The 288,358-nt window shown below is 45.0% G+C and overlaps 5 protein-coding genes and 4 long non-coding RNA genes across 15 annotated transcripts in view; 5 read left to right on the forward strand and 4 right to left on the reverse strand.

Annotated features, from left to right (window-relative positions):
• The window catches only part of LOC116952195 (uncharacterized), a 16,895-nt gene extending 8,530 nt beyond the window's left edge, over positions 1 to 8,365 (reverse strand). The window contains exons 1-3 of one of the 2 annotated variants that reach the window (XR_012946885.1): positions 8,144 to 8,365; positions 1,725 to 2,101; positions 540 to 764 (exon numbers count right to left, since the gene is read on the reverse strand). This is a non-coding gene — a long non-coding RNA (uncharacterized LOC116952195). Of the gene's footprint in view, positions 1 to 539; positions 2,102 to 8,143 lie in introns of both variants that reach the window. The other variant, XR_004404404.2, reaches the window with a different exon arrangement.
• A 21,330-nt stretch (positions 8,366 to 29,695) lies between these two features.
• On the forward strand, positions 29,696 to 44,039 carry EDEM2 (ER degradation enhancing alpha-mannosidase like protein 2). Its single transcript, XM_032971077.2, has 11 exons — positions 29,696 to 29,998; positions 33,921 to 34,031; positions 35,286 to 35,325; positions 36,120 to 36,225; positions 36,724 to 36,849; positions 38,190 to 38,401; positions 40,294 to 40,435; positions 40,906 to 41,030; positions 41,337 to 41,481; positions 42,718 to 42,839; positions 43,517 to 44,039. The coding sequence occupies exons 1-11, from the start codon at positions 29,769 to 29,771 to the stop codon at positions 44,021 to 44,023; spliced, it is 1,866 nt and encodes a 621-aa protein (XP_032826968.1). The 5' UTR covers positions 29,696 to 29,768; the 3' UTR covers positions 44,024 to 44,039.
• RECQL (RecQ like helicase) lies at positions 41,174 to 70,671 on the reverse strand. Of its 5 annotated transcripts, none has more exons than XM_032971073.2 (15): positions 70,565 to 70,671; positions 66,836 to 66,935; positions 65,767 to 65,970; positions 62,628 to 62,807; positions 61,702 to 61,808; positions 60,337 to 60,535; positions 57,534 to 57,700; positions 56,078 to 56,159; positions 55,583 to 55,731; positions 53,222 to 53,339; positions 52,769 to 52,907; positions 47,162 to 47,253; positions 46,003 to 46,222; positions 45,355 to 45,484; positions 41,174 to 44,632 (listed from the first exon to the last, which is right to left on the reverse strand). In XM_032971073.2, the coding sequence occupies exons 2-15, from the start codon at positions 66,849 to 66,851 to the stop codon at positions 44,504 to 44,506; spliced, it is 1,932 nt and encodes a 643-aa protein (XP_032826964.1). In that variant the 5' UTR covers positions 66,852 to 66,935; positions 70,565 to 70,671; the 3' UTR covers positions 41,174 to 44,503. The 5 variants fall into 5 exon arrangements, with proteins under 5 accessions (XP_032826964.1, XP_032826963.1, XP_032826966.1 ...); XM_032971072.2 differs by lacking the exon at positions 70,565 to 70,671 and adding an exon at positions 70,055 to 70,185; XM_032971075.2 differs by lacking the exon at positions 70,565 to 70,671 and adding an exon at positions 70,055 to 70,111 and having other exon boundaries at positions 66,836 to 66,913.
• A 5,840-nt stretch (positions 70,672 to 76,511) lies between these two features.
• TRPC4AP (transient receptor potential cation channel subfamily C member 4 associated protein) lies at positions 76,512 to 100,781 on the forward strand. The gene is made up of 19 exons (XM_032971058.2): positions 76,512 to 77,226; positions 84,772 to 84,903; positions 85,298 to 85,414; positions 87,940 to 88,000; positions 89,257 to 89,312; positions 89,807 to 89,935; positions 90,836 to 91,037; positions 91,472 to 91,660; positions 93,083 to 93,201; positions 93,562 to 93,690; positions 93,888 to 93,946; positions 94,361 to 94,462; positions 95,693 to 95,776; positions 95,985 to 96,075; positions 96,204 to 96,344; positions 96,656 to 96,764; positions 97,038 to 97,150; positions 98,070 to 98,276; positions 98,503 to 100,781. The coding sequence occupies exons 1-19, from the start codon at positions 77,062 to 77,064 to the stop codon at positions 98,644 to 98,646; spliced, it is 2,349 nt and encodes a 782-aa protein (XP_032826949.1). The 5' UTR covers positions 76,512 to 77,061; the 3' UTR covers positions 98,647 to 100,781.
• BBS2 (Bardet-Biedl syndrome 2) lies at positions 100,249 to 117,766 on the reverse strand. Its single transcript, XM_032971061.2, has 18 exons — positions 117,241 to 117,766; positions 116,324 to 116,453; positions 115,525 to 115,749; positions 115,004 to 115,129; positions 114,120 to 114,182; positions 113,363 to 113,440; positions 112,917 to 113,021; positions 111,571 to 111,657; positions 109,586 to 109,721; positions 108,973 to 109,112; positions 108,323 to 108,467; positions 107,501 to 107,672; positions 106,938 to 107,067; positions 105,283 to 105,414; positions 104,529 to 104,666; positions 103,842 to 103,954; positions 102,491 to 102,639; positions 100,249 to 101,867 (listed from the first exon to the last, which is right to left on the reverse strand). Exons 2-18 carry the CDS (start codon positions 116,438 to 116,440, stop codon positions 101,761 to 101,763), a joined length of 2,163 nt encoding a protein of 720 aa, XP_032826952.1. The 5' UTR covers positions 116,441 to 116,453; positions 117,241 to 117,766; the 3' UTR covers positions 100,249 to 101,760.
• Positions 117,767 to 118,440: 674 nt separating this feature from the next.
• On the reverse strand, positions 118,441 to 122,968 carry LOC116952065 (leucine-rich repeat-containing protein 14-like). Of its 2 annotated transcripts, XM_032971090.2 has the most exons (3): positions 121,262 to 122,958; positions 119,829 to 119,971; positions 118,441 to 119,284 (listed from the first exon to the last, which is right to left on the reverse strand). In XM_032971090.2, exons 1-3 carry the CDS (start codon positions 122,311 to 122,313, stop codon positions 118,854 to 118,856), a joined length of 1,626 nt encoding a protein of 541 aa, XP_032826981.1. In that variant the 5' UTR covers positions 122,314 to 122,958; the 3' UTR covers positions 118,441 to 118,853. The 2 variants fall into 2 exon arrangements, with proteins under 2 accessions (XP_032826981.1, XP_032826983.1); XM_032971092.2 differs by lacking the exon at positions 119,829 to 119,971 and having other exon boundaries at positions 121,262 to 122,968.
• Positions 122,969 to 139,108: 16,140 nt separating this feature from the next.
• On the forward strand, positions 139,109 to 145,681 carry LOC116952092 (uncharacterized). Its single transcript, XR_004404388.2, has 3 exons — positions 139,109 to 141,339; positions 142,457 to 142,491; positions 144,190 to 145,681. It is a non-coding gene; the product is annotated as an uncharacterized LOC116952092 (long non-coding RNA).
• Positions 145,682 to 167,522: 21,841 nt separating this feature from the next.
• Positions 167,523 to 186,780, forward strand: LOC116952090 (uncharacterized). The gene is made up of 6 exons (XR_012946886.1): positions 167,523 to 167,653; positions 172,505 to 172,561; positions 178,936 to 179,062; positions 181,853 to 182,077; positions 182,845 to 182,900; positions 184,656 to 186,780. It is a non-coding gene; the product is annotated as an uncharacterized LOC116952090 (long non-coding RNA).
• Positions 186,781 to 191,355: 4,575 nt separating this feature from the next.
• LOC142930905 (uncharacterized) lies at positions 191,356 to 193,345 on the forward strand. Its single transcript, XR_012946887.1, has 2 exons — positions 191,356 to 191,422; positions 192,057 to 193,345. It is a non-coding gene; the product is annotated as an uncharacterized LOC142930905 (long non-coding RNA).
• Positions 193,346 to 288,358: the final 95,013 nt, after the last annotated feature.

Consider the following 288,358-nt stretch of genomic DNA (forward strand, 5'->3'; position numbering starts at 1 on the left):
TTTTGGGTTAGATCGCATGAATATAAACGTGTTGTTAAACCCACCACAGCCAATTAATAAAGTTTGTCACGTAAACAAAATTTCAATTCTTTATTAATACAGCACACCGATGTGCTGGAGAGTAAATCCACAACATGTACAATCGAGTACGACATTGCGCCAGTAAATACAACTAGCATCATCAGGCAACAGCCAGAGTAGCAACACAGCCACCGTTGCAACGGCAATGAAAAATAGCATCTTGTAGAGCTTAGTTACGTTGTCAGGTTCAGTGCCTTGAGTTGTGTTTGAGTTCTCAAAACCAGAAGGGTCAGAGGTGGCCACCTCTGAGATTCATCATTTCCACATTAACAAAAGTGCTCCATAATCCTGGATCCCATCCCCACAACACTCATCTCTTTGTCAAGCATGATTATCACGCTACTACCTATGCCATACATTTTACGTGCATAATTATACCACAATGTGCATATGCTGTATATATATAATCACCAACCACTGACTAATTATAGAGATGCCAATGTAATAGTTTTCCTTACCATGTTTTTGCTTGACCAGTTTGAAGATTACCACGACCAACACTGTTATCAAAACAGCCATCATTGCAAGACAGATGAAAAATAGCATCTTGTATTGCTCCAATATGTTGCCAAGTTCAGTCAATTGAGTTGTGTTTGAGTTCTCACAGCCAGAAGGACCTGTGCTGGCCACCTCTGAGATGCATCTTGATGGATTCGTGGTGACATTTTCAACTGGTTCGGTCCCTGTGAGCGTTAGTCACAACATTAATGACACCACTGAGCTAGGAACAATACAGGCCGCTCTGATCGTGTGACTCCACACCACCCTCATCATTCTAATTCAAAAAATGAGGCATTGATGAGTTAAAAACGTCATTTGAATTAAAGTTGTAAAATACATTGGTCAACCAAACGTATATCACTCATTTAAAATATTGCATATGTTAAATATCTGTAAACATTTTGAATTTAAAATAAAAATTGTAAGGGAAATGTTAGGTTTTAATATTAAAACAGAGGATTTACACAATTTTTATCATGAGAAAATGTTAAAAATTGCTTAATTAAAACATGCATATGATACGCAAGGAATCTACAGTGTGGCTTTATACCTTAGAAATATTAACGTAGTGTACAATATCATAACATTGTCCAAATATTTCAGGATAAAATAATTCTTAATATACGATTAAGATAGATTTGTGAGAAATTCGTAAAGCTTCGTCTCGTGTTTGGATCTTTACCTTTTTGTTTTGCATTTGTAACAAATATTTGTTACTATTTATCTTTCAGCTGCGTGGACACATTTACATGGTAGGAATATGCTTGCGATGTTTGTGTTAACTCCATAACAAACAAAACAAAAATCAGGCCTGGATGTGAAGTTTCAGATAATTCGAAAGTAATTTCGGAAGAATCCTCGAGCCGGAAGTGACGTCACAAACATGAGGTCGGCGCCGCGCTTTTCCCGCCAAAACTAGTTTCATGTGGCACGTCACGAATATCTCCACAAATATGTTTTACATTCGTGCATAATGGGGCTAATTGGAACAAACAATATCTGACAGAAATTGTCTTTACAAATACGACATCTAAATGTATATCCCAAACTCATCCCAAATACGTAGCTGTAAACGTTTCACCATACAGAAATAACGAAACCGTAATCCGATGTTAGTTGCAGAGTTCACCATTGGTGTTTACCTTTTTCTCTTATGATGAGTTGATATTCTAGTCTTTGCATGATTTTAGAGAAATTCGTAGTGTATAGACAGCGGTATGACCCCAGATGCTCAATACGTAAGACAGGTATCAGCAAAGAGAAATGGTTTTGGGCCTCGCAAATGATTGACAACGCGCCAATTCCCATCCATACATTAACAACCCAAATAACCAAAAGCGCATTCTCCGGTGTCCATGCGATCGCTCTGAAGTCGTTTTTGCTCCGTGTCACCGTCCATGTATCGTACACCACGACTCTCCTCCGCGTCACCTCTCCAAGGAGCCATCATCAACACCACAGGGCAGCACAACCTGATCTCCTTCAGTCACCAATATGTCCCGGGTTTCGTTGGCGGTGCCTAGGAGTGGCGGGACAGGGGGTGGAGAGATAGATAAGGGGACAGTTGGGGGAGAGCAAGGGTTGGGGAACACAATAACAACCACATTCATTATCTTGACAGCATCGAGTCAAACGTGCGGATATCGGTGGTGGATTGAATATGTGGCGATCGAAAACTGGTATTTTATTTACGTTTACGGGAGAAAATACATTTAGCATTTGTGATAAATATATTATTAAAATAGGGCTCTAGAAGCTTGCAATATTGAGACCACTCCCCTATAAGGAAATTTTGAGATCCACATTTGGAGTGAATATAGTTATCTGTAAATATACATACACATTTAAATATGTGCACGTGTATTTGTATTCATGTGTACATACATGTACTGTTTGTATGAACTGTATTAATCGATTCATTAAGGCTTCTGTCCGCAGACAAATTAGGGGTAGAATTATCCCCTCCATTGTCGCTATAGACGGCATCGTGTGGAGTGATTGTGAATGAGAGTCCAATGTGAAATCACCGTAACTTTTCCAGCTTATGCGATTACAAACGAAACTGATGTGCATACGAATCTTATCAGTAGAACTGTAATTACGTGATGTTATTAACTGTAGTTTAACACGTAGTCTTTCGCGACCATAAAGGTGTTTTGGGTTAGATCACGTAAGTATAAATGTGTCGTAACTATCCACCACCCGACACAGCCAATTAGTAAGGGATTTGTCACAAACAAAACGCCAATGAGTTACTACTCCAGCCCAACGGTGTGTTGGAGAGTAAAATCACAACATTTACAATTTGAGTACGCCTCGGGCGATTTGCCAGAATAGTGAAGCAATCCACCTTCTTCCGGTCTTAAATAGAGCAACACAACTTCATCACGAACCCCATCAGGTGCAGAGATTAGAGATCAAAGGCGGAGGGGGGGGGGGTATCGTAATTATATAATAAATTAGTAATAAGTTGATTAGTATATGTTTCCTCTATAAGGAATTGTTATTGTAAGATGCATTATTAACTGTACCTGACAGCTAGATAATGAAGGTGCGCTTGACATGCACGACATATAAGCCTGGCTGCACCAGGTTTCAAAAGCACGGCCCACGTGTGTGTGGACACTTGTACTGCATTTATTGTGCAGTATTGATCCTGGTTATTAAACATTATTAATGGCACGAAGTAACTTAATATGCAGATGTCCACAGTAAATTATCCATGTGATGTTATCAATTTGGTGAGAGTACAACCACAGCAAGCAATTTGAAGAGTGAATGGCACTATGTCGTGTGATGTCTTTACGGGGGTTTATTCTAAGGGATATACTTGGCCCTGCCATGTGAATGTGTAAAATCACACCACTGGCTCAGGGCCACCGACAGGAGTGAGCACTACCCCGACTTATTGGAGTCGGGAGATACTTTGACATTGGATGTGTGTGACAATGTCATGGACTCCACGTTAGACTATATCCGATGAGCTAATAAGCTCTTATTTTAAAATCACACGTCTCCTGCAACAATCGATTAGCCGCAAGATCGTGGGCAACACGCTTAATGTAACGCACACACTTTGTATTTCACAAAGAATGAAGCAACATCGACACCTTCCTGTAATTGATTTTTATAAACCTTTGCGTTCCTGCTTTAAACTGAGGAATTAGCGGATGACGGATCAGGCCGTTGAGTTCATCCCTTGGGGAATCACAGCGGAGCTCGGCCCCTCTGAGCAAGAGAAGTCACCACGGAAGTGTTATCTTTCGCGGTTACTGTGAATGTGAATGTCGTGCGCATTGCAAGACGCTGCGGTGAGTTTGCGGGCAACATTTTAGTGAGAAAATAAAGCGCATTTTACAAACGTGAAGGAGTAATGAAGTGTTATTATTTGTACCTGCTATGCACCATCATATTCCAGAAAACTGTTTGGTAAAGGTGGTATCTATATGTTTAACCAATATTGATTTTAAATGAAAAAAACTCAAATACAACAGTCATATAGTTTCCATGTAATACTGTAAGGTTATTATTTCATGTAGGTACACACATATGTGAATGCAGTAACTGTTTAACGCTGGAATAGAGCGAAACTACTGTTAGCAGTAGTGGGGGATGGGACCATGGACAGATTAATTGGTAAGACCAAAGTTATTTCCCTGTAACCGGCGTAAAATACTTTTGATTTGTGAACGATAATGAATGTATCATCTAACTCATCTCAGCTGTTAACGTCAGGCGCGCGTGACACACGTCCACAGGAGCGGAAGTCGCCACTGCGTCCAGCAAAGTCCGTCAGATATTTTAGCATTAGGCTTTGCATGTGCGACATCACACCGTCAACTGAGGAGCAGTGGGCAGTTGCATTAAACGCCTTGTTGACTTTGTTTCACTTAGTTTGTAATTTAAATCAGTACACGTTGGGATAATATTCCACTTTGATCGTTCGATAAAACCAGCCACTGATCAAATGGTCCAGGGTAAGGTGGGAGCTGGACCAAGCCATGCTGAATCAGAGGATTACTGGATCAGGAGCTGGGTTGAGAGTATTTTTATTGAATAGAAACCTGGATTGGGAGCATCCTGGATTGAGGAATACTGCATTAAATTCAGCAATCAGCCCCATGGAGAGGGCGCTGCTCCAACATTACTGAACCTGCGGCGTTTCGATGCCCAAGTTTCCTCCGAATAGTTTCAACAGTAAGGAGTCGGGGCAGTGACACGGCCCAGTGGTGTTCACTGCCTGTTGCAGAGGTTTGTGGTTCGAGACCGGCAAGCCGGTGTATTAACCATAAAAAATACTGCGCTGTCTGCTTCACAGCAGACTTTAAAGATCCCCGTGACGTCATTCGAAAAGAGGAGGCCAAATTCTAAAAAATATCCGCAGATTACTCAATTAGGATTACACGCAGCAACATCGCCCCCTACTGTGAAACGACTGCTATGTCTAGATTTTGACCTAAGACTTTCGTGACTGCAGGAATTCATATTCTTTGGTTATTTCGGTAAAGTCACGTAGATAGAAAAATAATAAAGTGAATAAAAATAATAAAATAAAAATGTGAATAATAAAAACCAAAAAAACACTAATGTAGACTGTAGCCTGGTTCTAAATCGGAGTGAGTGTACTGACAGTCTATAATGTAGACTGTAGCCTGGTAATTCAGTTTGGTGAGTGTACTGGCAGTCTATAATGTATGCTGTAGCAATGGTTATTAAGCTGGGTGAGTGTACTGGCAGTCTATAACGTAGACTGTAACATTAGTGTTTTTGTTTATTTTAATTTTATTATTTTTATTGTATTCACTTTATTTTTATTTTTCTATCTACGTGATTTTACCGAAAGAACCAAAGAATATGGACTGCTGTACCTGTTAAACATCGCACCTTCCTCCATGATAGCCTCACGCTATAAGAATTGCGTGATTACCAATCGACTCGATTATTCTTGTCTAGGAGGAGGAGGCTGTGTCTGCAACTTATTTACCCTTTACCGTTAAGAAGTATCGGGGAGTGGCGCAAAAGTAAATTTAAATTAAATATGAAGGAAAGTAAAACCTGTGAGGACAGAGTAAGTGGTTGCGGTACTAAGTTTCGATATATTTACTTCAGAGGTTTAACAGACGGAGGAGGAACTGCTTAACAAAGATGCTGAGTAGGGAAAGTTCGCTACAAAGCTAACAAATGTCCGTTACATTTCCCGCATCTCCGATTAGCACGGTTTGGCTTTCGTACGGTGCGAAAGAAGGTCAACATGCACGACCGTGTCCTACGAGGGGAATAGTGTGGGGCTGGTTAATGGCTTGGAGCAATTCTGGAACACCCTGCCACCAGACGTCCGAAACGCGCCGAGTGTCTCTCAATTCCGTGATCCGTGCAAGACACACCTATTCAGATTCGCCTTCCCATAACATCTAAGATAAGATACTGTTTCTTTATTCTTGACTTAAAGCTTTCGTGACTGCAGGAATTCATATTCTTTGGGTCTCTCGGTAAAAGTCATGTAGATAGGTTCAAAGGAAATGACAATAAATGTAAAAAATATACGACGTTTCGATCGCAACACAAGCGTTCGTCATCTTCCTGAAACGTCGTAGTTTTTTTTTGTTATTTTCCTTGAACCTATCTACGTGACTTTACCGAAACACCCAAAGGAAATATTTATTTATTATTTATTTTATTTACTACTTACCTTTTCTTATGCTATTCATCGCGCACGGCTGCAATTTATTTTGCGCGCAGTTGCAATTTATTTAGCTCGGTCAGTGTTCGCCGCTGCGGTCGTGACGGGTCCGTTCCTATTCCCTGTACCGCTCCCATTCTGCTACAATGTGCATTGGTGCCTATTGGTATTTAGCTCGATATTGGCACGTAAAATGAATGTTGGTTGATTGATTGGACAGTGCTCGTCAGAGTTTTGTTGAAAGGATTAAAGGGCATAGATGAGTGTGTGTGTGTAAGGAGGAGGTAGTGCAGCGGTTAGCGCAATGCGCTACAAACCCGGCGACCCGAGTTCGACTCCCGCTCACGGCCAATCGGTCCTGGGCTTCCCCTAGGTCGACTCAGCCTCAAATGAGTATCTGGTGCGGTGTATAAACGTCGTCACTGGGGAGACAAAGGCGGCCGGGCGTGGTGATGGCCATCCAACCCCTCGTGTGCCGTGCCGGCCGTCATAGATGCTCGCTAACAGCACTTGCCCTAACAGTCTGTTAAGGCTATATGGGGGCTCTTTGTCTTTGTGTAAGAGGAACCAGTGTACATTTCCAGTGGGGCTCACGGTGATTAAAGGCTCCATCACCGGTGTAGAAACTGGCTTTTCAACCACAAACAAAGTGCCAATTAAAATATTCTGCAAAGCCGTAATTCCAGTCGAACGGCTCTTAACGACGGCAATTGGTTCCACGAAGCCGGTCGTTAAGTGATTTGGTCGTTAAGCGAGTATAGGAAAGACACGTTAAAGGTTTAATTCGTTCCGAAAGCATCGAAAGTTACCATTATTCACCCAAAAAAACGTACTTAATAATATTTAAACAATGGATATTAATACATAAAGATACTAACAACATTCTAAACACTCAATATTAAAAGAAACACGGTTAATAAATGCATTAATTATTTTTTTGTATATACCGACAACAGCCCGTCGTTAACAGGGGAATGGTCGGTGAGCGAACATAATGATTAGTCATTAACAGTCGTTCAGAGGGGTTTTACTGTATTAAATTCATACTTATACACTGCCACTGCTGTAGGAGTGCCGTCATGGCACAATCCTCTCCAGCGCATCCACCACCATGCTTCAAGTCTTCCCCAGTATTAGATTTCCAGGATGCATGCAAGCGAGAGTAGAAACACGTTTCCCTAATCGGCTTGCTCTAGTGATTTGGTTGGCCTCTACGTCGTCCACAATGTTGCACGCCATGATGTTGGTGAGCAATTTCCGTGTGTGTGCGAGGACGACACTGGGCCTGTAATCCATCAAATCGGTGTCGTCTCTATTTATAAATGGAATGATAATTGGGGCATCGTTCTATGCTTGAGGCATTCCAGTGCTGTGTAAAGGTCTCGTAATTGTCTACAATTTCTTTGCTGCCTCTTTGATGATGCCAAGTTATTCCATCTGGTCCAGGAGCTTTCCCTTTTCTGCAAATGTGGCATCAGTTACTTCCTCCTGTTCGTGACGATGGAACGATAACACAATTGGATCGATTGATGATTTAGTTGTGCACCCTTGATTTAGCAGATAGTTTATGTCCTAGTCAACGGCAGTGTCCAATGACATTGAATCTCAAGTGATGCTGTACAATGGCAAGTCCTGAAGTGCATGTCTTGCAAGCGGAGCCACAAGGCCTTGAGAAGGACACCTACATGGGAGGTGACGCAGGTCAAACTCAAAGCTTGACCACGCCGAGACACAACCTACACACAGCCTACACAGCCATCAATGCTGTTGCACGTGCAATTAAATTACTTGCAACGATCCACACGCGGTCATCCATTTTCTGTGACGCGTTAATTTTAAATACCATCAAGCGTAAAACGCAGATATGGAAGCACAACTTACCTTTTGAAATTAACACAAACGCCACAAGTGCAGCATATCCCAGGAACAACATGTTTAATGAATCTGAAAATAAATAAAGCGTCTATTTAATTCATGTACATACTGCATACACTCCAAAAACAACAGCGTCCAGTTAACAACAGAAGAAATGCACATTAGCGCAATTAACATAACACACACACACACGTTGCAGCAGTAGGGTACATTACGTTAACATTGAAACAGTACCTTGAAATGTAATTAATATGAAAACATAAATATTCCTCAGAAACATTTACGGTTACCCTATATGAGTAAAATGTTTATAAATGCATGTTAGAGTTTAAAAGTTGATTTGGAGCTTTCGTGACTGCAGGAATAACTCTTTGGTTCTTTCGGTAAAGTCACGTAGAAAGAAAATAAATAAAATAATAGAATACAACGTTTCGATTGCAACACAAGCAAGCGTCTTCAGGTACGAATGAATGAGAAAACAAACCTAGTAAAATTTTGATTTAAAGCTTTCGTGACTGCAGTAATTCATATTCTTAGTTTTTTCGGTAAAGTCACGTTGAAGGGGAACAACAAAATAATAAAATATATATAAAACAATTAAAAACAATGAAAACAATATATATTTTATTATTTTGTTGTTTCCCTTCAATGTGACTTTACCGAAAAAACTAAGTATATAAACCTAGTAAACTTAGAAATATAATGCAATACAACACAGAGAGTCGGCTAACATAACAGTCAACACCCTACCTGCTTGATTACGTTCTTCCAAAGATTGCTAAATTTGAGAGAGAGACAAAACACAGACGCGAAGACACATAGACATATAAGCAGAGAGAAACAACACAGATACACAGAGACACACACATGGGCACACAGAGAAACAACGCCTCTGTGTCGAGGGCTTAAATAGAGAGAGAAGGGGGGGGGCAGAGAGAGAGGGGAGGGGGGTAGAGAAATTGGCATGTCAATGAGAGATTTGGAGCTTTCGTGACTGCAGGAATTACTCAGGGTTCTTTCAGTAAAGTCACGTAGAAAGAAAATAAATTGAATAATAAAACAAACTTCGTAAAATTTGGACATGTAATGCAATGGAACACAGAGTCGGTCAACACACAATTAACGCATAGCCTGGTTGATTACATTCTTCCAAAGATTGCTAAATTAGAGAGACAAAACACAGACATGGAGACACAAAGACAGACACACAAGCGGAGAGAGACAACACAGAGACACACAGAGAGGGAAAACAAACTTAAATCCTCTCCGTAGAGGTGGTTAAAACGTGTGTATCTGTGTTGTCTCTCTTTGCTTATATGTCTGTGTCTCCGTCTCTGTGTTTTGTCTCTCTCTCAAATTTAGCAATCTTTGGACGAACGTAATCAACCAGGTAGGGTGTTGACTGTTATGTTAGCCGACTCTCTGTGTTGTATTGCATTATATTTCTAAGTTTACTAGGTTTGTTTTCTCATTCATTCGTACCTGAAGACGATTGCTTGTGTTGCAATCGAAACGTCGTTTTCTATTATTTAATGCACTTTCTACGTGACTTTTACCGAAAGAACCAAAGATGTTAGTTAGAGTTTGTTTCTTTGTATTCTTGTAAATGCCTCCAGGAAGCTCCCTGATCCCGACGGCAAGGTTTAACATCGCGATGGGTCCCTGGCTCAGGGCAGCCACAGTGGGGTCATTGTCAGTACTCTCTTCTATTATTGTGCATGATGGCAATTTGTTCACGAGCTGTATGCCAATGTCTCGGTCGGCTACCCACGAGGTGGCTTCAGTAGAGAGTTAGCGCATTGGATTTGCGATTCTAGAGGTCGCCGGTTCGATTCCATCTCCCTGGGCGGCACTCGGGTCAATGGGAGCAGTTTCTTAAATATCCTCTGCCTATGTCCACCCGGCAGTATAAATGCGTACACGACAGTGAGTGATTGGCAGGTTGCGTGTGGTGGGGTAAAGTGTGGATACGCCCACCTCTTCCAACACGTGTTGTCAAGCGTGGAAGAGTAGGCCAAATACTCTCTCGATCTCCTTCTCGTGGGAGGCCGTTCCCACAGCAGTGGCTTGAGCGAGCAATTCCGGGGCTGCACCTTTACCGTTTTAGCCCCAGCTCATCCACCCTGACGCAACGAATGCATTCGACGCTCCCGAGACTGCGCTGTGCCACAAGCACTCTGCTACGTTATAGGTCTTAACGTAATATAACCTCGAATCAGATATCATTCATTACATGTCGCACGTTCAGCATTCATTATCATGCTAAACGTGCCGTGCTTGGTGTTGTGCAGCGTTGTGAGGGTTCAATGCGTACGAGCAAAGCATCTGCAATGGAGCTCCCCCTTATTCACGAGTCAGCGAACCTCTTGCAGTCAGCCAAAGTCACAAGGGGCATTTCAATCCTCCTGGAATTTTGGCGGCCTGCAAGCCGCCTTATTTGAGCTCCTGCGGTGGTCTTCTCGGCGCCTCGCCCATCGCCCGTCGCCCCCACTGATGTCCTATTCACCACCCTCCCAACTGTGTGCAGATCCTACTGACTCGATTGTATGTATGCATATATGCCTCCAAAACACATTTTTTTTGGGGGGGGGGAGGGAGTGAACATTTATTGGTGGGGGTCGACAATTGTTGTAAACCTGTTGGATCAACGTTTCACCCCCACATTTCCACATGTGGGCATTCAGGCCTTCTGACAAACGGAACGCCGGGCTTTAATAATAGATCTCGATTGAAAATAACTCATCATGAGACCTCCTTTGCCAGTATTACATTATGATAATAGGGTTTTCCCCTTTCTGGCAATAAAACAGTTGTGTTAAGATGTTAAAACACCAAACTGAAACCTTTGCAAGGAATCATGTCTGCATTAACCACAGATACTTGTGGTGAACATGCAAACAAAACAACATGCTCTGACAGTATGTGCATTGTCTTTGAAACTGATTGGTCCACACCAGAGACAGCTTTCTTTTAGAGCCTCGTCTCAAACAGTGTTAGACCAGAGGACGCCAAAAGGCAAACAGCACACAGACAATGCACTATCAGGACATTGAAAGCTCGGCGTGAGCAGCTACATCATGAGACCTCCTTTGCCAGTATTAAATTATGATAAGGCTATGGCAATAAAACAGGTGTTAAGATTTTGATTTAAAGCTTTCGTGACTGCAGGGATGCATATTCTTGGTTCTTTCGGTAAAGTCACGTAGAAGGGAAACAATAAAATGAAAAACAATAATATTCTCACTGTTTTATATTTTTTATGTTATTGTTTCCCTTCTACGTGACTTTCCCGAAAGAACCAAGAATATAGGTGTTAAGATGTTAAAACACCAAACTGAAACCTTTGCAAGGAATCATGTCGCCCAGTATCATAATTTAATACTGACAAAGGAGGTTTCATGATGTAGCTGCTGACCCCGAGCTAATAGGATACTAGGAGGAGCTGATGCTTATACAATGGAAAACATCGTGTATTGATTGGTTCCACCGCACGGATGATAGGAGTCATGGATAATTAGTGCCAGACTGATGCACACTGGCAGGAGCAGTACAGAGGGCACGGTGGCATCACCAGCAGTGGTTGTGAGGAACTCATCAAGATTAGTGATAACATTTGGATTCCTAAGGAGGTACAACTAGGCTCGACACATCAATTTTATGGCAGTCCCCTATGTATGTTAATACTTTCCAGCTCAACATATAAACGTGTCCAACAGCAGTGCTCTCTCCCTGTGAGAGTATGTTTCCTCTTTGATAATGGATTTTAAGCATTGTATGTATGTTGAACTTATTTCGCACCGTACGTAGCCAACCGTGCTAAAATAATGATACCACCAAATCCGTGAATGTTAAATGCAGTACCGTGCTGTGCGGGCAAAATTAATAGCCTAGCAAAAGCCAGCAAATACCGCGACAACACAATTCACGAAGCTCACCTGCTTACCTGTAGTCGTCGAACACGCTCAGTAGAACACAACGACGACGACGACAACAACAACAACAACAAACGACTGCGTTGACGACGGTCGACGTCAAAAAAGAGGGGAACGGGGGAAGTGGCGAGGCTCTCACCTTTTGACGGAGCCGAGGCGAAGTGAGAACAACAGCAGCTGCTATTAGCCGCGTACGAGCAGCGCGCGCCCACGAACCCTCCACACGCGACCCCCCAGGCTCAGCGCCGTTGGCCACCAGCACCGGGACCGCCCGGCAGGTGCCCGTTGTTGACTCGAGATAAAGCGATTGATGTTAATTCGTGTGGCATTTTACAAGCCCATGGAAACTTTGGTAAAGCTAACCGCTGTTTTTTTCCCGTTTGTCATGGCTATTTTACAGTGTTCCACAGTTTAGATTTGAATAAAAATGCGCAAAAATATATATAACTGTAATCGAAAAATGATTACAAGGGTTATACGCTCTTAAATATTTGTCTATACAGTAACGCATTTTCTTTACTTTGAAAAGCATATTTACCTTTTAACTGTCATACCAAAGCATACATCAGTCATTATCAGCTATGTTCTAACAATCGACGAATGAAGCAAAATCAGAATATATATACTTACGTATATATAGCCATTTAGCCATACATTTGAGCGCGTGTTTCCCTTTGGCTGCCATTCCATCACCAGTCCCGTCCGTCAGCCATCGTCCCTTCGAGTGATGTGAATTGTCCCAGCCCACTAACCTAACAGTCGAAAAAGCGTCTTTAATTTGTCTTTTCCTGAGCCATAGTTTATTTTTCAATCTCGTGTAATTCCCAGCATGCATAACTTTATGCCCACTGCCTCTTATGTCATCTCTGTATTATGCACTGAATAAAACCTTGATTCAGGCACTCTAGTATGTCGTTTTAATTATAGATTTTTGTTTGCTTGTTTCATACATTATTATCCCGACCCACCTTCAATAATTGCCTTCGGAGTACATATTCTGACGTGTTTTTCAGTCGTATCTAGCCAACTAGCTAATTTTTTTTCGTAAACTTATTTGACGTGAATTGCATTTTCATACAGGAGGCCCTTGAATATTTACAGGTTCATCATTTGCTGTTTCGACCTTTTGCGGGCAACCTCTTTGCATACGGGGAGGATTGCTCTTTTTTAAAATATGGGAGAGAGAGGATTTAGGATCCATTTTCTATCCCATGCAATTCCTACAATATTTTTCATAGGGCACCAACGAGGATTTGTAAACGTGCTTTAACGGCGACAGAAAGATGGACGATAACTCGATCCGGAACATAGAGAATCAAGGCAAGATATAGAATGTATTAACTACTAGCGGGAAGTACCCGGCGTTGCCCGGCCGAAAAAGACACACACACACACATTGATTTACACATGCACAGACATCGACCCACATACACAAACACATCGACCCACACACACACATGAACTCACACATACATAGACTCACACACACATCGACCTACACACATATATAACAACCGCCATTCGCCAACTAAGTGGCGGTGACGTCACTACGACGCTTGTGCCAGGCTATGTGCACCTTGAGGCCACGTGAAGTGTCGAACGCCCGCTGGCAGGAGGTCACAGGGCAGACCCAGATGCCACAGGTCGACTGACTCAGACGACTGGCTGATGCACCACCTGTGCCCCCTACTGTGCTAACTTGCGTCGCTCCTCCGCCCTCCGTTGTTGTTGGAGGGCGACTGCCTCCAATTACCCAGTAGCGGCCTTCACGAGCCTCCTCCACAGAGGCCGATCTTGACACCGCTGGTACCAGTCATCGGCAAGTCCACTCAGCTCCACGTCCTCCTGTACCACATCACTCCATTTCTTCTCTAGCCCGTGCCGTGCCCATTTAACCCCCTCGATCCGGCCGAACAATAGCTGTTTAGGGATGCGGTGGCTGGGAATGCGGGCTACATGACCCAGCCAACGCAGCCTTGCCTGCTGGAGGAGCTCACCGATGGGACTTTGTCCACATCCTTCAAGGATTTGTGAGCTCACACAATCCAGCCTGGGTAAACCCAGGATGGATCGTAGGCAAGCCAGCCTAAATGTTTCTAACCGGGGAAGATGCTCCATTAGGGGTGTTCACGTTTCGCAAGCATAGAGAAGGGAGGGAATGACCGTGGCCGAGAAGACCTGAAGCTTCGTGCGGAGTGATAGACCAGGTAGCTTCCACACAGCGTTACGCAACCGATGAAAAGATAATTCCACTCGACTGATTCGGAGTGAGACCTCTGCTGATAAACCGGAACCAGTCATGAGCACACTGCCCAGGTATGGAAACTCTCCACTCTCTCCACAACTGCCCCATCACCGACTGGGAGTTGTGGGGGTGGAGTGCCCGATGGTACAAAATACCCAGGCAGGTGCTTCGTTTTGGTGGGGCTGATGGTAAAGCCCCACCTCTTAGTAGCACACTCCAGTTTCAGCAGCAGCGCCTCCAACTCCTCCTTTGAGTGAGCCGCAATTACCAGGTCATCGGCATACATAACGTGGTTGACCAATAGGGAGCCATCCCTTGACCACTCCCGGGCATTAATTAGCGTCCCATTGTATCTGTACCAGATGGAAATTCCTCCGGTACAGCTACTGAAGGCTTCACGAACTACGTGGTCGAAAATGTTGGAGCCAGAGGACATCCCTGTCGCACCCCAAGGTGAACAGGGAATGTCTCTGACTCCCGGCCACGTAGTTTTACCTGGGCCCGCTCACCATCATGAACGTCCTTAATGATCGTGAGCAGCGGGTCAGGGACTCTGAAAGCACGAAGAACAACCCAGAGCCCAGGCCTACTGATGGTATCATAGGCCTTGACCAGGTCAATAAAGCAGAGATGTAGGTCTTGTTGGAATTCCCTACACCTCTGCTGTAGCAAATAGACAGAAAATATGGCATCTGTGCAGGACCGCCCCTTCTTGAAACCACATTGGGGCTTCGCAAGCCTCTCCTCAGCGTGCCTGGCAAGGCGGTGTTGAATAATCCTTGCCAGGACCTTCCCAGCACACTGAGGAGGGAGATGCCCCTGTAGTTGTTACAGTCTATGCGGTCCCCCTTCTTAAAGAGGGGGACCACCATGGCATCCTTCCAGTCCTGCGGAACCCATCCAGTGGTCCAGACTGTTGTTGTGATGTCATGTAGGGCAGTCTGTGCACAAACGCCACCCTCCCTCAGCATTTCGCTTGGGAGATCATCTCTGCCCAGTGCCTTTCCTGGTCTCAGACTCTGGATCGCCTTCAGTACTTTCTCAACAGATGGCACCTCAGACAGCCACTGACAGAGGGTGACTTCCTCTTCCAATATTTGAGGCAGCGCAGCCTCAGCGGGGTCATCCCAACTTTGTCCCACAATGTTTTCCATGTGGAGGGATTTTCCCTCCCCCAGGACCTCACAGAAATGCTCAGCAAATCTGCAAACCTGTTCTTGGGGGTCGGAGATTGGGTCACCGTTTTTTCCCCTAATGATGGTAATAGGTGTGGTGCTGCAGGTTATTTTTTTGATGGAGTTAAATGGGGATTTGTGATCGCGGGCCACTGAGGTAGACTCCATCTCCTCAGCAACCCGCGACCACCACCCATCCTTGCAGTGCCTCACGGCTCTCTGAACCTCCGAGCGAAGGCTGTAGTAGGCCTCCTCATTCTCTGACGTGGGATGCTGTAGACGATTAGAGTGGGCCTGTCGCTTTTTCTCAACCATCCTGAACATCTCCTCTGTCAGCCAGGGTCTCTGGGGAGGTCTGGACCACGTACCCAAAACAGCCATTGCAGCTGCATGAGTCACAGTCCTAAACCTCGCCCATTTACCCTCGACATCAAGAGGAGTGGGGGACGATGCCAACCCCAGCCGCAAGCGATGATGAAATTCTCGCTTGCAACTTTCCTCAGCTAACTGAGACCAGGCCACCTTAGGTTAGAATGGGGTCCTGGGTGTACACCCACCACCGGAGTAGAAGAATGGCAGGCGCATCTAACAGATGACTAGTCGATGGTTAGAGGGCAGATCAGCTCCACGGTTGGTCCTGGTGTCAAAGACATGGGCTCGCATCCGCTGGTCCATCACTATGTAGTCCAGCAGATGTTCTTGCTTGGACGCGGCATGCATCCATGATGTTGTGTGGATGCGCCGATGCGGGAACAGCGTGTTGGTAATTACAAGTCCATGGCCTGCACAAAAATCTAGCAGCCTCCTACTGTTGTTATTGAGCTGATCTGGCCCATGTCTTCCAATCACTCCAGACCAGGTGCCAGCATCATGACCAACTCGGGCATTGAAGCCACCCAACAAGATGACTCTATCCCGAGGGGCCACTTTAGCCAGCACCTGTTACAGGAGGTCATAGAAGGCATCTGACTCATCGGCATTGCCTGCATCCCTCCACGGATGTTCGTATTCGGTGGGGTCATAAGTCACCACGACCACCACTCCTCGCCTCCAGTTGATGGGAAGGCGAGCCCAAAGTAGCCTGGGGCTTACAGCTTCCCACACCTCACCGCCACCCTCCCATGCCCCCTTCATTATTTTGTTCAGAAGAAGAGACACTCCCCAACCATGAGAAAGGAGCCATCTGAGGATCCAATCAAATTCTAGATTTAAAGCTTTCGTGACTGCTAGGATCCATACTCTTTGGTTCTATTGGGTAAAGTCACGTAGGTGAAAATAAAATAACAAAAAATCACGACGTTTCGGCCACAACACAAGTGGCCTTCATCAGGTGAAGGGACGAGACTGTCTGGAGGACAGCGCTGGAATGAGAAAAGCCACGCTTAGATCACGACCTTTAAGCTGTGTGAGAAGAAAACAAAGCATCTTGACAAAGGAATTAGCATATAATTTAGCATTGAAATGGCTCATTGGAATAGCTAAGTTAAAGTATACACATCCGCAGAGGCACTCCTTGACAAATGAATTAGCATAGAATTTAGCATTGAAATAGCTGAGTGATTAGCTAATCACTCAGCTATTTCAATGCTAAATTCGCTAATCACTCAGCTATTTCAATGCTAAATTCTATGCCAATTCCTTTGTCAAGGGGTGCCTCTGCGGATGTGTATACTTTAACTTAGCTATTCCAATGAGCCATTTCATTGCTAAATTATATGCTAATTCCTTTGTCAAGGCGCTTTGTTTTCTTCTCACACAGCTTAAAGGTCGTGATCTAAGCGTGGCTTTTCTCACTGCAGCGCTGTCCTCCAGACAGTCTCGTCCCTTCACCTGATGAAGGCCACTTGTGTTGTGGCCGAAACGTCGTGATTTTTTGTTATTTTATTTTCACCTACGTGACTTTACCCAATAGAACCAAAGAGTATGGATCCAATCAAAACCATCATCTTGCCGTACATATCAGGGGTAACCAAAAATATTACCTAATTCATGAACAAACACAAGATCCAGGTCCGATTTAACACAGTACATAAAATTCGTGATCTGATCCCATATGTGAAGGATAAGATTCCTGACATGCAATATCCCGGCATCTACAAACTAAGCTGTATATGTGGCAGAAGTTACATTGGGGAAACTAAGCGACATGCCTCGGACCGTGTTCGTGAACATGAGGCAGATTTGAAACATGGTAGGACCAATACTTCTGCCGTGGCTGATCATTATTTTAATGCAGCTGGCTCACATGAAATTGATTTCTGTAAGACGATGGTACTTTGCAAGCCTATTGGCTATCAACAAACATTCTTTCATGAAGCCATCCATATTTACAGACACAATTTCAAATTGAGAGGATGGTTATAAGCTCAGCAATCATTCGAAATATGTCATCAACCACTTTGGGTCATGACTTGATGCGTGTTTTCTTGTCAACCTCCACCGTCAGCAGTGTGGGTGTGTGGAGCGAGGTGCAATGCTTTGATTGGTGTAGACCTACTGCCGGTGTCGGAGCTTTCTCCTACATTAACATTAGCTGCCCAGCCCATCTCTGAACCTTTATAAACAGTTCTTGGCAGTGATGATGAAGGTGAGTGAACGGATGAAGGTGTAGGTGTTCGTGGTGATCTGGTTTTTGGTGAGTGTAGTGGGTGCTTTTTTGAGTCGAGTGGTATATCCATAGTGGGCTTTGACCAGTCAAGCTTTAGATGGACAGGATGTACATTCCATCGCCCACGTCCCAATTTGACACGTACACATTGAGGCCTAAGGATCTCTACAACTTTTACAGGGCCCTGCCAGGGACGGTGCAGTTTTGATGAGGTCCCTAAAGGTATCTGTGGGCAGTGTAGCCACAAACCATCTCACACTTTGAAAGGCAGGGGCATCACTCCCTTTAACCTAGCCACTCATTGGCGGAACGGGTGGAGCCGCTGCAGTTTGCGCCACTTCCCTCGCCGTCTCTCCCACTGCTGCATGACCCATCATATTGCTATCAGTCATTTCGCTGTTCTAGCTGGGAGGTAAAAAAGCTGTCGCTCAATGGGAGTGTCTGGTTCCCTCCCATACATCAAGTAGAACAGAGAGTATCATTTCGACGCATGCGGGGCCAGGGACCGACCTATGTGTAAGTCCCAGTCTCTCTGGGTGTAATTGACCACCTGACACAGCATGGATGTGATGGGGCGATTTAGGCATTCTACCATCCAATCGGTTTGTGGATGGTATGGGGAAGTGCGTATTTTCTTAGTGCTTAGGATGTCGCACACTTCCTATATTAGTTTTGAGGAAAATGTTTTACCCTGGCCCGTTATAAGTTTTTCAGAGGCCCATTTATCCATAACATATCCTTATGTTATGGATAAAGCGGCCACCGTATGAAGTACTCGACTCCTACTCGCAGATATTTGTGATCTCTGTCGGTGCGAGGTAGGGGTCCCTGTATATCCAGGCCACCAATTAGTTTACTCGCGAAACCTATATTGATTTTAGGGGCACTTTGATCAGGTGTGCTGGTGGCTTTTGCCATGCACATTCTACAAATGAGGCTGCCCTTTCGCGGATATCCACCATCATGCTCAGCCAAAAATAATGCGTTTTCGTAGTAGAGAGTGTTTTCAGCTCCCCCAAATGCATGAGGCATCGGCCATGCACCTCTGCGACTAACTATTTGCGAATGGAGGTCGGCATGATGACATAGTAGGCCTGTATGTCAATTTCCTAATGCATTAACAGCCCTTCGTACTCTGCAAATGTCGATGTCGTTGGAGGCCAATCTTGCTCTGGGTTAGATTTTGCGATGTCACAAATGGGTTCCAGTGTCTCATCCTCCCATTGCAATTGCTGCCACTTCTCTTGGCTCAGTTCCAAATCTCGATTGGCCAGGGGAGTCTCTGGCTTGCTTTCCCAAATGTGCACTGGTGCTGTGAGGCACCCCATATCAGGTGAGAGTAGTTTACACCTGGGTGACCCCTTAACACATGCCCACGTGCCTGCCTCCGGTAAACGAGATAAAGCATCCACATTGGTGTGGCGCAACCCCTTCCTATGGACCACCTCATAGGTGAATTTTTACAGCCTTTCAATCCACCTGGCCATCTGGCCAGAAGGTTGGTCGATATGCACCGAATATAGCAGTGCTGCGCGGTCAGTCCGCACCTCAAATTTCCGTCTGTATAGGTATAGGCAAAATTGTTGCACAAAAGCACAACGGCCAGGAGTTCCCTCTTTGTTATGCAGTAGCGTTGTTTAGCCGATGACAATACCCAGCTGCCATATGCTATCATTTCCTCTCTGCCCGATTGCATCTGTGATAGGATATCCTCAATGCCGACATCGCTTGCATCAATATCTAGCATGAAGGGCAATGAGAAATCTGGTTATGCCAGTGGTGGCGCATCCGTGAGGAGCGTCCACAGGTTTTTAAAAGCTCTGTCCTCTTCTGTATCCCATTGGAACTTTTGTCCTTTAGCTGTGAGTGCATGTCGAGGTTCTTTACAATGGCTGCGAAATCCTGCATGAATTGACGGTAGTAGGAAACCAAACCTATAAATCTTCTGACATCTGGCACGGATACGGGGGTTGGTCATTCTCTAAATATATTGTGTCTTCTCTGGATTAGTTGCCACCCCTGTTGCGCTAACTATGTGCCTGAAGTATCTGATGGAAGGCTGTGCGAGATGGCATTTAGAAGGCTTAAGTTAATGTTACTTTCCTGATACGTGTTCTTGGAAGGATCGTCCGAACATGATTACGTCGTCTAAATATATCAGGCAAACGTCCCATTGGAGACCTGTTAGTACTAATTCCATGAGTCGCTGGAATGTGGCTGGGGCTGTTTGTAATCCCATGGGGAGACAGTTAAAATGGAATAACCCTTGCTTTATCCCAAAGGCGGTCTTGTTTTTGGAATCATCATCCAGAGGTAGTTGCCAAAACCTGGAGGATAGATCCAAAGTATTTGTCGCCCTCCAAGTATAACCAGGGAATCGTCAATCCACGGTCGCAGATATGCATCCACCATCGTGACCTTATTTAGTTGATGAAAGTCGACGCAAAACCACAATTAACCATCTGGTTTCTTTACCAGGACAATAGGGACCCCCCCATGGGTTCGTAGATGGTGAAATAACATCAGCTTTTAGCATCTCATCGATCGTGTTTTGTACGTGAGCTTTCTCGACCGGCCCCATGTGATTTGAGTTTTGGCGGATGGGTGGCATGTTTTACGTCTCAATGTGGTGTGCCATTAAATTTGTGCACTCTAATCATATGGTCCTTTACTAAATACATCTTCAAAATCCTGTAATAATTTTTGAAGGGCCTGACGTTGTGGTTCGGATAAATTGTCATCCTGCTGTCACAGTGTTTAGCCAGGGTTTGGCCTCTTCGCATGCAGAATCTGTTTCATTTGATACTATTCCTGCCAGCACTTCATCGCCCCCTGCAGGTATGGGTTAAACATGTGCCAAAACCATTCCCCCATGTATAGTGACAGGTGTGTTTGCCGTGTTTAGGACTTGGATAAATATTTGCTGGTGGTGACACAGAATGGTGTCCGCGCCTGCCAGGGCATGTCGATCCATGATCACCACCACTGGTGATACTAATATAGGTGTGTTTAGTCGGGCCATCACCAGCGGAGTGCGATAACGAAGGCGAATCACGATTGTGAGTGTTTCCTTCATGACTTCCTGCACCTCAGCCAACGTGCGGATGCCATTTTCTGAGCGTAAAAAAAGATTATCCGTTTCCCCGACGGCATTTTGAGGCACCCCTGGTCCATAACAATTTTGATGGGGAGGTGATTTAAATAGTCTGTCCCCAGAAAACAGAGAACTGTTAATGTGCTGGAGACGAGTATGTGTTCTGATATGGCCAATTTTTCGGCGCAGATTTTGGCCTCCGTCTTAAAATTCCCATGCTTCCCCAATTTGCCTGGGATCCTTTGGATATTTCTATCCCCAGATCACATGAGTATTAACACTACTCTTGTGTAACACGTCACTCCATCTCTTTTTTATCCCATGCTGCATATGTTTAGCCCCCTCCATCTGGCTGAACAAAAGCTGCTTATGCATGCGGTGGCTGGGCACACGGGCTACATGACCCAGCTAATGCAGCTTTGTTTGCCGGAGGAGCTCACCAATCAGACTTTGTCCAGATCTTTCAAGGAATTGTGAACTCCTCATACAATCCAGCCTGGTTAAGCCCAGGATGGATCGTAGGCAGGCCAGAATAAATGTTTCTAACCGGCAAAGATGTTCTATTAGGGTCGGTCCACATTTTGCAAGAATAGAGAAGGGAGGGGATGACCGTGGCCGAGAAGACCCGAAGCTCCGTGTGGAGCAATAGACCAGGTAGCTTCCGACACAGTGTTATGCAGCTGATGAAAATCTAATGGCACTCGACTGAATCAGAGAGAGACTTCTACTGTCAAGCCGGAGGTCATGAGTACACTGCCCAGGTATGGAAAATCTCCGCTGTTTCCAGAACTGCCCCATCACCAATTGGGATTTGTGGGGGTGGAGTGTCTGATGGCACAAAATACCCAGGCAGGTGCTTAGTTTTAGTGGAACTGATGGTAAGGCCCCACCTATTAGTGACATGCTCCAGGTTCAGCAGCATCACCTCCAACTACTCCTCTGAGTGAGCAGCAAACTTCAGATCATCAGCATACATAACATGGTTGACCAATAGGAAGCCATCTCTTGACCGCACCTGGCCATCGATCAGCCTCTCATTGTATCTGTGCCAGATGAAAATTCCTTCAGTACAGCCATCGAAGGCTTCACAAACTACGTGGTCGAAATCGATGTTAAATAATGTGTGAGTCATAGGACATCCCTGTAGCATCCCAAGGGGAACAAGTAATGGCTCCGACTCCCCGCCAAATAGTTTTACATGGGCCTGCCCACCATTATGAAGGTTTTTAATGATTGTGAGCAGAGAGTCAAGGACTCCGAAAGCATGAAGAACAACCCAGAGCCTGGGCCTACTGATGGTATCATAGGCCTTGACCAGGTCAATAAAGCAGAGATGTAGGTCCTGTTGGAATTCCCTACAGTTCTGATGTAGCAGACAGACAAAAAAACATGGCATCCGTGCAGGACCGCCCTTTCCTGAAACCACATTGGAGCTCCGCAAGCCTCTCCTCAGTGTGCCTGGCAAAGCGATGTTGAATAATCCTTGCCAGGACCTTTCCTAGCACACTGAGGAGGGAGATGCCCATGTAGTTGTGACAGTCTGTGCACACAACAACAACAACCGCCATTCGCCACTAAGTGGTGGTGACATCACCACAACGCTTGTGCTAGGCTATGTGCACCTTGAGGCCACGTGAAGTGTCGAACGCCTGCTGGCAGGAGGTCACGGGGCAGACCCAGGTGTCACAGGTCGACTGACTGAGACGACTGGCTGATGCACCACCTGTGCCCCCTACTGTGCCAACTTGTTGTGCTTTAGCCACCCGGCGCTCCGCTTGTTGTTGTGAGCGTCACTCCTCCGCCCTCCATTGTTGTTGGAGGGCGACTGCCTCCAACTGCCCAGAGGCGTCTTTCACGAGCCTCCTCCAAAGAGGCCGATCTTGACACCGCTAGTACCAGTCATCGGCAAGTCCACTCAGCTCCACATCCTCCTGTACCAAATCACTCCATCTCTTCTCTTGCCCGCGCCGCGCCCATTTAGCCCCCTCTATCCGGCCGAACAAAAGCTGTTTAGGCATGCGGTGACTGGTCATGCGGGCTACATCACCCAGCCAACGCAGCTTTGCCTGCCGGAGGACCTCACCGATGGGACTTTGCCCAGATCTTTCAAGGATTTGTGAGCTCCTCACACAATCCAGCCTGGTTAAACCCAGAATGGATCGTAGGCAGGCCAGCCTAATGATTCCAATTGGCGAAGATGCTCCATTATGGGGGTCCGTGTTTCGCAAGCGGAGAGAATGGAGGGAATGACCGTGGCCGAGAAGACTTGAAGCTTCGTGCGGAGCGACAGACCAGGTATCTTCCACACAGCTTTACGCAACTGATGAAAAGATAATGCCGCTCGACTGATTCTGAGTGAGACCTCTGCTGTGCACACAGCGACTCTGCTCACCAGCAACACCGTGCACCAGCCAGCCCACACAACTGTAGCAGCTCCCACAACGACCCATCGTAACAAGTCCCAGCCACCGAGCCACCCGTATGAAATCAGCGTCCCACAGCAACCGGCCCCCCGCAAAGCCCCCCCAGCCCTGGCAAACAGAGACCACCTGCGGCTCCCAGCGAACGCTGAAAACCCGGCCAAGGCGAATGCTGAACACCCCGCCCCAGAAAACGCCAAACACACTGCGCCCCCATACACGGGTAGCGCTCACCTAAATACACAAATTTAGCCCCGCCGTCACAGCCTCTGTCAATCAACTTGGCCCGTGCAGAACCCCCCCCCCCCCCCCCACAATTGGAACCCCACAACATCACACCACAAGCCCTTCAACCAATCATACACAGCCCCGTCGACTGCCTCTCACCCCACGCCAAGAGGCCTGCACTGACTGGCCAATTCGTGTCCTACCCCCAGTCAAGGCCAGACTTTGTGGTGCCTTGGCTTCCGGAGATGGGGGGGTTGGAGGATTCCCCCCCCCCCCACTAACAGCTCACCCCCCATTACTCATTATCTCAGCCACCCCGGCTCATCCTGGCGCAACAGCATTCGTCCACATCGTTACATATACCAATTTAGCTATCGCGGGGGTTATTTTTGGCCTTTCGCGGCTATGTATCCGGAAGTCCTGTATTATTGGCTGATACTGTGGTGCGGGGCGGGTGATGCGAGACAGTCAGTGGCATCTCCACCATTGCCGTGCAAGCATCTCGCGGACAAATACCCCCATATGGCCTATTAACAGGCTGTTGGGGCAAGTGCTATTAGCGAGCACCTATGAAGGCCAGCACAGCACACGAAGGGGTGTATGGCCAACACCACTCCCAACCGCCTTTGTCTGCCTAATGGCGACATTTACAGATCGCACCAGGTACAAGGGGTCCCCGATATAGGTTTAGGTCAGGGTTTTGGCCCGGTAAGTTGCTACTTATAACAAAATCATGTATAATGTGGAATTTTCCCCCATGAGAAGTTACTTCTTTGTGGGAAGGTGTTACTGTGTTATATGGTTAGTGGTGTGTTTTTGCTCATGGCTGAGTGGGGTTGCTTGTTGGTGAGTGATCTTCTAGCGAAGTAAACCGCAATGTCATCCCTGAAACGATTGTACATCTGATAGTGACTTCCAGTTTGAAGCAGCAACAAGAAAACGCTCAGCAATGAAACCAATCGATAATCATACCATTTATCGAAGCATGCCGTTCAACTAAATCACTCAACCAACATTCAGTAATCACAACAATCGGTATTAAACAATTTATTTTTAGTAAGTAAAAACACATTATCGGAAGATTAACAATTGGAAAATGACAAACTTTAATGCAAAAAAATGCTGCTTTCACATTTCTGAAACGTAACATGTAAAATAAGTCGTAAAAATAGCTCATTTCAGAAGCTGGCACTACTTCGATCTTCCCATATTTCTCAAAATATTAGTTTTTTACTGCAGAAACTGCAAGCCTGTGCTTCACGAGTCGTTTTGTCTGTGCCCTTCTTTTGGCTATTTGATTGATTGTTTATCTTGCAATTTGCCAGCACTTTCTGTTCCAATACATTCCTCTCATTGGGGTATTTTCTTTCTATTGCTGCCTGCTTTCCAGCTCGTGATGCAAGCGACGCGACACATTTTGTGGAAATATTTTGCGTTTCTTGAGCAATTGCCCCGATACAGGAGGGTTCACTTAGGCTCAGAACCGGACGACAAATAAAATGGTGCCACCTGGCTGGCTACCTGAAAGTCTGCCTCCACACATGGTGTTCTGTTTAAAAAAATGTGTGGCACAGGGTGTTCAGTAGGGGTTTGAGATAAGCCCCCCCCCCCCATTAAAAAGTCACACCAGGGTGCAATAAATTTCATCCCTAGGTAAAATGGCTGGCTAGTACTCGAAGCATTTGACATGCATTGACCAGTGGTTCTCAGCTTTTTTTTGGCTACTGTACCCCTTGTTGAAGGTTGTTTCAACCGAGTACCCCCTTGCCTGACCCAACATGGTTTTGAGAAATAAATATATGCAACATCAATATTTTAACCAATTGTCCATTATATGAAGTATCTTAACTAGCTCGTAACTGCAAGCGAATAAAACAACTCAACGTACACTGTATGCATGACGTTGTTCGCGCTCACTGGTTACCATTGGAAACCACATTGTATGTAATTTATGGGACATTTGGATGCATTTTGTGTGAAATGGTTCTGTATGTAATGGCACCTTTTTTGCCACTTTGCGCATTACGTATGGGTTACATGTGCACACGTATCACTTGTTATATCTAGAAATGTTTCGACTACTTTTATATTTTTACATTCAATAACGAACCATAACTGTGCCTGCTCCCACATGTTAGTATTGCGCACTGTTTTGCCACAGATTAATGATGGTGACTTTGCATTTCACACAAAATGCTTTGAAAATATCATCAACTGCCAGTGTAAGTTAGCACCCGTAAACTATATGTAATGTGATACTAATTCGCGTTAAATCAATTTGGCATGATTACCTTATTAATCATGGATGCTTGGCTTTGCGGAACATCACATGATAATCATATGCTCAAAGCAGGTGGTGGAGGGCCAAATTATATTTTGTAATGAACTGATACAACTGTAACGACTCAGACGACAATGTAATAAGAGCCATTTATTGGGACACAGCCACAATACGGGACCCTAGGCTTTGATCTTATCTTCAGCTTGTCTTCCCTGGAACGTCCCCTCGCCTTGTGCTCTGCCCTTTTATATATTTCCAGTTCCCTTTCTGGAATGTTCCCTCACTGTGTTTCCCTTAGCCAATCCGTAAACCTTCCCATCTAACGGATCTCAACCGTCGCCTCTGGGTTCCACTTTGTTTTCCACGTGTTCTCCTGTAAACCATTTTCCCCAATCACTTTAAAAGCCTTCCTCCCGACCATTACACAACTGATAGTAATACATCTTGCAATTCACATTGGTGTTTGATTCTAAATCATGTGAATAAATTCCGTCATACTGAGTGAGAAAGCGAGTGGCCTTCCCGACAGCTTCAATCTCCTTGCCACATACACGAACAGACCGAATGCAATTTCCAAAGAGTCAACGAATCCCTGGATCTTGGTATTCATCCAGGAAACCTACAATCCCAAAGGCTTGGCCTCCAAACCAAACACCTCTAGAGCCTCCTCTAGGGCCTCCTCTAGGGTATCCAGCAACGCCGTGAAAATCACCGCATAATCGGCAAAGTTCAGATCCATAAACCTGGATCATGCACAAAATGCGCCATGATGGCTCCAGCCTGATACCCGTCCCTACATCCAGTCAATACAGGTGTTAAATGGGGTGGGGGGCAAAACACACCCCTGTCTCACCCCCGCATTCACCAGGAAAAAAGTCAGATGTGCCCCCACTCCATTTAACAATGGTGTGAGACTGAGTACAGGGCGGAGATCAGACTAATGCCTTCTGCTGTTCCATGGAGTAGCTGGACAACCCACAGGGCCTCCCTTCAGATCGATGAAGGTCGCTTCATCGATCTGAAGGGAGACCTTGCAATGCGCCAACAAGACCTGATGATCCAGGGTCTGGTCTCTCGTTGACCTCTTTGGTGTGAATCCAGCCCGTCCTGGCCTCTAATGCATCACAAAATGGCCACAGACTCTTGGCAAGAGAATGTGGGCGAGTACCTTGCCAGGCACCGAGAGCTGCATCACCTCACAGTAACTGTTATATTCACTTGTCTCCTTTCCCATTCCAGATTGGGACAAGAAGTTCCCATCTCCAGGCAGGGGGGACAGAGGACGAATTCCATACTTCAACAATCAGAGCCAACCAGACCTCACCCCCGACGATTCGATTATGATTGGAAGTCCCGTTTAACAAACAAAAAAGTTAACCAGGCCCCACCTTAAAGAAACCATTACCACAGAAATTAGATTAAGGGCATCACTAACATCACAAAGGTGCTAGAGCCCTCTGAGAATGCCCCGGATTGGGAGCGCAGCAGATCCTCCAACCTCGTCTCCCACCGCTGCCATGTAGAAGTACATTATAATGCACTCTTGAGTACAGTGCTTAATACTTACCGTTACAATGTATTGTTTTTTATTTATTCAATCATGTTTACCATCTGTATTATTAATACTATTACCAATACCCCAGTATAGCCCTCATAATTCTCATACAAAAGTTAATGCTGACGGGAACACATCCCCATATATTCAATGGTCTGACGATTTTTAACACTGATTTGCGGAGCACTCACTTCTCCAGGAACGCATCTTGAGCACTAAGCGAGGTCTGCATGCACACTCGCCGAGAATTAGTTTAATTCCGGAATCCTATACAACAGTATATAAAGCACTGGACAGGAAACTTTTCCCAATGCAACTTCATCGAACGCGTGTTTTGACTATACACCGTGTACCTCATAACGTCTGTTTCCGAAACATGGGGCTTAGGGTTCGAGTTTGATGCTGCAAGATTCTCATCTCCGTGTCGTGAGAGTGCTGCATCCATTGGAAGGTATGAATGAATCGACTGTGAGACCAATTTATTTACCATGTATGTTAGTGTATGTTTTGTTGTGTGATAATGCACAACAGCACATCGCAAATGTCCACATTGCCGCATGCGTTTAACTGTCTACTCATTTAGGACGACAATCATACGGACGCCTAGATGGCGAATCATCGTTTAAGCGACAGTGTTAGGGGTGAGTGTTGGGCATGAGTGCCGCGGTGTGGGAAAAGTAATGAAGACGGGAGTTTTGTGTTCAGGTGAAATTGAAAAATAAAGTGTACACATAAAATAAATGGAGAGCAACTCAGCATCCTATCGTCCAAAAACAAGAGTGGAAATCATGGTGATTTAGTTAAACAAAGAAAGAGGGGGTGATAACTTCGGACCCAGGAACACAACCCTATTTTTCCTACAAGGTCTATTTGTCGAACGTGGTTTTGCCCAATAAAGTATTTTCCAGGCACATAATCCCCGCGTTCGGCGAGGTATGCCTGTATTGTTTGCATCACCATCAGCCATGGTCAATCCACTGCTATTTGAAGGGATCTTAAGCTGTTATCCAGCGATGCTGTATTTATCACGATCGATTCTTACACACATTGTATATATTTATCAGCGTCTACCAAGGGGCCGTCCATAAATTACGTCACGCGATTTTGGACGATTTTTGACCCCCCCCCCTCGTCACACGACCCCCCCTCCTCAAATATGACGTTACAAAGCTCTGCCCATTCCCCCCCAAAAATAAAACATGCTTCAAATCGCTTTAAACTATTGTCATTGTAGTGCGTATTTAATGTGGCGCTGCACTCTGATGCTGTAGGAGAAAACATTTATTAAAAAGTCTATTTAATCAAGTAGAACGTGTTGTCTATATTTATTTAAAGTTGCGCATTTTGATATGACGTCACATTTCTCCCCCCCCCCCCTCGTCACACATCGTCACAAATGTCTGACCCCCCCCCCCCAGGTGCGTGACGTCATTTATGGACGGCCCCTTATTTAGATACTAAACAACGACTCTGAACCATGATTTCACGCTGACAAATTGAAGTCAATCGAACACCGACTGCGACGTGGCCCGCACGCACAACCACGTGCCCCCCTCCCCACAACCACGTGGCCTGCACGCGCAACCACGTGGCCTGCACGCGCAACCACGTGGCCTGCACGCGCAACCACGTGGCCTGCACGCGCAACCACGTGGCCTGCACGCGCAACCACGTGGCCTGCACGCGCAACCACGTGGCCTGCACGCGCAACCACGTGGCCTGCACGCGCAACCACGTGGCCTGCACGCGCAACCACGTGGCCTGCACGCGCAACCACGTGGCCTGCACGCGCAACCACGTGGCCTGCACGCGCAACCACGTGGCCTGCACGCGCAACCACGTGGCCTGCACGCGCAACCACGTGGCCTGCACGCGCAACCACGTGGCCTGCACGCGCAACCACGTGGCCTGCACGCACAACCACGTGGCCTGCACGCACAACCACGTGGCCTGCACGCACAACCACGTGACATGCACGCACAACCACGTGACATGCACGCACAACCACGTGGCCCCCTCGCGCTCAACAGCAGCAGACGCGGAAGTGGAGGCCGGTGGGGAAGGGGTCACGTGACGCGGCGTCCTGATCCGCGATGGACGCCGTGCGGTGGCACCCGCGGTCCGCACCGGGCGTCTCCTCGCCGTGCGGTCGCCGCCTCCACCACCACCACCTCCTCCACCACCACCACCTCCTCCACCTCCCGCTGCTGCTCCCCCGCGTCTCCCCCGCGCGCCGCCTGCTCCCGCTGCTGCTGCTCATCGCGGCGGTGACGGCGGCGTTGGGCGCGCAGGCCGAGCTGCCCGCGCGCCTCCACTCGTACAGGTGCCCTGAGGCCTCTCCTGCTGCTCCTGCTGCTGCTGCTGCTCCTGCTGCTCCTGCTGCTGCTCCTGCTGCTCCTGCTGCTGCTCCTGCTGCTCCTGCTGCTGCTCCTGCTGCTGCTCCTGCTGCTCCTGCTGCTGCTCCTGCTGCTCCTGCTGCTGCTCCTGCTGCTGCTGCTCCTGGTGCTGCTCCTGCTGCTCCTGCTGCTGCTCCTCCTGCTGCTCCTGCTGCTGCGCCTGCTGCTGCTGCTCCTGCTGCTGCTGCTCCTGCTGCTGCCGGCACTGACGCCTCTGCTCCGCACTTGATGTTAGCGGCGCCCGGGTCGCGAGCTGGATGTGGAGGTGGTCTCCTGCTGGCCAGGGCGAGAGAGAGAGAGGAAGGGCTTCAAGGAGACGGCAGCTCGTCGTCGTTTTGCTGTTCATCAGTTGAAGGAGCGCATACCTCATGCAGTGGTTTGGGTTGCACGGCCACGATCGCGCTGCTGTGGCTTGCCATCAGAATATTTATTTATACTGGAGGAATCTGATGAGCTTTAAAGCTCTCTTTTGCACAGATATCCAGTAGATGTCCAGAGAATGGGTGAGTGGGTGAGTGAGAGATGGAATCCAACCTGCACATCTGCATTGCAAGTCCAAGTGAGCTAAGGGGCCGTCCATAAATGACGTCACGCACCTGGGGGGGGGGGTCAGACATTTGTGACGATGTGTGACGATGGGGGGGGGGGGGGGTGAGAAATGTGACGTCACATCAAAATGCGCAAATTTAAATAAATATAGACAACACGTTCTACTTAATAAAATAGACTTTTTAATAAATGTTTTCTCCTACAACATCAGAGTGCAGCGCCGCATTAGATACGCACTACAATGACAATAGTTTAAAACGATTTGAAGCGTGTTTTATTTTCAAAATGGAAATATGGTTTTGGGGTGGGGGGTGGGCAGAGCTTTGTAACGTCATATTTGAGGGGGGGGGGTCTGACTTTTTGTGACGCCGTATGACGTCATTTATGGACGGCCCCTAACGCCCCGCGAGTGGTGGGGTAAAGTGTGGGTATGTTGCAACCCAACGCTGTGGACAAATGGACTAAGCCCATAGATAGATACACGCATAGATACATCGACTCGGAGATACATAGTTTTTTTTTCAGTTTAATTTATTTGGTATAGCCCTGTGAGCCATTCGGCTCTTGAATCGGGTGCAACCGCAACAAACAAAAAACAAGAACATGAACAAAAAAACATCTTAAAGTGACTAGGTGACTGTGCAAACAAATCCAGGAAAAAAAACAGCAAAATATTCATGAAATAGCACCGTACACCAACGCTGTGTGCAAAAATCCCAGTGGGATGCAAGTCAAACAACAACAACAACCACAAGACAACTTAGATTAAGGCCATCAGTCTAACTCCGTACTACAACAAACAAACATGGCCAAACCAAAAAACTTTTCGAAATAAAGCCATAAATGCAATGTAACAGTGATCATACAGTGAGGCAAAAAAGTATTTCATCCCCTGCTGATTTTGTACGTTTGCTCACTGACAAAGAAATGATCAGTCTATAATTTTAATGGTAGGTTTATTTGAACAGTGAGAGACAGAATAGCAACAAAAAATTTCAGAAAAACGCATGTCAGAAATGTTATAAGTTGATTTGCATTTTAATGAGGGAAATAAGTATTTGACCCCCTCTCAATCAGAAAGATTTCTGGCTCCCAGTTGTCTTTTATACAGGTAACGAGCTGAGATTAGGAGCACACTCTTAAAGGGAGTGCTCCTAATCTCAGCTTTTTACCTGTAAATAAGACACCTGTCCACAGAAGCAATCAATCAATCAGATTCCAAACTCTCCACCATGGCCAATACCAAAGAGCTCTCCAAGGATGTCAGGGACAAGATTGTAGACCTACGCAAGGCTGGAATAGGCTACAAGACCATTGCCAAGCAGCTTGGTGAGAAGGTGACAACAGTTGGTGCGATTATTCGCAATGGAAGAAACACAAAAGAACTGTCAATCTCCCTCGGCCTGGGGCTCCATGCAAGATCTCACCTCGTGGAGTTGCAATGATCATGATAACGGTGATGAATCAGCCCAGAACTACACGGGAGGATCTGGTCAATGATCTCAAGGCAGCTGGGACCATAGTCACCAAGAAAACAATTGGTAACACACTACGCCGTGAAGGACTGAAATCCTGCAGCGCCCGCAAGGTCCCCCTGCTCAAGAAAGCACATATACATGCCCGTCTGAAGTTTGCCAATGAACATCTGAATGATTCAGAGGACAACTGGGTGAAAGTGTTGTGGTCAGATGAGACCGAAATGGAGCTCTTTGGCATCAACTCAACTGTATGGAGGAGGAGGAATGCTGCCTATGACCCCAAGAACACCATCCCCACCGTTAAACATGGAGGTGGAAACATTATGCTTTGGGGGCGTTTTTCTGCTAAGGGGACAGGACAACTTCACCGCATCAAAGGGACGATGGACGGGGCCATGTACCGTCAAATCTTTGGTGAGAACCTCCTTCCCTCAGCCAGGGCATTGAAAATGGGTCGTGGATGGGTATTCCAGCATGACAATGACCCAAAACACACGGCGAAGGCAACAAAGGAGTGGCTCAAGAAGAAGCACATTAAGGTCCTGGAGTGGCCTAGCCAGTCTCCAGACCTTAATCCCATATAAAATCTGAGGGAGCTGAAGGTTCGAGTTGCCAAACGTCAGCCTCGAAACCTTAATGACTTGGAGAAGATCTGCAAAGAGGAGTGGGACAAAATCCCTCCTGAGATGTGTGTAAACCTGGTGGCCAACTACAAGAAACGTCTGACCTCTGTGATTGCCAACAAGGGTTTTGTCACCAAGTACTAAGTCATGTTTTGCAGAGGGGTCAAATACTTATTTCCCTCATTACAATGCCAATTAATTTATAACATTTTTGACATGCTTTTTTTATTTTTTTGTTCTGTCTCTCGCTGTTCAAATAAGCTTTCCATTAAAATTATAGACTGATCATTTCTTTGTCAGTGGGCAAATGTACAAAATCAGCGGGGGATCAAATACTTTTTTCCCTCACTGTAGGGACTGTGACCGAATTTTTTACAATAAACTACGTAATGAACATGTAACCCCAAACCCTAGAGCCATAGCTGGCTGCATGAGTAACTCCACAACAACAGGAGCATCAGTCGGAGTATAAAAATTTTCAATGCACCTTTAAGATCAGCACACTAAATCAAAATACAAATAATACTTTGCAGCGCTCATCCGGAGCGAAACATTTTATTTTATTTTAGGCCACTGAATAGCAGTGGCAGCTAGGGGTGTGCAACTCCTCTAGAGCAATTTTGAGTGAAGATCTCATAGGTAGTGATTCAAGTTGCAGTTTATTGGCAATAGCATTCCAGACCCTGGGGGCATCAATAGCAAAGGCCCTTCCTCTAGTTTTTGTACAGAAATAGGGAATGTGAAGCTGGTAAATGAGCGAAGACCTGAGGTCAAATTTGTTCTTTGAAACAGAGAGGAAATCCAGCAGGTAGTCTGCGGATTTTTTTGTAAGTACATCGGGAATAAATTAGATCTGGTGCACAAGCCGTCGAACATTAAGAGATGTTAAGTTTGACTCAATGTAGAGATCACAGTGGTGAGTCCTATATGGGCAGTTCAATGCAAATCTTAAGGCCGAGTGATAGATGGAATCAAGGTTCTTCAGTACAGTACTTGGGGCTGATTTATATACGATGTCACAGTAATCAAGTAGAGGCAGTATGGTAGATTTGATCAATTCCAAACGGAACATAGGGGGGAAGCAGTGCTTGTGTCGATACAGAAAAACAATTTTTATCTTTTTACCAATATAGAGACACGATCATAAGAGATGCATAAACCCATAGAAGTCATGATCGCACTGCTGTCGTGTGTTCCAGGTCGCGAGTCAAGGCAATGTTCTACCACGCGTACGACAACTACATGCACAACGCCATGCCCTTCGATGAGCTGAGACCTCTTACGTGCGATGGGCAAGACACCTGGGGCAGGTGCGGATAGTTCCGCTTAATATGGGGTGGGGTGGGGGGCGTGGATGATTGTTGGTAGTTTAGAATCAGAATCTTTTATTTCGACTGGAGGAATCCGATGACCTCTGAAGCTTCTTTTTGCAGATGTCCTGAAAGCCCATCCGTGCCTCCTGCTGTGCTGTCCACGTGTCGGGGGCGTGAGCGACTGCCGACGCTGAGTTGTGGGACACGGAAGGTGCTCGTGTGGGGAGCGATGGCGTAGCGGTTTAGCGAGCTGCACTACGAACCCGGCTAGCAGAGTTCGATTCCCGCTCACGGCCAACGCCAGTGACGATTATCTGAATCGGTCCTGGGCCTCCCCTAAGTCAACTCGGCCTCAGCCATGCTGGCCTACTCGCTAACAGCACTTGCCCCCAACAGTCGGTTAAGGCTATACGGGGTATCTTTGTTTTTGTGTGACAATAAGCACTATCACTCACGCTTTTGAGAGAGGGCTTTTGCTATGATCACCAAATTTAAAAGTGTGGCGTTGGCAACAGCAGAGCTAAACTGGCCCTGGTGATCACGTTTTTTATATCTATTTTCCACTCCTATTGTTTTTTGTATTGTTTGCTGCTGTAACTTGCTTAGCTGCCCCTCCTGGAAACTTATATATAAAAAAAGCTTAATAGCTCATCGGATTTCTCTCATCCAAATAAAGATTCTGATTCTGATATTAAGAATGAAAATTGCTGACCTGCCCCTACTGGACATCAAAAGAGCTTCATAGCTCATCGGATTCCTCCAGGATAAATGAAGATTGTGATTCTGAAACGCATGCATGAAGTGTCCTGCTTTAGACACAGTATTTTAATTTGGAACAGTTGTGTGCGATATTTGGTTCGTCCAGTGTCTGGAGGGCTTGACTATCTGCCAAAGTGTTTTACAAACAATTGAGGTTTACCGTCTCAATGCATCCTGCTTATCTACCAGTCAATTTCAATTGGACCCACTTCGGTATTGCAAAATGTCAGTTTGAAAAATAATTTCACCTTCCTTGACAAGCTGACATTAAGTTATATCAACGCTCATTTTTTTTAACGTAAAGTCGATGTTTTATCTGTTATCGATATGGCATTGTAACTGTACACTGCAGTCAAATTGCGTATCTTTCAAACTGCTGCGATGGTATTTAATGTCGGTCTCGCTGCATGCTCGCATGCACGTTCACCAGCCACGGGGTTGTCTGGTAGCCAGACAGTAATGTACAATAATTGATTCGTGTCTTCCTTGTAGATTTTCTCTCACTTTGATTGACGCGTTGGACACACTTCTGGTAAGTAATATCCACCCGTATGCTTGACAGAAACGGAGCGTGTCATTGGTGTAACCTTTCGCTTTAACTTTGAAAAACACTGGCGGATCACAGTGCTGCACAGTTACGTTATGGTTACAGGTCACAGTGGTGTAATGAATAGACAATTATACTGCTAGGAACCTCCTGGTTACACCAGCCCACAGGGGATTATTGTGTCCGTCCGTCGTGCATCCAAAAATGGGAGGGGTGGGGCTCGGTGGGGAGGGGCTGGGTGGGGAGGGGAGGGGAAGGGTGGGGAGGGGAGGGGCTGGGTGGGGAGGGTGGGGAGGGGCTGGATAGGGAGGGTGGTGAGGGGCTGGGTGGGGAGGGTGGGGGGTGGGAGGGGTGGGGCTGGGTGGGGAGGGGCTGGTCACCCCGTGGTGCCCTTATAAAACTCAACGTTTAACCTACTCACGCCGGCTTGTGCCCGCCCTCGCAGTCGGGCATATTTGCGGAATACACCACGTGGTGCCGCCGTTGACCCTGGCCATTGACCGAGCAACCCAACGTTCCTACCAGCTCCCTCCGCAGGAATGTGTACAGCTACAGCTGTTAGTGTTGCTGGTTAGCGAGCGTGATGTAAAATTCCACCACCTCGGTTGACCGTGCTGGCAGACCCCGAGTCAGATTGCTTGCATGTTTCACCTATGCATAAGTGTCACAAAAACGTATACAGTCCCATCCTTGCTCTTACTCCTCCCCACCCCCCTTTATCTCCTAGCCCTGTACCTCCTCACCTGCGGAACCCCCTCGCTCTCCCCTGTGCCGCGTAGGTTCTGGGAAACACTACCGAGTTCCAGAGAGTCTCTCTCTTTCTTGAGGATGCAATCAACTTTAATCAAGATGTCAACGTGTCCGTGTTTGAAACAAATATCCGTGGTAAGCTACCAAGCTGTGTGATGTGTAAATGTGTCCACGAGGTGTTGATGCATTGCGTGCCTTAAAAGCAGAACACACATCCACACACAGCCCGAGTGGCGAATGTATGCATGTATGTTTAACTTTTTTCCACTGTACGTAGCTAACCGTGCTAATCGGAGGTGCGGTTGGAGAAAGCGGGATCCTATATAATGTGAGTGCATTGACTCCACTATTATAGTCTCTATAGTATCCGTACTTATTATCGGGGTTTACCTGACCAGTGTTTACCTGGAAGTAGCCTCCTGGAAGTACGTACATTCATTTTCACGTGGTAGCATATTTGTCCGATCATCCGCTTTAAACTGCGGTCCTCCACACTACTTAAAAGCAAGTGATGTGTGAAACACTGATAGCAACCCCCCCCCCCGCCCCCATATAAGGATGTATAAGAGGAGTGTTGCTGTAGCGGCAGACGCCCTGGATTGCGTCTCATTGGTGCCGACTGTTTCTCGGCAGTGGTGGGTGGCCTGCTGTCTGCACACCTGCTGTCCAAGCAAGCGGGCGTGGAGCTGGAGGAAGGATGGCCCTGCTCGGGGCCACTCCTCCGCATGGCTGAGCAGGTCGCCAGGAAACTCCTGCCCGGTATAATTTGGTGTTTTGAAACCCGTTCGTGTCGAAAGGTCGCCGCGGATGTTTAAACCCCCTGTTGTTACGGCGACGGTCCTAGTTTTGTGAATATTGAAACGTGCGAGCGAGGCGTTTTGTGGAAAGCTTTCGTCTGTTCATTCGTGAAACACAAATCCCCAGCTGCTGTTCTACTTCAAAGTTCCACTCTTAGAATTCTCCCAACATCTTCGGGCAATGACCTCTGTGTGCCACTGCAATGTTTGTCTCAGTAGCCTGCTCCCTCCGCCATCCTGAACATGTGCCCAGCCATCGCAACCACCTCCGGAATGCATCTTCGACTTTTTTGTGCCGAATTAAATGTCCAAAGTTCGCGAACCCTGTTCTGCCATAACATTTCTTGCATCTTCTGCATGTACCTGTTTTCAAAAGGTATAAACTCTTTTTTTTAGAGTTTACTATCTCGATGCAATCAGCCGATATACATGGCATGGTGGATTAACAAAGGTCTGTACAATTGTATCAGCACATGGGGCCCTCTGGATCAATATCTTCCAGCAGCACCTGTTTAATCAAACAAACCGTGGTCAGCATGTTGCTGATCTTGCAGATCAGGCGATCGAGTTCTAAGCTCTGACTATGAACTTAGAGAGGCTGTGGAAAAATGATTGAAAGCAGGGAAAACGTGTGGGTGCGCGAGTCGAGACGCTGGAAGCAAGTTACAGTAGAATGTGGCGTGAAATGGATTTGTAAGAGCGATGCTGGATTTTCATTGCAATCGTAGAACGCATTCCTACTTACAGCCAAGAGCCAACAACACGAACCCAGAGTGAGAGAACTAATATTTCGGACTTTGGCTCATGGTGTGATGGGTAAATAATACTGCAAAACACGCACACACACAGGCTCACACCAATCAATTCCAACCCCAAAACAAAGTAAATTATTTCTAAGGCCCTTCGAATTATTTGCGTCTTAAGGCGCGATTTGAAAAAAGAGAGGGGGAGTCAGCGGAGCGAACGTCCAGAGCAGCGTTCTTAATTGCAAGACCTGCAGGCCACTGGAGGCCCCTGGTTGCCTTTAGTGCACCCCCTGAAGTGCAGCGCCCGACAATACACAAATGTGAAAACAGCCCCATCGTGCCATCAAACCCAATGGTTTCAAATGTGTGGCAGTCCTCACACTGATGTGGCCCCCCCTCTGAAAATTAGTGAAGAATACTGGTCCAGTGGAAGTGAATTCTACAGCCTGGGGGTCACACTATAAGAGGCCTGGTCACCCACCATCATCACCATACAGAGATGCAACCTCGGCACACAGCAGCAGCACACGCCGCTGGCTTATGTCGCCATGTGCAGCGTTCCAGACGGCGACGGGCATGCCATACGGCACGGTGAACCTGCGGCACGGCGTTCACCCCACTGAGACGAGCGTCACCTGCACGGCTGGCGTGGGAACCTTCATTCTGGAGTTCTCCGCGCTCAGCCGGCTCACCGGAGACCCCGTCTTTGAGGACACCGCTCGCAGAGCTCTGCTTTCCTTGTGGACAACACGCTCAGAGATCGGTTTGGTGGGTGCCCGCCCCACTTTATGTGGCTTGAACCGCGATACTTTATTTTTATGGATTTACAGAGATGCCTTTATGGCCAAAGCCGTTGATGTCACCACCACTGCTGCACCTCATTGCCAATGCTTTTCACCCTTTGCCGGATCCCACAGTTGCTGCACAGTAGGCATGCAGTGACCTCCATCTTCTGCCCTGACAGTCTTATCCGACCATATGGTCTTAAGTCTTTTCCTTGGTTTGTCAGATTTGTGGATACTACTCCAATGCCTGTCTCAGTAATTGGCCTTCCCCCATCCTGCACACGCGTGTCCCACCCAGTGCCAACCTTTTACGTCGAATCATCTCGACAACATTCACCTGCTGTGTTCTCTTTCCCGGAATTTCACAGCATCTGTCTCGGGCACCTGTGCTCAAATGCCAACAACTATTCCTTTGAGCTGCTTAGCATCCAGCTCTGATAAATACAGAAATAGAGATGAGTGCTTCCGCTTTGAAACAATGCAAAGTAGAATTTACGCTTTACCTGAATTTAATTTTCATGAAAAAAATAATGTATATAATTTATTTCTCTGAATCGGTGGCAGCTGATGCACATCACACCCTATCACCTATTGACGAATGCGTCACCGAGAAGAGGTTTGTGTCTCGGTTGCAGGGGTTTAGATATTACTCTGGGTTGTGCCAACAGTTCTTACCTTTCCTACCATGAAGGGGCCTTGCCCTGTTTGAATGTCTAAATAAGGCTACTGCCAAGTGCTTCTTTATGCGACCAGAAAACTCGGGGTGGGAGTGGTATCATACAACAGACCTGACTCCCTTTTGATAACTTGAGGGACCCATCTGGAGTCACGACCCACGCTATGAGAACGCTGCTCTGGTTGTTTTCGTCTGCTCTCGTCACGAGTGCGTCTCTCCGTGTGAGATTTTTAGTTTCCCATCATATCGTGAGCCACTGTAGAATCATTGTGCAGATGTTTATGGTAAAAAGTGCTTCTCGTTAATGGCCGCTTCACATTCTAGAACACGTGGGACTTTCTTTCGGGTTGTGCTTGACCGCTGCAAAAAGGTTTACCCTACCCATGTCCTCCTGTCCTGACATCAACCTGCATCCTGCACTGGTCCCCAACCTTTTTGGCACCAGGGACCGGTTTCGTGGAAGACGATTTTTTCACGGACCGGGGAGGGGGGGGTTCATCATTGGGTCTTTCTCCGTTTTCAAAGAAGCTCTCCAGCGACGTTTGTTTTTGACTAATTTTGGCTAGGGTTAGCTTGTGGGCTTACCAAAACTGTGACTGAGACAAGTGCGCAGTGCGAGAAAGAGGCGCGGACGGAAGTGGTAAATAATAAAATCATGGGGGCTGGCCACGCGCGGACTCACCGCTCCCACCTCCTGCTGCTGTGCGGCCCGGTTCCTAACAGGCCACGTACCGGTAGTGGTCCGCGGCCCGGGGGTTGGGGACCCCTGCTCTACGGCATATCTTGTCCAAAAAGGTGCAGAAAAGGTGCAAGACAGTAGCGAACCTCCTTCATTTTCATTTTCTGCACAGACTTTGGCCAGTTTGAACCACTTTCAATGAATCACTTGGAAGATAAAAGTTGTGGCCACTGAAGGAGAGGTAAAATGCTTGGCACGTTGCAGTACCTTTTAATCTTCACAGAGTAAACTAAGGCATTTATTTTTGGAGGTATTCGCATGTAAAAGTTTGTGGCTATTATCCATTAAATTGTCACCATGAGTGTGTGTGTTGTCCATCTTAAAGGGAACGATAGTCTAAATCCACCCGTGAGATGCACGTTATATGTAAATTAAAAAAGCGAAAAATATGTATGCATCCTTGCATCGTCTTTGCAGCCAACACGTGGCCTTTGTATATTTTATTTGTTCTCACCTTTAGGTGGGCAACCACATCGATGTGAAGACGTCGGCCTGGGTCGCGCAGGATGCGGGGATTGGAGCTGGAATCGATTCATACTTTGAGTATTTAGTCAAAGGGGCCATCCTGCTGCATGAACCAGAGTACATGGAAATGTTCAAAGGTATTTCCATGGTGACTGGAGGAATGAACACGATGCTTTGGGCATGCTATAGTGATTGTGACTACAGTTGATCATCGATAATCAGGCACGCGATTATCCGGCTTCCAACATCATTCTGTCGGTCCCGGGCCGATGTGGCAAAACTGCTCCAAAGGCTGTACCAGTACCTGGTTGGGTTGGGTGTTAACTTATATTGTTAATCAACCAGGTAGCATGTTGACTGTTATGTTAGCCAACTCTCTGTGTTGTATTGCATTATATTTCTAAGTTTACTAGGTTTGTTTTTTCTCATTCATTCGTATCTGATGATGATCGCTTGTGTTGCAATCGAAACGTCGTATTCTATTTAATTTATTTTCTTTCTGCGTGACTTTACCGAAAGAACCAAAAAGTAATTCCTGCAATCACGAAAGCTCCAAATCAAGTTTAATGAACAGTACAGTCAATGGTTTGCATGCGTTTCGTTGCAGAGTATTCGGAAGCAATTGAGAAGTACATGAAGCACGATGATTGGTATGTGTGGGTTCACATGAGCAAGGGGACCGTCTCAATGCCAGTATTTCAGTCGCTGGACGCCTATTGGCCAGGACTACAGGTACGCACACTCTACATCACAGTGGGACCCCCACTGGTCCTTGTGGAGGTAGTTCCTCGAGGTCCAGGGTACGATACTTCGTGGGCTCAGGTTGTGTGTGTGTGTGCAATAAGGTGGATTATAACATCAGGCAAGACAATTACTAATGTTTTTAGCTGTTTATTTATCTGAAAAAAATAACGTAAAATTTGTCCCCCAATGAATAAACCGTGACACAACGGCATGATCCCAACAATAATGGAAGTTGATTAAAAAAAAACTAATTTCTGGTGAGAAATGTATGTACTGCTTGTGTCCCATTTTCAGAGTTTGGTGGGAAATATCGACAGTGCCATGAAAACCTTGCACAACTACCATCAAGTGTGGAGGCAGTTCGGTGGCCTCCCAGAGTTCTACAACATCCCGCACAGCACCACCGTTGACAAGCGGGAGGGGTACCCCCTCCGCCCCGGTGAGCACGGGGTTGGCTGCTTCTGCATGTAACGAAGGGTTGATTAATTAACGTCAATTGAACTGGTGGACGATTGCTGTTGGAATTACAGAATCAGAATATTCATACTGGAGGAATCTGATGAGCTATAAAGCTCCTTTTCACAGATGTCCAGTAGGGGCGGGTAAGAACGTTACTACAACATACAATACAAACATGACAGTAGCGCAAAGTACAGGATAGGTAAACAAATCACCCACAACGCATACATATACAACTAAACCATCCCCTTCCTACCAGGCAAAGCCCACCAAGGTATTAACTTATTTTTCAGAAGCGACCTGGCCACAAAATGATAGCTCAACAAAGTGGCTTATCATTTGGACATTTATAGCAGCAAAATAATCGAAATAATCTCAATGCATGTTCCTAAATGTGGAGGGAAAAACTGGAGGACCCGGACAAAAAAAATCCACACAACCATGGGGAGAACATGCAAACTCCAAATATATAGGCATCAGGGTCGTGATCAAACTCCTGACCTGTATAACGGGCGAGGAGATAACATCACACCACCGTGGTGCCCCTTAAATAAATTAATTAAATATGTTCAAATTGCATAATCAATTCCCAAGCTTCTGAAAGCCAATAAAACAACAACAAAAAACGGTTCCAGATTCGACCTTTGTACGATTCCCATGATAAAAGGCTCTGACCGTTTGAATGAGAGTGAGGTGGTCTGTAATGCTCGGCTCGTGCAGTAGAATGGTATTCCATACTATCTTATCTAGGCTGCAGCTATTCTTAGCTTAACTATTCCAGATTCAAGCTGGCCAGAATGGTGATTTCATGCCAATTCCCGCCAGCCAGAATCGTGCTTGATAGGTGGTGCTGATGCTCGTGCAATGGGCCTGATGCCGCCCGGATTCTCCCATGGCGTTCAGGCGGGAAAAGTGAGCCCGTGGATCTTCCCGGCATCGCCGTTGTTAAAAAACATACGACCACCGATGCCTGTGTAATACGTTTCAGTGGCGATGCCGGTTGATACGGGCTGGCTGGTGTCGACTGGAATCGTACTTCTCGGCGAGAGTTCGGAGCGGACGTTTTGTCTCGTGACGTGATGCTTGAAGCACGATTGGAATATTGTCAGCCACAGGACAATGCCTCTGTCATGTCTCCACCTTTTGAGGGCGGCACGCCCCCTGCTGCCTGTGCTGTGGTTGATAATCGTATGCAGCGCTTGTGTTAATTCCGCAGAGCTTGTGGAAAGTGCCATGTACCTCTATCGAGCGACCAAGGACCCCTTTCTGTTGGAGTTGGGTCAGGACATCCTTGAGGCCATTGAGAAGAATGCTCGCGTGGAGTGTGGATATGCAACGGTAAAGGATTTCTTTCAGGATGTTGGTTACAATTGGGCTCATGAACAAGGCATCAGAAATCCTATTTACCACATTTCCAATGGGTGTATATGATTTATCACTGCCTCTATTCCAAGAATAATTTTCAAGTGCAAGACAATCGCTAAAAAATACCCCTGCTATCAAGTTATTTGCATCAGATGTAACTAATCATAAAGATGCACAAAGGCTTTGCATAGAAGGAATACATTTAACACTTCACTCAGAATAAAGGATGTTGTTAATTATTAGACTTGGTGAGTGGAATAATTGTATACACCACTCACCAATCTGTCCACACACTTACATTGTGTTTTTCTTTGTTTTCGTGAACCTGACTCCATTGTTACTAGACTTGGGTGAGTTGGAATCATTCTTAGTGTTCATAACTGTTCCCAATGAAGTTGTGTGAATTTCTACCGATGAGTATTTTAGCACAAACACGGCCGAGCTCTCCCTATTGAGCATCAGTCGTGAATAAACACTCATTCATTTTCTGCAAAAATGTTATTTTATTCTGGAAGTTTTGACCGCACGTATACAGTAACATCACACTCACCATAAATACACCGATTTAACAACGTGATTTGTTTAACCGTTAACAAACAGTAAACTTTGTATATTTGAGAGCCTGTTCCAAAAGTCTTGATTATTTGCAGGTAAAAAATGTTCAAGATCAAAGGCTGGAAAATCGAATGGAATCATTTTTCTTGGCCGAGACCACAAAATATCTCTATCTCCTGTTCGACCCGGACAACTTCTTACACAATAGTGGTGAGGTATCGGACAGTGTGTCCACTCCTTTTGGAGAATGCATCCTCGGCGCAGGGGGCTACATCTTTAACACAGAAGCCCACCCCATCGACCCAGCGGCTCTGTATTGCTGCAGTCATTTTAAAGACGAAACTTTGACCCTGAAGAGATTGTTTGAAGAAGCTGTGAATGCAGCGCCCAAAGAAAATGCAGGTGGTTACACACCGTCAGACTGGAGTCAGGTTGACAAAGACAAACACAATGTAAGTGTGTGGACCAATAGTAGCAGACCTCAAGAAGCGGGGGCCAGAAGGAAATCTGGCCATAGAAGAACGGCCATAATGGGATCGCCAAGCCAGCCATACACCTCAAAGCTGTCTGTTTTAGGACAAATGTTTGTTGACAAGGAATAAAAATCCTGTATCATTACTTGATGCTTGTTCTGAATGTTGCAGTAACTACCATAGACTAAGCCAGACACTGCCACTGATTTGTGTTTTATTGGACTAGGATTTGGTTTGCCCTTTAAGAGTAACGTGGCTGCTTTTGCACTGGGTATATAACCCAAAACGTACACGGTTTTACTCGCAGCACAAATGTCTCGCTATAATAATAGCAACTGACATTTTAATGATGAACGTACAAAGCAAACAAAAGTTAATCTTATTCAATTTGAAAAAAGTTCCAGTTTTAATAAAAAAAAACTCCCAATGGAAGAACAGAACTGATGCCATTGTAGGCTATTCTGAAAACAATGTAAAATTAACATTTCCAATATAAAAAAAAATGGGTTTAAATAAAACCTTCCGGACACTTGAAAGGTAGCATTCGGGTGACTTGACTTCTCGCTACAGTCGTAGTCGTAGGAGTTTTAGTGTGGCCTGAATCCAGAATCACTCCAGCAGGATGACACCGCTGCCTTTGCTCCGTTTGGGCTTGCCGCAGCTCCCGTCGGAAGAGGCACGCTTGCTCGCGTTCTTCGCGCCGCTAGCTGTGCCGCTCGCTGTGTGACCAGAGTCCGCCTGTTTAAACACGTGGTAAAGACACCGTTACAATCATACAGGCTTCAGGCCTGTTATGCGAATCACGAATGAGCATTGCTGGGTTCGCGAGCGCACTTTTATCGATTTACTTAAAACACCGAGACCTCGCACCGACCTCCAACACGCAGGGAGGTCTGGCTCTGAGGATGCAAAGTCATCCAGGTAATTCAAGCGAAGGCAAGGGCAGTGAACAACTCTGGGAGGAACAAAATCTTTATACCAACATGCCGTGCATATTACAGGCTGTGTATGAGTTAGTATTGTGGTTTTTAATATTCCAAGGCTTTTAAAAGCCATATAACTTTATAATTTATATATTTTTTGAGGCATTGCATTTGAATAAAATGCCTTGGCAAAATTAAAGTTATTCCACTTATGAGCTGGAATTTGTTTTTGTATCATTCCCTTCATCTAGAGCTAGGAGAGAGCCTGGTGATGGAAGGCCTAAATAAGAGGGTAGAATACTTGCGGAAAGTTATAAAACTATCCTTTTAAACTTTTTCTTATTTTACCAGGGAAGGCCCACTGAGCTATATAGCTCTTTTTCAGAAGCAACCTGGTTGCAAACGATAGCTCAACAAATACGGACAAGCACTAAGCGCATGTTTCTAAAGAGTTGTCTTACGGTGCCCTATGGGAATTGGCTTCAATAACCAGAGAATGGCCGCGAGTGAGTAAGTGCACGAGTTAGCAAAAGGCACCTTGGCTGGAGTTTTTGTAGAACTGGGAAGCCACAGGGAGAGGGCATGGTCAGGGTCGTCTAGTAGCCGCGCCTTTTGACCCACCACCAGGTACGAGATGGTCGCGTAGGGCGTGTAGCTGTACTCTTCCCTGCACAACAACAACAAGGTGAGATGTTGACGCCTCTACCGACCTTGTGGGGGACTTTATAGGCTACATTTCTCACCCGAGCTGCAGATGGAACAAAAGGAATAATTTTATTGAGTCACCTTATTTTATAAAGGACAATCTCGTTCCTCAAATGTGGCACCAAAAATGAGTATAACAGAGATTCATGTATTTAATATTGTCATCAAAGTTAAACAATTCTCAAAGCCAAATTAATCTAATTGCAAAATGTGGTTGTAAGGCTTGTTCTTCAACCTACCAGTGAGCTGAAACTTATTGTTGTGTTAAGTGCTTGTACACGTAATTAGCTGAAGGGTTTTACTATGTGGTTTAACCCAGAAAAACTATTTGGTGAATTGCAATATTGGCTGGGAAAACCTACGAGTAAAAACGTGTTTGAATGATAAAAGGGTGCACGGGAAAACAGGCCCGTGCACGGCAGCAGGGTCCGAAAGAGAACCGGAGTGAAATAATCACGAATCCAACTCCACTCCTCTTACCTGATGTAGCCAAGCATCAGCAACTGCAGCACGATGATCTCGCAGCCCTGCTGAGACAACGACGGAGTTGGCACCGACGAGACTCGGAGCTTCACCGCACCCCGACCCTGCCAGGCCTCGAGGAGCCGCAGTGGCGTGAGCTTCTCCTGCTTCTGCTGGGCGTGCCGCAGGATGGCGATGAGGCCGCGTGCGTGCCGTACCACGCTCGCCTCTTCCGCCACTACGCACACACGTGGAGAGATTCCACAACGACACACCACTCACCTGCATCACTATATGGTGGCGAGATGTTAACTACCTCGCCTGGTATACAGGAGGTCATGGGTTTGATCCTGACCCTGACGCCTCTATATGTGGCTAGGTCGCTTATAAAAATGAATTATATAGCTCAGTGGGCCTTGGCTGGTAAAAAAATAATATAGTTTATAGTGTTTAGTTTCCTATACACGTGGAGAGAATGCACAATGACATGCCACTCACCACCACTACACACACGAAGAGATTCCATAACATGCCACTCGCCTCCACCACTACATTCACACGTTCAGAGAACTCCCCACAAAACAACATGACAATTTGCACTGACCAGCTTCCCTCACGAGCTATAGTTATGGGGAGACCCTCATCTGGCAGTGGCTTGACAAAAGTACTGTTGTGGGAGCGGTAGTGTAGAGGTTAGCGCGCTGCGTTACGAATCTGACGACCCGAGTTCGATTCTCGCTCAGGGAAACACCAGTGATGACTATCTAAACTGGTCCTGGGCCTCTTTTCGATCGACTCAGTCTCAAATGAGACCTGGTGCGGTGTGTAAACATTGCCACTAGGGGACAAAGGCAGTCAGGCGTGGTGCTGGCTATCCCACCCCCTCGGGTGTCGTGCCGGCCTTCATAGGTGCTCTCAAACAGCACTTGCCCCAACAGCATGTTAAGGCTATACGGGGGTTCTTTGTCTATACGTACTGTACATGACTTGACACACGTGGCTGCATAACTCCCAAGTGCTGTCATATTACAGATCCAATATCCAATGTTAACAACAGTTCAGACCTGTCCTATTGTAATTTTAAATGTGTAGCCAGATGTACATGCAGGTCTGCGTATAGAAAATTCCATATGTATATACGCGTGTGTGTGTATAGCGAGAGCCAATGGGAGCCTACCGACACCCCCTCTGCAATGGTCGCACATGCGGTCGCACTGTGCGGCGTCCCACACCTCGTCAAAGTGCTCGGCGATCAGACTCCGCCGACACCTGTGCAAACATCGTCATTGCCATCACTTTCAGACAATGTCAGTGGAACTGAGATAAAAATAAACTTAATATGTAATCGAATCGCAAATTGCCACATCACTGCGATTTAAATTGTATTCCAGTTGTGTTACTCTTTCATTTTGGAATATTATTTATGTATCTGAATATTTTCTTTTAATTAATACATTTTGGGTTAGGCCACTTCTGAACTGGACAACATTTGGGTCGTAAGACCCTCTACCACCCGAAAATGCAAACAAAATTACGTTGTCAAGGGTACGAGCATATAACGCACTTATGAGCTGAACTAAATTCAGCAATTGGCTACAACGTTTTGCTGGAAACTCTGCGAAGCATCCTTAGAACAAAATCCTGATCGTGTGGTTTGTCCCTTAGCTTCGGTTACTGTTGTTGCTGTTTGCACTATGAATCCTGCTTTTACTGTGTTATATACATTATTACATTTCTGCTGTTCATTAATTTACCACTGTCTTGTTGCATGTTAGAATCTGTTTGTTTTTACCACGTTTGCTATTATGTGAAATTATTTTTCAAAATTCTTGCCGAAAACAGAGTATCACCCCGTGTGATATCAACAAACTACTTCAGTTGGCTCTTATCATCACTGGGAACGTTGCATCTTGTCAAGTGGCCTTGGAGAGATATGTTCCTCTCATGCCAACACAGTATGCTATATTCAGTAGAAACATGCTAAATGACTTAAATTTTGATTTAAAGCTTTCGTGACTGCAGTAATTCATATTCTTAGTTTTTTCGGTAAAGTCACGTTGAAGAGAAACAACAAAATAACAAAATATATATAAAACAATAAAAAATTCTCACGACGTTTCGACCATAACTCAAACGGTCATCATCAGGTGTGTCGGTTTGCATAAATGTATTTTGAAAACGGCATATTTATTTATTTATATATTAAAAAATAACGTTTGCGTCACGCGCAGCGATTGGCAGTTTGCCCAGGACTAGTCCATCTATTTTTTGAAAAGAGGAGGGGGGAGACGAAATTTGTTTTTATGTATGCTGTCTGAAAGCCACTGTAAGCGTGAACAATCAATCAAGAACTGAAATGATTTATCAAATCTTTCCAATGATTGCTAAGATAGAATCCATCTTCTCGGTTGAAATTGTCTCTGTGCTTGTATATGTGGATAGCCTCATGAACGAATCTCTCATGGAAGCCAGATGGCTTACAAAGAACCTCCGTCTTGGAAAAGTCAATGGCATGTGAGCCTACTGAATTAGAACAATGATCTGCTACGGCCGAGGTGTTGGTCCTACCGTGTTTAAGGTCTGCTTTATGTTCACGAATGCGGTCCGAGATATGGCGTTTGGTTTCTCCAATGTAACTACTACCACAGAGGCAACTTAGTTTGTAGACACCAGGGTATTGTATGTCCAGAATCACATCTTTTACAGACGGAACCAGATCACGGATTTTATGTAATGTGTTGAAACGGACCTGGATCTTGTGTTTATTCAAGATTTTGGAGATCTTTTTTGTGATCCCAGCAATGTAGGGTAAAGTGATGGTTTTGAAAGGCTCCTCAAGAGGGTTCTTCTTCATGGTTTGAGTGATAGCTTTGCGGATTGTATAGTCGGAGTAACCATTAGCCCTAAGAGCTTGGTGTACGTGCTTGAGTTCACTGCTTATGTGTTCCTGGTCGGATATGCATTGGGCTCTATGATACAGAGTCTTGATGAGAGAATTCTTCTGTGATGGATGGTGGTGGGAATCCGGTTTCAGATAAGCATCCGTATGGGTAGCTTTCCTGTAGACAGAGTGGCTCATTGAACCATCAGGTCTCTTTTTAATTAGGACATCCAAAAAAGGTATCTTGCCATCTATTTCGACTTCCATGGTAAATCTGATGGCTGGGTGTATGGAATTGATGTGGTCGAAGAATTGGTCTAGAGCAGGCCGGCCATGTGGCCAGATGACAAAAGTGTCATCCACGTACCTCTTCCATAAGGTTGGGCGCAGAGTGGCAGTCTGGATGGCGTCAGTCTCAAATTTCTCCATGAAAATGTTAGCTATAACTGGAGAAAGGGGGGAGCCCATTGGGGTGCCCTCAGTTTGTTTGTAGAAAGTTCCATTCCAAGTGAAGTATGTATTGGTTAAACAGTGTCTCACCAGGGGGGGTACCTCAGTGTTTAGTCCTTGATGAACCAAGTCTTCAATGATTGCAATGGTGTCAGGTACAGGAACCTTGGTGAATAAGGAAACTACATCAAAACTGACAAGCAGGTCGTCTGGGGACAGGGAAATACCCTTGATTGTTGATACCAGGTGAGTAGAATTTTGTACCGCAGAGGTGGTCTTTCCAGTGAAAGGACGCAGGATTTCAGACAAAAAACGAGCTAGTTTGTAGGTGGGGGAGCTGATAGTAGAGACTATGGGACGAAGAGGTGTATCAACTTTATGTATTTTTGGTAAGCCGTATAATCTTGGTGGCCTGGCAGCAGAAGGTTTCAACGAAAACTGTTTAGATTGATCAATTAATGCGGTTGAATCAGAAATTATTTTGTTATTTTGTTGAAAAAACTAAGAATATGAATTACTGCAGTCACGAAAGCTTTAAATCAAAATTTAATCGCCTCTACGGGGAGGGTTTTCACATAACTTTAAGATCCTTCAACAAACTCCGGGATAAGAAATCTCAGCTGATCGAGTCTCTCACCTTCCTGAAGAGATGCCGCGACTCTGGGGTAATACCAATCGCATTTACACTCACCTCTGCTACTGTAACTTCTTCTAATGCGAAACGAATTCTTTTCAAAACTAGCTTAGCTCTTATCTCAGAAAAAATCAGACTTATACGCACAGAACTAGATCAGTTAGACAAGACACTCTACAAATCACACTTATCATTGACGGCAATAATGTCCACATCGGATTGGGAACATGTAGACAATATGACTGCCTCTTCAGCTGCTACTATGTCGACCAAATGTAAGGAAAACCTGATTTCCAAATTTAACCTCCTCTTCAACAAAAGACCGGACCCACACACCAAAAAGTTAGACGTTAATAAAGTCGTAATTAATCGCAGTAACAGTTCTATTTCCGATGGTCTGAAATCCGTTTTAGCTAAAGGTCTAAACTTTGCAGTCACACCTAAACACATACCAGTTAATGATATAATTGCCCAAGTAGACGTTGCTCTCAGGGGCCTGGGTCACATCGCTGCAGACGTAGCAAGATCTGAAATCGCTGCAACCCTCAAAAACGCTAAGATGCCAGCTAGCAACCTCAGCAAAGATGAGCGTTTTGAATTATATAAATTAAAAAAGAGGAATGATATTGTAGTTCTCTCAGCTGACAAAGGCAATGCTACTGTCATCATGGATAAAATAGAATACAACAACAAAATTAAAAAATTACTCGACGATGGTAGTTATACAAAAATAAAAAGAGATCCCACCAACAGCCTCGTCACACAAACCAACAAAATAATTTCTGATTCAACCGCATTAATTGATCAATCTAAACAGTTTTCGTTGAAACCTTCTGCTGCCAGGCCACCAAGATTATACGGCTTACCAAAAATACATAAAGTTGATACACCTCTTCGTCCCATAGTCTCTACTATCAGCTCCCCCACCTACAAACTAGCTCGTTTTTTGTCTGAAATCCTGCGTCCTTTCACTGGAAAGACCACCTCTGCGGTACAAAATTCTACTCACCTGGTATCAACAATCAAGGGTATTTCCCTGTCCCCAGACGACCTGCTTGTCAGTTTTGATGTAGTTTCCTTATTCACCAAGGTTCCTGTACCTGACACCATTGCAATCATTGAAGACTTGGTTCATCAAGGACTAAACACTGAGGTACCCCCCCTGGTGAGACACTGTTTAACCAATACATACTTCACTTGGAATGGAACTTTCTACAAACAAACTGAGGGCACCCCAATGGGCTCCCCCCTTTCTCCAGTTATAGCTAACATTTTCATGGAGAAATTTGAGACTGACGCCATCCAGACTGCCACTCTGCGCCCAACCTTATGGAAGAGGTACGTGGATGACACTTTTGTCATCTGGCCACATGGCCGGCCTGCTCTAGACCAATTCTTCGACCACATCAATTCCATACACCCAGCCATCAGATTTACCATGGAAGTCGAAATAGATGGCAAGATACCTTTTTTGGATGTCCTAATTAAAAAGAGACCTGATGGTTCAATGAGCCACTCTGTCTACAGGAAAGCTACCCATACGGATGCTTATCTGAAACCGGATTCCCACCACCATCCATCACAGAAGAATTCTCTCATCAAGACTCTGTATCATAGAGCCCAATGCATATCCGACCAGGAACACATAAGCAGTGAACTCAAGCACGTACACCAAGCTCTTAGGGCTAATGGTTACTCCGACTATACAATCCGCAAAGCTATCACTCAAACCATGAAGAAGAACCCTCTTGAGGAGCCTTTCAAAACCATCACTTTACCCTACATTGCTGGGATCACAAAAAAGATCTCCAAAATCTTGAATAAACACAAGATCCAGGTCCGTTTCAACACATTACATAAAATCCGTGATCTGGTTCCGTCTGTAAAAGATGTGATTCTGGACATACAATACCCTGGTGTCTACAAACTAAGTTGCCTCTGTGGTAGTAGTTACATTGGAGAAACCAAACGCCATATCTCGGACCGCATTCGTGAACATAAAGCAGACCTTAAACACGGTAGGACCAACACCTCGGCCGTAGCAGATCATTGTTCTAATTCAGTAGGCTCACATGCCATTGACTTTTCCAAGACGGAGGTTCTTTGTAAGCCATCTGGCTTCCATGAGAGATTCGTTCATGAGGCTATCCACATATACAAGCACAGAGACAATTTCAACCGAGAAGATGGATTCTATCTTAGCAATCATTGGAAAGATTTGATAAATCATTTCAGTTCTTGATTGATTGTTCACGCTTACAGTGGCTTTCAGACAGCATACATAAAAACAAATTTCGTCTCCCCCCTCCTCTTTTCAAAAAATAGATGGACTAGTCCTGGGCAAACTGCCAATCGCTGCGCGTGACGCAAACGTTATTTTTTTTATATATAAATAAATAAATATGCCGTTTTCAAAATAAATTTATGCAAACCGACACACCTGATGATGACCGTTTGAGTTATGGTCGAAACGTCGTGAGAATTTTTTATTGTTTTATATATATTTTGTTATTTTGTTGTTTCTCTTCAACGTGACTTTACCGAAAAAACTAAGAATATGCTAAATGACGTGAATATACAAATCTAATTTTTTTGTGTGTAGTCATTGATGACTGGGCTGAGACTATCAACTCACTGTGATTAAGATCTGGTTCAATCATGGTTGGCAACCCGGATTTGAACCTCGATAGTGCTGGCTCAGTGCTCTGACATAGAATTGGCCCTGTGAGCCGCTACGCTCACATCCAGCTCATGTCCGTAACTCTCAATTTGAGCGTGCGTTTGAGGACATCACAGCCAAGGGACTTTCGAGGTGGCACCTGTTGTAAGTCTGACAGTACGCCACCATCCCGTAGAGCTTCTCCTGGCCCGTGCGCTCCATGGACACCATCTGGCTCTGCCGGAACACGTCCGGAAAGCTGTAGTAAAGCACGCAGTCCGCTGGGGCACCATCCCGCCCTGCAGGTCGAGATGGGAAAGCGTGGTTTATGATGGCCTTGTTTAGAACAGCAAGAAGGCACTTCTACTAAGAACAAATAAGATTAACATTTATTTATACTGGAAGTACAGCAAAGCACAAAACCAATACAAACGTAAAGTACAATTACAACGTCACGAGAAACCGATATCTCGATAATCGTCGTAGTGTTAAATTGGTATTGCATTGATATTGTAGTTACAAATTTATATCATACGGTATGGTAAAAAAATAGTCTACGTAATGGTACACATGGCGGCCCACAATAGGGGTTGCGAGTGAGACACATCATCACCTGCCCGGCCGCTCTCCTGATAGTAGTTCTCCATGGACTTGCTCAGTGAGTGATGGATCACAAAGCGCACATCCGGCTTGTCTATGCCCATGCCAAAGGCCACGGTTGCCACCACAACCTGCGTGCAGCAAATTGTCAGTTAACTTTCAAAGCAAGTTAACTCCATTAAAACATTTGTAGTGACTGTGAATGTCACTGTGTGGTGCCGGGCTTGTGAGGCCACGGCAGATAATATATTGTCATTATGTGCAGCCCGGTTACTGGGCGTGGTACCAGCCCTAGCGGGGCTTGGGTGAGCGCTGGTTAGCGCAGAGGCACCACGTACAGTGTGCGGTGCGGGCTCCCAGTGAGGGAGCGAGAGAGAGTGTCAGCCAGCCGGGGTTACGTTGGGGCATGACACGCTGGGTGACCTGCCGACACGTGACCGGTTGATATTGGAGGGGGGCCACCGGTGGACGGAGGCCGCTGGGTGGTCACGTGGTATAGAAGAGCTTTTGGGAGCCTTCGGGAAAGGGCCAGAGAGATGGGAAGGTGGACGGGGCGAGAGGTGGAGCCAGCCCCAGCCCGGGCTGATATAACGGGGGCCCCGTGTGGGGCTCGGGGTTCTTGACTGTTGGTGAGTGAAGATCCACGTCGGGTTGAAGAAGCCTCTAGCCACGCGGTCCGGGACCCAGCTCGTGGTCCGGACCGGGATTGCGGGACCTTGCCTAGTTCTGCCGTAGCGTGGTTAGATGGGCGTTCAACACCCGAGTGTAGGTTACGTTATGTTGTGTTGAGTTGATGTCATAAATAGTGTTGATCCTAAGACAATGTCTACAACTCAATTGGACTCACTACACATTTACAGCATTTCACTGGTCAATAAAGGCAAAACTAAAGCTGTGATTTTTTCGTAAAGCTTTGGTGCAACCTTTGGTGCCATCTCACCACCATCACCCCCACCACCAAGGCATGAACGCCAGCATTCATTATTGTGCTACTTCAAAACACGTATTAACTCTATCAGAACTTCAATAGTGCTGTATGTTGCTGGCAGTTTGGCGTTTTGGGCCTGTTCTGAGCACGGGCGCCAATGTGGAGAGATGTTAACTATCTCGCCTGGTATACAGCAGGGTCATGGGTACGATCCCGACTCTGATGCCTGCATATTTGGAGTTTACATGTTCTCCCCGTGGTCATGTGAATTTTTCTCCAGGTCTTCCGGTTTCTCCCTCCACATTTAGAAACGTGTGTTTAAGTGTAGTTGGCTGCTATATATTTACATGATAAGCCACTTCATTGCACTATCATTTGTGGCCATGTCGCTTCTGAAAAAGAGCTATACAGCTCAGTGGGCCATACCTAATAAAATAAAACATATATTCAAACTTTAATTTAAAAAGCGTGTATGCAGGTTTCAAGTACAGGACTAAGTGTACTTCTGACTGGACAAAGTGTACTTCTGATTGCTTCATAGGCAAAATATGCAGGCCTCACAACCTACGTCTTTAGCAAGTGTTCATCATTTTGTCAGAGGCATTTCATTCCAGAAGCATTTGCTATGTATTTTACTTCTTGAATTTAACCTTTTACTCATTGATTTTAAGTAGAGGCCGACCAAAACTGAATTTCTGGTTTCGGCGGAAAATGAAACCAGACCGAAAGTTAAAAATTGACTTTCGGTTGAAACCGAAAGTAAACCGAAAGTTAAAAATTAACTTTCGGCCGAAACCAAAAGTATGCCGAAAGAGGCCATTTGTCAACTTTCGGCGCCGAAACCAAATTTCGGTCGGCCTCTAATTTTAAGTCGAGTAGCTTAAACCACCGAGCATTCCTCACTCTTGTTCATGTGACCAGGCCATGCATTTCATGGCTGTGCACCCTTGTACATTATCAAAAGCATCTCATATCCTTTACAAACGAAAACAAATAATAAGTGATGCAATAATAATAACCGCTTCCTCACCACATTACACCCGTGCTTTGTTTTACAATGGTTCCACCTGTCACGTGACGCTGTTGACTCAAGTCATTGGTCATTGCTCCCTTTATTGAAATCACCGACCTACATGGGCAACCTATATATCTATATATAAGATATTTAGTTAATCAGGAAGGGCCCAATAAGCTGTGAGGCTTAATTCTAGAGGTGTCTTGCGACGGTAGAGATGTTATACAGACCTGCAGGCTATCTACAGACTGTCTTATACAGGCCAGAGGGACCTAGGGAGGCCTAGTCCCTACCCCGTGATGAAGGTGGCATGGTATGGAAGCCACCAGTGAGAAATAGCGAGGATAAGTGGAGTCTTTGACTGGCGATAAGTGGAGTCTTTGACTGGCGGTGCACGCTGCCGAAGCGCCGGTGTATGGAGTAATCGTCACCTGCAAGCGGTTGCTGGTCCAGTGGCGGTGCAACCTGCTACGGCGATCAGCTGGTATGTCGCTGTGGTAAGAGCCAGCACCAACGCCCAAACTAGTGAGAGCTGCTGCCACTTCCTCGGCGTCTTTTCGTGAGAAACAGTACACGATACCTGGGCATGACAACAAAGACAAAGATCCCCTGTATATCCTTAACAGACTGTTGGGGCAAGTGATGTTAGCGAGCACCCTATGAAAGCAGGCACGGCATGCAGGGGGTAGGTGGCCAGCACTATGCCCGGCCGCCTTTGTCTCCCCAGTGGCGATGTTTACAAACCACACCAGGTACTCATTTGAGGCTGAGTCGATCTAGGGGAGGTCCAGGACTGGTTCAGATAATCCTCACAATGTTGCCAAAATTGCCCGTTTTTATATGCACGATAAATCCAAATGATTTAAATAAAGGCAATATAAATAAAGTGTGCTGCAACCACTATTGCTGTGGGACACAATGAGTACCTGACTGGCCTTTGTATTTCTTGTTAATGAGCCTGACCATATTTTCCATGCAGTCTTCAAATTTGGTCGGCTTCCGATGAACCTGCGATGTCAAATCAAGCCAATATATCACCATAGTTGAACATTGCTATGCAGCATTTTATATCTCACAGCAGCGAGTTACCTTTTTGTAGGAAACACATTGCAGAGGAAACTTCTTCAACTCATGATATGACACCGATAGCACAGTTGCAATACAATTGGGAGACATATAAAGAAATATTAAGAAAATAAATACACCAAAAACCTCAAGCTAACCAATGTGATCCAGGTACCTTATAACGGCTCTACACTACTGATGAGTTCTAATAAAAATTAAACTATTATTCTGCTGCTGCCCAAAACAAATGAGGCCACATGTTCAGGCCTTTTGAGCCGGTAGCTTTGTCAGGCTGCACGCAAAGCACTTGCAGGAATCGTGATGTCATCTTGGTATGCAAAGGATGCTGATATAATCTAATCAGCTTCTGTCACCTAAAACACCTCTATGCCTCTGTATTAGTGTGAATGCAATAAAAACATAGAAGTGCATGACTCGTCTCTCTCTTGGTACCTAAGCCACTGATGTAAATCCCACATTTGGAGAACCGCGGTGGCGAGATGTTAACTCCCTCACCTGGTATGGAGAAGGTCGTGGGTTCGATCCCAACCCTGACGCCTGTATATATGTTCTCCCCGTTGTCGTGTGGATTTTCATCCGGGTCCTCCGGTTTTTCTCTCCACATTTAGAATCATGCGTTTCGAAAATTTGTCTGCTATAAATTTACACATGATAAGCCATTTTGTTGAGCTATCATTTGTGACCAGGTCACTTCTGAAACAGAGCTAATATAGCTCAGTGAGCTTTACCTGGTAATATGAAAATAGTTTTATAGTTTTAGTTGTATAATTACCATGGCAGAGGTCAATTTATCCATGCAACTAATATTGAATTCCCACAAAGAGGCAATACTGAGTTTTTGTGTCTTAATACGTTTGCATATTCACGCGTATAAAAAATCGAATGTTCTTTTCTCTGGGTTTTGTTTTCTCATTGAAATTTGCTGTGGTAATTTAAATAAAGGTTTCCCATAAAAATAATATTTCTAGTCTTAGTGTGTGCTTACCAGCTGATTAGTAGTGATACATCGATTCTAATGACTCTGCAGCGATGATGGACTGAGTCAACTCATAATTGCAATTTAACTCACATCCGTAACCCTGCGTGTTGAACCCTCTAATAACAGCACACCCGGGTGGCTTGTTCAATGTATTTACATACAAATGCACCCCTATTAGTTGATATTTATAAGAGTGAATGTTCACACCTTTCCATTGAACTGAAACCCACAACATGCTTTTTAGCAGTCTTTCTAGCAGACGAAAGCAATCGCTCCACTTCATAATTGTGAGAACTGTTCATGATGAAGGCTCTGACCTGGTAGTGGAGGTTGGGGCGGTTGAAGGAGGCGGTGAACGAGAGGGCGCCGGGCACTGCCAGGATGCTCTTCACGTCGTCCAGCACCACGCTGGTGGCCGTGGCGGTGAGGCACAGCAGGGGCACCTTGGGGAACTGTCTCTTCAGAATGCCCAGCACCTTGTAATCTATACCACCGAGCCACACACACCCAAATAGTTAAATTTGTTCTGCTTCTAACACAAAAAATATCAAGATTTCCCGTGTAGCCTTAACAGACTGTTGGGGCAAGTGCTGTTAGCGACCACCTATGAAGGCCATCACGGCACAAGACGGGGTGGGTGGCCAGCACCACGCCCGACCCGCGGTGGGAGCAGCTCCCTCTGCTGTGGAGAGCCGCGCTAAAGTGCTTCGTGTACGGTCGGTCGGGCCACACTGCTGCGGACTGCCGGGGTGACAAGTGACATCGAGGAGTCACCCGTGCTCATTGAGCCACTGGCACAGTCAACTTAAGCCCCATCGGACTGGGTCTCTGGGGCCTACCGAGACCACCAAGTGCGAGGCTTCCGGGACTGGACCCGGTGGGCGATGCCGAGCGGCGAGGGGCCACGCCCTTTGAGCCGAGGACTCCGACTCCATCGTCTCTTGGCCCTCCGGGTTCTGGAGGTGCAGGACCCTGCTGGGACAGGGGTGACTGGCGCCATAGACCGGATCACGTGAGCTACGTCCCCGATTGGGGGGACTCTCCCTTGCACTGAGAGGGGACTCGGGGGGTGAAGGGGTGTTGGGGTTAAGGGCCTGGGTAAAATAGGAAACGGAGGCGATGTGCCGATTCGCGAGCTCAATGTGCCGCGTGTGTGTGGGAAGGGTCGCCGATTCGCAAATGGGGGACTGTGAGGGAGTCGCCGATTCTCGAGTTCGAGGACGCCATGTAGGGAAGTGTTGGTTTGTTTTTGGGGGGGCACCGGGGAGCAGTGGAATGTGTTGTTGAAGTGGGATATGTTGTAGTTGTAACGGGATTGTGAGGGGAATATAAGCAGCGGAGAGCGAGAGCTCTGGGCTGCCGGTTCTGGGATCGTCTCGCTTTCGCTGTTTTCGTTGACGCCCTCGTAGCTGCCGCCTTCGCTCGATCATTGCGCGGCCGGACAGTGGTTGGCTGTCCCGGTCGATGACGTCGGTGCAATGCGGACAGGGTCGTGTCTGGGATGGGGCGCGCGCCAGCTGTGACTTGTGTGAGAGAGAGAGGGGGCCCGAGTGGTGGCGTGAGCTCGGCAACAACAACGAATACAGAGGGCAGAGCAGTGCCTCCTGCGACCACCTCGTCTCCGGCTGACTGTGTGTGCGATGCACGCCACCCACACGGACAGATGACACTACACATACATACAACGCACTCTCACTCACCTACCCACTGACTAACGCACCACACTCCAGGTCACAACAGTTATTTTTCTGCTTCTTCCCTCACACTGCTCCACTTTGGAATTACCTCTCATTATCTATTTTCCCAAACCTCTTGTCAATCCATGAACCCTTAACCATTAGAATTTTAATCGTGCTCTTTGTTCTGGCAGCTGGACGTTGTGAGCCTTTGGGCCTGTGGTCAACAATTGTGTTTAAAAACACACATCACTGGCATTTCAGATGAAGCTAAACGTTTTAAAGAGTATATCCATGATATTGAAAGTCAACAACCGACCTCCATGGTCTGTTCTTGTGCTCGCCGCTAGCCCGGTTTATGTTTTCCCACTATAGGGCTTTGGGTCTTTGACTGGATTCAAGTATTTAGACTTCAGGTTATTCTATTCATGCAGTTCATTAAAGAGTTAATTTATTTTTATTTCAAATATACATTGATATTGAACTGCTTTTGCACCATATGTAGCCAACCGTGCTATTCCAGGAGGCAAACAATTCAGACACTGGACCATCTTCGGACCAAATACTGCGGAAGCTATATTATTTCAGCCTGTAGGTGGGAGAATGAAAGTTTAAAGACATAACTTGAAGTTTGGTGATACAACGTATGTATACACACAGGTTTCTATCATCAGCTAAAAATTCAAGGAGATATTTTTTTTCAGCCAGCCATGTGTGTGCGGTGTGCGGCATGGTCCGGAATGGCGCAGGAATACTGTAGTGCAGGTAGCCCTGGTCATGGATTGTTGAGGTGATGTTGGGATAAAGCGAAAACCTCTCCTGACTCTCTATATGTATGCATGCGTGAGAGAAAATATGGGCTGATGCGGTACAGAAGGATGTGGAGCTGTTTGGATTTGTCAATGACTGGTACCAGCGGAGTCAAGATCGGCCTCTTTGGAGGAAGCCTGTGAAGCAAGCTAGTGGGAAGTTGGAGGCAATCGCCCTCCAACAACAGTGGAATAGCAAGGAGCGGAGTGCCGGTTGGCTAATACACAATGAGTCGGCACAGTGGGAAGCACAGGTGATGCATCAGCCAGTCATCTCAGTTAACCCACGGCACTTAAGTCTGTCCCGTGACCTCCTGCCAGCGAGCCTTTGACACTTTACGTGGCCTCAAGGTTCACCTAGCCTGGCACAAGCACCGTGGTGACATCACCGCCACTTAGTGGCGAATAACGGCTGTTGTTGTCGCGATGGACACGAGTTGCGCTCAGAATCAGAATCTTTATTTATCCTGGAGGAATCCGATGAGCTACCAAGCTCTTTTTGACAGATGTCCAGTTAGGGGCAAGTAAGAACGTTACAACAAACAAACAATACATAAACCGATAGGAGTGCAATGTATAAGAAAGCTAAGTGAGTCACGAAATGAAAATAAAGTATATAATTACAAATTACTCACCGGGCCTGAAGTCGTTCCCCCATTGGCTGCAACAGTGCACCTCGTCGATGGCGATGCGAGCGAGGCGCTCGCCCTTGTAAGCTTTCTCCAGCTTCGACATGAATATTTTACTCTTGGCGATCTTCTCCGGCGTCACATACAGCAGCTTCAGCTCGTGGTCATTGGAAATCATGGCCGCTTGCACAGTCTTTACATGCTCCTGAGGACGTTCAAACATGAAGCACCGTCAGAATTTAAAACCAGTGTTTTCAAAGGTCCTCTTTCAAGATAACAACAATCCACTTGACACAATGGAAAGTCTCGTAATTCTGTTGCATTTCATGACACCAATTATGAAGCACACATCTTTTGGAAAGTGAATCATGCATGCATTTATTTTTAGTCAGCTAAAACACTCGTTCCACATGAGAACATGCCATCAAATTCCAAATTTAAATAACTTCCTCAGACTTAAATAACAGAATATAACAAAACCACACTGAATAATTAAAACTGGACATTTGACTCTAAACATCTCGCTCCCGGTTCCACAATGGTCATCATGATCATCATACACCTATATATTTTAAGTGCGAAATTACATTCTTGATTGATGTCCGATAGATTTATTTTCATGATTATTATTGATATAATATAATTCCTCCTCTCTCAAAACTGAGGCTACAACTTAAATTCATCGGGTAACCCTTCTTACTCTCCCCCACTCGATGATAGCAAGAAAGAACTTACATTGTCTTTTTGTGACCTCACACCAACCACATCCACTTTAAGTTTAACATGCTTACGACGCCACACAAGTGTAGTGGCATTGAATAGTAATGTAGCAGCATAGCGCTGGCTGCTGGCAGGGAAAGGGATCTGCAGCTTACGGCAGCCCTGACGTCAGCAAGCCAGGTTATAGACCAGAAGGGGATCTAAGTGAAAGGCCACAGAAGGGGAACATCAAGAACCCGCTGGTAGGTTTGAGAAAGGGGGCGTGGCCGGAGGCGGAGCCCGGCCACGCTGAGAGTATAAGAAGAGCCCCTGTAGTGGACCTCGGGGCTGTTGTGTGGAATGTGATCCCCGTCATGCTGCTGAAGTCTTCGTCACCATTATTTTCGTCTTCTTCACCATCTCTCTTGTCATCGTCTCCGTCTTCACCATCTCGGGGCATCACCAGTCAGGCAGCTTACCAACTGTCCTGACTGAGTAGCGTCGCCGACAATAGACGGACTAATTATAAAGCGTTAACCCTGATGGTGCTTGTTAATAAAGAAGTGCCTCCAACTCTTATCATCTCCGAGTTAGTCACTACACAATGGTCAGGGAGGTTTCCATAAATATACAGAGATAAAAATCGGGCATTGGATGGAATATCAACGTTACCTTGGTGCTACTGGCACTGAGCATGGCGGCTGGGATCTTTAGTTGCTCCAGCGCCATAATTTGGTCTTCCATCAGCGAGATGAGTGGGGAAATCACCAGAGTGAATCCTACGTAAACAAGGAAGGATGCCAGTGAACAATCATGTCACTCGTGATATTAAAAATGTAACAATTTGTCCTCCTCGTGATTCAATTATTAGTCTCAACTCTAAGTGGTTGGGGCACCACGATGGCAAGATGTTATCTCTCTCGTCTGGTATAGCGGAGGTCGTGGGTTCGGTCCCGACCCTGATGCCTCTATATTTGGAATTTGCATGTTCTCCCCGTGGTTGTGTGAAATTTTCTCCAGGTTCTCCGGTTTTTCCCTACAAATTTAGAAACATGCGTTTAGATTATTTGGCTGCTACTATAAATGACCACATATAATAAACCACTTTCTTGAGCTATTATTTGTCGCCAGGTTCCTGGCCACAAATTCTGCCAACAAGAGTGTGCACAAAGGGACAAATTTTACATCCAATGCATGCACAGTACAACTGCAAACAAATCATACAACCAAATTGAGCAATTGTACCTAAATTGCTCAATTTAATTGTGAGAATTGTTGTTATACTACCAGCAAGCTGAAATAATGATTGGTGCATTAAAGGGTGATACACAGGACAATTCATTTGTTTTGATGTGTTGTGTGGTGGAGGGACTTAATGACACAAATTTGGACAGACCATTACATGGCCTAACCAAAAAATATATTATGAAAAATAATAAAGGCTGCGACAAACGCCATGTTAAGTTAAACGTAAACAGTTAATCTTGTGTTGCTATTAACATCTCACCAGAACGAACACGGGCGCCTGAATTATCCAATCAGTGTGGGTTGGTGAATGCCAAAAAAAACCCATGCACACTTAGTCAATAGCAGCTCACCTTTCGAGCACAGTGCTGGCAGTTGGTAGCAGAGACTTTTGCCTCCTCCTGTTGGCATGATGAGAAACACATCGTGGCCGGCTATACTGGCATTCATTGCCTGCAGCTGCAAAGATCGAAAATTGTCCATCTTGAATACTTCGCGCAGGATGCATTTCAACTTGGTCGACCACGAAAAATCTGCAATTCACATAAAGTTGGCACAGTCACCGATAACAGCTGGAGTTAGTAGTTGAGACATTACTGCATTAGGTAATGGATTGTGCAGCCAGTTCCATTTTAGATCCCCAAAAGGATCGGCCCAGGTATAATGAATGGTGCTAGAAGATCACATTTGTTTAATGGGGATAGGTCTCTTTAAATCTCCCCGATGTGTTTACGGGTTATGCCGCGTGTTGTTTGGCACGATGCCCACCGTTTATTTTATTATCATTATGATCCACAACAATACCTAAGTCCTATTTTTTTTAACAGAGCCCTCTTGTGAAGATTTAAGTGCTCTTGACCATCACATCTGACAATCCACCAATAGTTGTTCAACAATCCAAACCATGAATAAGAACTAAAGGTTGAAAATGGTCCAATGCTGCTGGATAATAATTGCCCAGAGACAAATGGTGGCCTGATTACAGAGCTGTTGGGCTCCAGACTGCAGTAGTGGAATCTCCTGGCAGGTGATGTTAGCGTTTCCATGTTCCATGACCCGTCAAAAGGATCTTGTCCCATTCTTCTTCATGGAAGGTGATCTTGTAGCCTGCAACAACATCGACGGTGTGATGGCAGCCCTCAACATCGTTCATGATCCAGATGAATGGAGACTGTTCATTGATTCATCAAAGATGAGTCTTAAAGCTGTTTTGCTGCATAATGGCTATGTTTTGTCATCAATTCCAGTTGGTCATGCAGTCCATATGAAGGAAATCTATGAGAGATTCCCATAACATCAAGATAGATTGGCCACTCCGACAGTCATTGGAGCCTGGGAGGAAAAGTGTTCAGCATCCACCACTTGTTGAATCAAAGAATATTTTGTTACCACCCTTACACATCAAACTGGGTCTGATGAAGAACTTTGTCAAAGCCATGTGTAGTGACTGGGAATGTCACTGTGTGGTGCCGGGCTTGCGAGGCCACGGCGGGATGTATACTCAGTTTAACACGTAGGCTTTCGCGACCAATATTATTCATAATAAAGGTTTTTGGGTTAGATCGCGTTTATTTATAAATGTGTTATAAAAAGGCGGAGGGGGGGGGGTATTGTAATTATATAATCGATTCGTAATCAGTCATTGGTTATGATTAGTAATGAGTTGTAGATTAGTAATTCTTTAAATCAAAATGTAATGTGTATTATTTAATAATACGCTTCCAGGCGTATTATTAAATAATAATTATTAAATAATAATACGCCTGGAAGCGTATTATTAAATAATACACATTACATTTTGATTTAAAGAATTACTAATCTACAACTCATTACCAATCATAACCAATGACTGATTACTAATCGATTATATAATTACAATACCCTCCGCCTCTAATCACTGCACCTGATATGAGTTAAGTGATGACGTCACCCTGCTGCTCTATATAAAACCGGGAGCAAGCGAGGGCTTTACCATTCTGGCGAATTGCCCGATGATGCTGGATGTATTTACCAGCGAAACGTCGTACTCAAACTGTAAATGTTGTGGATCCATTCTTCAACACACCGGTGGGCTAAAGTAGTGAATTATTTGTCTTTTGTCAACGTGACACTTTTTTTGCTGATTGGCCGTGTCGGGTGGTGGAGGGTTACGACACATTTATAAATAAACGCGATCTAACCCAAAAACCTTTATTAGGGATGTATACTATTGTGTGTACACCTCGGAAACGGGGTGTAGTACCAGTCCTAGTGGGGGCTTGGGTGAGCGCTGGTTAAGTGCGGTAGCACCACGCACAGTGTGCGGTGCGGGCTCCCGTTGAGAGAGCGAGAGTGTCAGCCAGCTAGGGTTACGTTGGGGGCTGATCTGGGGGCATGTGACTGGATGATACTGGAGGGGGGCCACCGGGCGAGGGGGCCAATGGGTGGTCACATGGCCCAAGAAGAACTCTCGAGAGCCTTCGGGCAAGGGCGAGAGATCGAGAAGGTGGGTGGGGCGAGAGATGGAGCCAGCCCCCGCCCGGCCCGATATAAGGGGGGCCCTTGAGAGGGGTTCGGGGTTCTTACTGTTGGAGAGGGAGGAGATCCATGTCAAGCTTGAAGAAGCCTCCAGCCACGCGGTCCAGGACCCAGCTTGTGGTCAGGACCGGGATTGTGGAACCGTGTCTAGTTCCGCCGTAGCGTGGTTAGTTGGGTGGTCACCACCCGAGAGTGTGTTGTGTTAATAGCCTGGAGTATGTTGTGCTAAGAGTTTAATAAAATGTGTTGCTCCCAAGACAACGTCTGCGACTCGTTTGGACTCACTACACATGGACAAAATACAAGCAGCTTTCAAGTACCTCCATGGAAAATTTCCAAGATTAAGTGAAGCTAAGATAAAGAAAGGTGTCTTTGTTGGTCCTCAGATTTGTGAACTTCTTCGAGATGATGCATTTGACAGTGCACTGCGTGGGAAAACACGGCATGGAAAGCCTTCCAGTTCGTGGCAACACATTTTCTCGGAAACAACAAGGCAGACAACTACAGGGAGATGGTGGAAAACCTCCTCAAGCAATACAAAAGCCTTGGTTGCAACATGTCACTAAAATATATCAGGGCAAATGGAGCCCATCAATGCTTGCAGACTATTGCTGGACAGTGAGAAGAGATGCTCCATTTAATTAATCAAGAGACAAGCCAATAAGCACCGAGTAGACACTGAATAAGGACCATTTACTATAGAACGGCCGATATTGAATCCACGCAGAAACGACGTGTTTAAGCAAACAGATATTCCACCGCCGGACTATCTAACTCATTTGAAGGCCAATATAGACAAATTATTGAGGCTTCACCCCCCCCCCCGCCGTTACCTATGCGTACGTACATTGTCAGTGGACCCCCATACGCAAGTGTACGCATTTGGGTTAACCCCTCCCTCCCCCCTCCATGTGTACGTACTAAATGGATGGCCCCTTACCTGGTAAAATAAAAAAGATTGCACGTGGGCCTCACCTTCTCGCTCCCACTTCTCTGCAGCGCGAGCACTGTCCGCGGAGCCGCTCTGCTCTTTGCTCTGTTTGCGCTGGAGTTTGCTGATCTTGTTCTGGATGCTCGCCTTGCGCTCCAGCAGCAGCTCCTGCTGCTCCACCAGCTCCTGGATCTGCGTCCCGACTCTGTCTAGCTCAGACGACACACACGCGAGCTCCACCTCCAGGTCTGTAGGAAGGAAGATAGAATCTCACTTAGCCGGACACATTCGTGATGCATTATTGTGTATGCTCTGTGTACGCATCTGTGCAATACAACGGCCTTCCCATCTTTTAAAATCCATATGCACTTCTTTCCTAGACCATCGTTTGAGAGATTTTTTTCCTACATTCAATCATGTTCGATGTACTGTGCATGTGGCAGTGTATTAGTATATAAATCAATCTTTATTTTACGTGCCAATATCACCCCCGATAAAGTAGGCATCATTTCACATTACAGTAGAACAGAAACGGTACTAGGAGCATAGAGCAACAGGAATAAAAAATAAACCCGTCACGACCTCAGCAGCTCACACCGACTGAGCAAAATAAATTGCAACCATGCGCAAAATAAAGTGCAACCGTTCACAACGAATAGCATAAGAAAGGTAAAAAAATATATATTTTTTCCCATTTCCTCCTTTATTTCCCTTAGAAAATGTTCGATTTCATGGGAAGATTATAATATTGTAGGTGACTGAACAACATCCTAGGGGATATTAACATTTATAAACTTGTAATTGTTACAATTATAATGTATTGCCATGTGAATGATATTTAGCTCATGATGCCTGGTCATTGAGTCTGTATGTATAAACATGTGCTAGTAATAAAGAAGTGATGAGTCCCTCCTATTCTTTGAGAAATTCAGCGATTGCAAGGGTCATCATTTTTTGTGTTTAGTTTGTTGTCCTTCCCCTGCATCTCCGATTAGCACAGTTGGTTATGTACGGCGCCAAAGAAGTTCAACATGCATACATGGCAGACGGTGAATGACTGTGACCAATGGAAGCCACGTGGTATCAGAGGAGTATCATTGATAGGCAGATTACCTTCAAGGCACATCATTGTCGGCTGCCTCCTGAGGCAGCTCCTCCTTCACCAGAAAGTGTCTCAGTCAGAAATGACGTCTGCAGACCAGAGACGGCACCACTGCACGACAATAAACCAACTTTCACACCAACTTGTCTCTCAATCACATGTTTATTGAATACCATAACCTCAAATATTGACAGAACCATGCTTTGTAGCCCTCAACTGTTTAATATATCCACACGGTATATGCAGACGTGTGCATTTAACCTGTAAAATTTCAACAAAATAATGGATGGGGAAAAGCTCGAAAAACACAAGCGAGCGTGTCATGAAAATCAATGGCAATTATTGAAAGCGAACCGGGTGGGTTAGCAAGCGCAAGATTCAGTGCTTTTGAAAAAAAAAGAAACACTGTATAGCGAAACCCATACGAATACCTGTCAGCCCATACGGTTTACCTGTATTCTTGTACAGGAAAATTGAGCTTTCAGGTCTATACGTTGTACAGCAGTTTCAATAAGGGGAATTTTTTTTAAATTTGTTTGGTTCTCCCTTGTGATGGGACTTTGGAGAATGAACTTTGAGATTTATAAGGTCTGAATTGGTCTGTAATAGGGCAGGCACTAATAAGGGTTTGACAAGTATGCATATGCCGCTGTGGCTCATTAACGTTTTCAATCGGTGCATTTACCCGAGACATGGACGGGAACATGGGCAGCGATGAAGAGCATTGGATAACCCCCCCCCCATTCCCTCTATCCTTGGTCTCCCCTTGCTATGTTTGTTCTCACCACCCCCCACACCAACATATAGGACTCCTCTACTTATGAACGAGTTATGTTCCAGAGGTCTGTTTGTAAGTCGATTTGTTCGTAAGTCTAACTTTCCTCCCGTCGATTAAAAACATATTGTAGAACATGTACACTAAACACAGGGAATGGCTTTATAGGTTGTATAATCTTCCGTAGATGTATATGCCACTGGTCCTTAATGTTCTGCAGATGTAGATGCCACCACCGCCATCTATTGCGCCGGCGGTTGAAAAGGCAACTCGACGTATGGACAGGTTTGTTCGTATCTCTGAAAGTTCGTTAGTTGGATGTTCATAAGTAGAGGCGTCCCTGTACATCTTCACCTCCCCCCTACGCGGGGTCCCCACTTAGCTGCGGGCCAATAACCCCCCCCCCAATCTATGTACGGCCTCGTCGCGCCGAATGGGGCTTGCGTTTTGTCACTCTCATCCCCCCAAAAAACACCTGTATCATGGGTATTGGTCGCGAAAGCCTCTGTGTTAAACCAAAAGGGGCAGTGAAAAAAAGTTGAAAAGTACGCGAACAGGAGGCGCATGCTCGGAATAACACCAAGGCTCAGCAGGGGAACACGTGGAATCGGAGATTCTGTAAATTAGACACGAAATTCTTGTGACCGCTTAAGAGAAATGGGCTTGGGTTAGAGCAGACATGAGCAAAGTACGGCCCGTTGGCTTTTTAATCCCGCCCGCCGAACTTGTCCAAATATTATTATTAAATACAAATTTACCTTTCTCCTGCAATGCCCCCATTCCCCCATTAGATGGCGCACTTTGACCGGGAGTTACGACACGTTTTTGTATTGTTCATGTTCGTGCAATTTTTTAAATTGCCTTGCAAATAAATGCTTTGCTACCTGTTAAAGGCCAAATCCTTTCATGTAATGATTTTTAACACGTCATTTATATTTAGTTCACACAAACACTCCATCCATCTGTTTCCTGGCCTGGCCCCTCGTGTCAAATTTTAGAACCCATTGTGGCACCGCGAGTCAATAAATTTGCCCACCCCTGGGTTAGTCGCCTCACCAAAAGGGATGGCTGAAGGATGAGTGGCGAATAATCGTCAAAGCAAAGGATAACCACGGAGATAGGGCGATCAGATAAGCTCATGCACCAGAAGGGCCATGGATTGTGGCAAAAGCAGGATCGTGAGGGATGGGGACGGCTTGGAGAAGCTTTCGTCCAGCAGTGCATGGATAATGGCTGATGAGCGCATTGCACAGCGCGAGTTATTAAGAGTTGCGTAGTGAGGTAATGCGAGTAGTCTGTATTCTATCAACTTGTATGTATGTAACTGCGCCGCCAACGCACAGCATTCGCTCGCCGCTTGTTGTGTTTAGTTTGTTGTCCTTCCGACCTCCGATTGGCGCGGTTGGCTACGTACGGTGCGAAAGAAGTTCAACATAGTTCATTTCATAGTTCATTTATTTGGTATAGCCCTGTGAGCCATTCGGCTCTTGAATCGGGTACAACCGCAACAAACAAAACATACGAAATGAAAATTGGGAATGATTGCCTGATCATATCTTGTTTTTTTGTTGTTGCAGGAATAAGTATTCACTTCAGGTTCCCAGCAAGTGCCGCCATCCCCCTAGTTGAGGGGTCGGCAACCAAAATAACAAGAAGAGACATTTATTTAGAATTCGGTTAAAAAAACCCCTCAATATTTCAAGAGAAGACTCGGAGGCGCGCGGTGGAAACCGCATTCAGGAGCGGCCACCAACAGTCGACCCAGCTCTGCGGTTCTCTATGTATGAAGGCGTTATCAGCCAATTAATGAGGGGTTTTTAAAAAAAATGTTATCTGTGCGAGGAAACCGGAGTACCCGGAGCAAACCCGCGCGTTGTAGCGACGAAACACGTTATCCCATACTGCTGCAGCACATGGGGGGGTGGGAGTCCACATTTGCTCTATCGCATTCTCTCGACGAATCAAGGTCCGTATGTTGAACTTCTTTCGCACCATACGCAACCAACCGTGCTAATCGGAGGTGCGGGGTTGGGGTGGGGGTGGGGAAGGAAAACTAAAACACAACATTCGGTGTCACATCTGTGCACAATCCACGAACCCTCGCTGCTGCCTCCACAGTGCTGTATTTACAGGCCACGCGCTTTGCCGCCAGCACCACCGCCGGCTGTAGAGTAAGGTTAGGGTCCACTTGGTGTCTATAGTACGTGTAACAGTGTTACAGCGCGTCCCGACTCGTGTGTACAGTACGTCAGACTGCGTACAGTACGCACTGTCCAGTGACGTGTACAGTACAGTCCGTACTCAGCTCTGTAGCATGAGTTCTATGCGCGAATAGCGTGCACGGTGTCCGTGTACAGTCAATGTACAGTGTGCACAGTCAGTGTACAGTCAATGTACATTCAATGTACAGTGTGGACTGTCCGCGTACAGTGTGGACTGTCAGTGTCCGCTTTACCGGCACGAGTGAGGAATCGACTCCCGGCGGAATCGTATAACGCGGTTAGCGACGCGGAGAATCGATTCATTCCTCCGAAAATCCGCGAGCGACGTCGGCCGCTAAACGGAATCGCAACCGAGGAATCGGATCGCCCGGGCGCGAGCGAAAGATATTCTTGGTTCTTTCGGTAAAGTCACGTAGAAGAAACAATAAAATAATAAAAAATCTGACTTTACCGAAAGAATCAAGAATATGAATCCCTGCAGTCACAAAAGCTTTAAATCAAAATTGAATGTGAATGAGTTAAGAGGGAATGAGTGAGTGCGACAGGGGTGTCCTCTGGCTCCCACATTATTTAACATCTATTTTGACCACGTAGTTCGTGAAGCCTTCAATAGCTGTACCGGAGGAATTTCCTTCTGGTACAGATACAATGGGAGGCTGATCGATGCCCGGGTGCGGTCAAGGGATGGCTCCCTATTGCTCAACCACGTTATGTATGCTGATGATTTGGTAATAGCTGCTTACTCAGAGGAGGAGTTGGAGACGCTGCTGCTGAGACTGGAGCGTGCCCCACCAAAACTAAGCACCTGCCTGGGTATTTTGTACCATCGGACACTCCACCCCCACAACTCCCAATCGGTGATGGGGCAGTTGTGGAGGGAGTGGAGAGTTCCCCATACCTGGGAAGTGTGCTTATGACCGGCTCCAGTTTAACAGCAGAGGTCTCACTCCGAATCAGTCGAGCGGCAATATCTTTTCATCGGTTACGTAACGCTGTGTGGAAGCTACCTGGTCTGTCGCTCCGCACTAAGCTTCAGGTCTTCTCGGCCACGGTCATTCCCTCCCTTCTCTACGCTTGCGAAACGTGGACCCCCCTAATGGAACATCTTCGCCGGTTAGAAACATTTAGGCTGGCCTGCCTACGGTCCATCCTGGGTTTAACTAGACTGGATTGTGAGCTCACATATCCTTGAAAGATCTGGACAAAGCCCAATCTGTGAGCTCCTCCTGCAGGCAATGCTGCGTTGGCTGGATCATGTAGCCCGCAGCATTTGTTCGGCTAGAGAGGGCTAAACAGGCGCGGCACGGGCTAGAGAAGAGATGGAGTGATGTGGTACAGGAGGACGTGGAGCTGAGTGAGTGGACTTGCCGATGACTGGTACCAGCGGTGTCAAGATCGGCCTCTGTGGAGGAGGCTCGTGAAGGACGCTACTGGGCAGTTGGAGGCAGTCGCCCTCCAACAACAACGGAGGCCGGAGGAGCGACGCTCACAACAACGAACGGAGCGCCGGATGGCTAAAGCACAGCAGGTTGGGACAGTAGGGGGCACAGGTGGTGCACCAGCCAGTCATCTCAGTTAGTCGACCCGTGGCACCACCTGGGTCTGCCCCGTGACCTCCTGTCAGCGGGCGTTGGACACTTCACGTGGCCTCAAGGTGCACATGGCCTGGCACAAGCGTCGTTGTGACGTCACCGCCACTTAGTGGCGAATGGCGGTTGTTGTTGTTGAGTGAGTTGAGAGTGAGTCAAGAGGGAGTGTGTTATTGAGTTAAAATAGAAAGAGTGAGTTGAGAGGGAATGAGTGAATGAGTTGAGGGAATGAGCGAGTTGAGAGAAAGCGAGTGATTTGAGAATGAGTGAGGTGAGTCAGCAAATGAGCTGAGTGAATGTGAATCAGAATCTTTATTTATCCTGGAGGAATCTGATGAGCTAAAAAGCTCTTTTTCACAGATGTCCAGTAGGGGCGAGCCATCAAGTTACAGTACAACATAAAAAAAACAATTAAAAAAACGATAGCAGTGAGATATAGATAAAAGTTAAGCAAGTCACGAAAAATAAATAAAGTATATAAGTACAAACATCACAAGTACATAACTTCCTGTCGACTTTTCAATATTGAATGCAAGCTTGGGGCAAGGCAGCGAGTGAGTTGAGAGGAGTGAGGAAGTGACACGAACGTCGTGCACAACACAACGGACAGCCACGATGATGCTTGAAACATTACATCCTATTAACACAGCAGATTTACACCAATACAAACATAACTCAACAGTCATGATTACAACCCACCACCACTCGCAAATTCTGAGCAAGAAACGCACAAAACTAGAGTGTTGTGAAGCAAGATGCCACTCTTCCGAGAATTTAGTCACGAGCCTCCCATCTCCGAGGCTGGGAAATGACTCCACAGTCCACATAATCAAACCCTGCTAGGTCATGTGCAGAACTCATAGCTAACAGCCAGACATCCACATCTGGCAAGTTCACTAGCATCGATCCGAGCACACCTGACTGCTGATGAGTAGCCGTGTAAAGCTGGTCCAGAGTTTGCGTGCACCGAAATCAATGTTGCTGAATTGATGCACTCCCAGGTCGTGCGGTTGTGTAAGAAATATTATTTTTTAAATGGGGAAATATGGATATATGGTGGATAAATATTGATGACTTATTTACTTTGTTATATACATTCTCCACAACGACGCTTATTATTTTGAGTTATTTTATTGTTGCTGTGAATAACTACGGAAAAATCTTATCACCTTGTCTGACTTTGTAGATGTATTCACGGGAGATATGATGAGAAAGTTGATAGGAAACATTCAGCCACAATACAGGATAAGATCGTAGATGCATTTAGACAATACAAAAAAGGATAATTGTTTGGTCTTTTCAAATTTTTATTCCGGTTGTGCTATTGGCATCATTTCATTAAATACAAATTTTAGCAATCCTGAAGAGCAGTGCCCCCGTGTCCTCATTCGCAGAACTGAAACATCTTTCAAGTCGCCTTTTTATCCTTCACTCAGCAGGGGTCGAACGTTCCCACACACAAGCGATGAGATTGTCAATTTATAGTCAACCCAATATATTTAATTCTCACAGAGCTCGAATTAAGCCAAATGAGTGCAAAACCAATGGTAATTATGTGTGTATTACACTGGTCTACTGCCAAAATGCTTCCAAAATAAATGTAATCCAACTTAACTAATTCTGGGTCACTGAGAATGAAAATGATGCTTAAAATTGTTGATTGGCTCTAGTTTTCAAGATATGTTACTGGGTCAATATATATAAACCAGAAATTACTCAAATACATCTTTGACTGGATCTACGAATAAATCTATGACTGGGTTTGGACAGTACTTGCTTTTTGAGCAAAACAATGAATGATCCAATCTGAACCTGGTATTGCATTATATTATATGAATTGCATCATGTCATTCCTAGAAGTTATGGATCTTGCAATCATAACTAGGCTGACATCCCTCTGCTGAACAAATTGCCCTATATCAGCTCTAGAAATCATACAGTGTCATGCTCTCTTATTTGTCGGTGTTTGATTTTGCAAAGGGACACATTTCTGTTTAGCCAAAGTGAGCAGAGATGCTTCGTACTTTTGTGAACAAAGCAGATAATTTCTGCTATGTTTGTGGTGAAGTGACTTTTGGCACCACAAAAGCGCAGTATCACCACTCTGGTTAAGTAAGCCTATCACCTTTATTTTGGCTGCAAAATTGGAGATCAGATCAGGACAAGATGTGGGCCCCACACATATGCCGCCACACTTGTGCAACAAATCTTCGCCGGTGGTTGAACAGGAAAAGGAAATCTATGCTTTTTCAGTGCCAATGATTTTGAGAGAGCCAACAGATAATATCAGCAATTGTTACTTCTGCATGGCACCTCCAGTTGGGAAAGGTGTGTCAAAAAATAAAAAGTGGACTGTGCATTTTACAAACATTCTATCAGCTTTACGCCAAGTACCCCATGGAGAAGGACTGCCGGTTCCTGATGCACCAAATTCATTCTCACTTGAGTCAGACGAAGGAGAGGATGAAATTTCTGGTCCTGAACCATCAAGGTTACATGACCAAGATTTTCTCCCATCGTCCTCCTCTGAACTATACCTCATAACACCAGGTGAACTGAAAGACTTTGTCAGAGATTTGGAATTACCCAAGAGTACGGCAGAGCTATATGCTATGGTTCTTGCGGTAAAGTCACATAAGATAGAAAAAATAATAACAAAATTATAAAAATACAAATGAAAATAAAGTGAATAAATAATAAAAATATCACGACGTGATGACGACTGCTTGTGTTGCGATCGAAACGTCGTGATATTTTGTATTCACTTTACATATTATTCTTTTATTATTGTAAACAAAAATTAATCTACGTGACTTTACCGAAAGAACCATAGAATATGAGATTCCTGCAGTCACGAAAGTTTTAAGTCAAAATTTAAGGCAGAGCTGTTGGGCTCCAGACTGCAGTAGTGGAATCTCCTGGCAGGTGATGTTAGGGTTTCCATGTTCCGTGACCATCAAAAGGATCTTGTCCCATTCTTCTTCATGGAAGGTGATCTTGTAGCCTGCAATAACATCGATGGTGTGATGGCAGCCCTCAACATCGTTCATGATCTAGATGAGTGGAGACTGTTCATTGATTAATCGAATATGCATCTTAAAACTGTTTTTCTGTATAATGGCAATGATTTGCCATCAATTCCAGTTGGTCATGCAGTCCATATGAAGGAAACCTTTGACAATATGAAACAACTTTTGAGGTGCATAAACTATGACCAACATCAGTGGCAGCTTTGTAGCAATTTGAAGGTTGTTGCTGTCTTGCTTGGTCTGCAGACTGGATACACAAAGTACTGCTGTGTTCTCTGCGAATGGGATAGTCGTAAACTTGATTTGGCGCACCTCTGTGCGCCTATGTGTGTGTCTCTGTGTTATCTCTCTCTGCTTATGTGTCTGTCTATGTGTCTCCGGTTCTGTGTTTTATCCCTCTCTTAAATTTAGCAGTCTTTGGAAGAACGTAATCAACCAGGTAGGGTGTTGACTGTCATGTTAGCCGACTATCTGTGCTGTATTGCATTATATTTCTAAGTTTACTAGGTTTCTTTTCTCTTTCATTTGTACCTGATGATGATTGCTTGTGTTGCAATCGAAACGTCATATGCTATTATTTAATGCATTATTTTCTCTTTCTACTTGACTTTACCGAAAGAACCAAAGAGTGGGATAGTCGTGCGAGAGATTCCCACTACATCAAGATAGATTGGCCACTCCAAGTCATTGGAGCCTGGGAGGAAAAGTGTTCAGCATCCACTAATTGTTGAATCAAGGAATATTTTGTTACCACACTTACACACCAAGCTGGGTCTGATAAAGAACTTTGTCAAAGCCATGGACAAAACACAAGCAGCTTTCAAGTACCTCCGTGGAAAATTTCCAAAGTTAAGTAAAGCTAAGATAAAGGAAGGTGTCTTTGTTGGTCCTCAGATTCGTGAACTTCTTCGAGATAATGCATTTGACAGTGCACTGCGTGGCAAGGAAAAGACGGCATGGAAAGCCTTCCAAATTAGTGGCAACACATTTTCTCGGAAACAAGGCAGACAACTACAGGGAGTTGGTGGAAAACCTCAAGACATACAAAAGCCTTGGTTGCAACATGTCACCGAAGATACATTTTTTTGCACTCTCATCTAGATTTTTTCTCACCGAACTGCGGAGCAGTGAGCGACGAGCACGGCGAGCGATTTCACCCAGGACATCGCGACAATGGAGACACGCTATAAGGGCAAATGGAGCCCATCAATGCTTGCAGACTATTGCTGGACAGTGACAAGAGATTCTCAATTTAATGAATACAAGAGACAAGCCAAGAAGCGCCAAGTAGACACTGAATAAGGACTAAACTACGTACTTATACATAATAGTTTTTTGCCTTTTGTTTCATAATACATTGTATTTATGTAACCCTTTTGCTGATTTTAAAGTGTTACATGAACAGGACAGGTGACATGTTGCCATGTAAAGCAACCATAAACACATGAAAATACCTAGGTTTACAATTTATGAGTAAAACTCTATATACACAATATACATAGATGTCAAATGTAAAAACTTAAATATCTTTGGAACAGTAGCCAATCGGTTGTTTTGTCATATTTGAATTCAGCACATCAGAATCCATAATAAACAGCACATTTCATCTCTGAAGCAGACGACGTTTAAAAAATTGTAGACCAGTGTTATCGTTGGTGTCTGGGCGGAGACTATCAACTTGCTGTAATCAATTTGAGTGGCAGGGTGGCAGCGCAGTGGTAACACTTGTGCCTCATAGCAAAAAGTCCTCAAGTTCGATTCGGGCACTTTCTGTGTAGAGTGTGTTTTACCCCTGATCTGCATGAGTTACCTCCGGGTTATCTGGTTTCATCCCATCGGCCAAAACAATACAACGTAAATTGTATTGGCCAAACGTTCCAATGATAACCCCCCTCCCTTGCAAATGCATCAATTAGGATTACAGGACACAGAGGAACCATCGCCCACGACTGCAGAAACTTGGTAGGACCATCCTGAATAGTCGAGTTCTGCCAAGTTATCGACGAATGTGTTGAGGTTGTTTTTATTGTTACATGTGAAACATCTACCAAACCCTGGCTACTCAATGCTGTCCTTTTCGTCACTCAGAATTGGGCTTAAACAACCCCCAGCTCTCAACCAGAGCCAGACCCTCCACTTTTCATATTCTCAAGTTCTGTCACCTCTGCTAACTTTAACGTTCTGACGTCATGTCTCCCCTGCTCGTGCCTCATACAGCCGACTCCACCGTGACGTCACCCCGCGACGTCGCCCCGTTCTTGGTTACGCTCGACGCAGGAGGGGTTTTTATGACGTCACCGCCCGGCTCCCTCGTGACGACGTCACGCCGTAAGCCCGTGTTTTATTTTTGTCGACACAGCTCGTCGCAGCGTTACGTCGACCAACGTCACTTCCCGCGCTCAGCTGTAGGGGACGGGCAGAGGGCTCCGAGAGAGTTTCGCTCCCGAGGATACTCGGCTCGCCCTGACGCCGCCGCCGTCTCACACACACCCCGCCGCGCACATCGCGAGCGCGTTAGCAAGGATTCTACCCACGGCCGTCGTCTCGTTCCTCCACACAGCCCTGCGGCGCGTGGGGGTGGCGGGCAGGCGAGACGCGGAGCCGCCCCGCAGACACTCGACAATGGCGGAGGAGGCGCGGAGCGCGGCGCGGCCCGGGTCCCCGCGGCCCGGCTGCTCCTCGCGCGTGGCGAGGACGGGCGGCGTCGGCGCGGGCAGCGGCAGCAGCGTGGTGCACAGCCTGGCGCGACAGCGGCTCGGGCAGCAGCGCCTCGCCAGCGTGGTGCAGGTAGCGCCGGGGAAAGAATGGTGGGGAGTTGGGGAGGGGGTGGTTGACGGGGAAGAGGCCCCTTGCCAACGCGGGTGACGTCTTGGCGGCGCGCTACCCCGGTGGCCATGTTGCTAGGGGGGTAGCTGCCGCTCGTGTTGGGGAGTAAGCGGAGTGCGACTCCATCGCTGCGATTTTGCGTCGCTCAACATCGCAAATAAAAGTGGCCCCCTCTACCTTGGTAAGATGGCCGGTGTGGCCGCAATGCCGGAGGCCCAACGGAGGATAGAGAAACGGAATTAAAAGGCACGGAGGCTGCTGTTGTTGTTCCTCTCGTCACAGTCGAAACGGGGCAAGCGAGCGCAGGCTGCTGCGATAAGGCTTCTCCGTGGCCAGAGAGAAGGGCGAAGCTAGTTACTCGGCGATATAAGGCAGTTGACGGCGGACGTCAAGTTAACGACGTAGCAGGGTTAAGGGTTCCACATTTTTCTACAAACCGATCCCGGACATGTTTTTGGGTTAACACATCCATGAAAACAAAATGCAGTACCTGGTCTGAGTTCATGTTAGTTCCTGCCACCCAAAACACAGATGACAGTGCCCGGGACTGTACGTGTAAAATCTAGACAAGGTAGGGAGAAATCAGACTGGGTCGAGGCAATACGCTTATATCTCCTAAGATGAGCAAATTGTCACCATTATAAAGAGATAGCAAACATTGTAAGAGGCAGAACGCTGAAAGTTCAGTGCATGGTAAAATAGGACAAATCATCTGAAAACACGGTGGCGAGATTTTAACTACCTCGCCTAGCGTGTCGGTTAGATTTTGACGCCTGCTGTATATTTAGATTTTGCATGTTCTCCCCGTGGTCGCGTGGATTTTTCTCTGGGTCTTCCGGTTTTTCCCTCCACATTTAGAATCAACACGCATTTAGAGTATTTGTCTGCTATACATTTATATGTGATAAGCCACTTCGTTGAGCTATTATTTGTGGCCATGTCGCTTCTGAAAAAGAGCTATATAGATACGCGGGCTTTACCTGCTAAAATAAAAAAATAACGCGTTGAAGAAAATGAGATGTGATAAGTGATAAAAATATCAAAGCATAGAATACACTGTAAACCCATTCCAGATTTGAAGCTTCCGTGACTGCAAGGATCCATACTCTTTGGTTCTATTCGGTAAAGTCACGTAGGTAAAAAATAAAACAACAAAATCACGACGTTTCGGCCACAACACAAGTGGCCTTCTTCAGGTGAAGGAACAGAACTGTCGGAACGACAGCACTTCAATAAACGCTGCTAAGATTCGCATCGTCTTTTAAGCTCGGTGGGAGGAGCAGAGCGCCTTGACAAAGGAGTTTACATATCAAACAGGAGAATTTAGCATTGAAGCAGCAGGGTATTAAAGTCAGAAAACTAGCATGTAACTGGGGGATTAGCATGCTTTTGTTGTGTCGAGGGTGCGGGGGATGGGTCACTGTGTGTGTGCAATAGAAACGAAGAAATTAATCGGCAAGAATGTGCTGTAACGGGGGGGGAGTAGAAAACAGGGGAAATAGAAAAGCTTAAATGCAGGTTAAAGGGGGGGGGGAGCCATGTAGGGGACCTTGGTGGGGTGCGGGGCTGAGTTAATCCGTCTTTTTGTTGTGTAGAGGGTGATGGGTCACTGTGTGTGTGCAATAGAAACGGAAAATAGAAACATTTAAAATCGGCAAGAATGTGCTGTAAGGGGGGAGTAGCAAAATAGGGGTTTAATAGAAAGTTCGGAAGGAATATGATTGGTATACCACTACTTGAAATTTAGCATTGAAATAGCTGTGTTAAGTTGTTGAAACAGCAGGGTGTTAAAGTCAGAAAACTAGCATGTAACTGGGGGATTAGCATGCTTTTGTTGTGTAGAGGGTGCGGGGGATGGGTCACTGTGTGTGTGTAATAGAAGCGAAAACATTTAAAATCGGCAAGAATGTGCTGTAACGGGGGGAGTAGCAAAAAAGGGTTTAATAGAAAGTTCGGAAGGAATATGATTGGTATACCACTACTTGAAATTGCTGTTAGAAAATTAGCTGACGTTTGGTATGATTAAAAACGTCTTTCCAATGGTTGCTTAATTTGAAACCATCCACTCGGTTGAAGTTATGCCTGTGTTTGTATATCTGAATGGCTTCGTGGACAAATCTCTGGTGATAACCTGTAGGTTTACAGAGTACCTTGGTATCGGAGAAAACTATACCGTGATCACCCACAGCGTTGTAACAGTGATCAGCTACAGCAGAAGAATTCGTTCTGTCGTGTTTCGAATCTGATTTGTGCTCGCGAATTCGGTCAGAGACATGTCGTTTCGTCTCCCCAATATAGCAGTCACCACAGGTGCAGATCAATTTGTAAACCCCGGGGTACTGTAAGTCAGGAATGACATCCTTCACGGAATGGATCAGGTCACGGATTTTGTGTACTGTATTGAACCGGACCAGGATCTTGTGTTTGTTTAGAATTTTGGAGATCTTTTTAGTAACGCCTGCTATATATGGTAGTGTGATGGTTTTGATCGGAGTATCAAGTGGTTGTTTCTGTATGGAGGGAGAAACAGCTTGGGGGATGGTACGGTCAGAGTATCCGTTCCTTTTGAGGGCCAGATGGTCATGTTTTAATTTACTGGTCAGGTGGTGTTGGTCCGAAATGCAATGAGCCCTGTGGTATAACGTTTTGATGAGATAATTATTTTGCGTCGGGTGGTGGTGGGAATCAGGTTTCAAGTAGGAATATGTGTGGGTGGGTTTCCTGTAGACAGAATGTCCCAATGAGCCATCAGGTCTCCTCTCAAACAGGACATCCAAGAATGGCAGCTTGCCATCTTTCTCCACTTCCATGGTGAATTTGATGGCGGGGTGTCTGGAATTGATGTGGTCTAGGAAAAGGTTCAAAGCTGGCAGGCCATGTGGCCAAATGACGAAAGTGTCGTCTACATATCTCTTCCACTGGGAAGGTCTGAGGGTGGAAGTCTGGATGGCGTCTGATTCAAATTTCTCCATGAAAACATTGGCTATCACTGGTGACAAAGGGGAACCCATGGGGGTACCCTAATTTTGTTTGTAGAAGGTGCCATTCCAAGTAAAGTTGGTATTGGTGAGGCAGTGCCTAACCAGCACAGGTGTAAATCGGGGTCTAGTTCATGTTGGACCACAATTTTCAATTATTTCAATGGTATCAGGTACTGGGACCTTGGTGAACAGAGAGACCACATCGAAGCTGACAAGGATATCGTCAGGGGACAGTACAACGTCTTTGACCATAGAGGCCAATTGGGCTGAGTTAAGTACTGCTGAGGCAGTCTTGCCAGTGAAAGGCAGCAAGGTATCTGACAGAAAACGGGCTAGTCTGTAGGTAGGGGAGTTGATCGTGGATACGATGGGTCGTAGTGGGGTGGCTTCTTTATGAATCTTGGGAAGACCATAGAATCTAGGGGGTCTTGCAGCAGAAGGTTTGAGGGAGGGACGTTTGGTTGGTTCGATTAGGGAGGTTGAACTTGTGATGATCTTATTCTTAGTTCTTTCGGTAAAGTCACGTTGAAGGGAAACAACAAAATAATAAAATATATATAAAACAATAAAAATTCTCACGACGTTTCGACCATAACACAAACGGTCGTCTTCAGGTGTGTTGGTTTGCATAAATGTATTTTTAAACGGTGCATTTATTTATTTATAAAAAACGTTAGCGCCACGTGCAGCGATTTGGCAGTTTATTTAGGACTAGTCCATCTATATTCTGAAAAGAGGAGGGGGGGAGATGATTTTTTTTATTATAATGTATGCTGTCTGAAAGCCACTGTAAGCGTGAACAATCAATGAAGACCTGAAATGGTTTATCAAATCTTTCCAATGATTGCTAAGATATAATCCATCTCGGTTGAAATTGTCTCTGTGCTTGCATATGTGGATAGCCTCATGAACGAATCTCTCATGGTAGCCAGATGGCTTACAAAGAACCTCTGTCTTGGAAAAGTCAATGGCATGTGAGCCTACTGAATTATAACAATGATCTGCCACGGCCGAGGTGTTGGTCCTACCGTGTTTAAGGTCTGCTTTGTGTTCACGAATGCGGTCCGAGACATGGCGTTTGGTTTCTCCAATGTAACTACTACCACAGAGGCAACTTAGTTTGTAGACACCAGGGTATTGTATGTCCGGAATCACATCTTTTACAGACGGAACCAGATCACGGATTTTATGTAATGTGTTGAAACGGACCTGGATTTTGTGTTTATTCAAGATTTTGGAGATCTTTTTTGTGATCCCCGCAATGTAGGGTAAAGTGATGGTTTTGAAAGGCTCCTCAAGAGGGTCCTTCCTCATGGTTTGAGTGATAGCTTTGTAAGCCATCTGGCTACCATGAGAGATTCGTGCATGAGGCTATCCACATATACAAGCACAGAGACAATTTCAACTGAGAAGATGGATTCTATCTTAGCAATCATTGGAAAGATTTGATAAACCATTTCAGGTCTTAATTGATTGTTCACGCTTACAGTGGCTTTCAGACAGCATACATTATATATATAAAAAAAATTCGTCTCCCCCCTCCTCTTTTCAGAATATAGATGGACTAGTCCTAAATAAACTGCCAAATCGCTGCGCGTGGCGCTAACGTTTTTATAAATAAATAAATGCACCGTTTAAAAATACATTTATGCAAACCAACACACCTGAAGACGACCGTTTGTGTTATGGTCGAAACGTCGTGAGAATTTTTATTGTTTTATATATATTTTATTATTTTGTTGTTTCCCTTCAACGTGACTTTACCGAAAGAACTAAGAACATGAATTACTGCAGTCACGAAAGCTTTAAATCAAAATTTGTGATGATCTTGTTGGTTTTTATCGTTAGGCTATTAGTAGGGTCATTTTTAATTTTTGAGTAACTTCCATCGTTGAGCAGGTTCTGGATTTTGCTGTTGTATAAATCTTTATCCATAATTACAGTAGTGTTGCCTTTGTCGGCTGTGAGGATGACTATATCATTTCTGTTTTTTTTAATTCGCGAGTTCAGAGCGTTCATTTTTGCTGATGTTGCTAATGGGTTTCTTAGCATTCTTAAGCATTCTTAAGAATAGTGGCTATTTCAGATCTCGCAACGTCTGCTTGGATGTGTCCTATGCCTTTGAGGAATCTCAAACAGAATCTGTTTAGAATTCGGAGAAGATACAGCAGCAGAAGTGAGTGTGAAAGCGATGGGTATTACCTTGTGGTCGCGGCATCTTTTGAGGAAGGTCAGCGTCTTGTTTTGATGAGCTGTGGGAAGAATAGGGAAATGAGAGGACAAAACAATTTAAGATGTCATAATATGCATTTGGAACATAAATGCGTTAAGAAGTTTAAGGTAAATCGCTCATAGTAAGAGGGCTAGACGAAGCCACAAAATCATCATGGAGGAATTTTATGCAGTCAAATTCCAGATGTCACGCCTGAAGAGGTAAGCACTGATTGACAGGATGAGAAAGGGAAGCTCCTGGACCAGATGCAGTCATTGGACTAAACTGATTAGCATTTCAGAATTTTAATATTTATTCTGGAGGAATCTGATGAGCTATAAAGCTCTTTTTCACATATGTCCAGTTGGGGTGGAGCAGAACGTTACAACAACAAACAATACAAAAACACGATCGGAGTGCAAAGTTTAGGAAAAGTAAGCAAATCAAAAATATACAAATAGAACTAAACTATGTTTTATCTTACTAGGTAAAGCCTGGCGAGGCATTAACTTATTTTTCTGAAGTGACCTGGCCACAAATGATAGTTCATCAAAGTGGCTTATGTGGAAATTTATAGCAGAAAAATAATATAAAAATAATCTCAATGCATGATAAATTCACTGCTGCATGATAAATTCACTGCTGCATGAAGGCTTGTACAATTTATCGCCATCAGTCTTGTTATGCAACAGTCCATTGGACACTTCCACACGAAGAGAGGTCTTCTCAGGCACGATCCCTCCTTTTTCTGCCACTCCATTGTCAGTCTCAGCCACCAGCCATCATCTCTTCGAGCGACATGGCCTGTCTAATGAAATGCTTCTTGCCAAGTGATTTCTAACTTGTGTGTTTTGTAATCCATTTGTTCCTCTGTCCCAGTGAATTCCATGTATCCCCCGCTCCAAATGTTTATTTGTGCACTTTTACGTTTTTGTTGCATTTTCTTCTTAGTGTGTTTGTCATAGAAGATTATATACTCATTAAAAACGTTATTCTTTAGCCACATTTGTTCCTTTTTATTTTTAATTGGCGTTTTCTTTTCAAAGTGCAACCTGCTTCTCATTCAACTCGTTGATTTCTTCATTTGTATTATGGTCCACCTTCAATCACTGCCCTAGGTAAAAATAATTTAAATTATTGTCGAGTTGTGTTCGTATGTCAGCTATCTTTTAATGTTTATCAAACTTGTACCTGACTTTTGTTTCGCCTCTAATTAACCCACTGCATGCAGCCTTTAAGAAAATATAGAATTTCAAATAGTTTATTCCCATTTTGGTGTAATAATTATGTTGCCAGCAAAACTTTGGTGGTTACTATTTTCTCCATTTATATATGTACCTTCCTTTCTGTAATCCAATTCTTGAAAAACTACATGTTAAACAGGCTGCTGCAGGATGAAATGCTGCCGCTCTAAAATAGTTCTGCACCAATCAGTGACCCCAACCTAACCCCCTTGCATCCTTTTTGTTCGATCCATGGTTGTTGATTGTTGCTGCCAAATCTATCTTTCAATGTACCTATCTCTGTGTCTCTCCCTCTGTATCTCCATGTCTCTTACCTCTCTTGTGTGTCTCTGTGGGCCAATTGCTCAAGGTTGGTAGTGCTTAACCGAATGGTTTTGAACAACAATTTCCAATATTTAAGACTTTTTAAAAATAAAAATAACTTCTATGACCATGGTGACCTCAATAACCTCGATTTACCAAAGGGGGATGTGTTCTTCAGAAAACACGCGTGAAACTAAATTTCGTAAATCAGAGTGGCTTTTCCCATTAATTGAATAAAAAAATACGCATGTGTTTCAGGACAGTCATTCCAACTACTCTTAACCTAAAAATATACACCTGCATCACTTTTCACAATATAAAAATGATAACAAAGAATGTAAATATTAAAACGGTTGAACAATAATTCATTTAAAACCAAAATATATTTTTTGCATGTTGAAAGAACTGGAAAGGTGATGTGGAGGCGTTACTGTTGCACTGCAGGGATACCATGACTCTATCGTGGATGGATGATGCAGCCTCCCGGGTGTTTCTTGTTTGATAGTCTCATGGCGTGTGCCTTGTGAAATATCGTCGACGCGGAAATTCGATTTTGTTAATCGAAAAGTGTCCATAATTTGTCATTGCGTTAACGAAAAATGTCATAAACCGAACGTTCATAAATCGATGCATACCTGTATTGAACTGGGTTGCATAATTAGTTTCTCAAAATTAGCAGGTGGTTGTGATTGATTGTATGTTGACGCATGTCACTGTTAACCAAGTATTGCACTGCCTGTTCTCATACATTCTTCTGTAATTACAGATGCCAGAACCAGTACTGAAGTTACGAGACAAGCGAGCCAAGTGGAATAACATTCCCCAGTCAATTCGCCGTCTCTACGACAACAGTCAACCACACAACATCAATTACACAGAATGCATCTCTACCCTCCAGGTACCCCTTTCAGAAATGATCCGTGCCGTAATGATTGTAATTCCGAGGTAATAGCCTGACTTGTGACCGAACACGACTACTGAGGTGTTTTTTACTTGAATGTTTTCGTTGGGTTGCTGCTACATGTACTACCAAGTAGTATGGGCAGCAGGGTATCTCAGTAGTAAAACGTGTCCCTCACAGCAATAACTTTCTGAGTTTAATTCTTCACTTGGGTGCTTTTCTGTGTGGAGTGTGTATGTTCTCCCCCTGTTCTGCATGGTTTCCTCCGGGTTCTCAAGTTTTCTCCCATGTAGCTGTTCTAAATTTAGGCTGTTGAATGTCTTCCATGAAACCCAATTAAAATGCAGGGCATAAAATGTTGTCATTCTTCTAACTTGTCCGTTGTCCACAGGATCTCATTTCATTGATGACTGTGGAAGGGATGGATTACAGTGCCGATTATGGGAAGGTGCCCCAGCCAGCAAAGTTCATTAATGCCGACGTGTTTGACCTCTTTGGAGGAGTGGAGGTATGTGCCACCACTTTAAGCCGTTCTCTCTATTGTCAAACTAATGCTGTCACCATCTGTTGCGGTCCTGCAATGTCAGCATACATCTCATTCCTGCACATGAACGGATCTCATCGCTCCATTTCTATAGCAGTTGTCCTCTTCGGTGCGCTCTCTGCTCATGCAATTTGTGAGTGTGCTGGTTGAGCGGTGAACTTTATGCACATTTTTTCACCATATGAAACTAATCATGCTAATCAGAGGTGCGGGAGAAGGACATTGTTTCATTTTAAGTGTCTCAATTGTTACCCCCCATTTTTTAACAGTGCACTGTTTGCCTTTAAGTCATCCCATTGTGGTCGCATCTGAACATTGTACAGCAAGTGTGGTGGCCAACTTCATGGGAGGCAGGCGATGCAGTGGTTAACACTTTTGTCTCACAGCAAGAAGTGCCTGGGGTTCGATGCCTGACACAGGTGCCTTTCTGAGTAGAGTTTGTACTTCCTCCTGTTGTCCAGGATCTCCGCTTTTTCCCCATAGCTTATACAAACAGTACAATGTAACTGGTATTGGCCAACATCCCAATGCAGTAAAATTACCTGCCAAGTTGGGATTGCACATAGCAGCATTGCCCCCTCCTGACAGTCTATAACTGTCTGTGAAACAGCACTTTTGTGAGAGCCCTGCACTGTAAGAAGAGCGCAAATTTCAAGTGTACTTAATTACTCATTACTAATTAATAAGCATTTATGAACGTGGTACATTATTGTTGTATTTGCTGTTGACTCATCAGCCACTCAAGTCTGGTGTGCTCAGCCACTGTGATAAATAGCGTAATTTTGAATGTAAATCGTTTCTGAGGAGCATTGCTGTGCATTGATCTCATCAGTTTGTAAAGCTATGGTTTGCGAGATGTTAACAACCTCACTTGGTAAACAAAAGATTGTGGGTTCGATCCCGACCCTGACGCCTGTATATTTGGAGTGTGTGTGTTCTCCCCGTGGTCATGTGGATTTATCTCCAGGCCCTCCAGTTTTTTCTTTCCACATTTAGGAACATGCGTTTATAGTATTTGGCTGCTATAAATTTCCACGTGATAAGCCACTTTGTTGAGCTATTATTTGTGCCCAGCTCGCTTCTGAAAAGAGCTCTATAGCTCAGTGGGCCTTACCTGGTAAAATAAAAGTTGTTTATAGTTTTATGTCATTCAACAGTATCTTCATTTTGATTTAAAGCTTTCGTGACTGCAGGGATTCATATTCTTGGTTCTTTTGGTAAAGTCACGTAGAAGGGAAACAATAAAATAATAAAACAATAAAATTATCACGACGTTTCGACTGCAACACAAGCAATCATCATCAGGTGTGAAAACCACAGCAAGAAAATTTGAAAAAAGTGGCGGGTTTTATTGACATTAGCACCACGGAGAGCGATTTGGAAGTTATTCAGATGGACGAGTCCATCTATGTTCGAAAAAAGGGGAGGGGGGGAGACGAAAATAATAGATGCGGTCTGAAAGCCACCGTAAGCGTGAACAATCAATTAAGACCCGAAATGGTTTATCAAATCCTTCCAATAATTGCTAAGCCAGATGGCTTGCAAGACAGAGGTTCTTTGCAAGCCATCTGGCTACCATGAGAGATTCGTTCATGAGGCTATCCACATATACAAACACAGAGACAATTTCAACCCAGAAGATGGATTCTGGCTTGGCAATCATTGGAAGGATTTGATAAACCATTTCGGGTTTTAATTGATTGTTCATGCTTACGGTGGCTTTCAGACCACATCCATTATTTTCGCCTCCCCCCTCCTCTTTTCCGAACATAGATGGACTCGTCCATCTGAATAACTGCCAAATCGCTCTCCGTGGTGCTAACGTCAATAAAACCCGCCACTTTTTTCAAATTTTCTTGCTGTGGTTTTCACACCTGATGATGATTGCTTGTGTTGCAGTGGAAAACGTCGTGATAATTTTATTGTTTTATATTGGTATTTTTTTATTGTTTCCTTTCTATGTGACTTTACCGAAAGAACCAAGAATATAGTATCTTCATTGTTGTTCAAGGCCTTTTATTAGTGAGTCAACCTTACAAACAAAACACAATCCCATGTGTGTAGTGCAGATTACACTGCATATATAAATATTCCACTAAAGCCAAATAAAGGTATTTGCTTTGATGACACCTACAGAGTCAAAATCTAAGTGTCTCAGCTCAAACATTTATGGGGAGCTTCACATCCTTTTGCCACTCCTCAGTTGTGGAAATTCCGCATTCCGAAAGCAGAGGTCAGTCTCCATAGGGTCACCACTGGAATTGTCGCATCGAGACCTATTTTATCATCCCTGGAGGGATGATGGGCTGAGTCTGGTCTCCACCTACAGTTTTAATGACTGCAATTGTGTGAGTACAGATTGTGAAATGTAAATTTCGACTTCGTTGTGTACCTAGTATTCAGTAAATGTGTTAAAATATTATTTTTTTACATACGTCTAAAATACACGTCGTGTTAAACTATTGTCTCCCTTGTATTTCACTTCTCAGCTGCTCGTGGATGTCCTGATGAGACCAACGTTACTCCCACAGGACCAAAGCAAGCTTAGAAGTAAGCCATGCATTAATCCGTTGTGGATAATGATGGAAATGTTGCAGTTAACAAACAATGACATGACGGTGTAATGCATGCGCTGTTCTCGATTTTCTCCCGTGATGTTATAATGAGGGGCAATTTGCTCGTTATTTATTCTTACAACTTCAGTGCACAGAGTAACAAAAATAAATTAACTGCTGAATTAGCTCACATTGTACACACTTTCATTTGCAGTCAGGACTTAATGAATAATTTCGTTAAAAGGACATGAAAATACATTATCCGAAAGTTACAGCATAAGCGACTAATGGAGTAGGGGTGTGTATGTGATAAATATTGAGTGTGAATCTGATACTCGGACTACTGACAATGAGTTGCACAACTGTTATCTTTCATCTTGTATATCTCTCATCCCAAAACCTTGGAGATGGCATTTTTAAAAATTAATATCATGAAAATCAGAACGATGTGTGCAGGTTAGTGAAGGTGTAGAGCATAGATGTGGGAGCAATGGATTTCCCACGCACTGCCCTCTGCTGCCCAAATACAGCTATCAGCCTACAACACTTGTTGTATACATGACGGTCACCCATCCAAGCACTCTCCAGGATCAAATCTTGCTTCTCTTGGGAGATCTGACCAGTTTGGGCACATTCAGGGGTGCCACGGTGGCGAGATGTTAACTCCCTCGCCGAGTATACAGGAGAGGCCGTGGGTTCAATTCCAACCCTGACGCCTAAATTTTTGGCGTTTGCATGTTTTTCCCAATGGTTGCGTGGATTTTTCTCCGGGTCCTCTGGTTATTCTCTCCATATTTAGAAATATTCATTTAGAGTATTTAGCTGCTATAAATGTCCACATGATAAGCCACTTCATTCAGCTATCATTTCTGGCCAGGTCACTTCTGAAACAAACTACATAGCTCGTGGGCCTTACCTGGTAAAAGTAAAAACTGGTTAGTTTATTCTGGGCTATTTGGTCACTGGCAGAAATATAGCTGCTGTTGTGTAATATTTAAATGGCCATGTTACCTTTCAGGTTCCACAACCTTATATTCTAGTCATGATAAAAAAGAAAGTTGCTAATGCAGGGACAAATGTAAATATTAAAATAAAACCTCCCCGAATATGCCTATTTTGCTGCTTCCTTCTAGCGGCATTGCCATTTAACGTTTAAAACACTATTCCCTGTATGAGCACTCATGTCACATGCGTAAGTGTTAATATGACATCATGGATATGTGACCTGGTGAACTTGTTTTTGTGTTGCAGTACAAATGCACCTGACCAAAGCGGTGCTGGAGGTGCTGCACAATGTCTGCATGTGTGTAAGTATGATTTGACAAGGCACACTTGGAATCTTCAAAGTCCCTGAATAATTTCAATATCATTAGTCATGACACCGGAGTACACGAATGAAAAATGAAAATAAATGTAAACGTGTGAAAAGGTGTTTAGATATAATTTGAGCATTTGTCATTATCATGATCATCAACGGCTGTGTTAAGTCCTCTACCGGATTAAAGGGCTCCCGCACGTTACTATCCATGGCCTTGTTATTCGTGTTTGCTATGCACGTGTCAACGGACACCCTGGAAACCCTTGCAATTGAGATGTTCCATCTCAAGGGATTTTTCACGCAAGTGCCCATACCCTCCCAATTTGTTCCTGCCCCGTGTGCCTTTGCCCTTTCGTGTGCTTCTGCCCTCATGTGCCCATGCCTTCGTGTGTTCATACCCTCTCGTGTGCCCATGCCCTTGTTTGTGCCCGCCCTCTCGTGTGCTCCTGACCTCGTGTTCCCGTGCCCTCTCGTGACCTGCAGACGGAACGCGTGGCCAAGCGCCTCTCCGAGCGGCTGGAGTTCGTCATGTATCTCTTTACGCTGATGTCAGAGAAGAGAGGCTACCTGCAGGCAGCCTCGCTCATGGAAGACGTGCTGGGCACAAAAAAGGTGAAAAAACACCTCGCTGGGAACCCAATTTGGTTCCCTTAGTCTTACTCTTTGGTTCTATTGGGTAAAGTCACGTAGGTGAAAATAACATAACAAAAAATCACGACGTTTTGGCCACAACACAAGCGGCCTTCATCAGGTGAAGGGACGAGACTGTCTGGAGGACAGCGCTGAGACTGACTGGGACGAGACTGTCCTCCAGACAGTCTCGTCCCAGACAGTCTCGTCCCTTCACCTGATGAAGGCCGCTTGTGTTGTGGCCGAAACGTCGTGATTTTTTGTTATTTTATTTTCATCTACGTGACTTTACCCAATAGAACCAAAGAGTATGGATCCTAGCAGTCACGAAAGCTTTAAATCTAGAATCCCTTAGTCTTGCTTTGCAAAATCCAATTTAATTGCTTATTCTGGTGAATATTGACAAAAATTGTGACAGGTTTTATATATGTCATACTTAATATGGAAACAGGTTAATTTTGGTGCAGGTTTGTATCGTTTTTATTCGAGCTTGATGTATATATGTAGAACTTATTTTACACCGTACGTAGGTGTGGGGAAGGACAACAAACTAAACAAAAAATCGTGTGCTGGGAAGAATAAGAATAGGTTTTATCCTTTCTGGCAATATACCAGGTATTTAGATGTTCAAACACCAAATAGATATCTTTTTGCAAGGCATCAAGTTTGCATTTACCACACGTACTTGTGGCAAAACATGCCAACAAATGCATTGTCTTTGAAACTGCCCTACACCAGAGAGACACCAGTGTTAGACCAGAAAAAGACATTGCAGGTATCGGTGCACTTATAGGTCCGATACCAGGACGTTGCGTCACTGTCGCACTACACACGGCAGACGTGTAAACTTTGGCACTTGTGCCCGGCCGGTGTGGCGTCTAGGAGATGATCCTGCTGGAGGAGATCCCGGACCTGGTGAAGCTCATCGCCCGCTTCGACCAGCACCAGTTCGCCAACTTCTGCCGTGTGCTCTCGGTGATGGTGTCCGAGCTGGAGCCAGCGGGAGACGAGAACCAGACGCTGCTGGCTCAGAACGAGCAGCTGCGCAGGCACTGCAACCCCACGTCGGCCGAGGTGAACCAAGGTGAGTCCGGTCATTTTATAGGAAAGCTGGTCAGGATATATATCTACTTGCTGCCCCCATTTGAATTCCACTGTGCACTATTTGGCAGCAGAGGGGCGTAGTGGTAACACAACAAGAAGACCCTGTGTTTTGAATTCCAATTCGAGTGACTTTCTGTGTGGAGTTCGTGTGTTGTCCCCCTGTGATGCATGTTTTTTTCTGAGTTCTCTGGCTTCTACAGACAAAAACAGTATAATGTAACCGGTATTGGTCAATACATCCCTTTGCTCAAAAATAACACGCATATTACCAAATTGAGATTATACAAAGCAATCATTGCCCACAGCTGTAATAACTTTGACAGGGACTCTCCTGAAAAATGCTCTTGATGCTCAGGCTTTCCTTGATAAAACAAGCATCTTAATAATAACAGCATTATTTGATTGATCTTCCAGCAACGCTGCTGAACATCCCGGGAATCGTGAAGCGACTGTGCGAGCTCGCAACGCAGAAGACGACCGAGAGGCAGAGCCCTTTCGTCTTCCTGCAGGAGCTCGAGCACTGGCTCAACCTGATGGACAACTCCATCGCCCTGGACATGACCACGTACATCGTGGACGAGAGCGACTTGGATACGAGCATGGGTAAACCCGCCTCTCCATTCTCACACCCAGCGAAGGGAAAGCACCACCCCGTGTGGTGGTTGGCTCTCACACTTTTCAATATGCCAGTGCCTTGTGATGTCCAGGTGAAAGCTGCTTTAGATGTGTAAATTGTTATTACATCGTAACACTCTCATCAATGCTTTCATTGTAACTTGGCTGATCCGCCCCCTTACTAGACATCTGTGAAAAAGAGCTTCCTAGCTCCTCGGATTCCTCCAGGATAAATAAATATTCTGAGATAAAATAAAGATTCTGATTCTGAACGTACCAGACGAGTGGTTTCAATGTAACCTCGTCATACTTAAACTCAACACATTTGTCAATAACATGGTGCTTTTGAAATAAAAAGATATAAATGGCGACATTTCGGGCAACGACCCTAATTAGTAACACATGGTTATACTGGCATCCATGTTGTATTATTAGTGACCCCCACAATTTTTAAAGTTTTATTTGAAATTAAAGACATTAAAAATGTTACATTAAATATTGTTATAAGTGCACTTGATTATAACAAGATTTTGAATTATAGACTTTAAATTCTATGATCATGCATTTAGATCCTGTCATATCTCGGAAGTTAAGCAGGTTTGAGCCTGGACAGCGACTGGATGGGCGACCACCATGCGAGGCAGATCATTATGGTGTGCGGGGATAGCAGTGCGGTGGGCAGTGCATTAAAAGCGATTATTGTACTGTAAATTTCGATTTAAAGCTTTCGTGACTGCAAGGATTCATCTTCTTTGGTTCTTTCGGTAAAGTCACGTAGAATGAGAATAAAATAATAAATTGATAAAATACAATAACACAATAATATTCTCACATTATTGTGTTATTGTATTTTATCAATTTATTATTTTATTCTTATTGCACTGTACTTCTATGCTCCCTCATCTAAACGTCTGGTTAGTACCCGCTTTGACTAGTGCGGTCAAACATTGTCAAATATTTTAAAAAATTACATTATATTGACCAGCGCGGCATGGGGAGTCCCCTAATCCAGTTGTTGGTTCACATAAGGGCTGCACGTGCATTAATTGTGACAACGCTGCAGGTTCAACAGGATGAGTGTTGACCGTGTGCGCCGCAGCAGCGAGACGTTAACTACCTCACTTGGCATAGAGTGGGTAGTGGGTTCGATCCCGACCCTGATGCCTGTTTTATATTGGAGTTTGCTTATCTCTCTCCCTGTGGTCATGTGGATTTTTATCTGAGTCCTCCAGTTTTTCCCTCTACATTGAGAAATATGCGTTTCGAGTATTAGGCTGCTATACATTTCCACATAAGCTATTTTGTTGGGCTGTCATTTGTGGTCAGGTCGCTATATAGCTCAGTGGGCCTTACCTGGTGAAATAAAAAGTTTTAAGTTTAGTGCGTGCGTGTGAACTTGTGCGATGTCAGAGATGGAGCACAGTGACCACCATATGATCGACCAGCTCCCGCTCACCATGCACGAGGTGTACAAGGTGGAGGTGCTCTACCTGCTGTGCGTGCTGCTGACGGGAAAGCACCGCGACCAGGTACTACCCACGGCCCCCTTGGGGCCCCCTCCCTCCCTTGTAAGAGGTGGGCATAGCCACACCGACTGTGGTATACTCATTCCTACTGCTGCGTGGTAGAGACGGGGTGGGGGGGAATTTAAGAACTCTGCCCCATTATTTTTCACGTACAGAGCTGGGAGAAATAATGCAGAGTAATACCATTGTATAATCATTATGCGAGCTTAAGGATTGATTCAGTTTCAGAGTTTAATGATTAAAAATGTTATCTGTGTGTTCAGAGTAGGGAAACAGAATTCATCTCTGAATGAAATCTGGGTCACTTGATAACACTGTTAAGGCTGCTTTAGGAGAATGTGAGGCTGTGTCTTTGTTGTGAAGGTACACAAGCTGCTGGCAGAGTTCCGCTTGATTCCTGGCCTGAATGATCTCTTCGAGAAGCTCATCTGGAAAAATCGCTCGCACAACCACCGGCTGCACAGCCCCAACCAGAACTGCGACTGCAGCCCAGTGAGTGAAGCACTGAGAGCAGTAATCGGTGAATACGTGAACCATAATTATCGTTCTGTTTGCCTGCCTCTGGATAGACTGAGGCCCTCTTATTATTACACTTGTTTTACCCTGGGGTTTTTCGCTGAGTCTTAATGTTTTTTTCATGGATTATTATTGGCAGTATCAACCAATCACCCTCTTAATGTCCTCTGCAGGACGTGGCTCTGAAGATCCAATTCTTGAGGCTCCTGCACAGCTTCAGCGACCATCACGAGTACCTACACGCATTGCACTTCTCTAAAATTATTTCATGTTCACGTTAGGCAACTTTAATCTGTGAGAAATAACGTATTCTTGCATGAAATAAGAATCGGAATCTTTATTTATCCTGGAGAAATCCGAAATGTTGTGTGTAGGAACAGACTCAAGCAATGTAATACCTTAAAACTAGTTTATCATGCTAAACTACCTATGTGTATACAAATTATGACATTTTCCGATATTAGGAAGCCACTGGAGCTATGTGCTTTTAAATGTAGATGGAAAACTAATTTCTTTGGAACTGCTTTTTGTGTTTAGTTGTCCTTCCCCTGCACCTCCGATTAGCACGGTTGGCTACGCAAGTTCAACTTACGAAATTAAATTGGGAATGATTGCCTGATCATATCTTTTGTGTTTTTTGTTGCAGGAATAAGTATTTACTTCTGAATAGACGGGAGCTGAAGGAGCTCGGTGCCATTGCGCTCGAAGCCAAAGTCTCAGAAACCAAAGCGGTGGTCAACACAGACAGGTAACGACACACGGTCAGGTTCCCAGCAAGTGCCGCCATCCCCCTAGTTGAGGGGTCGGCAACCAAAATAGCAAGAAGAGACATTTATTTAGAATTCTGTTAAAAAAACCCTCAATATTTCAAGAGTCGCAATGCGTGTGAATACACGGGGCTGGTGGTCCTTAATAAATAACGTCACGAAGCAGTCCCGAAAGGAGCGGCAACGTGGCTCCGGAGTCGAACATTTTCCGAACCCTGCATTAGCTCGTAAAAAAAACTCGGTATCGTTGAGCAGTAATGTGGCCCAGGGGTAGCACGGTTGCCACTTGTTCCAGAGATTCGGTTCGAGTCTGGCGGGTAACCCTGGTTAATGCTGTGGGAGTGTTGACCGTGAAATACTTTGTGCCGCCTGCTACACAGTGCACGTCATTCGAAAAGAGCAGGCCATTGTGTGCCGGCGTCATGGTCCAAAGTTACCAAATTTGAAGAATTGCTTGCAAATTACTCTGTTGAGATGGCACATAGCAACATTTTTACCATGTTATTTGAGTTGAATATTGCACTTTGTTTAAACGAACAAAATCATATTCAGTTAATTCATTTTTGTGGCTTTCCACCTGCAAAATGTATGCTTAGAAAAATTGGTGTTTTGGACGTAGCTTATTAGTGCCTTTGGTTTGAGAGATCTTTCTGCAGTATCACAAACAGGAATGCCTTTTCATATATGGGTACTGTATTTCACAACAAGACGTGAATCATTTCCCGTGCGAGTCATTGTGGTTGGAACTTCTCCTGCGGTGAAGCCTACTTATTGTCGTGGACAATCCGCATGCCCCTGGGTCTCTTCCAACACGTGGGGGCAAACTGTTGCTATGGTGGAATGAAGGCAGAGAAGTGGCAATCCATGCAATGATGGATCACCCCGCATTTGTCCGTCGCCACCTATTTCCACAGCAGAGATGTCGCCCTGCTGATTATACTGCCCTTCAGTGTCCAAACACTGCCGCTGTGTCATACAATATATGTGGTTATGTATTTTAATAGTTCTTGGACACGCATGATTGTGGTCCGGCATACAGGTTTTCACAAGTGGTACTTTTTAAGAGTTGTGTAACGTGCTGCCTGTAATTTTAGGCGACCTTGATGGACAGTGGAATGGGCTGTCAAAGCAGCCCGGAGGAATTTTCATTGATATTGTGAACTCTCGTTGATTGGCTGGATTGCCCATTTGTCACTCGCACTGCATTCCAGGAGGCTGATGTGTCAAGGGGAAAAAGGGCTCCTCTCCAAGCTCATCGAGGTCATGAAGGAGGAGCCCCCCGAGTCTTCGTTCAGGTTTGTTGGGGGGGTCACCTTGCGGTGCATTTGGGATTCATGTTGACTTCATTGTGACATTTTCACTTGTCAACATTACAATGTGCACGTCATGGCTTGATTATCACCCGACTTTAAATAAAAGTGAGAAAAGTAGAAGTGAGAAACTCACCCGTGTGTTGTGCTGCATCCTTGACTGTCTCTAATGTTTGACGTTTTTTTCTTTCAGATTTTGGTTAGCGAGGGCAGTTGAGAGCTTCCTACGTGGTGCTACCTCATATGTTGATCAGATATTCCTACTCAGACGAGGGTTATTAGAGGTACGTGCCTCTACCTATACTTTACCCATAGATTTACATTCCCATATCTCTGCACAAAAATAAAGCAATTTTTCTTACTCATCCCATCGGTCATATGGCTACTACCTCACTGTTTCCCTTTCCCACAGCACATCCTGTCCTGCATCATCGACAGCGAAAGCACGTCCAGGGACATCTTGCAGAGCAACTTTGATTTGCTCGGAGAGCTCATGAAGTTCAACGTCAAAGCCTTCAAGATGTTTGACACATGCGTAGACACTGAAGAAAAGGTAGCTGACGCAACTGTAACGGTGCATCAATTTATAATACGTGCATCAAATAATTAGAATGTGAATCAGTCTTTTACCCTGGTTTCATTTTTAAAATAACAGTAACAGTACCTCCACATCCCAGTGCCTGGTTGCACAAAACGAACACAAGATTTACCTAAATTCGTATTTACATAGGAAACTAAGGATTTTTTACTGAAGTGTTTTTTAATGTAATCCGGCCTAGGTCAATTTTATTAATTCCATGTCTAAAGTCAATAGGCTTTATCCTAAATGAATAATGAAACTTGACCCGTGTTGATGTGCTGCAGTTTCAGAAATTCTTGGCGCAGATCAACAGCTCCCTGGTGGACTCAAACATGTTCATCCGCTGCATCGTACTGTCGCTGGAACGCTTCTCTCAGACCGACGACTCCACCGGTACAGAGCCATGGCAGTGAACACCCACGCAGCCATGGCAGTGCACACCCACGGAGTAATGGCAGTGCACACCCACGGAGCCATGGCAGTGCACACCCACGGAGCCATGGCAGTGCACACCCACGGAGCCATGGCAGTGCACACCCACGGAGCCATGGCAGTGCACACCCACGGAGCCATGGCAGTGCACACCCAGAGCCTCGTGTTACAGGTTAAATCGGTGTCATCATCTGTGTGATTAATGCCCACCCCCCCGTGTATATCTTTCTTTAGTCGCGGAGGTGATGCTGCAGTGCCGTCTGCTGACATACATGGCGAGCGTGGAGAACCAGCTCACCATCCTGATGCGCCTCATCAGCATTGTCCAGGTGGAGACACTCACTCAGGTATGAGCGCTTAACAGAAGCATTGCAATTGCACTTAAAAGTATTTGACAATTGCAAGCAATGCGCCTGGTAGTTGGCCCAGCGGTAGAGTAAGCATCTTGCAACTGGTAAGTTGCGAGTTTAAATCCTAGTTTGGGGTTGGCTCAGCCCATAGTCCCTCCAAGGTCGATATTAGTACAGTAGTTTCTTGGTTAAGTGACATCGGTTAACCTTCCGCCTCCCATAGGGACCCCATGGTTTCAATGAACGTAAACATTTTGATGAACGGTATGTTTACGCTATGCACGCCAGTCCGAGCGCTTGTCAGTGGGCTGAGCATCCCCTAGCCAATAGGCGACGCCCATTTGAGCATTTAGACCTCGACTGGCTTTGTTTACATTATGCTTTCTATATTCGATTAACAGTTATTTCAGTTAACAGTAGTTTTCGTGGAACAGATTAAACCGTTAACCGAGGGACTGCTGTACTACTTTGTGAGGAAGTCAATCGTGGTTGTCTACGGATAGACTTGCCCCCACCATAGTAATGCGCAATTCCCGCACTGGCTCAGTTTGTACGTACTCCACCTCTTCTGATATGGGTTTCCTCCGAGTTCTCCAGTTTCCTCTCATAGCTAATATATAACGAAACTGGTATTGACGAAACATGCCAATGCTGAAAAGTAATCTGCAAATTGCTCAATTGGTATTACACGTAACAATATTGCCCCCCTACTTTGAAAACCTGGCATAGCCTCATAAAAATGTGACGCTTGGTGAGGCTTTTCTGGATAATTAGTAGAATAATATTTTTCCACTTCGAAAAAACCCATGCCACTGCGGAGGCTCCTGTGACATGTAATGAAATGTGGTGTCATCAGCCTCGTGTAGAAACAAAACTCCAGTGAGTTTTAACACCGTTGTCGCGGTTTTGGCTGCAGGAAAACGTGAGCTGCCTGAACACGAGCCTCGTGTTCCTGATGCTAGCCCTGCGGCGAGGGGGGCTGCCCATCTACCTGAACGCACTGCGGGAGAAGGAGCTGGCTGACAACAAGCCAGGCCACGTGCTCACCAACTTCCACTCTCTGCTGCAGTTCTGGCAGACGCACTACCTGAACAAAGACAAGGACAGCACCTCCCTCGAGAACGTAAGCCCTCATTAAGTAGACAAGCCACGTGTTGAACGAGAGTGTGGGTGAGCGGTTATATGAAATCATCGATGTGTGAGTTGGTGGGTGAGTGGAGAGAGGTAGTGCAGTGGTCAACAAATTGCTACGAACCCAGTTACCCAAGTTTTGGGTCCCTCACAGTCAACATCATTGATTGGTATCTGCTTCGTGTGTTCATATAGATTTGATGTGTGTGCCTGTGCAGAGTTCCTGCATAAACTTCAGCTATTGGAAGGAAACCGTGTCCACTCTGCTGGACGAAGACCGCAGCTCCCCCTACGCCCTGCTCAGCTACGTGCGGCCGTCCTGCCTAGGCACTGACTCCGAGAACACCTGCAGTGAAAACTGATCGAGCCTCCGCCAGGCTTTGTGCAATGTCCCAAGAAACAAGTGCTTATTATTATTTCTGTTTGACACGGGGATGCTGCTGTGTTTTGGGTTCGGGGTGAAGTGTTGCTGATGAATTGGGTAGGGGGGAAATAATGTCTGGAGAAATTTTGTGGAGATCATGTAAATCACACGGTGCATCATCACATTTTAAAAAAAAAATCTGTCTAAAATAAACAACTTTTTATTGGACAAATAATTAATTTGTAACAAAGTACATAGCTAAATAAAGCAAATATTGAAACATCAGTTCATTTACAATTGCCACGCTTCAGTTATTTTACTGTATAAAAATGTGTATTGAGAATCTCAGTATGTGCCTTTAAAGCAAAGGCTCTGTTTGGGATGTGTGCTGTGGCTTCCTAATTTTTGTTTTGAACTGTTCAGAGAAAAAGTATTATTAATATTACTTTTTTGTATTTGGACTTAAAATCAGCATTTGATTTGTAATTTTAGTACGGTAAAATCATTTAATAATTTTTTCAAACACTTGGTTAAAACTGTAACATTTGTTAAATAGCACCTTAAACTCCTTGTATAATTATTACTGGTGACTTGGATAAAGATTAAATGCATCCATTCTCAAAATGTTTATGAAAGCAACCAGCTATTTCGTTTGTGTGAATTAAGGTTTAAACATTAAACTAAACTTTTTATTTTACCAGGTAAGATACAGCCCACTGAGTTATACAGTAAGTCCCCAATGGAAATCCGACCTTACAGAAATGCTCCCATAAATGATGTTAAAACAAATTCAACATGCGGAATTTTTTGCGTTTCTTAAGCGCATATAGTGCAGCGCGGTGAGGTTGCAGATGAATCCCGGAGCAATTTACACCAAAGTGCGCAGCTTTCACCGAGCCCCGAGGTAAATGGAATGTTTTGTAGCATTGTCATTGTTTTATATGCTTACAACCATCTTTTTCCCATGTTTGTATTGGTAGTGTCCTTCATTTTAAGTTTATTTCATGAGTTATTTACTGTATGTACTTTATTTAACACAATTATACTTCGATTGCTTATGGTCTTAGCTAACAGCGATCAGAGATGTCTAGGCCTAGCCTAATGCACGGTAAACGAACATTCGGAAGTGGCTCTCTGTTAACAATATAAAAATATTTCGTGGTATTCAGAAACAATTGGATACAGTATATGTTCCATTAGTTTAATTATGGGTAGTGTAGGGGTAGATATTCGATAAATGAATCATAGAAAGTGCAGAGGGTATGCACAGCGATGTGATACCGAGATAAAACGAACTAGTAATTGGGTATGGGAGGCACAATTGTTTTCGGGGATGGGATTTCATCTTGATTTTGGGGGAAAATTGTTCAGTTTCCGACATACAGAAAATGTGGGTTAAGGATCGTTCTCAGGAACGTAACCCATGAACTGTTTGTGTAGCTCTTTTTCAGAAGCTATCTGGCCACAAATGATAAAATGGCTTGTGGAAATTTATAGCAGCCAAATACTTAACGCATATTAATTCTAAATGTGGAGGGAAAAACCAGAGGACCTGCAGAAAAATCCACGCGACCACAGGGAGAACATGCAAACTCCAAACACAGGTGTCGGGATCGAGTTTATGATTTGCATACCAGGTGAGATAGTTAACATCTCCCCACCACGGCACCCAAGGATGATTGACTCGAGGCTAGTCCAGGGCACACGTTCAAACGGGTTTGCTGCTAATTTAATATTTCCAATACGTTCTTAAACACGAATGCAATTAAAGCGTATTACATATGCATATGGGTAAACTAAAAAACTTCCAAATTTCAGTTTTGTAACAGGACACATTCTATTGACTGCATATAGAATGTCTATTTTTATGTTAATGAGTATTAATGTCATGGCGCTTTGGGTGGCAAATGTGCCACGTTTAAGCAAACAAAATTTACTTGACAACAGTAATTACAATATTGCTAATGCCCCAGAAAATAGCATTACATCAGGGATAAACAATATTGTTCCTGCACTGTCACAGAAACGTTTCCAACAATGCAACTAGCCATATATGTGGTGATCTATAAAAAACATAGCACAACCGTTACTGTTTCAAAATGACTGTACAACATTAAAATATCTTTGAATTAATTGCTGGTGCCATCACTTCAATGAACTCCCGAGTGAACAAGGCCATACAAGTCTGATGCCAACAACCCTGGCACGTCACACGTTTGGACCATGATGCTGCCTTTGAAAGTAATAATTTCAACTTGTAATGCACCCACGGCATACGCTCATTTGGAGTGAGGCGCGACAAGGAACCACAGTGCAGTCTGAAGTTTTTTTTCTCAGCCAATGTGGAAGTAAACCCACCCATGCGAGGGGACAAAAGTGAGAGCAGTCAGAGTGACTGAAGTGCTAACATTGCGTTGTTCTGGGGGTTGTAATCGGCACAAGCTGGCAACTGTTGTTGATCAGGCCATGTCTGTTCGGCATGGCAAGTCCATCTGATGGTCAAAAGCATCCTTCCTAGCAGCTGCACTTTTCACTGGAAAATGTTTTAGAACTTATTCTGAAGTCGATATTCATAAACCTTGAGAGAATCTACTGGGGCTCTGACCATCCCCCCACAATGAAGGCAGCACTGCAATGTCCACACCTCATTGTTGAGATTGAGCGAGATTGTAGAGCATCAAACAGGAAGTGGTGCATGCTGCTCTAATGCTGACTCAAATACTTGAGCGCTTGATGAATATTAAGTTTTTGATAAATTAACACCACAATCTGCAGCATCATGGTCACCTACCTGGTAGGGACTTACATAAATGGCATTGAATGGGTGAAGACAGGCTGTGAATATGTATGTTTTTGAACTTATTTTCCACCATACGTAGCCAACCGTGTTAATCAGAGGTCAATCTGTCTGAAAATATAACAAGTTCTAAAAGTCCTGTATTAGAATACTCTGTATATAATGCCATAACGTATCTGAATAGGTTTAAAAGTAATTGTAAATTAACTATACAGTACCATGTTTGAATCGTAAAACGTGCTATCAATAGTGGTACCTGTTCACGCTAAAGCTATTGCCGATTAGGTTGTCATTGAAGAAGCCTGTGCTGCGGCTCTAACTGGTGGCTGTCCCTGCTCGTATTATTTTAAACAATGCGTTCACATTGTTCGTTTTGATAGCTTCACGGCAGGCAGATATCACCAACATCTTTGGTTTTCCCGCTGCGAAGAAAAAAACACCGAGTCAGAATGAAAATACTACCACATTGATTAACATTTCTAATAAAAAAAATATATTTAAACTCTTGTTTTGCACAGTGGCCATTCTTCCCAGCATAGAGTAAGGAAATATACGATTGTGAGAGCATTGCACAATATGGATCAATTTAATCATTTTACAGATAGCATTTGCAGATTCAGTTACATGGATAATGATGGGAACAGTGGAAAACAGGTATATGGGTAAGGGGAGTTGCACGATAATTTATAACCAAGTAACTAATTACTATCTAGAACAAGCTTGTGGCAGGATTACAACTCCCAACACTTATTGTCAAAGCAAATAGTAATTCTGAGCACACCGTGCACGAGGTAGTTATTGGGTCTGCAATATTTCATGAAGGATAATTTTACATGAAAAGAAAAACGGTACTGGTGACCTGTTAATGAGCTTACCCAGAATGACTGAAGCACCTTGTCTAATGCTGCCGGTTCAACGGGACGAAGGTTAACCGTGTGCACCTTGGTGGCGAGATGTTAACTACCTCGCCTGGTATAGAGGATGTCGTGGATTCAATCCCGACCTGATGTCTGTTATATATTGATGAATGATCAGAAGCTCTTACCTCGGAGTCGTCCAGCTTTCTGGATAGTTTGGTTGACTGTCCGTAAACAGCCGAGTAGCTCATTGTGATTGTTGCAGCGAATCTTGTAACCATTTATAAGATCTTTGTTTAAATTAAAGAGTTGTGTGTAGCCTTTTTTCATATTTTTTCTGGAAATCAACAAAGGCGGGGGTATTAAACGTATGCACGTGTCCTTCAAGCAAAGTCAACGAGTATCACAAAACTTGAGTTGACAGTTTAACCAAAATTTATCGTTTTCAATACTGAAACTAGCTTCATACTAGGCATCATGCTAGTGCAGTGGTGACAATTGTGCCTTACAGCAAGAATTACCTGGGTTCGATTCTCAACTCGGGCTACTTACTGCGTGGAGATTCTAAATTCCCCCTCTGTTCTGCATGGGTTTCCTCTCATAAGCTAAACATACACAATGTAACTGGTATTGGCCAAACAGCCCAATGCTGAAAAGAACAAATCAATAATTCAGGATTACATAGACCAGCAGCAATAATCATCCACCTCCTGCAAGCACTTGTTAGGACCCTCCTGTAAAAGAGTCTTGGGACTCAGTGAGGGATAACCAGCGTCATGATAATAAAAAAAACATCAATGTAATACAGTATTGCCTCGTTATTCGCGAGGGATACGTTCCAGAAATGCTCATGAATAGCAAATAAATACATCAATAAGATATTAAATACATGACAATTATAACAAAACAAATTTGGTTATAACAAAGTAAATACAAATAAATATTGAAGTATGAAATAATCTATATATGCAACAAACTTGTAATTTGGCATGTGGGTAGCTTCCAGACTGTACACAATGCAAAAAGTATAAAAATAAATTTTTGTATTTAGGGGGGGGGCGCAATAATGCATAGATCTTGCACGGCAAGTGAGCGTCACATCTGTGATGTCACCCGCATGCGGCAGCGTCACGCAGTGTGCCTGCTGACGTCACGCATCCCCCCCCACCCCAAGACAAGAATCCAAGTCTCGGGCGTAGCCGGGTAGTAAAGCTAGTCGTTTATAAATGAACTTACATGATGATGCTGCGCAGTACAAGGATGCAATGACGATGATGCTGACGACAATGACGATGACAATGACGATGATGCTGACGACAATGACGACGATGATGATCGTTGTGATGTTGCTACTGCTCCTACATAATAGACGTAGAGTTCCAGATGCGATTCGCGGATCGCCAAAATCGTGGATAGCAAGGTTCATGAATAATGATGGCATGCTGTTCCCAGCGCCAAGCAATCCTCCAAGCTGAGTCTCCTTGGCTCCTCTGTGATGCGAATTAATCGGTTTTGCATGCGTTAACGGGTGGTGCTTACAGGTCGCCCATGAGCCGAGAATCCTCGGCACTGACGAGCATGCTGCGCACCATGTTCGAGTGGTCAGCCATCTCTGCAGTCAGCTTCTGGTGCACCGAGTGAAACTCGTCCACCTACGAAGGTCGGCAACAAAAACAACAACAGCAGCAGCAGCAGCGGAAGCGGTATTCGCTTATACCACTCAAAGGGTGACCGGGCGACTGAGTTCAGATGAATAACCGAGTGCATTTGGTATTTGTGCCATTCTTATAGCGCAGGGCTATCCCGAAGGTGCTATGCTTCACAGACATAGTCTGTGTTAGTTTGTTAGGGGCGATTACTGCTGCATGTAATGGCAATTAAGGAATTTGCCAGTAATTTATCAGAATTTGGATTTTTTACTGATACCAGTTACAAATCACCAAGCGAACTCCGGTCATCATTGCAGCGGCTTTTGGCTAGCCATCGAACAAAGATGGTCACTGCAGCTATACAATTTTAAAACTATGTTGAAAACTCATTTCTTTAGAACTGCTTTTGTCTTTAGTTTGCTGCCGATCCCCCGACCCTCTGATTAGCATGGTTGGCTACGTATGGTGCGAAAGAAGTTTAAAATACATGCATACATACGTACATTTTGCGTTTTTTGTTAATCAAATAATATAATCGAACCACCCACTGCTACAAACCAACACAAAGCAAACGTACCTTGATGAGGGTGAGTCTCAGCTCCTCCATTTCAGCAGGGAAGTGTGCCTCTACTTGCAGGTCCTCTATTGCCAGGAAAGCCACGAGTGATTGCACGATGTCTCCTGCAAGGTCCATATCATCTGTATAGATCAACACCTGCCAGGGGAAACATCACGTACGTTTAGGAGCTAAAGGCAATGTAGAAATTTAAGGCAATTATCATCGAATGCTGTTACCGTGCAATGGTTTCTGCACCATTTCATATTTTACAAAAAAAATTGCGTTAAATCGAGGCAAATTCAGTCACTACAGTATTATTATGGTAACTTACCCAGGAATGCCTCACAGAGTCTCAAGACTCTTTCTCAGGAGGGTTCTACCAAGTTTTCACGGTAGGAGTGATGTTGCTGCTGTGTGTAATTACAATTGAGTATTTTGTAGACAGTTCTACAGCATTGGGATGTTTGGCCAACACCAGTTACATGTTATATTTTTAACTAGCTATGGGAGAACTTGGAGCAAACACATGTAGAACAGGGGGAGAACATACACACTTCACACAGAAAAGCTCTCGAGTCAGGAATCGAATCCAGGCCATTCTGGTTATTGCTACTGCACCATCTGACTTCTTGTCCTTGAGAATAATCCTATGGGAATGTGGAATTTCAAACAATGGCACATTAAACACAGAAGGCCACATTGCTGTTAAAACCTTTCTTATTATCTGTACAAACCCAGTGACAGTGATCAGGATCTGCTGTGCAATTCATACCTCTCCACTGGGCTTCATGGTGATAACGAGAGGACCATTCCCACGCTGCGACTCGAACGCTACGTGCAGGAAGCTGCTCTCGCATTCACACTCTTCCGTTAGCAGGAAGTTCTGATTCAGCCACAGGATAACCTGCCAGAGTATTACAGAGATGTATGCAAGACGTTAAATATGGTGACAATTATATTCCACACATTTGCAAAACAAATATTAGTTGAGTCCAACAATTTCAAACGTTTAGCTGTAGTATTTTAAACCCATGTGTTATACCTATGTAGTGGGTTCAACTGAGTCGCAGACATACTCTTTGGAGGCAACACATTTATTAACACCAACACTCGGGTTAACAGACTAATAACCTATGGTGGTGACCTCCAGGCGAACTGCACTAATTACCACATAACTAGCTACAACGGACCAGACCACAGCTTGGGTCAAGGTCCACGTGTTGGAGACTCCTGTAGGACGTAGAACGTTGACGAAGGTTTCTTCAGGATGAAAAACAGAAGCCGGTCCCTCTGGGGGACCCGGCTTATATCCTCTGTGGCGTGGCTGGCTCTGCCCTTAGCCACGACCACCTTCTAGAATCCTCGAGCAGGATCTCGACCCTGACACGTGACCACCCCTAGCCCCCACTTGGGGGCCCTGTGTTGACTTAACCGGTCACGTGTCCTCCAGAGTGAACCAGAGTGCCATGGCCCTTGAGTAAACCCATTTCCATGGCCGGCACTCCCGCACCCTATCCTGTAGGGGGCCGGCACTGCACGCAGAGCGTGGTGCCATCCAGCACTGTCAGTCAGCGCTCACCAAGCCCCTCTAGGGCCGGTACTGCACCCACATCCAAGTGGTGTCCGCGATGTCAATACATCGCACGCCGTGACTCTCTAGGGCCGGCATTACACAGTGACATCCCGCGATGTCACGACACCTATGTTGCACTCGCATTAGAGATTAATTATTTTAAAATATAAATGTTTTGGGTCACTATGTGCTCTCTCTCCCAATTGTCTACACCACCATGAGCTGGCTTCATCAGCAGCACATTCCAACTCTGCTACAGGAGGCCTATTTGCTGGGTAAACGGCTTCAGAATCAGGACTGGCGGCTTCCAAAGGGACAGAACTGCTACAGGAGGCCTGTTTGCTGGGTAAACGGCTTCAGAATCAGGACTGGCGGCTTCCAAAGGGACAGAAGGCCTAGAGAGAGCCTCAGCTGCCTTCACTGGACGATCACAAGTCACGGTCGGGGGATAGAAGGTGGACGTGGTCGAGGATTTGTGTACTTAGCCAGCAATGTCCATAATGCAGGGGCTGTGAGGAGGTCAAGAGGCCAGATTTTTTTTATGGGCTATGTAGGCCACTTTGGAATAGAAGACAGATCGGTCTGAGTGCGGAGGAAAGCGGGAAGGCCTGTTGTCAAGACAGGCATTGAAATCTATGTATGTATGTTTGTTGAACTTTATTCGCATCGTGTTAACCGTGTTAATCGGAGGTGCGGGGGAAGAAAAACAAACTAAACACAAAAATCAGTTCCAAAGAAATTAGTTTTCAATTAAGATTTAAAAGTGCACTATAAAAGGGCATTGGAATGCACTGAGCGTCCGGTAATGAAGGCAAGAACCAAGGTAAGATAGTCAGCGTGCGCCGAGCTCTTACCCGCTGTATGCGATCGTTGACAGAGAAGCTGACATAGCTCTGAGGGTCAGGCACCTTGTCAGGACTGCACATTGCGTACATGGAGAAGCGAGGTAGCTGTCGGGTCAGCTCAAACACGTGGAACTGCATACTGCGAGGCACAGCACCAGGGAATAATTGCAAGTGTGTGGTATTAATGGCAAAAGGGCATCGTGGGCAGTGCCAATGATATAAAATACATGTTGACGATCCTCAAAGAAACTGACAATGCTTAACTAGTTTCCAATATTCTGCAAGCATTCCTCTAACACATTTATTTCAACATTACGGCAGCACATTAATCACAGCGCTAAATTGCATCGATGGGGGATTGTCCATCATTGCCCCCGACTGCAAAAGTATCCTGCACCTCCAATCTGCACGGTTGGCTATGTACGGTGCGAAAGACATTCAACATACATACATTATGACTGATCGCACAAGAGCTCGATGTGAAAGCCACATGTTGTGGTTGCCGATTTCTAGCACTGCAGAGCAGCCTCGTGAACGTGGCTCTGGTTGCAGTGACGGCTGGACACCCTCACCTGGTCTTGTGCCCAACAAGAGCCTTGATGTGCAGGTCCACGGGCACATCCTTGGGTGGGATCATGGGAACCCGCATGTGGCTGCTGAGGCTGTTGACGCTGGGATGCACTACATGGCTCTCGCCCTCAAAGATGCCTTCGGCAAATATAAGCACTGCCCGGATCACTGTGTCTGTATTACCGCCCAACACACACACAGTGGTTTTATGGTCATTTTTATCATAACTATATAGGAGAGTTTAAATGCGCAGCAACAACTTTACTGCAGTAGATACAGTGTGGATTATCTTAATAAACCAACAATATTGATGTCTGACTGACTTTTCATACAAGAGTTTAGTTTGTACACAGAATGCATAAACACCTAAACAGAAAACAACATTTACCGAGGTATTTTAAAACAAAATTGGCATCATAAGACAAAATAATAACACGTTTAAGTGGCTTGTCGCAGACACTTGACAGGTATCAACTGACAATCATGACCACAATAAACTTTAGCAAAGGCAGTCTTCAACAAAATGTGGTTCACAATGTTCAGAGTATTTAAATGCAATTTGCAGCAGTGATGCTCTATCAGTTAAGTTTGTTGTCCTTCCCCCGCACCTCCTATAAGAACGGTTGGCTACGTACGGTGCAAAAGATCTTCAACATAAATACATATAAAATAACATCGTTATTATATGGGGGGTTTAGCCCTAAATATCAAAACCATGACCTCCTGTATACCAGGCGAGGTAGTTAACATCTCGCCAGCATGGCACCCAAAGCGTAACAATATTAGTAGCAGCAGCAGTCACAGCCATGCTCTCGAGTGCTCACTATTTGAGGTGGAGATGGCCAGCTCCACATGTGGTGGCAGCGTCTTGCTGCCTGGGTTGACTGTGAGCGAGGTCTGCAGCTGGGTGTTGGCAGGGATGGCCCCAGCCTGACTCTCCACATCCCCTGCATTCACATTCTGACCAACCTTCACACACAGAGAACACGTACGGGAACATTACAGCAGTAACCAAGCTGGTCACGGCACTTAATTAGAATACATATGCTGTAACATTAATTAGAGCAAGGATAGCTTACATTTGTAGAAAAAGTTATGTTTGTATTTGTGTATGTGTTATTTTACTAGTAAGGCACTTATTAGATAGTACCCAAATTTTGCACCACCATATGGGACCTTGCCATTTTACACTGCTGGGTGGATAAGAGGTGGAGCAATTTAAAAGTCCCATTGTTTCAACATCCACTTTAGGAGATGGAATCGAATCGTCGACCTTCTAGATTGAAAGTCCAGTGTGCTGCTGCTAACCCATGATGCACCACTGTGACAGCTCCCTTCGCTTCTCAGTTAATCGCTTGACATTTATACGCGGTTATCAGTAACGCAAAATAAAATAAGCGATTTTAACCACCCTCCGTGCTTCTCAGCCGCTCTCCCTGCGCGGAAGAGAAATCGGCGAGAGCACCAGGCTTGCCTTTGAGTTCTCGCTGTAGTTCTTGAGCTCCAGGAGCAGATTCTGCTTACGCTGACTCAGCTCTCGCAGCAGGTCCTGCTCGGTGTTGGAGTCCATGAGGCTGCCTCTCACCTCGCGGCTCGAGGGGAGGTATCCACGCACTGCGCACACCGCACGCGGAATTCATTCATTCGCGACGTGCTCATCGATGTCTTCCCAGCCGCTCGAACCTATGGCTGAGAGACGACATCCTGAATCGACATTCAACCTTCAATACAGATGTGGGAAATTATATATGATAAGGATATATATAAAAGGAGTATAAGCTTACAAAAACACAAAATAATGATATTCTGTGGTGGTATATTACCAATAAGTGTTAAAATTGTATTTTTTAAAGAAGTACCATACAAATAAAAAGTGCATAATGTATGTTTACATATAACTAACACATGAAGTCATGAAAGAATGAGAAATTTATCCATGGAAAATCATTAATAAACTAATGTACACACATTGCTCTAACTAAAAGCAGCTGTAAACATGATAATAATATAGAGAACAAAACCTAAACAATACCCCAGGATTGGGCAAAGTCTCAAGGGAAAGAAATGCAGGCAGAGCCAAAGATTACCTTCTCCGTCAACAGAACAGCAAATGAGCTGCATCTTGCCATCCATGCGGTAATCCCCTTCCACAATCCCAGCGACCGAGGACGAGAAATTATCCTTGAAGACCACCTCCCCAGTCCTGTCACTGCGAGCATCAATCTGACCGAAGAAAGGGACGTTGCATTATTGCATCATGTCGGAGGCATGATTCTCATTAAGTACAGCAATCCCTCGCTTAACGCGGGAGTATATACGTTCCTGAACAGTCTCGCATTAAAAGCGAAAAATGCGTTGATCTGAATCACGTTTGTACTGTAAAATCATCCTGTAGTCAGCAACAGCAATAATCGCCATTCTCCACTAAGTGGCGGTAACGTCACCAAGACGTCTGTGCAAGGCCAAATGCACTTTAAGGCCACGTCAAGTGCCAAACGCCCGCTGGCAGGAGGTCACAGGACAGACCCAGGTTCCATTGGTTGAATGACTGAGATGACTGGCCGATGCACCATCTGTGCCCCCTACTGTGCCAACTTGCTATGTTTTAGCCGCCCGGCATTCCGCTAATTGTTGCGAGCTCTGCTTGTCTACCCTCTGTTGTTGCTGGAGGACAACTGCCTCCAACTGCCCAGTAGTGTCTTTCACAAGCCTCCTTCAGAGGCCGATATTGACATCGCTGGTACCAGTCATCAGCAAGTCAACTCAGCTCCACGTCCTCTCATACCACATCAATCCATCTCTTCTCTAACCTGTGCCGTGCCTGTTTAGCCCCCTCTATCCGGCCGAACCAAAGCTGTTAAGGCATGCGGTGGATGGGCATGCAGGCTACATGACCCAGCCAACGCAGCCTTGCATGCCGGAGGACCTCACCGGTAGGATTTTGTCAAGATATTTCAAGGATATGTGAGCTCCTCACACAATCCAGCCTGGTTAAACCTAGGATGGATCGTAGGCAGGCCAGCCTAAATGTTTCTAACCGGCAAAGATGTTCCGTTCGGGGGGTCCAGGTTTCGCAAAGCATAGAGAAGGGAGAGCAGCATGACCGTGGCTGAGAAGCCCCGAAGCTTCATGTGGAGCGACAAACCGGGTAGCTTCCACAGCGCTACACAGCCGATGAAAAGATATCGCCACTCGACTGATTCGGAGTGAGACCTCTGCTGTCAAACTGAAGCTGGTCATAAGCACACTGCCCAGGTATGGAAAACTCTCCACTCTCTCCACAACTGCCCCATCACCAATGGGGAGTTAAGGGAGTGGAGTGTTTGATGGCACAAAATATCCAGGCAGGTGCTTAATTTTGGTGGGACTGATTGTAAGGCCCCATCTTAATGGCACGCTCCAGGTTCAGCAGCAGCGCCTCCATCTCCTCCTCTGAGTGAGCAGCAATCACCAGATCATCAGCATACGTAAGATGGTTGACCAATAGGGAGTCATCCCCTGATCGCACCCAGGCATCGATCAGCCTCCCACTGCATCTGTACCAGATGGAGATTCCTCCAGTACAGCCATAGGCGGCTTCACGAACTACGTAGTCGAAAAATGTTAAATAATGTGGGAGCCAGAGGGCATCCCTGTCACACTCCAAGGTGAACAGGGAATGGCTACGACTCCCGGCCACATAGTTTTACCCGGGCCTGCCCACCATCATGAAGGTCCTTAATGATTGTAAGCAGAGTCAGGGACTCCGAAAGCATGAAGAACTGTTAAGACAAACATCTGAAATGAGGGTACACTGCCACGTACTGTATCATTCCACGTACTGTAGTGTACCACTCAGCTACGCAGCTCAAGAAAGTAGTTCATTGTAAACCGCGTTATAACGGGCATGATCGGCGTTATGACATGCCATGTTCCGCGTTGTGAAAAGTGTTCCAATAGAAGGACGACGTTATAGCGAAAACATGTTGTGTGAACTTAAATGTATAATCTTACTCTGCGCTACAATTGGAGTACACAGAATCCGAGAGGTATCGCCATTTGAAACTTTTGGTGAATTCTGCACACGTATTACCTTTCCATTGGACCATCCGGTGATGAGCTCGTTAACGCCATCCAAGTCCAAGTCAAAGGCATGGATACTGACGGGCTGATTTTTTGACTAGAAAAATAAATGGAAAAAAAATCACAACAATAGAATGTCTGCTTCATGCTTTATTGATGATTTTTAGTAGAAGGAATAGTAGAAACGTTGAAATAATTATTTATTAAATTGTCATAACATCCTATAAGTATTATTTTGGAGCTGCTTTTCTACGTAATAAAAGTGGTACAATTAATTCGACTGGAACTGTCAGAGCTTTAGAAAATTCACTCTTAGTCTTACGACAAATCATGCCATGCCAGAATTATCTTCTTATAGCTAAACAGGAAATGTTCAAGCCATTGTGAAAGTATGCATGATTATTGATGACATGACCATTAAAGTTAAGCATCAATTATATATATAAAAAGAAATATTTTAATTATCGTTTTGGCACCAGTCACATGCTGACATTTGGTAAACAGGGCACCTATCAATACATGTGTAGTGACTATGTATTGTATATGATATTTGACAAGTCACTGGATATCTGCTGGCTTTATTATTACCCCATACATTAGATGTTAACCACCCTGGCAACAGCACTGCAATTACACACCTGTGGATTGGATTTGGGATAAATATTACCAACTGTTCCTAAAATTGGATCTATAAAACTACAACGATTTATTTCCTTTAGTATAATTACATTTTACAATAACGGTTTCGATTTATAAATTAATTCATATGACCGTGGAACACCAAATTTAAGCACGTTCTGAAAAGACAACAGTCCCTTTTATGCAGATCTGAAATGTATTCATGGGACTCACTCAGAAGGGTAGAGACAACCTACAAAGCGTAGGAGTTTTTGAGGCTAAAGTGATCATGGTCAGCGCATGGTGACCTGACCATTCCGTGAACTTCGACAGCTTTGCGGTCAGCAGTCCATTGGCCTGAAACTCACCTACCCCACTCGCTCACCTACTCACACACCCACTCATCTACTCAGCGGTCCATCGTCCTGGAACTCACTACTGCTGTATGATGTTCGAGACTCTTTACAGACATTGAATGAGTTCGGTTGAAAATGCACGACAGACATGTTCAATAGAGCTTACAATGTATAAATATCGCGCACTCGTGATAACCTAGGTTATAAGAGTTGCGTGTTTATAAATATACTTATGGTGTCCATAACAACGAGCAGGAGGAAGTGAATGACAGCTTGAAGCAGACATCAGGACTACCATCATTTAAAAAAAAACTGTTAAGAGTTCAAACAAGCACAACTGTGTGAATTAAATGATAAATTACAGATTTTAAAGAAATCTCACCTTAATTCTCCAGTATCGAGTCGTTCTATCGTAGACACCTACTGTCCCGTTAGCCAGCGAGTATCCAAATCGACTGCCTTGCAGGTGACATAAAGATGTAATTGTCTGTGAAAAAGCAGAAATGTATTTTCAAAATTTCTGGAATTTTGTTTGTTTTAATCCTCATTTTTAAACTACCATGATACAATTTTCATACTACCAAGCGAGTGTGGAGCTTTGTTGACCTAACTCAAACTGCATGCGTGTGAGTGAGCGACTGTGTAAGCAAGGGATTGTATAAGGACGTGCAAGTGAGCGAATGTGTGAGTACGCATGTTAGTGAGGAGCATATACCTGAGCAAATATGCAGGAGAGTAAACACGCATGCATGACAGCGAATATGGAGAGTGCATTTGTCAGCATTTGGGCCATTGAGAAAGCGTGCAAGTGCGATGTGCTGTACTAACCTCCGTTTCAGTCATTTCAGCCACTATTTCATCATCTTTAAACACTCGGATGTCAAAATCTTCTGAGCCCACCAAAAGCTGTGTAATACAATGCAAATCATTAAAACAAACTGCTACATCGTGCTACTAGCGGCTGCCTTCTCGGGATGTGATTTCAAACGACAGAGATAGAGGCTGAGAGGTACAGTTGGGACAATCCGACAAATCACGTCTCGTGTCGAGGCAGGCACAACACTGGGTGCAGTCGTCCCTAACTCCCACAATTCTCACACGGGCGGATTAGGTAGACGCAGGGGAAAACATAGTAGGCAAACACAACTAGGCCACCTGTTCCGATGGCTCGTGGGCACGAGGTTTGGGCGCGTACACCTCAACGTCAGCCTGGCTGACAACAAACGTTCACCTTCCTACCCCCAAAAAACCTGAACACAAGGTCAGGATAGAGGCCACGTTAGCACTGTACCTTTCCCACACTTCCGATTAGCATGGTTGGCTACGTACGGTGCAAAAGAAGTTCAACATACAATACATACAGAAAGCCTTCGCTGACTGTTGCATGAGTCGCTACTGCATATGCTGTATTTCGAAAAATATAAAACTCGAATGGCATTCAAATCAAAACACATCTGAATATAATGTAATAGCAGCTAACTGTAAAACTTACAACTGAAAAACAACCAATAAGAGAGCACTGTCGATGGATCCTATGTTCAAGACTGAGAGTGGGAGCGACAGCAGCAGTGAAGAGAAGCCTCACCTCATTTTTTCCATCACCACTGAAGTCACACAGCGCGAGTGATCGTACGTTATCTCCAGTAACCTGCACAGGGCCATCACAGCAAGTTAACATTGGCACCCAGTTGAAATCTATAACGCGGTAACAGCCTGGAACAGAATTAAAAACGTCACATCTAATATAATGGGAACATATTCAGAAGTCCCTTCTTCAATGGGCCTTATTCAGAACAGAAGGCAATAAAATATCTCTGCCTGGTATGCAGGTCGTGGGTTTGGTCCCGTCCCTGACACTCGTATGTATGGAGTTTGCATGTCCTCCCCGTGTGGATAATTCTCCGGGTCCCCCGGTGCTTCCTCCCACTGTTAGAAACACGAGTTTAGAGTATTTGGCTCCTAACAATTTCCACATGATGAGCCACTTCGTTGAGCTGTCATTTGTGACCAGATCACTTACCTGGTAAAATATATATTCGTATCATTTTGACTATAGGGCCTGTCAGGTATACAAAGAATAATTAATTAAGTACTTAGGTATAATTATATTTACACGTAATACAGAACACAAGTAATTTACACTTGACAACATATAACTTAATATTTACAATTTACAGTAATACAACTTTAAAAAAAATACTATTGCATAGTTTAATACAGGTTACTTTCCATAATCGTGAAGGCAGATTCTAAACCCAAGAAACAGACGCCACTTCTCACAGGTTTTAAGAATTTAGCAGAAATGGTACTGCACGTCCCTTACCGAAGTGCAGCTTAATCGGCCAGTTTTAATTGCATTACTGACGTAGTTAGCCTTTCCGGCTTACCCAGTTTGGCTTCAAGATCGAAATGGCTTCAAGAGGTTTGACAGTGGTTTTAACATCAGCTGACATAGTGAGAGATGCTTACTGTCCAGAAGAGATCTGTTCCTTTGCAGTCGAAACCCTGAATGGCACAAGTGCCCCCAATGATGACCATAGGAGCTGCAATGGAGCCGAGTTCTCCAATCACCACAGCATTTGCTCCATCTGCCACCTGCACGTGAACCAACATTGAAAATATTTATATTTTCGTTATGAGAGAATTAGTGGGAAAGTAAAACAAGATGGATACATTCAGAGGAGCTGTACATGAGAGTATTACACCATGGGGTATAGTGGGTGAAAGGACAGGTAGCATAATTAATCAGGGGTAGCGATTGCGAGTAATAATATGGGTTACCAAGTTTCTGACTTGATAATTGTGTTAAGCAGGATTGTTTTCACGACTATAACGTACTTCTGCTGCTTTGCCAGCTTAAATTAAGTCACACAGTGGGAGTATGTGGTATTGCTAAATTTTCACTTGTTGGACTCAACATTCACAGTGCTAGGTGCACGAAAATTCACGTAATACTAACAACGGTGGGGGGAATGCGTGGTGCTCCGTACGTCTTTATAGAAGAGGTCAGAGTTGTTGTGCACATCGTAGGCCAGGAGGCTGCTGTGGGTGCCCACGGCCAAGACATCCCACGAGAGGCTGGGGTCGAGGCGGCCCGCGGCCACACAGCTCACCGCCTGGTTTACGTTCAGCAGTGTGATGTCCGACTCGGAGCTCACCTGGCTGGCACGGGGACCGCTCACCACACTCCGCGTGTGAGGGTTGTGAATGAATACCTGCGAAGTTAATTGAGCCGTCACATGTTAATTATTTTGTTTTGTTTTATTTATTTTTTCTACCTACGTGACTTTACCGAAAGAACCAAGGAGTATGTTAATTCATGCCAATCCTTCCCAGGGCATGAATTTGTGAACCAAGCACTGAGTGCTGAGTAACGCTGAGTGCGGAGTCAACTGCCAACTGGAAGTCCTGCACGTTCTTTCAATGTACCAAATAAAATGTATTCCTTCGGAAGTAAAATAGTTTATTGTACATAAGTAATGTAAATATAACTAAAGCGAAATTACCAGTGTACAAAGTAAGCAGACAATACACCGCTTTCCAATACCTGTCCCTCCAAATCAAAAAGTAAATCATTTAAACATCTCATCGCCACATGGCCTTCTTGGAGTGAATTCCTTCAGCATCATTGGTTCAATAAAAGCAACACTCCGAGACGGTTTTTGTGTAGCGTCTGGTGGACTGCAAGATGTTTGGAGGCAATGACCCTCTCTCCCTGTGTTAAAGATATCGATCCAGCGGACAAGAGGAAGGAATGAGCTTTTGCAGACGATTGCAATCACTGGGCACCTTTCCAGCTTGGGTGGCAGCAGTGAGGCACGGGTGCTTCCCATCGTAGCATCCCAGCGTCACCATGCGCGGGTTGATCTTATGACCAAGTTTCAGTGTGAAGATGGGCACCAGCATTTTCCCCAAGTAGCTGTTCAATGAGAAGACGTCAATAAAAACAAACTTCAAGAAGTTTATTTGCTATGGTGAGATACTACACAAACGTTACCCGTGGGAGGGGAATACAGAGCAAATCGCATCACGTCCGCGTCCACATGTCAGGAACATATGTTGAGAATATATATTTTGCAAGATCTTTAGAAACCTGCACTTGATATTGTATTAGTTAACCAATGCATTCACGCAATATACGGACGACACGATTATCCGTGGATTTTGATTGGTGCCGTGGTAATGCCGCATTCCGGGTGGCCGGGTTACCCCGCTCGAACTCTCTGTAACGGCGTTACCCTCCTCCTGTTACCCCACTGCACAAATACCGTTAGCCCTCTGTACTCCCGCTGTAACGCCGTTACCCCGCCGTAGGACACTGCAACATTCAGTAACTCCAGCGTCACGCTTTTACCCCGCCGGTAACGCCGTTACCTCCCCGCAGTAACGCCGTTACCCCGCCGCAATTACCCCCGCGGTAACGCCGTTACTTCCCCGCGGTAACGCCGTCATCTCCCCGCGACTCCGTTACCCCGCGGTAACGCGGTTACCTCCCCGTGGTAACGCCGTTACCCCGCCGCAATTACCGCCCCCCCCGCGGTAACGCCGTTACCTCCCCGCGACTCCGTTACCTCCCCGTAGTAACGCTGTTACCTCCCCACGACTCCGTTACCCCCCCGCGGTAACGCCGTTACCCCCCCGCGGTAACGCCGTTACCTCTCCGCGGTAACGAGCGACCGCCTCCACCCCCCGTCTCTTCGCGTTACCTGGCAACAGCGCGACGCGAAACCGCAGCTCCCTCCTGCAGCCGAGCTGCGGCTCTTTAGAGGCGCTAGAACAGCCCCCCCCACTCCTCCTCGTGTCCCTATTCGCGCTGTCGAGGAGTGGAATGTCTCCCCCTCAGCCCTGCCTCTCTCCGTCTCCCCGCGTGGCGTTCCTCCTCCTCGCCCGCCGCTCTGGAAGGCTTCCTCAGAGCGAGACGCGCGGCGCCTCCATGTTGCGAGTCACGTGAGCGCCGCGTGCCAATCCAGACTATGATTTACAAGATTCCGCGTGACGTCACTAAGGGGGCTCAATGCGCATCCTTGCTAGCATTTTAAACGTGACTACCACTTGACTTAAGAGCTTTCGTGACTGCAGGAATTCATATTCTTTGGGTCTTTCGGTAAAAGCCACGTAGATAGGTTCTAAGAAAATAAAAAAACCGTCGACGTTTCGATCGCCACACAAGCGGTCATCATCAGGAAAAAGGGGTTAGCCTCTAAAGGCAAACTGTTTATAAAGGTTTAAAGATGGGCGTAGCCCAAGTGTGTTAGCAGCATGGGCGGGGCAGCTAATGTTTAGTGCCCTTATAAATCTCAACGTTCATCCTACAAAGTCCCATCACAAGGGAGAAACACACATTGTTTTGCCAATATTAAAACGGCTGTACGCCATATGGGCCTGAAAACTAAATTTCCCTGTACAAGAATACGGGTACACCGTATGGGTGGTCAGGTATTGCAGTCTTCGAATTTTCTTTCACGTGGCATTTGACAACACAGACTACAGTTGTGCGTTCATTCTTGTAAGCCATTCTACCGCAGCATCCCAGCGATGAGCAGAGTAGTCAACCTTTTACACCAGAACAGAGCGTGGTTGTGTTGAGGAAGTCACCAGTGATAGGATGCCTGATAGTTTCTGCATTTCACCGCAATTGGCAGTTTCGGTGAAGTCCACGTTCTTGATCTTCAATCAAGGACTCGCTTTGATCTTCCATCAAGGACACGACCAGAATGCCAGTGGTGGTACTGGTTTAGCAGCACACTGTGACTTGCAATCCTGATTTTGCCAGATCAATTGCATCTCCTGACGAGGCTGTTTATTTTATTTGTTCCACGGATGCTCCCATTGATCCAGTTTCCCGAGTATTGTACAAGGGAGATCAGTGGTGTATGTGTGCATACATCATCAACATTTGCAAAGAATGAGTGCGGCATCCAAAAGGAACCCGAATCTTTATTTATCCTGGAGAAATATTTTTCAACAAATTTCCAGTAGGGGCGGGTCAGTAAGTTACAAAATAATATTGCACGAGGTATTTAACGGTTGTAAACGAAACACCGAAAATCAAAACCACTAAACACACGACTTTTCACCTTGAATACTAATTGTCACTTGTTTTAACCATGAAAGCCTCGCTGTGGAGTCTCAATACTCTATTGAAGACGTTTATGCGCATATCTTCATCAATTGATTATTAAAGACAAGCCACAGTGAGACTGTGCCCATGCAACCCAAACTATGGACCATATAGTTAACCAATGTAGTCTGCACTCCTTCAACAGAGCATTTGCAAAACTACACGAACTCTTTCTTGACTCCCTCTCATGGCTTGCATTCAGCTCAAGGAAACATTGCCATATGCATGAATAGTGGTGGGGTACAAAGTGGTTGACAGCAAGACATCTCTCTTGCCGAGGCTGACGAAGACACTGCTCAGGTCCGAGTGTGCACGGGCATGAGAGTCCAGCTGCACAGGGTGTTCCAACAACTGATCAGCCAGGGGATTGGCGGCTAAGCCCGACACGTAGCATTCTAAGGGCACGGGGTAATAAAAAGCTTGCAGACCAGGTAAGGAGGCCAGGCAGGTAGTCAACTGCAGCAGGGCCTGTAGGGAGAGTGGGTTGTTTTGAGCACGCAGCTGCTGCAGGGCCTGACAGGCTGGCAGGGCTGCCAACAGCGCTGGGATGTGATGATCAGCCAAACCACAGCCAATAAGACTCAGCTCCTGGAGACGGGCTGTGGTGCGTCCCAGCAGGGAACACAGTCCTGAGTAGAGAGAGTATAGAGTTAGCATATGATTCGACAAGACATCGATATTGTTATCCAGTAGGCTTTTTTACAAATAACAAATGTGAGTGACAGTGATCAAAAGGTCAAGATAAAAAAAATATTAAATTTAAACATTTTCGATTATCAGTTCATGTGAATCAAAAAGTCACCTGAAATTAATTCCTGAAATATATATTTGCCAAAAAATATACCATTACCTTTAGTACTGTCTCATTCTGGAAACATACACCAAATGCGAGATAGGTTTGGGCCCGTAACTTTTAATTTCATGAAACAAGTAAGATTTTGCTGTTGCCATTTGAGATCTTTTTATGTTACGCCACCCTTCGAATCTTGGAGATTCTCAACCCATCATCCTACTTTGCGGATAAGTACACAGTGGTTGTCCAATGGATAGACTCGATCCCAACATAGGAATGCGGAATTTCTGTCACTGGCTCATGACTGGTAATCAGAAGATGAGTAGGACATCAATTTAAATTCACATTGCAGCAACAAGGTGTCACTGCAAGGAAGTCACCTGGAATCAGCTGACCAAGGTTACTGCCACTGATGTCCAGACAACGGAGGCTCTCCGTGTGGTGTGAGGCCGTAAGTGACGTCATGTCGCCAGGGGTGAGGGAGCAGTAAGCAAGTCCCAAACTCTCCAGGGGAGCAATGTCACTGCGTACACACCACGCACGACACTTACTTTTCCATACCATACGAGGAATCACACAAACACATGCATATCATAAACCTCCATCTATGTTTACACAATAACATGTATATATTTAGTGCATCAGCCTTCCAGCCTAATGGTTTTCCAGCAGCATTTGTTCCAAGCAGCAAAATCCGAACTGGTTTCAATCTTCTGGGCCTCATGAGCTAAAAAATACTCTTCTATATAACTGCTCTTGACCAAATATCCCAATGTTGAAAAAGAATCTACATATTACTAAATTGGTATTACACAACATTTCCCCCTCCTTCGGAGACTTAGCAGGACCCTCCTGAAAATAACATTGAGATTCAGTGAGCCTTTACGAGGTAAACGAGTGTAATAATATCAGAATGGGAATATTTATTCATACTGGAGGAATCCGATGAGCTATAAACATTTTTCATCGATGTCCAGTAGACTTGTTAAACAAGGCTTGTTAAACAAGGCTTGTTAAACCTGAGTGCTAATGCATTGATACATCAAAACGTATTACTGTTGGGTTTTATCTACTGTTTTAGATATATCTACCATGGAGTGTCCTTGTCAATGATTATACAATACTGTATGTAGTTTTATAAATATGAAAATGTGTGTATTCTCTGATTATTGCGACTAATACGGTATTCTCCAGAACCACATTATTTCGTGTTGTGGTGTATAGTTTCACATCTGACTAGGAACTATATATCACAAGAGGGTCCTTGCCTACAAACATCTGGCAGTTCAGAATTTGGTTAAAGAAAGCCTGATGTCTAATGGGACAACAATTATACACTACCAAATGAAGACTGTGTGCTAATGGGATGTGTAAAACACTCAATATATGTTTTAAGTGAGCCCCACGGTGGCGAGATATTAAATATATCGGTATACAGGAGGCCTTGGGTTAGATTCAGACCCTGACGCCTGCTGTATATTTAGAGTTTGCATGTCTCTCTCTCTCCCCGTGGTCGCGTGGATTTTCTCCGGGTTCTCGGGTTTTTCCCTCCACATTGTATAAACGTGCGTTCAGAGCATTTGGCTGCTATACATTTCCACGTGAAAATCCACTTCGTTGAGCTATCATTCGTGGCGGGGTCGCTTCTGAAAAGAGCCATCATATAGCTCAGTTGGCCTGAGCTGGTTAAATAAAAATATATAGTTTAGTGTTAATGTTCGTGCGCATAACTGTCAAATATTGTCCAAATCGTCTGCTCATTAGCGTTGTTAAACAGAACCCCGTGAGGGCTCCGGCGCAAATGCCTGCTCACGCCAGGAGCTGGTGAACGCGGTCGCTCAGCCTGGACGCCTCCAGATTGAGCTCCCTGAGGGCGCCGAGCGACGCGAGGGCCTCCGCGACCCTGCCGAACGCCTCCTCGCCCCTCTCGGGCGTCCCCTGAGCAAGGCGCCTCACGTCCACGTTGCTGTAGGCGAGGCTGAGGCTACGCAGGCGCGGGAAGCGGGCGAGGCGCGGAAGCAGCGCGGCCAGGCCCCGCACCCCCATGTTGTTGAAGCCGAGGTCCAGCTTACACAGCGCGGGTTCGCGGGCCTCCAGGGCCTCCAGGGCCTCGAGCAGGCGGCACAGGCGCCGCAGCGAGAGCTCCTCGACGCGGAGGTCGCGGCAGCGCAGGCCGAGCGCCGAGCCCGCCCGGCCGCTGCTCTGGAGAGCCGCCAGCAGCGTCTCGTATGAGCTCGCGTTCACCAAGAGGTTCGCGTGGAGAACCACGCGGCGGCGGCGGGTAGGAGGCCTCGGGGGGGACCCGGGCCCGTCCACGGCCTCCCGCTTGTGCTTCCCGCCTGCGGTCACGTCGAGCACGGCCTTGGCGAGAGCCACGCTGCGGGACCAGCTGTTCATGGTTCTCCGAAGGGCCGTCTCAGTCTCCTCGTCCGGCAGGCCCGTGAGGTCGAGAAGGCGGAGCGCGCACGGTGAGCGCGGCCCACCTCGGCCCTCTGGGCCCTCGGCCTCTTCCATCGCCTCCTCCTCGTCGTCGTCGCCGCCCGCGCCCCGCTTGCCGCGGCGTCGCGTGAGCGCGGAGATGCAGGCCTGCATGCAGGGCGCGCTGGGCTGTGCGAGGCCCGCCGCCCTGCCCCAGGCGAGTACCTGGGCCAGGTCCAGCACGGGGAAGGGCCAGGACCGCACCAGGTCCCCCGCCACGAGCGGCCGGTCACCGCGCAGCGCTGCGCCCAGCAGCAGCGGGAGCAGCGAGTCGGGGACGCGGCGCAGCTCTAGCCGCGCCCGGCCGTGGTCGGACACCAGGGAGCGGGCGCACAGCGAGCACAGCGAGCCCGGCGAGGCCGCGGGGCCCCGGGGGAGCCCTGCCATGAATCGTGGGCCGCCGCCGCCGCCACTACCTCCGACCGCTCACGCGAGGCCGTGGCTCGAGTGACACTCGGCGGCCACACTTTCAACGGAGTGATTGGAGAGGGAAGTCAATCGATTCCCGCAGGCGGCATTTTTTTGCTGCTGCTGTGCGTGCAGCGAATCGCAACGTTGGCACAGTAGGGGGCACAAGTGGTGTGCTTCGGTCAGTCATCTCAGGCAGTCGACCTGGTGGGTCTGCCCCGTGACCTCCTGCCAGCGGCCGTTCGACACTTCGCGTGGCCTCGACGTGCACGTAGCCTGGCACAAGCGCCGTGGTGACGTCAACGCCACTTCGTGGCGAATGGTGGCGGTTGTTGTTGTTGTTGCAGCGAACCGTGCGTTTCGGGAGTCGATGGTTTACGATACATTAGTGAATGTAACATCGGCCAGAAGAGAGATACAATATATAATAGGCGACGTTTCGGACAAAGAATGGGTCATTGCCCGAAACGTCGCCTGCTATGTATTTTAAGGCCAAAGTGTTGTTGAAGAGCCGCAGCGACAGGCTGACGCCGCAGGTAACAACTCGTGTCTCACAGTCAGAAGAATCTGGGTTCGAATCCCAACTGGGACGACTTTGTGTGTGAGAGTTTATATGTTCTCCCCTTGATCTGCAAGAGGTTCCTTGCAGCGCCCCCGGCCTCCTCCCATAGCTAAAAGAAAACCCCAATGTAAGGGGCCGTCCGTAAATGACGTCACGCGATTTTGGACGTTTTTGACCCCCCCTCCCCCTCGTCACACGGCGTCACAAAAAGTCAGACCCCCCCCCCTCAAATATGACGTCACAAAGCTCTGCCCCCCCCCCCCAACCATATTTCCGTTTTGAAAATAAAACATGCTTCAAATCGCTTTAAACTATTGTCATTGTAGTGTGTATTTAATGTGGCGCTGCACTCTGATGTTGTAGGAGAAAACACGTATTAAAAAGGAGTCGTTGGAAAGCTTAAATTTAGCATAAAATTCACTTGAAAATATTCGACGTCTAACTAAAACTGCAGATGCTCAGAATATATTAAATTATCTGAAAATTATAAAATATTAAAAGTAATAACTATAAAAAAATACTTGAAACTTTGTAGTATAACGAAGCAAAATGGAGAGTACAATTATAACAATCATATATTCATTCCACAGAATGAAAAGCCCTGGTAGAATCATTCGAATCAAAATGTTTAATAACAATCATTTAATAAATGTTCAAAATGTGTGCTTCTCCATTCTTCCATGGAGAAGCAAAATGCTCCTTCATGGAATAAATAAAAGGTGACCTTAGTAAATTTAAATAATCAAATAGTTTTGATTTAAAGCTTTCGTGACTGCAGGGATTCATATTCTTGGTTCTTTCGGTAAAGTCACGTAGAAGGGAAACAATAAAAGAATAAAAATATAGCAATAAAATTCTCAACGACGTTTCGACTTCAATACAAACAATCATCATCAGGTGTGAAAACCACAACAAGAAAATTTTCTTGCTGTTTTATATTTTTATTATTTCATTGTTTCCCTTCTACGTGACTTTACCGAAAGAACCAATAATATATAATCAAATAGTCAATAATTAAAATTAATCAAAATTAGTGTTGCTATGACAATTTTATATGTATTTAAAGTTGCGCATTTTGATGTGACGTCACATTTCTATACCCCCCCGCCCCTCGTCACAAATCGTCACAAATGTCTGACCCCCCCCCCCTAGGTGCGTGACGTCATTTATGGACGGCCCTAAGTGGTATTGGCCAAACATCCCAATTCTGAAACACCGCCTGCAAATGGCTCAATTGTGATGACATGTACATAGCATCAATATCGTCCCCTTGTATGAATACTTAAAACTAACTTTAGATTTTATTTTACCAAATACACACAGCTCTTTTTCAGAAGCGACCTGGCCACAAATGATAGCTTAACGAGGTGGATTATCATCACGTGGAAATTTATAGCAGCCAAAAACTTGTCAGGACTCTCTTTAAAAAAATCTTGAGACCCAGGGAGGCGCTCCCGAGCAAACAGGCGTAACAATATACCTACTGCACCGAACTATGGATGTCGTGATTTAATTCAATGTTATTGTTCCTTGTGTTGGTAGCTATGTGGTTTAGGAGCTTGTGCCGATGTCGAGATTGGTTCGCCACTACGAGAGGGATTCGTTCAATGCACATAGTTCGTGTTTTGCTGTTCCTCCGTTTAAGGAGTGCAGCATACAGTTGTGTTTATTTGTTTCAAGTGATTTGTTTACCTTTCCTATACTTTGCACTCGTATCGTATTTTTGTATTGTTTGTTTAAATGTTCTGACCCGCCTCTACTGGACATCTGTGAAAAAGAGCTTTCTAGCTCATCGGATTCCTCCAGTATAAATACATATTCTGATTATGTGTACGATATGGTCCATCATTATAATTACTATATGTCAATATAATTGTCATTATGCGAAATTGTATTAATTTTACTCTATGAAGTTTTTGGTATTTCACAATTTTATTGTGTTTTAATGTACTCGGTAAGATGTAATATAGCTCTACTTAAAAGTGATCCACTGCAGTGCACTCAGCATCAGGCTAAGACTCTTAATCTTAGCAACTCTAAAATAGTAGTGCATATGAGGGTGTAATTTAGCTGTATTGTGAAGAAACATCTCGATCTTATAACGTGCCTCCCACTAGTAGGTATACGTACAACTGTGGAAACAAAGCTGCTCATGAGCAAAGGGTGAAAACAAAATTCGGGCGCCACCTTTCACGAGAATTGTGTGGCTAATGTGGTCTCGCAATGCACGTGATTTTCCACGGCTTACAACCCGCTGATCAGGTGTGCGATAGTTCGACACACGTGTGTAGGTGCGATATTGTTTGACGATAAGACGTTCTCTGGGTCAAGTAGCCAGCGTGCACGAGGTTGAGTAAGCACGCAAGAGGGCTGGTTGTGCGGACCTTGAAGGTAATAATGTCTTACGAAACATTGTTTTACTTGTGTATATATTAAAATTGTCACGTGTGTTCACATAAGGCTATGGTGAAAAAATGCCATTGTGCGCTGTTGATTCACAAATGTAATTCATTACGTGCTTTGATGTCAACACAAACAATTCTAATGCATTAAAAACAGTTTACACATTCGTATGACTTGCAGTACACACGTGAATGAAATCGTACGCGGCAAGTTAATTGGTTGGTGGTTGTACTGCACATACGAGACTTGGGGTAATAAGAGCAGTTTATTAAATGTTCGAGAAGTTATTCGATACTTAAGGGTAAAACTCACTTGTGGATGGGTTTTCAATCTCGTTACATTAATATATTTCGTAAATCTATTACACTCACCGAGGCTGCTCACAGCAGCATTTGGAGGCTTGCCCTCTTTTCTCTCTGCCTGATGAAGACCGCTTGTGTTGCGATCGAAACGTCGTGGGTTTTTTGCTTTAATTTTTATTTTATTTGTAATTTGATTTTATTATTTTATATCTACGTTACTTTACCGAAAGAACCAAGAATATGAATTCCTGCAGTCACGAAAGTTTTAAGTAAAAATGTAAATTCTCTCAGCAACTTGAGAAGATGTTTACACAATCTGGATTGGAGGAACAAAGGCATAGGCATGCATTAAGCACATGTTCACACTCTCAGAATTTCTGATGACGGTCAGGAATGGTGGAGCTCGGCGCAGTGGTTAATCCTCTGCGCTATAAACCCAGCAACCTGAGTTTAATTCCGAGCCATGACCAACATCTTTAGCGAGTGATATCAGAACCAGTGCCGGCCTTTCACTTCACCAATGTGCACTGATCAGTCTGGTGAAGTCTGATCAAACAGCCCTTATGACCGGCATGGATATGTTTGCATCAAGTCGTGGATTGACAAAGGCTGGAATTATGTTTTAAAGTAAAGCATGAGTTGATAATTGTTTTTTTACCCTTTTATCTGGCAACAAAACTGACACCTTTTTTACATGGAGTCATGTTTACATTGACCACAATACCTGCGGTCGGAACGCAGGTGTTGTGGTCAATGTAAACATGACTCTTTGTAAATAAAGGCGTCAGTTTTGTTGCCAGATAAAAGGGTAAAAAAAACAGTTATATTTTGTTACTGGCAAATGAGGTTTCCAATAAAGCATGAGTTGTTGCAGGCTATAAAGATTAATAATATACGTTTGGTTTAGGCCGCTGAATGATATGCCCACAATTGTGTCGTTAAGACCGTCCACCACTCGACACAGCCAAAACTTTTTATTTTATTTCCACGTGTACAAGTGTTTAACGTGCCAATTGTTTCAGCTCACCGGGAAGTTAAAGAACAATCCTCAGCAAATTTTAGCAAATAGATACGCGACGTTTTGATTGAAACTACGTCAACATATTTTCGTACTATTATCTTTTAATTATATAGTCATAACAACCAATACAAATGAACGCGAGGGAATGGTTGAAGAACTTACAAAAAAGGCCTCCAAAATTGGAATAAAAATAAACTGTATATTCAACAATATATACACACGCACAAGTCACGTACACGTTTAATAATCAATTAAAGATGTTAAGTATGTCAGAGAGATACGGCTAAGGAGTGAGAGCGTGGTGCAGTGAGTGCTTTTGGAAAACTGAGTGCGATCATGGAAAAGCAACATCAATGTGCCTGAAGAAAAACGAATCAATCAGTGCAAGTATATCGGTCAAGGTTGACGATGGAGTGGCAGCCAAGGCATGGAACGTTTTCCCGCACCTCCGATTAGCACGCTTGGCTACGTACGGTGCGAAACAAGTTCAACATACATTCCCAAAGGGAACGCATCCCGAGGAGATGGAGCAAGGAATCTGCGTGTGTGCGCGATCGGGACAATTTACCACTAAGCATAGCAAAATCATGTTTATTTTTTTATTTCCAGGGCTCACATGATGAATACCTTCGGATGTTTTATTGTGTTACTTGCCACATGCTGTACAGAGGGTAAGTGTGAAATTATTACGCGTTATTATGTTTAATTATAAAGTAAAAAAATGCACGATATACTTTAAAAACGCAGTATTGTAGCATGTCTGTATCACAACCTTTGCAACAATTTGTGGGTGCATTGATTTTATTGTGTATCCACTCGTCTTGTTTCATGTGCCGTATATTCCATTGTGTGTGTGTGTGGATTTGTGTGTATCTTGCTCCAGTGAGTAGTGCAGAGTGGTAGTGGAGCGGTTGTCACGCTGCTGTGCCAACCAGGCCACCCGAGTTTGATTTCTGCTCACGGTCAACACCAGTCAAAAATAATTTTGAATACGTCCTAGGCCTCCCCTAGGTCGACTCGGCCTCAAATTCATACCTGGTGCGATGTACAAGAACATCACTACGAGGGAGACAAAGGCGGCTCGGCGTAGTCCTGACCCCACCCCCTCGTGTGCCGTGCCGGCCTTTATATGGCGCCACGGTGGCGAGATGTTAACTACCTCGCTTGATGTAGAGGAGGAGGAGGTCGTGGGTTCGAACCCGACCCTAACGCCTGTATATTTGGAGTTTGTGTGTTCTCCCCGTGGTCGCGTGGATTTGTATCCGGCTGCTATAAATTGGCACACGATAAGCCACTTCGTTGAGCTGTCGTTTGTGACCAGGTCGCTTCTGAAAAGAGCTATACAGCTCATTGGGCCTTACCTGGTCAATAAAAAAAAAGTTTCTTGCTAAGAGCACTTGCCCCAGAAATATGTTAAGGCTATACGGGGGATCTCTGTATCTGCCTGTATCTCCATCCCACTATTTGCTTCTCATGCGACCTTTCAGTGTTCACCAACAGTTCAACGTTGTCCCTGCCATCAGGCTTTCTTATGCCAATTTTACATTGTAACCTTTTTTTCCTAAACTCATACATGTCAACCGCTTACCACCCATCATCCTCTTATCCCCAAATCCTGTCACCCCCTGGGAACAGGGTATTGTTGATTCTTCTCATTATTTCTGAATCCTCAAGGATGTTTAAGAAATCATGAGGATAAGATTTGTATATGTTCAGGTGTAGCTGCAATGAGGTGTCCGTGCGATGACCTCTCCACTGTTTGTGTCACGTGGTTGTGTGGGCAGCCCACATAACCACAGATTCCCAGTGCTTCATGGGTGCGGTGACACCGGTTTGACTCTTCGTCCCTCACCCCTAACTCGAGTACCTGGCTTTACTCGTCCATGGATGATCTTGACGGCGGTATGATATTTTATTTTTATTATAAAAATCGACAAATATATATTATCCCTGAGCTGTATTTAGTGGCTATTCTTCACTGGGTTGTTTCATGTAATTGCCAAGGGAATAGAGGCTGCGTAGGAATGGAAGGGGGGTAGGGCTGTTTTTGGATGTCTATGAAGGAAGAGAGGGTGATAGCAAGAATGGCAAATACGATCTTTAAATAGATATAGAATTGTACTGGGAGCCAGTGGAGGGATCGGAGTGTTGGTGTAACGTGGTTTTGTTTACGGGTGCAGGTAAGAAGTCTGGCAGTGGAATTTTGGATCACGTGGAGGTTGGAGATGAGGTATTTGGGGAGGCCGTTGAGGAGATAACTGCAATAGTTGAGTTGAGAAGTTATGAAGGTATGGATGAGGGTTTCAGCAACATTTGGGGTAAGGAAAAAGTGGATGTGGGAGATGTTGCGTGGATGGAGGCATGAAATCCTGCAGAATTGAGTTATGTCGATTTAGATCTGGAGCTCAGGATCAATGCCATTTCCGCCAGCGCTTTTTATCCTTCATGACTGCTGCTGCTGCTGCTGCCACATCCATATTAGGAATGTAGTGAAAGGTCGATTCATCATGGACACGCTGCAGGCTCCATCGGGGCTCTGTCTTGGTCCCCGACTAGAGCAAGGCTTCCTCTTCTTTGCAGATCTCGCAGTCAATAGGAATAAAATAGCGTCCACCCGTGACATCTGTATTATATAATATTTTACTTATTTATCCAGAAAGTCACACTAAGTCATATGACTCTTTCAGGAGGGTTCTGGATTGAGTTTAAATTTTAAGTTGTTTTCAACCCGTTAATGATGAGTGCTCATATACGGGCGAGTAAACCGGAGCACCCAGAGAAAACGCACGCACACAAGGGGGCAACGCTTAATCCCCATACATTTGGAAACAGTCTGGCACCGCAATGTCCACTTGCCACCTCCACAGTGCTGGATTAGAGGCGCGCTACCACACTCGCCTTATCCGTGCCGCCTTTGATAAATAATGGGAAGGCCGTGTCTACGGATCATGATAACCTTCGCAGAGGCCCTTTGGGGCCCTGTGTATTACAAGAGTTGCGGGCGACAGTCGCAGACAACTTCTGGCTTCCTATGTAAGTATGTTTAATTTCTTTCGCACTGTACGTAACCAACCGTACTAATAAGAGGAGTATCAGTTAATTTCCACAGCATTTAGATGATGATGATGAGAGAAATCTGAAGGCTTTTCGATAACCCATGAAAACTGCTGCAACTTATGTTCGTCAGGGTGTGTTGAGTGAATTCACCCAGACGTGACAACGCAGTCTTACCAGAGCAGAGGCCAGATGTGCAGATAACAATGCTCTTCATTAATTCCCTCTCCAACGATTATCCTGTCCAGCATATATTTTGAAATGCTTTGGGAAAGCACATATTAATTCTAAAATATGGGTTGCAGTGGTAAATCTGTCTTGCCTTTCACATAACTCTGCAGGATGTTGGCGGTTTACATGCATTCCTTTGTGCATTAACAGAAGCAGAACACAGTTAAGAGTTCATTATGCATTATCTATTCACGCCTGTCTGCCCGCTAATACATATATTACGGGGTATACATTTATAATTTATTATTTTCCAGATGCGAGATATTGCGGGATTTCGCCAGTTGTTGATTTGTAAAATGTCGTCATTGCAAATATTCAACAATTACGTAAACTTACAACACACACCGGCGGTATGGACCCCTTGAATTTAAAGGTCGCGTTTCACACGTGCAACAATGATGTTTAATCCATAAGTCACGATAATCACAATTGTCAACATAGCAAATTATATCATTAATCTTGATTTGAAGCTTTCGTGACTGCAGGAATTCATACTCTTTGGTTATTTCGGTAAAGTCACGTAGTTAGAAAAATAACTATTAGATCACGACGTTTCAATCGCAACACAAGCAATCGTCCTCAGGTGAAAAAAACATATCATAAACATAATGAATGCATTGTGTCAGCAACATTTCATACAATTATTTTAATTCAAATTGGTTTATTTAAAGTAATGCTTTTTATTATTTGGGGATTTGTCTTTTATCTCAAAAGCTACTACAATACACAAACAAACACCTTGTGAAAGACCCAACAACAAGATCCCAAGGTTTGATTTTCCACAAAGCTCTTCGTCCACCCTAAACCACATCCGCACAAACCATAGCAGATTCGGCTACCTGATGCACAAGTGGAAAATTAAAAACTCTCCAGGGTGTGGTTGTGGTCGTCCAGAACAGACCGTACAACGTACAATGACGCAACGCCCGATCCACAAATAAGAAGCAGACATCACGGCATTACACTCCGCTGCTTCTGACGCAGTTTTCTGGCTTGACCACCTGAATGTGAAATTCTAGCTATTGCTCTGCATCTACATCAGCCATAAGAACAAAAAAGCAACTATTCGTAGCTCTTCATATGGCCATTTAAATCAGGTAATCAGATAAAACATAAAAACTTATCCGGCCCCATGTTGTAAACCAGTGCAGTCTCCAACCCTGATTAGCTCTTTCTCTGGCCTCTGCGTGCTGTGAAGAAGGGACATTGCCCGAAACGTCGGCACTTATATACTTATTTTAAGGCCACTGTTGTTGACGAGTGTGTTGAATTTGTTGTTGTTGTTTGTGCTTGTGCACCACTGCCAAAGCAGCAGCATCACCACATCATGTTTATTAAACTTCATCGATTTAAATGTGTTCAATATAACCATATTAAAAAGTATATGCGAAAGCATGGAGACATAAAAAGCAATGAATAGTAATGTAAGATTCAAAATATGACATCCTCTATTTAATGAATTACGAATTGATTGCTGCCTGGGTATAATTCATGACTCGGGCAACTGTTACTGCTCAAATTGCACGCACAGGACTAGTCCACGCACTGCGTTCTCAATATTGCATGCCTTGTAACAACGCTTGGCTATGAAAAACACAACTTGATAACTTGTTGTCTTCGGCTATGGACTACAGATCTAGCACTCATCATAATCCATACAAACGATGCGATCTACGGTATGTGCATGAATAAGTGCAGTGTCGTGTTTTATAGATTCACCACTGTGGCGAGATGTTAATTACCTCGCCTGGTGTACAGGAGGTCGTGGGTTCGATCTCGACCCTGACGCTATATTTGGAGTTTGCATGTTCTTCCCGTGGTAGCGTGGATTTTTCTCCGGGTCGTCCGGTTTTTTCCTCCACATTTACAAACGTGCGTTTAGAGTATTTGGCTGCTTCTTTGAGTTATAATTTCTAGCCAGGTCGCTTCTGAAAAAGAGCTGTGTAGCTCAGTGGGCCTTACATGATAAAATAAAAACAATTTAGGGACACTGTTCTGTTTCATGTGTCTATGTGTTTACGTCTAAGAGACAATGCTGCATGGCTGTAACAATTCTGAATGGGGTTTGAATGAGAGTACACTGATCAGTTTCATGATAAAATATAAGATAATTAAAACACAGTTAAAATCAAGCATAATATTCATCGTGAAATAAATATAATTGTGTGAATACTACAACGATACCTATGTCCCACACCTTTAGACAGAACAACATTGTGTAATCATAAATGCAGATGTACTACGATGTAATATATACATGATTTCAGTTATTAATGTAATATATACATATCGTGTCGATATTAAAATGTATTTCAACGTTTTTTTAAGTATATGTTAGAAAACAAACACCTTTACCTCCATATAGAGTGTCTATACATAATAAAATCATTGTTATTTATATATTTAAACGTACCCACCATAAACACGTCGACTCGTGTTACTGGGACACATCGTGAAGTTACCACGTAGAACATTGACGGAAGCTGCATTTTAAAAAGCCCAGCTGCAATTTTGCGTCGTAGTTTCTCCCAACACTGGCCACTTTCCAACCACCCCAAATGGGACGTTGATGTCGTCCGCAGGTCAAGAGAACACCTCCTACGCGTCCGTGGTGGCTGCCGAGGGCTCCCAGATCGTGCTCTCCTGTGGCGTTGCTGACGACTCCGAGAGGCGGCGGGCACAGTGGATCGATCGCGCGACGGCTGACAGCGGCGTGTGCACCCAGCCTGGCACAGTCGCGATGAAGACGTAGGATGTCGGACGGCTGAGAAAAACGAGGCAGCGTGGAGATGCGTGGGTTGTGTTGAGCGTGCGTTTTTTGCGTTATGTCATCGTTGAGCAGTGAAAATAATGAATTGAACAGCAACGTTAGTGCAGAAGTGTTGAAAACGATGCACGCGTTTTTAGATATGCACACAAGATAATGATGATTGTAGAGAATTAGAATGTCACACCCCATCACAATGCCTACAACATTATTCAACAGAGTGGTCAAATATGTGTTGCTGATTTTTGCTTGTGTGTGTAAATTTAAGAATGTTTTGGTTTTATTATCATAGCTTCTGATTTTTATGTAGTTTTCAATGTTTATTTTGTGTTTATGTCCAGCATTTTTTTGTTTTTTGTAGATCCTTAAAATCCAGGGTTTTGTTGGTGCATTCACTGTTTACATGCTGTAAAAGATTGCATTGTTAAGCTTTGTTTTAGAATTGTCAAGAATAAAAATCAACTGATATTTACTGACAATGAAAATGTTCATATTCTTAGTTTTTTCGGTAAAGTCACGTTGAAGAGAAACAACAAAATAATATAATATATATAAAACAATAAAAATTCTCACGACGTTTCGACCATAACTCAAACGGTCATCTTCAGGTGTGTTGGTTTGCATAAATTTATTTTTAAACGGCGCATTTATTTAGCTATAAAAAACGTTAGCGTCACGCGCAGCGATTTGGCAGTTTGCCCAGGACTAGTTCATCTATATTTTGAAAAGAGGAGGGGGGAGACGAAATTTTTTATAATGTATGCTGTCTGAAAGCCACTGTAAGCGTGAACAATCAATTAAGAACTGAAATGGTTTATCAAATCTTTCCAATGATTGCTAAGATAGAATCCATCTTCTCGGTTGAAATTGTCTCTGTGCTTGTATATGTGGATAGCCTCATGAACGAATCTCTCATGGAAGCCAGATGGCTTACAAAGAACCTCTCTCTTGGAAAAGTCAATGGCATGTGAGCCTACTGAATTAGAACAATGATCTGCTACGGCCGAGGTGTTGGTCCTACCGTGTTTAAGGTCTGCTTTGTGTTCACGAATGCGGTCCGAGACATGGCGTTTGGTTTCTCCAATGTAACTACTACCACAGAGGCAACTTAGTTTGTAGACACCAGGGTATTGTATGTCCGGAATCACATCTTTTACAGACGGAACCAGATCACGGATTTTATGTAATGTGTTGAAACGGACCTGGATCTTGTGTTTATTCAAGATTTTGGAGATATTTTTTGTGATCCCAGCAATGTAGGGTAAAGTGATGGTTTTGAAAGGCTCCTCAAGAGGCTTCTTCTTCATGGTTTGAGTGATAGCTTTGCGGATTGTATAGTCGGAGTAACCATTAGCCCTAAGAGCTTGGTGTACGTGCTTGAGTTCACTGCTTATGTGTTCCTGGTCGGATATGCATTGGGCTCTATGATACAGAGTCTTGATGAGAGAATTCTTCTGTGATGGATGGTGGTGGGAATCCGGTTTCAGATAAGCATCCGTATGGGTAGCTTTCCTGTAGACAGAGTGGCTCATTGAACCATCAGGTCTCTTTTTAATTAGGACATCCAAAAAAGGTATCTTGCCATCTATTTCTACTTCCATGGTAAATCTGATGGCTGGGTGTATGGAATTGATGTGGTCGAAGAATTGGTCTAGAGCAGGCCGGCCATGTGGCCAGATGACAAAAGTGTCATCCACGTACCTCTTCCATAAGGTTGGGCGCAGAGTGGCAGTCTGTATGGCGTTAGTCTCAAATTTCTCCATGAAAATGTTAGCTATAACTGGAGAAAGGGGGGAGCCCATTGGGGTGCCCTCAGTTTGTTTGTAGAAAGTTCCATTCCAAGTGAAGTATGTATTGGTTAAACAGTGTCTCACCAGGGGGGGTACCTCAGTGTTTAGTCCTTGATGAACCAAGTCTTCAATGATTGCAATGGTGTCAGGTAGAGGAACCTTGGTGAATAAGGAAACTACATCAAAACTGACAAGCAGGTCGTCTGGGGACAGGGAAATACCCTTGATTGTCGATACCAGGTGAGTAGAATTTTGCACCGCAGAGGTGGTCTTTCCAGTGAAAGGACGCAGGATTTCAGAAAGCTCAGCTGATCGAGACTCTCACCTTCCTGAAGAGATGCCGCGACTCTGGGGTAATACCAATCGCATTTACACTGACCTCTTCTGCTGTAACTTCTTCTAATGCGAAACGAATTCTTTTCAAAACTAGCTTAGCTCTTATCTCAGAAAAAATCAGACTTATACGCACAGAACTAGATCAGTTAGACAAGACACTCTACAAATCACACTTATCATTGACGGCAATAATGTCCACATCGGATTGGGAACATGTAGACAATATGACTGCCTCTTCAGCTGCTACTATGTCGACCAAATGTAAGGAAAACCTGATTTCCAAATTTAACCTCCTCTTCAACAAAAGACCGGACCCACACACCAAAAAGTTAGACGTTAATAAAGTCGTAATTAATCGCAGTAACAGTTCTATTTCCGATGGTCTGAAATCCGTTTTAGCTAAAGGTCTAAACTTTGCAGTCACACCAAAACACATACCAGTTAATGATATAATTGCCCAAGTAGACGTTGCTCTCAGGGGCCTGGGTCACATCGCTGCAGACGTAGCAAGATCTGAAATCGCTGCAACCCTCAAAAACGCTAAGATGCCAGCTAGCAACCTCAGCAAAGATGAGCGTTTTGAATTATATAAATTAAAAAAGAGGAATGATATTGTAGTCCTCTCATCTGACAAAGGCAATGCTACTGTCATCATGGATAAAATAGAATACAACAACAAAATTAAAGAATTACTCGACGATGGTAGTTATACAAAAATAAAAAGAGATCCCACCAACAGCCTCGTCACACAAACCAACAAAATAATTTCTGATTCAACCGCATTAATTGATCAATCTAAACAGTTTTCGTTGAAACCTTCTGCTGCCAGGCCACCAAGATTACACGGCTTACCAAAAATACATGAAGTAGATACACCCCTTCGTCCCATAGTCTCTACTATCGGCTCCCACACCTACAAACTAGCTCGTTTTTTGTCTGAAATCCTGCGTTCTTTCACTGGAAAGACCACCTCTGCGGTACAAAATTCTACTCACCTGGTATCGACAATCAAGGGTATTTCCCTGTCCCCAGACGACCTGCTTGTCAGTTTTGATGTAGTTTCCTTATTCACCAAGGTTCCTGTACCTGACACCATTGCAATCATTGAAGACTTGGTTCATCAAGGACTAAACACTGAGGTACCCCCCCTGGTGAGACACTGTTTAACCAATACATACTTCACTTGGAATGGAACTTTCTACAAACAAACTGAGGGCACCCCAATGGGCTCCCCCCTTTCTCCAGTTATAGCTAACATTTTCATGGAGAAATTTGAGACTGACGCCATCCAGACTGCCACTCTGCGCCCAACCTCATGGAAGAGGTACGCGGATGACACTTTTGTCATCTGGCCACATGGCCGGCCTGCTCTAGACCAATTCTTCGACCACATCAATTCCATACACCCAGCCATCAGATTTACCATGGAAGTAGAAATAGATGGCAAGATACCTTTTTTGGATGTCCTAATTAAAAAGAGACCTGATGGTTCAATGAGCCACTCTGTCTACAGGAAAGCTACCCATACGGATGCTTATCTGAAACCGGATTCCCACCACCATCCATCACAGAAGAATTCTCTCATCAAGACTCTGTATCATAGAGCCCAATGCATATCCGACCAGGAACACATAAGCAGTGAACTCAAGCACGTACACCAAGCTCTTAGGGCTAATGGTTACTCCGACTATACAATCCGCAAAGCTATCACTCAAACCATGAAGAAGAACCCTCTTGAGGAACCTTTCAAAACCATCACTTTACCCTACATTGCTGGGATCACAAAAAAGATCTCCAAAATCTTGAATAAACACAAGATCCAGGTCCGTTTCAACACATTACATAAAATCCGTGATCTGGTTCCGTCTGTAAAAGATGTGATTCCGGACATACAATACCCTGGTGTCTACAAACTAAGTTGCCTCTGTGGTAGTAGTTACACTGGAGAAACCAAACGCCATGTCTCGGACCGCATTCGTGAACACAAAGCAGACCTTAAACACGGTAGGACCAACACCTCGGCCGTAGCAGATCATTGTTCTAATTCAGTAGGCTCACATGCCATTGACTTTTCCAAGAGAGAGGTTCTTTGTAAGCCATCTGGCTTCCATGAGAGATTCGTTCATGAGGCTATCCACATATACAAGCACAGAGACAATTTCAACCGAGAAGATGGATTCTATCTTAGCAATCATTGGAAAGATTTGATAAACCATTTCAGTTCTTAATTGATTGTTCACGCTTACAGTGGCTTTCAGACAGCATACATTATAAAAAATTTCGTCTCCCCCCTCCTCTTTTCAAAATATAGATGGACTAGTCCTGGGCAAACTGCCAAATCGCTGCGCGTGACGCTAACGTTTTTTATAAATAAATAAATGCGCCGTTTAAAAATAAATTTATGCAAACCAACACACCTGAAGATGACCGTTTGAGTTATGGTCGAAACGTCGTGAGAATTTTTATTGTTTTATATATATTATATTATTTTGTTGTTTCTCTTCAACGTGACTTTACCGAAAATACTAAGAATATGAATTACTGCAGTCACGAAAGCTTTAAATCCAATTGAAAATGTTCTTTAAAAAAAAAATAAACTTTCCATTTGCGAAAGAGACTGCGTATTTTGACCATCATCATCAGCTAAAGTCTATCCACTGCTAGATGAAGGCCTCCCCAAGTTGTCACAATTTTTCGGTACTGTGATGCCACAATTTTTGAATGAGGTTTGGGACGTTATCTCCACGCACACGTGGGTTTTCTCTCATTTTCTAGTTTCCCAGGACACCGTAACACATTGAAATCCAATCCAGATGGCTCAAGATAAGATTTAATAACAAAACAAAATGGAGAGCTGATTCATAGAATATCGCATGTTATCAGTTTGGGATCGTATATATTTGATAGCAACCTTATAGAGGCATTTTGTTTAAAAATACATATATCTGACCGTGCACTCCCCTACCAAGAACATGTCCTTCGTTTGGCTGATGTTGATATAGTGCAACAACTGGGATTTTACATTGAGGTGGTTGAGCGAGATGATTGCATCAGTCGTGAATCGCTGTGATGACGCCTGCTTCGTATTTGCGAATCGGGCATTGAGTTCCACGGTTCGGTTCTGGGTGGTGGCCACAATCACATACTGCCGGCGAGTTTTGCATGTTCTATTTGTGCATCCAGTAGAGTGTCATCATATGCTGCCTGTCGGGCATTGTCCAGTGAACGCGGTTTAATGAGGGGTTGTGGCGCAGAAGCTTCACGGAAGATCGTAGCCTGTGCTGGGTCTGACGATGAGCCACCAGTCGGCCAATGGCACAACAGAGAGAGTCGGGGAGGGTTTGAAAATTACACCAAAGGCGACTGAGCCTCCAAGAGGCAAATGGCATCCACAGGCAGGGGTTTAGCCGGACCCCGAGGTCACCATCTCATGGCTCGCCAGGGTATGGCAGTATAGCGAGTGGATTGATTTCCATCTGTACGGGGATTTAGTGTTTGTTACCCCCGCCGCACATGCGGGTTTTTTTTTTTGCCGGAGGTACATCAGTTTCCTCCCTCATGCATAAAGATTCAGTATTATGGAGTTGTAGATTTTAAGCTTTCGTGACTGCAAGGATCCATACTCTTTGGTTTTATTCGGTAAAGTCACTGCCGCGTGCTACGCCTTTCATCATGCTAAGTCCGCCAATCAAATGCTAATTTTTACGCTAATTCCTTGTCAAGGCACCTTAATCCCTCTCACACAGCTTAAAGGTGCACTGCCGCGTGCTACATCTTTCATCATGCTAAGTCCGCCAATCAAATGCTATTTTTTATGCTAATTCCTTTGTCGAGGCACCTTAATCCCTCTCACACAGCTTAAAGGTCGTAGTCTGAGCTTGGCTCTGTTTCACTCCAGCGCAGTCTTCGAGACAGGCTGGTCCCTTCACCTGATGAAGGCCGCTTGTGTTGTGGCCGAAACGTCGTAATTTTTGTTGTTTTATTTTTTTACCTACGTGACTTTACCGAATAGAACCAAAGAGTATTTATGGAGTTGGCCTAATGTCCCAATATAGCGCTAACAGAGCTTGGGGGCCGTCCATAAATGACGTCACGCGATTTTGGCGATTTTTGACCCCCCCCCACCTCTCGTCACACGGCGTCACAAAAAGTCAGACCCCCCCTCAAATATGACCTCACAAAGCTCTGCCCCCCCCCCTCCAAAAAAATAAAACATGCTTCAAATCGCTTTAAACTATTGTCGTTGCAGTGCGCATTTAATGTGCCGCTGCACTCTTATGTTGTAGGAGAAAACATTTATCTAAAAGTATATTTAATTAAGTAGAACGTGTTGTCTATATTTACTTAAAGTTGCGCATTTTTAAGTGACGTCACATTTCTCAACCCCCCCCCCCCCTCGTCACACATAGTCACAAACTCACAAATGTCTGACCCCCCCCTCCCCCAGGTGCCCCTTGGGTAATTGTTGGCGCCGGTTGTGGTTGTGGGTGCCACGGTGGCGAGATGTTAACTACCTCGCCTGGTATATAGGAGGTCGAGGGTTCAATCCCGGCCCTTGACGCCTGTATATTTGGAGTTAGCATGTATCTCCCCGCGTGGTGGCATGGATTTTTCTCTTAGTCTTCCGGCTTTTCCATCCACATGTAGAAACATGCGTTTCGAGTATTTGGCTGTTATCAATTTCCAGGTGGTAAGCTACTTCGTTGAGCTATCATTTGCGGCGAGGTCGCTTCTGAAGAGCAGTATAGCTCAGAGGGCCTTGCCTGGTAAAATAAAAATAAATATGTAGTTTAGTTCGGTTTTACTGGCTGCCTTCTCGCCTACCTGAGATATCCCGCGTGTCTGAATAATTATTTCTCTCTGAGAGCGAACAACTGTGGCCGCTTCAAATATTCGTTTGTATTTATTTGTTTAAGTTTATTGCCCAGGGATGTTGTAGCATTATAACAAAAAGAAAATCACAGCTGCATGGAGGTGCATATAAATTCAAATGGACCTAGTGAATGTCTAAAACACCATGATTTGATCCTTTGGAATGTTCTTCATGTCTTTGGTATCACAGCTCACTGACATCCAATAATTCTTTGATATTGGCCAGGCCCCAAGTAATGAGTATAATGCAGAGCAGTCTACTGGTTCTGGATCTCTTGTAAATCTTTTCAATGTACAGGAGGATATCGCTGTCATGGCTGTAGTGATGCAATAAAAATGTGAAGGTTCATATGGTAATTACTCTTGGTAGTAGCACTTTGGCAGACTCGGCTCGCAATCAGAAGGGCGTGAGTTTACATTCCAGACGGTGGTCGACTCGATCCTTCATCCTCGTCGGGTTAATGAGACAAGGACCTATGTCGTCATCTAGACTAAAGGTTGATGCCCATGATAGATGCTGTCCACTCTATTCTACTCTTGTGCATGATGGCAATATGTTCAGGAGATATATGCCAATTTCGCGGTCTGCTGCTGGCCACGAGAGGGCTTTAGGAGAGAGAGAGTTCATTTAATTTTGCTGTTCCTCCTCCGTTGGGAAGCGCTGGCTGATGCCATGATTGTCCTTCCAACTGATCTTCAATGTTCTCCTGGACAAATCTTCGTAATGACTATGCCAGTCCACCCTCTTGTGATGCGCTCTGCATTTCAGACCTCCCGACAATTCCTGCTTTTGTGCTGCGCATTTCGGTACAAATCAAGTCCCACCACTCGCACACAGATGCCAGTTCCTAAACTTGTCCGGGCAAAATCATGACAGGTGCCTACCCTTATGTACAATCGTGACCAAGATTTTACCATGTTGGCCGTATTGTCGATAAATAAATGCTGTATCAATAACCAGTGGCACAATTAATTAACAATGGAACAAAAACTCAAAAGTGCCCAAAGAAGCATGGAGACATGCGTGCTTGGTATTGCATTGAAAGACAGAACGCGGAATACATGGATTAGCGAACATGTGCAGATTATTGACATAATTAAAAATGTTAAGAAAACGAAGTGGGCTTGCATAGCGCAACATTTGCGAGAAGGGATGAGATCTGATGGTCAGGAATAATGATGATAGACTAGCAGCCAATGAATGGAATGGCGTCAACCGAGGAGCTGTAGCGATGAAAGCCGTCGGTGTGCAGGCGCTGGGCGGATTACTGCTTCATAGCTTGGGTGAGACCTTCATCCAGCAGTGGACTGACCAGGCCTGATGATGATGATGATATTAATGATTTAATTATTATGTAGGGTAAACACCGGATGTTATTACTATCCATTACAACCCCATCTTTGAACCGAATTTCTATGTAACACATGGATGGTCATCTCTCTGTATGTCCCAGCAGAGGCAGGTGAAGCGGGCACGGCTCAGGCCTCCGGCTGTGCCGCGGGGTGCCTCCTGGCACCGGCTCAGGCGTGCCCACCACCACCACGCACGCCGCCCAAAACTGGCAAATGCATCTATTTCATCCCCTTTGTTTGCACCGCAGCGTTGGCTGTGGCTGGCCTCTTCTTGTCGGCTCTTCTCGCCTACAAATATTTTCATGCGCAGAAAAGTGAGTTGAACTTCACTCATTAAGCATCTGCAACGGATTATATGTATATATATAAAAAAAAATTACACATCCCATCAGCCTACATGGCCTTCTGGAAATGATTAATTGCAAGCGGTATTTGGTTCAATATAAGACCACTCAGAACCAGTTTGACATTCATTGTCTCGTCAGCAGAGTCAGGCTTGGCTTGAGCCAGTACTGGTGAACTGCCAGATGTTTATATACAAGGGCCCTCTCTGAGATGTGTATATTGAACTTATTTCGCACCATACACAGCCAACCGTGATAATCAGAGGTACGGGGGAAGGACAACAAACTAAACCAAAAAGCAGTTCTGATATGGGTCTTAGTTTGACACGAAACTCTATAATAAAACAAAATAATAATTGTCGTAATTGTGGAGAATATAAGACCTTCTTTACATATCTGTTCCACATTGTTTTTTACAGTAGGCGATACGGCTGATGGGATGTGTGGAATATGTTTATTTTTTTTAATGTGGATGGGCAGATATGGGAATCAGGCATCTCGTCTGTTTACTTCGCTACTTATGTTCGCCACAATGACGCTCAATATTATTTTGTGTCGTAGCAAATTAGATCCATATAATCCGGTGGTTCTCAGAGTTGTGGTCCCCAGACCATTAGGTAGTCATTGACGCGCCTCAGGTTGACCGGAAAATAATGACGTTTCTTATACCTTTTGTTTCGGACACTAATTGATATTTTACTCATGATATTTAATACAAAAAAATGAAGTTAGGTGAATTACGTTGGATTAAACTACCCTAACCCTGAGATATAAATGCTACCCCTATGAAACGTATATCCGTGTTTAAAGAGAGGTTTGTTTGTTCCGGTAATATGAATAATTTTGTACGACTGGTATTTAGAGAGGAGTGATGCGTTTTGTCACCAGTGGTGAGGGGGCTGAGTGGTCCGCGGAAATGTTTGCATCAGCTGAGTGATCCATGGGCCAAACAAGTTTGAGAAACACTGACTTAATCGGTTATATCCACTGCCTCTAAATGTTTAATTGGTGCACATTTCCTGATGTACATACTACCGATACATTTAACTGACTACCCGAATCTTTTCATTTTTCTCGTCTCACTCAGGCTTAAGGGCGCAAGTCAAAGAATCTGCCAGACAAGTACCGTGACGATTACATCATATATTTCACATATCATAGCCTGTTCATTGTTCTAAACTTCTATATACTCCTGACACAAATGTAACACTACACACACACAAAACAACACGTAAATTAAATATTGCGTGATATTTGAGCTCTAATCCTGGGACCTTTTTGCCATTATCAAAGTTTGAAAAATAAGAGTAGGTTTTACCATTTCTGGCAATAAAACAACTGTTAAGATGTTCAAACGCCAAATAGGTTCATTTTGCAAGGTATCAAATCTGCATTAAGCTGGCGTTCTCTGGTCTGACACTGGTGAGACTAGGCCATAAGGCTGTCTCTGATGTAGGCCAATCAGTTCCAAAGACAACGTATATATGATCAGAGCATGTTTGTTTGCATGTTCACCACAAGTACGTGTGGTTAATTCAGACTTGATTCTTTGCAAAAAGGTGTCTATTTGATCCTTATGGCGGTACCCCGGGGTACCAAATAATAAAAAAATGGCCGAGGAAATTAAATATTTTATTTCTAGGGCACTATTTTTTCCAGCGGTGTACTTAACTCCGCGACTGGGGTAACAATCAATCCGAAATCAGTGCTACTCCGCGATGTCGAAACGCCAAACATTAGCATAAAAAAATCCGTTATCTAAAAATTAAACTTTGAATAGCGCATCGTGAACAGCTCGTCAAGATGAGTCGATTGCCGCATCGCCGACCATCAACAGACTAAAAATGACTGCACCACGGACATTATGCGAGAGCCGGGGTACTACCGCCATGAGGTTCATTTGGCGTTTTAACATCTTAACTTCCGTTTTATTTTATTTTCTTATTTTCATAGCTTTAATCCCATTGTAATTTTATATAAGCGTCAATTGGCTAATATTGTTAATTGAATTTGCATGATGAGAATTAGCACTGTGAAGAATTATTGATATAGTTAATTGAAGAGATTGCGTTACATTGTTATAATAAATGATGAATTAATGTAATCTAAATGGTTAGAGTTGTATAACTGTCATTTTATTAATTTAGCTATATGCTTTAACTTACAAATGATAAATATTACCCACGTTAATTGTGTGCATAATAACCGGTGTAGACTATGTGAGTAATCTGGGGATAACCTTATTTACAAGGGGGAAAAATAGAAGAATCAACAATGACATACATGGATTGAATGCGCAAAACTCGCCTAGTTAGTGTTTTTGAACCTTTATGTTGCCAAGAAAGAACTCAAGAGACCAGGATAGAGTCTAATTTTTAAAAGTGTCTGGCCTGAGTGAATACAATTACAATAACAAAATAGCATGAAACAATGGAAAGTATTAATCAAATATAATTCAGAGCAAAAATAACTAGTGTGCTGTACTAGTGACGAATTTACATGTTCTGTTTACGTGACAACCCTTATTAGTTGGCTGTGTCGGGTGGTGGCGGGTTTCACGACACATTTATATATTTACGTGATCTAACCCCCAAAAAATCCTCTATTATGGAGAAACAACCGTGTTACACACAAAAAAATCGAAAACAGTGCACATACATTGATCACTATTAAGTTTAATTAATTTCCAGTAACAAACGTTTGCACGGAACTATACATTTTAAAATCCATTCTTTGTTCTTGACACGTGGACTTTACTGGTTTTGAATGCTGCAATATCCGTTGTTGTAATAATGTGCAACACTTGTGTTTGTCTTTTAGGTTCTTGAAACCAAATCTAAACATCTTTATACCCACCTTGAAAAACAACAGCAAGATTGTTCAGCCTATGAATCAATTAGAGGCCAGCATTTGTAATAACCGCTGATTGTTTGAACTGTTCAATATACAGAACCATATGTTTACCATACTAGTTTGCCAATATGAACACATTATGCTTCTCGTATTGCAAAGTATTTCCATTATAAATGTTCATATCAAGTCATGAATCACATTTTATAATGCCCGGTTATGAGGGTTGCCACCTTTTACACAGACTAAACCCACACAAATTTCCAAGTCAGCCTACCTAGGTCTATTGTCATAACTTTGCAGTATCCTGGAATTAAATTCATCACAATAATACGACCAGATCTCTGTACAATTAAATTCCTGCCACCGGCACAGAGATGCCAATTCCTGGATTACCCAGGTCACACCCAAACGAAGCAACCCGAGTGGGTGAGTGAGTGAGAGGATAGCTACCTCTTCCACAGACAAAACCAGAGCATAAGAATAGGTTTTACCCTTTCGGGCAATAAAACAGGAGGTGTTAAGATGTTAAAACACCAAACTGAAACCTTTTGCAAGGAATCATGCCTGCATTCACCACATATACTTGTGGTGAACATGCAAACAAAAATCATGCTCTTGTAATATATGCATTGTCTTTTAAACTGATTCATCCACACGACAGACAGCTTTCTTTAGAGCCTCGTCTCAAACAGTGATAGACCAGAGGACGCCAAAAAGCAAACAGCACAAAGACAATGCACTATCAGGACATTGAGAGCTCGGGGTGACCAGCTACATCATTGGGACCTCTCTTGCCTTGTATCAAAATATAAACGTAGGTTTTACCCTTTCTGGGAATGCAACAGGAGGTGTTAAGATGTTAAAAGATCAAACTGAAACCTTTTGATTCTCGTCATGTGGACACAGATGCCGATTCCTGGACCGTTCCAGGTCAACATAGACAGGTGGCAACCAGTCATTCACACTGCCAAGCCCTTGAGTAACTCGTGCTGAGATCAAACAGACCCTACTCCTGTTTTGCATAATCTACGTTAAATTAGGAATAATTATACCACTGTGATAATCTGGTGACTTAGCAACGTCATATGACTGTGCTCAGCTTCTGCACAAGATGTAATCAGCAAGGTTATTATCAGACGGTATTGCTAAAAAAAAGTGCAGCCTACGCAGGCTGTTAGCAGGGCATTCAGTGGGATCTCTGGCCCAGTGGTGGGAGCTCTAGATTCATATGGCAGGTGCAAGTCTATTCGCAGAATGACTGTGGAGGAAGCCTACAGACAAACTCGTCGCTCCCACCATTTGCGCGTCGAATCCTCGGCTTATGACGCGATTGCTAAAAAGTGGTCTGTGTTAATGGAAACAGTATATATGTTTTGCAAGATCTACGTAAATCAATCAATGAAAGAGCTTAAGTGTTTGTTGCATGAGAAAGAAAAATAAATAACATTTCATAATTTGATCCCTGATCCTCCGGACTGTTTCATATACGTTCAATGCACACGTGTGTTTACGCAAAGCGAACTAAGGACTGTTTCATCAGCCCGGTGGAGGTCTTTGTGGTACCTACTTGCATTGACCAGCGTGGTGAAGTATGGTCAGGAAATCTCTATGCCCGACACGGTATGGGTAAGCATTCATCCAGCAGTGGGATGAAAAGGGCTGTTAAAAAATATAAAGGTGGAATCGGTTTTTTTTTGCATTTGTCGTTGCAGTAGCTTTTAGTAATGTAAACGGTTTTTACGAACAGATGCTTGCAATTTGCTGCTGACATTGTTATTTATATTCTCCAAAATGACGCTAATCATAATTTAGTGTTATACTTTCGAGTTTTGCGTCGAGCTCGGCCCATTCTAACAGAGAGAGAGTCCTTGCCTATAACATCTGGCAGTTCACCAGCATTAATTCCAGTAACCCTGACTCTGCTGAAGCGACAAAACATAGCAATACCGGTCCAGAGTTTGCTTCTGTTAAATCAATGTTGTCCAAATGATGCACTCCTAGAAGGTTGTTGGGGTCGATGGGTGTTTGTAAAAAAATACTTTCACTATATTTATGTGGGGAAACAGATATCTGAAGATGTATTGTCTGATCATCTGTTTTACTGAGATGGATCAGAAACGTGGACATTGGCAAATAAAAATGGGGGGGGGATCAGAAATACAAAGAACGGAGGGATGCATGCTGGGATTCACACTGAAAGACAGCATGAGGAACATATGACTGCGCCTACTACCCTCCACCAGGTCCCACAGACTATGCATGTATGTATGTATGTTGAACTTCTTTCGCACCATACGTAGCCAACCGTGCTAAGCGGAGGTGCGGGGGAAGGACAACAAACTACACAGAAAAAGCAGTTATAAAGAAATGATGCACAGGACAGGCACAGGACCTCCCAGTTCTGCCCTGACAGTCACTTCGAGTTTTTTTAGATTTTTACAAATTACTGAAGGTTATTGTGTAACTTTTCAGTCGGTAGAATTTAATATAATAGCCAAATAATGTTAATATGAAAAAGCGACATTAAAATGACAATGTAAATTCCAACAATGTTGTTTACACATATAGTAAGGGAAAAAATAATTTGATCCCCTGCTGATTTTGTACGTTTGCCCACTGACAAAGAAATGATCAGTCTATTATTTTAATGGTAGGTTTATTTGAACAGTGAGAGACAGAATAACAACAAAATCCAGAAAAACGCATGTCAAAATGTTATAAATTGATTTGCATTTTAATGAGGGAAAAAAGACTCCCCAGTCAAAATTGTAGAGTCCTTCCGCTTCCTGGGCACTATTCTCTCCCGGGACCTCAAGTGGGAATTGAACATCAGCTCCCTCACCAAGAAAGCTCAACAGAGGATGTACTTTCTACGGCAGCTGAAGAAATTCAACCTGCCAAAGACAATGATGGTGCAATTCTATACAGCGATCATTGAATCCATCCTCACCTCTTCCATAACCGTCTGGTACGCTGCTGCCACTGCCAAGGATAAGAGCAGACTGCAGCGTATCATCCACACTGTTGAGAAGGTAATTGCCTGCAATCTACCAACCCTTGAGGACCTGCACACGACAAGGTCCATGAGGCGAGCGCGGAAGATTATGGCCGATTTCTCCCACCCTGGACACTCTCTGTTTCAGCTACTCCCATCCGGCAGAAGGCTTCGGTCCATCAGGACCAAAACCTCACGCCATAAAAACAGTTTCTTCCCATCTGCTGCTGGCCTGTTAAACAAGGCCAAGGGCTAACACTGTTTTTAACATTTGATCTACATAACGACACCTTGAGGATATTAACTGTGTTACCCTATTTGTATTTTTTATTTTAAAATTATATCTTAAAGCTATTTTATATTCGATATTTATTTAATTTTATATACTTCAGCCCCTTGGTGTTAGACTTTAAACCCTTATTATAGTAAGACTTGTTTAAAACTTATTTACGATTTTAGATTCCTATATGTTGAATGTATGCACCATCCTGCCAAAGTAAATTCCGTGTCGGTGTGAACTTACATGGCGAATAAAACCCTTTCTGATTCTGATTCCGAAGTATTTGACCCCTCTGCAAAACATGACTTAGTACTTGGTGGCAAAACCCTTGTTGGCAATCACAGAGGTCAGACGTTTCTTGTAGTTGGCCACCAGGTTTGCACACATCTCAGGAGGGATTTTGTCCCACTCCTCTTTGCAGATTTTCTCCAAGTCATGAAGGTTTCAAGGCTGACGTTTGGCAACTCGAACTTTCAGCTCCCTCCACATATTTTCTATGGGATTAAGGTCTGGAGACTGGCTAGGTCACTCCAGGACCTTAATATGCTTCTTCTTGAGCCACTCCTTTGTTGCCTTGGCCGTGTGTTTTGGGTCATTGTCATGCTGGAATACCCATTCACGACCCATTTTTAATGCAGTGAAGTTGTCCTGTCCCCTTAGCAGAAAAACACCCCCAAAGCATGTTTCTACCTCCATGTTTGACGGTGTGGATGGTGTTTTGGGGGTCATAGGCAGCATTCCTCCTCCTCCAAACACGGCGAGTTGAGTTGATGCCAAAGAGCTCCATTTTGGTCTCATCTGACCACAACACTTTCACCCAGTTGTCCTCTGAATCATTCAGATGTTCATTGGCAAACTTCAGACGGGCATGTATATATGCTTTCTTGAGCAGGGGGACCTTGCGGGCGCTGCAGGATTTCAGTCCTTCACGGCGTAGTGTGTTACCAATTGTTTTCTTGGTGACTATGGTCCCAGCTGTCTTGAGATCATTGACAAGATCCTCCTGTGTTGTTCTGGGCTGATTCCTCACCGTTCTCATGATCATTGCAACTCCACGAGGTGAGATCTTACATGGAGCCCCAGGCCGAGGGAGATTGACCTTCTCATCAAGCTGCTTGGCAGTGCTCTTGTAGCCCATTCCAGCCTTGTGTAGGTCTACAATCTTGTCCCTGACATCCTTAGAGAGCTCTTTGGTCTTGGCCATGGTGGAGAGTTTGGAATCTGATTGATTGCTTCTGTGGACAGGTGTCTTTTATACAGGTGTTGAGGTGCAACTGACGACGCAGACACGGTTCTTGAGTAGGGGCGGATGCCAAGGTTTATTAAGGGCTACTGCCAGTAACTTATTAAAGGCTTACGCCTAACAGGTGACAACCCTAATATCTCCCCAGGGGAAGGGTACTGGGAGGTCCCTAGCTCCACCCAGGCTATACGTGATCTTCCCCCAGCACCGATCGAGGGATCATCCAACTCGGTCGGCCGGGTGAAGTATCACTCTAGCCTGGCACTGATTCCCCCTACCCTGGATCCCGACTCCCTAACTCTCTCCGTTCCTGGCCCATCGCGACGGACCCTTCTACGTCACGGGTTCCCACTTATATCCCCCGTAACTTCTGACGTCATCCATTCTCACCCCCCTGAGTGACATGACGTCCTCCACTACTCGTCTACAAAGGTAACAAGCTGGGATTAGGAGCACTCCCTTTAAGAGTGTGCTTCTAATCTCAGCTCGTTACCTGTATAAAAGACACCTGGGAGCCAGAAATCTTTCTGATTGAGAGGGGCTCAAACACTTATTTCCCTCATTAACATGCGAATCAATTTATAACATTTTTGACAAGCGTTTTTTCTGGAATTTGTTGTTGTTATTTTGTCTCTCACTGTTCAAATAAACCTACCATTAAAATTATAGACTGATCATTTCTTTGTCAGTGAGCAAACGTACAAAATCAGCAGGGGATCAAATACTTCTTTCCCTCACTGTACAGGTTATGCATATAATAATACCAATAATAATATGAATACGTACAAATTTACCCAGTAAAGTCACACTTGGCGCAAGGATTATGATTCAGTCCTGCATTCAAATGTTTGGCCAGCACCAATGACTGTATGTTTCTCGCTATGTTAGGAAACCAGAGGACACCGGAGGAACCTCTTGCAGAACAGGGGGGGGGGGGGGGGGACATACACACTGCACACAGGCGTGCCGAGTCAGGTATCGAACCCAGGCACTTATTGCAGTTTCAGTTTCATTTATTTGGCATAGCCCTGTGAGCCATTCGGCTCTTTAATCGGGTGCAACCACAACAAACAAAAAACAAAAACATGAACAATAAACAATTTTAAGTGACTATGCGCAGAAACATCCAGGAAACATAAAATAATTACTGAATCTGCAGTGAGGCGCAAGTGTTACCACTGTTCCACCCTGGCAACCGTATGTTATAAGTCTACAAATAAGACCCCACCGCGAAGCTCACACGGCTCTCTCTGGCATTTGCGTCCACACCTCAACAGTGAGAAATTGCTGTGGTCAACGAAGACTCCCACCGCGTCCCAGTACTTGGGCTTTTTCACAATTGTGAGGCAGAACTCCGACTGGTGCTGTCTCACCCTCACGATTTCCGTAACGTCGCGATGCCACCACGCCGTTCTGACGCTATCGGAGTCGTCAGCAAGGAAACGGGATTGCAATGTGGTGCGTGGCGTCGGATGTAAAGATGGAAATTCGCGAGTGACGGGGTTGAGAGATTTGAATTCTAGCGATCGTCTGCAGGGGTGAGCTTAGTAAAAAAAGTAAAGTTTGATTCGAAAATAAATCCCAACAGTATTTTTTTAAAACATTTGCTCCCTAATCCCCCCCCCCACTCATTAAAGTTTTTTTACAAAGGTCTCGATATGAGTAGTTACAAACAATGCATTTACACAAAATGTGAAGGGCCACATTCGTGTTACATGATGGACGTGTGGGGGCTGACGCCAACCTCCCCGCTCCCCGTGAGCGGGCGGGGCGCGACGTCCAACCCCTCCACTCCCCAACCTCCTCCTCGGACGCTTCTCGCCGGGCCCCCCTCCCCCCCCGATCAGGTGATCGGCCCCCCCGCACCGGCGCCCTCCCTGAGGGACATGTCTGCACGGCTGGCTCACCATCGCCAGGGGTTATTTCACACCCACGCGCGCGTAAACACGCGCAAAACGACGGCGGCCGTAAATTTAGTAATGCACGCGCGTCCCACCATTAATGCGATCGCCGCTACGTAAACACACTGCGTAAACGCGCTGTGTAAACACGCACGTGAGCGTCAGAGATCGTTTATGATTGAATACACGCGCGCATCATACGCACGCACGTACTCACACCACACCTATGCTGCAACTCCCCTAATTACTCACGCGGCTGTAGGCGCGCGGTTTCCCCAAAAAGCCAACGGCAGCCGTATTGATGGTAATATACGCGCGCCTATTATTTTAACTCACCCCTCCCTCGCCCTATTAATAGCGCGGCACCGCTGCACGGACGCGGGTGCAGTTAATGAATAACTACCCTGTGCGCCTCACACACATGCTAGACTTACATACCACGCCGACACTCTCCCCACACACACAGAAATCACGCTGCGCCGGTGCTCTGTTAATGGCGCGTCTATAAAAAACCCTGTGCGGCCCGGAGTAAATACTCAGCGAGCAGCGCCTAGCCTATCCCTATTCAATCCCTGGGTGTACCCTCACTCTACTTCTCACCTCGCAGACGCACTCATGGTGTCGCACAGATGCGGTGGGAGTCGGAGGGACAAGGGTACGAGAGGTCTCTGCCTGGGGTCGAGTCGTAGCAGCACTCGCCAGCGTCCCTCGGACGCTGCGAGCGGCTCGGGGTTGGACAGGGCGGCTGAACGGCTGGAGGAGAACTCCCTAACGTTTTCCGCTCGCTCCTTTTATGCCCTCGGAATCCGAAGATCCAGGGTCACGTGGTGTTATCCTGCGTGGCCAATCCTGCGCCTACCTTTCAATTTTACACCGATGCCCCGCCCTTATCTGGAGCGATACCCTCCGGTGCGCCTTCACCCATTGTTTACGCACCCGTCCTCACCACCCTGGCCACAACCGGTTTGGTCGGGGTAGCCGTCCGGCGGAATACACAGCTGCAGTCCGTCCAGGAATTTCCCTCTCACCTCCTCTTATGCGCTGCTCACGGAGTATTTGCCCTTGAGGCCCTATCTCCCTGTGCTGTGAGTGTCTCCTTGCGGTTATCCCGTTGAGCGTCGTCGCGCCCATACAATTTTAAGCCAATTCACTGGGGCCGCAATGCAATTTGGCCTGGGGGAGTCAGCCAATCTCCTGGCACTGGGAAACCGTGGGACATCCCTGCTAGGGGCCCCTCGGGTAAAATCCCATGGTACCAGGTGACCCCACCACGAGACCCTACGTGGGTGCGTGTGTGTGTTTAGTGGGGGTGTGCGTGCGTTCGTGTGGAGAGGTGCGAGGGGATGGCAGCGCCAGCGGAGTTGCTCCGTTGCTGTGGCACCACATAGCCCCCCGAGGTGCCCGTCCCTGTCTCGGGTTGACTGGAGCACCTCGCCTGGGCTCCTCCCACTGGATAGGGCCCCGGAGTCCGTGGGACTCGCCCGGCTCTCGTTGCCGGTTTCGTGGGCAGTGGCTCAGCTGCCCAAGGCTCCGGCGGTGGTCCCAGTCTCCATTCCAGAGGCCCCTCTTGCCCTCCGGCGTCTGCTGGCTGGGGAACAAACTCAAGGGCAGAGGGGTTTAGGGGCCGCCATGCCCGTCACCTCCTTGTCGGTCCGGGGTCCGCAGGGAACTGGGGCCCCGCGGGGCCCATATATGGTGCGAAGCCCTCGGGTATCGGGGGCGGGCGGATCCCGGGGTTTCAGGGTACTCGGAAGGTGGGGATCTCTCTCGCTGGGGCCACCCTCCATGGTTTTAATCGGCGGACAATGACCACCGTTTCTTGGCCCCTCTCCCCGCCCTGGATCAGCAACGTCCAGGGGGAGATCTGCCACACCACAGTCCAGGGTCCGCGTCAGTAGTTGGTCAGCTTCCCCACCTGTCCAGCCATACCTTAGAGCCCGCCGAGTAGAAGGGGGGCTCTCCACATGGGGCCAGGCGTCGTGCTCTTGTCGCTGATGTGCGGCCTCCCCCTGTTGGTAGGCCTGGCTACGGGCCACTCGCAGGGTCTCCATCAGGTGCTCCATGGGTTGGCTCCCTTCCTCCGATTGCGGTGGGGGAATGCCGAACAACAGATCTGCTGGAAGGCGAGACTTATAACCTAACATCAGGAACGGGGTCTGTCCCGTAGATGTGTGTACCGTGGTGGCATAGGTGAACAGGGCATAGGGGAGGTGTTCGTCCCAATCCTGTTGATTGGCAACTGCCATACGTTTGAGCTTCCCAGCTAAGGTCTGGTTCATACGCTCCACCATACCATTCGCCTGGGGGTGGTATGCCGTGGTTCGGTCCTTCTGGATTCCGAACACCCGGCACAGCATAAGATAGCTCTGCCTCGAACTCACTACCCTGGTCAGTAATGACTCGTTAGGGGATCCCATGTTTAAGCACGTAATGCTTCACAAATGCCTGGGCGACCACAAGGGCCGTTTTATCGGGGATGGCCACCGCCACTGGATAGCGTGTGAAATACTCCACCACTACGAGAATATACCGGTTGCCTCAGTGGGATCGTGGGAATGGCCTCTGTAGGTTGATCCCAACTAGCTGGTTCACCCGGCTGACGCGGAACGGCCTCAGGGGCACCTGATACCGCACCGGTTTCTGCCCACACTGTTGACAAGCGCAGCAGTCCTGTACCCAGGCGGCCACGTCTTGTGCCAGTTTGGGCCAGAGATACTGGCGATGCAGGGTCTCCCGAGTGCGCCGTTCCCCATCATGGCCCCCGAGCGGGTGGTCGTGTACCAGCCGTAGCAGCTGGGGCCGCACCTGGGCGGGAACACAGATGCACCCCGGTTGCCCGGCTACGGTTAGTTCATGCACCACCCCGTTCTTTACACACAACTGGGCATTCAAACCACTCCAGTGTCCCTGCAGGGCGACCTTTTCCTCCCGCAGAGACGCCTCCACCGCCGTCAGGTCCGGGTCCCGCTGCCGGGCCTGTCTCAGCTGCTCGTCATCCAGGCCCGGGAACGCACAGCCACGTCCTCTTGGATCTGACCGGGTGGGGCTGAGCGGCCCGTCGGGCCCCGAGGTGTGGGCCCCGTGCCCGCCAGGCGGTCCACTGGGTCCCTGGCTCCTTCCGCAGGGACCTCTGTGGCACACACGCCACTTTCTCTTAGCGGAGGGGGGTTAGTCTCAGGGCGCTCCAGGGAGGCCGTTGCCTGTCAGCAGCATCCCTCCATGAAGCACGGGCAGGCCTCCTCTGCCCTCGTCTCAGCGCACACCACGGGTCGCCTTGACAAGGTATTTGCGTGCGTCCGTCTCACCCTGTACTCGATTTGCAGGTTGTACTCCTGCAGCTGCATCAGCCACTGGGCCATCTGCCCCCGTGGTTCCTTGAATGTGAGGAGGAACTGCAGAGCATAATGGTCAGTGCGCACCCAACATTTCCTCCCGTACAGATACGGCTGGAACTGTTTACATGCGAAAATTACGGCATACAGTTCCTGACGGATCACGCAGTAATTCAGTTCGGCCCCGCTCAGGGTCCAGCTGGCGTATGCGATGACCCACTCCATCCCATCCTGCACCTGTGACAACACCGCGCCCAGCCCACTGCTGCAGGCGTCGGTGTCCAAAATAAAATTGGTGGAAAAGTCAGAGAAAGCCAGGGTGGGGGTATGGATGAGGTGGTCCTTGAGGGTGGTGAAGGCCGTCTGGCAGGCCTCTGTCCACTGATAGGGGTTGGGTGAGGGGGCGTGCAATCTCGCTGAATCCCTTCACAAATCGACGATAATAAGTGGGTAGCCCCAAAGATGACCTGATCTCTGTCAGGTTCCTCAGCTGTGGCCATTCCACTAAGGCGCATACCTTTTCTGGGTGGGTGCGCACCCTTGCCTCGCTGACGCAGTGTCTGAGGTACCCAACCTCGCGCTGCGCAATATGACACTTACGCGGCTTGAGCTTGAGATGGGCTGCTCGCAGTCGTTGGAACACCTCCCGTAACCTGGACCAGTGCTCAGACAGGGATCTACTGAACACTATCACGTCATCCAGGTAAATTAGGCACTGTTCCCATTGCAAGCCCCGCATCACCAACTCCATCAACCGCTGGAATGTCGCAGGTACATTGGTGAGTCCGAACGGAAGCACTCGGAACTCGAACAGTCCCATCGGAGTGGTAAAGGCGGTCTTTGGCCGATCCTCCTCCGCCATCTCCACCTGCCAGTACCCGGACGCTAGATCGAGGGTGGAAAAATACCGCGCCCCTGCGAGGCTGTCAAAGGTGTCATCGATGCGGGGGATGGGGAGGGTGTCGCCGAGGGTAACTGCGTTCAACTTTCGATAATCAACGCAAAACCGGGTCGACCCATCCTTTTTCGTCACCAGTACAACCGCGGGCAGACCAGGGGCTCGCTGAGGGCTGGATTATGTTATCATGGAGCATATCCATCTGGGCCCGTTCAGGTGCGCCCACTCAGTATGCAGGGAGTTTAATGGGTCGGGCGGCACCTGTGTCAATTTGGTGCTTAACGAGGTCTGTCTGGCCCACAACCAAATCGTGCTCACTGAACACCTGGCATACTCCCGCAATAACCCGCGCAACTGATCGGCCTCCCCCTTGGGTAAATCTGCCCAGGGTACATGTAGCGCATCAAGCAGGGGGACGACCTCTGCCCTGGGAGTCGGACCAACTGGCCAGGCCATGTCCTGGTTGTCCTCGGGGCGGCAGGGGTCCTCAGCCCAGAGGGCAAACACCGAGTTGTTAGAGTGGCATGCATGCAGGGGGTGTACTGTGGCTACCGCGGTGCGCCATCACAGCATTGCTGGGGTACTCTGAGGGTTAAATACCCGCATAAACAGTCGGCCCCTATCCGCGTTTACTAGCGTGGCTGACCCTACAACTCCGTACCGTGCCGCCAACTCCGGGTGAGGAATCAGCATTACCTCACCCGATGGTCGGTGTGTGAGGAAGGTGGAGCATGTTGCCACCGGCACCAGCATCTCCGCGAAAGACCCGATGGTGACGGCCGACACCAGGGTAGCGGCCATGGGTTTGAAGCGGGGGTGATCTGGCTCTTGTCCCAGGAACGGAATCCGCTCCCCGCTGCCTTCCACGGTGGCGCATCGCTGGTGGGGCTATACATTGAGCCCCAACTTTTCCAGGAGGTTGGTACCTGCAATACACTCATGGCACAACACGCTCAACATGTAGAATTCTTAGTCACACACCTGGCGTCCGAGATGGACCTCCAGGGTGACCCTCCCCAGAAGTCCCATCTCGGCTCCACTCGCAGTGTGCAGCGCGCGGTCCGGGGCCTGTAGGCGGCCCACGTCAACCCCGACCACGTTGCAGTCTGCCGTGCTCATGAGCGAGGCTACCGCCTCCGTGTCCAAGAGAATGTGGGTACGCCACCCGTTTACCTGCCCTTCCACCAGCGACGTGGCCCCCGAGATTCCCGCCACTAGCTCCCGCAGCCAGTCTCCTGCAGTCACCGCGTCCTTGGGTGTTGTTGTTGGCATCTGCGTGGAGGTCACTCGCTCGCCATTATTATCGTCTATTTGTGTTGAAACCGTGTCGATTGCACCCCTAGTTGGTCCACTCTCTAGGGGGCATTGGCGTTTAATCCTGGCGTGTGTCTAGCGCGGGCGACCTGGGGACAGTCTCTCACGAGATGCCCCTGACGGTCTCATAGATAACACGCCCGGGGGAAGGTGGCAGCTCCATAGGAGGCCCCCTGCCCACTCCCTCTTCCCCTCCCGATACGCATCTGCCCAAACTCTGACTCTAATTGGGACACCCCTACCTCGGCCTGGACTGTCTCCACTATGAATCGTAACTTGACCATATTTCAGTTCACCTCCCCGCGTACTTGGGTCACCTCCTCGCCTACTCGGGTCACCCACTCGTTTACTTGGGTCACTTCCTCACGGGCTTGGGTTACCTCCCCGTGTAAATGGGTCCCATGGCCGGCTATATTCCCTATGCCGGTCTGTAGCCCCGCCACCCATCCTGGGGCTGTCTCGCGGGGTCCTGGAGGCTCTCTCGCCCCCCCCTCCCCCTTACCATCCTGGTAAGCTCGTCCTTCTTTTCCTCCTCTGCAAGAAGGCTCGCGATGGCGCGCTCCCAGCCCTCGGAACTGCGTGCGCTCATTAGCGAGTCTCTCGCATTCACGTGCGCACTCAACAAGGGCATTAAATGGGAGGCGCGTGCAGCTTCGCAGCTTACATCTGGCTGCCACCATAAGGTGCCGGCCAGATATCGCTGGACCTTCTCGGCAACGAGGTCCTCAATGATTTCCGCAGCGTACCCCGGGCATGCACATCCTCGGCATAGTTGTGGAGGTCCTTGCCGGGCTGGCGGCGGCGCGCATCTAATGCCGCCTTCGTTTCCTCCTCATTGCGCGCGTCGAAGCGTTGGTCGAGTCGGCGCATTAGTTCCTCCGACTGTGTTTGCTCGCTTGCGGGTAGCGCTTCTACAAAGTCGGCTGCCCGCCCATCCATGTTCAGCTGTTGTAACGCTTGCGTGTCCGTCCAGCGATTAATATCTTTAGCATATGTAATGTTGCTGGCAAACGACTTCCATGACAGAATCCCTTGGCCGGTGAATACACATCTTACCTTAGCTTGGCGTGGGGGGTCGTACCACCTCTGACACCATTTTGTGGGGGCTGATGCCCACCTCCCCACTCCCCGTGAGCGGGCGGGGCACGACGTCCAACCCTTCCACTCCCCAACCTCCTCCTCGGACGCTTCTCGCCGGGCGCCTGCCGATCGGGTGATCGGTCCCCCCGCACCAGCGCCCTCCCTGAGGAACATGTCTGCACGGCTGGCTCACCACCGCCCGGGGTTATTTCACACCCAAGCGCGCGTAAACACGAGCAAAACGACGGCTTAGTAATGCACGCGCGTCCCACTGTTAATGCGATCGTCGCTACGCAAACGTACTGCGTAAAACGCGCTGTGGAAACATGCAAGCAAGCGTCAGCGATCGTTTATGATTGAATACACGCGCGCTTCATACGCACGCATGTACTCACACCACACGTATGCTGCAGCTCTGCAGCTCCCCTAATTACTTACGTGGCTGTAGGCGCGTGGTTTCCCCAAAAAGCACGCGTTTACCCGCGCAGCCAACGGAGGCCGTATTGATGGTAATATACGCGCGCCCCACCGCTAAATGCTAATGCGCTCGTGCATAAAACACGCGGCATAACGCCAGCAAATGGGTTTTAACTCACCCCTCCCTCGCCCTATTAATAGCGCGGCACCGCTACACGGACGCGGATGCAGTTAATGAATTACTACCCTGCGTGCCTCACACACATGCTTCAATTACACACCACGCCGACACTCTCCCCACACACACAGAAATCACGCTGTGCCAGTGCTCTGTTCTAAAGTTTATTAATGGCACGTCTACAGAAAACCCTGTGCGGCCCGGAGTAAATACTCAGCGAGCAGCGCCTAGCCTATCCCTATTCAATCCCTGGGTGTACCCTCACTCTACTTCGCACCTCACAGATGCACTCACGGTGTCGCACAGACGCCGTGGGAGTCGGAGGGACAAGGGTACGAGAGGTCTCTGCCTGGGGTCGAGTCGTAGCAGCACTCACCAGCGTCCCTCGGACACTGCGAGTGGCAGAGGGTCGGACCGGGCAGCTGATCGGCTGGAGGAGAACTCCCTAACGTTTTTCCGCTCCCTCCTTTTATGCCCTCGGAATCGGAAGATTCAGGGTCACGTGGTGTTATCCTAAGCGGCTATGTGGGCACCTACCTTTCAATTTTAAACTGATGTCCCGCCCTTACCTGGATCGGTACCCTCAGGTGTGCCTTCACCCATTGTTTACCCACCCGTCCTCCCCACCCCGGCCACAACCAGTTTGGTCGGATTGGCTGTCCCGCGGAATACACAGCTGCAGTCGGTCCAGGAATTTCCCTCCCACCTCCTCTTATGCGCTGCTCGCGGAGTGTTTGCCCTCGGGCCCTATCTCCCTGTGCTGTGAGTGTCTCCTTGCGGTTAGCCCGGTGAGCTTCGTCGCACCCATACAATTTTAAGACAATTCACGGGGGCCGCAATGCAATTTGATCTGGGGGGTTGGCCAATCTCCTGGCACTGGGAAACCGTGGGATATCCCCGCTAGGGGCCCCTCGGGTAAAAACCCATGGTACCAGGTGACCCCCCCACGAGACTCTACATGGGTGCGTGTGTGTTTTTAGTGGGGGTGGGCGTGCGTTCGTGTGGAGGGGTGCGCCAGCGGAGTTGCTCCGTTGCTGTGGCACCACAGACGTACCAGACAAGGTGAAGCACTTTCTGGCAAGTTACTCGGACCGCATCCGTAAACACAAAGCAGACCTAAAACACGGTAGGACCAACACCTCGACCATGGCAGATCATACTTATAATTCAGTAGGCTCACATGACATTGACTTCTCCAAGACAGAGGTTCTCTGGAAGCCATCTGGCTACCATGAGAAATTCGTTCATGAGGCTATCCACATATACAAAGACAGAGACAATTTCAACCGAGAAGATGGATTCTGGCTTAGCAATCATTGGAAGGATTTGATAAACCATTTCGGGTCTTAATTGATTGTTCACGCTTACGGTGGCTTTCAGACCGCATCCATTATTTTCGTCTCCCCCCTCCTCTTTTCCGAACATAGATGGACTCGTCCATCGGAATAACTTCCAAATCGCTCTCCGTGGTGCTAACGTCAATAAAACCCGCCACTTTTTTCAAATTTTCTTGCTGCGGTTTCACACCTGATGATGATTGCTTGTGTTGCAGTCAAAACGTCGTGATAATTTTATTATTATTTTTCTTATTTTATTGTTTCCCTTCTACGTGACTTTACCGAAAGAACCAAGAATATGAGTCCTTGCAGTCACGAAAGCTTTAAATCAAAATTTACTCACACAGTTGACATGAAGAGATCATTTCCGAAATCCACGTAATTGGAGACACAAAGGGATAGGTATTAATGAGATAAAACATTAACCCTCTCAAATTTGCTTTTGACACGCTCCTTGTGACGTCCAATGAAAGCATTCACTTAAGGAAATGTATGATAGGATAACTTGATAAAGATGGCTTCAAACATTGGGCTCGGGATAAATGAGCACAACAAACATCGCGTTCGATGAGTTTGCTAAACAATTGGAAGACATCTGTCGGATGGACACAACTAGAATATACAGCATAATGATGTATTCCCTGATGAGAATTTTAGTTTATGTTTAAGCATTGGTCAAGGACAGCAATTGACAATCGATGGTCAAGTCTAATGATGGAGTGGCAGCCAAGGGATGGAATGCTTCAGAGAGGACGTCCCAACAGCTGATTGATCATGGCTGATGACGATGATGATAAAAAAATACTCTAAACAATCTTGAAGATCGAATTAAAAACATCCACAGTAAGCTGTGTTAAAGCATTAATGATAATATATATAACTCAACACGTCCATAAATAACACTTCCTTAAAAGGAAAAAAACATATACAATAGGAAACGTGTTGGGTAATGGCCTTTCTTCATACCATATTAATATAGAGGCCACAGAGATTGAGTAGATGCCTCATGAGAATTATAGTTTATGTTAAAGCATTGTTCACACCGCTATCGTGCAACATATTATGATATAACATATGCAATATATTTACAAAGATGTCCATATTTCCTGAGTATTCCTTATACATTAAACATCAGCTCTGATGTAGTTGTTTTTTAATGTGAAGATTAATCAAAACTAGAGGCTGTTCACCACAGGCACGGTTGAATAATGTTGTAGCCATTGTAATGTACCTGCTGAAATGTTGACTTGGAATTCAAGTTTGTGGGTAATCTCAGAAGACGATGTTTTGAATCTGCAGCTGTATTTTCCTTTGTCCTTTTCGCCAAAATTTGGAATCAACAGTGAGAAATTGCTGAAGGGAAATATGAATACTGTATAGCAGTATCATTTATTTGCACACACAATACACATCTGACATACATTTATAAATGTAAAAAATAGATATGTTAAAAACATTAAAGTTACACTATTTTCAACTGGGACACCAGGACATTTTTTAGCAGGTATTGAACAGATTTTGGTCTGCTTCAAAATATACTTTTGCGTCAGATCGCGTAAGTAAAAAGTGTGTCGTATGCACCCTCCTCCACCTGGCGAAGCCAATTATAGTGAAAGCGTCATCAGGTGTACAAACGTGGCCAATGTATTACTGCTTCAGTGCATGCTTGTGTTTGAAAGCATCTTGTTCAATGTTGTGGACTGCTCTCCAACATACTGTACACAATATTGAATTGTCTGTGCCTCGGTTGTCCGAGAAGTAGAAGAAATTGTGGAAGTGGTCGAATTGTTTATTTCAGTGCTGTTCATCCTTGATCATTGCTTTATGAAAGTTGGCTCTTATGGCCTTCGCCATTCTCACAAGCTACCTTCCTGAGGAGACTGTGGGATCGTTGAATATGAGTTTGGATTTAAGGAATATGTTGGAATTGTTCTCATTCAATAACTTGTTTAACCTTAGTTTGCGCTGGTTGGCTTCTTGCTGTAATTTTGGTGTTTCTGAGCACGTAGAGGCTGTGTAGGGGACCTAAAGGCAGACTTCCAATTCAAGAATCCGCCTGCATCTCTCTTTCCTCATGTGAGCCCCGAGTGCCAGTCGGCTCCCTCGAAGAGCTCCCCATACCATTAGTGGAGAGGTGGCAGGTGGGGGAGGGGATGAGCTGAATATATTGCCAAGAAGGTCTTGATATCCTCCATGTTGCGGTCCATTGATCAGAGCCTGTGACATGCATTTTGGGGATAGAATATGAACCGGAACACAATAGGGGCATGGTCATAGAGCTGGGAATTGTCTGTGGGAGGATGATTTACTGAGGGCTTTAGATGTGTGTGTCGTCTTTTTACTGTGAATGTGTTATTTGCCATCGGTCAATCATATTGGCAATGAGATATCTAATATAAATACATTGTTTTGGTGGTGTGAGCTTTGTCCAGACATAGGTCTTGTGCTATGTTCCAGTCCACTCCGGCAAATGAGTGTTTGGTCACATTGGTCTCGGACAGTGCTCCCCACTAATTATTGTGGAGGGCCACCACATCAGAAACTTGTGATTTTACCAGGCCACATATAACTTATATTCTTTGGGTCCTTCGGTAAAGTCAAGTAGATGACTTTACCGAAAGACCTGCAGTTCCGAAAGCTTTAAGTCAAGATTTCACATGGAACTTACCATATGCATAGAGCTTCATACACATCTGCGCCAAGAACCTCGCATCACCTTGTAACTGTTGTCTGATAGTTACAAGAGACTGATCTCTTTCAGTATTTTGTCTTTGGAAATTTAGCGTACAGAATTTCAGCAGATTCAATGAAGCACTCCTTTACATTTCTACATACAATTTGAAAATATGCTTGAGTAACTACAGACTCCTGGTAATTCGGGGACGCTTTAAGTTTCTTTTACGTGGTATTAGTTCATTGTAGATCCCTCTGGAAAGCGTACTAGATAAGTGCTGTGCACTGTTGTTCTTAAGAGCGTCAATTTTTTTGTCATCACACATTTTTGCTTGGCCTTACTTGTGTAGGTTGAGGGCCTACGGCCTGGCTCGAATTGCCTTCAGAAAGTTCTGAGACTCACTTGTTGTAATTTGGCAGGAAGCAGTCTCGATAAGTTCAGTTGAAGGTGTGCATCCTCCTCGGTTTCAGCTATTGCTCGTGTTGCCGGTCTGCCCTATCTTTCTCCTCTCGCAAATCGTAATGAGGGGGATAGGTCAGCTAAATAAACAAGAAAAGTAATAAAGTTCGGAGACGATGAGTGGATACTTCGCGATGTGTTCTGTCCTCTGGAGAAGTGGGCGACTCCACAACACCTGAGCACCAGAGGTTTGTGAAACGGAAAAGCTTATTCCAAAGCGTTCTTCTGAAAGGAAATTGCGTTTCTGCATTAATGAACAGACACACCCTCCCCGTCACAACACCGCAGATCAGTCCCTCAGCACGGAGTCCGTCTGAATCTAAATTGGGGACGTGCCCCATTTTCTGCTTTGCACGTGGGCCTCTGGGTCCTGTCCTTGATCGCCATTTGGATTCACTTGAAATAACAAAAATGCACCTGGCTACCCGTAGCTATTACAGCTGTGAAACGCAATACAAAATGTGATAATAGGGTTTCCACTTTTTTTCTGGCAACAAAACAGGTGTTAAGATGTAAAAACACCAAACTGAAACCTTTTTCAAGGAATCATCTCTGCGTTAACCACAATGCTTGTGGTCAGAATGCTAACAAAAAACATACTCTGGTAATATATGCATTGTCCTTGAAACTGATTGGTCCACACCAGAAACAGCTTTCTTTTGAGCCTCGTCTCAAACGGTGTTAGATCAGCGGAGGCCAAAAGGCATACAGCCCAAAGACAATGCACTATCAAAGTAATGAGAGATCGGGTGAGCATCTACATCATGGGACCTCTTTTGCCAGTACCAAAATATGATCATAGGTTTTTCCCCTTTTTTTCTGTTTGCATTCTGACCACAAGCACTGTGGTTAATGCAGACATGATTCCTTGTAAAAGGTTTCAGTTTGGTGTTTTAACATCTTAACACCTGTTTTGTTGCCAGAAAAAAGTGGAAAAACCTATCATATATTGGTACTGGCAAAGGAGGTCCCACGATGTAATACAAAATGGTTTCTTAGGTCCCTATATGTTGCAGAGTGCACAATTATACGTGTGATTCATCAAAAATAAGCCTATACTGGCTACATGTTCGTTTTTTTACGAATTCAGAAAGGTTCCATGCGTTTTTAAGCAGTTGCCTGCTTATTTAGAACTACAGTTGATCCAACATCTTCTCTTTTTCTTTTGTATGATTGATGTAGATGCAGAGCAACAATTACAATTTCAGGTGGTCAATCCAAACACACGCGTCAGGAGCAGCAAAGTTGTGTATCGCTGTAATGTCTCCTTCGTATTTGTGGACCAGGCATTTCATTGTTATATGCTGTATGTCCATGGGAACTTTTTTGCCAGTATGAAAGTATGAAAAATAAGAATAGATTTTACCTGTTCTGACCATAAAATAGGTGATAAGATGTTAAAACATCAAATAGATACCTTTAGCAAAGGAATCAAGTCTGCATTAACCACACATACTTGAGGCAAAGCATGCAAACAAACATACTCTGATAATATATGCATTGTCTTTGAAACTGATTGGCTTACACCAGAGATAGCCTTCTTTATGGTCGTGTCTCGCCAGTATCAGAATAGAGAACACCAAAAGGCAAACAGTACAAATACAATGCGAGCATGAGAGCATTTATAGCTCAAGGTGAGCAGTTTTCATGGTTTTGGTATACAGTTTTGCCAGCAATTAGAGTCCCCTAGGGCCTAAGTGATGGAGAAATCCTGGGGGGGATAACATCTCTACCAACAGCCTTGGCTTACTTCATTGCAGCCAGACCCTGCCTCACTTCCTCTGTTCTGATGGTGGTGGGGTCTTTTGAAATAATTGAGGCCATTGTCTGGTCTAAATGGCGATGGATCTTTCGGTTGATGTTTTTGTCGTGCGGATATAGAGTTGTGCAGGACTCTTGTGGTCCAGTAATCTGTTGGATTAGCAGCACCCAGACATCGTAATAGGCGCTAGGGATGGTGGCTAGAGTGTGTGAAGTACAGGCCTTCAATGCACTCAATCCACCGATGATATCTGGCTGACTCTAAAGCCTTTAGCAGGGCCTTTGCAACCAGGTTGTTCTGTCGGAGCAGGTCCTGGGTCTCTTTTGTCCCGCAGGTAGTGTATTCTTTCCGGAAGCCTTGGAGGATGCTCTTCTTGGTGGCTGCAGTTAGGAGGCCAACAAAACGGTGCATACATTCTGGTGTCGAGGGAATTCGCGACTCACCACTCTTTCTATAGCCTTCTTATAGTGGTTCCAGACAGCGTTGACCAGGAATATTTTGTGAGATGAATGAAGTGTGCTCCCACTTTGATCTTTGGAAATGATGGTGAGGTCCGGGTTTTAGTCGCGTTGCCAACAAGCAGAGTGAAAAGTTGCTTGCTGCTTGGGATCGAAAACCAGGTGCAGATTTTCGGCGGACATCCAGTCAGTGAGGTATTTGCCATCAGCCTGACTTACAGCATAGCCCCACATAGTATGGTGGCTGTTAAACCAACATAAATGGCTGGGATTGGTGCACTTGGGAGCGCTGGCTTTGGACATTTTGAATTAGGAGCTCTGTACACGTTGGTGATGTGCAGCTCCCCTATCTTGATGCTAGTCGTGTAGGTGGCTTCTTTTTCAGTTGGTGGTACGGCATAGAACTCTGTGATGATGTTCTTCACGTATATGTCCAAGCCATATTTCGGGTGGTAGTGGCTTGTTGTGAGGTTGAATACATCGATGTGGTAACGACTGGCATATAGGGCATCCAATATATGGGTTTATTTGAGCGACAAGACATCAATGTTTAGGGGTCTTATTATGTTTGCGACATACTCGTTCTTTGCCCAGGAGTCCCTCAATGTTCAATTTAAGGATCCTTGTCCCAGGGCCTATCTGGCGTGTTGATTGTCCCTGAAAAGGGCCATTGTAGTGGCTTGTGTTGTTGCTCTGGAGATCGGGAGATTGATGATCGATGTTCGGTCACCTCGTTGATAGCATTCGTCATGATTTCTCAATTAATATAGTAGGCCACGTGAAGGCTGCCAATTTCTACTCTATCGCTCCAACTAATTACTGGATAACTGCACTCAACAGTGTAATCCAGGTATTGATGCACTTCTATGAAGCAACAACCAATAAGAAAAGTAGAGATGTGGTTACATTCTTTCGATTGGCTAAATTAAATAAAATGCGTGAAAGAACCACTTAAAGTGACAGTTGAGCTCGTGAAAAGGGGAATTAAATAAGTAATACTGTATAAATGATAAATACATACGAAACGCATAGTGTACGGGCGAGGCAGCTTACGGGCCACTTTTTGGGTCTTCGAGGGACACTTTTGGCCTGCAGGACAATGAGGAACACTGGTGTAGGAGTTTGCTGATTATTTTTAGTAGATGGGAGTTAATTGGCTGAGGGGGGGGGGGTTATATGCGTTCCATAGTGTGATTTATTTCCTCGTTATTGTACCTTTGATGAGAACAAACCGACCCAGGGGCATTAATGTTCAGAGATGTGGGAATTTAATCCTCAGTAGTTTACTCCTCCTCTACTACTGGAAGCATGCATGTAGTGAAATACCTGTCTAACTGAACTACATTTGAGCTTCTCCGACCGTTGGTGGTAAAGGTGGGTCTCCTGGAGGCTCACTGCATGAGCTCGGAGCTTATAATTTGATATGTCAGAGTTATCTGTATCTTATTTTGTGATTGAGAACATTGACATTTAGTGATGCAGTAAAAGCCCGATGTAATGTAACCCGTGACCACTGTCTTGGTCTTATGTCCGCAATTATCGTTAAATCTAATTGTCAGAGATGAGTAGACCTCATGCGTTAACTTCTTGCTGCTGCTTCGCATCTATCTGTCACCCAAGGGCACCAGCGTTCCTCACTTGCACTCGAGGATAGCGGCGCGCCACTCTCTCACTCTTCAGCCACCACACACACTGGGATCCTCCAGTAAACTAACAAAATTAAACTTTTTAATTTACCAGGTAAGGCCCACTGAACTACACGTATGTTTCTAAATGTGTAGGGAAAACCCGGAGGACCCGGATAAAAATCCACGCAACCATGGAGAGAACACGCAAACTCCAAATATGCAGGCACCAGGGTCGGGATTGAAACCACAACCTCCTTCATACAAGGCGAGGTAGTTAAGATCTCGCCATCACGGCGCCCCAGAAGATGTCAAAGTACTACAATGGTGCCCTATTATTTGCACCGACTCACCAATACGCCAGCAAACTAAAACGCCGGTACACCAGTCGTGCCGGCAATGTCATTATCTGGGAGAAGGGACCGCAGTCTAAACTATTGCCCATCTACCATTGGCCAATCATGAGCCAGTGTTACTCATGCTGCTATTACGCAATTCCCGCACAATCGCCACGAGGTGATGCTAATATACGCACGACCAATAACTATAACTACACCCGTCACAATAACACCCACCACTCATTCATTACACCGTGGATTGGGACATACCTCCGAAAAAAATACAATGTAAATTTAATTTCATTGCTGAATAGATCGTGCCTTCTGCTCACAAGAACACTTCTTCCCACAATGCAATCGGACAGCAACATGTTATTTTGAGTATATATGAGCTTACTTAGAATACTTTTTGATAATTTAATAGTTTATCTGTTACTCAATAGCAATTATTATGTAACTATTCATATGCCTATTTAAAAATAGGTCATTAGAGATAATTTTTAGAATAAAAAATTGCATCAGACCCCAATGGTGTAAACAAGTGCAGTCTCCGACTTTGGTCGCTCAATGTGCTTTCACGTATGTTCCCTTTTAAGGTCACATTGTTATTGACACGTGTGTTGGAATTTTACGTCGTTTTCATGTCTCTCTCGGTGTCCACGTGAATGTTGGGGGTCTCTTTGTGGGTCTTTCTGGGTTTGTGTATTTGGCCAAGTTCTTTCTACCCCCCTCCCCCATTATGACTGTATATAAAAAAAATAGCTACTTTCATGTAATTTCTTTATTTATTTATCAAAAAGTGTTATTTCTAAAATAAAATGCCTACAAAGTGTTATTAAGCATGTGTAAGCAGTTTTTTCCATTCCAGCCAGAAATGGAACATTTTAAACTTTCCACCAGAGAGCAATGGAAAAACCTCCAGAAGTGACCAATATTTCCAGTAACTGGCTCTAAAAAAAGATGACAATCTCTGGCAGCAGTGCTGTTCGCTTCAATTTATCATAGATCAACAAACCCGCACCTGTAGGAAGAGATGCAGAAGTCTGATTCAGAGTTCGCCTCTCGTGTAGTTTGGTAGCAGCTTCACGCAATGCGTGCGTTGCAAGCCACATTGTTTCACGCTCCGCTTTAAGCCAAAAGGTAAGCTCAACGCTCTTCCATCGTCTCTTTTGAAACTTTAATATTTGCCTGATTTTGCAATGAGGTGATCTTAAATTCTAACAGTCGACTTGTTTTGTCTCTACCAGTTTAACACGTAGGAGGCTTTTGCGACCAATATTATTCACAATGAAGGTTTTTTTTGGTTTATATCGCGTAAATACAAATGTCGTAAACCCACCACCACCACCACGCTATACAGCGAATTAGTAAGGTTTGCCACTTTAAAAAAAAAAACGTGCCAATTAGTTACTACTTCAGCAAACCGGTGTGTTGGAAAGTAAACCGACCACATTTACAATTTGAGTACGACGTTTCTCTGGTGAATGCAACCAGATTAATCAGGCCATTTGCAATTCTGGCGATTTGCAATAATAGCGATTTGCAATTCTGGTAAATCGCCTGATGAAGCTGATTGTTGTAATCACCAACGAATCCTTGTCCTCAATTTGTAAATAATGTTGGTTTACTCTGCAACATAGCAGTGTGCTGTACTAGTAAAGAATCGGTATGTTCTGTTTATGTAACAAAACCTTACTAGTTGGCTGTATCGGGTTGTGGAAGGTTTAACGACATTTATATTTACGTAATCTAACCCAATTTTTTTTTAGTCTTTACCATGTTGCATGCACTCGGTTACAATAAACTTGTTTTCCTTTGCATATTCGTAATAATAAGAGAATGTATGTCCCATGTGCGCTTATTTTTTCCTCCGCTAAGATACTTCTACAGTTGACATCATAACCCACACGTGTTATCCTGTACGAATAGGCAGATACGATGGCTACATATTTAAATGTGGCATCAAATGGCAATAAATACGCCTGGTTATACCTCTATAGCAATTACATGGATTGCATTTATAAATGTTTACATTTTGCGATGTAATAGTCTTCAACTAAATTTCGATTTAAAGCTTTCGTGACTGCAATGATTCATCTTCTTTGGTTCTTTCGGTAAAGTCACGTAGAATGAGAATAAAATAATAAATTGATAAAATAAAATAACACAATAATATTCTCACGACGTTTCGGCCACAACACAAGCGGCCTTCATCAGGTGAAGGGAGCGAGACTGTCTGGTAGGACAGCGCTGGAGTGAGAGAGCCACGTTCAGATCACGGCTTTTAAGCTGTGTGAGAGGAACAAAGAGCCTTGACGAAGGAATTAGCATAAAATTTAGCATTGAAAAGGCTGAATGATTAGCTAGTGACTGGTCACAGAAATAGCTATGTTAAAAGTTAAAGCATACACATCCGCAGAGGCACCCATTGTTAAAAGGAATTAGCATAGAATTTAGCATTGAAATAGCTAAATTAAGGCATTCGCTTGTAACTGCTACAGAAATAGTTACGTTGAAGTCAGAGCATACACACAATGCTAAATTCGCCTAGTTATTTCAATGCTAAATTCTCCTGTTTTGATTTGTACTAAGTGCCTCGGTGAATGTGTATGTTCTGACTTCAACGTAACTATTTCTGTAGCAGTTACAAGCGAATGCCTTAATTTAGCTATTTCAATGCTAAATTCTATGCTAATTCCTTTTAACAATGGGTGCCTCTGCGGATGTGTATGCTTTAACTTTTAACATAGCTATTTCTGTGACCAGTCACAAGCTAATCATTCAGCCTTTTCAATGCTAAATTTTATGCTAATTCCTTCGTCAAGGCTCTTTGTTCCTCTCACACAGCTTAAAAGCCGTGATCTAAACGTGGCTCTCTCACTCCAGCGCTGTCCTACCAGACAGTCTCGCTCCCTTCACCTGATGAAGGCCGCTTGTGTTGTGGCCGAAACGTCGTGAGAATATTATTGTGTTATTTTATTTTATCAATTTATTATTTTATTCTCATTCTACGTGACTTTACCGAAAGAACCAAAGAAGAAGTCTTCAACTAAATAAATACCTGGCGATTAATAATAACTTCAGTGTGTACTGCATTAACGGCTACACGGTGCGTGTGTCTTTGGAGTTAAATTAAAAAAAAAAGATATCAAAGTTTTATTTAAGCAGAACAGAAAAAATGCCTTCATAAGCAAAACGTTTAAGAGAAGTGAGCAATTCTATCCCATATAGTCTGAACCGAGCCGTATTCAGGATTAAATGGAAATTACCCTGAGCCAACCTCTTCGGCTGCAAACGTGCTATTTCGGCTCCTTCACGAAACTAAAAGATGGGTCACCTATGCTTGCGAGGACCTGGGAAATAGATCAGTCGCTTACAATGAACCGTTGGCCCCTGTGCTGCAGCGCAAGAGGGGATCAAGTGTGGCAGGAGATGTGACGCGAGGTCGTGACCATCTTGCGTTGAGATGCGTTGAGGCCATGAACAACGTACGATGTTGTCATGAACGCTCACAATCACCGTATTTGCCGTTAACGTGGCGACGAGGGATGCAGAGTTGGCTATGAAAAGCGCCGAAGTAGGAAATTTGGAAGCAGGTCAAAATACATTTTAACGTGACAACAATGTTACAACACAAATTATAATTTTGATTTAAAGCTTTCGTGACTGCAGGGATTCATATTCTTGCTTCATTCGGTAAAGTCACATAGAAGGGAAACAATAAAATAATAAAAATATAAAACAATACAATTCTCACGACCTTTTGACTGCAACACAAGCAATCATCATCAGGTGTGAAAACCACAGCAGGAAAATTTTGAAAAAAAGTGGCGGTTTTTTTAATGTTAGCACCACGGAGAGCAATTTTGCAGTTATTCAGATGGACAAGTCCATCTATGTTCGGAAAAGAGGAGGGGGGAGACGAAAGTAATGGATGCGGTCTGAAAGCCACCGTAAGCGTGAACAATCAATTAAGACCCGAAATGGTTTATCAAATCCTTCCAATGATTGCTAAGCGAGAATCCATCTTCTCGGTTGAAATTGTCTCTGTCTTTGTATATGTGGATAGCCTCATGCACGAATCTCTCATGGTAGCCAGATGGCTTGCAGAGAACTTCTGTCTTGGAGAAGTCAATGTCATGTGAGCCTACTGAATTATAACAGTGATCTGCCACGGCCGAGGTGTTGGTCCTACCGTGTTTTAGGTCTGCTTTGTGTTCACGTATGCGGTCCGAGACATGTCGTTTGGTTTCTCCAATGTAACTACTACCACAGAGGCAACTTAGTTTGTAGACGCCAGGGTACTCAATGTCCGGAATCACATCTTTCACAGACGGAACCAGATCACGGATTTTATGTAATGTGTTGAATCGGACCTGGATCTTGTGTTTATTCAAGATTTTGGAGATCTTTTTTGTGATCCCCGCAATGTAGGGTAAAGTGATGGTTTTGAATGGCTCCTCAAGAGGTTCCTTCTTCATGGTTGGAGTGATAGCTTTGTGGATTGTGTAGTCGGAGTAACCATTAGCCTTAAGAGCTTGGTGTACGTGCTTGAGTTCACTGGCTATGTGTTCCTGGTCAGATATGCATTGAGCTCTATGGTGCATAGTCTTGATGAGGGAATTCTTCTCGGATGGATGGTGGTGGTAATCCGGTTTCAGGTAAGCATCCGTATGGGTAGCTTTCCTGTAGACAGAGTGGCTCATTGAACCATCAGGTCTCTTTTTTTTAGGACATCCAAAAAAAGGTAGCTTGCCATCTTTTTCGACTTCCATGGTAAATCTGATGGCTGGGTGTATGGAAATGATGTGGTCGAGGAATTGGTCTAGAGCAGACCGGCCATGTGGCCAGATGATAAAAGTACAAAATGAGCAAGGGATCAAAAACTTTTTCCCTCACTGTATATTAACGCAATCTAACCCCAAAACACCTCTATTATGGACAGATTTAATTGTCAGTGGTTTACTATTTATATTTTAAGGTTCTGTATTTTATTATATTCTTGCGTATGGAAATTTGTTCGGGAGAGTTCGTGCAGTTTTGCTGTTCCTCCCCTGTTAACGGAGCACAGACTATAGGGAATGACTGTGTGGTGCATAGGTTGGGTTACATGGCAACAATCACACCGCTGTGAGTTGTGTCTTTCAATTTCCATTCATGCAGGACGGGGGTTCGATCTCCACCCTGACGTCTGTATATTTGGAGTTTGCATGTCTCGCTGCCCCATGGTCGCGTGGATTTTTTCTCTGGGTCCTCCGGTTTTTCCCTCCGCTTTTAGAAAGATGCGTTTCTATTATCTAGATCATTTGGCTGCTATAAATTTACACGTGATAAGCCACTCCCTTGCGCTATCATTTGTGGCCAGGTTGCTTCTGGAAAATAAGCTAATAGCTCAGTGGGCTTTACCTGTTAAAAGAAAAATTGTTTCGTTTTGTTGTATTTGTGATTGATTTGCTTACCTTTCCAATACTTTGCACTCCAATGGTGTTTTATATTGTTTGTAACATTCTGACCCGCCCCTATTGGACATATTTGGAAAAAAGTTTTATAGCTCATCGGATTCTTCCAGTATAAATACATATTCTGATTCTGACCTGTTGATGCTCTGATGCAGTTGTTGGTTGCACATGTGTCTTCGAGGAAAAATATCAAAGCCAGGTGGTGCAATGTTTGGATCTTAAAGGATGTTGTGTCTATTCTGGACACCCGCGTTGTTCCACTGTTCGCCGTTGTTCTCGGCAAGCAGACTCTTTATGTGTACTGCATTTGCATAATGTTATGTGGAATGCAACCAGTAAAAAAAATTTGGTACCTCTTTTTGTCATTACAATTTCGTCATATTTTCACTCCTGTGTTGTATTTTTGTTGGCCAACAATTAGTTAACAAGTGCTCCTTTTTTAAATGTTTGCCATTACATTACTTATGAATACATTAAACAACAAATGGAAAACTATGATTCTCACAAATGTTCTGTTTTTGTTTTTTTTCAGATTCAAAAATGTTCTTTCTGGGAAATATAATTCTGTTCTACGTGGTGTTTCCAATGAGTAAGTTGTATTTCCACCAAATTAGGTTTTCCATGAGTTTGCATTACATATCAGGACTGTACAAACAAGAAGGCCTATCGTACGCACTCACTGCAGCTTATCTTACTTTATATTTATAGAGTTCCTTAGCTCAAGGCGCTTTGTGAGAGGGGCGCCACGGTGGCGAGATGTTAACTACCTCGCCCTTTATACAGAATGGTCGTGGGTTCGATCCCGACACTGATGTATGGTGCATATTTAATTTGCATGTTCTACCTGTGGTCGGGTGGATTTTTCTCCCCTCCGGTTTTTTCCCTCCACATTTAGAATCAACATGCGTTTAGAGTATTTGGATGCTATACATTTCCACATGATTAAGCAACTTTGTTGAGCCATCATTTGTGGGCAGGTCGCTTCTGAAAAAGAGCCTATATAGCTTTGTTGGGCCTTACCTGGTGAAATAAGGTACAAAAAATAGTGCATAGTTTAGTTTAGCTTTCAAGCACGACCACCACTGCTGTCGCGAGCTAAACCCTCCCCTCACTGCGTTTATATGTTTTGTTTATTCTTAACTAGAATTCAGTCAAGACAAAACATTATCCTATAAAATATCGAGTGGAAAACAGTAGCAAACATTCACAATAAAGGTTTTTTGGGTTAGATCGCGTGATTTATAAATGTGTCGTAACCCTCCACCACCCGACATGGCCAATCAGCAAAATAGTGTCACGTTGACGAAAGACAAAATAGTTCACTACTTCAGCCCACCGGTGTGTTGAAGAGTGAATCCACAACATTCACAGTTTGAGTACGACGTTTCGCTGGTAATTACGGTTTATAAAAATTTATTCAGTGCCACTGCGGAGAAACAAAACAAAGCAAATGCCGAGGGGCCGCCCCCTCCTTCGCACCGCGAAGGCCCCGCTCGGCCACCGACCCGTCCGCAGGACCGGAATCGCTCCCGACACAGCACTTGCCACATCTGTGCATATAGGGGCTGCCCCCCCTCCAGCCTCACACGCCCTCCCCCCCGGGTGCCAGAAAAAGGCCCCCCCACCCCCGGTCGCCCTAACCCACCCTGGGCAGCGGCCACTTCCATCTTTCCCTTGCGGCCTCGTGTCCCAGCCTCACCCTGTCCACCTCCACCACCCTCTCCAACAACCTTCTTGCCACATAGCATGCCTCCAATGGGGACATCTGGGACCCCTCCAGCTCCTTCTTGCGTGCTTCCCACAAGGCCTCCTTCGTTGCTCTTATTATGGCCCACGCCCGGTCCCTGTCCTCCTTTCCCACACCCCGCAGCTCCCCCCACATGACGTCCCATGTTGTCACCCTCGACAGTGCGAACCGGGCCAACAACGGCATGCTCCTCCTCCATACCTTCTGGGCAAAGGGGCATGCCACCATCATGTGCACGGCACTTTCGTCCCCGTTGCAGCCCCTCGGGCACTTGGAGGTGTGTGCCATTTGGCGGCCGTACATAAAACCCCTCGTCTCCAGCATGTCCCGGGCCGCCAACCATGACAAGTCCCTCTGTTCCTTCGTGAGCGCCGCCGACAACACGTTTCTCCAAATTTGTCGGTGTACCTCCCTCCTCGCGCCTGGCACCTCATCACAGGCTTCCTTTTTCTCCACCTCGGCCCGCACCTCTCTGGGAGTCCACCGTGCTCCCACCGATTCAGACCGTGTTGCCCAATGAAGTCCCTCACCACATCACTGATCCAGCCCCCTGGCCAGTCCAAAGGTATACTCCTCTCTGCCTGGGCCATCCCAAGGCCCCGCAGGCGCCACGTCAGACGATACCGCATGTAACACGCCGCCTTGCCCCGCGGCTCCGCGGAGAAGAACAGTCTCAGCGCGTTACAAAGGTCGAGTTCAGGGCGTACTCCACATTTGGGGCACCCCTCCCCCCGTTCCCAGCCCGCATACACAGCTTGGCCCTCCTAACCCTCTCCATCCCTCCCCCCCAAATAAACCCGAAAAGTGCCGAGGTCAAAACCTTGACCTCCCTCTTACCAGGTGGGAATACCTGCGCCAGGTAGCTTAAAGTTGGCATTATCTCCATCTTTACCACCATAATCCTGCCGGCCATCGTGAGCCTTCTCCCTGCCCACTTACCCAGACGACCCTTTGTCTTCCTTACCCTCTTCTCCCAGTTATGTTCCCCCGACCTATCCCCACAAAAGGTCACCCCTAGCACCGTTATCTCTTCTGTCTGTAAGCTCAGTTCCGGCGGCCGACCCTCGAACAGCCTCGAGTCCCCAAAGGCCATTAGCTCACTCTTTCTCGCATTGACCTTCAAGCCGGAGGCCGTGCAGAACCTCCCTGTCCCCTCCAGTGCTCTCCATACCGACGCAACGTCCCTGCACATCACGGCCACATCGTTCATATACAAGGTTACCTTCCCCTGCTCTTTGTTCCCCAGTATTGTCACCCTTTATCAGCTGCCAGGATTTGGATATCTTCATTTACACGGAACTCTCTTAAGGCTTTTGCTTTGTACGATAATTAACTCCTGTTGTGCTGTATTCTCTCTATTAATAATCATTCGCTAGCTTTGTGTAGTATTTGGTTAGCTTTAGAAGACTTTATGTGATGTGCTATTTTAACTGTGTTTGGTATTACTTTTGAATCTCTGCACCTTTTGAGGAACGCCAGTGAAGATATCAATTTCATCCGCTTAATGCGGAGCTTCTCCAACTTTCTGGTTTTAAGAAAAGTATCCTCCACATAGAGGTTAGTCAGTTTAACACGTAGGCTTTCGCGACCAATATTATTCATAATAAAGGTTTTTGGGTTAGATCACCTACGTGTTAAACAGTACCAAACATGTAAGCTGACTGACGTTTGCAAATACTTACTAACAGCTCCACTAAAATGTGTAATGATACGTGTGCTTATTTGCCAAATAATGGTTTGTGTTTTTTTTTAAGTTGTGCGAACAAGGCGAATTATACTTTACGGTTCTCACTGCCAAGTCAATGTAATTTTCACAACTATGGCAATGCTTGCATGCTAACAGCATAGTCGTTACTTATCAACTATGGACAACTGAACACACATTATGAACTTAATTCTTCAGAATTGTTAGCGATTACATGGATAACAATGGTCAAGCAATGTGCCCATGGGAATATAATTAGGGTTTATTTGAGATTTTAATGTAGCTTTCCCTAAATATCTAGTCACCCTATGAGCTACTTGAGGCCCTAAGTAATGTCTATTCTACTTCTGCCTTCGCTATGTGCCACCGTGACCGTGTGTAATGTGTGTGAATTACACTTGGTAGGTTGCAAGCACAAATACAGGTCACAGGTCAACTCAACCGATCACCACCACCACCAATGACGATAATTCACAATTAAGTGGCGATAGCATCACCTTGGCACGTGTGCCAGGCTAGTTGCACTTTTAGGGCATGAGAAGTAACAAAGGCTCGCTGGCCTGTCGTATTTTGGGCTAAACGTTTGGGATATGGAAGTCCCTCGTGCGTTTTTAGGCAAGCGCAATGTTACTACTACAGAGGGGTGTATATCCCCATTGAAATTGTCCATCAATAAAATGTACAAAATAAATTAACAACGTCTATGTAAGACTGAAACAGGAGGATTTTTCCAAAACTCAGGCTGTCGCCTGATAAGGCTGGTTGTTAATTACCGGCAAAACGTCACGGTACTCGAATGGTAAATGCTGTGAGTTTACTCTCCAACACACTGCCGGTGTGCTGAACTCAATAACGAATTGGCATGTTTTGTTTACGTGACAAACCTTACTAATTGGATGTGTCAGGTTGTGGCTGGTTTAACGACACATTCATATTCACGCGATCTAAGCCAAACACTGATATGATGAACAACCATGCAATTTACGTTATTGGAATGGAATAATTAATTACAATTGTGCTATCAGATAACACTGATATGATGAACAACCATGCAATTTACGTTATTGGAATGGAATAATTAATTACAATTGTGCTATCAGATAACACTGATATGATGAACAACCATGCAATTTACGTTATTGGAATGGAATAATTAATTACAATTGTGCTATCAGATAATTTAATCACATTACAACACGTTTTGAATACACACTTATTTAATTTTGAATGAATAACAGTTGAGTTAAACTGTATTTCACAGTCTTCAATTTGAACGTCACTGCACACACGAGTTCTACCCTTCACTGCGTGCACTAAGTCATCAGTCACACACACATATATATTATTTATGCAGTACTTTGAATTGTTACTCACAACTCTGATCACGCCGTTCTGATCATACGTCATAAGTCACCTACACACGTATAAACGGTACCCCGAGTGAACGCAGCAACTTTATTGCATATATCTATAGCGTCGGTACAAACAAAGGCTCCGTACCTTGAAAAACACATTAATTAAAGGCGTAACTATACTCATCGTAAACGCGCACTACATTCAATTTCCAGAAATAAATTAATTTGTGGATTTGTAGTAAGTATTGCTGCTTTGGTAATTATACAACTGACTATACTTTCGATAAACACGCTTGGACACGTACATTGCGACGTAAGTTCCACAAATGCACACTCTATATTACTTGTATGTGAAAAATGTAAGGTTTTAGTTCAAAGTCACCCTTAAGCCTATTGCAGCACATTACAACGACGAGTGTTTACGTGGACACATCATTAACACCACATCCAATAAATATCTACATGTATCTAGCCGGTATATACAAATCTAAGTGATATTGAAACATGCATAAAAAATATGAACTTTGGTTAAACGATCGTTCAGTCTATACTTATAATTATAGCAAAACTTGTTTACGTTTAAACTTCGGCCTACGAAAGCTCACGCACCACGAGGTTTTTAAGCGTCAAAGTCAGTGTCCCCCTATTCACATAGTCAAAGTCACAGTGACCCCCTATTACGACAGTCAAAGTCACAGTGTCCTATTCACATAGTCAAAGCCACAATGTCCCCCTATTCACATAGTCATAGTCAGTGTCCTATTCACATAGTCAAAGTCACAGTGTCCTTCTATTCACATTGTCAAAGCCACAATGTCCCCCTATTCACATAGTCAAAGGCACAGTGTCCTCCTATTCACATAGTCAAAGCCACAATGTCCCCCTATTCACATAGTCAAAGCCACAATGTCCCCCTATTCACATAGTCAAAGGCACAGTGTCCTCCTATTCACATAGTCAAAGCCACAATGTCCCCCTATTCACATAGTCAAAGCCACGATGTCCCCCTATTCACATAGTCAAAGTCACAGTGTCCTCCTATTCACATAGTCAAAGCCACAATGTCCTCCTATTCACATAGTCAAAGCCACAATGTCCTCCTATTCACATAGTCAAAGCCACAATGTCCCCCTATTCACATAGTCAAAGTCACAGTGTCCCCCTATTCACATTGGCAGAAATCGTGCCCATCCCAATTGGTGGCCCTTCACCCTGCAGTGCCGATTCCACATTTCTCTGCTGATAATGCGCGCTCATTGGACCAATGTGAATTGCACTTTAACGATTTTGCACACACACAAAAAACGAATTTCATATTTTAAGTTACATGTAAGTTTCCTCAAATACATGCAATATAATTAATTATATATAATTACATGACGGTAATATATTGGCATACTTGGGTAAGGGATGGGCAATAAAATGGGAGTGTTTGTTTTGTGGGTAGACAGCACCCTTGGATGAAGCAGCTCATATACCACGTTACTGCTCCAGTGGCCACCGTGCAAACCAGTCACATAGCTGCCTGAATTTAAGCATACTATCTGGAATGGGCTTAACAAAAACAGATAATAACCAATTATACTGCGTTCATTTCCACAATTTACCCACTTCAAATTTACGTGTTTTATAAAAAATGAACTTTTATTATGGAAACCTATTTATGTCTTACAGTTGTTCTTCGGTAACGAGATTACTAAAGCCGTGGAAGACATGACACATTTAGAACGTTAACTAACCAGTACAATTGCTGTATACAGTGCACTATGTCATGTTGCGTTTGTTTAATAGCATTACAAAACAGAGCCCCCTGAGATTGTGTCATATCACATCCACCTGTCCCATCTAAATATAATAACATAATTTAAAACAAGATATCATAACACGTGGATCGATCCTCGTTTTCAATGTAGCTAGGCGAACACTGCTTGCTCAATTCCATTTAGGGCTCTGATGTACACACTTTCATTTGTGGCGTACACATGTGTGCCGAATACTGGACAGTATTCCCATATGGAAATGTGGTACAACTGCTTTAAATATATACGTGTGCATGTGTTCAAATATATGTATATTTACCTCTTCATTATTTTGTTCTCCCCCCAATCCTTGCTATATCCCTCGTCTTCCCGGGCCCCCTGTCCCACCACTCCTAGGCACCGCCAACAAAACCCAGGACATATTGGTGACTGAAGGAGATCAGGTTGTGCTGCCCTGTGGTGTTGATGATGGCTCCTTGGAGAGGTGACGTGGAGAAGAGTCGTGGTGTACGATACACGGACGGTAACACGGAGAAAAACTACTTCAGAGCGATTGCATAGACACCAGAGAATGCCCTTTTGAATATTTGGGTTGTTAACGTGTAGATGGGAATTGGCGCGTTGTCAATCATTTGCGAGGCCCAAAACCATTTCTCTCTGCTGATACCTGTCTTACGTATTGATCATCTGGGGTCATACCGCTGTCTATACACTACGAATTTCTCTAAAATCATGCAAAGACTAGAATATCAACTCATCATAAGAGAAAAAGGTAAACACCAATGGTGAACTGTGCAACTAACATCGGATTACGGTTTCGTTATTTCTGTATGGTGAAACGTTTACAGCTACGTGTTTGGGATGAGTTTGGGATATAAATTCGGATGTCGTAATTCGTAAAGACAATTTCTCTCAGATCTTGTTTGTTCCAATCACCACGAATGTAAGACATATCTGTGGAGACAATTGTGACGTGCCACGTGAAACTAGTTTTGGTGGAAAAAGCGCGGCGCCGACCTCATATTTGTGACATCACTTCCAGCTCGAGGATTATTCCGAAATTAAATTAGAATGATCTGAAACTTCACATCCAGGCCTGATTTTTGTTTTGTTGTATTTGTTATGGGGTCAACACAAACATCGCAAGCACATTCCTACCATGTAAATGTGTCCACACAGCTGTAGGATAAATAGTAACAAATATTTGTGACACCTGCAGTGAGCCAATATTGATTTCACTGACGTCCGCAGTAGCTTGATTCATAGTTTACTTAACGATTAACGTGTCACCCAGAGGGCAACTTTTGAGGCATTCCAAATAACCCCCATTTCTCTATTGGAGTTGATAACGTGGAATAAACACTTGAAACACTTGGGAGTTGTGTGTGTGGAAGGATTCTTGCATGCAGTGGTCTGTGAGTGCCGGCTAAATGTCAGTTCATTTGGCGCTGCAAGTGTTGCTTATCAGATTCTTCCAATCTAAATAAAGATTATGATTCTGAACATCGTCGTGTTGTTAGTAGCAGTCTATCGTGAGCCACGGCTAGGTGTAGTATCCAAGCAAACGATACGTGACGTGCGATTGTAATAGCAGGCTCGTCGCTATTACAACCATGCAACTTCGAACAGCACAGGCTCACTTATTAATCAGAAGCACGTGGGTAGAGTCAAGGTGGACTGGCTGAACGAGGGATGCCAGAGCAGAATTGTAGCCATTGGCCATCTGACGTATCAGAAACCAGAGGTTGGGCCAAATAATCCAGCGGTGGGAAATTCAAACTTAATTAAGTAATTTGTTATCCAATAATGGCAAGGGCCAAATGAGCATGTACATTTAAGGGCGGTAGGTAATGGCGAGAAAATATGGTTGCAAACGGGCCCGTTTAGCGCCGTCAGGCTAATTCCCAAACAGGGCTCTGGGTGATTTCAGAACAGCAATTGTCTGCTCACAAACAGAACCACTGAACACAGCCACCATCGCAGGCAGCGTCCCAGATTACGTGCCCAGGGCGATTTGGCCAGCCAGCCAAGACGCCAGTGTTGGTCAAACTTTAAACTAGGATGAGCTGAGCAAATGCTGCCTCTGGTTTATCACATGCCCCATATATGTAGCAGGAGCTGAGACAATTACACCGATGGGGCCTTCACATGCTCTCTTCCACCAGCCAAATAACCAAGGTTATTATGTAATCAGCGCCAAGCCCGATGGTGGGATGATACTCCTTAATAATCAGACAACTCAACAGAAGCCTGTGGGATTTTTAAGAGCCAGCACATTTTCTTGCATCATAATAATAATGTTAGGCCAGTCGGCCGGCACAATGTGCCAGATGCCCCAACCCGTTACAGAGTAATGGGTATACAGTTAATAAATGAGCTCAGAGCAAGATTGGGGAGGTGTAACTATTGGGGAGTGGCAAAACGGCGATTGTGTCGCTCTCGTGACAAGTGTGACGCTGCGGTGCATCGGACATCAGAACCTGGAGGAATCCTGTAATGTGTACTGTTATGCGTGAAGAACTGGGTTGAACTGAAACCCCAAGATTGTGTACGCATGCTGCGAATACACGTTTGCTTCTGTTCTAAAACTGATTCCGTCTCTCTGCATTTATTGCAGGCACCCCCTTGACTGACATTTTTTGTTACGTTAAAAACAGGGCCATTTGTGCCGGATTTGGCTGAATTTCATTGTTTTTTATTAGCTGAGACAGGCAATCAGAGTGCTCGTTACCCGATCACATTGCTCGCTGAAACACACATGGGCTATGAGCGTACAGCTTATCATTCTATATACAAGTGGGACTCCTCTTATCCACTTTGATATAAGGCACTGGGTGCATATCCTGTTGTCGATGATTATCCATGCCAATCATGGGCACGAGGAGGCATATATAATGTATGCAGTATATGCTTTTAATAGACGAGGTAGTCACAGAAAAAGAGGAATATGTCACGTAAAAGTGGCTCCGTATTCGCAAGTTTCAAATAATTTCTAGACAACTGGCTACGTTACATACACCTGAGATACAGCCACAAACACGTCTAATCGGGGTGTTTTGGTGGCATGGTGTCAAATGATGTGCAAACTCTTATAGTGTGACCTCATGTCGGGTCAGATACTTTGGTGATCCATAAGAACGTTCCTACATTTTAAACTGTTAAGCAATGCACTATGAAGGGGATTTCATAGTTTCAGTTTTCTAGGGTCAGTGAGGTTAGCGGGTTATAATTGTGAGTAGCGCGGTGTAACAATTCACAAGGCAATGTGTGCTGTTTCTAGTGTCGTGATTAATGGTCTTGCTAATGTTCACAGGGACCGAACCAGTTGGAAATGTCACCACGAATCCATCAAGATGCATCTCAGAGGTGGCCAGCTCAGGTCCTTCTGGCTGTGAGAACTCAAACACAACTCAATTGACTGAACTTGGCAACATTTTGGAGCAATACAAGATGCTATTTTTCATCTCTCTTGCAATGATGGCTGTTTTGATAACAGTGTTGGTCGTGGTAATCTTCAAACTGGTCAAGCAAAAAAATGGTAAGGAAAATCATTACATTGGCATCTCTATAAGTAGTCAGTGGTTGGTGACTATATATACAGCATATACACATTGTAGCATAATTATGCACGTAAAATGTATGGCATAGGTAGTAGCATGGTAATAATGCTTGACAGAGAGACGAGTGTCGTGGGGATGGGATCCAGGATGATGGAGCACTTTTATTAATGTGGAAATGATGCTCGTGAAGTACGACATTCGGGGAGACTGGTGAGAGAATTGGGAGTGCGATTTGAGGGGACACTGGAAGAGGAGAGGACGGGGCAAGCATAGAGGCAAGTTGGAGACCAGAATGGCCCTTCTAATTTTTTCAAACTTTTCAGAGAAATAAGCGGTCAGTTTCTCTGACCTGACAGTAGACCGAGTGCCTATGGAAGCTATACCCCCCTCCTCCTGATGGGGTAAATGGGCAAGTTTTAGGACTGTTGCTCATGCAGCTGCTATGGCTGCGTTGGATACTCAGCCCAGACCTCCCCAAAATTCCTGGCTCAGTGGTGAAGAGCAGCCGGTTTTGATGTTGCACAGCCCTTGTCAACCCAACACTGGATAAGGGTATATCCATGTCGTGCAGGTTTGTAAAGGTTATTTTTTTACCATACTTCACCAATCTGGTTAGTGCGAGTTATTCAAAGGACATGAGAGAATACCAATCCCATACAGACCGCACAGAGACGTTAATAACGTGGGATTTTTCAGTCAAACGCCTTATGAAATTAATTTTAATGAGTTGTTGTTCCAAAACCAGGAATTCCCACACCGGTGCCAAGAGAGAACACCCATCTCACACGAGGACATACTACGGTACGCGTCACACAGTAACAAAAGAACAATCACTATATGTAAATACTACAATTATATCTGCATGCAAATACTTGTAAATATATTGTTACCTTAATAACGAATGATACCACCACAGAATTACGAATGGTATGTCATAATAATAATGACATTTATAACGCACCAGATTTTCCAGACAAGTCAATAACTCAGAAGCATTGAATTAAGCTCAGGGCTGCTCGAAAATCTGAAAGTCAGAATGCATTTGATGTTGCGGATGTGCAATGGGAGATGGAGTTCCACATCGAGGGGGCGGCAGCAGAAAACCGACGTGAGGCTGTAACAGTTCGATACCTTTGTTGGCCTAAGTAATTTTTTTAGTGATGCTGCTGCGGAGGGGCTCTGCAGTGAGCTTTGGTGCAAGGGGAGAGTAGTGAGGTGAGGTGTGGCGGTGGGGAACTGGTGGTGAAGGCGCAATGACAAAGGCGGGAGATTGTATTATTCGTCCTGCTGGCGAAAGGGAGCCAATGCAAAGTACGGAGAGCAGTGGCTGAGTCGACTCGCAGATGAAAGACACCAAGGACAACATATTAGGAAGGATGACAGTTTGCCCGTGTTGAGATGTGTGTGGTGTATATATGCAGCTGCTGAAGTTAACTAGCCCGTCATATAACAGACCATGGAACACAATCTCAGATTAATAAAAAAAAACGTAGGAGTAATCGTCACAGTGATACACTCTGCTACACCTGACGTAAGCATCTGGCTCGTTAACCACCTCAATGTAAAATTACAGCTGTACCACTACATCAATATTCGTCACACCGGGAAGAAACCTGTTGTAATCACTATCGACTCTGGAATATCAAGGCTCCGTTCCGTCTCCAACATTATTTATTATTATGATTAAGGTTTGTTATTATTATTCTTGGATCTTTCGGTAAAGTCACGTAGAAGGGAAATAATAAAATAAGAAAAATAAAACATTATTTTATTACTTATCTTCTACGTGACTTTACCGAAATAACCAAGAATATGAATCCTTGCAGTCACGAAAGCTTTAAATCGATTTTTTTAATTATTATTATTAAGGAACAAATGGATAGCAACAAAAATCTTCGCTGTCCAAGCTGTTGAAACGTCACTCTCTTCATTTCTGACTTAAAAAAAAAATCGTCGAGTGGGGTGATAATAACCTCCATCACTTTTATCGCAGAGAAAATCCAGTCAATACGCTTATAATTTAATGTTGTTATCATGCATTCTATCAGCATATTTAATTATGCTACTCTTATCCAAAGTGAAGCCCTCAAACTGCTTGAAATAAATAGTTATCTGATCTGTCATGGAATAGTTGCATGATGAATCATGTTTGGGAGTAAGTTTTTCCCATAATGCACCAAGTGCTCTATTGCATGTTTCATGCAGGCAGGGTGTACACAGTAGTAATAATTGTGTTTCACAGCAAGAAATACCTGGGTTCAATTCTTGACTCAGGTGCCTTTCTGTGCCCAGTTTATATTTTCTCACGCTGATCTGCGTGGGTAACCTCCAAGTTCTCTGGTTACCTCCAACAGATGAAAACAAACACCATACAATGTAACTTGCATTGGCCACACTTCCCAGTATTGAAGCATTATTTGGTAATCACTCAATTGGGATTGCGCATGGACATATCTGCAAAAAAACTTGGCATAATCTTTGTGAAAAAGCGACATTGCTGGGTAAACAAGTGCAATACAAATAACAATGTATGCATGCGTTTTATTTTGATTGCAGGATATTGAAGTAGATGGCCATGTCCATTATGCTAGCTTGGATCTGGACCAGAGGACCCGCAGAAAAAACTCTGCAGTAGTGAAGCAAGAAAAAATCATCTACGCCTCTGTTCAGCTGGAATAATTGTAGCTTTCTTCGATACAAATGTGGATGTCTTTACTGCAAATATTACTGACACAAGTAATATCTACTTTTTTATAAGTATATGTTTTTTTACTAACGGAATAAAAACGTATGCAGTGTATGCATTTGCTGAAACAAATGTTTTATGTTAATATTTTGGTGCATTAATTTTTAAACCCTTAAATTTCAACACCAGTGGAGACTAGGCTCTAAGAAAAGCCGTCTCGGGTGTGGACCAATCAATTTCAAGGACAGTGCATATCATTATCAGAGTTGTCTCTTTTTGTTTGCATTTTGACTGCTTGTGTTGTGGTTATTGCAAACATGATCCCTTGTATAAAGGTGTCAGTTTTGGTGCCAGATAAAAGGGTAAAAACCTATTACTAAACCCTTAAATGTTAACGAGGCAGCCACGCAGACTAGCTTGGTTTATGGGTCTGGTGTAGGGTCGCCACTTTTACCACAGACCAAAACTCAGATATATTTTCCAGTCTAGGTCTACCAACGCTGTGCAGTATCCCTCCTATATCCTAGGTTGATGCCATGTCAGGGGCACTGAGCCAAATGGTATTTGGTCAGCATCACCGACTTGGCTCAAACTTGATTTCAGCCAAATGTAATTAATCTCGGTCTCTAGTGTATAAAGCTGATGATCACCAATGGCCTGCACAACATAAATATCATTGTACATATGGGTCTGTCACTTTATTTGTCCCAATTCAGCTTTGGAAACAAAACAAAATGTGGATTTACTGCCACACAAAAAACCTTCCTCAAAGACACAAGCTGCGTTGAGAAGTACCCACTGACGCCTGGAAGGCTCACCATGACCGAGCGTCCACACCGACTCCGTCGAGCAGACCACAACCAACGGCCACCAAGGGAGGCCCTCTCAGAGGGCTGATTCAGGTTAGCGAGGCCAGTGACATCACGCGACCACGTGGGGCAGGTTAGGGGGCGTCGTTTTGGAGGCCAATGCAGAAGAAAATAAAGGCCGATTGAACAGAAGCAACATAGTCCCCCGAGTACTCAATCGGATGACTCAAGTAACATCACTCATTGCATCAGTGATGGGCAACCTAGATGAGTCAGTGGGCCACGTGAGCACCCCTCCTTCACCTCAAGCGGACCACAAGCTTGACATCATTGATGTGTACTAATCGTGACCCCACACATCACCTTAGATGAGGGGGAGGGGGGGCTCCACGGGCCGCAGGTGTCCCACCACTTCCTTACATTATGTGGAGAGCCTCATTTGTAAGTTTGAGAATGTGCAAGGGAGGTGGTTGGTTCAACTCACCTGGTCCAGATGCTAGTGGGAAGTGGAAACGTGGCGAGCTTCGTGTACTCATGGGTAGAACGGAATTTATGTCGTTATTGTATGAAAAAAAATCTATAATGTAAGCCAAAATTGCGCCTATCCGAAGCTGGTTGGTTACTCTTTGGGTGGGCTTGAGTGCATATGCATGAGTGGGTGGATCGTCAAAGTTTATTGTGCCATTTGATAACTCTTTGTGTCGGGACACGATGTTGATCGCATAATTGGGAAATCTAATTAAACAACAGTGGGAAGGAAAGGTGACATTTTTAAAGGTAAGAAAATATATGATGACTTTTTAATTTTAGCTTTGTTAATATATATTTTTAACTGAATCCCAAGAACATGAAAAATGTTATAATGGTGCACGATTTATCTGGAGGGAAATTATCTGAAAATTATTTTTTTATAATCACGAATTTATTCCAAAGCCCAGTTTGATATGTGGTGTATTCGTGAGATGTATATTTGTTGAAAATATACCAAAATCTCAGTAAATGACTAGGTAGTTTTGGAAGCATCATTTTCCAGCAGTTGACACATAAGTCTAATGTAATGACACAAACGTTACATTTAAAATAGATTTTGGGGATCATGAAAACAAGTTTAAGTATGATTTACATTCATAGCTTTAAGAGATTGTAACGTTCATTATAATAAAAGTGTAATTGTGATTTGTTTGAATTATTTCTCCAGTGCTTTTTTTTACAGATTGTGTCAATTCACCTTATTCCTGAATTGTGATAATTCATCATATTACTGGTGGGGGATTGGATCTTTACATGCGTATGAAATAATATTGTATTATTTGGGTCTTTCGGTAAAGCCACGTAGATAGATCAAATAAAAAAATATAACAATATCACGACGTTTCGATCACAACACAAGCAATCGTCATCAGGTGAGAAATATCGCGGAAAAGCTGATGAGAATATATGGTGGGAGCGCTGCTAAGGTAAGGAGTTATAAAGGTTTGGGATGGGTGTAGCCCAAGGGTCAGTGGGAGGGGCTAGAGATGAAATTTGCATGTAAATGTAAGATCGAGTAAATCTTGACAAACGAAGCTGGGGGGGGGGTGGCCATTGTATTGTGAGAGATTAGCATGTCAATGTAAGAAATGTGCTTGTAAATGTAAGCTGAATGCAAAGAAAACCTGATTGCCAAGTTCAATCTCCTTTCCAAGAAGAAGCCAGATCCATACATTAAAAAGTTAGATGGTGATAAGATTGTCATCAATCAGAGCAACAGCCCAATTTCTGACAGCCTAAAATCGGTTCTAGCTAAAAGGTTGAATTTCGGAGTCACCCCTAAACACATTCCAGTTGATGATATCATTGCCCAGGTCGACGTCGTCCTAAAGCGTTTGGGACACATTCCTGCAGACCCGGCAAGATCGGAAATCGCTGCAATCCTCAAAAACGCTAAGATACCTATTAGTAACATCAGCAAGGATGAGCGGACTTGAGCTTTCTCAACTAAAAAGGAGAGATGACAGTCATCCTCTCAGCCCACAAGGGCAATGTCACTGTCATCATGGACAAAACCACATACAATAACAAAATTCAGGACCTACTTAATGATGTCAGCTATGCCAAAATCAATAAAGATCCTACCAACCGCCTGGTTTCTTTCGTATGAGCAATATATGAGGGATTTATTGGGGTATCTGAATTAGCACTAAGAATAATAAAGATGGTAAGCATTGTTTCAGAAATAAAAATTATTAATACCATAAGTTTTTTTGTACTGTACTCACAAGTGCATTCTGCTGTAGCACAGTTGATATCCGGACAGTGTGAAATAATATTCTTGGTTCTTTCGGTAAAGTCACGTAGAAGGGAAACAATAAAATAATAAAAAATATAAAACAATACAATTCTCACGACGTTTCGACTGCAACACAAGCAATCATCATCAGGTGTGAAAACCACAGTAAGAAAGAACCAAGAATATGAATCCCTGCAGTCACGAAAGCTTTAAATCAAAAAGTGTGAAATAAATTCAACATACATATGTAATGTAGCTCTCTAGAGACACCGTCTTGTCTTCTATACATTTATTAAGCATACAGTCCAATGACAACTCAACAAGAAATCGCGAGTGACTCCGTCCTCTTGGGTGATGAGACAACTCTATTCTGAGACACACAGCTTCTTATCTCAAGACAGCTCGCAGACGGATGGAGAGACGACTCGATGCCAGGCAACGACGACGGTGGTAGTTCCCCACAACAAGCAGCCCCAAGCCTCCGCTCACGCTGCTATTTATCCTCGCCCGGTCCGGCCACGCCCTGTTCCTCAATCCCCGTCACCGCACTTGGCCCTGCCGCTCCCCGCACTTCTTACACCTCCCCGCCATTGGATCCCGTCTCATTAATCCTCATTAGCTCGTCCATTAGTAACTATGGTCCCGGGGGTACACACCGTCCCGCCCTCGCTCCGCACTGCCATTACACATGCATAATACGTATTTCCCATTGAGGAAATGTTCCGCATTTATTTATTTATGAACACACAATGTATAATATATTTCATAAAATCTATATCTAGTAACAACTTATTTTTCACACGTGTTTGTTGGTGCAAATCCTGGTAATTCCACGACGCGATAATAATTGATATAAATATTTGAAGATATAAAACGCTACACACACACGTACATTAAAAAAGCCAACACAGAAGCAACATGTTCGAGGAACATTTTAAAACTTGCTTTAATTTCAACCATATGAGGTTCAACTCCAGCGTTTGGAATGTGAAATACTCCAAGGCAACGGTGGAAGACGAGGATGAAGCTGCTGTACTCCCAATCCAGGGTCTTTTGTGATGCCCCGAGTCAAAATGTCAGCCGTGAGATGTCTTTTATCTGGAGCCTGAGACTCTATCCTGGTTTCGTGAGTCTTCACCTTGATCAATGTACTCTGATAACATTGATTAACACAAAAAATATTTTTTTTATGTTTTATCATGACCACGAATCGTGATAAACGAATCGCGAGGCTTAGAGCGTAACTCGCTCTCATTGGCTGAGCGAATGATGGGGGCGAGTGCGTTGTAGATATTTTAAAAATCTTACATTTCTCCAGGACAACGAGCGCTAACAAATCAGCATTCTACTGGGTCGCGCAAAGCGAGGTCTGCCTTATAAGCATGACCAAGAGTGGCAGTGTGCTGCTGTGCCTGATAAGAACTTCGTGACAGCCCCCGAGATCCAGTGCCTTGGCCCAACATCCACCCTCGCCACCCCTTGGTGCTGTGATAACTCGCGAAGACCAGGCCCGAGTAGTTCACAACACGTGGCTTTATGCCATCGTGAAAGTGTGAAATGCATTTCACCAGAAGCCTCTCTGCTCAAGGGCTCATAAGCAGCCCATAATAATGTGAAAACATGGATATATAATGGAACTTAATGAGGAACTCAATAATGTATCTGAGCTACATCCGGGCATAAACAGAGATCCAATAATAAGCACCTGCTCAATATGATGCCGCCCAAAATAATTGCAATTGTGTTTGGACTATTTCACTATCCAGCAACTAACCCAGGGGGGATTTTTTTATTGGTACCTGTAGATATGCCAATTCTTGCACTCTCCAGGTCAAACCCAGATAGATGTCCAAGTCAAACCCAGACAGCTGGCAAACCACAAGAGAAAACCTGACCCGTCATGGGAATGTGGATTTTTTACCAATGGTTCGCCACAACCACTGGAGATGCAAACCATACCATACAATTGCTTGTTGAAGCAGTGAGGTATATGGAGGAAATGTAGTTGAATGAAGCTGAATTAGTACATTTCTGATATTTTCATGAAATTACCGTCGAGGTTAACAATTTATAATAAGTATAATCGTATACAGTACTATTCCTTGGTGGCAACATAACAGTAGAGAGGTGACCAGAGCAACCTGGAATAACGAGGACGTAACTGTGACCATTGTCAATAAACCAGCACATTGGGATGGCGTGGGGCTGTTGCTGGATAAGAACAATTTCTCTCTGCTGATACCCAGTCGGTACATAGTCCGCAAGCTTGGCTAGGGAATTTTTGCCTAACTTTTTTATTTAAGGGCCGGCTACTGAAAATGTTCAATAATAAGTAATGGATGCAGATTAACAAATGTATATGTGAATAGAAATATTTCCATTATTATAATTGCTGTTTATGGATAAAGCAAAATACTGCTAACACTGGTCTACAGCCAAAATGCTTCTGAAATAAATGTAGTCCAACTTTACTAATTCTTGGTCACTGAGAATGAAAATTATGCTTAAAATTGTTTATTGTCTCTATTTTTCAATATATCCTACTGGGTCAGTATATACGACCCTTGACTTGGGAATGGCGGAGGATAAGTGAGTTATAAAGGGAAGGGATCTCAATTTAAACGAGAAATGACTAAAATACTTCTTTGACTGGATCTATGAATAAATCTATGACTGGGTTTGGACACTACTTGTTTTTGAGCAAAACAATGAATGATGCAATCTGAACCTGGTTTTGCATAATACATAATATTAATCGCATCATGTTATTCCTAGAAGTCATGGATGATGCAATCATAACTAGGCTTACATCCCTCTGCTGAACAAATTGCCCTATATCAGCTCTAGAAATCATACAGTGTCGTGCTCTCTTACTTGTCAGTGTTTGATGTTGCAAAGGGACACATTTCTGTTTAGCCAAAGTGAGCAGAGATGCCTCATAGTTGTGTGAACAAAGCAGATAACTTCTGCCGTTTGTAGTGAAGTGACTTTTGCATCACAAAGAGCACTTTGGTTAAGAAAGCCTATCAACTTAATTTTGGCTGCAAATTTGAAATCAGGACAAGATGTGGGCCCCACAAATATGCTACAACACTTGTGCAACAAATCTTCAACAGTGGTTGAACAGGAAAATTAAATCTATGCCTTTTGCAGTGCCAATGATTTGGAGAGAGTCAACAGAACATATCAGCAATTGTTACTTCTGCATGGCACCTCCAGTTGGGAAAGGTGTGTCAAAGAAGAAAAAGTGGACTGTGCATTATCCAAACATTCCATCAGCTATACGCCCAGTACCCCACGGAGAAGTGTGGCACATTAGGAATGGACCTCTCTTTTAATTATTTCCTTGTGCAGCAAGGGATTAAAGTGTGGTTCTGTGAAAGTCCTGATGTGTTGTGCAGTGCATCAATGCATGTGTACAGCAGCATGTGATGACTGAGATGGGCCTGTAGGTGGCTGGCAGGTTTATTGAATAACCGCACTTGTACACCAGTCACATGGTTAATGGCGACTCGGTTCAAGAATTGCTGTGTGACACACGTGCTGTTGCATCTTACAGGTAAAGTACCCAAATGTTGTTTTTGATTGTTATAGAAATGTTCTAGACTCGTTCTAGACTTCAAGCTTGGCTTTGAATTGTTAGTTTGTGATATATTCAATTGGAGGGGTTTTAGCACTATGCATTGTAAAGGATGATGCACTGTAATTACATACTGTAATTGTAATTATCTAACCCTAATACTGTTTAGTCTATAACCATGCCCATGCACCCAGAGTATGACTATTTGCAATGCTATTGAGAATAGAACACATGCATAGTCGTAAGTGGTACAATGCTGACACGTACAGTACGTATATTGTACACATACAGTACAGGTAATGGGTGTAAGATACCGATATAAGTCGATGGTATAGATAGACATACAGCTTAGGATTAAAGTAATATACGAATAGTGAAGTGCAAAGGTTACTGTCAAAGACAAATATGGTTTATCAGTAGTAGAATTGGGCTTAAGAGAAACTGTATTTGATTAACGGCACTGGTACATCAGTCACATGGTTAATGGCGACTCGGTTCAAGAATTGCTGTATGTGACACAAGTGCTGTTGCATCTTACAGATTAACCACAATAAATGTGTTTGCCCTCGATTTGGAGCACCTGTCCACGTCCTTCTTTTCGACTGTGCAACAGAAGGACCGCCGGTTCCTGATGCACCAGAATAATTATCACTTGAGTCAGACGAGGAAGAGGATGAAACTGCTGGTCCTGAACGATCAAGGTCACATAACCCAGATTTTCTCCCATCCTGCTCCTCTGAACCACACAAGGTGAACAGAAAGACTTTGTCAGGGATTTGGAACTAACCAAGAATAAGTCAGAGCTGTTGGGCTTCTGACTGCAACAGTGGAATCTCCTGGCAGGTGATGTTAGCGTTTCCATGTTCTGTGACTGTCAAAAGAATATTGTCCCATTCTTGTTCATGGAAGGTGATCTTGTAGCCTGCAACAACATTGATGGTGTGGTGTGATGGCAGCCCTCAACATCGTTCATGATCCAGATGAGTGGATACAGTACATTGATTAATCGAAGATGAGTCTTAAAGCTGTTTTGCTGCATAATAGAAATGTTTTGCCATCAATTCCACTTGGTCATGCAGTCCATATGAAGGAAACCTATGACAACATGAAACAACTTTTGAGGTGCATAAATTATGACCAACATCAGTGGCAGCTTTGTGGCAATTTGAAGGTGTTGCTCTCTTGCTTGGTCTGCAGACTGGATACACAAAGTACTGCTGCTGTTTTCTCAGCGAATGGGATAGTCGTGCGAGAGATTCCCACTGCATGAAGATAGATTGGACACTCCGACAGTCATTGGAGCCTAGGAGAAAAAGTGTTCAGCATCCACTACTTGTTGAATCAAGGAAGATGTTGTTACCACCCTTGCACATCAAGCTTGATCTGATGAAGAACTTTGTCACAGCCATGGACAAAACACAAGCAGCTTTCAAGTACCTCCGTGGAATACTTCCAAGGTTAAGTGAAGCTAAGATAAAGGAAGGTGTCTTTGTTGGCCTTCAGATTCGTGAACTTCGAGATGATGCATTTGACAGTGCACTGCGTGGCAACGAAAAGACGGCACAGAAAGCTTTCCAGTTATTGGCAACACATTTTTTAGGAAACAATAAGGCAGGCAACTACTGGGAGTTGGTGGAAAACCTCATCAAGGCATACAAAATCCTTGGTTGCAACATGTCACTAAAGATACATTTTTTGCACTCTCATCTAGATTTCTTTCCACACTGAACTGCAGAGCGGTAAGCGACGAGAATGGCGAGCGATTTCACCGGGACATTGCAACAATGAAGCCCATCAATGCTTGCAGACTATTGCTGGACAGTGACAAGAGATTCGCCATTAAATGAATACTAGCGAGAAGTACCCAGCATTGTCCAGGGGAAAAATAAATTTCAAAACTTGTCTTCTCTTAAAAACAGAACATATATACACACATATACTATGGGTTCCGTTTGTCTGTCCATTTGTTTGTCAACAAAATGATAAGAGGCATGCAGAAGCCCTGCATCAAAAAGTAATAGAATGTGGGGGGTAAATAATTGATCTGAAAGGTTTCCGAAAATTGTCGTCCCCCCTCAAAAAATATTTTTACCCCCGCATAGGCATATATACCAACACACCCTACATAAAATAGAGTGAGTAGTATCTAGTGACTCTATAGTAGTATCTGGCTATACAGTACTATCTGGTGCTACAGTAGTATCTACTGATTCTATAGTAGTATCTATTGACTCTATAGTAGTGTCTAGTGACTCTATAGTACTATCTACTGACTGTATAGTAGTATCTACTGACTGCAGTGGTATCTCCTGACTCTATAGTAGTATCTACCGACTCTATAGTAGAATATGCTGATTGTAGTAGTAACTACTAACTCTATAGCAGTATTGTGGTGCCACAGCCATGGAGCCACTCTGCCAGCGCTGCCACCCCCTCGCAAACCCCCCACACGAACACACGCACCCCCCTATGAACACACACATGCACCACGTAGGGCCTCGTGGGGGGTCACCTGGCCCCTCGGTTTTTACCCGAGAGCCCCCCTCGTGGGGGTTTTCCACGGTTTCCCAGGGCCAGGAAATTGGCAGACCCCCCCCCCCCCCCAGGCCGCAATTGACTTAAAATTGTATGGCCACGGTGAGCTCACTGAGCAACCGCGGTGAGAACACACCCAGCACAGGGGAAGGGGGGCCTTGGGGGGGGGGGCAAAGTTCCCAGCCAGCAGCAGCGGGGGAGAGCACGAGGAGGAGGGCAGGCGTGTAGAAAATGGACTAGGGGGCATAGTGGGGGTCTGAATCCAGTAGTGGGGGTGGGGCAGCGAGCGAGCTAAGGAACAAAAGAAGGCTGAGGCACGCAGGGAAGCGCCCCAATTAGCTGAGAGGGTAACCCAGCTTAGCCAGGGATCTTATTGATGTGGGAAGGTATAAAAGGGGGTAAGAGGACAACCGTAGCCCTATTCTCCTCAAGTCAGCGAGCGACGCAGTCAGCCTTCCAGCCGCTCGAGCGTCCAGGTGACGCTGACGAGCGCAGCTCGGACACGACCCAGGCAGGGACCTCCTGGACCCTCGTCCCTCCAACTCCCAGCATGTCCGTGAGAAATCGTGAGCACGTAAGAGAGGTGAGGGATAGTGTGAGGGCTCCCACAGAGGGCTAAGAGATAGGTGAGGAGGGTTGGGCACAGCTAGGTGAGACGCTGCTCGGTGGATGGTTTTTGGTTTTGGCTCCGGGCCACGTGGGGTTTTTTTGCAGTCGCGCCAGTAATAAACTTTAGCATAGAACAACGACGCCGCGTGATTTCTGTGGCTGTGGAGAGAGCGTGGATGTGGTGTGGGTGCATAAGTGTGACGATCGGCGCGTATTCAATCATAAACGATCGTGGACATTCGCGTGCAGGTGCGAACAGCGGATTAACGTGCGAGTTGTTATCAATAGTTCGCTGTGGTGCTGGGGATTAGCGTGCGTATCCGGCCATGAACTGTGTTTGCACTGGGGATTAGCGCGCCATAAAGCCATCGACTGTGTTTGCACCGAGGATTAACGCGTGCATCCTATCATAATTAATTCACCATTGCACCCGTGGTGCTTGCGCTCGTGCACGTGGTTACACGGTGCGCTTCACACAGTGTCCGCATAGCGACGATAACGCTCCACGGTGCGACGCGCGAATATTACCTAGTAATTTGAGCGTGGGGGCGAGTGAGGTTGTGCCCCTTAGTAAGCCATTACCTAGTAATTTGAGCGTGGGTACGAGTGAGGCTGCATCCCGTAGTAAGCCATTACCTAGTAATTTAAGCGTGGGGGTGAGTGAGGCTGCGCAGTAACTCATTACCTGCACTAGCGCTAGCGCAGCAGCTGCGCTATTTTTAGTGCGTGCACGTGGTGAGCAACAGGTACGGGTGGCTGCGCGTGCACGTGGTGGGCAGCAGGTCCGGTTGTGCGCGCGCCCGCAGCCCCCGCAGCGCGAGTGGTGGTTTACGTGGCGGGTGGGAGGCAGAATAACGTGAGGCGGTGGAGAGCCAGCCACGAGCCATGTCCCACAGAGAGGATGATGGTGCGGGGAGGCCAATGACTCGATCGGCGGCAGCCCGGCGTAAAGGGGAGGAGGTCCAAGAGGGAGAGCAGTATCTACTGACCATATACTAGTATCTACTGAATTTATTGTAGTATCTAGTAACTATAGTAGTAACTACTAACTCTATTGTAGTATCTTCTGACTATAGTAGTATCTGCTGACTCTTTAGCAGTATCTGCTGACTCTATAGCAGTATCTACTGACTCTATAGTCGTATCTACTGAATGTAGAATTAACTACTGACTCTATACTAGTAGTATCGACCGACTCTATGGTAGTATCTACCGATTCTTTAGTAGTATCTACAGACTCTGAAGTATCTACTGAATGTATAGTAGTATCTACTGACTATAGCAGTATTTACTGACACTATAGCAGTATCTACTGACTGTAATAGTATTTTCCGACCATAGTGGTATATACTAACTCTACAGTAGTACCTACTGACTGTAGTAGTATCTAAAGACTCTATAGAAATATCTACTGACTGTAGTAGTATTTACTGACCGTAGTAGTATATACTAGCGCTACAGTAGTACCTCCTGAATCTATAGTATCTACTGACCGTAGTAGTAGTAGCTACTGACTATAGTACTGTAGTGGTTGAACTTTACACGAACAACTTTTGTCTTTCTTCAACCACTTCTTTATTTCATCGTTGAACACGTTCTCCACACTCCACCGTATCCTGGACACCACGGCTTGCTCGCCGTGCTTCGCCCATCTCGCTCACCACCTTGGTTCCCAGTATCACGTTGCTCTGCTCCGCACACACGTCTTCAACTCTATCCCTACGCTCTCTCCACTGCTGGCTATCCTCCTCAGCTCCTCCGCTATACAGGGTCGTCGCACACAGCGAAACCCAATCTCACTTCTCTGTCTCCGCACACCTCGTCTCCAGCTCCTCTATTACTACGGTCTCTCCACTGCTAACTGCTCCGTCTTCTTCAGCTTCGCTATCACTATGCTCACTCCACTGCTAACTGCTTCGTCTTGCTTCAGCTTCGCTATCACTATGCTCACTCCACTGCTAACTGCTTCGTCTTGCTTCGGCTTCGCTATCACTATGCTCACTCCACTGCTAACTGATTTTTCTTGCTTCGGCTTCGCTGTCACCATGCTCCAACTCTCTTCTAAACTCTGTTTCCGAACTCCACGTCTTCACCGCACAGCTCCCAACTCCAATCTCCCCCTCTCTCTCCGTCTCCCCCCAATTTATCCCCATTCTGATTATCGCTAATTAATTGGTCCGCGTGCCTCCGCACGCCTCGCGTCTTCAACCACCTGCCTTTTTCCAGACACCTCGACGCCTCCTCGGCCCCAGCAACAGCACCAACCAATCACAGCCCTTCTGGCTTAATTGGCCCGACCGTTACCTCATCACCCCAGCCTCTTCACCTGGCTGTCCTAACACGACCCCACTGTTTCCGCCGTCTTCTCAGGCTGACCCCAGATAAACCCCACACTGTCCGTGTGATCAATACACTCGCGCAGTTTCCCCAGCACACCTTCCTACTCAACTACAGTAATATCTACTGACGTTAGTAATAGTATCTATTGACTGTATAGTAGTATCTACTGTCTGTTGCAGTATTTCCTGACAGTAGTGGGAAATACTGACTGTAGCAGTATCTACTGACTCTATAGTAGTATCTGCCGACTCTACAGTAGTGTCAACCAACTCAATAGTAGTAAATACTGACAATACACTAGTATCTAATGACTATAGTAGTATCTACTGAATCTATAGTCGTATATATTAACTCTATATTAGAATCCACTGATTATAGTAGTAACCGCTAACTCTATAGTAGTATCTACTGACTCTATAATAGTATCTGCAGACTCTATAGTTGTATCTACAACTATAGAGTCTGCAGTATAGAGTCTGCAGTATCTGCAGACTCTATAGTTGTATCTACGGACTCTGCAGTATTATATACTGACTATAGTGGTGTCTACTGACTAGTATTATCTACTGACTCTATAATAGTAACTACTGACTCTATAGTAGTATCTACTGATTATAGTAGTAACTACTAATGCTACAGTAGTATTTACTGATTTTATAGTAGTATCTCCTGACAGTAGTAGTATCTAGTGACTCTATAGTAGTATCTACTGACTGTAGCAGTATTTACTGATAGTAGTGGTGTCTCCTGACTGTAGTAACATCTACTGACTCTATAGTAGTATCTACCGACTCTATTGTAGTGTCAACCAACTCTGTAGTAGTAAATACTGACCCTACAGTAGTTATAATGACTTTAGTAGTATCTACAGACTCTATCGTCGTATCTATTGACTTTATAGTAGTATCTATTGACTCCATATTAGTATCCACTGACTATAGTAGTAACTACTAACTCGATAGTATTATCTACTGACTCTATAGTAGTATCTGCAGACTCTATAGTTGTATCTACCGACTCTGCAGCAGAATATACTGACTATAATGGTATCTACTGACTCTAGTATTATCCACTGACTCTATAGTAGTATCTATTGCCTCTACAGTAGTATCAATCGACTCTATAGTCGTATCCACCGACTCCAAAGTAGAATCCACTGACTATAGTAGTAACTACTAATGCTACAGTTGTATCTACTGACTATATAGTGGTATTTACTGACTTGTAGTATTTACTGACCATAGTCGTATCTACTAACTCTACAGTAGGAGCTACTGACTCTATAGTAGTATCTACTGGCCGTAGTAGTATCTACTGACTGTATAGTAGTATATACTTACTGTAGCAGTATTTACTGACCATAGTGGTATCTACTGTAGTAATTCTACGGACTCAATAGTAGTATCTGCCAACTCGAATAGTAGTAAATACTCTAGTGTCTAACTACTATAGTTGTATGTACTGATCTATAGTCGTATTTATTGACTCTATAGTAGTATCTATTGACTCTATAGTGGTATCCACTGACTATGGTCATAACTACTAACTCGATAGTATTATCTACTCACACTTTAGTAGTATCTGCAGACTCTATAGTCATATCTCCCGACTGCAGCAGTGTATACTGACAATAGTAGTAATTACTGACTCTATTATCTACTGGCTCTATAGTAGTATCTACAAACTCTACAGCAGTATATATCGACTCTATAGTAGTGTAGTGACATTGTGGAAGTCACTGTGTGGTGCCGGCCCGGGAGGGCCATGGCGTGCGATGTACTTACGTCGCGGACAGCATCATGTGTTTTGACGGGTAAGGCCAGCTCTAGCAGAGCACGGCGTGCGATGCACCGTCATCGCGTACACCCCATAGGTGGGTGTAGTACCAGCCCTAGCGGGCCTTGGTGAGCACTGGGATAGCGTGGGCACCACGCATGGCGTGCAGTGTGGGCTCCCACAGGGGGGAGCCGGAGAGTGTCAGCCCAGAGACAGGGTTGCCCTGGGCCATGGCATTCTGGTTGACCCCGTAGGCAAGTGATCCGGAGTGTTCATAGAAAGGCCCCCAGTTGGGGGGTTAGGGGGTGATCACATGTCCAGGGAGAGTTATGGAGATGGATCGAGAGGGAGCTGGAACGCTCGCGAAGGTGGGCGGGGCCGACTCCGCCCTCGGCCAGGGAGGATATAAGGTGGGTCCCTGGGAGGGACCGGGGTCTCTTCATTTTACAAGCTGGAAGCTCCACATCCTACATCTGAAGAGACACCAACACGTGGCCTGAGACCCGAGTGAGGGTCCGGTCCATCGTAGCCGTAACTTCTGTATGGTAGTGTAGTTAGCTGGGTGGTCACCACCCTAGGCTGTATCTGCTAAAGGGGCAGTTACCCCTTTTGTTTATATGTGTTGTGAATAAATATGCTGCCTCTGAAGAATGTCTGCGACTCAGTTGGACTTATTACAGTAGTATATACCGACCTTTTAGTAGTAACTACTGACTATAGTAGTATCCACTGACTATAGTAGTAACTACTAACACTACGGAGTATCTACTAACTCTATAGTAGTATCTCCTGACTGTAGTAGTATTCACTGACCGTAGTAGTATCTGTTGACTCTACAGTAGGAGCTACTGACTCTATAGTAGTATCTACTAACTCCACAGTAGGAGCTACTGACTCTATAGTAGTATATACTGACCGTAGTAGTATCTATTCGCTGTATAGTAGTATCTGCTGACTGTAGCAGTATTAGTAGTTCTACAGACTCAATAGCAGTATCTGCCGACTCTATAGTAGTAAATACTGTAGTGTCTAATTACTATAGTAGTGTAGTTTGGTATAATACGTGGCACACACTATTGGCCGAGGGCAACCGAGGACAAACACGTGCGCGCGTGTGCAACATGAGGTTGCATGGGCAAACCGCCACCTAATTTGGGAGAGAAGCTGGTGCAGACCAGGTCGGCCCGGAGTTGCACGCTGACACCGGAGGGGGATATAAGGACATGTGTGAGAGCGGAGCGGGAGTTCGTGTTGCTGGGGACCAGAGAGAGAAGATGTTTCGCTGCTGCTGTTCAAGCCGTGAACGGACCTCAACCATCACGAGTCGCAAAATGATGGTTGATCCCCCCGCCTGGGACGGATGAGTGAGTGGGTCCCAGGTAACGTAGGCGAGGGCAGCGGTGGAGTGGGGGAAGCTGTGTGAGAGCTGTTGAGTGCAAGCCTCTGTGGAGAAGCTGTGTGAGAGCTGCTAGGTGCAAGCCTCTGTGTGAGAAGCTATGTGAGAGCTGCCGAGTGCATACCTCTGTGTGAGAGGCTGTGTGAGAGCTGCTGAGTGCAAGCCTCTGTGTGAGAAGCTGTGTGAGAGCTGCTGAGTGCAAGCCTCTGTGTGAGAGCTGCTTTGTGCAAGCCTCTGTGTGAGAGCTGCTGTGTACAAGTTTCTGTGTGAGAGCTGTGTGGAAGCCTTTGGGTGAGAGCTGCTGTGTGCGAAGCCTTGAGTGCCGAGCTGCTGAGAGCAAGAGCTGCTGTGTGCAGGTTAGTGAGGTGTAACGTAACCAAGAGTGGGAACTAGTTAACAGAAGTGACTGTACAGATAGCGATAGGAGCGCCTACAATTGGTGCGGAATAGGTTAATAAAGTATAAGCAGGTGACTTGTTACAACGTGTCAGTCTTGAGTGATTTTACAAGACACTACAGTAGTATCTACTGAATCTATAGTATCTATTGACTCTAGAGTAGTATCTATTAACTCTATAATAGTATCCACTGACTATAGTAGTAACTATTAACTCTATAGTCGTATCTACCGACTCTCCAACAGTATATGCTGACTATAGTGGTATCTACTGACTCTATAGTAGTATCTACCGACTTGACAGCAGTATATATTACTCTTTTGTTCTTTCAGTAATTCATGTATGTAGAAATAAAAAAATCACGACGTTTCGATAGCAACACAAGCCATCATCTTCCGGTGAAAATCGCGACAGCCACGATGTCTGCTGTGAGCAGCACGATGTCTGCTGCCTTGTGAAGAGAAGCTGTTACCAGCAAGAGTTTACATAAGTTTTTGAGAACAAAGGTAGCCGAAGTAGTGTTAATGGGGTATTATAGTGTAAAGGTAATAAATAGCGTGGCATGATGAAGGAAATTAACTTGGATTAGCATGATGGATTATAGTGCCAAGTTAATGAGCTTCTGTAGCACATAAGAGCTCAGATTTGCATGTAGGATTAGCATATGTATTTTGATGAGAGAAGCATGTAAAAGTTAATGAAAAAATTAGCAAGTTAATGTCAGTCTATGTGTAACCAAGAATAGCATGTTAAAGTTGATGAGAAAAGCATGTCAAAGTCAATGAGCGAAGTTAATGAGAGATGAGCAAGTCGAAGTCAGTCTATGTGTAATAAATAGCGTGGTATGTTAAAGTTAATGAACTTAGCATAAGAACGGCTCACGGGAGAGAGAGAGAGAGAATATGTGTTTTAATGAGAGAAGCATGTAAAAGTTAATGAAAAAATTAGCAAGTTAATGTCAGTTTATGTGTAACAAAGAGTAGCATGTTAAAGTTAATGAGAAAAGCAGGTAAAAGTACATGAGTGACGTCAATGAGAATATCATGTTAAAGACAATCAGAGATGAGCAAGTCAATGCAGTCATGCCGGTGGTTGCATGTCCATGTTTGACAAAATCAGCTGTGTTAGCGATCCAAACGATGGCCGTGCTAACACGTTAGGGTGCGGAGCTCGTCGCTACCGAGCTCGTCGCTACGGAGCTCGCCGCTGCGGAGCTGCGCTGTTGCGGAGCTGACTGCCACGGAGTTTTCTGTTGCTGCGGAGCTCGCTACTGCGAGGCTGACTGCTGCGGAGCTGGCTGCTGCGCTGCGAGAGGAAGACTGGTCAGACCAGGTTGCGGAAGCTGGTCGCTGCGCTGGTTAATCACGTCCTTCCAGTGGTTGCTCAGCTTAAACCCATCTTCTCGGTTGAAGTTGTCTCTATGTTTGTATATCTGGATAACTTCATGTACAAATCTTTGAAGGTAACCCGAAGGTTTGCAGAGCACCTTGGTCTCGGAAAAAACAATATCGTGTGAGCCCACAGCATTATAACAATGGTCAGCTACGGCAGGGGAATTGGTTCTGCCGCGTATCAGTTCTGCCTTGTGTTCGCGTACCCGGTCTGAGATATGTCGTTTCGTTTCCCCAATGTAACTGCCACCGCAGGTACAGCTGAGTTTGTAGCAGGTGTCACCAAAAAGATTGCCAAAATCCTAAACAAACACAACATCCAGGTCCAATTCAATACGGTACACAAAATCTGTGATCTGATCCCATATGTGAAGGATGTCATTCCTGACATGCAATACCCTGGGGTCTACAAACTCAGTTGTACCTTGGGGAAACGAAACAACATATCTTGGACCGGGTACGAGCCGTTCTTATGCTAAGTTCATTAACTTTAACATAGCACGCTATTTATTACACATAGACTGACATCGACTTGCTCATCTCTCATTGACTTTAACATGATATTCTCATTAACTTTGCTCATTGACTTTGACATGCTTTTCTCATCAATTTTAACATGCTATTCTTGGTTACACATAGACTGACATTAACTTGCTAATTTTTAAAATTAACTTTTATATGCTTCTCTTATCAAAATACATATGCTAATCCTACATGCTAATCTGAGCTCTTATGTGCTATGGAAGCTCATTAACTTTGCATTATAATCCAACATGCTAATCTAAGTTCATTTCCTTTAATATGCCACGCTATTTATTACCTTTACACTATAATGCCCCGTTAATACTACTTTGGCTACCTTTGTTCTCAAAAACGTATACAAACTCTTGCTGGTAACATCTTCTATTTACAAGGCAGCAGATATTGTGCTGTTCACAGCAGACATCGCAGCTGTCGCAATTTTCACCAGAAGATGATGGCTTGTGTTGCTATCGAAACGTCGTGATTTTTTTTTATTATACCTACGTGACTTACTGAAAGAACCAAAGAGTATGGATTCCTGCAGACACGAAAGCTTCAAATCAAAATTGAGCAGTATATATTGACTATAGTAGTATCTACTGACTGTAGTAGTATTTACCAACTCTATAATAGTATATATCGACTATATAGCAGTATCTACTGACTCGATAGTAGTATCTACTAACTAAATAGAAGTATATACTGACTGTAGTAGTAACTACTGACTCTATAGTAGTGTAAAGACACAGTTAGATGTCTCTGTGGGTCATGCCAGCCAGTGCTGGAGGAGCACCGGGTGCCCTGATTGGACGAGCTAAGGCACGTTACCGGAAGCGGGCCATGATTGGACTAGCTAAGGGCACGTGACCTGAAGCGGTGTCCCGATTGGACGAGTTAAGGACACGTGGCCGGAAGCGGGGGTGCCGTACTTGATACAGCAAGGGGCGGGGCCGGGGCCGGGGCCAAGGGATAAAGAGGGAGCGGGAGGGGGATTCGCGGCTCATTCGGGGATCAAGCTAGTTAACAGACATGCACATAGTGAGCAGCCTAGAATAAGTTAGCCACACTTTGCAGCAGAACCCGGTGTACAGTGAATTGTTTAATAAACGCGTTGCCTCCTACAATAGTGTGTGTGCGCCTCAGTTGACATACACTGCACTGGCATCAGAAGTGGTTTGTTAGTGAGGTATGGCTAGCTTACGTAAAGACTTAGGAATTATGCTCACTAGCCGATGAGCGCTCATCCAGTCATCTTCGGACGACGATGAAGAGGGCGAGTTGATCCTGCAAGTGGCCCTGGGTGCTGAAGCCCCGGTGATGGAGGGTGGCGAAGTGTGGATGCCAGCGTGGCAGCCGCCAATGAAAGAATGCCATGGCAGGAAGAAGCGTTTTGTCAATCTCGTCTCCACCGTCGCTGCTCTCAAAGCCGCCCTGCTGGAGGAGGACGACGCCGATGAGACGCAAAATCTCCTGACGTCCGTGCTGCTTTCGCCGTCGCCCCGCGAGCATGGGACGACTGCGGAACACCGACGCCGCGGCCGCGGGGCTCCCTGGCCATCTCCCGTGTGTGGGAAGCAATTGTGCGCGGGACGTGCGGGAGCCCGCCAACTCTCCTGACGTACGTGCTTCTTTCACTAGCGCCCTGCAAGCGGGGGATGACTATGGAACGCCGACGCCATGCCCACGGACTTCGTCGGGATTCGTTTCCCGCACGTGGGAAACCGCAGGACCGCGCGGCGTGCCGGAGCCCGCCAAAAATTCTAAACCGCGGGAAGGCGCTCCCGCCAATGCCGTCCTCCCGCCCGCGGACTAAATAAGTGTCTTCCTTTTCCAGGAATTCACAGCAGCGTGCGGCGACTGGGTGGCATTCCAAAGCTGCTTCATCACCGCCTGCAGCCTCGCAGAATGGACGGAAGAGGAGGCGCTGCGAGCGCTACCTACGGCGCTAGACGACGATGCATTGGCGGCCCTCGACGCAATTCCCGACAAACAGAAGACGACGCTACCGCAAGCCCTGGCATAAATGGGGGTGATTCTTGCTCCAGCCTCCGCCAAACACTACAAGGTCTCCATGTGGAAAAGGCGGGAAGCAGAGATGCCCCTCATTTATCACGCCGCTCTTCTGGCGTCCACCAAGGCGGCCTTCCCGGGATGGACCAGGTGGGGAGAGACTCCCTGATCCTGGAAAAGCTGCTGTAGTGGGCCGAGGACCTCCAGATCATTATACCGGCCACGGAAGACGACGACATCACCTTGCTGAAAGTTGCCCACTGTCTGGAGGCTCACCTCCTAATCCGGCAACGAGGTGGGGTGGTTGTGGGTATGGCACCCCCGGCGCAGGAGGGAGCAACCACCGGCGGTCCGCATCTGCAGGCGGGGGTTTCGAGTCCTGCAGCGCCATGGAGGAATCCCAGGGAGGACCGTCGGGGCGGGCGAGACGCTCCAGCGAGGTTTTCCCCTCGTCAGAGGGACTGGCCCGTCTGTTTCAAGTGCGGCCTGCCCGGGCACGTCTCCGTGGGGTGCCGCATGCAACAAGGAGGATCCTCATCATGGACACCAGCCGCTGAATGTCACTCCTTCTCTTCACCAGGCCCTAAGGCGAGTCACGGTACACTACACACACAGCTCCCTCACTCATCTCACTTATCGGGTTCGGGGTCACGGGTTGTGGACATGCGGCGGGGGGCGTCGCGTTATGTACCTCGGCTTTCGGATCTGGAGTTGCGGGTCGCGGGATTTCGTCGAGGTGAATTGCTTCCCAATCAAGGGTTGGTGGGCTAGGAGTGGCCCAAAAGCCCCGCGCAGTTGACGGCCCTGGGCCGCCGTATTGTGGCGGCGGCGGCGGGTTCGTCCGCAGTCATAGGGAAGGTCGAAGGCGTTGATGTACGCATCCTTACTGACACCGGTGCGTTGACAACCATTATCTTGGACATGGTTTTCGAAAGCTTGCCGCCAAAGTCGCGCGCCGTTTAACCCATCGCGATTCCCTGTTTCACCGCGAACGGCCAGTCCCTAGGAATTGTCGTTCAGATTTCGGCCACAATTGGCATTAGCGACATTCAGTTGTTGGGTTCGGTACGCATTTCCAAATTTTTTGCCATACCCTGTCTGTTAGGGACCGATTTCCTAGGTAGAATTCCGCTCAAAATCCTGGTGGGTCAGGGCTGCATTGAGTTGCCATCGGGCCGCCGCATGGCTTTCTTGTCATCACCGAGTTTGTTTCGCACAGCGAACGTTTCTGTCCCTGCCATGGCAAACCAAATAGTTAAAATTTCCCCCGGGGTGCAGATGCTGATATCCTTGCATTTTCAAAAGCACCTAGATTGCAATACGGCTCCGCACGGGTTGTTGATGGTTCCCTCCACCAGGGTGGTTCACGCACAAAGTTTGGTTTACGTGCAGACTTTGGTTGCAAGCGATGGACAACCTTTTATTCAGGTCCTGAATGTCGGTCCGGACGCGTCGGTGATTCAAGAGGGCACTGTCTTAGCTCACGTGTCGGCCGCAGGTGGCGTTCATAAAAACGGCGGGAATATAAGTGTTGCAGCGGCTAAGGGGCAGGGTGAGGACGTTGACGAGGCATGGTTAAACACGCTCTGTACTGAGAGCAAGAACCTGTCTGATGGACAGAGGCTCGAGCTGCGTGCACTCCATTTGGAATTTGGCGAAGTATTTTGTAAATTCAAATTCGACATTAGCTGCATGCCTTTATTGCGCCATCACATTGACACGGGGGATTCAGGCCCTATTCGTGAAAACCCATACCGCCTGAGTCCCGCAGAGAAGGATCATTTGCACTGCGCGGTGGATGAAATGCTGGCTGCGGACATTATTGCTCCCTCTAACAGCCCATGGGGTGTGCCCATCGTTCTTGTAAAGAAACAGGACAGTAGTTTGAGGTTCTGCGTGGACTTCCGCAGACTCAACAAAGTCCCCATGGCAGATTCATACCCGCTCCTGTGGATGGACGACTCGTTAGACGCGTTGTCAGGGGAGCAGTTTTTCTCCATGCTCGATTTGCTGTTGGGGTTTGGCAGTTGCCCTTAGATGACAGCTCTAGGCCAAAGACTGCATTTCCCACACCCCAGGGCCTTTTCGAGTTCAACCGGCTGCCAATGGGATTGCACTCAGCCCCAGCCACATTCCAACGGCTGATGGAACTAGTGCTAGCGGGCCTCCAATGCGATGCATGTTTGATTTATCTCAATGATGTCATCGTGTTTCGATTTACGTTCGAGGAGCACCTGCAGAGGTTGCGGGCTGTTTTCCTCAAAATGCGGGCTGCTAACTTGAAGTTTAAGCCACAGATGTGCCATCTGCTGCAGAGATCGGTCAACTACACGTTTGAGGAGCACCTGCAGAGGTTGCGGGCTGTTTTCCTCAAAATGCAGGCTGCTAACTTGAAGTTTAAGCCACAGAAGTGCCATCTGCTGTAGAGATTGGTCAAATACCTAAGCCATATCGTCGGCGAATCCGGGATTTCGACGGACCCTGACAAAACTGCGTGTGTGCACACGTGGCCAATCTCCAAGTCGGCGGGTGAGGTATGTAGTTTCGTCAGGTCTACCTCTTATTATCGACGCTTCATCCCCGGGTTCGCCACGATCGCAAGGCCGCTTCATGTCCTCACGGCCAAGGGCCAGAAATTTCAGTGGGGGGTGAAGGAGGAGACTGCATTTGCCACGCTGCACGATAGCCTGGTCAATGTGCCTCCCCTTCAGGACCCCGATTTTTGTGTGTGTTTTGTCCTCGATACTGATGGTAACAATACTGGTATTGGCGCCGTTTTGTCACAGGTGGTGGACAGAGTAGAGCGCGAGGTCACATACGGAAGTAGGGTGCTTTCTACGGCCAAGCAACGCTATTGCGTTACATGTCGTGAGTTGCTGGCGATTGTTTATTTCATTCAGCAGTACCGGCCGTACCTCTATGGGTGGAATTCCATGTGCGATCAGACCAAGCGGCCTTGCAGTACGCGCTGCGTGTTGAGCAGCCGTCCGGCCAGTTGTCCCATTGACTCGAAGTCCTTCAGGACTATTCATTCGAGGTCTCGTATAGAAAGGGCATTTGCCACTCAAATGCTGATGCGTTGTCATGTCTGCCAACCGCTGACGAGTGCGCGAGCACATCGGAAGCGGGACGGTGCAGGCCCGCCGATTTGGCTCCGGCCCGGGAGGTTGTCGCTGCGGCTGATGTCGCGCACACAGACGCAGCTGACGCATGTGACCACACGCTCTGTCTCTCCAACTCCGAGTCGGGGCGAGTCCAGGCTGAGGGCGCCTCATTGTTAGCCATCAGATGCCGGGTTCGCGACTCCGCAGAGGGTGACAGCCGACGACCGTTAGCCACGGTCATTCTGAGAGGGGGCCTCATGTGCTGGGATGCAGATTTAATCAAGTATAACATCGTGGTTCCCACCATCATGCGGGGTAGGTTGGTTTGGGAAACGCACAGACGTCTTATGCATTTAGGGGTTGCGAAAACCCTGTCCACCGTCTGCCTGAACTTTTCTGGCCCGGCATAGCGGCGGACGTCTAAAATGTCCTTCGAGGATGCATCGTATGTGCTTGCCGGAAACCTCCACCAAAATTGGCATGCCCCCCTCTCCAGTCCATTAATGTATTGCGGATGAATGAGCTCGTCACACTCTATGATGGATCCGTTCCCCGCCACCCCGCGGGGTAAAAAGTATCTGCTTGTGGGGGTAGAGTATCTTTCTCGGTGGCCGATGGCCTGGCCAGTGCCGGACCAGTCGGCAGCCACCATTACGGATGACTTTCTCCACGGGTACGTTCTGGATAAGGGGCCCCCAGAACGCCTCCTTACAGACAAGGGCAGACATTTTTCATCAAAACTGCTTAAGGAGGTGTGTGACCTATTGGGCACTAAAAATATCTGCACCTCACCCTACCATCCGCAGACCGACGGCATGGTGAAGCACCTACATAGGATGCTCACATTCATGCTATGCCATCAGGTTAACGAACAACAGACCGACTGGGACTTGCATGTTCCAGGGGCCCTGGCCGCTTATAGATTGGCCCCCCATGCGTCCACAGGCTACTCACCTTTTTTTCTTATGTATGGGAGGGAGCAAGATCCGCCCATTGATGCACAGCTAAATCCAGATCTGACTCAAAGAAACTGCCCGACCCCGTATGGGTTACCCTAAAGCACCTGACGGAAGCTAGGGAGGCCTCCCGTGGGAACTTGGCTTTGAAGCAAACTGCCAACGAGCGGCAGGTAGTTCTTCTTCTTCTGGCTCTTGTGTTGTGTTGTTGGGGCGCATTGGTCGGAGTAATTGTTACACTTACCATCCACATTCCATTGGGGGCCGCACCTTGCTCTGAAATTGGCTGTGAGACGAGGAGTTTTTTTTGGGGGGTTGCTGTAGATTTTTCTCCTCTCCTCTTTCTATTTGGGGTTTCACAGCCGGGTCGGCTGAACTTTTATAAAGGGGGGGATAGTGTAGAGACACAGATGTCTCTGTGGGTCGTGCCAGCCAGTGCTTGAGGAGCACCGGGTGCTCCGATTGGACGAGCTCAGGGCACGTGACCAGAAGCGGGCCTCGATTGGACTAGCTAAGGGCACATGACGTGAAGCGGTGTCCCGATTGGACGAGTTAAGGACACGTGGCCAGATGCGGGGGCGCCATCCTTGATACAGCAAGGGGCGGGGCCAAGGGATAAAGGGGGAGCGCGAGGGGGATTCGGGGCTCGTTCGGGGATCAAGCTAGTTAACAGACACGCACATAGCCTAGAACAAGTTAGTCACAATATTAGGGGGTTTCCCCTTTTTTCTATGATAATATATTATCGTGTGTTTTTTGTTTGCATTTTGACTGCAGGTATTGTGGATAATGCAGACATGAATCCTTGTAAAAAGGTTTCAGTTTTGTTGCCAGAAAAAAGGGGAAAACCTCTATTATTATATTTTGGTACTGGTAACGGAGGTCTAATGAAGTTAGCCACACTTTGCAAAAGAACCCGGTGTGCAGTGAATTGTTTCATAAATGCGTTGCCTCCTACAATGGTGTGTGTGCACCTCTGTCAGCATACACAACAGTAGTATCTAGTGACTATAGTAGTATCTATTGACTGTAGTATTATCTACCGACTCTATAATAGTATCTATCGACCCTATAGAAGTATCTACTAACTCTAAAGTAGTATATATTGAATTTAGTAGTATCTACTAACTCTATAGTACCTACCGACTTGATAGCAGTATGTATTGACTATATTAGTATCTACTGAATGTAATAATATATACCGACTCTATAACAGTGTCTATCGGCTCTATAGCAGTATCTACTAACTCTATAGCAGTATCTACTATCACTACAGTAGTATATACTGACTATAGTCGTACCTACTAACTCTACATATAGTGTCTACTAACACTATAGTAGTATCTACCGACTCTGCAGCAGTATGTACTGACTTTTGTGGCATCTACTGACTCTAGTATTATCTATAGTAGTATCTACCGACTCTACAGTAGTATCTATCGACTCTACAGTAATATCTACCGACTCTATAGTAGTAACTACTGACTATAGAAGTATCCACTGACTATAGTAATAACTACTAATGCTACAGTAGTATCGACTGACTATAGTGGTATCTACTGACTGTCGTAGTATTTACTGACCGTAGTAGTATCTACTAACTCTACAGTAGGAGCTACTGACTCTATAGTAGTATCTACTGACTGTGGTAGTATCTACTGAATGTAGCAGTATGTATTGACCGTAGTGGTATCCAGTGACTGTAGTAGTTCTATGTACTCAATAGAAGTACCTGCCGACTATAGTAGTAAATATTGTAGTGTGTAACTACTATAGTATTATCTACTGACTCTATAGTAGCATCTACTGACTCAACGTTAATATCTATCGACTCTATAATAGTATCTACTGACTCTATAGTAGTATCTACTAACTCTACAGTAGGAAATACAGACTCAAAAGTAGTATTTATTGACTGTAGTAGTATCTACTGAGCGTAGTCGTGTTTACTGACTGTATAGTAGTATATACTGACTGTAGCAGTATTTACTGATCATAGTGGTATCTACCGACTGTAGTAGCTCTACTGACTGAATAGTAGTATCTGCCGACTCTATAGTAGTAAATACTGTAGTTTCTAATTACTATAGTAGTATCTACTGAATCTACAGTCGTATCTATTGACTCTATAGTAGAATCCACTGACTATATTTGTAACTACTAACTTTATAGCAGTATCTACTATCACTACAGTAGTATATACTGACTATAGTAGTATCTGTTAAGGCTACGGTAGTATATACTGACTATAGTAGTGCAAAGTTATGATGACACCTGCTGGCTGGGAAAGGGAAGCACAGGTACGGGCACGGTTAAGGTAACATCCAATCGGGGCTAACATCCGATCGGAGATTGGATGTTATCTGGGGCAAAGGTAATAGGTGGGGTTGGCCGAAATGCTTTGGGAACCTGTTATCTTCCCTCATGGCTTTGCCAGTGCGCTCTGGCGTCGTGCCGGGTAACACTATTTTTCCGCTGGGCAGTGTTGGCATCTGGTCGTCTCCCCCCTGTGATGCACTTATGCCCCACTGGGTCGTGCTGCTGCCCTGCTGGGCTTCACCCCTAGCTGAAGCTATGTGTGGTGCAGTCACCGGCCTCCAAGTAACTGATTACATGTGGAGGTTCACTCATTTGGCCGTAACAGCTTTCTTGTACTGCTCTCCTCTCAGACTTCTAATCTCTAGTTTGATACCATGGCATCGGGCTACTTCTAATCCCTCTCTCGCCCTCCCGCAGCCCAGCGTCGTGCTCCTCGAGCACACCACATCGCCCCAAGGCACCAGCAGCACGTTGAAAGGGTGGGGGTGCCTGCCTCACGTTTCACCCTCTCGATTTTAAATTTGAGGCGACCATGTGGTCACGCTGCACAGCTGTACCATGCCGCCCAATCCTTGTCTCTCTATCCTCTCTCACAAGGCTCCTTCCCTACTCTTATTCTCTTGGGGGCTCCTTCCTCTCCTGTCAGTCTCCCCATCCTGCACACGATACACCGCCCCCTAACACACAGCGTTTACTGAAAGTGAACGCACACTGATGCCTATCTGAATGCAGATTCACATCATCATCCAGCTCAGAAGTCCTCTCTTATCAAGACACTCATACATCAGGCAAAAACAGTGCCAGATGGTGAAAGTCTAGTGAGAGAGATTAAACATGTTAAAGAAGCACTATGACAGAATGGCTACAATAATGCCCAAATTAACAGAGCACTGAATGCCGAATCACGATCGCAAAGGCCCACTGCTGAAAGCAATCAGATTGTTAAAACAATTAAAATACCATATATCTCAGGAGTAACTGACAAATTAGCCCGTGTTTTGCAAAAGCAAAACATTAAAGTAAGATTTTGTACAGTACACAAAATGAAAAAACTAGTATCTTGCACTAAAGACGAATTGCCTAAATTATTAACAGAAGGTGTATATCGGATTAATTGTTTACGTGGCAGATGCTATTTTGGACAGACGGGACGTAACATCAGCGTCAGACTAAAAGGACACGAACAAAATATTACATTATCTCAAACACAACTGTCGGCAGTGGCAGAACATGATTGCCAACAAGAACACTCAATTTATGTTGATAACGTTGAAGTGTTGTGTAAAACTAATTATTACTGGCAAAAATTAATTAGATAATCCATTGAAATTGAGAGAAATATAAATAACTTTTATCGTTCTGACAGCTACAGGCTTAGTGCGGCCTGGAAGCGTATTTGATTAGGTGCTTTCGTGCCTGCAGGAATTACTCTTTGGTTTTTTCGGTAAAGTCACGTAGAAATAATAAAAATAAAATTATATAATAGCATACGACGTTTCGATTGCAACACAAGCAATCATCATCAGGTACAGAAGAGCTAAATTTAAGAGAGAGAGGAAACATAACCGCAGATATATATACAGACCTTAAGTAGAGGGAATTAACACAGACACACCAGGGGACACAGAGACGGAGCACACTAAATCAAACAGGGTTTAGCAAAATTTGGAAACTATATAAAGCAACACAGATGGTCGGTTAAAACACAATTAACGCATGGTCTGGTAGATTATGCTATTTCAAAGATTGCTAAATTGTAAGTTAAGTGTGAAATTTAAGAGAGTGATAGAGCACAGACCGTAAAGAGACATATGGGGAGAGACAGGCACACAGTGAAGAAGTAAAGCCGCATCTCTGTGGCGACGCCTTAAATAGACAGAGACGGTGGGGCTAGGGCTCAGAGACAATGGGACAAAAAATTAGCATGAAGAGAGCACATATCAAAGGACGGTGCGGGTAGAGGGCAAGAGTTGTCACACAGGGGGCTGTGGAGGCTGTCGCAGCGCCCACTCGGAGACACAAGGCACAAACACAGGCAGAGATAACACAGCGATACAAACACCAAGTCAAGACACAAAGGCAGATACACCAGCAGAGAAACACAAAGACACAGACTCATACCTTCCCGTAAAGGTGGTTCGAACTTGATTAGGTGCTTTCGTGACTGCAGGAATTACTCCTTGTTTTTTTCGGTAAAGTCGCGTAGAAATAGTAAAAATAAAATTACATAATAGCATACGACGTTTCGATTGCAACACAAGCAATCATCATCAGGTACAGAAGAGCTAAATTTAAGAGAGAGAGGAGACGCATAACCGCAGATATATATAAAGACCTTAAGTCGAGGGAATTAACACAAACACACCAGGGGACACAGAGAGAGACGGAGCACACTAAATCAAACAGGGTTTAGCAAAATTTGGAAACTATATAAAGCAACACAGACGGTCGGTTAAAACACAATTAACGCATGGTCTAGTAGATTGCGCTATTTCAAAGATTGCTAAATTGTAAGTTAAGTGTGAAATTTAAGAGAGTGATAGAGCACAGACCGTAAAGAGACATATGGGGAGAGACAGGTACACAGTGAAGAAGTAAAGCTGCATCTCTGTGACGACGCCTTAAATAGACAGAGACGGTGGGGCTAGGGCTCAGAGGCAATGGGACAAAAAATGAGCATGAAGAGAGCACATATCAAAGGACGGTGCTGGTAGAGGGCAAGAGTTGTCACACAGGGGGCTCCGGAGGCTGTCGCAGCGCCCACTCGGAGACACAAGGCACAAACACAGGCAGAGACAACACAGCGATACAAACACCAAGTCAAGACACAAAGGCAGATACACCAGCAGAGAAACACAAAGACACAGACTTCATACCTGCCCTTAAAGGTGGTTCGAACTTGATTAGGTGCTTTCGTGACTGCAGGAATTACTCTAACCCAAAAGCGGTAATTATGAGTATTAAGTATTAATTAAATCTTAGGTTTTAATTGCATACAAATGCAATGTTTACTTATTTGCAAGGTCGGACACCCTCTATAAGCCAGAAAGAATATCATTCACAATTATATTATTTGTCCAGCTTTGAGAGGTGTCACTTTGTTACTGCCCTGTTTTAATGCTGATGGCTCAGATGAAATTGAAACAGCTTGGTGGCACCATAACAGCATAGAGCACAGAGGGTAACAGCCCGTTTGGATACTGTGTAATTTTTTCAAAGATAAAATTATTTGTTTAGCAAAATGTTGTACAGTAACACCCCGGTTTACGTCGGGGATGCGTTCTTGAAAGTGAAAGCCACGATGAATATCAAAACGACTTAAATCAAACCAATTTTTCCTCTTAAGAATGAATAGAATAAGGGGGGGGGGGGATTGCGTTCCTAATGTGACTACTTCATCTGCTATATTTAGATTTTTACCTATTAAATTACCCTTTTTGGTTAATGACAGTTATATCCAAATACACATGTAAATAAATTGAAAAATAAATTACCAGAAATATATATTTTCTTATTTCAAAGTTTCTTACCTTCATAACTAGGCTGGCTTCGCTCACTGGGTAGGGGGTGTTGAGGTGAAGACACACACAAACACTCATAGATCGACACATAACAGCCACCATTCACCACTAAGTGGTGTGACATCACCACTGCGCTTGTGCCAGGCCAGGTGCGCTCCGAGACCACGTGAAGTGATGAAGGCTCGTTGACAGTTCACGGGACAGACCCAGGTGGCATGGGTTGACTGACTGAGATTACTGGCATATGAGCCACATATGCCCCCTAATGTGGCAATTTGTGTCATTTTAGCCACCCGGCACTTTGCTGGTTGTTGTGAACAGCACTCCTCTGTTCTCTGTTATTATTGGTTGGCGGACTGCCTCTAACTGCCTAGTAGTGTCCTTCACAAGCCTCATCCATTGAGGCTGATTTTGACACCGCTGGTACAAGTTTTTGGCAAGTCCACTCAGCTCCACTTTCTCCTGTACCGCATTAGTCAATCTCTTCTCCAGTCCATGCCGCACCCTTTAAGCCCCCTCTATCTGTGCCAAACTTAATCTGCATGCGATGACTGGGCATGTGGGCAATATGACCCAGCCAACACAGCCTTGCCTGCCGGAGCTCATTGATGCGAATGTGTCCATACTTTTCAAGGATTTGTGAGCTCCTCACACAATCCAGCCTGGTTAAACCCATAATGGATCGTAGGCAGGCCAGCTTGAATGTGTATAACTGGTGCAGATGGTCCATTAGAGGGGTTCACGTTTCACATGCATGGAGAAGGAAAGGAATGACCATGACCGATAAGATCCGAAGCTTCATGTGGAGCGACAGGCCAGGTCACTTCCACACAGCATTATGCAGCCGATGAAAAGATAATGCCGCTCGAGACCTCTGCTGTCAAACCAGAGCTGGTTATAAGCACTCTGCTTTCCATGGCTGTACTGCAGATTCCTGCAGTACAGCCATGGAAAGCTAATAGAACTACGTGGTCGAAAAATATATTAAGTAAATGTGGAAGTGTTCTATGTGTAGTGTGATGGATGGAGGCACACACTGGAGTTGGAGGCAACACGTTTATTTAACAACTCCCCAACAGGGTAACTCACTAAACGTACACTGGTTTTACTGCTAAGTAATAGCTACACAGTTAACTGTGAGCAGCGGGTTAACTTCAGGAACGGGTAAGTCACCCTACATGCTGCCTGACCCACGATGCTGAGCGAAGACCGAAGACCTGGAGATGACGAGACAACACCAAAGGTTGACTTTCACTGATGAACCTCGATTGCTCTCAGGGCTTCCCCTTTATCCCCCCACCCCCACCCCCCCCCGAGTGCAGCCTTGCTCTGCCTTCGGCCACGCCCCTTTCTGGATCTTGCCAGAAGGCTCTCGGCTCCCCGTCACGTGTCCCTCGAGCCCCCTTTGGGCCCCCTTGCTACCCTGTCTCGGTTACGTGCCCTCTTGGGTTCACACGGAGTAGCACGTCCTCACTTGCTCTCCTCCAACCCCCACCAGAACCATGCCCCCTGTGGCCAGCTTCCATGTCAACCTATGGTCTGGTGGCAGAGAGGACTCCCGATGTGCATTTCCACTCCTGCGACAGCTGGCGCTAAACGCCATAGTGACACCCATAACGTCACTACATCACCCCCCCCCCCCAAACCACAGCCATCGTGGCTGTCAACCCCCCCTTGAGGTTTGTAACCAAAAAATAACTCGGGGAGCGAGCCTCAAATGATGAATAGCATTGCGACGAAGATCGCAACCGATGCCAGTGCAAAATACCGTAATATATACACAATGGCCGTAACAAAACAAAAGGGGAGAATATAAAGAAAAAGAGTTTCAAACAAAAAGAGATTTAAAAGGAAACATCAGCAATTTACAGGGGTCGACCCGACCGCCAGGCAGCGAGTGCCCCCTCAAGGGATTAAAAATGTCGCGATGAAGATTGGAGCCAGCGGGGGGACACAAAGGAAAGGGTAGAATAAAAAAATGTAGGCAATGCGAACGCACCAAGAATGCACCGACACGACCTCCCGGCAGCAGCACAGCCCCACCCCTGCATGAGTCACCACACACGGCACAAGAAGGGCCAGGATCAGCCAATGACCCCTCCGGCTCGCGCGTGAGACCACAACACACGATGTAGAGAAGATTTGCTTGCTGACAAGGGTCACTTAAACCCTGCAGTTTTGGAGCGGGTCCTCATCGCCGAACTCCCAGGCGGGGTGAGTGTGGGCTTGCCAGGGGTCCCAGAGACAGGTGGAAGATGGCCTAACGGGCGTGGCCCCTCCTGGGAGGAAGAAGAAAGTCCGGCAGGAGTAGAAGGAGCAGATCACGGCCACTCCTCCCCTCTCAGTCCAGAACCGGGCGGTGCAACTGGCTGCTCCGAGGGCTCTAGGCGCTGGGGTCCTGTGGAGGGAGAAGCAGAACTCCCCTGAGGAACAACCTCCATGGACACGCACCCAGCCCGTCGGGCGCACCCGACACACATGCCTTGGTTAGTGGAGATGAAGGGATGCCGTTAGGCGGACAAAATGGTTTCAGTTGCGACGAATGCACAAACCAGCACCTGCGACCGAACTGGGGGGGACATACCCACCAGAACTGGGGGGCAGTTAAGCCAAGCCCTATCATCCAGTGACGATTTGGTCGCAGATTCCTGGCGACCAACCAGCAGTTGGTTCGCAGCTTGCCGCAAGGCCGAATTTCCTCGAGAAGCTTCCTTAACCTCCAGGAAGCGCTTGAGGGCTAGGCGTAATGGGGTTAGGCATTTTGCTATTTACCAGCTCCAGGTTAAATTGAACTTTAATAGATGGATCCTGCTCCCTCCCATACATAAGGAAAGACGGCGAAAAGCCGGTGGAAGCGTGAGGAGCTAATCTGTCCTCCGCGAGAACACCCGGAACATGCAGGTTCACTCCATTTCCAACCTGGGATAAGACGGTGCCAATGCCAGTTTTACTGGCGTCAGTATCCAGGATGAAGGGAAAAGAAAAATCGGGGTACCGAAGTGGAGGTACGTTGACCAGGCCGTCTCGCAGCACGGCAAACGCAGCCTCCTCCTCCGCCCCCCATCGAAATTTGTCCCTTAGCCATGAGGAGGTGGAATGATTTTGTGATCGTAGCGAACCCGGGGACAAATTGTTGATAATAAGAGACGAACCCAACAAAACTATGCGCTTCACCCACCGACTGGGGGGTTGGCCATGTGCGCACGCATGCAGTTTTATCAGGGTCCGTCGATATCCCGGATTCACTGACAATGTGCCCCAGATACCGAACCGACCTTAGCAGCAAATTACATTTCTGCGGTTTAAATTTTAGTTTAGCAGTCCGCATATTGAAAAAAATTGCCCGCAACCTCAGCAGGTATTCCTCGAACGTGCGTCCGAAAACAATGATGTCGTCGAGGTAAAGTAAACATGCATCCCATTGTAGCGATGCCAACACCAATTCCATTAGCTTCTGGAATGTGGCAGGGGCCAGGTCCCATCGGACGCCGGTTAAACTCGAACAACCCTTGGGGTGTGCAGAACGCCGTTTTTGGTCTAGAGCTGTCGTCCAAGGGTAACTGCCAAAACCCTGACAGCAAATCAAGTGTGGAGAAAAACCATGCCCCCGACAAAGCATCAAACGCGTCATCCATCCGTGGGAACGGGTACGCATCAGCCACGGAGACTTTGTTGAGTTTGCGGAAATTTACACAAAAGCACAGACTCCAATCTTGCTTTTTAACGAGCACAATGGGGCCCCCCCACGGATTATTTGACGGGGAAATGATGTCAGAGGCCAACATCTCATCAACCGCATGGCGCACATGGTCCTTCTCCTTGGGACTCAATATATATGGGTTTCGGAGAATGGGGGCGGAGTTTCTCGTATCGATGTGGTGGTGTAACAGAGGCGTGCAGCCAAAATCGAATTTGTTTTTGCTAAATACATCAGAGATCTTCTTCAAAAGTGCATGCAACTCGAGCCTCTGCGCCTCCAATAAATCCTTGCTTTCGGTGCAGAGCTTGCTCAGCCATGACTCATCCCCATTTTCACCCTGCACCACAGCCACAGCAACTCCCAAGGTCCCGTCGTTTTCCCCCTCGCAACACGCGGCCGACGCGAGAGCCAGAACAGTCCTCTCGTATTACAGATGTCTCTGAATCGACGTTCAAAACCTGGATAAATGCTTTTTGATCGCGTGCCACCAAAGTCTGCGCATACACTAAATTTGGAGCACGAACCGCCTTGGTAAAGGGGGCTAATAACATCCCTTCTACGATCGTTTGCCGGTCGAGTTGTTTCTTCAGACACAAGGGAATGAGCATCTGCAGACCGGGGGGAATTTTTACTGTCTGGTTGGCCATCGCTAGGACTGATGCATTAGCCATGCGGAATAGAGTTGGTGATGACAAAAATGCCATTCGGCGGCCCGACGGTAACTCGATGTAGCCTTGATCCACAAGTATCTTCAGCAGCATTTTCCCTAGAAAATCTGTCCTTAACAGGCAGGGTACAGCTAGGGACTTCGAAACAAGTACCGGACCCGTCAAGCGAATGTCACCTATGCAGTCTGTAGCCGGTATCTGGCCAATAATCCCTAAGGACTGTCCATTCATAGCAAAACAGGGGATGTCAGTGGGCGAGATGGTGCGCGATTTTGGCGGCAAACAATAAAAAATCAATTATGAAATGATGGTCGCAGAAGCACCAGTATCAATAAGTAACCGCACCTCTACACCCTCGACGGTCCCAATAATAGCGGACGATCCTGCCGCCGCAATGATAATACGGCCTGCCAGGGCCGACAAATGAGTGGAACGCCACGGCCAACCCTTGCCCACAAAAAGCCGACCGACACGCGATGGACCCCAACAAGAACCCGTAACTTCGAACCTGATGCGTGAGGTGACTGAGAGGGCTGTGTGTGTGGTGCGCCATGACTCGCCTGAGGACGAGCGTAGACTTGGGACAGCGTAGACTTGTCCTCGTCCGGGATGGTGTCGAAAGCCGCCAAGGCATCATCGTCCAGCGCTGTGAGATCGCAGGCGCCGTCTGAAGGCTTCTCCTGTTGCCACCCGCAGCCGCAAATTCCTGGACGAATGGAAGCCTTCAGGTGAGACGGTTGCTTGTGTGGTGATCAAAACGTCGTGATCTATTATTTTTTCTACCTATGTGACTTTACTGAAATAACTAAAGAGCAGAATTGCTGAGTTTTGCTGAGGCAAACTCCGGTACTGGCACCCGTAATCAGCCAAGTGCTGAGTTTTGTACAGGAAAAGGCTTTGTATCTCTAAGTTCTGCGCTGACAGACTCTAAGGATCGCTGAGAGTTTCATTCTACGTTTACCCTTATATATTGAGTCACTTGCAGAGTCAAAGACTTAGAGACGTTGTACTGTACTAAGTTAAGACGTGTGAGAAGTTAAGTGGAGATTTGAGTTATATACCAATAGAGTGTGCATGAAATGTTGTCCAAGCAATAGGCTGGAAAAGTTGTTCAAGTGACTGATGTTCTATGAGTTTTGGAGTGATCGAGGAGCAGCGTGGCTACTGCACAGCAGGAGACCTCCCAAGGGAGGGGTGGGCACCAAGGGTGTTCGAGCTAAGCAGCCAGCTCTGCTGACAAGCAACGTGTTGAGCAGCGTGGCCACAGAGTACTCCAGCTGTAGATCGCGCTTGGTGTGCAGATAACCTACGGACGTGCAGCACGGCAGCTAACGGCTGACCACGAGCGTGCTGAGGTATTCTTCAGAAAGGAAGAAGAAGCAGAACGAGGGACATTCGTTTTACACTCACCATTTTTAACTGAACGTTGTACAGCTTGTGGGCCAATAAGAATCTCAGCTTGTATGCCTCACACACCATAACAAGGGAATTGTGTCTTGTCGCGTTACCATGAGACATTAGACCATTGTTTTATTTTAAATCACGTGATTGTGAGATCCGATCGTTGACGTTTTCTAATGATTTGTCACGCATTTTATGAGAACGCATTCTGTGCGAATATTGCCATTTTGAGGTGTTGCCTATTCTGTTTTAACCACGTGATCGTAAGATTTGACCATTGATGCTTTTATGATCATCCAGTATGGATTGATGAGTACATATACTTAAGTAGTGTCTCTTTTTTTCCTTCTACTCGAGGCTTGTGTGTGTGTGCGGGTGGCGTACGTCGCCCGCACACACTCAGGTCAGAGATGAAGTATTCGCAGGAGGCACCGTCCTTCCCTTTATTGTTGTGTTCACGCCACCAACTCCGGCCCCCTCTCTCACGACCACGCTGCCATACGACCCGGCCCAGACACGACCCTGTCCGCGTTGCACAAGTGGCGTCCACCGAGACAGCCAACTACTGTCCAGCCGCACAATGATCGGGCGAAGGTGGCAGCGACGAAGGTGGCGACGACGACAGCAACAACGAGACGAGTCCAATCCCAGAACCGGCAGCCCGGAGGCTCTCGCTCTTCACTGCTTTTATTCCCCTCGGTGCGGCTTGGCTCCGCCCTAGCTGTGCCTCTCTTCTCGAACCCACCAGAGGGTTCCAGGGGCCTCCCCACGAAGTTTACCGTGATCCTTGCCCCAGTTCCTCCGCCCTGCTAGCACACCCGTGTATATGCTCAATGGCGTGTGCGCTAAGTGTCCACCTGCAGTTGCATTGGCACTGTTGTTGGTGTTCTGATGATAAGAGTTTTTGGATGTTAGGGTAAGTTCAGATTGAAGTTGCTTAGTTTAAACACGAATGCTTTCGCGACTAATATCATCCATAACAGGTTTTTTTTGGGTTAGATCGCGTAACTATAAGTGTCGTTAAACCTGCCAACACCCGACACAGCCAATTAGTAAGGTTTGTCACGTAAACAGAACATGCCAATTACTAGTACAACACACTGGTGTGTTCGAGAGCCAAGACACAACATTTACAATCTGCGTATGACTTTTCACGAGTAATTACAACTAGATTTGTGGAAAAGTCTACCTGTTTCATTCCTTAAATAGAGGCGTAGATGTGATGACCAATATCATCCATAACAGGTTTTTTTGGGTTAGATTGTGTAAATATAAATGTGTCATGAAAGCCTACATGTTAAACTGACTAACCTCTGTGGGGAGGATACTTTTCTTCAAACCATACAATTGTAGAGATTCACGCAGATAAAGTAACTCATAACACAAAGTCACTTAAAGCTAATCAAATACTACATAAAGCTAGTAAAGTGTTGCTAAAATAGAGAATACAGCATAATAGAAGTGAAACAAGTCACATTTATAAATAACTAATGTCCTTACAAATACAAATTAGTAACATTGTCTCTACAGATTACTGGAATATAATCGACAGATTTACATAACAATCAGCTCAATGTATTTAACAAAACTAAAACTACCCAAATGAACAAATTTGCTAGACTAACTTACAAACAACTCTCAACTAAAAATGAACGTTTTATAAACAAAACGGTTATCAACATGACTAACATTGGATTATCCTGCGATATGTTTCAGGCCAGTCTAAAAGTCTTAACTTTGCTGTTGCCCCACGTACAATCCCTCTCGATGAGAAAATTGCTTAAGTGGAAATCAGCAGTTAAACTAGGCATAAGGTTGCCAAAATTATTTGGAACAGTAAATTTCCAAAAACAAATTTTAGTTTGAAATGACCACTCGTGTATATCAGTAAATATTAAGCTGTTGACACAGAAACAAACAGACCAATAATGATAAATAACCGTTATACAACTACATTTCAAAAGTATTGGCAGCCTTAAATGTACTCTCACTAAAACATTTCAAGCCTAACGCAGGAGCGAAGGCCGTGCTGGCCTGTGGTGTTGCTGATGCCTCTATTGCACTAGAAGCGACTGTGTGGTACTGGACTCCACTCCACACTCGAAAGAAACAGACGCACGGCACTTCGTGCTGCAAATCACAGACATGTCGAGACAATTCCCTTATATGCTGAAGGCCACGGATGTTGTAGCAATAAAGAGGGGCTTCTTTATGTCTTTGGGGGTATGGCTAAATCGCCACAACCACACTTTATAATTTAAGGCAGGAGCAAAAAAAATCTTAAACCCCTAAATCTGTCAGCCTTGGTTTGTGCCCTCACCTCCCACCAATCACCAACCTCACTGCACCAAGCTTCCTTCTCGTGGACTTAATTACATTGTGGCGTCATAATTGGTTACCCAGGGCCGCAGCGTTATTATTGCAGGGCAAAGGTTTATGAAGAAGGTACTTTGGTTGTGTTTTGTACGATTTACTGAACATTTCAGTCTTGAGTCTAATAATGCAGAACTCGTTAAGAAAGACAAATAATAAACAGCACGGAGGTCCACAGATGGACAGCCTGGGAGCCATCACGCTACTTTCTCCGTGCATGGGACCATTGAGGTCGCCAGACGCCAAGCGGCCAGCAACAAACAGGTCCATTTAAATGTGTAGAGTCATAAGAGCCACTATTACATTTCTTGAATTGAGCAATGTTGTACGAACTTGGAAAAAAAGAGTCCTTGAGAGGAAATACCAAGGTCGAGGCATATACAAAAATATTCATGCATCGTTCGTTGTAAAAAATCGTGCTACGAAAAGAAGCACCAATTTAATGTAATGCCGTTGTTGACATGCCAAACCCATTGCAGCCCAATGCAGGTTTTGCAGCATGTATAATTTGATATTGTACTAAAATAAATTGATACAAAACAGTTTCGGTTTTTTTATGTCACTGACAGATGACATCCTTTATTTCCTATAATTCATGATTAAATAATCCATAATAGTTTTTTGGGTTAGATCATGGAAGCATGGGTCATTAAAACCGCCGCCACCTGAAACAGCCAATTGGTAAGGTTTGTCACGTAAACAAAACGTGTCAATTACTATTTCAGTGTGTTGGAGGGTAACCCACAACATTTTAAATTTTAGTGCGACGTTTTGCTGGTGATTACAACCAGCCTCATCAGGTGATTAGCCATAATTGTGAAGAAATCTTCCTGTTTTGGTCTTAAGTCGAGTAAAGGTGATGTCATCACTGTGAGCCTATCAAGTGTGAAGAACAGCGGGGTGTTGATGTAGTCATATACATTACAATGGATCATTTGAATGTGAGAATATGCAGTACCTAATATTGGTTTGGTAATTAAAATATAATAAAGTCTTGTCTTGAGTCATCCTTGATCAGAGGAATGGCTGCACCGTGGACAATCCTTCGCCACTGACTTGTCTTCTGCGATCCTCATTATTTGTTCCTACGTGAGCCTCTTCCATGCTTTGTTATCCATCCATATAATCCTTGGTCTTCCTCGCACATGTGAACCAGGTATTGTGCCTTGCATAATCTGCTTTTCCAAACAAGTTACATTTTTTCTCATGACATGACATTCGTATGATAGCTTTCTTGATTGTATCACCTTTTAACAGTTTTCTTTCAACATCAGCTTTCTCCAGAACCCATTCATTTGATTTTTTTTCAGTCCACGATACACATAATATCCGCCCAAGTTCCTTTCATTTCAAAGGCGTTTATTTGTGCCTCATCGTTCTTCTTGATTGTCCAACTTTCACAACCACATGTAGCAACGGGCCACACAAGGGCATGCAGAATCAGATCTTCGTTCCAATGGGTATGCTGTGACTCTTCCAAATATTATTCAGGAATGACCCAATAGCCTGACCCTTACTCAGTTTAGTTCGAATTTATTTTTAACACTTTGCATCTTTAATGACTCATCCAAGACACGGAAAGGTTTCCACTTGCTCCAGCTGGATGCCTTGTATCAAAATGTTGCAGGCTGCTACATCATTGCCCATCACTTTGGTCTCGTCTACATTGATGTGGTCAAACTTGCAACTAACCCGATCTAAGTGATCTGTCAACTCCTGCAGCTTGTTGGATTTATAGGCCTTTTCCAAAATTTATATTAATAATAATATTTGCCGATAGATATGTTTTTAAAATAAGTAAATAACAACCGCTACGACAAGCACAGCACAGATGGAAATCGTAAAAAGGCCAATAAAATATATAACTAAATAATACACTCCCGGGGCGAAAGAAGTTTAACGATTATCTGCGGAATCTCCAGATGGCCAGGGGACGATTTCACAAACAAACCGGTTTGATGGACACAGCCTCCAGGGACACCAAGAGGGGAGGGGAAATTCCAAACCGAGAGCAGCCATTGAGAGAGCCTCCTGGCCGCCTTTGTCTTCGCACAGCACGAGAAAGAAATGTAACACCTAGCGAGGAATTGCTTGTTGTTGCAGGGAGGGGGCCATCTGTGCCCCACAGGTGAAGGAATACCTTGGGGAGGGGACGGTGATCAATGGGGGGACGCAGGATGGCTTGATGGGATGACACACACACGAACGCACACACACACACAGGCCACGCCCCCCCCCACCCCCCACTGCGCAGAGCGGAGATTTTTTTCTCAAAAGTTCAGTTCAACAAGGAACAGCGAGTTCAACAAGTTGTCAGCCCGGCGAGCTGCAGAAGAGTGCGGCGTGCGGCAGACCCGGGGTGGCCCCGCGATCAACTGAGAATGGCGAGGCTCGCCGAGTGGCAGTGTATCAACGAGTGTGAGTTCAGAGCTGACAGGCAAAGTATCGCTTAAAGACCTTTATTTCTACATCGAGTGCTGGCTCCCAGCTGCAGCGCGACTGACGCACCAAGAAAGAGCGCCTGCTGCCAGCGGCCAAGCGTGTAAGCCGACTTGGCTCACCCAGCAGCGGAAAGAGCCTGACCAGCCGCCCGTGAGCGAGAGTGTCAGCACCAGCGAGAGCGCTGTGGGCTCGACCCACACGGCGACCAGCGGACGGGCTGCGGGCGTTATCTGACGACAGATCGCGCAACGACGGCAAGCGTCGTGCCGACTCTTCCAGCCAGCTGTGGACAGAAACTGTGGCCGCCCGTGTGAAAGAGGGAGTGCCCCGCTGTCTGTATGATACACACCCCCTCACACCCCACCGCTCTGCAGGGAACAAACACATTTTTGATAAGGGATGCCCAACCTCGGCGTTTGCTTAACGCAATAAGATCAACAACACTCACACATTAACACATGTAAGAAGACTCATGATAAGTGCGTCAACTATTAGCTGATAACGAAGAACATTGCTGCCCATTGAGTTATGTGGATACGGTCGCTTAGAAGTATTTGAGTCGTTCGTTTTTTTAAATTGCATAATCTTGCAGATGTATCCATGAATGAACATGACGAATCTATTGACGAATACTTGTGCTTTTGGGAAATAATAATTGTTTGATTGCCTTGTCATATGAATATTGTTGCATAATAATCAATCGGCCTACTGCCCTGTTAGCAACGTGACAATAATTGCATTAAGGGTTGCATATGATCAATAATGAGTGCAGTACTGCGTGGGCAATTCAAGTATAATAATTCATAATAGAGTATTAAGGTTTGTGTTAGAATAGCGTGCCTGTATGTTTTAACGACTCTCTCTCACCAACTGAGCTCGCGTTACGCGGGGGAAGGAATCACATGTGCCGTTGTCAAAGTGAAACAACGCCGTCGTTGATGATACTGCGTTGATACTGTGTTGAAATTCCAAAATTGAGAGTTGCATCTTCTAGAGTAAAAGTTTAGTTAGAAAATAAAATTGATTAATGCAGAAGTGGTTGTGTGTTCTTTCCTGAAATGTATGCATAAAAACTGTATTCTGCGTTGAGATCTGAATCTGGAGACCTGACATAAACACACTATTCCACTCAGTAAATATTAAAGCGAAAATAATTGTATTATACTGATCAATAATACGAAGTTAAACAACGAAGCCGAGTTGACTCTGGCATGCTCACAGCACCTGCATAACTGCATACAACTAATTGCATTATTCCGGTTGACAATCCGACCCTCGCAAACGAGCCTGATTATCATAACGGCTCGCATTAGCACAATCACACACACACACTCGCATACATCAAAAGATTATCTCTCGAATTAGCATAATGTATGCGCATAATTACATCAATTAACACAATTTCGGAATAATTATGCAATTTTCCAAAAAATTTTTTATCAAATTTTCATAACCTACATATACAAGCTCCACTTCGGAACCAGCAAGTAAAATTATGTTATCAGCATACCGAAGATTTGTGACCTCTCCTTCTGATCTGGATTCCTCCAAAGAAACCATCAAGTATATCTCTACCGTTTAAGCGAGGATGTTAAATAAGAATTAAGGACACAGCCCTGTCCAACTCCCTTTCTGACATGGAACCATTCTGACGGTGTCCCCACCACTTCGACTCTAGCAAGTTGTTTCTGCACATATATTATTGGCTGATGATGTTCTCCTGCTTTGTGTATGATGATTCTGAGATTAGGGACTTGGTCTCTGGTCCCACTCCCTTGCCGGAACCCAGCTTGCTCATATTGTCAAGTGGATCTGTTCCAGGATGATCCTAAGGACTTTGCTAGCATGAGAAACCAGTGCTATTGTCCTGTAATTTATATTCGAGGTTCGGTAAAGTCACGTAAATCGAAAAAATTAATAGTAATACAAATTATAAATTAAATTGATTATTTTAAATGTATTTTTTCTATTTACGTGACTTTACGGAAAGAACCAAGAATATTAATTCCTTAAGTCACGAAAGTTTTAAGTCAAAATTTGGCCTGTAATTTGTACACTTTAGAATCGCCCTTCTTCGGAAGTAGCATAAATGTAGAGTGTCCAATCCTCTGGCTATTCACCAGTTTCCCAGATTGCCACACATTCTGTGCATCTGTCAAGTATCATCTCCTCTCCTTCAAACAATTACACAGGGACGTCATCTGGACCCATAGACTTGCGACTTGCAATCTGATGAATGGCTCAATAAACTTCTAAATGAAGAGCAGGAGGCTCGTGCTCCTGGTAATTTCGTTCCAGACATTTCCCGTTGTCATCATATACGTCTTCACAATGCTCTCGTTACCGCTTGGCAATGTGTGACGCTTCTGTGAGATTTTCTCCAAATCGCATTTTGGATGCATTTCAATCGAGGTTGAAACTTCATTGCGATTGACTTGGCTGCCTGGAAAAGTGTACAAGTATTTCCTTTTTTGTTTGCTGCTTCCAGTTCTTCACACATACCATCCAATTACTTTTGCTTATCTTTGCATAGCTTCCTCTATACTCCAGCTTCAACTCCTGATATCGTTTGAGGTCTTTGCTTTTCACTTCCCTATTCTCTTTGAGGTCTCAGAAATCCAGTCTTTCCATCTCCTAGTCTTGATGGATCCAAGTTTCCTTTGCAACATCCAAGTGTACTGTTTTTGTGCTTTCCAAAGTTCTTATAATGTTTCTTCCTCCTTTAACAACTCCAGAGCCTTGAACCCGTTAGCCACTTCTACCATGCACTGTGCTGCGTTCTATTCTATAAGTTCCTTGGCTTCAGTGGTGGGATCGGACGTTGTCTTCCATCTTCAGGGTTGCCACCAACAAGTGATGGTCTGAGTCAAATCAGCCAAAGGATATGTTTTGCAGTTCATCAGGCTGGATTTCCATCGCTATGCTACTGCAATATAAATAGATTTTTGTTTGTCCATCTGGAGAGCTCCAGGTGTACAGCCGCCTCGGATGATACTTTAACAATGTATTGGCCACTACCAGATCATGTTCTGAACAGAATTCCTGCAGTTTTTCACCAGCCTCGATCTCTCCTAATTATTTTGGTCCCACTATCGCTGTGAGTGCACATGGCTCATTCCCCTTACTTTGGCATTGAAGTCGCCGATGATGAGCAACATATCTCTTTTAGTAGTCTGTTTGGCTGCCCTAGACAGATTCTGATGGAAGCATTCCACTTTTTCCTTCTTGGCAGCCGTTGTAGGTCCATAGACTTGAATTGGAATGTTTAATGGCTTAGCACTCAGTCGCACAGCAATAATTCTGTAAATGATTGGTGCATATCCATTGAGGGCTCTGGCAATTTACTGTGAATCCATATTGCCCTGCACATCGAGGCCAGAGTAATCGACGGTGTCGCACCAATGTTGTGAAATGTCTTTGGCTTTCCCAGTACACTTCATCCAAGCAGCTGTATTTTACCTAGTTGCAACATACTGCGCATATTCCATGTGCCCAATCTCAGTTTCTTGCGCATCTGAAGTGGTTTGGATTGTCATTGTGGCAACAATTTTCCTCTTCTTGGTTCTTTCAGTTAAATCACGTAGAATGGAAATAAAATAATAAAACATAAAATAAAATTCTCACGACGTTTCGGCCACAACGCAAGTAGCCTTCCTCAGGTGAAGAAACAGAACTGTCGGGAAGACAGCGCTTCAGTGAACACTGCCAAACTTGGCAGCGTCTTTTAAGCTGGGTGGGAGGAGCAGAGCGCCTTGACGAAGGAGTTTACATATCAACAGAATAATTTAGCATTCAAGTAGCTGTGTTTATGTGTTGGATTAGCAGGATGTTAAAGTCAGATACTAGCATGTAACTGGGAGATTAGTATAATGTTAGTGTGAGGGATTAGCATCTAACTATGACGGAAAAAGTGTCTGCTTTTTTCTTTTCAACGTTAGCAGCACGGAAAGCGACGAGGTTTGTTCAGACGGACGAGTCCATCTATGCTCGGAACGGAGGAGGGGGGAGAGAGAGAAACAACCACGATGCGCTGCTCTGTCCTGTGTTGCGTTACAACTATGCTATAAACTAGACTACTATACAGTACATTACAATATTATACCTTCCAATCTAAACTACATTGTATAATATCGTATACACAGCCCAATATAAGCTCTAACATTATGCATTATATTGATATGCCTCCAACTAAACTTTTTTCTAAATTACACGACTATACACCGTAATATACACTGCCATAGACAAACCCCACCCTTGAATTATAATGTGTTACTATACACTACCCTATACTTTAAACTATAAAATATTAGACTTGTAATATTACACTATGTATTATTATAGCAACCCTACTATATACCACACTGCTGTATATTCACTATACAATTACAATACTATATATACTATATATTGCGACTGAGTGCCGTCTTCCCGACAGTTCTGTTTATTCACCTGAGGAAGACTACTTGTGTTGTGGCCGAAACGTCGTGAGAATTTTATTTTATTATGTTTTATTTTTATTATTTTATTTCCATTCTACGTGACTTTACCGAAAGAACCAAGAAGATGAATCCCTGCAGTCAGGAAAGCTTTAAATCGAAATCAGTGTCCTTGTTTCCTTTCCAGGAACGCATTCTCCAAACCTGCCCTCTCAACATTGTCCATAGTGCTGTTTGGGGAAATAAGATGGTAGGTCCCTTGTCACATTATCTGCAAACCAAGGACGTTTGTGCCCTACACTATGGCTGACTTTTGGGGTGTGTTGGGTTGTGCTTAATTTAGACCACTCGGAGGCCTGACTGTTAGGGATGCCAGATTTCATTTCCTGTAAGAGCTGGCACAAGCCACCCATTGCAGAGGAGCAAAAGTCTGGGAGATGACTACCATAATAGTGGGTGTACATGTAAAAAACCCACACACACCAAATCACACCTACGGTTAGCGCATCCCCGAGACTCACACAAACACAATTTAGAGGGTTGTATACCTAGCACTGGGACAGCTTGACTTTAGTGTTCTGGTGTAGTGCAGGATCGAGTTTCGACATCCCGCCACACCATAAAGTGCACTCTCCTTAAACACTCATAATAAAGGTTTTTGGGTTAGATCGCGTTTATTTATTTTTATTTATAAACGCGATCTAACCCAAAAACCTTTATTATGAATAATATTGGTCGCGAAAGCCTACGTGTTAAACTCTCCTTAAACACGTCCGTTTTTGCCCATTGGTAGCTCTTGCTATTCACAGTAGAACCACCCTCACTCCAAGAAGGCATCTTTCACAGCATTTTACTTTCCCCGCACTCCACGTTCCTTCAAGCAGTTATACACATATGCACTAAGACACAGCCAAGGAGCCAAAGGGAAAGCCCAAGACCACACAATGCCAGGCCAAGACCAAGCTGTTGGTGGTCTTGCTCCCCACTCCTGCTGTTCTTGTTCACGCTTCTGCTTAGAAATGTCTGCCACTGGGTTGCACCCCAGGTTAGCCGCTGGGAACAAATAATAAAAACCAGACTAATCTTTACTACCTATTCAATAAACCCCTTTATTCTAAAAATGGAAATGGTGGGCAGTGCCTCAGAGTCAACTCACAGGTAAAGCTTTCCCCACCCTTCACTCGCTTGTGACTTGCATATTGTAGTAGCCCACCCTTAATCTTAGCAGCGTTCATTGAAGCTCTGTCGTCCCGACAGTTCTGTTCCTTCACCTGAAGAAGGCTACTTGTGTTGTGGCCAAAACGTCGTGATTTTTGTTGTTTTATTTTTTACCTACGTGACTTTACCGAATAGAACCAAAGAGTATGAAACCTTTAACCAGCTGCACTAGATATGCCTTACCATATTCACAAGCTGGCTGTTGCCAAAACATGTCGTCCTCTGCCCAACTAGTGATAGAAGACATGCTGCTGCCCAAGTGTTCGCCGCCTGTTAATAGCCAACTATTTTCAGAGTTCTTGTTGAGCCTGTCCACCTCGTGGAACGCACTAGGTGGTTTATTCAGTCATAGACTGGCACCCCTGATGGCATAGCCCTCAACAGGCAATCTCCTACTTAGCTGTTCACTCCTTCACCACGTTAAGGTGGTGAATACTCATTTCACAATTCTGGTTAATCGCCTAATGAAGCTGGTTGTAATCGCCAGGAAAACTTAGTTCTCTAATTGTAAATGTTGTGGGTTTGCTCTTCAACACCGGTGTGTTTAAGTAGTAACTAATTGGCATGTTTTGTGAAAAAACTTACTAATTGGCTATGTCGGGTGGTAGCGAATTTAACGACACATTTATATTTTTTATTTAAAGCTTTCGTGACTGCAGGGATTCATATTCTTGGTTCTTTCGGTAAAGTCACGTAGAAGAGAAACAATAAAATAATAACACTTTTTTTCAAATTTTCTTGCTGTGGTTTTCACACCTGATAATGATTGCTTGTGTTGCAGTCGAAACGTCGTGAGAATTTTATTGTTTTAGATTTGTATTATTTTATTGTTTCCCTTCTACGTGACTTTACCGAAAGAACCAAGAATAAGACATTTTTATTTATGTGATCAAACCCAATACATGTTTTATGGATGATATTGGTCGTGAAAGCCTACGTGTTAACCGTTAATAAACGTCGTTAATTAAGAATTCCAGTTGACTCATTGATACGCTCTCAGTACGCTTTTGGATTCACTACACAGTTTTAGAAGTCTTAAAATTTGATTAATAAATGAATATTCAGCTTTTACTTGACAAAAAATATATATATACATATTTTAATAATTGACATTGAGGTGATATTTCTCACTGCTGATACCCACGACTCAACAAGCTGACAGTGGGGATTACAGATGCACTGTGAGCTTTCGTGGAGCAAAGATCCTGCATGATATAGAATATCAAGTCATCATAAGAGCTCAGCACTTTAAACCCCATAGGTGAAACTAGTCTTAACGTTATATTCTTAGTTCTTTCGGTAAAGTCACGTTGAAGGGAAACAATAAAATAATAAAAAATATATAAAACAATAAAAATTCTCACGACGTTTCGACCATAACACAAACGGTCGTCATCAGGTGACGACCGTTTGTGTTATGGTCATCAGGTGACCACCGTTTGTGTTATGGTCGAAACGTCGTGAGAATGTTTATTGTTTTATATATTTTTTATTATTTTATTGTTTCCCTTCAACGTGACTTTACCGAAAGCACTAAGAATATGAATTACTGCAGTCACGAAAGCTTTAAATCGATTTTTTAATTATTATTATTATTAAGGAACAAATGGATAGCAACACAAAATCTTCGCTGTCCAAGCTGTTGAAAAGTCACTCTCTTCATTTCTGACTTAAAAAAAAATCGTCGAGTGGGGTGATAATAACCTCCATAAGTGAAGAACGCTTTAAGCAAAAACAATTTCACCATAAATAACACTGTGTAACTAATTTTTGTTTTGTCCTGGGTAATAAGTATTATTTCCTAATTTCTTATGCCTCAGAAGTACAGAAAATGACTATAATTCCCCACAAACTTTGCTTTTGTGACCAGAACATTGATATTTTGAAATGTACCTATTTGCAATGAGAAAACGGGCAAATTTGTGCCTTTTCGTTCACATAAAGTCAGAAAAGTACAACATATGAATACAATTTTATATGTATTTATACTGAATACAAAATTTACTACAAAAAATTTAAAAGTGAGTAGTTTATTAGAATATTTACGATTATACTGTAAATAATTTTCAGTAATCAGCCCCCAAATGTAGTCTTCCATGTTCTCAATATACTCTCCTTGGTAGCAGCATTCAAAGTCCAGTATATCCTGGTTGCAGCGCTCGCTTTGCTCCTCCGAGTACGCTTCCATGTTTTCCTTGAATTTAGCAAGATGAGCATCAAGGATATGGAATTTGAGGGACTACAGCCTATTGTGCCGTAGTTCTTCACCAGTCTCAACCAGCTCCATGTAGTTTTCGACCTTGTGATTGCCCAGGATGCCACGAACCACTGCAACAAATCTATTCCAAGCCACGTTCTCCTGACTAGTGAGCTTCTTAGGGAATTCATTGTACTCCAGGATCTTCATCTGTGGTCCGATGAAGATACCGGCTTTGACCTTTGCTGCAGACAGCTTAGGGAAGAAGTCTTGAAGGTACTTGAAGGCTGCCGACTCCTTATCTACAGCTCTGACAAATTGTTTCATAAGGCCCAATTTGATGTGCAGTGGTGGCATCAGCACCTTCTGAGGGTACACCAGTGGCTCCCACTTGACGTTCCTCTCCAAAGAGAACTCTGTCCGCTGTGGCCGGTCCTGCCTGTGGTAGTGTGCCTTGGTGTGCCTGCTGTCCGAAAGGCAAAGATAGCAGTCAAACCTGGTAAAACCGCCTTGGAGACCCATCAGGAATGCCACCATTTTGAAGTCTCCTATGACCTCCTAGCCATACTCATCATACTTCAAGGCGTCCAGCAAGGTCTTGATGCTATTGTAATCCTCTTTGAGGTGCACCGAGTGAGCCAGGGGAAGAGACGGGTACTTATTACCATTATGTAGTAGCACGACTTTGAGGCTACTGAATGAACCGTCAATGAAGAGGAGCCACTCATTCTGGTTAGAGGCGATTGCGATTGCCTCGAACAGACTGGTCACATTGTGGCAGAAGCAGAGCCCATCTTGACGGGTGAAGAAGCTGCAAAAATGTTGGTGACGCTTCCTCTGATCTGCAACTTGCACACTTTCATCCAACAAGTTCCACTGCTTGAGCCTAGACGTCAAAAGCTCAGCATTGGACTTGGTGAGACCAAGATCTCTGATCAAGTCATTGAGGTCTTTTTGGTTGGGGTAGTATGGGTTTCGCTCAGCTCCACCTCTGAAATTGTCATCTGGATCTACGTCTTCCTCGCTCTCTGACTTGCTGCTCTCTTCTAAAGACGTTTGCTCTCTCTCAAGAGGAGTGGGTATGGGGAGCTCATGGCAGTGTAGCACCGGGGCGATGGATGAAGGAAGGTCCAGATACATGATAGCAGGTGCATTCTTGCCAGTTCAAAGTTTGGAAGGGTCCACCATGCAGAAGAAGCAGTTGCTTGAGTGGTCAGTGGGTTCCCGACAAATTCTTTGGATAGCGAACTTCATGGCTCTCTTTTCCCCTCTGTACCATCCTACAATAAATACATTTCACCCGTGACTAATGTGTAAGAGATTCTTGCAACATTTTTCATGTATGATATATTTTATCAATAACATTGAAAATTGTAAAAAAAATTATTAAAAACTTTAACATATTTGTTTTTTTACAAATTTTATAACAAAATTCTGAGCAACAATTGTCCATCTTACCTTCCAGAGTTTATTTGCATTGCTCGCAGGTGAAATGAGGTGCCTAGAGTTTGTCTTGATACCTGACAGGCATGCCGAAATATGCCTTGTAGGCCTCACACACCTTAGCAGATGCTTCCACAAAGTACTTTTTCGCTCTTGTATTGATAAATTGGCCGCAGACATAGCAAAATGCTTCTGCTAGATGCTTGCAGCCTCTTGATGCCATCTCAGAAAAATGCAGATATGTATCAACTTAGGCAGCTAGAACTAAACTGAACTGGTGGGATTTTTAATTTAAAGCTTTCGTGACTGCAGTAATTCATATCATTAGCTCTTTTGGTAAAGTCACGTTGAAGGGAAATAATAAAATAATATATGATATATATTTTATTATTTTATTGTTTCCCTTCAACGTGACTTTACTGAAAGAGCTAAGAATATGAACTGGTGGGCTTAAGGCATCTGCATTTATACTACTATTTGTATTACTGGAAAGGTCTAGAATGTTCTAGAAGTTACTCCAAGTTTACTCAGCACTGAATCTATCTGAAATGTTCTGGAAAATAGGTAAATTTCAAAATATCACTGTTCCGGTCACAAAAGCAAAGTTTGTGGGGAATAAAATCCATTTTCTGTACTTTTGAGGCATAAGCAATTAGGAAATAACACTTACTACCCAGGGACAAAACAAAAACTTTGTTACACGGTGTTTTTTATGGTGAAATTGTTTATCGCTTAAAGCGTTCTTCGCTTAACGCGGTAGGCCAGGTTATACACCAGAGGGGGATCTAGGGGAATGATCACAGAAGGGGCACACCAAGAACCCGCTGGTAGGTTCTAAAAAGGGGGCGTGGCCGGGGGCGGAGCCAGGACACGCTGACAGTATAAGAAGGGCCCCTGTATGGGACCTCGGGGCTGCCGTATGGAGTGGGATCCCTGTCGTGCTGCTGAAGTCTTCGTTATTTTCGTCGTTCTTCACCACTCTTGTCGTCGTCTCCGTCTTCACCATCTCGGGGCATCACCAGTCAGGCAGCCTACCAACTGTCCTGACTGAGTAACGTCGCCGATTATAGACGGACTATTATAAAAGTGTTAACCCTGATGGTGCTTGTTAATAAAGAAGTGCACCCAACTCTTAGTGTCTCCGAGTTAGTCACGACACAGGTAGTGATAAAAAATGAACAGCGTGACACAGTACTGAGAGAAAATGGTGGGGGAGGCAAAACTATTTCCAGCTAGGGCAGGGGTCGGGAACCTATGGCTCGCGAGCCAGATGTGGCTCTTTTGATGATTGCATATGGCTCGCAGATAAAACAAAATATTCTCACTTGTTTTAATCCATCCATCGATTTTTCACTGCGCATGTCCTGTTCAGGGCTGCAGGAGCAATTGTCCATTATTTTAATTGGATGATACTGGCCTACGTTTGCCGTTGCTGGGTAAAACAGGTAAACGCCCCCTTTTGAATCAGTCTGAGACTGCGTCTGCTCGGTCATTAGCTCAAAGCTAACCCTTCGACGAAGAAGATGGCGAAAAGAAAAAAAAGACGACGAGTATCGTACATTTCAGGACGAATGGACCGAAGAATTCGCCTTTGTGGAGAGAGCGGGTTCTGCGGTGTGTCTAATTTGCAATGACAAAATTACATCGTTGAAACGGTCGAATGTAAAGCGGCACTTCGACACGCGCCACGCTACCTTTGCATCAAAATACCCTGCGGGAGACAGCAGAAAGAAAGCGTGCCAAGAGCTTCTGAGCAGGGTGCAAGCTAGCCAGCAGCAACTCCGCGTATGGACCCGGCAAGGTGACTATAATTCGGCTAGCTTTGCTGGTTCTTTAGCAATAGTGAGGAACGGAAAACCATTCACAGATGGCGAGTATGCTAAAACGTTCATGCTGGATGTAGCCAATGAACTTTTTGATGATCTTCCGAACAAAGACAAGATAATCAAACGGATACAAGACATGCCTCTGTCGGCAAGAACTGTTCATGATCGTACCATCGTGATGGCAAACAAAGTGGAGGAAACGCAAGTGAAGGACATAAATGCAGCGCCGTTCTTTTCTCTGGCTTTGGATGAGTCAACAGACGTGAGCCATTTGTCGCAGTTCAGCGTGATTGCAAGATATGCTGTTGGTGACACACTGCGCGAAGAAAGTCTTGCTGTTCTGCCATTAAAAGGGTCCACAAGAGGTGAGGATTTATTCAAGTCTTTCATGGAGTTTGCTCAAGAAAAAAGTCTACCTATGGATAAACTTCTCTCAGTGTGTACTGATGGTGCTCCGTGTATGGTGGGGAAAAACAAAGGATTTGTGGCACTTCTCCGTGAACATGAAAATAGACCCATCCTAAGTTTCCATTGCATTATACACCAGGAGGCACTTTGTGCTCAGATGTGTGACAGGCAGTTTGGCGAAGTGATGTCGCTGGTCATTCGTGTGATCAACTTTATTGTTGCCCGAGCCTTAAATGATCGCCAGTTTAAAACACTGCTGGATGAAGTTGTAAATAACTATCCTGGTCTGCTTTTGCACAGCAATGTGCGTTGGTTGTCAAGAGGGAAGGTGCTTAGCCGTTTTGCGGCTTGCCTGAACGAAATCCGGACTTTCCTTGAAATGAAAGGCGTCGGGCATCCTGAGCTAGCCGACACCGAGTGGCTCCTCAAGTTTTACTATCTCGTAGATCTGACTAAACATCTGAACCAGCTCAACGTGAAAATGCAAGGCATTGGAAATACAGTGTTATCCCTTCAACAAGCTGTATTTGCTTTTGAAAACAAGCTGGAGCTTTTCATCACGGATCTTGAAACAGGTCGTTTACTACATTTTGAAAAACTGAGCCAATTTAAAGATGCATGCACAGCAAGTGAGCCCATTCAAAACCTTGATCTCCACCAGCTAGCTGGCTGCACATCCAGTCTCCTACAGTCCTTCAAAGCACGCTTTGGAGAATTTCGTGAGCACACTCGTCTTTTTAAGTTAATCACCCATCCAAACGAGTGTTCACTGAACACAGCCGACCTGAATTACATCCCTGGTGTCTCCGTCAGAGATTTTGAAGCAGAAGTGGCTGACCTGAAGGCCTCAGACATGTGGGTGAATAAGTTCAAGTCACTGAATGAAGATTTGGAAAGAATCACACGACAGAAAGCGGAGTTGGCGAGCAAGCACATGTGGACAGAAATGAAAAAACTCCAACCCGAAGACCAGCTGATTCTCAAAACTTGGAACGCGCTTCCTGTCACATACCACACACTGCAGCGTGTGAGTATTGCTGTATTGACCATGTTTGGATCTACGTATGCATGTGAGCAGTCATTCTCACATCTTAAAAACATCAAGTCCAATCTACGATCACGTTTAACGGATGAAAGCCTCAACGCTTGCATGAAGCTTAACCTCACCAAGTACCAACCCGACTACAAAGACATCAGCAAATCCATGCAGCACCAGAAGTCGCATTAATGGTGAGTGTTATAACAACATTATTTAAAAGAATAAATTCAGAGGCTTATTATACTGACATTTAGTTGAATTCACTTTTAAAATATATTATATGGCTCTCACTGAAATAAATTTCCAAATTTTTTGCTTTCATGGCTCTCTTAGTCAAAAAGGTTCCCGACCCCTGAGCTAGGGGATTTTATCTTGATTTTGGGGGAAAGTTGTTAAGTTTCCAACATACGGAAAATTCGGTTTACAGATCGTCCTTGAGAACCTAACCCTTTCGTAAACCGGGGACTGCCTGTACTGTATCATACCGCTCAGCCGCACAGCTCAATAAAGTCGTTCGTGAACAACCGCTCAGAAACCGTGTTAGAATGGCGTGCATTGTGCGAAAAGCTTTCTCTCATAGAGGAACAATGTTATAACAAAAACACGTTGAGTGAACACGCATTAAGCAGGGACTTGCCATACAGGCAGACCTCGCGGAATGCAGAGGTTACGTTCCTGGGCATGGGGCTTCATGTTGGAAAAAAAAATCACTGCACCAGATTGGGTTAAATGATGATGTCACCCTGTTGCTCTGTTTAAGACCAGGAGCAAGTGGAGGGCTTCACTATTCTGGCAAAATTGCCCGATGATGCTGGATGTACTGTAATTACCAATTAAACGTCGCACTCAAAAATTGTAAATGATGTTGATCCACGCTTCAACAGACCGGCGGGCTAAAGTAGTGTGAACTATTTTACTTTTGTAAACGTGACACATTTTTTACTGTTTGGCCGTGTCGGATGGTGTAGGGTTATGACACATTTACAAATAACGCGATCTAACCCAAAAAACCTTTATTATGAAAAAAAAAACACGCGTTCAACAAATAATATACTTTATGGGGGAAAAATGTGGTTGTGTTCCTATGTCCGAAATTATCACCCCCTCCCTATTTGTTTAACCAATACGATAGATCTGCCCTTGTTATTGTGTTTGTGTGTAAACTCTATTTTTCAATTTCACCTCAACACAAAATTTCCCCCATTACTCTTCCTATACCGCGACACACATGCCCAACGCTCGCTCCTAACACTGTCAATCAATGAAGTAAAGTGTATTGGTCGCATAAAGAGTGAAGCTGATGTTAGAGTGGGTGCTACTACATTTTTGAGTTGTCAGCTCCACAATATAGCAATAGAATGTCGAACAAATAAACAACAAATTTAAAGAAAAAAATAATATCCGAAGGTATTCAAATTACAAACAAATAACACTAACAATAATCAAAATAATTTGTGTGCATTTGCATGGGATGAATGAACAATTTATACAAAGAATATGTACAACATTATATAATATAGTGAGCTTTGTCGAGTATATGGTATGTAAATATGCAGTTTATCTAAACAGTATATACATGGGAAGTGCCCAGTGTTCAACGTCCCTATATACATAGAACAGCAACGTTGACTAATGTCTGTATGTGTGTTTGTGAGCGAGGGTGCATGTGTGAGTGTGTGTGTGCATGGTGTGTGAGCTTGTGTGTGTTTTTTATGGGAGTGTGTGCAAAAAGGTCTCGAAGGTGCAGATCAGAGTACAAGGCAGATAGACAGCTAGTGATGGCTGTTCAACAATTTGATGGCCTGATGGTAGAAGCTGTCTCAGAGTCTGTTGGTCCTAGATTTGATGCTGTCGGTAGCAGAGTGATCAGTCCGTGGCTCGGGTGGCTGAGGTCCTTAATGATCTTTCTGGCCTTCCTACGACACCGAGTGGTATAAATGTCCTGAAGGGCAGGCAGCATGCCCCCGATGGTATGTTGGGCTGACCGCACCACCCTCTGGAGAGCCTTGCGATCGAGGGCGATGGAGTTGCCGTACCAGGCGGTCGTGTAACCTGACAGAATGCTCAATGGTGCATCTGTAGAGGCTCATGAGGGTCTTAAGGGCCATGCCGAATTTCTTCAGTCGCCTGAGGTTGAAGAGGCGCTGTTGCGCTTTCTTCACCAGTGTTGATGTGATGGGACCATGTCAGGTCCTCGGTGATGTGCATGTCAGGGAATTTTAAACCTCTGACCCTCCCCACTGCGGTCCCGTCGATATAGATGGGGGCGTGCCCTCCCTTCTGTCTCCTGTAGTCCACGATCAGCTGCTTGATTTTGTTGACATTGAGGGAGAGGTTATTGTCCTGGTACCACTCTGCCAGGGCTCCAACCTCCTCTCTGTTGGCTGTCTCGTCGTTTGTGATCAGGCCTACCACTGCCGTGTCATCGGCAAACTTGATCATTTAGTTGTAGTCGTGCGTGGCCACGCATTTGTGGGTGAACAAGGAGTACAAGAGGGGGCTGAGCACGCACCCCTGGGGGGCCCCCGTGTTGAGGATCAGCGTGGCGGATGTGTTGTTGCCTACCCTTACCACCTGCGGTTAGCCTGTCAAAGTCCAGGACCCAGTTGCACAGGGAGCAGTTCAGACCCAATGCCCTGAGCTTAGTGATGAGCTTGGAGGGCACTATGGTGTTTAAAGCTGAGCTGTAGTCGATTAACAGAATTCTAACACAGGTATTCCTCTTGTCTAGGTTTGATAGAGCGGTGTGTAGTGCAGTGGTCATTGCGTCATCCGTGGATCTGTTGAGGCGGTATGGAAATTTGTGTTGGGTCTAGGGTGTCGGGTATTAAGGTGGAGCTGATATAGTCCTCGAATTGCCTCTCAAAGCACTTCATGATGACTGAAATTAGTGCTATGGGGCGATAGTCATTTGGTTCAGTTACCTTAGCTTTGTTGGGTACAGGAACAACGGTGGACCTCTTTAAGCATGTGTGGACAACAGACTGGGATAGGGAGAGATTTAATATGTCCGTAAACACTCTAGCCAGCTGATCTATGTATGCCCTGAGAACGCGGCTCGGTATGCCATCCGGGCCGGCAGCCTTGCGAGAGTTAACATGCTTGAAAGATTTACTCACGTTGGCTACAAAGGTCGAGAACCCACAATACTCTTGAGGACCCGCGTATGTGGGTTGGTCTTGCTTTTCTTGAATCGAGCAAAAAAGGTGTTTAGCTAGCCTGGGAGCGAGGCATCAGTGTCTGTAACGCAGCTGATTTTACCTTTGTAATCCGTGATCGTCTGGAGTCCCTGCCACATGCTTCTCGTGTCTGAGCCATTGAATTGCGACTCCACTTTGTCCCTGTACTGTATTTTTGCCTGTTTGTATTTGTCCATGTTCCCGGTTGTCCTACCGTGGTTAAATGCGGTGGTTCATGCGTTCAGTTTTGCACAAATTCTGCCATCTATCCACGGTGTTTGGTTGGGATATGTACGAATCGTCAATGTTGGAACAACATCCTCTATGCACTTCTTGATTAACCCGGTGACTGAGTCTGTACTCGTCGATGTTACTTTAGGAGACGACCCGGAACATGTCCCAGTGCACGGAAGCAAAACAGTCCAGAAGCACAGATTTCGATTGGTTAGACCAGCGTTGAACAGTTCCTTCAGCTTCTGCCTATCGATGGGTAGGAACAGGATGGAGGCGTGATCTGATGTGCCGAACAGTGCGTGGAGGAGGGCTTTGTGTCTATCCCGGAAGGGAGAATACCAGTGGTCCAAAGTCTGGCCGAAGCGCGTGTGGCATTTGATGTCCTGCTAAAATCTTGGTAAAACAGTCCTTAAATGCTGTTAAAATCCCCAGCCAAAATGAATGCGGCTTCTGGGTGTGCAGCTTCCAGTTTATTAAAAATCCCGTATAAATCCTTGAGAGCTCGAGTGGCGTCGGCCTGTTGGGGGATGTATACAGCCGTGAGGGTAACAGAAAAAAAATACCTCGAGATAATGGGCTGGCATTTCATTGTCAGGTACTCCAGGTCGGGTGAACAGAATGATGAGATATTCTCCACATTGCAGTGGTCACACCAAGGGTTGTTAATCATGAAGCATACCCCTCCTTTGTTTTTCCCAGACGCCTTCATCATGTCCCCCCCATTCGATGGACAATCTATCGAATGGGGGTCCAACACCAGTGGGGAAAGCCATGTTTCAGTCATATTACATAGCAGTCTTTCACATTTCGTTATGCAATTCTCGATCTAAGCTTATCCAGCTTATTCTCAAAAGACTTAAAATTGGCTAACAAGATACTGGGAAGTGGGGGGCGATTGGCTCATCTTCTCAGCCTTACTAGAGCGCCGGCTCTCCTGCCCTGTCTGCACAGGCGTTGCCTGGGAAGAACACTAGGTAAGATAAACGAAGCTGTTTCGGGGGTCCAAACAAAGGGTCCAGGTCAGGTAAGTCGAAATGGAGGTGCGTAACTGACAATCTAATGACCCAAAAATATCAAAGACGCTCTGAGTAAAAATTATTTCTGACACTAAAAACAACAAAAAACTGCAAGCTTGTGTAGGAGCAAGAAACAAGGCTACCTTCTGATGACATATGTGAACGTTAATGGTTTGCCATCTAGGCGTCCGTATAACTAACGTCTTCAACGAGTGGGCAGCTGGATGCATGTGGCAATGTGTGAACGTGCTGTTGTGTGTGTCGGGCTTACCTCCATCACTACGTGATGAAAAATAAAAGTGTCGCAATACTGTGTGAACGCTTGACTAGTTTTTATAAAGTCCAATACATTAAATTGTAAGCACAGTAATTAACTACAGTCATTAAAGAAAAAAGCAAATGTCTTCAATTTAGCATGTTAACGTTCCATTCCGATTCGGTCGTTCTGCCCTGCTATATTGATGATGTCTCTGAGAGTCTGCACGAGGCGTGGTGGTACCGCCTGGGCACTTCGAAGGCCATTGAGCTGTTCAGAGCAAACTCGAATGACGTCCTGCGCCTTGGTGTGAAAAGCAGCTCCACGCCGTTGCTCGTGAAAGGGAAGGACTGGTTTGTGTGTTTCCCGAATTTTCTGCTGCTGATGTCCAGCAGCCTGAGTGCCAAACTTTTGTCTGGTTTACTGATAACGTATAATCATAAAGCAAGCTTTAACATATTCTTAGCTCTTTCGGTAAAGTCACGTTGAAGGGAAACAATAAAATAATAAAATATATTAAACAATAAAAATTATCACGACGTTTCGACCATAACACAAACGGTCGTCATCAGGTGTGTCGGTTTGCATAAATTTATTTATTTTCAAACGGTCAACTTATTTATTTATTTAAAAAAGTCAGCGCCACGCGCAGCGATTTGGCAGTTTATTTAGAAGGACTAGTCCATCTATGTTCTGAAAAGAGGAGAGGGAGACGAAAAATTAATGTATGCTGTCTGAAAGCCACTGTAAGCGTGAACAATCAATTAAGACCTGAAATGGTTCATCAAATCTTTCCAATGATTGCTAAGCCAGAATCGATCTTCTCGGTTGAAATTGTCTCTGTGCTTGTATATGTGGATAGCCTCATGAACGAATCTCTCATGGTAGCCAGATGACTTACAAAGAACCTCTGTCTTGGAAAAGTCAATGTCATGTGAGCCTACTGAAATATAACAATGATCTGCCACGACCGAGGTGTTGGTCCTACCGTGTTTAAGGTCTGCTTTGTGTTCACGAATGCGGTCCGAGACATGGCGTTTGGTTTCTCCAATGTAACTACTACCACAGAGGCAACTTAGTTTGTAGACACCAGGGTACTGTATGTCCGGAATCACATCTTTTACAGACAGAACCAGATCACGGATTTTATGTAATGTGTTGAAACGGACCTGGATCTTGTGTTTATTTAAGATTTTGGAGATATTTTTTGTGATCCCCGCAATGTAGGGTAAAGTGATGGTTTTGAAAGGCTCCTCAAGAGGGTCTTCTTCATGGTTTGAGTGATAGCTTTGCGGATTGTATAGTCGGAGTAACCATTAGCCTTAAGAGCTTGGTGTACGTGCTTGAGTTAGCTAGCAACCTCAGCAAAGATGATCGTTTTGAATTATATAAATTAAAAAAGAGGGATGATATTGTAGTCTTCTCAGCTGACAAGGGCAATGCTACTGTCATCATGGATAAAATAGAATGCAACAACAAAATTAAAGAATTACTCGACGATGGTAGTTATACAAAAATAAAAAGAGATCCCACCAACAGCCTCATCACACAAACGAACAAAATAATTTCTGATTCAACCGCATTAATTGATCAATCTAAACAGTTTTCGTTGAAACCTTCTGCTGCCAGGCCACCAAGATTATACGGCTTACAAAAAATACATAAAGTAGATACACCCCTTCGTCCCATCGTCTCTACTATCAACTCCCCCACCTACAAATTGGCTCGTTTTTTGTCTGAAATCCTGCGTCCTTTCACTGGAAAAACCACCTCTGCGGTACAAAATTCTACTCACCTGGTATCGACAATCAAGAGTATTTCCCTGTCCCCAGTCGACCTGCTTGTCAGTTTTGATGTAGTTTCCTTATTCACCAAGGTTCCTGTACCTGACACCATCACAATCATTGAAGACTTGGTTAATCAAGGACTAAACACTGAGGTACCCCCCCTGGTGAGACACTGTTTAACCAATACATACTTCACTTGGAATGGAACTTTCTACAAACAAACTGAGGGCACCCAAATGGGCTCCCCTCTATCTCCAGTTATAGCTAACATTTTCATGGAGAAATTTGAGACTGACGCCATCCAGACTGCCACTCTGCGCCCAACCTTATGGAAGAGGTACGTGGATGACACTTTTGTCATCTGGCCACATGGCCGGCCTGCTCTAGACCAATTCTTCAACCACATCAATTCCATACACCCAGCCATCAGATTTACCATGGAAGTCGAAAAAGATGGCAAGCTACCTTTTTTGGATGTCCTAATTAAAAAGAGACCTGATGGTTCAATGAGCCACTCTGTCTACAGGAAAGCTACCCATATGGATGCTTATCTGAAACCGGATTCCCACCACCATCCATCACAGAAGAATTATCTCATCAAGACTCTGTATCATAGAGCCCAATGCATATCCGACCAGGAACACATAGGCAGTGAACTCAAGCACGTACACCAAGCTATTAAGGCTAATGGTTACTCCGACTATACAACCCGCAAAGCTATCACTCAAACCATGAAGAAGGACCCTCTTGAGGAGCCTTTCAAAACCATCACTTTACCCTACATTGCGGGGATCACAAAAAAGATCTCCAAAATCTTGAATAAACACACGATCCAGGTCCGTTTCAACACATTACATAAAATCCGTGATCTGGTTCCGTCTGTAAAAGATGTGATTCTGGACATACAGTACCCTGGTGTCTACAAACTAAGTTGCCTCTGTGGTAGTAGTTACATTGGAGAAACCAAACGCCATGTCTCGGACCGCATTCGTGAACACAAAGCAGACCTTAAACACGGTAGGACCAACACCTCGGCCATGGCAGATCATTATTATTATTCAGTAGGCTCACATGACATTGACTTTTCCAAGACAGAGGTTCTTTGTAAGCCATCTGGCTACCATGAGAGATTCGTTCATGAGGCTATCCACATATACAAGCACAGAGACAATTTCAACCGAGAAGATGGATTCTGGCTTAGCAATCATTGGAAAGATTTGATAAACAATTTCAGGTCTTAATTGATTGTTCACGCTTACAGTGGCTTTCAGACAGCATACATTAATTTTTCGTCTCCCCCCTCCTCTTTTCAGAACATAGATGGACTAGTCCTTCTAAATAAACTGCCAAATCGCTGCGCGTGGCGCTGACGTTTTTTTAAATAAATAAATACACCGTTTAAAAATAAATAAATTAATGCAGACCGGCACACCTGATGACGGCCGTTCGTGTTATGGTCGAAACGTCGTGAGAATTTTTATTGTTATATATATTTTATTATTTTATTGTTTCCCTTCAACGTGACTTTACCGAAAGAGCTAAGAATATGAATTACTGCAGTCACGAAAGCTTTAAATCAAGCTTCAACAATTGTGGTCATGCAATTATCCATCAGAGGAAGCGGCAAGACAAAAGCAAATGCTTCTAATCTCGTAGCTACGTTAAGAAGCTGTGTATTCTTTGTTGTTGTAGGATAAGAGTTTGAATATTTTTTATCAGCTATCTCTACACATAAAAGAAACACAATCTTCGTTAAGATTGTTGGTACAATCTCACGTATAAAAATAAATGCATTTTTGTTAAAATATTCAAACTGTTTATTTCTAAAACAAATTTGTTTGGTTTAAATATTTAAACTGGTGCTTCTCTTGGTAGCACGATTATGTTTTGCAACAAATGATGCATCAATATTTTTGTATATACCTCGACCATGGTATTTCCTCCCAGGGACTCTTTTTCCAAAGTTCGTACAACCTTGCTCAATTCAAGAAATGTATTAGCGCCTGTTATGACTGTACACCTTCAATGGAGCTGTTCGTTGCTGGCCGCTTGGCGTCTGGTGACCTCATCGTCCCACGCAACGAGACAGTAGCGTTGTGGCTCCCCGGCTGTCAATCTTTGGAACTCTGTGCTGTTCATGATTTGTCTCTCTTAACGAGTTCTGCACTATTAGACTCAAGACTAAAATGTTCAGTACATCTTACAAAATATAACCAACGTGACCTATTGATAACCTTTGCACTGTAAGAATAACCAAATGTCTTATTCATATACAGTATAATGTATATAAAGGAATTCGCTAAACATATTTATGATTTTCAGAACGAGGAAATGTGCGTCTCTCTTCTGAAGTTGGAGTGGAGTCCAGTACCACACAGCCGCTTCCAGTGCAGTAGAGGCATCAGCAACACCACAGGGCAGGACGGCCTTCGCCATTGCGATAGGCTTGAAGTGTTTTAGCGAGTACATTTGAAATGTATTTGTAGAGTAGTTATTTATCATTATCGGTCTTTTTCATGGGTAAGCAGCTTTGTTTGTATATACTGATGTATATGAGTGTTTTTGGTCATTTCAATTATCTGAAGTGCACTATAAAAATCAAAATCAAAATTGTAGTAAACCCATTCCAGCTCGAACAATTTAATAGTTTGGGGGATGCCTTTTTGGTTGGTGGGGTTTGTCAGGCATCATACATCTATATTGAACCATATCCTATTACGTATATATAATTGCAATTCAATGATATACATTACAAAATGTAACTCTCTCCAATGCGATTAATATGAAAGTTATAAAATAAGCCATAATCACTTTATTTTATGTTATTCACTTAATTTAATTACTGCAGGTATTTTCTTTAAAGAGCAGCAATACTTTTTACTACAAGTAAAACAATGAAAGGCAAATTGAATTAAGGCATAAACTTATTTTTGAAATTTCCTCGATATTGTAATTTCATTTATATAATGTAAAATAGCATTTACATCTTTCAAAAGCATAAATCATGTGGGAAAGTTGATCAATTTGTGGATGCCCCACTTCTTCCCAATGTGTTGGTTTATAAGCAACGTTCACGAGTATTCCTGCTCCGCTTGCAGTTAGAATGAACAGCTCTGAATTGTTCAGATGCCACCAAGCACGAGTTAGTACTCTAGAGGCATCAGCAAGATAAAAGAATAACCATCATCCATTGTCTATCTACAGCTAGATAAAGGTGTTTCCATACTTGAGCCGATCCCATGGTCGTGAGATCATGGTTGTAGCCATCTCATCTCTCGACAAAGTGCTACGCTTGCTAGGGTCTCTGTTAGGCTAAATGCAGTTACTGTCACGGCGACGGTCGGATCTACAAATGCTGAACCTGGATTTCTAAACAGGCCTTATTCTTCTGCTCTCAATTCATACATAAAGTCTTGTGGGTGGGATCTGAGTACAGAAAATGTGCATGAATCCCACCAGGAAGCGATTCACGTGGGCTTCGAAATTGCAGAGTACAAAACGCAGAGCATCTGTGCGCGTTTCAGGGAGATTGCAAACATGGACACGTGGCAGTAGTTGCTAGGGATTACGTCATCAATCCCTCAACTATACCGGCCATCTGCTTCCAGGAAAACAATCCTGATGCAACATGGCCGCCATGACATCGTGGCGTCCACTGCAGCCGGACTGTGGCTGAGGTAAGTTGCCCATTTGCATTATTAATGGTTTAAGTAAATGTGTCATTTTGCTTGCCTTTCTTTTTGTTGTCACACGACGCAAGGTCTACGCGAGCAGGGTGGGGGAATTTTGGGGGCCGGCGCCACCCGAGGCCTTGCCGGTACGGTGAGAGCCGGCCCGGCGTAACCCCTCCCCCCACCCTCGTGCACCATGATCACTCAACTCTCTGGCATGCTGCCTGGCTGGACCACGTGCCCATTGGGACCGCCCCCGGCCAGTCTCGCTCTCTCCCTCAGTGTCGTCTCCTACCTGGAAGGAAAGCCTTTCGCCTGTGTGGGCAGGTGCTGCTAGCTTGGTTGCCGGGGGCCGACCGGGAGTGGCTCACCCCCATGCATGGGGGGTAGCCCCACCCCTCGGGCCTTCCTCAACCTGGCTCTCGGAACCAGATGGCTCGGCCGACTTCACGTCCGAGTCCTGGAGTGTGGGCGGGGGGAGGAACAGCTCCGAGCCACATTCACCCCGAGCGCAGCCCCTCTGAGGGGTACTCCTCCCCACCAAGTGCACTAGCATACGCTACGAACTTATGATCCCACACTTCACCTGGGAAAACAGTCCGCACCTCGTAACCTCCCACTGGAGTTAATAGTCCACCCCTCTTCGTTGAGTAGAAAGCACCCATGCGACCATCGCTTTGGGTGGGTGCCTGTGCGTGTATGTACCTATATATAACCCTACCTGCGGGTGGGTATGGATATATGTGTATCTCTCCACAGGGGTGGTGTGAACACAACCTAAGGTCGGCCCTTTGCATCCACAGCGAATCTACACTTTTCCCGCCTTTTCGCAATCTCTGGCGGCACGGAGCGGTTATATCAGGCCGTGTCTGGTCTCGAGTGATATAGGGGGAGCTGTTTTGTACAAGATACAAATTACTCGGCGTTAGCCCCTCTGTGTGCAGGGTGCACAATTCCTAGTATCTCCGTGCCCCACGTACACACGCCCCAATACCCCCTTCCACCAGAGTCTATGTGGCCTTCGCACGGCTCAGGGAGACGGCTCATAGTGGTGAAGACCCTATGCATGCCTCGCTAGTAGCAGGGAGGGTTTTCTCAACTGAGGGCATCCCGTTTTGGCCGTGCCCTCTCATAGAGTTATCTACCTTCCTAACAACAAGAGTCACCTGCACATCCACAATGCACCACCAATATGAAGATCAAGACGACACATAGTCTTTTGGGTTTTTTCGGTGAAGTCACGTAGAATAGAGATAAAATAATATAAATAATAACAATAAAATTCTCACGACGTTTCGGCAACAAGACAAGTAGCCTTCCTCAGGTGTGTTAATCCCTCATACTACCATCATGCTAATCCTCCAGTTACATGCCAATTTACTGTTGATGTGTAAACTCCTCTCCCCCCTCCTCCGTTCCGAACATAGATGGACTCGTCCGTCTGAGCAAAGCTCGTCGCTCTCCGTGGTGCTAATCCTCATTCCAACATCATGCTAATCCGCCAGTTACATGCTAATTTATATGTAAACTCCTCTCGCCCCTCCTCCGTTCCGAACATAGATGGATTCGTCCGTCTGAACAAAGCTCGTCGCTCTCCGTGGTGCTTATCCCTCACACCAACATCATGCTAATCCCCCAGTTACATGCTAATTTATATGTAAACTCCTTTGTCAAGGCGCTCTGTTCCTCCCACACAGCTTAAAAGACGCTGCCAAGCTTGGCAGGGTTCACTCAAGCGCTGTCTTCCGAACAGTCCTGTTTCTTCACCTGAGGAAGGCTACTTGTCTTGTTGCCGAAATGTGGCGAGAATTTTATTCTGTTATTATTTTTATTATTTATCTCCATTCTACCTGACTTAACCGAAAGAACCCGGAAGATGAATCCTTACAGTCACGAAAGCTTTAAATCGAAATTTAACCACCTCTACGGGGAACGATTCCACATAACCTTGAGATCCTTCAACAAACTCCGGGATAAGAAGGCTCAGCTAATCGAGTCTCTCACCTTTCTAAAGAGATGCAGCGACTCTAAGGTAATGGCAACCGCATTTACACTAACCTCTGCTGCTGTAACTTCTTCTAATGCAAAACGAATTCTATTTAGGACTAGCTTAGCTCTTATCTCAGAAAAAATCAGACTTGCGCGCACCGAACTAGATCAGTTAGATAAGACACTCTATAAATCACACTTATCATTGACGGCAACAGTGTCCACATCGTATTGGGAACATGTAGACAATATGACTGCCTATTCTAGATTTGAAACTTTCGTGACTGCAAGGATCCATACTCTTTGGTTCTATTCGGTAAAGTCACGTAGGTAAAAATAAAATAACAAAAAATCACGACGTTTCGGCCACAACACAAGTGGCCTTCATCAGGTGAAGGGACTGGACTGTCCAGAGGACAGCGTTGGAGTGAAGACAGCAAGCCCGGGTTGCGTCCTTTAAGCTGTGTGGGAGGAAACCTAAAAACGCCTTGACAAAGGAATTAGCATAAAATGATGTACTGGACCGGCACGGTGGGGGGGGGGGGGGAGTTTACATAATGTTGGTGTGAAGGGAAATAAGCTGCTGTGAAAGTTTGGGATACCACTACTTAAATAAATATACTGTACCACTGAAAATTACTTTAATTTTCGATTTAAAGCTTTCGTGACTGCAAGGATTCATCTTCTTTAGTTCTTTCGGTAAAGTCACGTAGAATGAGAATAAAATAATAAATTGATAAAATACAATAACACAATAATATTCTCATGACGTTTCGGCCACAACACATGATGAAGGCCGCTTGTGTTGTGACCGAAACGTCGTGAGAATATTATTGGGTTATTGTATTTTATCAATTTATTATTTTATTCTCATTCTACGTGACTTTACCGAAAGAACCAAATTAGTTTAATGTTTGGTTTGATTTAGAACATCTTTCCAATGATTGCTTAATTTTAAACCATCCTCTCAGTTGAAATTGTGTCTGTTTGTAAATCTGAATTGCCTCGTGGACAAATCTCTGATAAAAACCCGTGGGTTTGCAGAGAACCTTGGTATCGGAGAAAACTAAATTGTGATCACCCACAGCGTTGTAACAGTGATCAGCTACGGCAGAAGAATTTGTTCTGCCGTGTTTCAAATCTGAGTTTTACTCGCGAATTCGGTCAAAGACATGTCGTTTCCTTCCACACAGCTTAAAGGACGCGACCTAGGGCTTGCTGTCTTCACTCCAACGCTGTCCTCTGGACAGTCCAGTCCCTTCACCTGATGAAGGCCACTTGTGTTGTGGCTGAAACGTCGTGATTTTTTGTTATTTTATTTTTACCTACGTGACTTTACCGAATAGAACCAAATAGTAATATGACTGCCTCTTCAACTGCCACTGTCGACCAAATGTAAGGACAACTTGATTTCCAAATTCAACCGCCTTTCCAACAAGAAATCGGACCCACACACCGAAAAGCTAGACGTTAACAAAGTCGTTATTAATCGCAGTAACAGTTCTATTTCTGATGGTCTGAAAACCGTTTTAGCTAAAGGACTAAACTTTGCAGTCACACCTAGACACATACCAGTTAATGATATCATTGCCCATGTCAATGTGGCACTCAAGGGCCTGGGTCACATCGCTGCAGACGTAGCAAGATCTGAAATCGCTGCAACTCTCAAAAACGCTAAGATGCCAGCTAGCAACATCAGCAAAGATGAGCACTTTGAATTATCTCAATTAAAAAAGAGAGATGACATTGTCATTCTCTCAGCCAACAAGGGCAATGCCACTGCCATAATCGACAAAATAGAATATAACAACAAAATTCAGGAACTACTCAACGATGGCAGCTACACAAAAATAAGAGACCCCACCAACAGCCTCGTTACTAAAACCAACAAAATAATTTCTGATTCAACAGCATTAATTGATCAAATCAAACAGTTTTCGTTGAAACCTTCTGCGGCCAGGCCACCAAGATTATATGGCCTTCCAAAGATATGTAAAGAAGATACACCCGTTCGTCCCATCGTCTCTACTATCAACTCCCCCACCTACAAACTGGCTCGTTTTCTGTCTGAAATCCTGCGGCATTTACTGGAAAAACCACCTCTGCGGTACTAAACTCTACTCACCTGGTTTCGACAATCAAGGGTATTTCCCTGTCCCCAGACAACCTGCTTGTCAGTTTTTACGTGGTTTCCCTATCCACCAAAGTTCCTGTACCTGACACCATCGCAATCATTGAAGACTTGGTTCATCAAGGACTGCATACTGATGTACCCCCCCCCCCCCCCCTGGTGAGACACTGCTTAACCAACACATACTTCACCTGGAATGGAACTTTCTACAAAGAAACTGAGGGGACCCCAATGGGCTCCCCCCTATCGCCGGTTGTAGCCAACGTTTTCATGGAAAAATTTGAGACTAACGCCATCCAGACTGCCACTCTACGCCCGACCTTATAGAAGAGGTACGTGGATTACACTTTTGTCATCTGGCCACATAGCCAAACTGCTCTAGACCAATTCTTCCACCACATCAATTCCATAAACCCAGCCATCAGATTTACCTTGGAAGTCGAAAAAGAAGGCAAGCTACCCTTTTTGGATGTCCTAATTAAAAGGAGACGTGATGGTTCAATGAGCCACTCTGTCTACAGGAAAGCTACCCATATGGATGCTTACTTAAAACCGGATTCCCATCACCATCAATCCTAGAAGAATTCCCTCATCAAGACTCTATACCATAGAGCCCAATGCATTTCCGACCAGGAACACTTTGATAGTGAACTCAAGCACGTTCACCAAGCTCTGAAAGCGAATGGTTACTCTGGCTACACAATCCGCAAAGCCATCACTCCAACGATGAAGAAGGATCCTCTTGAGGAGCCATTCAAAACCATCACCTTACCCTACATTGCGGGGGTCACAAAAAAGATCTCCAAAATCCTGAATAAACACAAGATCCAGGTCCGATTCAACACAGTACATAAAATCTGTGATCTTGTTCCGTCTGTAAAAGATGTGGTTCCAGACATACAGTACCCGGGCGTCTATAAACTAAGTTGCCTCTGTGGTAGCAGCTACATTGGAGAAACCAAACGACATATCTCGGACCGCATCCGTGAACATAAAGCAGACTTTAAACACGGTAGGACGAACACCTCAGCCGTGGCAAATCACTTTTATAATTCAGTGGGCTCACATAACACATTGACTTCTCCAAGATGGAGGTTCTCTGCAAGCCATCCAGCTACCATGAGAGATTTGTTCATGAGGCTATCCACATATACAAACACAGACAGAGACAATTTCAACCGAGAAGATGGATTCCGGCTTAGTAACCATTGGAAAGACATTATAAACCATTTCGGTTCTTGATTTATTTATTTTACGGTGACTTTCAGACCGCAGTCCATTCGCTGGCACTGCCTCTTAGTACCTTTCACACGACGGTCAATAGTATAGTTTATAGCATTTTGTATAATAATAAATAGTATAACAGTGTAATGTTTAACATAATGCATAAGGCAATATATAGTACCATAATTGTATATTGAATATACAGCAGTGTGGTATACAGTAGGGTTAGCAGAATAACACATAGTGTAATACTAAAAGTCTAATATTTAAGAGTTTAAAGCATATTGTAGCGTATAGTAACACATTGTATAATTCAAGGGTGGGGTTTGTCTATGGATACGATATTATACAATGTAGCTTAGATTGGAAGGTATAATATTGCAATGTTTAGTAGTCTAGTTTATAGCATAGTTATAACCCAACACAGGACAGAGCAGCACACCGTGGCTGTTTCCTCCTCTTCCCCCCCCCCCTCCTCCGTTCCGAACACAGATGGACTCGTCCATCTGAACAAAGCTCGTCGCTCCGTGGTGTTAATCCCTCATACTAACATCATGCTAATCCCCCAGTTACATGCCAATTTACTGTTGATATGTAAACTCCTCTCCCCCCTCCTCCGTTCCGAACATAGATGGACTCGTCCGTCTGAACAAAGCTCGTCGCTCTCCGTGGTGCTTATCCCTCACACCAACATCATGCTAATCCCCCAGTTACATCCTAATTTATATGTGAACTCCTTTGTCAAGGCGCTCTGTTCCTCCCACACAGCTTAAAAGACGCTGCCAAGCTTGGCAGGGTTCACTCAAGCGCTGTCTCCATTCTACGTGACTTTATCGAAAGAACCCAGAAGATGAATCCCTGCAGTCACGAAAGCTTTAAATCGAAACGACACATAGTGTAACTTAAAACTCTCACCTCAGGTTTTGGCTGGGCATTAACAAACTTTCTGGGGTGATTCGACCTGGTATGCACGGCGCGGTGGCACTGGACCCCAGAATGTGAGAGTTCCCGCAGAACTACGCATTCCCGTTCGTCCACACACACCGACTCTCCAGCTCCCCCTTCTCCAGACTCTGCGACTAATGCCCTGTGCCTCCCCTTCCTGATTCGCTCCCAATAGGGGAGCGATTATAAGGGATCCGCCAGTGCCAATGCCGTGACCCCGACTCTACCATTCCACCCCCCAGTCATGCAAGTTAGAAATTTCAAATCATCATCAAATGCCCGCTGTCAATCAACTTTTGAATTACTCCCAGCGAGAAGCAGTCGTTCCCACGTGCTTGGGCGCGGCCATCTCCATGACTGCCACGTATTCGGTCAATATTGAACCTCGTACATTAGGAAAACACATCGTGAGGCCTCCAACTTGGAGTGACTTGGCCGAAAAACTTTTGTCCAAGGTGTGGGGGATGGTGGTCCTAGCATTAGGAGAGAGAGCGAGTGATCCATAAACAGTGTTTTCCACATTTTGCTTGTCCCTGCGTCACCAAAACAGGGACCCTTATCCCGAGGTTCCTTTGTCCCCTGTACCCATTTACGTTTGTGTGGCTGAAATAGCAACTATGGGTATGCGCTTATGTTAATCTGCTACAGGTGCTCCCCCCTGGGGTGCCTGCCCCGCCTACATCGGCAAGTAACGTGCAGGGTTCAGCGTATGGCTCCACACTCCATCATATTTTGCTTGAAAGTTGATGAATTTAAGAGTCACTGTGGCTGAAATGCAAGATTCATAATAAAATTACGACCTTTCATGCGCGAGAGAAATGGGGAAGAGTCGACCAAATCGCTTCCAGCAGTGGTACGAGAATTCAATTTAGGTCCACACGTAAAATATATATATATTGGTGTTAAATGTATGTTTTACTCTATATGTCATGTTAAAATGTGGTACGAAAATTAATGTCTAAATAGTAACATATTGGACGTCTGTCCAATAGTAACATATTGGACGTCTGTCCAATATGTTACTATTTAGACAAAATATGACATTAGGTTACAGCTAGCAAAACAATATCAAAGATAGGTCGACCAATCAAACTTCTCACTGCTGATACCTCAGGCACAGCATGAGGACAGCGGGCAATACAAATGTGTGCTGAGCTGGGGCGCCTCCAAACTCATGCAAAGTTAGAAATTTCAAATCATCATAAGCATATCATCACCACACCATGCACACCGACCGGGGAGCAACGTTATAGCGTGAGCATTTCAGGAGTTGTATTCTGAAGTGTTTGCACGCAGGGCAGTTTAAAAGTGTACTTTACACCATGTATTACAGACCAACCAACAAAATTAATTACACAATAAAAACATGCTGTTTTGCAGTTTTTACAGAAAAGTAGCAGGAATTATCTGGCTTTGCTCTGGGGGAAAATATATTTCAAAACTTATTTTCTCTTAAAATCATACATACACAAATACTAAGCAATTGTGAAAGCCCGGTGTTCCGTTTGTCTGTCCATTTGTCCGTCAGCAAATCCTGAATCAAAAAGTAATACAAAGTGGTAGGTAAATAGTTGAGCTTTAAGGTTGACAAAAATCGTCGACTCTCCCCCCCCCTCTAAATCTGCCCCCCCCCTCGTAGGCATATATATCTACACACTGACTCTATAGTCGTATCTACTGACTCTGCAGCAGTATCTGACTTTAGTGGTATCTACTGACTGCAGTATTATCTATTGACTCTATAGCAGTATCTACCGACTCTTGTAGTATCTATCGACTCTATGATAGTAACTACTGACTCTACAATATAATTTAATGACTATAGTAGTATCTACTGAATCTATAGTAGTATATATTGACTCTATCGTAGTAACTACTTACTTTAGTAGTAACTACTAACTCTGTAGTAGTATCTGCTGACTCTATAGCAGGGTCAACTGACTGCAGCTATATATATAGACTGCAGTGATATCTACTGACCGGTAATATTTACTGATTCTATAGTAGTAACTACTGACTGCAGTAGTAGCTCCTGACTCTACCGTAGTATCTACTAACTCTACAGTAGTTTCTACTAACTCGATAGTTGTATCTACTGACAGTACAGTAGTATCTACTGAGTGCAGTAGTAACTACTAATTCTATAGTAGAATTTTCTGGCTCTATAGTAGTATCTGGTTCGACAGTAGTATCTACTTACTCTACAGTAGTATCTACTGACTATAGTAGTATCAACTGAGTGTAATAGTACCTACTGACTATAGTAGTATTTTTTTACAACAGTAGTATCTACTGACTCTATAATATTATCTGCTGACTTTGTAGTTGTATCTACTGACTGTACAGTAGTATCTACTGACTATAGCAGTATCTACTGACTGTAGTAGTATTTACTGACCATAATAATATCTACTGACCGTAGTAGTGTCTACTCACTGTATAACAGTTTTCACTGACCGTAGTAGTATCTACTGACTGTATAACAGTATCCACTGACGATAGTATCTACTGACTGTATAACAGTATCCACTGACTATAGTAGAATCTACTAACTCTATAGTAGTATTTGCTCACGGTAGAGCAGTATGTAATGAAAGAAAACACGACGTTTTGGTCGCAACACAAGCGTTCATCTTCAGGTGAGAAAAAATGATCTGCTGTTGTGGCTTTATATAGGCATGGGAGGGGGGAGGGAAGGGGGGGAAGGAGTTTGGCTGTAGGAGTTTATTTTATGTTATTCACTTATTCACTTAATTTAATTACTGCAGGTATTTTCTTTAAAGCGCAGCAATACTTTTTACTACAAGTTAAACAATGAAAGGCAAATAATTGAATTAAGGCATAAACTTATTTTTGAAATTTCCTCGATATTGTAATTTCATTTATATAATGTAAAATAGCATTTACATCTTTCAAAAGCATAAATCATGTGAGAAAGTTGATCAATTTATGGATGCCCCACTTCTTCCCAATGTGTTGGTTTATAAGCAACGTTCACGAGTATTCCTGCTCCGCTTGCAGTTAGAATGAACAGCTCTGAATTGTTCAGATGCCACCAAGCACGGGTTAGTACTCTAGAGGCATCAGCAAGATAAAAGAATCACCATCATCCATTGTCTATCTACAGCTAGATAAAGGTGTTTCCATACTTGAGCCGATCCCATGGTCGTGAGATCATGGTTGTAGCCATCTCATCTCTCGACAAAGCGCTACGCTTGCTAGGGTCTCTGTTAGGCTAAATGCAGTTACTCTCACGGCGACGGTCGGATCTACAAACGCTGAACCTGGATTTCTAAACAGGCCCTATTCTTCTGCTCTCAATTCATACATAAAGTCTTGTGGGTGGGATCTGAGTACAGAAAATGTGCATAAATCCCACCAGGAAGCGATTCACGTGGGCTTCGAAATTCCAGAGTACAAAACGCAGAGCATCTGTGCGCGTTTCAGGGAGATTGCAAACATGGACACGTGACAGTAGTTGCTAGGGATTACGTCATCAATCCCTCAACTATACTGGCCATCTGCTTCCAGGAAAACAATCCTGATGCAACATGGCCGCCGTGACATCGTGGCGTCCACTGCAGCCGGACTGTGGCTGAGGTAAGTTGCCCATTTGCATTATTAATGGTTTAAGTAAATGTGTCATTTTGCTTGCCTTTCTTTTTGTTGTCACACGACGCAAGGTCTACGCGAGCAGGGTGGGGGCATTTTGGGGGCGGCGCCACCCGAGGCCTTGCCGGCACGGTGGGAGCCGGCCCGGCGTAACCCCTCCCCCCACCCTCGTGCACCATGATCACTCAACTCTTTGGCATGCTGCCTGGCTGGACCACGTGCCCATTGGGACCGCCCCCGGCCAGTCTCGCTCTCTCCCTCAGTGTCGTCTCCTACCTGGAAGGAAAGCCTTTCGCCTGTGTGGGCAGGTGCTGCTAGCTTGGTTGCCGGGGGCCGACCGGGAGTGGCTCACCCCCATGCATGGGGGGTAGCCCCACCCCTCGGGCCTTCCTCAACCTGGCTCTCGGAACCAGATGGCTCGCCGACTCCACGTCCGAGTCCTGGAGTGTGGGCGGGGGGAGGAACAGCTCCGAGCCACATTCACCCCGAGCGCAGCCCCTCTGAGGGGTACTCCTCCCCACCAAGTGCACTAGCATACGCTACGAACTTATGATCCCACACTTCACCTGGGAAAGCAGTCCGCACCTCGTAACCTCCCACTGGAGTTAATAGTCCACCCCTCTTCGTTGAGTAGAAAGCACCCATGCGACCATCGCTTTGGGTGGGTGCCTGTGCGTGTATGTACCTATATATACCCCTACCTGCGGGTGGGTATGGATATATGTGTATCTTTCCACAGGGGTGGTGTGAACACAACCTAAGGTCGGCCCTTTGCATCCACAGCGAATCTACACTTTTCCCGCCTTTTCGCAATCTATGGCGGCACGGAGCGGTTATATCAGGCCGTGTCTGGTCTCGAGTGATATAGGGGGAGCCGTTTTGTACAAGATACAAATTACTTGGCGTTAGCCCCTCTGTGTGCAGGGTGCACAATTCCTAGTATCTCCGTGCCCCACGTACACACGCCCCAATACCCCCTTCCACCAGAGTCTATGTGGCCTTCGCACGGCTCAGGGAGACGGCTCATAGTGGTGAAGACCCTATGCATGCCTCGCTAGTGGCAGGGAGGGTTTTCTCAACTGAGGGCATCCCGTTTTGGCCGTGCCCTCTCATAGAGTTATCTACCTACCTAACAACAAGAGTCACCTGCACATCCACAACGCACCACCAATATGAAGATCAAGACGACACATAGTCTTTTGGGTTTTTTCGGTGAAGTCACCTAGAATAGAGATAAAATAAAGAAATAATAATAACGATAAAATTCTCACGACGTTTCGGCAACAAGACAAGTAGCCTTCCTCAGGTGTGTTAATCCCTCATACTAACATCATGCTAATCCTCCAGTTACATGCCAATTTACTGTTGTTGTGTAAACTCCTCTCCCCCCTACTCCGTTCCGAACATAGATGGACTCGTCCGTCTGAGCAAAGCTCGTCGCTCTCCGTGGTGCTTATCCCTCACACCAACATCATGCTAATCCCCCAGTTACATGCTAATTTATATGTAAACTCCTTTGTCAAGGCGCTCTGTTCCTCCCACACAGCTTAAAAGACGCTGCCAAGCTTGGCAGGGTTCACTCAAGCGCTGTCTTCCGAACAGTCCTGTTTCTTCACCTGAGGAAGGCTACTTGTCTTGTTGCCGAAACGTCGCGAGAATTTTATTCTGTTATTATTTTTATTATTTTATCTCCATTCTACCTGACTTTACCGAAAGAACCCGGAAGATGAATTCTTACAGTCACGAAAGCTTTAAATCGAAATTTAACCACCTCTACGGGGAACGATTCCACATAACCTTGAGATCCTTCAACAAACTCCGGGATAAGAAGGCTCAGCTAATCGAGTCTCTCACCTTTCTAAAGAGATGCCGCGACTCTAAGGTAATGCCAACCGCATTTACACTAACCTCTGCTGCTGTAACTTCTTCTAATGCAAAACGAATTCTATTTAGGACTAGCTTAGCTCTTATCTCAGAAAAAATCAGACTTGCGCACACCGAACTAGATCAGTTAGATAAGACACTCTACAAATCACACTTATCATTGACGGCAACAGTGTCCACATCGTATTGGGAACATGTAGACAATATGACTGCCTATTCTAGATTTGAAGCTTTCGTGACTGCAAGGATCCATACTCTTTGGTTCTATTCGGTAAAGTCACGTAGGTAATAAAATAACAAAAAATCACGACGTTTCGGCCACAACACAAGTGGCCTTCATCAGGTGAAGGGACTGGACTGTCCAGAGGACAGCGTTGGAGTGGAGACAGCAAGCCCAGGTTGCGTCCTTTAAGCTGTGTGGGAGGAAACAAAAAATGCCTTGACAAAGGAATTAGCATAAAATGATGTACTGGACCGGCACGGTGGGGGGGGGGGGAGTTTACGTAATGTCGGTGTGAAGGGAAATAAGTTGCTGTGAAAGTTTGGGATACCACTGCTTGAATAAATATACTGTACCATTGAAAATGTGTTTAATTTTCGATTTAAAGTTTTCGTGACTGCAAGGATTCATCTTCTTTGGTTCTTTCGGTAAAGTCACGTAGAATGAGAATAAAATAATAAATTGATAAAATACAATAACACAATAATATTCTCACGACGTTTCGGCCACAACACATGATGAAGGCCGCTTGTGTTGTGGCCGAAACGTCGTGAGAATATTATTGGGTTATTGTATTTTATCAATTTATTATTTTATTCTCATTCTACGTGACTTTACCGAAAGAACCAAATTAGTTTAATGTTTGGTTTGATTTATAACATATTTCCAATGATTGCTTAATTTGAAACCATCCTCTCAGTTGAAATTGTGTCTGTTTGTAAATCTGAATTGCCTCGTGGACAAATCTCTGATAAAAACCCTTGGGTTTGCAGAGAACCTTGGTATCGGAGAAAACTATATTGTGATCACCCACAGCGTTGTAACAGTGATCAGCTACGGCAGAATAATTCGTTCTGCCGTGTTTCAAATCTGATTTGTGCTCGCGAATTCGGTCAAAGACATGTCGTTTCCTTCCACACAGCTTAAAGGGCGCGACCTAGGGCTTGCTGTCTTCACTCCAACGCTGTCCTCTGGACAGTCCAGTCCCTTCACCTGATGAAGGCCACTTGTGTTGTGGCTGAAACGTCGTGATTTTTTGTTATTTTATTTTTACCTACGTGACTTTACCGAATAGAACCAAAGAGTAATATGACTGCCTCTTCAACTGCCACTGTCGACCAAATGTAAGGACAACTTGATTTCCAAATTCAACCGCCTTTCCAACAAGAAATCGGACCCACACACCGAAAAGCTAGACGTTAACAAAGTCGCTATTAATCGCAGTAACAGTTCTATTTCTGATGGTCTGAAAACCGTTTTAGCTAAAGGACTAAACTTTGCAGTCACACCTAGACACATACCAGTTAATGATATCATTGCCCATGTCAATGTGGCACTCAAGGGCCTGGGTCACATCGCTGCAGACGTAGCAAGATCTGAAATCGCTGCAACTCTCAAAATCGCTAAGATGCCAGCTAGCAACATCAGCAAAGATGAGCACTTTGAATTATCTCAATTAAAAAAGAGGGATGACATTGTCATTCTCTCAGCCGACAAGGGCAATGCCACTGTCATAATCGACAAAATAGAATATAACAACAAAATTCAGGAACTACTCAACGATGGCAGCTACACAAAAATAAGAAGAGACCCCACCAACAGCCTCGTTACTAAAACCAACAAAATAATTTCTGATTCAACAGCATTAATTGATCAAATCAAACAGTTTTCGTTGAAACCTTCTGCGGCCAGGCTACCAAGATTATTTGGCCTTCCAAGATACGTAAAGAAGATACACCCCTTCGTCCCATCGTCTCTACTATCAACTCCCCCACCTACAAACTGGCTCGTTTTCTGTCTGAAATCCTGCGGCATTTACTGGAAAAACCACCTCTGCGGTACTAAACTCTACTCACCTGGTTTCGACAATCAAGGGTATTTTCCTGTCCCCAGACGACCTGCTTGTCAGTTTTTACGTGGTTTCCCTATCCACCAAAGTGCCTGTACCTGACACCATCGTAATCATTGAAGACTTGGTTCATCAAGGACTGCATACTGATGTACCCCCCCTGGTGAGACACTGCTTAACCAACACATACTTCACCTGGAATGGAACTTTCTACAAAGAAACTGAGGGGACCCCAATGGGCTCCCCCCTATCGCCGGTTGTAGCCAACGTTTTCATGGAAAAATTTGAGACTGACGCCATCCAGACTGCCACTCTACGCCCGACCTTATGGAAGAGGTACGTGGATGACACTTTTGTCATCTGGCCACATGGCCAAACTGCTCTAGACCAATTCTTCGACCACATCAATTCCATAAACCCAGCCATCAGATTTACCTTGGAAGTCGAAAAAGATGGCAAGCTACCCTTTTTGGATGTCCTAATTAAAAGGAGACGTGATGGTTCATTGAGCCACTCTGTCTACAGGAAAGCTACCCATATGGATGCTTACTTAAAACCGGATTCCCACCACCATCAATCCTAGAAGAATTCCCTCATCAAGACTCTATACCATAGAGCCCAATGCATTTCCGACCAGGAACACTTTGATAGTGAACTCAAGCACGTTCACCAAGCTCTGAAAGCGAATGGTTACTCCGGCTACACAATCCGCAAAGCCATCACTCCAACCATGAAGAAGGGTGTTCTTGAGGAGCCATTCAAAACCATCACCTTACCCTACATTACGGGGGTCACAAAAAAGACCTCCAAAATCATGAATAAACACAAGATCCAGGTCCGATTCAACACAGTACATAAAATCTGTGATCTGGTTCCGTCTGTGAAAGATGTGGTTCCAGACATACAGTACCCGGGCGTCTATAAACTAAGTTGCCTCTGTGGTAGCAGCTACGTTGGAGAAACCAAACGACATATCTCGGACCGCATCCGTGAACATAAAGCAGACTTTAAACACGGTAGGACGAACACCTCAGCCGTGGCAAATCACTTTTATAATTCAGTGGGCTCACATAACACATTGACTTCTCCAAGATGGAGGTTCTCTGCAAGCCATCCAGCTACCATGAGAGATTTGTTCATGAGGCTATCCACATATACAAACACAGACAGAGACAATTTCAACCGAGAAGATGGATTCCGGCTTAGTAACCATTGGAAAGACATTATAAACCATTTCGGTTCTTGATTGATTTATTTTACGGTGACTTTCAGACCGCAGTCCATTCGCTGGCACTGCCTCTTAGTACCTTTCACACGACGGTCAATAGTATAGTTTATAGCATTTTGTATAATAAATAGTATAACAGTGTAATGTTTAACATAATTCATAAGGCAATATATAGTACCATAATTGTATATTGAATATACAGCAGTGTGGTATACAGTAGGGTTAGTAGAATAACACATAGTGTAATACTAAAAGTCTAATATTTAATAGTCTAAAGCATATTGTAGCGTATAGTAACGCATTGTATAATTCAAGGGTGGGGTTTTTCTATGGATACGATATTATACAATGTAGTTTAGATTGGAAGGTATAATATTGCAATGTTTAGTAGTCTAGTTTATAGCATAGTTATAACCCAACATAGGACAGAGCAGCACACCGTGGCTGTTTCCTCCTCTTCCCCCCCCCCCCTCCTCCGTTCCGAACATAGATGGACTCGTCCGTCTGAACAAAGCTCGTCGCTCCGTGGTGTTAATCCCCCATACTAACATCATGCTAATCCCCCAGTTACATGCCAATTTACTGTTGATATGTAAACTCCTCTCCCCCCTCCTCCGTTCCGAACATAGATGGACTCGTCCGTTTGAACAAAGCCCGTCGCTATCCGTGGTGCTAATCCCTCACACCAACATCATGCTAATCCCCCAGTTACATGCTAATTTACATGTAAACTCCTCTCCCACCTCCTCCGTTCCGAACATAGATGGACTCGTCCGTCTGAACAAAGCTCGTCGCTCTCCGTGGTGCTTATCCCTCACACCAACATCATGATAATCCCCCAGTTACATCCTAATTTATATGTGAACTCCTTTGTCAAGGCGCTCTGTTCCTCCCACACAGCTTAAAAGACGCTGCCAAGCTTGGCAGGGTTCACTCAAGCGCTGTCTCTATTCTACGTGACTTTATCGAAAGAACCCAGAAGATGAATCCCTGCAGTCACGAAAGATTTAAATCAAAACGACACATAGTGTAACTTAAAACTCTCACCTCAGGTTTTGGCTGGGCATTAACAAACTTTCTGGGGTGATTCGACCTGGTATGCACGGCGCGGTGGCACTGGACCCCAGAATGTGAGAGTTCCCGCGGAACTACGCATTCCCGTTCGTCCACACACACCGACTCTCCAGCTCCCCCTTCTCCAGACTGCGACTAATGCCCTGTGCCTCCCCTTCCTGATTCGCTCCCAATAGGGGAGCGATTATAAGGGATCCGCCAGTGCCAATGCCGTGACCCCGACTTTACCATTCCACCCCCCAGTCATGCAAAGTTAGACATTTCAAATCATCATGAAATGCCCGCTGTCAATCAACTTTTGAATTACTCCCAGCGAGAAGCAGTCGTTCCCACGTGCTTGGGCGCGGCCATCTCCATGACTGCCACGTATTCGGTCAATATTGAACCTCGTACATTAGGAAAACACATCGTGAGGCCTCCATCTTGGAGTGACATGGCCGAAAAACTTTTGTCCAAGGTGTGGGGGATGGTGGTCCTAGCATTAGGAGAGAGAGAGTGATCAATAAACAGTTTCCCACATTCTGCTTGTCCCTGCGTCACCAAAACAGGGACCCTTATCCCGAGGTTCCTTTGTCCCCTGTACCCATTTACGTTTGTGTGGCTGAGATAGCAACTATGGGTATGCGCTTATGTTAATCTGCTACAGGTGCTCCCCCCTGGGGTGCCTGCCCCGCCTACATTGGCAAGTAACGTGCAGGGTTCAGCGTATGGCTCCACACTCCATCATATTTTGCTTGAAAGTTGATGTATTTAAGAGTCACTGTGGCTGAAATGCAAGATTCATAATAAAATTACGACCTTTCATGCGCGAGAGAAATGGGGAAGAGTCGACCAAATCGCTTCCAGCAGTGGTACGAGAATTCAATTTAGGTCCACACGTAAAAAATATATATATTGGTGTTAAATGTATGTTTTACTCTATATGTCATGTTAAAATGTGGTACGAAAATTAATGTCTAAATAGTAACATATTGGACAGACAAAATATGACATTAGGTTACAGCTAGCAAAACAATATCAAAGATAGGTCGACCAATCAAACTTCTCACTGCTGATACCTCAGGCACAGCATGAGGACAGCGGGCAATACAAATGTGTGCTGAGCTGGGGCGCCTCCAAACTCATGCAAAGTTAGAAATTTCAAATCATCATAAGCATATCATCACCACATCATGCACACCGACCGGGGAGCAACATTATAGCGTGAGCATTTCAGGAATTGTATTCTGAAGTGTTTGCACGCAGGGCAGTTTAAAAGTGTACTTTACACCATATATTACAGACCAACCAACAAAATTAATTACACAATAAAAACATGCTGTTTTGCAGTTTTTACAGAAAAGTAGCAGGAATTATCTGGCTTTGCTCTGGGGGAAAATATATTTCAAAACTTATCTTCTCTTAAAATCATACATACACAAATACTAAGCAATTGTGAAAGCCCGGTGTTCTGTTTGTCTGTCCATTTGTCCGTCAGCAAATCCTGAATCAAAAATTAATATAAAGTGGTAGGTAAATAGTTGAGCTTTAAGGTTGACAAAAATCGTCGACTCTCCCCCCCCCTCTAAATCTGCCCCCCCCCCCTCGTAGGCATATATATCTACACACTGACTCTATAGTCGTATCTACTGACTCTGCAGCAGTATCTGACTATAGTGGTATCTACTGACTGCAGTATTATCTATTGACTCTATAGCAGTATCTACCGACTCTTGTAGTATCTATCGACTCTATGATAGTAACTACTGACTCTACAATATAATTTAATGACTATAGTAGTATCTACTGAATCTATAGTAGTATATATTGACTCTATCGTAGTAACTACTTACTTTAGTAGTAACTACTAACTCTGTAGTAGTATCTGCTGACTCTATAGCAGGGTCAACTGACTGCAGCTATATATATAGACTGCAGTGATATCTACTGACCGGTAATATTTACTGATTCTATAGTAGTAACTACTGACTGCAGTAGTAGCTCCTGACTCTACGGTAGTATCTACTAACTCTACAGTAGTTTCTACTAACTCGATAGTTGTATTTACTGACAGTACAGTAGTATCTACTGAGTGCAGTAGTAACTACTAATTCTATAGTAGTATTTTCTGGCTCTATAGTAGTATCTGGTTCGACAGTAGTATCTACTTACTCTACAGTAGTATCTACTGACTATAGTAGTATCAACTGAGTGTAATAGTACCTACTGACTATAGTAGTATTTTTTTACAACAGTAGTATCTACTGACTCTATAATAGTATCTGCTGACTTTGTAGTTGTATCTACTGACTGTACAGTAGTATCTACTGACTATAGCAGTATCTACTGACTGTAGTAGTATTTACTGACCATAATAATTTCTACTGACCGTAGTAGTGTCTACTGACTGTATAACAGTTTTCACTGACCGTAGTAGTATCTACTGACTGTATAACAGTATCCACTGACCATAGTATCTACTGACTGTATAACAGTATCCACTGACTATAGTAGAATCTACTAACTCTATAGTAAATTTTAATTTAAAGCTTTCGTGACTGCAGTAATTCATATTCTTAGTTTTTTCGGTAAAGTCACGTTGAAGAGAAACAACAAAATAACAAAATATATATAAAACAATAAAAAAATTCTCACGACGTTTCGACCATAACTCAAACGGTCATCATCAGGTGTGTCGGTTTGCATACATTTATTTTTAAAACGGCACATGTATTTATTTATAAAAAACGTTGGCGTCACGCGCAGCGATTGGCAGTTTGCCCAGGACTAGTCCATCTATTTTTTTTTTTACTTTTCCAAGACGGAGGTTCTTTGTAAGCCATCTGGCTTCCATGAGAGATTCGTTCATGAGGCTATCCACATATACAAGCACAGAGACAATTTCAACCGAGAAGATGGATTCTATCTTAGCAATCATTGGAAAGATTTGATAAATAATTTCAGTTCTTGATTGATTGTTCACGCTTACAGTGGCTTTCAGACAGCATACATTATAAAAAATTTCGTCTCCCCCCTCCTCTTTTCAAAAAAAAAAAAATAGATGGACTAGTCCTGGGCAAACTGCCAATCGCTGCGCGTGACGCCAACGTTTTTTATAAATAAATACATGTGCCGTTTTAAAAATAAATTTATGCAAACCGACACACCTGATGATGACCGTTTGAGTTATGGTCGAAACGTGTTAATTTTTTATTGTTTTATATATATTTTGTTATTTTGTTGTTTCTCTTCAACGTGACTTTACCGAAAAAACTAAGAATATAACTCTATAGTAGTATTTGCTCACGGTAGAGCAGTATGTAATAAAAGAAAACACGACGTTTTGGTCGCAACACAAGCGTTCGTCTTCAGGTGAGAAAAAATGATCTGCTGTTGTGGCTTTATATAGGCATGGGAGGGGGGAGGGAAGGGGGGAAGGAGTTTGGCTGTAGGAATTAACAAAGGGAGAGGAAGGGAGGGTTTGTGGCGTGCATGAACAGGTGGGGCTGGAGAAATTAGCAAGTAAATGGACTTGTACAACAAGACGCACGGGTGGGTGAGTGAAAATCATAGCAGTTAAAACTTGATGCGGTTTATCACATTCTTCCCATGATTGCTCAATCTGAATCCATCTTCTCGATTAAAGTTTTGTCTGTGTTTGTATATCTGGATGGCTTCATGAACAAATCTCTGATTTTGGTTCGAGGGTTTGCAGAGCACCTTGTTCTCGGAGAAAACAATGTCATGTGTGCCCACAGCGTTGAAACAATGATTCTCCACGGCCGAGGAGTTGGTTCTGCCATGTTTCAAACCCGCTTTGTGTTCACGAACCCGGTTTGAGATACGTCGCTTCGTTTCACCAATGTAACTGCTGCCGCAGACACAGCTCAGCTTATAGACACCAGGACATTGCGTGTCCGGAATCGCATCCTTCACCAATGGGATCAAATAACGGATTTTGTGCACTGTGTTGAACCGAACTTGGATCTTGAGTTTGTTTAAGATTTTGGCAATCCTTTTGGTGACCCCTGCTATATATGGTAAGGTGATGGTTTTGATTTGGTCCTCAGATGGTTCTCTAACCATGGTTGGGGATGCAGCTTTGCGGATTGTACGGTCAGAATATCCATTCCTCCTGAGAGCCTGGCATACATGTTCAAGCTCACTGGCTAGGTGGTGTTGGTCCGAGATGCAACGGGCCCTATGGTGTAGTGTTTTGATGAGGGAATTATTTTGGGTTGGATGGTGGTGGGAGTCAGGCGTTAGATAGGAATCCGTGTGGGTGGCTGTCCTATATACAGTGTCCCAACGAGCCATCAGGTCTCTTCTCGATCAAAACATCCAGGAATGGTAGCTTGCCATCATTTTCCACTTCCATGGTGAATTTGATAGATAGGTGTATGGAATTGATGTGGATGAGAAATTGGTATAGTGCCATCCGGCCATGTGGCCAGATGACGAACGTGTCATCTACGTATCTCTTCCACAAGGAAGGACGTCGGGTGGATGTCTGGATGGCATCTGTCTCAAATTTCTCCATGAAAATGTTTGCTACCACTGGTGATAGTGGAGAGCCCATTCGGGTGCCTGCATTCTATACTCTTTGGTTCTTTCGGTAAGTTACGTAGGAATAAAAGAAAATAAATGAAATCACGACATTTTTGGCGCAACACAAGCTTCCGTCATCAGGTGGGACAACCACAGCAAGAAACAATTGCTGAAGTGGGCAAGAGAGCTGCTTTGACAAGAGGCTATATAGGTAAGAGAGGGGGGGAGGAGCCAGGGAGGAGAGATAGAGAGGGGGGTGTGGAGTAGGGCGAGCAAGGAGAGCAAGGCAAAATGCCAGGGGGGGGGGGGGGGGTTAGTGAGCGGGGCAGGGAGTGGGAGGCTGAAGAAACTGGAGATGCGGATATGAAGGCAACGCCATAAAGCAGTTAAGGTTTTACCTGGTTAATAACATCCTTCCAATGATTTCTCAATTTGTATCCATCTTCTCGGTTGAAGTAATGTCTGTTTATATATCTGGATGGCTTCATGAACAAACCTTTGATAGCCCGAAGGTTTGCAGAGTACCTTGGTCTCGGAAAAAACAATATCATGAGAGCCCACAGCATTATAGCAATGGTCAGCCACGGCGGAGGTATTAGTTCTGCCGTGTTTCAGATCTAACTTGGGCTCGCGAACACGGTCCGAGATATGTCGTTTTGTTTCCACAATGTAACAGCCACCACAAGTGCAACTTAGTTTGTAGACTCCAGGATATTGCATGTCAGGAATGACATTCTTCACAGATGGGATTAGATCACGGATTTTGTGTACTGTACTGAATCGGACCTGGGTCTTGTGTTTGTTTAAGATTTTGGAAATATTTTTGGTAACGCCTGCTATGTATAGTAACGTGATGGCTTTTATCGGCGTCTCAGGGGGTTGTTTCTCCATGGTCGGAGAAACAGCTTTGTGAATAATGCGGTCCGAGTACCCATTCATCTTGAGGGCCTGGTGTACGTGTTCCAGTTCACTGGCTAGGTGGTGTTGGTCAGAAATGCAGAGGGCCTTATGGTGTAGTGTTTTGATGAGGGAATTCTTCTGTGCCGGATGGTGGTGGGAATCAGGTTTCAGATAGGAATCTGTGTGGGTGGCTTTCCTGTAGACAGAGTGTCCCAACAAGCTATCAGGTCTCTTCTCAAACAAAACATCTAGGAATGGTAGCTTGCCATCCTTCTCCGCATCCATGGTGAATTTGATAGATGGGTGTATGGAATTAATGTGGTTGAGAAATTGGTTCAATGCTGGCAGGCCATGTGGCCAAATGACGAAAGTGTCATCTACATATCTCCTCCACAAGGAAGGACGTAGGGTGGATGTCTGGATGGCATCTGTTTCAAATTTCTCCATGAAAACATTCGCTATCACTGGTGATAAGGGAGATCCCATGGGGGTACCTTCATTTTGTTTGTAGAAAGTACCTTTCCAGGTGAAGTAAGTGTTGATAAGGCAGTGCCTAACCAGAGTAGGAACATCAGGGTTCAGTCCATGTTGGACTAAATATTCAATAATTGCCAAGGTGTCAGGCACAGGAACCTTGGTGAACAGAGAAACTACATCAAAGCTGACGAGAAATCATCTGGGGACAGTGAAATGCCCTTGGTTAGAGAGACCAAGTGAGCTGAGTTATGTACTGATGAGGTAGTCTTGCCAGTGAATGGAAGCAAGGTATCAGACAGAAAACGGGCCAGCTTGCAGGTAGGTGAATTGATAGTGGAAACAATGAGCCGAAGTGGAGTACCTTCTTTATGTATCTTAGGAAGACCATAGAATCTGGGTGGTCTAGTTATTGCTTGGCTACTAAAACCTATTGACTTGGCTACTGACTGCACACAATACCAGGTATGCATGTTAGGCTGAGTCGACATAGAAGAGACCCAGGACCGATTCAGAGATTCGTCACTGGTCTTGGACGTGAGTGGGAATCAAACTCGGGTCGCCGGATTCGTAGTGTTCCCCGCTATATATACACGCACACACTATGTATGAGTTTCTCATTTCACATTTTTTTCAGATTTGTAAACATGTTTGTGATCTCTTACTTTTAGGATCATTTACATTATTTAGTCATGTGATGTGTCTGCCTGGGAGCAGGCGTCACGTAATGTGACACAACCCTGCATCTGTAGCGGTGTATTTAGGACAGGTGCTCGGATCAATCCATAACAGACATATACCCATGTCAATATTTTTAAGTGGATCGGGATATAAATGGTTAAATAGGCAGTGTTTAAAAATAAAATTTGGGTGTAGCGTTTTTACTAAACCGGAATTGTCTCTGACCGTATCCGCAAGCATAAGTCAGATCTGAAACACGGCAGAACTAATTTCTCCTCCGTTGCTGATCATTGGTATAACGCTGTGGGCTCTCATGATATTGTTTTCTCCGAGACCAAGGTGCTCTGCAAGCCGTCTGGCTACCATCAAAGATGTGTTCATGAAGCCATCCAGATATTTAAACATAGACAACTTCAACCGAGAAGATGGATACAAATTGAGCAATCATTGGAAGGTTGTTATTAACCAGGTAAAACCATAACTGCGTTATGTTGTTGCTTCTTTTTCCACATCTTATTCTTCAGTTTCCCAGCCCTGCTTGCTCCCCCCCACCTCCACTCCTGCAGTTATGTTGTTGCTTCTTTTTCCGCATCTTGTACTTTAGCTTCCCAGCACCGCTTGCTTCCCTGCCCCCACCTCCGTTCCTGTAGTTGGCGTTTTCCCTCCCGTCCCCCTTTGTTCTCCCTTCCCCCGTACTCTAGCAGCCTCACCATTCCTCGCTGTGGTTGTCCCGCCTGATGACGGGCGCTTGTGTTGCGCCCAAAACGTCGTGATTTAATTAATACATTTTTATTTATTTTTTTCACCTACGTGACTTTACCGAAAGAACCAAAGAGTATAAGTCTTTAGGCTGCCAACATTCTGGGAGCGTGGAGATCTCAATCAGTTTGCATCAAGTCAACAGCATGACTGTAATGGTCCTGTTTAGCCATTCCACCATACCATCCATCTGAGGGTGGTAAGGGAAGTGCGGATTTTCTTCGTGCCCAATGCATCGCAGACCTCCCTGAGGAGTTTCGCTTTAATGTCAATAATTTTGCTTTAATGTCAACAGCTGCATAGCATGAACCTCCCGAATCAATCTGCTATGTAAGGATGTGGGTACCACCAAGTATCGCCGGCGAGCAATCCCATCCCACCACATCAGCAATTCATCAAACAGCACAAACTGAGAGCCCACTGGGAATGTTGACGTGGAGTGCGTTTACACAGTGGCGCAAGGCCAGCAAACTAGCGTCGTTAGCATGCAGTTGTCCCCACTCCGTGTGAGTCAATCCCATTACATGGTCCTCGTGTGGTTCATCTGCAGGTGCGTCCGAGGACTGCACCAGTGCTACAAGCGTTTGCTATTCCAGAACTTTAGGTTTGCACCGGCCAGTGCCTGCTGTGCATGTACATGGGTCCTCTTGGAGCAACCGGGACAATGCATTGGCATTCCCGTGTTTGAGGCCCTTTCGGTGGATAATTTGATGTGAAAATTCTTGTAATTTTTCCAACCAGAGCACTAGCTGGCCTGACAGCTGATCTATGCATATGGAGTACTGTAGGGCGGCGTGGTCACTGTGGATAGTGAATTTCCTGACATATAGGTAGGGCCGATATTGCTAAGCAAAATATAAAATCGCCGGCGGGTTACATAATAGCGTTGGTCAGCTGATGAGAGAAAGCGACTACTGTTGGCAATATCGCCTTTGACAAATCCCTCACCTGAGAGAGTGGACAGACCCGATACCCAGGATCACTGGCGTCTAAGATTAAGGACAGGAAGGAGTGAGGGTACATCAAAGGTGGAGCCTTATTCAGGCGAGCTCGCAGTCTGGCAAAAGCATGTTCCTCATCTGCCCCCCAACGAAATTTCTGATTTTTCTGTCAATGCATACAAGGGCTTTGCAATTGTGGCGAACTGTGGAACGAAACGCCAACAATAGGAATCAAAACTAACTAAACTGCGCACGTCCCCTACTGATTTTGGAGTCAGCTATTCATGCCGTTTTCTTGAGATCCGCAGCAATACCCAATGTATTTACGACATGGCCTAAATATGGCACAGACGGTTTCTACGAGATGGGACTTAGACGGTTTTAGTTTTAAGTGGGCCGCACAAACCCTTGAAAGTACCAGGCGGAATCGCTGTAAGTGTTCATCGAATGTGCGACCGAAAACGATGATGTCATTCAAGTAAATAACGCAAATATCTTTCCAAGACCAATTCCATTAAACTCTGGAATGTAGCAGGTGTGATCTGGAGGCCCATGGGAAAACAGTGAATGTGATACAACTCCTGAGGTGTACAGAATTCAGTTTTGACTTTAGAAGCTTCATCTAAAGGCAGTTGCCCAAAACCAGATAACGTCAAGTGTGGAGAAAAAATTGGCTCCGTATAAGGCGTCTAAAGAGTCATCAATGTGTGAAAGCGGGTATGCATCAGCCAGCGTAACTTGGTTGAATCGGCGGAAGTCAACACAACATCATAGGGACCCATCGGGCTTCACCATATCGATAGGAGCCCCCCAGGGACTAGTGGATGGATTCAATATCTGTGCGGAGCATGTCATTACCCGCTTGTTGCACGTGTTTCTTCTCCACAAGACTTATGTAGTACGAATTTATTCGAATTGGAGGGACATCTCCTTGCTAAATACGTCAGAAAATTCCAGGAGCGTGAATCTCAACTGGTGCATTTGCGTGTCCGACAGCCCTGGATTCTCTAATCAGAAACTGTCCAGCCAAGGCCGATGATGTGTCCTGAGCAATACTTGCTAACACTGCCTCGGTCGACTCAGACTCAAGAGACACAGGCGCAACAGAAGCCAATAGAGTGCCTGCCTGAACAGTAATGTGTTCTTCACCAATATTTTAAACTTGAAGAACTAGGTGCTCGTTTTTGCATGAAATTGTCTCTGCACCCCACTATGTTAACCTGTAGGTCGTTGCATTTGATGGGGAGACAATGGCTGGTGAGTAAACTGGTGCACTTACTCATAGCTTGTGGTGTCGCAATGCACTAGCATCTGCATGCCCAGAGGTATGGTGACAGGCTCACTGACCTGAGCCTGCACAGACATCACCACCCGCACTCTGGCCCACCGTTTGCATGAAAAAAATGCGGGCTTCAGACAGCATCTATATGCATTCCTGCTCAGTGAGTATCCAGAGGGGCGAGCTCTGACCCTCCCTGGAAGGTCTCTCCAACAGGCCATCCCTAGCATTTGCGAGCTCAGATGTTACATAATAGTGTAGGGGATGTCTGAGCCATCCTCACACACTCGCACAACACAGACACAATCTCCGCACTTAACATAGCGCACACCAATCACACACACGGTAATACACTAGACGGGGATCAAAGGACTCCTCTTCAATAGTGTAGTGGGTACACAACTTGAGGAGACTTCTCTCTTCTGGAGGCAGCACGTTTATTTAACATTTTCATAACACAAAGGGGTACGGCCCCTTCCACCCGATACACTAAGGAGGTATTTCCTCCGGACTATTCTGCCCTCACACTGGTTACTCTCTAACCCTACACTAGTTAAGCTCTGACCCTACACTGGTTAAGCTTTTGTCCCGACCCTAGCCAGGGGTTCGAGTTCTGCCCTTTGGGCTCTTCGCTTCGGGTCTTCCAGGTGGCAGCTCCAGGTCTCCGGGGTGGCTCTTCGGTTTCAGGTAAACGACGACTGCCGGTCCCGCTCAAGGGACCGGCTTTTATACCGTTTTCTGGCTCACTCCGCCCCTACCCACTCCTCCCTTCTGGAACCGTTTGGAGGGGCCTGCAGCATGACGTTATCCCCCAGCCCCCCTCTTGGGGGTCTGAGGTCTGTACCCCTGGTCCCGAGTTACACTGGGGTTTACCTTGGCCTAACGGCCTCACTCATCTCCATCGGCCTCCCTTCTGCCCCCTGTTGGCTCAAGGCCGACACTACAGGCCATAAGTAGCAGCAGTTACACAGTTCAACGATGCCGCAACAATAGTATCACTATTGGTGCTTTTCTTGGTGTAAGGCCGTCCCAATCAAAATGCGAATTCGTCACAATTTACAACACCAATTTCAGCCTTCTGAAGGTTTTTCAGCATATATAATTTGATATTGTACCAAAATCAGTTGATCAATACATAATAACATCCATAATAGAGGTTTTTGGGTTAGATCGCGTAAATATATAAATGTTTTTATTTAAATCTTTCGTGACTGCAGGGATTCATATTCTTAGTTCTTTCGGTAAAATCACATAGAAGGGAAACAATACAATAATTTACTTGTTGTGGTTTTCACACCTGGTGATAATTGCTTGTGTTGCAGTCGAAACGTCGTGAGAATTGTATTGTTTTATATTTTTGTTATTGTATTGTTTCCCTTCTACGTGACTTTACCGAAAGAACCAAGAATATATAAATGTGTCGTTAAACCCGCCACCACCGAACACAGCCAAGTAGTAAGGGTTGTCACGTAAACAGAACATGCCAATTCGTCATTAGTACAGCACGCCAGTATGTTGGAGAGCCAAGCCACAACATTTGCAATCTTAGTACGACGTTTCGCCAGTAATTACTACTAGCTTCATCAGGCGACAGCCATATTTGTGGAGAAGTCCACCGGTTTCGTTTCTTATATAGAGGCGTAGATGTGGTGACCACACTTCTGCGCTCTTGCACAAAGTGGGAAGGAGGCGGGATTAATGAGTCGACATACATTACGCATGTGCATTATGCGAGCTCATTGATCTTGTCCTTCCTGTCCATTGTGTGTATTAAAATAGCCATACCAACGGTAATCCATATTGAACTATGGTGGCCTGTATAGGCATGCATTTAAACAAAGTTTTTTTTATTTTATTTAAAGCTTTCGTGACTGCAGGGATTCATATTCTTGGTTATTTCGGTAAAGTCACATATAAGGGAAACAATAAAGTGATAAAATAATAAATAATAAAACGTTAAAATTCTCACGACGATTCGACTGCAACACAAGCAATCATCATCAGGTGTGAAAACCACAACAAGAAAATTAGCTGTGGTTTTCACACCTGATGAAACGTCGTGAGAATTTTATTGTTTTATATTTTTATTATTTTATTGTTTCCCTTCTACGTGACTTTACCGAAACTTTACCGAAAGAACCAAGAAAAATGTATTATTTGATTATTCGCTTCCACGCAGCACTAAGTTGGTAGCTATCCGAACGGTTAAAATTATTTTCATTTCTTTCAATTTCGATAGATTATCTAATTAGTGTTGACCAGAAATCGAAATATCACTATGCAAATGTATGCATTTATGCAAATTATGCACTGCTTCGTTGTTTGTGTGTATTATCAATTGTGATAATAAAATGAAGGCGTAATTGTATGAAGTTATGCAAGTGTATGTAATTATGCTAATTAGGCTTGGCTTCAGAGTCCAGGGTTGTTTATCAATCGTGATAATACAATGATTCTCACTTTAACTTTTACTGATTATATTTTAGTGTGTTTATGTCAGGTCTCAGAATTCAAATCTCACCGCAGGATACAGTTCTTATAATTAAGATTATTATGCATGAACTTAGGAAGGCATCATTCAGACTCTTCTGTGTTAAGTAACTTTAATATCCAAAAACTCTAATATGTGAACACTTTTGCTCATAATTGTCAATACAGTACTCCTGGATATGTCCTACTCATTGATCTGTACAAATAACTCTCAATGGTTACATTTGTTAATACTGAGCAACCGAACAATCGGCTCATTTCTCATAGTAGAGCGACCATACACGGTGATAGGAAAAAGTCCTTAAAAAATAATGACAATATTCCTACGAACAGTGATAAAGAAACATGTGCCCAATGGCGAAAGTAGATATCAATTAATTAATTGGTGAGGTTATGCAATTAACGAAAACGAATGACTAAATACTTCTAAACGACCATATTCATGTAACTGAAAGTGCAGAACAATGCTTTCACGATCAGCTCATGGTTAACGCACCACCTTGTAATGGCAACCCCTTTTCAAAACACAAAAGTTATGAATACAAAGATATATTTTTGGAACAATCTTATTCTTCCCGATATGCGCTTTATATGTGTGTGTCTTCTTGACACTTGTTGAATTAGCGGCTTACGCAGTACAGCGTTCCTTGAACTGAAAATACCTCAGGTTCCTAGCAGGGCCGCTGGGACGATGTGTGTGTGTGTATATATATTGAATACACGGCGCTCTAGTCTGCGCCGACACTCTTCCTCTTGGCTGCGCCAGCTCTCTCCACTGCTGGTTGGTTGTTGAGTTGGCACGATGCTCGCCGTCGGCGGTGCCCGTGTGCGATGATGCCGTCGTCAGATAGTGCTCGCAGCTCGTCCGCTGGTCGCTGTTCCTCACTCTTGTCTCGGTTCCCAGCTGGTGCTCGTCGATGTGTGTGTGGGTCAAACCCACAGCACCCTCGCCAGCGCTGACACTCTTCCTCTTGGCTGCGCTGGTCAGGCTCTTTCCACTGCTCCGTTCTCTCTCCCTTGGCATGCAGCTGCCAGCTTCACGCGGGTTCCCTGTGGTGCCTCTCTCGCCCTTCCTCCAGGGGAGCTTCTGCTTGAGCTGCTGCTGGCAGCTGGCACTCAATGTCGAATAACTTTCAGCGATACTTCGTCAGTCAGCGCCGACACTCTCACTCGGCAGTGCATCGCTCCTATCCTTGGTGCTCTCGCCATCCATGGAGCTTGCCGCAGCAAGTCTCAATTTCCGTTGATCCTTGTAGACTCGACCTTTGCTGGTGCTCTCCGTCCTTCTTCCAAGAGGGCTCCTGCTGTGAGCTGCTTGTCGCTGGCTGGATTACTCACTCTCAAAACTTGTAAATTGTATTAGCACACCTCTTAGCTTTTTACAACTCTTATAGCTTAGCACAGGGGTGGGCAAATTTTTTGACTCGCGGGCCACAATGGGTTTTAAAATTTGACAGAGGGGCCGGGCCAGGAACAGATGGATGGAGTGTTTGTGTGAACTAATATAAATGACATGTAAAAATCATTACATGAAAGGATTTGGCCTCTAACAGGTAGCAAAGCATATATTTGCAAGGCAATTTAACAAATTGCACGAACATGAACAATACAAAAGCATGTCGTAACGTGACTGATCAAACATTATGAAAACATCTGAGTCCTGCGCCCAAACCAATTACCTCACTTGAACACTTTTGTTATCTACATTAACAGGTTAGAGCAGCCACGCAGGCTGTCTCGGAGATTTGGCTCCAACCTCGCTGCAGCAACACATCTGTGGTGCCGCCGCAGCGGAGCAGCTCCGTCGGGGGCCGTACCCACCGCCGTGATGCCGCCACCGGGGAGTGACAATTCCGACGCAACGCGCCCTCGCCGCCCCCCCCCCCCACCCCACACGAATGCACGCACCCCCCACGTAGGGCCGGGAGGAAAGGTCACCTGGCCGACAGGTTTTTATCCAGAAGCCCCTAATGGGATCAAGCTTCATGGTTTCCTGCAGCCGGGAAATTGGGCGATCTACCCCCGAAGCTGACATGCACCGTGGCGCCGTGACCTGATGTTAAAGTTACATGGTCACGGCAGAGGCCGTGGAGCCACCGCGGATGAGATCACACACACACAGCACGGAGTGTGGGAACGGCGGGACGCCTTTGTTATAGGTATGATTAGGGATCTAGATAACAAAGGGACAGGAATAGCCAGGCCTCTGAATGGACAGGGCGGCACGGGTCCGGAAGCAACTGAATGCCTTTTGTCATAGGTGGGATTATAGACCCGAATATGAAAGGGCACGGGTGGGCAAGCGCGAGAGCAACGGAATACCTTTAGGGTGGATAAAATGCAGAGGCTTGGAGCAGTGGGAGAGAGTTCTTCTTGGAGACATCGAGAGCAGCGGGGTGTTGGAGTCAGCCGTGGAGCTGTCCTGTGACGAACTTCAATGCAGCCAGGCTCAACCCGCAATGGACACGACCCACAGCTTCTCCCTTCCACAACTCCCAGCGCATCACAGTGGAAGTAAGCGTGAGTAAGAGAGAGAGGTAAGTTTGGGCTATTTAATCGAGGGTAGAAAGCGGAGCAATAGGCAGGATAAGTTGAATCTAAGATCCTCGAAGGATAGGCTAGCGTCTACTGACCCACACGATCACACGTAGTTTAACGGGTTACTCGCGGTAAATAAAATAGCTAGTAGGGGGATAAACTGTGTCGTATGGTCTTTGTGAGTGGAGGGTGGAGCGTGCTTTGTGTTCGCGTGCATGCGCGGTTGTTTACAAAGAGGCGGAGTGCTTAGCGTGCGCGTGCCTACGCGGCTGTTTACGGTAGTGCTTAGCGCTCGCGTACCTGTGCGACAGTGTTGCGGTCACGTGCATGCGCGGTTGTCTATAGCGAGGTAGAGAGCTAAGCGCCGGGTGTGCGCATATATGCGCGGCTGTTTAAATGGCCCTTTAAATCGGAGGGAATCACGCGTCGGCGCACCGCACCCATTTGTTTGCGTACGGGAGTCACGCATCGGCGCACCGTGCCCGTTTATGCACGCGCGGGACGGAGTCCTGCTTCGCGAACGCGCTCACCGCAGCGCGCCGCCACCGAACCCGCGTAGCGCGCCGCAAGCATAAAGCGTCCAAGCCCACTAATTGAGCCATGCTTACACGGTCGACAACACAGTCAGGGGTACAGGGGGGCGAGGAGTCGGGGGTCGGTAACCCGAACCCCACAGAACAGCCAGGGGGTAGTAGTATGAATGTAACGGGGGAGTCGGGGGGCAGCGGCCCCGTCAATTCGGTGATGGCGGGGGACGGTAGCCCCCACACATCATCACTTTCAGTTTCAGTGGGAACAGTGTTGATCTCCCATTTTTCCCAGTGCATTTAAGTCTGGAGTTATTTTGGTTGTGGAAATTATCAGGATAGATCTGAGGTGCTGATCCGTAAACTTGGATCTGTGACGGGCTTTGTTGGCGTTCATGACGCTACAGCAGCAACTACAGCAGCTACAGCAACAACGGGCGCAGCTGCAGCGGCTGCTGCGACTGTTGCGGCGGCTGCAGCGGCTGCTGCAACTACTACAGCAGCTACAGCAACAACGGGCGCAGCTGCAGCGGCTGCTGCGACTGTTGCGGCGGCTGCAGCGGCTGCTGCAACTACTACAGCAGCAACTACAGCAGCTACAGCAACAACAGGTGCAGCTGCTGCTGCAGCTGCTGCTGTAGTAGTTGCAGCTACAGCAGCTGCTGCAACTACTACAGCAGCAGCTGCAGCAGCTACAGCAGCTACAGCAACAACGGATGCAGCTACAGGAGCAGCTGCTACAACAGCAGCTGCAACTACTACAGCAGGAACTACAGCAGCTGCTACAACAGCAGCTGCTGCTGCAGCAGAAACAGTTACAGTCGCAGCAATAGATCCAGCTACAGCAGCTGCTACAGCAACTTCTACAGCAGCAGCTACAAGTATAGATATTTTTTTCTTTTCCGCTTGTGTGTTAATCTGTGTTTACCCCGGATATTTTAGAGATGGCAATTCTCTTGCTGTGTATCCTACTGCTGTCCCTCCCGGCCATATCTAGTGCCACACTCAACTCTACAAACAGCTACCCTCATTACTTTGCGTCCATACTTGTTGCTCGATTTGCCACTACACCTGCAAATGAAACAGCTCATAGACACTTTTACACTCCATCTTTGTATCCTTTTAAACCCTATTTTTGTCCCATTACTTCACCAGCACTCCTTCCAAACTTCATTCTGCTCTTAAAAATAACACCATCTGCGAGCTGCTGCTATTCATCCAAGGTTCGCCGCTCTTCATCCTTTCACAGAAAATACTTGTGCAAACTATGAATTCTACTTTTCTTATTTCTGGGTGGTATTGAGCTTCATCCTGGCCCAAATGTAAAGAACTCTTATAATTCTGCAGATTTTTCTGGAAGAAAAGGTGTTGGTGTTCTACATGTCAACATCAGAGGGCTTGTGACTAAATGAAGTCAACTAAAACTAGAAGTGGCAAATCTTGACCCGGACATTTTTTTGCCTAACAGAAACATTTCTCACTCCTGCCGTCAATGACTTGCAGATTACGATTGACAACTACAACCTTTTTCGGCTTGACCGAGGATCTAAAAGAGGTGGAATTGCCATCTATGTTCGTAATACTATTGCATGTTCACCAGCTCACTCATTGTTTAAAATAATTGCTTTGAAGGTTTAGCTCTCAGAATAACTCTCCCAAATAATCAACAGATATTGGTAGTGTACTGCTATAGACCGCCTAGTGGGAAAGATGTTGAAGCTGCATCTACACTGAGAGAGCTTTTTGAGGGCCTCCCAAAAGGTGAAATAGTTTTAGTAGGTGATCTAAATTGGAATTGGCTAAACCTGCTGGCCGTGGCCACACATTTTACAGATGAATTTAACCTATTTCAATTAATAAATGTCCCCACAAGACCCAACCTAAAAAATCCGGGACAGTCAACTCTGCTTGACGTCCTATTGACAAATGCCCCTCACAATTTCGCACTGACTGGTGTTCTGGGAAATAACCTTAGTGATCACTCCTTCATTTTTGGGGTGAGATCATCAGCCAGACCCAAAGCCCCCCCTAAAATTGTTGAGAAGCACTCTTTGAGGCACTTCAGCACTCAAGCATTTACTAATGATGTGCTTTACTCGGATATTGACAAGGTCTGTGATATCCCCAACCTGACTACGGCTTGGGAGACTTTCAGGTACACGTTCCTCCAAATTCTTAACAAACATGCTCCGTTGGTTAGATTTAAAACTAAAGGCAACCGCCAACCATGGTATGATCCTTTGATTACAAAGCTCATGAAAACTAGGGATAAGGCTTGGGCATGTGCTCAGAAAAGTAATTTGGTAAATGACTGGCTAGAGTACAGGATTTTAAGGAATAGATGCGTCAAAAAAATAGGGCATGCAAAAAATGCTTACTTTTCCTCCACTCTCCTGGAATCACATGGAAATGCCAATATTTTTTGGAAAACAATCAAATGTATCGAAAAGGCATTCAAAACAGACAATCTGCCCGTTGAACTAAACCGAAATGGGGAATATTTTTCAGATCCCAAAAAAATAGTTGACAATTTTAACCTTCATTTTTCTGAAGCTGATAATCTTATTGATGTATTGGGAGTTACCCCTGCTCATGCAAATTCTTACACCCCTGTCCAAACATTAAACGAATTTAGTTTCCAGCCAATCCACGAAAATAATGTTCTGAAACAGCTGTCCTACCTCAAAGGGTCCTCCTCTACCGGAGCAGATAGTTTTCCCATCTTTGCTCTACTAACTGTTGGTCACCTAATATATAAACCTATAGCCCATATATTCAACCTGTCCATCAAAGAAGCATCAGTTCCTCTAGAATGGAAACATTCCTATGTCCATCCACTTCACAAAGGGGGCCCTAAAGATGATCCCAATGACTACCGACCGATCTCAATTTTGTCCCCATTGATGAAAATTTTTGTAAAATTATTGAACTACCAAATTAGCAGTTTCCTGTCCACCAACAATCTACTACATCTAAAACAATCTGGGTTCTGAAAAAAATACAGCACCACATCTGCAGCATTAGACTCTCTGAATCAAATATACAGTAACCTTGATAATAAGCAGTACTGTTCCTGTCTTTTTCTTGACCTGTCCAAAGCTTTTGATACAGTAGACCACAACACCCTGCTTGGTAAACTAAGTTGCCTCGGTTTTTCCAAAAACACAGTAAAATGGTTAAAAAAATTACCTCTTTTCTCGCACCCAAACTGTATTCACAGATGGTTGGAGGTCAAACAGTGTTAAGAGATAACAAAAGGGGTTCCACAGGGTTCCATCCTCGGCCCCCTCTTGTTCTCTCTTTATGTAATGACTTGGGCACTGACCTGGATCATTCCAGGGTAGATCTTTTTGCAGATGACACGATACTGATTACTGCTGGCCGTTCTCCGGATGACGTTATTGTTAATCTCCAGGGTGATTTAAACAAACTACAACATCAGCTAGTTGCTCTTAAATTAGTCCTAAATACCTCCAAAACCAAGGTGCTATGCTTCTCACCGGGACTAAAGCAGGAAGTTATTTTTTCCCAAATTACATTCCTTAAATAATGATCAATTAGAGCAAGTCAAGTTCTATAAGTATCTTGGGTCATCCTGGATTCAAAACTGAATTTTGAAGATCACATTGATTATATTGGTAAAAAGACAAAAATAAAAAATGGTTTTCTGTATCGACACAAGCACTGCTTCCCCCCTATGTTCCGTTTGGAATTGATAAGCTACCATACTGCCTCTACTTGATTACTGTGATATCGTGTATAAATCAGCCCCAAGTCCTGTACTGAAGACGCTTGATTCCATCTATCACTTGGCCTTAAGATTTGCATTGAACTGCCCATATAGGACTCACCACTGTGATCTCTACATTGGGTCAAACTTAACATCTCTTAATGTTCGACGGCTTGTACACCAGATCTTATTTATTCATGATGTACTTACAAAAAAATCCGCAGACTACATGCTGGATCTCCTCTCTGTTTCAAAGAACAAATTTGACCTCAGGTCTTCGCTCATCTAACAGCTTCACATTCCCTATTGCCGTACAAAAACCGGAGGAAGGGCCTTTGCTATTGATGCCCCCAGGGTCTGGAATGCTATTGCCAATAAACTGCAACTTGAATCACTACCTATGAGATCTTCACTCAAAACTGCTCGAGAGGAGTTGTACACCCCTAGCTGCCACTGCTATTCAGTGGCCTAAAATAAAATAAAATGTTTCGCTCCGGATGACCGCTGCAAAGTATTATCTGTATTTTGATTTAGTGTGCTGATCTTAAAGGTACATTGAAAAATGTGATACTCCGACTGATGCTCCTGTTGTATGTGGAGTGACTCATGCAGCCAGCTGTGGCTCTAGGGTTTGGTGTTACATGTTATTTATGTAGTTTATTGTTAAAAATTCGGTCACAGTTCCTATGATCACTGTTACATTGCATTTATGGCTTTATTTTGGTGATTTCTAAAAGTTTTTTGGTTTCGCCATGTTTTTGTTTATTGTAGTACGGAGTTAGGCTGATGGCCTTAATCTAAGTTTTCTTGTTGTTGTTTGACTTGCATCCCACTGGGATTTTTGCGCACAGCGTTGGTGTACGGTGCTATTTCAGGAATATTTTGATGTTTTTTTCCAGGATTTTCTGATTGCACATGCACAAAGTCACTTTAAGATGTTTTCTTGTTCATGTTTTTGTTTTTTTTGTTTGTTGCGGTTGCACCCAATTCAAGAGCCGAATGGCTCACAGGGCTATACCAAATAAATGAAACTAACTATGCAACTATGAATGTCTGCTCACAGACATAAGTCGAGCCAAACAAAGTTAGCATCTTCTGTGCAGTCCTCCAGATGTTTGGAAACGTGGCTCTGTTAAGTGAAGCATAAAAGTCATTCAGTTTAACAGAGTTGAACTTCTCCTTTAGGACGGAGTCAGACTGAAGATCTATCAGTTCCAACTGCAGCTCCTGTGGTGCTGTTTCAGAGTCGCGTGACAGGGGACAGGACACCAGCTGAAATGACTGTTCAATGTTTTCGAAATTAGAGAACCTACGGCAGAATTCTCCGTGCAGGTCCTCAAGTGATTTGCTGTATTTTTTTGCGTTTCGCGGTGCCTCTTCCTGCATGGCAAGTGTGGGGAAATGAGCGAAAGATTTGTTCACGATTTGTCTGGAGAACAAAGTGAGCTTGGATTTGAAGGCTTTCACATGTTTGTACATGTCGTGAACAAACTGATCTTTCCCATGCAGTTTCACATTCAGCTCATTCATGTGTGAAAATATGTCCACAGCAAACGCAAAGTCACTAAGCCAGTTCTTGTCGCTTAACTCAGGGAATTCGTCAGATTTCCCCATCAACTCCAAAAATGTGATGATGTCCTCTTTCAGCTCCCACACTCGTTGTAACACTTTCCCTAAATTTAACCAGCGGACACGAGAGTGGTACAGAAAGTCCTGATGATCCGCATCAGTTTCCTCCAGGAACGTAATAAATTGACGGTGCTGAAGTCCCCTTGCTCGTATAAAGTTAACAAGTTTTACGGCTGGATTCACGACATGATTAAGCTGCAATACAGACTTACAGAGGGATTCCTGATGGATGATGCAGTGAAATAAAATAAGATCCTGGTCAGGGTTTTCCTTTTTCACTTTATTCTGGATTCTTTTCAGCAGCCCAACATTTTTTCCAGTTAAATTTGGCGATCCATCCGTTGTGACATTGACAAGTTTACTCTAAGGTAGCTTCATTCTTTCGATGACTGTAGACACCTGGTTATACAAGTCCTCTCCCCGCGTTGTTCCTTTCAGGGACTCCATGGTCAAAAACTCCTCTGTTATCGCAAAATTGTTGTCAATGCCTCGGATAAAAATGATGATCTGTGCAGTGTCTTTTACGTCCGTACTTTCATCCAGTGCTAGTGAATATAACTCAAAGGAATCAGACTTTTTGTTTAATTTGCTGGCTATATTTTCATCAATCAGTTCCACACGGCGAGTCACAGTCCTGCGTGATAAACTGACTTTTTAAAATTTGCTTTTGATCTCCGGACACAAGATGTCTGCTGTCTGTACCATGCATTATTTTACAAACTCGCCTTCGGAGAAAGGCTTGCTCGCCTTTGCTATTTCGAATGCCACCAAAAAACTTGCCTTGGTAGTTGACTCTTGAATCGCAGTTTGTCGGTGAAAAAAGTGTTGCTGAGTCTGTAAATTTGCCGCCAACCTCTGAGCCATAGCCGCCCATTCTTGCATTGACTGCTTGCTAGCGTAGTTAGCATGCTTCGTAGGAAAGTGACGGCTGATGTTGTACTCCTTGAAAACTGCGACAGTTTCTCGGCATATCAGGCATACAGCCTTCGATTGGACTTCAGTGAAAAAGTATTTTGTTGTCCACTCCGTGTAAAAAAAAACTCGGCACCCATTATCCAATTTTCGTTTCCTTGATCCGCTCATTTTACAGAAGGGCTCACAGGGCAAAGTGAAAAAGTGAAGGGAGCACCGTATCTAACTCAGCATTGTAAACAAACCCTGAAAATGGCGCTTACGGCACACAATGCATTGCGAAATCATGTGCCCTTTCGAGCCCTATACACCACACTCCCGGTCAAAGTGCGCCATCTAATGGGGAAATGGGGGCATTACAGGAGAAAGGTAAAATTTAATTTAATAATAATATTTGGACAAGTTCGGCGGGCCGGATTAAAAAGCCCAACGGGCCGTATATGGCCCGGGGGCCGTACTTTGCCCATGTCTGGCTTAGCATAATACAACTTATCGCAGTCCTCGACTCAGCAACGGACTCAAAACATAAGGGTAGATGTAAGATAAAAACTTTCAGTGATACTGTCGGTACATGCCGAACAGAGCTATTAACAATACATTGCCCCTTTGCTCTGCGAGATACGACACCCATGGTTGATCTCTCATGGTATTTGATATATCAAGGGGAGGTGCCATGTGCTGTGTTAGCAGCTGGAAGACAAAGGCGGTTGGTGAGGCTCTAATCCTATAGAATACATATTATCTTGGTCGTGTGTGATTGACCTATTTCGCCTTGTATCTCTTCTGAATGACCAAGATTTGTGATATACTATAATTGTTACCACGGGTATTCGTAGGGTTTTTATTAACTTTTGTTCCCCGTCTGTATCGCCAGAGATTCGTGCTTCGTATTCTCGAGTTATATTTTGATATCCTGAGGTTGAAGATATAGCTAAGCTTCGAACTTTTAATGTTGTATTAAAAAAAAATATAAAAACCAGTTGTAATGTTCAACCATCCCTGCTGCTCTCGCCATCTGGGGAGATCCCTGACCCCTGCTGTTTGTACGTTTGTTTAATGGCATTTTCCTCTTGATGTCAGTTTTTGGGATTTCCCACAGAATCTCATTAGCCCCCCCCACCTTGCACTGGGATTTTTTAAATTACATTTTTACGACCCTCCAAGCAGCCTTTTGTTTTTGTGTGGTGAGGCAAGAGGCAGCAGGGTGTGAGGGATGGGGGGTGACTCACCCTTTCGTGCCCCAGCGCTACAACATACGTTGACTCATTAATCCCCCCCCCCCTTCCCCACTTTGCGCAAGAGCGCAGAAGTGTGGTCACCACATTTACGCCTCTATGTAAGGAACGAAACGGGTGGACTTCTCTACAAATCTTGCTGTCGCCTGATGAAGCTAGTTGTAATTATTGGCGAAATGTCGTACTCAGATTGTAAATGTTGTGGCTTGGCTCTCCAACACACCGGCGTGCTGTACTAGCACACCGGCGTGCTGTACTAGTGACGAATTGGCATGTGTTGGGTGGTGGCGGGTTTAACGACACATTTATATATTTACGTGATCTAACCCAAAAAAACCTCTTATTGATGATATTGGTCATGAAAGCCTCCGAGTTAAACTACATAATAACAGTTTGGGTTTTTTATGTCACTGACAGATAATGACGGCCTTGACATTTCATATCATTGGCATTCATTATTAAATAATCCATAATACAGGTTTTTGGGGTTAGATTGTGTAAACATAAATGTGGTGTTAAACCCCGCCACCACCCGACACAACCAATTGGTAAGGTTTGTCACGTAAACAAAACGTGCCAATTACTATTCTTTGGTTCTTTCGGTAAAGCCACGTTGATACAAAAATACACTAATAAAGTAAATAAAAATAATGAAAATTAAATCAAAATAAAAACCACGACGTTTCGATCGCAAGACAAGCGGGCGTCATCAGAAAAAGGGGGTAAGCCTCTAAAGACAAGCTGTTTATAAAGGCGTAGTGACATCGCATATGTCACTGTGTAATGCGGCTCTAGAGAGGCACGGCGTGCGATGTATTGCCCTCGCGGGCACCACGTATATGTCGGTGCAGTACCGGCCCGAGAGGGACTTGGAGAGTGCTGACTGACAGTGCTGGATGGCACCACGCTCTGCGTGCAGTGCCGACCCCTACAGGATGGGGTGTGAGAGTGCCGGCCATGGGAATGGGGTTACTCAGGGCCATCGCACTCTGGTTGACCCCGAAGGACACGTGACGGGTAAAGTCTACACAGGGCCCCCAGGTGGGGGCTAGGGGTGGTCACGTGTCAGGGTCGAGATCCTGCTCGAGGGTTCGAGAAAGTGGTCATGGCTAAGGGCGGAGCCAGCCACGCCACAGAGGATATAAGCCGGGCCCCTGAGAGGGACCGGCTGCTGTGGTTCATCCTGAAGAATCTACGTTCTACCAATACGTGGGCCTGGACCTAAGCTGGGGTCCAGTCCATCGTAGCTAATTCCAGTGTAATTAGTGTAGTTAGCCTGATGGTCCACCACCATAGGCTGTTATCATAAGGTGTAGTACCCCGTGTGTTGGTTTTAATAAATGTGTTGCCTCCAAGAAGTGTGTCTGCGACTCAGTTGAACTCACTCCAAAGGTTTAAAATGGGGGTAGCCAAAGTGTCAGTAGCATGCGCAGGGCAGCTAATGTTAATGTAAGTGATGGTATAGTAGTGGGCAACGACGGCAATGGTGGTGGGCTTCCACCAATTAAAGGGCTGCCAGGTAAAGGTTTAACATGGGCATAGCTCAGGTGTAGCACCATGGGCGGGACAGCTAATGTTAATGTAAGTGATGGTAGTAGTGGGCCACTCAAAAGGAATTTGGTGATGTCACCATGCAAACGAACGCAGTGATGCCCTCCACGTAAACGGAACGTGGTGCTAGTGGTGATGGTAGTAGGAGGCAGTGATGGTTCCGCCCATGCTGCTACACCTGAGCTACGCCAATGTTAAATCTTTACCTGGCAGCCCTTTAAGTGGTGGAAACCCACTACCATCGCCGTCGTTGCCTACTACTACCATTACATTAGCTGCCCCGCCCATGCTGCTGACACTTGGGCTACGGTCATTTTAAACCTTTATAAACAGCTTGCCTTTACAGGCTAACCCCTTTTTCCTGATGACGACCGCTTGTGTTACAATCGAAATTTCGTGGGGTTTATTTATTATT

Source organism: Petromyzon marinus, chromosome 45 (genome assembly GCF_048934315.1).
Source record: "Petromyzon marinus isolate PM22_M1 ecotype Great Lakes invasive population chromosome 45, UKy_Petmar_22M1.pri1.0, whole genome shotgun sequence".
Classification (NCBI taxonomy): domain Eukaryota; kingdom Metazoa; phylum Chordata; class Hyperoartia; order Petromyzontiformes; family Petromyzontidae; genus Petromyzon; species Petromyzon marinus.

What these genes read in the sequence shown, in the direction of transcription:
- EDEM2 (XM_032971077.2), top strand. Translation starts at nt 29,769, where the DNA reads ATGGACGCCGTGCGGTGGCACCCGCGGTCCGCACCGGGCGTCTCCTCG. An exon ending in GTTTGAAACAAATATCCGTG is followed by an intron (nt 36,226 to 36,723) that starts GTAAGCTACCAA and finishes GTTTCTCGGCAG; the next exon opens with TGGTGGGTGGCCTGCTGTCT. An exon ending in CGCCAGGAAACTCCTGCCCG is followed by an intron (nt 36,850 to 38,189) that starts GTATAATTTGGT and finishes CGCCATGTGCAG; the next exon opens with CGTTCCAGACGGCGACGGGC.
- RECQL (XM_032971073.2), bottom strand. An exon ending in GGGGAACGACTTCAGGCCCG is followed by an intron (nt 57,701 to 60,336) that starts GTGAGTAATTTG and finishes TCGGTGGTATAG; the next exon opens with ATTACAAGGTGCTGGGCATT. An exon ending in CTACAAAAACTCCAGCCAAG is followed by an intron (nt 44,633 to 45,354) that starts GTGCCTTTTGCT and finishes GTGTTTAAACAG; the next exon opens with GCGGACTCTGGTCACACAGC.
- TRPC4AP (XM_032971058.2), top strand. Translation starts at nt 77,062, where the DNA reads ATGGCGGAGGAGGCGCGGAGCGCGGCGCGGCCCGGGTCCCCGCGGCCC. An exon ending in GCGTAGACACTGAAGAAAAG is followed by an intron (nt 96,345 to 96,655) that starts GTAGCTGACGCA and finishes GATGTGCTGCAG; the next exon opens with TTTCAGAAATTCTTGGCGCA. An exon ending in ACAGCACCTCCCTCGAGAAC is followed by an intron (nt 98,277 to 98,502) that starts GTAAGCCCTCAT and finishes GTGCCTGTGCAG; the next exon opens with AGTTCCTGCATAAACTTCAG.
- BBS2 (XM_032971061.2), bottom strand. Translation starts at nt 116,440, where the DNA reads ATGCTGGTGCCCATCTTCACACTGAAACTTGGTCATAAGATCAACCCG. An exon ending in TGAGACTCACCCTCATCAAG is followed by an intron (nt 103,955 to 104,528) that starts GTACGTTTGCTT and finishes CGACCTTCGTAG; the next exon opens with GTGGACGAGTTTCACTCGGT. An exon ending in TCTCGGCTCATGGGCGACCT is followed by an intron (nt 102,640 to 103,841) that starts GTAAGCACCACC and finishes GTTGATTTCCAG; the next exon opens with AAAAAATATGAAAAAAGGCT.
- LOC116952065 (XM_032971090.2), bottom strand. Translation starts at nt 122,313, where the DNA reads ATGGCAGGGCTCCCCCGGGGCCCCGCGGCCTCGCCGGGCTCGCTGTGC. An exon ending in CGCGTTCACCAGCTCCTGGC is followed by an intron (nt 119,972 to 121,261) that starts GTGAGCAGGCAT and finishes GTGTGTACGCAG; the next exon opens with TGACATTGCTCCCCTGGAGA. An exon ending in CCTTGGTCAGCTGATTCCAG is followed by an intron (nt 119,285 to 119,828) that starts GTGACTTCCTTG and finishes CTCTCTACTCAG; the next exon opens with GACTGTGTTCCCTGCTGGGA.